This window comes from Pungitius pungitius, chromosome 20, assembly GCF_949316345.1.
Source record: "Pungitius pungitius chromosome 20, fPunPun2.1, whole genome shotgun sequence".
Classification (NCBI taxonomy): Eukaryota; Metazoa; Chordata; class Actinopteri; order Perciformes; family Gasterosteidae; genus Pungitius; species Pungitius pungitius.
In genome coordinates this window covers 3,705,961-3,989,746 of record NC_084919.1, presented here as the reverse complement: position 1 = coordinate 3,989,746, position 283,786 = coordinate 3,705,961, and the positions used below count along the sequence as shown (strand labels likewise).

General features: G+C 44.3%; 17 protein-coding genes across 35 annotated transcripts in view; 5 read left to right on the top strand and 12 right to left on the bottom strand.

The window, feature by feature from the left end:
* Positions 1-5,611: 5,611 nt before the first annotated feature.
* On the bottom strand, positions 5,612-11,673 carry hadhb (hydroxyacyl-CoA dehydrogenase trifunctional multienzyme complex subunit beta). 2 transcript variants are annotated; one of them, XM_037449549.2, is made up of 16 exons: positions 11,532-11,673; positions 10,096-10,168; positions 9,710-9,751; positions 9,405-9,501; positions 9,214-9,258; positions 8,913-9,012; positions 8,671-8,758; positions 8,257-8,444; positions 7,945-8,125; positions 7,517-7,638; positions 7,328-7,407; positions 7,185-7,232; positions 6,956-7,043; positions 6,760-6,834; positions 6,187-6,351; positions 5,612-6,054 (listed from the first exon to the last, which is right to left on the bottom strand). In XM_037449549.2, exons 2-16 carry the CDS (start codon positions 10,160-10,162, stop codon positions 6,019-6,021), a joined length of 1,422 nt encoding a protein of 473 aa, XP_037305446.1. In that variant the 5' UTR covers positions 10,163-10,168; positions 11,532-11,673; the 3' UTR covers positions 5,612-6,018. The 2 variants fall into 2 exon arrangements, with proteins under 2 accessions (XP_037305446.1, XP_037305447.1); XM_037449550.2 differs by having other exon boundaries at positions 11,569-11,597.
* A 3,151-nt stretch (positions 11,674-14,824) lies between these two features.
* On the bottom strand, positions 14,825-26,123 carry gareml (GRB2 associated, regulator of MAPK1-like). The gene is made up of 7 exons (XM_037449546.2): positions 25,742-26,123; positions 22,656-22,796; positions 19,554-19,684; positions 19,307-19,472; positions 18,310-19,160; positions 16,902-17,071; positions 14,825-16,253 (listed from the first exon to the last, which is right to left on the bottom strand). The coding sequence occupies exons 1-7, from the start codon at positions 25,851-25,853 to the stop codon at positions 15,650-15,652; spliced, it is 2,175 nt and encodes a 724-aa protein (XP_037305443.2). The 5' UTR covers positions 25,854-26,123; the 3' UTR covers positions 14,825-15,649.
* A 1,657-nt stretch (positions 26,124-27,780) lies between these two features.
* Positions 27,781-29,577, bottom strand: atp5mj (ATP synthase membrane subunit j). The gene is made up of 4 exons (XM_037449551.2): positions 29,428-29,577; positions 28,498-28,621; positions 28,189-28,209; positions 27,781-27,917 (listed from the first exon to the last, which is right to left on the bottom strand). The coding sequence occupies exons 2-4, from the start codon at positions 28,619-28,621 to the stop codon at positions 27,904-27,906; spliced, it is 159 nt and encodes a 52-aa protein (XP_037305448.1). The 5' UTR covers positions 29,428-29,577; the 3' UTR covers positions 27,781-27,903.
* Positions 29,578-30,332: 755 nt separating this feature from the next.
* LOC119194988 (nesprin-2-like) lies at positions 30,333-93,413 on the top strand. 9 transcript variants are annotated; one of them, XM_062559648.1, is made up of 111 exons: positions 30,333-30,803; positions 31,959-32,020; positions 32,799-32,894; positions 33,049-33,126; positions 33,216-33,308; positions 33,501-33,697; positions 34,539-34,738; positions 34,984-35,084; positions 35,296-35,385; positions 35,641-35,754; positions 35,866-36,003; positions 36,181-36,345; positions 36,454-36,566; positions 36,677-36,845; positions 36,939-37,035; positions 37,129-37,334; positions 37,415-37,567; positions 37,874-38,011; positions 38,110-38,190; positions 38,359-38,526; positions 39,408-39,566; positions 39,652-40,278; positions 40,600-40,734; positions 40,924-41,079; positions 41,215-41,375; positions 42,115-42,400; positions 43,315-43,430; positions 44,186-44,315; positions 44,408-45,177; positions 45,480-45,626; positions 45,821-45,971; positions 46,164-46,322; positions 46,649-46,816; positions 46,959-47,060; positions 47,160-47,360; positions 47,632-47,837; positions 48,250-48,357; positions 48,878-49,151; positions 49,504-49,676; positions 50,358-50,418; positions 50,878-51,042; positions 51,162-51,473; positions 51,580-51,701; positions 51,866-51,995; positions 53,004-53,864; positions 55,387-55,557; positions 56,383-56,538; positions 56,686-56,927; positions 57,035-59,072; positions 59,162-59,496; positions 59,598-59,742; positions 60,170-60,370; positions 60,574-60,833; positions 60,914-61,064; positions 61,436-61,579; positions 61,662-61,793; positions 62,128-62,310; positions 62,452-62,589; positions 63,131-63,316; positions 63,481-63,603; positions 64,144-64,326; positions 64,537-64,644; positions 64,824-64,922; positions 65,418-65,495; positions 65,740-66,174; positions 66,438-66,511; positions 66,593-66,734; positions 67,311-67,397; positions 67,572-67,703; positions 67,798-67,968; positions 68,286-68,378; positions 68,730-68,915; positions 69,070-69,240; positions 69,373-69,504; positions 69,789-69,988; positions 70,391-70,523; positions 70,764-70,946; positions 71,509-71,658; positions 71,973-72,149; positions 72,528-72,683; positions 72,782-72,937; positions 73,438-73,602; positions 73,797-73,930; positions 74,031-74,217; positions 74,974-75,156; positions 75,416-75,523; positions 75,715-75,869; positions 76,048-76,195; positions 76,649-76,743; positions 77,793-78,024; positions 78,157-78,354; positions 79,105-79,227; positions 80,207-80,362; positions 82,320-82,478; positions 83,434-83,600; positions 86,056-86,218; positions 86,540-86,730; positions 86,969-87,119; positions 87,499-87,681; positions 87,776-87,913; positions 88,100-88,291; positions 88,557-88,857; positions 89,309-89,377; positions 89,816-89,931; positions 90,089-90,215; positions 90,404-90,591; positions 90,678-90,854; positions 91,745-91,873; positions 91,954-92,133; positions 92,450-92,523; positions 92,724-93,413. In XM_062559648.1, the coding sequence occupies exons 1-111, from the start codon at positions 30,728-30,730 to the stop codon at positions 92,929-92,931; spliced, it is 21,063 nt and encodes a 7,020-aa protein (XP_062415632.1). In that variant the 5' UTR covers positions 30,333-30,727; the 3' UTR covers positions 92,932-93,413. The 9 variants fall into 9 exon arrangements, with proteins under 9 accessions (XP_062415632.1, XP_062415635.1, XP_062415634.1 ...); XM_062559651.1 differs by having other exon boundaries at positions 64,821-64,922; positions 66,459-66,511; XM_062559650.1 differs by having other exon boundaries at positions 64,821-64,922; positions 68,733-68,915.
* A 2,724-nt stretch (positions 93,414-96,137) lies between these two features.
* esr2a (estrogen receptor 2a) lies at positions 96,138-107,782 on the bottom strand. 3 transcript variants are annotated; one of them, XM_062559656.1, is made up of 10 exons: positions 107,580-107,782; positions 102,693-102,817; positions 102,079-102,612; positions 101,386-101,552; positions 100,872-100,988; positions 100,003-100,311; positions 99,268-99,406; positions 98,295-98,428; positions 97,437-97,620; positions 96,138-97,251 (listed from the first exon to the last, which is right to left on the bottom strand). In XM_062559656.1, exons 3-10 carry the CDS (start codon positions 102,483-102,485, stop codon positions 97,068-97,070), a joined length of 1,641 nt encoding a protein of 546 aa, XP_062415640.1. In that variant the 5' UTR covers positions 102,486-102,612; positions 102,693-102,817; positions 107,580-107,782; the 3' UTR covers positions 96,138-97,067. The 3 variants fall into 3 exon arrangements, with proteins under 3 accessions (XP_062415640.1, XP_037305444.2, XP_037305445.2); XM_037449547.2 differs by having other exon boundaries at positions 102,079-102,817; XM_037449548.2 differs by having other exon boundaries at positions 99,322-99,406; positions 102,079-102,817.
* A 23,921-nt stretch (positions 107,783-131,703) lies between these two features.
* Positions 131,704-162,045, bottom strand: jag2b (jagged canonical Notch ligand 2b). The gene is given in 27 exon segments (XM_037449394.2): positions 131,704-132,657; positions 132,777-132,927; positions 133,222-133,353; positions 133,461-133,718; positions 133,835-133,950; positions 134,045-134,158; positions 134,977-135,062; positions 135,663-135,690; positions 135,944-136,060; positions 136,316-136,429; positions 136,589-136,702; positions 136,846-136,959; positions 137,306-137,467; positions 137,584-137,746; positions 140,411-140,584; positions 140,682-140,728; positions 141,106-141,219; positions 142,282-142,395; positions 142,632-142,745; positions 143,066-143,185; positions 143,453-143,583; positions 145,600-145,660; positions 146,358-146,615; positions 150,052-150,106; positions 160,569-160,844; positions 160,846-160,890; positions 161,539-162,045. Coding segments are annotated over 27 exon segments (3,765 nt in total). The 5' UTR covers positions 161,608-162,045; the 3' UTR covers positions 131,704-132,139.
* A 9,034-nt stretch (positions 162,046-171,079) lies between these two features.
* On the bottom strand, positions 171,080-186,971 carry nudt14 (nudix (nucleoside diphosphate linked moiety X)-type motif 14). Its single transcript, XM_037449885.2, has 5 exons — positions 186,774-186,971; positions 179,234-179,277; positions 176,731-176,795; positions 175,752-176,076; positions 171,080-174,775 (listed from the first exon to the last, which is right to left on the bottom strand). Exons 1-5 carry the CDS (start codon positions 186,852-186,854, stop codon positions 174,526-174,528), a joined length of 765 nt encoding a protein of 254 aa, XP_037305782.2. The 5' UTR covers positions 186,855-186,971; the 3' UTR covers positions 171,080-174,525.
* An 8,523-nt stretch (positions 186,972-195,494) lies between these two features.
* Positions 195,495-209,536, bottom strand: knl1 (kinetochore scaffold 1). The gene is made up of 29 exons (XM_037449946.2): positions 208,911-209,536; positions 208,387-208,421; positions 208,165-208,201; positions 208,005-208,064; positions 207,777-207,859; positions 207,644-207,699; positions 207,536-207,557; positions 207,355-207,398; positions 207,202-207,254; positions 206,293-207,031; positions 206,053-206,105; positions 204,779-205,789; positions 202,665-204,326; positions 199,820-199,928; positions 199,673-199,731; positions 199,485-199,583; positions 199,285-199,400; positions 198,713-198,803; positions 198,484-198,600; positions 198,306-198,393; positions 198,123-198,185; positions 197,997-198,036; positions 197,796-197,900; positions 197,608-197,708; positions 197,252-197,317; positions 196,833-196,942; positions 196,566-196,687; positions 196,324-196,449; positions 195,495-195,966 (listed from the first exon to the last, which is right to left on the bottom strand). The coding sequence occupies exons 2-29, from the start codon at positions 208,413-208,415 to the stop codon at positions 195,870-195,872; spliced, it is 5,358 nt and encodes a 1,785-aa protein (XP_037305843.2). The 5' UTR covers positions 208,416-208,421; positions 208,911-209,536; the 3' UTR covers positions 195,495-195,869.
* A 116-nt stretch (positions 209,537-209,652) lies between these two features.
* On the top strand, positions 209,653-211,505 carry knstrn (kinetochore localized astrin (SPAG5) binding protein). Its single transcript, XM_037449948.2, has 8 exons — positions 209,653-209,806; positions 209,891-210,026; positions 210,120-210,149; positions 210,251-210,350; positions 210,487-210,601; positions 210,693-210,754; positions 210,969-211,043; positions 211,134-211,505. Exons 1-8 carry the CDS (start codon positions 209,734-209,736, stop codon positions 211,260-211,262), a joined length of 720 nt encoding a protein of 239 aa, XP_037305845.2. The 5' UTR covers positions 209,653-209,733; the 3' UTR covers positions 211,263-211,505.
* An 87-nt stretch (positions 211,506-211,592) lies between these two features.
* Positions 211,593-217,595, bottom strand: LOC119195200 (adhesion G-protein coupled receptor G2-like). The gene is made up of 10 exons (XM_062559697.1): positions 216,979-217,595; positions 215,868-216,493; positions 215,670-215,780; positions 215,505-215,541; positions 215,157-215,257; positions 214,898-215,019; positions 213,023-213,291; positions 212,856-212,949; positions 212,477-212,766; positions 211,593-211,797 (listed from the first exon to the last, which is right to left on the bottom strand). The coding sequence occupies exons 2-10, from the start codon at positions 215,868-215,870 to the stop codon at positions 211,631-211,633; spliced, it is 1,194 nt and encodes a 397-aa protein (XP_062415681.1). The 5' UTR covers positions 215,871-216,493; positions 216,979-217,595; the 3' UTR covers positions 211,593-211,630.
* Positions 217,596-219,652: 2,057 nt separating this feature from the next.
* mtif3 (mitochondrial translational initiation factor 3) lies at positions 219,653-222,668 on the top strand. Of its 3 annotated transcripts, none has more exons than XM_037449205.2 (4): positions 219,653-219,743; positions 220,201-220,693; positions 221,133-221,284; positions 221,680-222,668. In XM_037449205.2, exons 2-4 carry the CDS (start codon positions 220,216-220,218, stop codon positions 221,959-221,961), a joined length of 912 nt encoding a protein of 303 aa, XP_037305102.2. In that variant the 5' UTR covers positions 219,653-219,743; positions 220,201-220,215; the 3' UTR covers positions 221,962-222,668. The 3 variants fall into 3 exon arrangements, with proteins under 3 accessions (XP_037305102.2, XP_062415474.1, XP_037305101.2); XM_062559490.1 differs by having other exon boundaries at positions 219,666-219,873; XM_037449204.2 differs by having other exon boundaries at positions 219,666-219,933.
* Positions 222,669-222,957: 289 nt separating this feature from the next.
* On the bottom strand, positions 222,958-229,346 carry heca (hdc homolog, cell cycle regulator). Its single transcript, XM_037449200.2, is given in 6 exon segments — positions 222,958-223,277; positions 223,399-223,553; positions 225,379-225,545; positions 226,194-226,885; positions 226,887-227,263; positions 228,819-229,346. Coding segments are annotated over 6 exon segments (1,692 nt in total). The 5' UTR covers positions 228,955-229,346; the 3' UTR covers positions 222,958-223,112.
* Positions 229,347-230,132: 786 nt separating this feature from the next.
* abracl (ABRA C-terminal like) lies at positions 230,133-234,383 on the bottom strand. Its single transcript, XM_062559489.1, has 4 exons — positions 233,969-234,383; positions 232,905-232,970; positions 232,320-232,512; positions 230,133-230,600 (listed from the first exon to the last, which is right to left on the bottom strand). The coding sequence occupies exons 2-3, from the start codon at positions 232,963-232,965 to the stop codon at positions 232,334-232,336; spliced, it is 240 nt and encodes a 79-aa protein (XP_062415473.1). The 5' UTR covers positions 232,966-232,970; positions 233,969-234,383; the 3' UTR covers positions 230,133-230,600; positions 232,320-232,333.
* A 1,634-nt stretch (positions 234,384-236,017) lies between these two features.
* Positions 236,018-251,365, top strand: reps1 (RALBP1 associated Eps domain containing 1). Of its 2 annotated transcripts, XM_037449913.2 has the most exons (19): positions 236,018-236,781; positions 238,195-238,318; positions 239,428-239,657; positions 240,291-240,453; positions 241,006-241,130; positions 242,158-242,320; positions 242,450-242,513; positions 242,783-242,937; positions 243,457-243,578; positions 244,005-244,085; positions 245,036-245,123; positions 245,393-245,494; positions 246,012-246,066; positions 246,640-246,838; positions 246,951-247,151; positions 247,493-247,582; positions 248,092-248,249; positions 248,344-248,449; positions 248,532-251,364. In XM_037449913.2, exons 1-19 carry the CDS (start codon positions 236,629-236,631, stop codon positions 248,598-248,600), a joined length of 2,448 nt encoding a protein of 815 aa, XP_037305810.2. In that variant the 5' UTR covers positions 236,018-236,628; the 3' UTR covers positions 248,601-251,364. The 2 variants fall into 2 exon arrangements, with proteins under 2 accessions (XP_037305810.2, XP_037305811.2); XM_037449914.2 differs by lacking the exon at positions 244,005-244,085 and having other exon boundaries at positions 248,532-251,365.
* Positions 251,366-251,746: 381 nt separating this feature from the next.
* Positions 251,747-258,384, bottom strand: clu (clusterin). 2 transcript variants are annotated; one of them, XM_037449501.2, is made up of 10 exons: positions 258,274-258,384; positions 255,793-255,954; positions 255,261-255,409; positions 254,919-255,089; positions 254,408-254,578; positions 253,925-254,126; positions 253,642-253,782; positions 253,178-253,398; positions 252,480-252,655; positions 251,747-252,199 (listed from the first exon to the last, which is right to left on the bottom strand). In XM_037449501.2, exons 2-10 carry the CDS (start codon positions 255,905-255,907, stop codon positions 252,187-252,189), a joined length of 1,359 nt encoding a protein of 452 aa, XP_037305398.2. In that variant the 5' UTR covers positions 255,908-255,954; positions 258,274-258,384; the 3' UTR covers positions 251,747-252,186. The 2 variants fall into 2 exon arrangements, with proteins under 2 accessions (XP_037305398.2, XP_062415431.1); XM_062559447.1 differs by lacking the exon at positions 258,274-258,384 and having other exon boundaries at positions 255,793-255,979.
* A 3,214-nt stretch (positions 258,385-261,598) lies between these two features.
* On the top strand, positions 261,599-273,612 carry scara3 (scavenger receptor class A, member 3). The gene is given in 13 exon segments (XM_037450306.2): positions 261,599-262,082; positions 267,219-267,254; positions 267,465-267,506; positions 268,034-268,153; positions 269,099-269,179; positions 269,705-269,823; positions 269,975-270,219; positions 270,494-270,713; positions 270,917-271,005; positions 271,085-271,277; positions 271,505-271,682; positions 271,753-272,184; positions 272,187-273,612. Coding segments are annotated over 13 exon segments (1,803 nt in total). The 5' UTR covers positions 261,599-262,072; the 3' UTR covers positions 272,225-273,612.
* An 8,002-nt stretch (positions 273,613-281,614) lies between these two features.
* LOC119195408 (adenylate kinase 7) overlaps positions 281,615-283,786 on the bottom strand; it is a 6,518-nt gene continuing 4,346 nt past the window's right edge. Inside the window, exons 16-19 of one of the 4 annotated variants that reach the window (XM_037450326.2) lie at positions 283,765-283,786; positions 283,509-283,667; positions 283,386-283,425; positions 281,615-282,820 (exon numbers count right to left, since the gene is read on the bottom strand). The exon at positions 283,765-283,786 is cut by the window's right edge and continues 196 nt beyond it. In XM_037450326.2, coding sequence (XP_037306223.2) covers positions 283,390-283,425; positions 283,509-283,667; positions 283,765-283,786 — 217 coding nt within the window. In that variant the 3' untranslated portion in view covers positions 281,615-282,820; positions 283,386-283,389. Of the gene's footprint in view, positions 283,426-283,508; positions 283,668-283,764 lie in introns of all 4 variants that reach the window. The other 3 variants (XM_037450328.2, XM_037450325.2, XM_062559748.1) reach the window with 3 other exon arrangements.

The following is a 283,786-nucleotide window of genomic DNA, read 5'->3' as shown; positions in this document are numbered from 1 at the left end:
TAATAAATCAGACAGCTGCTGAATTTGACTTGGAACTGTTTTCTTGCAGGAAGCCCAAACATCAGCAAAAACTGTAATCGTCCTAAGATGTCAGAGTGTGTGAAGTTTTACCTGCTTTGCTAATGGGTGGCTTTTAATTCCTGGGGTTTCAATGGAAACCTTCTCCTTGCTTTTCGCTGTGCTCTTTCTCTTTCCCCCCCAGATTTCCCTAAAAGAACGCGCGCGCCCTTTGTACTTAGCCGTACAATGATGACACGAAAGCAGCGCGAAGGTGGCGTGTTTGATCACTGCTCACATCAGACAAACAACAAGAGCGCCGCCGAGAACTTTGCTTTTGTTTGTCTTTTCTCTCACAGACCGTGTAAACCACACCATGTGTCTCCTTTCTAGGTTCACGGGCTCGGAACACAGCCGCTGGGGTTTAACAAGGACAGACCAATACTTTCAAATATGATCAGTCAGTAACTCTATAAAAATGTCTTGCAGTAGCTTTGATTAGTCATCATAAACAGAGGCTGTGCAGTGTCTTGCAGTAGCTTTGATTAGTCATCATAAACAGAGGCTGTGCAGTAAAACGTGTCGAAATGCACAGAATGTCACGTTCAAGTACAGTTGCGAATACTCGCATTTGGGTGCGGCGTCGCAGCAATGAAAGACAAGGATGGATACGGTGGCTTTTTGTTTAGTTTGATGTGGCTGTAGATTTGGTCGGTGTACGTTAAAAAAAAAAAAAAAACGCCTCAAGCTGAACTGCGTGCTCGGACTCGCCAGTGTCACTGACCACGGAGGGGGGTCAAAGGAGCCATCGGCCCCATAAACTGGGCTTCTGGGAGCCTAGTTGCGTGCTGGACTGAGTGAATTCGAGGCGGAGATTGTCAGACCGGCCTTAATGTCAAACTGAACATGTGGTAGTGAACAGTTGGTGTGCAAATTCTAATGAGAGTCTAAAATACACTGGCAGGCTCCAGAAGACGCCCGTCCTCCTCTGCTGTTCTGTCTGCTGTTGGTGGTCATTTCCAGCAATGCAGGGGCTTTGTCCACCAATTTGATCCTTTTAGTTTATTTCACCTGAATCGGGTGAACCCCGAAGCACAAGAGGAAAGAACTCCTTCAAGATTCAACGGAGAAGGAAGGTCCCTGATGATGGAAACAAACATCCTTCACCGCCAACAGACCGATTGTAACGTTAACATCTGTACTGGTGGCATTGACAGGGATATCCTCGCTAAAAAGCTCAAAGAGGAAGCACAAGGACACGAAGAAATCAGCAATGTCAGCAAGGCGGGGTTTAAAAACAAACTTTGACAAATACATTCAGTCTGAAAAATGATGACCTCTGACCCCTGTGCATTTCTGTGCTTGAGAGGCGGGATCCCGCAGCCCATCGGGCGCTCTCATTGGACAAGGTCGTTGGACATTCGAGGCCTTTGTTGTGTGTGTGTGTGTGTGTGGGGGGGGTGGGGGGGGGGGGACGTGAACAAGACAAACAGCAACGCAGCATGGGACACATACAGAGAGAGAGAGAGGCTGAGACGAGAGAGAGATGGAAGGAAGGATGGAAGGAGTAACAGGAGGTGTGTGTGTGTGTGTGTGTGTGTGTGTGTGTGTGTGTGTGTGTGTGTGCGTGCGTGCGTGCGTGTGTGCGTGCGCAGCAGAAAAGCCCACATTGCAGCGTGTCAAGAGTGCTGTCAGTCACTCATCCATCCAGCTGGCTAATTGGCTCCTTACCCTCTCCCTCTCTTTCCCTCCCTTCCTCCCTCTCTCTCTACCTCCCTCGCTTGCCCTCTCTCTCTCTCTCTCTCTCTCTCTCTCTCTCTCTCCCTCCATCAGGCGTTGCTCCTAACTGCGCGCCGGAGGCCAAAATGCAGATGAGCAGTGCCTCGCGTCAGGGGGAGCTTCTGCTCTGCTTAATTACCTTAGTGAGAGTGTGTGTGTGTGTGTGTGTTTGAGAGGGAAAGAGTTAGCTTACCAGCTTACCAGCCCACACACACACACACACACACACTGTTCATGCTGCTGCTGCTATGCTAAACAGCAAGGCATCCTGGGAATTGCAGTGACAGCTCATTTTGGTTTTTTTGCAGTCTATGTATGAAAGCTGCTGAGAGACAACTCTTCCCTCCCCCTGCCTCCCCCTATTTCCCTCCCCCCTTCCGACACACACTCACACACGCGTACCCACATTGACATATATACACGCAGATCCTCACACACACACACAAAACCTCTCTCGCTTTCCCTGCTGGTGCTCATGGGAACAGGTCCGGGGCCTGTCACTAACCCCCCCACCACCACCTCCACCACCACCACCACCCACCCTCCCCTCATTGCCGCGGTGACAGGGCTTGTTGACAAACGCCAGCAGTCATCAGGGCACCATGGGAAATCTTCTGCCACCATTTTGTCAGCAGAATGACAGAAGCTGTTAATGTCTCGCCTCTCGCCCTGACACGAGACGCCGGGGCTGACAGACTCTGACACACACACACACACACACCTACACCTACACACAGACACACACACACACACACCTACACACACTGCTCAGCCGTACGCTGGCACAAATGACACACTGGATACCGACGCAAACACACACTTCGGTGCACACTCACGCACACACATGCACCATTCATGTCCACATGTTGTGCCCCCCATCATTCACTCTCCCCCATCACACTCAACTAAGTCAGTCAGTGTGTGTGTGTGTGTGTGTGTGTGACACCTAGATGTGTACGGATGTTTAATGTGTTTGACTCGGGTGTGTTAATGAGGATATGTGTACGAGTGTGTACGGCTCGTAATGAGTCGTACTCTGGTATGAGTGTGTGTGTGTGTGTGTGTGTGTGTGTGAGCAGACAGTGTCTCCCATCTCGTTATGGATGCTGCGTACGCGCCTGATCACTAACATTTACAACCCCGACAGGAGACCGGGCCTGGCCCGACAACCCTAACTGACCGTTATGAGAACATGAAGAACTCCGGACAGGGCTCGCGCACACACACACACACACACACACACACACACTCTGATATATAAGGACAGCTTCTCTGGACAGCCAATTACCGTTCCTCATAATCCACTCACAGCCTCTGCCCTCCACCTGCGACCAGTCGGTGTACAACCGACGGACGAGATGTATTGTTTTTTGTGTGTTTGTGTGTGTTTGGGTGTGTCGTCTGACGCACACAGGCCCGTGAACGGATCCACATCGGGTGGTTTATCACCTCAGTGGCAGCAGCTGGTAGGAACAAAGCGATCCGCTCAGTGTCTCAGGACCTCAGAGTCCTCGCAGATAGGATTTACAAAACTCCTCCAAACAGTGTGAAGATGTTCACAAAAATCTGGTCCAACCTGTTCAGGCCTGCAATTCCTCAACATCGCGTCTGTTCTCTTCCTACAGTTCTATAAAAGGCACGAGGACCGTTTGTTTGACGGTCCCGTGTACTGTAACACTCGTAGTTGGTTGTGGTTTAGCATCGGTTGCTACTGGTAACCACTTCTGTCACAGCTAGATATGTGGAGCAGCAGTTTGATGATTTTTGAAAGCTGTATTGAGTAAACACTGACAGGTGTCTTTATCTAAATGTTGTTGGAGCATCACTGTGGCTTCCTGCGGACCCTGCGTGGTTTATTATTGTTGTACGTTTTGTAGTTGTTCACATAACCCCTGTAAAACCGTAGAATATCATTTCACTTGTTCCAGACGCTTCATATACAAAGGAGGAAATGTTTTTGCAAAGAGATGCATGAATGTTGCAAAAATGAATTTTATCAGTCATGGAATTTGTTGTTTTCACACCAAATGTTGTTAGTTTCATACGTCTTTCATTAAATATGACATAACAGTAAATAGCATCACAGGTTAGATTTAGAGAGATGAGTTTCTAGTGACTAGTTCTCTAGCATAAGAGGGCTGTGGGGGGGGGGGGGGGGGAGGCTAACCCTGAAATCCCTACAGCATATAGTCATCAGGTGCAGCTAGAACAAGTACAGCTTTCAGCAGGTGCCGCCCCGCGTGAGCCGGCTATAGGACGAGATGAGAGACCCCCCCCCCCCCCCCCTCTCCCTCTCCTCCGCCCCCCGCCCCCTACTCGCGCTCGGTGAGGCAGATTTGTAGTGACAGCAGCGGGTGCCTTCGCCAGTCATTCCCCATGAAAGGTTCCGTGTGATCAAAGCCCCGCTGAGGCGGGGTACGGGGGGGGGGGAGCCGCTATGCCGGCGTGTGTCTGCGTGTCTCCGGTGTCTCGCAGGGTTGAGGCGGGTTTGAAGCTTTAAAAACACACACACACACACACACAGGAAGACTCTCTCCGTTTTTCTCTCCCCGCTATTTACATTCGAGCTCCGTTTTGCTTCGGCAGTAAAACATTGGTTTTTATTCCCCGCGCCGGTAGCCGAGTGACAGGCTCCGCTGCATTAATCAACTGCGAGTCAAGCACTTCTTCAACTGGAGGAATTACATCTTTAAATACATTTTAAACGGAGGTGGTGCCGCCCCCCCCCCCCCCCCCCCATCCCCCTCCAGCCCCGAGCCCCTGAGTGAAGAGAGGCAGCGTGTTGGTACACATTTACTCACGCGCTTTCAATTACACACAAACACTTTTAGCGGGAGTAAAAAAAAAAAAACACCAAGTATCAAGAAGGCACCACTGCACCGAGGTGAACTTTTAAGTAATAGTCCCATCATTTTCCATATTCACGTCGTCTTAAAAAGAATCCCCGGGAAGCCCCTTTCTTCCCCCCCTCCTCCACCCATCAGTCCCCCGTCTCCGGCAGACACCATCGTTCACCTTCAATTAAGTGCGCGGGAACCCAGTCAGTCATCCGCTGACACGTCTCGGTGGAGAGGCCTGCATGCAAATGCTAAGAAAAGCTTTTGGGGCAATGCAGATTTTTTTTTTTTTTTTTTTAATCAGTTAAAAGGCGTTGGCTCTGAACCCCCCCCCCCCCCTCCCTCCTCCTCCTCCTCCTCTTCCCCTCTTTCCCCAAATTCATTGTTGTTATCAAAGCCTTGATGTTTTTCCTTGCAAAAGTCTCTGCTGAATTAAACATGGCCCATCAACATCAGCAGAAGTTGTTGTCCGTGCATCAATCAGGCACGTGGAGGAGACGCATCGCAGCGCTCGCAGTCACGGAGTCTTAAGCTTGATTACTGGAAAAGGGAAACTACTTAAACGTACACGTTAAGGGCCTAAATCTAAGTACCTCCGTTGAGGTCACGTCAAGAGTCCGCTTATTTATGAGAATACGTCGCACTGATATTTCCTATCATGAGCGCACAAAATAATGCGGAAAGAGTTTTGTTTCTTCTCGCATTAAATTTCTGTTTTCTCACAGGTTTAATCTAAGTGGGGCTCAATTACAGAAACATTTTGTTTTACCCAAATCTTTCATTAAGCTGGATTGGGCAGAAGTATTAATGCAAATGTTTCAAATTGACAAACAGTCCAAACCCAAAAATATTAAGTTTACTCAGACTACGCTTGGGGAAAAGTCATTATAAATATTTGAAAAGCTGCATTCACTGGCATTTGTGTTCCTAATAACCACAAAGCACAGATGGACAGTGGTAGATTTTACCAGAGGAAAGAAAGAATAGCCGGACATGAGTCACTGTGGTTATCGCCACACACTTTAATTCCAACAGTTGGTAAGAAAAAAAAAATATTACAGCCTATACAAACATTAGGATCTCTGAATCTCTTCTGAGTGCTTAAACTTTGCTATGTTACATTCGACTCAGTGACGACGCTGACATGATGCACCTCAAAGTCCATAATATCACACGCAACTTTTCGTCTGCTGTAATTTAACAGACTCTCAGCCAGGTTGAATTTACACACGATTCCTGGGAAACACACTCGCATACCGTATCCAACTCTTCTCTGATGAAGGCAAAGTGGCACTAGTATGTACACTCAGTTGTCTGGATGTTCATGTGTGTGTGTGTGTGTGTGTGTGTGTGTGTGTGTGTGTGTGTGTAGCTGTCACAATGAACCTGATTGTCAGGTGGTGTTTTACTGCGGGTAGGCCTCAATCACCATGGCATGACCCTAGAAAAGAGTGCAAACAAACGCGTTAAGATCGTAGTTGGTGTCACTAAACAAACGTTTAGCATTGGAAAATAAACTAAAGTGACAGTTTGTGGTTCTCTGCGGTCTCACACCAGTCACCCGGTAAGTTACCTGTCCTCCGGCAGCACAAGCCGCCACCAGGCCGTACTGTCCTCCCTCCTTCTGCAGCCGGTGTGCCACTGTGGTTACCAGCCTGCAGCCGGTGGCCCCGAACGGATGACCCAGAGACAGAGAGCCTCCCCACAGGTTGAACTTCTCCATGGGAGGAGCTCCCACCTACACACAAAACACACAATGCATTTAGGCAGGACTTATATTTACACAAGCATGTGTGAAATCAGAACTGACATGGACCTAACAAGAGAGGTGAATAATTCAAATGTACTTGTTAACTTGCATCAGGACTTCCTTACACATTTATCTCTTGACCCAATTCATTTAATTATTTTGATAAAAAATATGCCAAATATTAATCCTTATTATGTACAATATATTTAAAAAAAAAGACATTTCAGCATCTACTTGTTGTTTGTTGATTTTATAGATATTTTTAGTTAATCTTTTTTATAGCCAGGATAAATCATGACATAGCATGAAATCTTATTTTCAGTTCCTGGCCAATATGGTCCAAAAGAGTTCTGCCACTGTTTGGAGTCAGTAGAAAGAAAACCAGCATTTCCTTACCTTTGATTTACGGCCTAGGTACGTCTGGCCAAACCAATCGGAGTCCAGAGCCTTCATATTTGCCATTATCTGTCCCTGGAAAACACAAATACATCCGCAGGATTACACATTAAACATTGGAGGTAGGGAGGACACAGTCACCCGGCAACGCAGAAGCTCATCCACTTTCTTTCCCCTCGGAAATGAGTGAACTTACTGCGAATGCCTCGTGGAACTCAAAGACGTCGATGTCACTCATGGTCAAGCCGGCCCGTTCCAGGACCTTAGGTGTACCGTATGTGGGCCTGCAAGAGTCAAAAAGGCCACAGAGTCACAGAAGAACAGGTGTGAGAATCCCTTGTTTTGAAGATGAAAAATAAAAAAATAAAATAAAATCAAAACTTCAAATAAGAGTAGTGAGATTACATTTCTCCTCAGGGACTCACCCCAAGAGCAGCTGATCTTTGGGGTCCTGGGACACGTAGACAAAGTCTCTGCCAGGATGAAAACACAATATGATCAGCACATCTAAAAGAGCATCTTCGGGGTGAATTGAGGCAGCTCTAACAAACAGAGAGGATGCAGATACCTGAGGTACGCTTTAGGCTTGTAGCCCATAGCCAAAGCTTTCTCTTCAGACATGACGAGCACAGCCGAGGCCCCGTCGGTCTGAGGACACAAAAACACGCAGCTCGTTTAATGTGGGGTCAGTTTAGGAGTCGTGAGAATGAAGGAAAACAGTTGAATGGGAAATTGCAGGAGATAGTTTGAACGGTACCAGGAAGGAGGAGTTGGCGGCGGTGACTGTGCCGTGAGGTTTAACAAAGGCGGCCTTCAGTCTGCCCATCTGCTCCATGGACGATGGGCGGATGCCGTTGTCCTTGGAAACAATATCACGACCTGATAAAGAGAAAAATACACCGTCCTCATGTAATTCATATACATTTAGAAAAAGCACACTTTTCTATATTATGTATGTTGAATTTGTCTAAGATTAAAGGGGGGGGGGCTCGTCTGTGACTGGCTGCTGGTGCCAACTTGACAACATCTTTATTACCAGATATGTTGGACTGGATTAGCATTGGAGCACTCAAGATGAATGTAAAACATGGCTGCAGTACATTTCTTGCAACTGCAAGAAAACTCAGGCATCTCATACACCACCTCGCTTTGAGCCACACACAACCATTGATGAGATGCGTTTACCTGGCACTTTAAAGGAGATGACGTCCTTCAGCAGACCTGCGTCCTGGGCACTTTTGGCCAGCGTGTGTGATCGCAGAGCGAACTCATCCTGCTCCACTCTGGAGACCCCAAATGCAGCAGCCAGTCGGTCGGCACTGTGGCCCATCGATTCGGCCGTGGAGAACTCTGCCACGGCAGGAAGCTATACACACACATACACACACACAATTAAATGTTACAGGGAGAAGAATCCCACAGTGTGTATCAAAAAGCGAGGCAAAGGAATACATGTATCAAAATCAAAAAGGTGCTAGATCTGAAGCGAATGGAAACCTCTGGGGAGAGATGTGCCATCCGGATGCTGCCAATCAAACTCAGCTTCTGGCCAAGGGTCTTCGCCTTGTTAAGGGACAGCATGGTCTTCCTCATCTTACGGCTATGGCGGATGGGAACATCAGACATGAACTCCACCCCTCCTGCAACAACGGAGTCACACTGGCCTGCAGCAATCAGACCGACAGCTGGAGAGACAAACAAAAGGTCAAACTAAAGGAAAGAAAAACAAAATAAAACATGTACATCCTTGTTTCTGTCCATAACATTCCTGTATGTATCTTACTGCATTGACAAGAACATACATATACGTTTTTTTTCCCTTTGTGGATACATATTTAGGAGTAAGTCCATAACATAACGCACATCTCAGATGGAGGAGACTGGGAGAGTAGATTTCTGTGGCGGACCTACCGGATGTCATTGCCACGTTGGAGGAGATGCAGGCCATGGTGACTGTGTGAGATGGGATCCTGTCAGAGAAGCCTGCACCCAGTGACGCCTGAAATCACAGAAGAAAAAAACATTGAAGAAGATGCACAACCGGACAGAAATGCCCCTTTAAATGATATCAGGACTTAAAGTGATGAAATAAAACACATGCAAGGCCCCAGTAGAGCGCCAGACACCAGACGCACTTTGTTGTGTGATCGTACCTCTCTTGCTACATTGCTGGTTTTGACTTCCTGGATGACTGTTCCATAGATGATGTAGTCCACAGCGTCTTTGGACAAACCCGTCCTCTGCAGCAGACCTCTAGAAAAGCAAAAACCGAACATTTTCAAACCACAGTGGCACTAAAATCAAACCATTTCTCATTTTTAGACAGCAAGAGTCAGAGAATATGAAAAAAACAGGCTTTTAAAAGACAAAATAGTGGAAAAAAGGTACAACCATACACTGTGTTAATAAAAACTAGTGGTGAAGGTAAATACCACAACATTAGGACACACTTACTGCAGAGCTGCCCTGGCCAAGTCATGGGGCATTAGGTCAGCATATCTGTGAATAAACAGAAGAGAAAGCGTTTACCTTCGTGTTGAGATAACTTGTAGTCATTACACTACAGGTTTTCCTTCCTCCTGAAGTTCTGATGGACACAGAGCCCAGCCAGTGAGCTTGGTCAAAAGAAGAAAGCCAAGACGTACGTGGTCCCGGACAGAAGGAAAGGGGTCCGAACTCCTTCCACCAGAACTATGTTCTTCACACCGGGCCGAGCCAGAGTCTTCTTGCTCTTTGTCTGGACTGAAAGGAAAGTAACACAGAATTGAGCAGTGAGACTGATGGATATCGGAAGATCTTTTTATTTTCTGTCCAGGTAAACAAAACAATCAATAAGTGGAGGCTTACAATAATCATACAGTTTTCATTTTTTGAAACAGTTTGATGCCCCAAGACTATAATCCGGACCAGCATGTGAATGTGCGGGATGTCATTAAGTGTTATGACTCACCTTGAGCGTGAAGCTGGGCCGTCGTGCTGAGAGAGCGTGCCCCTGAGACACACAGGAAAACATTGCTCATCCTCAATTACATCATTTAAATTACTTCACTCAAGTGTGGATGGCCCAAACGCCTCAAGCAATTAACAGTATTTAATGAGCAGATAACACTGTTGTTGTAGCATGAGTAGAAAAACTACGGATGTCTGTATTTATGCTGGATGACCAATAAGTGTAGGCAAAAAATCCAAATGACTGTGGATAACTTTACTACTCATACATAGTCTAGATTGTCATTTCAATTTCAATTTTTTGAATTCTATGAGTCGGTTTTCCCATTTGGTACATTTACCTATTTAGTTTTGACATATATTGTCATTTTATTACACAAAACTTACCCAACCGCACCGCCCAGGACGGGCTCACAGAGCCGGCCCGCATCGTGTTCAGCAACATGGAAGCCATTATGTTCTGCGGAGAGAGAAGTTAGTGCAAAGTGTAAAACAGGATGCTGATCAAACTAAAAGCCCCTGGCCCTGTTTAACCCATCCATAACATTGTGTTTTACTGGAATACTTTGTTTTGAAAGTAATAAAAAAAAAACTGGACTGCAAACTACCAGCTAATGCAATATTTACAATATACAGTTTTTAAAAACTAACTTTCATGAAGAGGAGTTATTATAAGACCGTTCTAGCGAGGTGTTCCTAATAATCTGAGAAAGGGGATATACATTTTTAAATACATCTATACTGAAAGGGTGACATCAGCACACTGCGAAGCCTCGCTCAGTAGGCTGAAGGTCACTGCGTCTGGCTGACATCAATGTCTAAAACAGAGAGACTACTGCTATCTTAAATATCAAAGTGATAAATATTTTAAATGGTTTTTGTTATCATTTTCCACCGTATCAATATCTTATTAGATGTGCCTTTGAATAAAATAAAATGAATGTTATGGTACTGCCTGTATTTGATACTTATATATAATTATATAATTGTGGCATAAATATTCAATTAAATACATTTGATATGCTTTATGCTGCAGGATTTAATTTACAATACAAATTCAGACTACACAACATCCCCAGTAGAAGCATATTGACAAACTGCGACATTAAAATGCTGTTAATCCTTTAGTGAAAACACAATGATATCATATTTAACCAACACTGCGAAACGATTCTAATTATACTTCTGTACCTTTACCTCAAATTCGTATTACCATTACTTCATTTTTAATATTCTTAAGACTGTGGCCTCTATTTACTTCTTCAAACCACTGAAGCTTCCCCCTCCAACGCTAAACATACTAAACGGCTTGTTAACGGTTATCCTCCGCTGCGCATTTATCCGCATCACACACCGAAAGCAGAGAATGCCGGCTCATAGACACAAATGGACGCTTTGTTATCTGTGCGACATTAAAACAGTTGACGGTCACCCAGCTCAACACCGGCGACCGGGCTGTGAACCTTCACCCAGATTCCTCTGCTAGCAATGACAGGCGCAAGAAAGTAGGACCACGGGGAGGGGGGGCAAACAGGATCACAACGGTCTGTCTGCGGGCCGTTTACCGTCGATTAGGAAGACGTAACCTTGAGCCCAATCATAACAAATTAAAAAAACACAGTACTGAAACTATCTAAGGTTATAATGAGCAAACGACCATGGTAAAGCCAAGCTAGCAAAGCTACTAGTTAGCCTAACGTTTAACGTCTTCCTTGTGGCTGTGACGCACTACGCTTTTCTTGGGGTGAGGACGCGCACCGTGTTTATTCTTTTTTTCTAGTTTTAATATAACCAAGGAAAGCTCTATTGAAGCGTGACGTTACCTGTACTGGAGTTTTGTCTTTGCCGACACCTACTCACTTGTCACAGGATCGGCCGGCTGCAGCAGCGCTGGACTGCGATTTCAAGGACCCTCCAACGTGTTAGCAGACCGAAATAATGCCTGATGATCAGACGCTACCCGCAAATGAACAGTCACGTGCCTTAGCGTTGTTTAAGAGCTCTATTGATTATACGTCATAATGCCATCGTAACAATCGATGTAGCGTTTCCCAAATGAAAGGGGCAATTTGAGTGCAAACAAAAACAGTTTATGATACGGCAATGCTTCAGCCCCCTTTGAGGTCCTTATCCATTCATCGACACTCAACAGGTCATACTCACTACTATTGTAATCATGTTAACCGATGAGAAACAGGACTTAATTTTTACTGGTCATTGGAGGAAGAACTGCTCAGATGTTTCACTGTACCTACACCACAGGCCCGGTTACAAGTCACACGTTCAAAATATTACTTAACGTACAAAAGTATTAGTATCATTACTATTTGCTAAAACGTGTGCAGGGAGGTGGATTGCAGGTCATGATGCTGACAGGAAAAGGGAACATCCGGGCACATAGAGACAAGAAGATGGGTCTAGTGCACCAGCTTGTGGACCCTGTGGGTATGATCTGCATTTTGGCATTTCTCCATCGCTGTACTCTTCTATGATGTGCTCCTCCAGGAGAAGGGGGGAATTCTACTAGTATTGTTTACTCCAGGTCTTGGTACAAAGTAGGCGAGGACTATTCAATGACCTCAAAGAAGTTTAAATCACATGTTTGATGGTATTATCCCACAGCTGTTTTCCAAACAAAATTGATGAGCAGGAAAAACAAAAACCAGACGAAGTGAATACTACAAACAGCCCAAGACCCATTGACAAAAATATAACGAAGTATAATCAACAAATAGAAAAATAATGTATTATTACGGATTCAAATAATACTTTATTAATCTTATGGAGGACCTTCACAAGCGACCAGGAGGTAAGTCGAGTAATTCATATTTGCACTCTGTAAAAGCCCAACATTTTCTTACCTGCACTTTTACCGTAAACAGAAACCTTCGGAGAGCAGTCATTTAGTTCTCCACTCAATATTTAGAGAATTTACTGGCATTCACGTCCTGATCACTTTATTTATGTTGCATAACCTTCTCTCCTTCCTCCAGTTTTCCTGTAATGAGAGACAATACCTGCACTTGCTTCCCAAACTGAAACCATTTAAATCTGCGAACGTATTGATCCTGAGCTTCCTGTTTATTCAACCAATGACTGTTTTTTTCTTCTATTCCAGTAGAGGAATTTTTATCTTTTTCTGCCCTTACCTTTGACAATCTGATTGAACAATCGTACTTTATTCTCGGTGTACAGAACAAACCCTTCACCCAAAATCAATTTGTAGTGAGGACTTTATACAAATAAAAAGCTTGAACGAGCACACACCATTCCTCCAAGTCCGTCGATCAACAGTTACGTACGTTTCACTTCCAGATGTAGCTTACTAATGATCACTTGAGTTGAAGTAGAATTGATAAATCTGCTGCTTCAAAGTCTATATCTTCTTCTATGGTGTGCATGGGTACAGCTTCTGTCGGACTCCAAGGACTCCAGACCAAAGTTTTACAAATGATCCAGTTTACAAACCACATCTGCTATATCAACTATATATTATTTTTAATGAAGCATCACATTGATTTGGTTATTAAATATTGTGTGTTTATGGATTTAAACGAGCATGTTAAACCATACATCTGGTTTTCATTGTTCTCCTTGAAGTGTTTTAGTTTCATCCTACTCTGTACTCCCTTACATTTTATTAGGAAGTATTATTTATTGTTTGGTCTCAAGGTTCTGCTTTTCAGTACTTGCCTCATTGGTGGCTTTGGCCGTCAAAGACGTGTTCAGCATTTACATCAAAGAAACATTTGTCATTTAAACCCTTACGTGGTTTTGAAAAAGTATATCATTCAAAATTTGTGCATTTATCTAAATTTGTTAATTCATCTCGTGACACTTTGGAGGGACCCTGATCGTTACTTTCAGGACTAAGCTGCTGAATTTAGCCTATAACTCCTTAATGCATCTCTATTTACAATCTAATATCATTTATAACAATCAGTCACAGTAAACCATCCAAATACCTGCATATGTAGTGCTTGTATCTGCACCTTGAATATGATGTACACTATGTACTATACTTGCATATAAGATGTTTACTTACACTTATATTGAGAGTTTGGTGACCTGGCTGTCATTTGTAATTTGTCCCTTGTGGCGGCTGTAAATGTCTCTGATAGCAAACAGATCTGGGATACTGCTTTATTTCATCATTTTCTTTCAATGCAATAACAATGGTCCTGTATCCGGCCTTATCTGCAATAAACCTCACAGCCTCCTGTCTGCCCGTTGTTATGATTCAAGCACCAGGGAAAACAAAAGAGGATAACCTGATTTCCAGAGGTCTCCATGTTTCTATTTAGTAGCAGACCAAGGAGGAGTAAAAGGTGTGGGTGTGTGTGTGTGTGTGTGTGGGAGGGGGGGGGTTGGCATTAGGAGAGGCATCTGATGTGGCTGCATTCTATCGCATTTTGGGATTTTTTCAGGAATTTAAAGAGGACACAACAGCAGCCGGCAAAAAGAGAATCGCAAGAACTGATAAACAAGTTTAGTTTGACATTCAACATAAATTGTATTTCTGTGTTCTTGCTTCTGGACGGAGGCTCATTACATCATCGGGGCCAGCTTGAGGAAGTAGCTTTTTATCTTGTATTCCTTGAACGGCTAATGTCGGTTCAGTCGGGAAAGACGCTAAATTCTCTATAGAAAATGTGTGCAGCAAGATGTTGTACAATGCACTATACTTACATACTCCCAATATTGTTAGTCAGTTAAGTAATACTCTATTTCTTTTGTATTTATTGTGGATGTTCTACTCTTTTTTTGTTACCAATGCTCAAGTGGTCAAATATTTTCGGTTAGGGGATTAACAGAGAAACCGTCTATCTCTCTAATTGAGGCGCAGCAAATACCAATCATCTGCCAATTTCTTTTTTTGATAAATTATTTGGTAACAATAATAAATACCTTCTGACTAAATGCACAACGTGTACATCAAAAAGCAGACATTTTAATAACTGGACAATTACAACGGTTGTTTTAATATCTGATGAAACACAATCCTTCTAATTTGTGCCTTTGCCCCTCTTTCTTGTGCTTTACTTTCAAGACTGTTTTTTTATTCTAGAGGTGTGTAATATAAAGGCATAAACGAATGGCTTGGTGGACATATTACTTAGTGGAATTTCATTTATTATTACTCAAGGCTAAATCAAGCATATCTGAACAAGTGATCTGAGGTACATTGTGAGAACTATTTGTGAGCAACACATCTGTGTGTCTGACTTACAGAGAGAAGGACGTCTCGTGTTACCCTTACAGAGAATGTTAATAGAAAATGTCACTGTCTCAAAGTACAAAATGGCCTTCATACCGAATAGTGTAAGAGGAGGGTTCAGTGTCGATCAGTACCAGAAACCTATTTACTTTATTGGGTGCCTCAGATTTGTCTTTTGTTTCCTTTTTTTCTCAATCAGCTTTAAACAACTAATTCTCTCTTATATCCTAAGAATTGTTATTCTTGCCAATGACAGGCCACGGATGCTCGATGCACGGATGGAGAGGACGGTGCATGAGACCCAGCTGGGGGAACCGGTTCAGTGGTTCCACCTCATACCACAGTAGAGGCTGTAAATACCCATAAACCCCTCTGTGTTCATTTTTTTCTTTTCCTCATATCAGGTTTGATGTGTGATTGTGGTTGACTTTCTGCCCCTTTTTATACAAACCAAAACTTCCCACCACGTTCCTCATTTGGCTGACAGTCTTAGAACCATTTTGTTAGTAAAACTAGTCCCAGTGTGTGATTCAGACTGGAAATAGGGAGCCAGTCTGCGGGAGAGCCACGAGAGCCGGTCGAGTGTCAGTTCTGTCCCCTAAACACAGGGTGGCAGGGTTTCCTTCGGTAACGTCTCAGCTTCGGTCACAGTGGAAGGCACATTCAGCAGGCTCAGCAGCCAACAGGCACATTATCAGCACAGTGTGTGTGTGTGTGTGTGTGTTAGATCTTGGGCCTCCAGCCCTGTATGAACTGTGTGATCTTGGTGACGTGCAGCCGGCTCAGGTGGAAGTCATGTGACAGGATGTCCTCGGTCAGCTGCACCAGGAGGCTGCCGTCGATCCGCTCCCTCTGGAACACGCCCACCGCCGCCTCCGATAGGCCGATGAAGCGCAGGCAGGCCGACACTTCCTCCAACGACAGCACGGACAGGTCGGCGGGAGGCCTCCAGGTGAGGTCGGGAGTCGGGGGCTGCCCTTCGGTGACCCCCGCGGACGTCCCGCCGCCCTCCGCCCCCCTGGAGGAGTCCGCTGTGGGGTTGGCGGCGGCGGCGGTGGGCTCGGGCGAGGGGCAAGGCGACTGGCGGTTGAAGGGGTTCAACGCCCCGAAGGGAGCAAACCGACTCTGCGGAGGCCTCAGACGAGGTCCGGAGGGGGTGAAGGGATCCGCCCACGGCTCAGCCCAGGTCGCCTGCGCCGGGTGAGGATTGGCTGTGTTGTCTGCGGGGACGGCGGAGGCCGGCTCGGGGCTGGCAGGGTGAGGGGCCGGGCAGTCGGCCCAGGAGCACGGGTAGCAGTAGAGGGAGGCGTCTGGAGAGGGCGAGCAGCTGGGACCGGCCACGATAAAGTCACGTTAGCCTCTGGTATCAGTTGGCAGGCATCGTATGCATTATATCATAACATTTAATTTCCTGGTTTGCATTTACTTTATTTATCTTAAACTGTAGGTAAAAACTGGGCACATCTTTGTTGAGAAGCTTGTTTGATATTAGTTATAAACTATTGTATTTCAATGCTAAGCGGATCCTCTTCAAACAGAGTCCTGTTTGGGACATGAGAAAAGTTTCCTTTTGCCACCATAAGACCCCGCGCTAGCTAATCAGAGGCGTTCGATCATGTCACATGACCAAAGAGATTTGCCACAACGCATCCGAAGCCCCAATCGAATAATGGTAGGCGGCAGGTATTGACAAGCAAGACGCAAGTGTGGCTCAAATAGGAGGACATCTCTGGTGGATCTTCTCACCCGAGGGTTGTATTGTAAGCGATACAGTGTGTACAGTATGTTATCCTGGGACCTAACGATAGTAAAAGCATTTTCAATGAGAAAGTCGCTACTTGTTAACTTTCACATCTAATGTCCTGCATTCCAGAGCAACACGGGTGCTAATTGGTGAGGATGGTTACAATAGCTCAATCATACGTGTGATTCCACGTGTAATAATGATTCGCTGTGTGTACAAACATATCACTACCTGTCCTGGAGTCCAGAGGAGTAGAAGGAGAGGTTGGGTCTCGGGGAGGTGGAGGTTTTGGGGAAGCGAGGGGGGACGGGAGGGCTGGGGACCGGACTGGAGATGGACCCTCCTTTAGAGCAGCGAGGGGGAACCGGAGGGGCGATCAAGTAGCGACACTCCTCTCTCACCTACACACACACACACACAGAAAAATGATACGGCAGCAAAAAAGTTAACTCCTAAAACTTGACTTCTCAAGAGGCTTAATGTGAGAGTGTGTGTGTGTGTGTGTGTGTGTGCTGGCTCCTCAGTAAATGTCAAACTAGGTGACCTTTACACCTCAAACAAACTCCCTCACACACAGTGGCAAGCTCTTCACAAACACACACACTACACACACACACACACACACACACACTGTGTCTTGGCATCAGGAGTGCTGTGTGTGACAGGGTATAATCCAGCTGCATTGCAGACCTCAAAACCTACACGCTGCCTTTTCTTTCGAAGAAAAAGTGAATTAAACCAAAGCGTGATGATTTTGCCTCTACGAACGTATAAACACTGAAGATAACTGCATCAAAATGATTGTACTGACTCTGGTCATCTGTGGAGGAACAGAAGAGCCTCCAGTCGAACATGAAAAGCATGGAACAAAATGATGGAAAAAGATGAATAAATGATTTACACAAAGTGATGTATTTTACATGTTCAGGTAATTTCAAATTGAACATTTGTGCCACTTTACTCAGTTCCACATAATTGAAAAATGAAATAAATTACTATCGTTTTTTTAATTTTGAACTGAAGCAACCCTGTCTCCTGCAGATTTTGTTTCCACACAACTTAACTGCATTCTCAAGTACATTTTAAGGTATTTTCCACCTGAAATAGAGTTGCTGTTTTAAACGGTTCAAAAGTACTACTTGATTATGTTTGATGGGAAAAATCGTCATGGCTTTTACTAGGACATTGAAATAAAACAAAACACATTAGTTTTGTTTTAAGGAAACTTTTAACATTTTAACAGATTATTTTACATTTATATAAAGAATCAACAAATTCATTCAAAATGAAAAGAATTGTGGCCCTAAGAAATGCGTTAATTTGGTAAGACCAATCACTCAGTACGGCCACAGAAAGCGTGTTTATTGAAGTCCTGTGTGGCAGCACACAGCACACATGTACTCACCTTCTTGGTGGTATGTACTCATATGTATTCATGGACCGTCAGCACACAGACCCTTTTCCTGGAAGTCAGTGTGTGTTTGTGTGTGAGTGTGGCCGCCGAGGTTTAAAAGCTGTAACGTATGAATAATTCAAACCAGCCATCCTGACTTTTAACAGCCGGATGCCGCCGTGGACGGACGAGAGGGAGAGAGCGAAGGTCGGGAAGACGGACGGGAGGCGAAGGCCCGAAACTCACAGCTTCTGATTTCGGAGGTACGGGCGGCGGGGTGGACACCCTCGTCACCACGGTGCCGAAAGAGCCATCCAGCGACGAGGACGAATGAAAGGAGATGAGGTTCGGCTCCTTCCCCAAGCCCTCCGCGTTCTGATTGGTCCAGAGTTCCTCGTAAGGGATTTCCTCACTGGTCCTCATTTCGGCCTCGGTCCACTCGGGGGTCACATACTCGCGCTCTTCACCTGGTCCCTCCCCCAGCCGCTCCCCGAGAGAGTCCCTGCAGCGCTGCGACAGGCTGTCCGAAACCCCGCCCCCATACCCGCACATGGAGAGGCGCTGCAGTGCCGGCGCCAACGAGTCCTGGCCCGACACGCACATGCGAGAGCGCCGCGGGCTCACGCACTCCTCCGTCATACACTCCAGCTCCGGCCGGGTCTCCCTGACGGCTCGAGAGTAGGCGTCCGGGTCGAACGCGTGCCGCAACAGGAGGCCCTCCAGCGCCGCCGTGTGGGCGGAGGCCTCGGCCACGTTGAACCGGGGCATGCAGCGCAGAAGCAGGAAGTGGGACGGGGAGACTTCCTGTCGGCGGAGCACCATGCAGAGCACCACCGTCTTGCTGACGATGTTGAGCAGCTTGTAGCGGTGGCCCTCCCGGACCGCATGGCGGTCGTAGGGGTTCCGCGGCGGTCTCGAAGGCACGGACACATTGACGGGCAGGCGGACCCTCTCGATGATGCTGCGTACCGTGTGCTCCCCGCCCAGCATGCCTTGCTCCAGTGGGGAGCGCGTGCAAAAGCGACCACGGCAACCAAAGGGAAGGCTGACACTCTGATTCGTGCGATGGTTCATACAGACCAGGCATGGGGTTTTACCTGAGGAGGCGGAGACAAGGGAGGTGGATTAGTCGCGTGTAAGAGAACCTGAGTAGAAGCTAGGGTCACATGATAAATGATAAATCCGATTCCTCCCCCGCTCGGGCACTGAAAATAAGCGTCAGTAAGCACGCAGCCTTACGTACTTCTAGGAGTCTTCCCTAGACGTCTCAAGAGTGCGCTCAGGCCCGTCTTCTCCTTCGAGGGCGTGGCACAGAGAAGCTCCGCCTTCCCCATGAGTGACAGCTCATCTCCAGCCTGCAGAGTGAAGCTGTAGGGCTCGCTGTCCTCACTGAACTCCCCCGACACCACCTGCAGGATTCACATGGACGCGGATGTGTGAACGCGAGCTTGTGTGACAGAAGCTTTACGTTTTAACATGTTCTCCCAAACCTTGACACTAAAAGTGATCGTCTCCATGACGAAAACCCGGTCGGGGAAGACTCCAGCGACTTCCTCCACGCTGGAAAAATACTGGACGGGATCCCTGACGTCTCGGTCTTCATCCAACAACTTGAATTTCCCTGCAGAGAGAACGGAAGTGGGATAAGAGAAAAGGGGGTGAAAGGTGGAGGAGGTGTACAAGGGGAAGCGCAAAGATGGACGGAGGAAGAGGAAGGAAGTTGAAAAAAGGAAGTGGAGGAAAGCAAGAGAGAAGAATAAGGCGAGTGAGCCCGTAGGAAAGGGGGATAATCAAGAAAAGATGGGAAATAAGGAGGAAGGAACGGAGGGCAAGGAAAGAGTAGAGTGGATGGAGACGGAGTCGGGGGGAAAGGGAGGAAAAAGAGCAGTTGAACAGTTGTTTTCCTTCGGTTTCTCTTTTCTCTTCACGACTCCCTGCAGTATTGTTCAAACACATCCTCGGGAGCAACTGTTTGGACAGGGAAGGACACAAAGACACCTCGGTGACCTTTGACCTGGCACCAGCTCTCGGCCCGACCAACAGCCGACGTGGTGGGTCGGCATGGCAACCAATAAAAGGACCCCCATTCTCACCCAGAGCGGAGACCCATCACCATGGAGACACTCATTCCCTCCTCTGTCCGTGAACCCTCCTCAGTCACACATCCATTAACCGTGTTTGTTGTACTCAAACTGTGTTTGGCCTGTGTCCCTTTTTGACGTTGCAGGGAAGCTTTTCAGGAATTCAAATGTTTTTTTTCTCCTTATAAACCGGGTTCATCAGATTGCATCTAACTGCTGTAACCTTTTAAAAGGAGTCTGTTTTCTGTGAGCGCGAAGGAAAGAGACATGAGAATTTCCTCTTTTTTTTCTTCTTTTTTTTTTTGGTCTGAGAGACAGAGCAGAATACCAAACTCCACCATCTTCCACGCCAGCACCTCCCCCCCTAAAAGCTCTCTCCCTCTTTCTCCTCCACCCCTGCACCTTCCCATCCAAACAGAGCCCCCCAGGATAAGGAGCTTGCACAATGCCAGCAAGTGCTACTTTTCAACACAACAAACTCACAAAGTTCTATTCTGGAGAATCTTGGAAGTAAGACGTTTACTGTAACAATGGATTAACGTGTTACTGCTCTCTGATAAAATGTCCTCCAAGAAATCCAAACGGAGTCCCTCCGAGGCTTTTGAATCCGTACACGTTCGGCTTTGGCCAGCGGCTCCACGTTACACGGGTTTCTTTGGCGCCACTCGCCTCCCTGTAACCCATTCATTCATTCACTCTGTCCGCTCCCCTCCAGTGATTCGGGCCTCTCTCGCTGATGGATGGAGGAGGATTCAGAGAGAGAGAGAGAGAGAGAGGATGAGAAGGAGGGGGCATCCTGTTGTCTGTCCTCAAGGGGAAACCTATATTGCTCTCCTCGTAAGCTTATTTAGACTTCCTGCATGAAGTCATCACACAGACGTTAGCTCATCACTGGCGATGGCCTCCGGTTAGACGGCAACTCACCTGTCTTATGTTGAGGGAAGTATGCATGAATTTAAAATGGCTTGGTCGGCTGTATTTGCCTTGGCTACGGAAATGCATTGTTGAAATGGTTCACAAGTGAAAAGTATTTGTTGCCTTCATCCAGAGAACTCGAGAGAACTAAAATCCTGAAACCGAACCCATCCCATCTGGCAGGAATTTGGGCCTGATTGTGAAATTGCTTTGAGGGATTCAAGGATAAAATCTGTGTTGTCTTAGTATCCAGCTTTATGAGGCACACGACTAGAGTTTGAGACATAGAAAAGCCATTGTGTTCAAACTTTTAAGTCCCAGTGAGTACTCAAAACCAATATTTCATATCTCCTCAGATCTACAGCTGACTGAGTCATCTTTTACCACATGACATGTGTGTCATATATACTGTATATGTTCTTCTAAAAAAGGCCATTGGTAAACTGTGACAGGGCGGTTTGTCCCTCAGAGAAAGAGATTTTGAAAGAGTGTTTTTTAAATCTTACTAGATCATCACAGAATCTGCTTTTTCAGTTTCTATTTCAACATATTTGATCCCTTGATATTCAAAGTGTGTTAGAAGTACAATATGTCTACCTCTTGCTCCTCACTGCTGATATTGCCAATACTGCGCTCTCATGCTTCCGATGTCAAATGACGAAACGTCTAAAATGTCAATGATCCCCCCCCCCAAATGTTCTTTCATACTTCCTCAGAGAGAGCCTGCGAGGCGGTGACATCAGCACTCCATCGGCAGAGGAAACAATGAAGAGGAGGCATTAGGATCCGGTTACACGGAGAATAGTGCGACTGGCAGGACGGTCTGAACTGCGGGACCAGTGAGGTCATAGCGACTAGACTCATTCAGCAGGAAGACCACGGGTCAACGGACAGGAGGAGACCGGGATGGGGGTTTTCTCTCCTTTAGTTCACCTCGAGTACCTGTCAGGTTTGTTTAAATCCTCTCCCTCCTAACCGAGGTGGTGATGACTCAAGAAAATTACTAATAATACCCGATGTGGAAGCCTTCTGGGAGGAAGCAACCAGAAGGACACACGAGGCTTAAGAAACCAACCCTGGTGGGCTTTAAAAAAATATGAGGCCGCTTCACTTGTATTGTGTAAATATTTGTTCTTGTTTCTAAGACACATTCTTATGAAGAAATGGTCTTTAGAGCGTGGCGACCAAGCCTCAGATCTCACTTGCTAATATCTAATGCGGCTGTGCCTATTTCCAGTGTTTGTTTGCACAAATTCCACATTTTTCGCCAACTTAAATAGAGCGGCGGGAAAATGTTGGGCTCGTGCCCAAAGTGTTTGTGACATTTGTCTCCCCCTCAGAGGAAATGGACAATTTATGGAAAGATTGATATATTTAGGTTACGGGTTGACATTTTGACTAACTATTGAGGCCTTTTGGGGGGGGACACCTCCAGTCTACCCGCTAGACTGTGGGCTCCCGGTAGAGTCCTTGGCAGCAGTGCCCTGTGTCTTCGCCTCATGTGGAAATGCAGTGTGTGTGTGTGTGTGTGTGTGTGTGTGTGTGTGTGTGTGTGTGTGTGTGTGTGTGTGTGTGTGTGTGAGTGCACAGGCTCACCCTGGTACTGCAGAGGGATGTCTATCTTGGGTCCAATAACGTAGTGTCCCTCCTCTAAGCTGTGGGCGGTCACTGTGGTCCACTGGCGACAGGAGTGTAACAGCACCACATCCTCCTCCGACAGTCCCTCCACACATTCACCTGGAGCGCGCACACACACACAAACACACATACACACGCACACGGAGAGACAGAACATGGGTTAGGCTCTAGCAATACTGTGCCTGCCTGTTTTTTCTATGGTCACACAGAGTATTTCAGCAATGGGAAACTTTAAACCACCTAAACCGCCCACACACATGCATTCAGAGTTCAGAGTGCATAATTACCACTATCAGTGACAGGTCACCACCCTGCAACCTACTCATCAGGATCCCACCATGCAACTGGCAACCCACTATTACGCAGCCCCCACACACACATACACACACACAAGCAGTGTCCAGCTTTCACCACCGTGTAGCACAGTTGCATGGATTTCTGCTGATAGCACAGCGGGACGACGCGATCCCATCACACACACACACACAGATCACATGGATGTACATTTGTACCGAGTGTTTTACTCCAACATGAGAAAGGTTTTGTGCAGGTCAAGTTCAAGGGTCGCCTCACCCATTTATTCCTCGCGGTTATTGAGTCATACATTTGTATTTGTTACAAATGCCCGTGGAGGTGTAACATAGCAGTACAGCCATTTTGCACATTTTGCATGAACATCAAGGTGACTAACATGAACACAAATCTAGAATTCAAAGAAAATGTGGTTTGAAAAGTGTGACACTTTATGATTAACCCTATTTATGCTCCACCATGTCATGAACAGGTAACCAAACACCTGATAGACTTAACTTGACCAAAATTGAACCCCACAGTTCTTCTGAGCCCCCGGAAAGTCTCAAAAACACTGACTGCGAGACCAAATATGCGTCACAGGCCTTGATAAATACGGGTTCAATCTGTTGCCTAACTGCGTGCAGCAAGATTCTGCTGGACGAATTGTGGGACAGCGTTGTGCAATAATAATGGTTATTCACAGGGTTTAAGTCTTCAGATGCATGAAAAGCAAATCATTTTCAATTACTGGAGGTGGCCTAAATCTCTGCTAAAACAGTATGTAGGTTGTTTAAATTCAATCTGATGCACGTGTGCACAAAGCGAGTACCCTTGCCTCTTTAGAAAGTCATGCATCAGGGAAGACATACATGTGTTAAGAAGTGAGTGGTCCAATTCAAAACAGATATTCTAACATAACATAACATAAACGTTTATTTGAATGATCCATAATTCACTCTGTGCATATGATTGATTCATTTAATGGGATGTATTTGAGAAGGAAAGTGGGTCCAAACAGACAGCAATTAAGATGGTTTAATCCTTGCAGGCATTTCTGTCATCGCTTTCTCGCTTTATTTTAGTGTGAGATCATTTTCTCCTTAGTTTGTTTTTGGATTAGAGCACATCTACGAGCACCAAAAAAAGGCTCACTGTAAAACTAGCGACGATGTAACTGACGGTTGTAAATAACTAACCACCATCTTGGCCAGCTGGTTGTGCAATCAAGCCGGCCTCTGTGGGTTAACTACAGTGCAGTTAATAAACACCCACGGGTGCTCTCTCCTCTTCTCTCTCTCTCTCTCTCTATCTCTCGCTCTCTCTACAATGCATGCGCATGAGTAAATAAGGAGCATAATCTTCGGGCACCTGTGGTTTTGGTGCGCGACTATGGTCCACGAAGGCCTTTTTTTCCCCCTTCCTCGTCGCTGCTTGTTGGTATTCACCACATTCACCGACAGATTACATCATTTACATATGAAAAGAATTGAGCAGCACTTCAGCAGCACAACAGACACTTTGTGGCTTTCCAGGCCTAGCTGGACTGGAACAACTTTGGCCATGATGACACCCGTCGACCGCTCCCAGAGTAAAGGCACCGAATGTGGATAGGAGAGGATTGTGTCTGTGGGCTAAACATGCCACAAATGACAGGAAATTCAACAGTAATGTTATTCAAAAGGCCCCTTGGAAAGTCAGTGGGTTGATGTGAAACAGTAAAGTTGGTGTCCAAGAGAGCTTCAGGGCAGCCACATTTAAACTAAATAATAACGGAAATAATTTAGTGTTTCAGAATAAGAGTAACAAATACGCCGACACAGCTGGGGCAGTCAATCAAACTTTAGAATATTCCAAGCTTTCTCTCCTAAAATATATGGGGGCTTTCAAAAAGTATTGTTGAGCTAGATCAATGATGTCCAACAATGTTGCAGATTTTAAACAAAAACGATTGATGAAACTGACTGACTCAGGAACTCAGGAATTAATCCAATTAATAGTCCATTACTGGCTCATAACAGCAGAGTGTCTCTAATCTCTGTCCATTAATTGCAAAGATCATCACAAGCCTCACGTCATAGTATTACTGTGTGAGGTTTATTTCAGGAATTATGGGTGGTGGAGTATCAATTAATTTAAGACTTTACACCATCTAGTAAATGGGACACCATCTATAAGCATAGGTTTCAAAAGGCTTAACACCTATTTGTCACATTTTAATTGGATTAAATTCCAAACAAATTTATTTTTGTGTGTGTGTATCTTTTTTGTATTAATTCGTTTCCAAAAGCTTATTTTATCCTTACAAACAAGGGTACATATTTACTTTTGAAAGTTTTGACCGGAAGTGGTATTTATTTCCTATCAAACTGGACTCGGTCGCTTTTTTCAGTAAATTGCCCCACTTGTTCTTAAATCCCATCGTCGTATACCCGAACAAAGAGAAACACCAAAAAAAAACATGCCCGCCACCACTAAAAAAAAAGTTTAATTTAAGTTTAATTTGGTCTATTTTCCGGACAACTAACGACACCTACTCTTGACTCTTTCCCATCACTGCTCCGCGTCAACCGCCTGCGATCAACGGCGGCGCGCGAGGAGCTAGCGTTAGCCGGCTAACAGTTATCACCAGACGACAACAGCAGAAAAAAGTTTCCCACGGTCGCACCGGAGCTCCACGGCCCCCTCCACCACCACCCACCCACCCCCCGGGGAGGCGAGGTGGGTGGTGGTTGAAGGCTCGTGTCTCTTACCGTGGGCCAGCCGGACCAGAGTGGGCAGACGGAACTTGCTGACGACCGCGTCCAGCGGCAGCGCCAACGGGCTCCAAGTGATCTCCGACAGGCTCGCCGACAGCTTCTCCATCCTCCCGGGGCATCACGCTACCGGAGATAACGCCGCTGCTGAGGAGGAGGGGGAGGAGGTGGAGGAGGAGGAGGAGGAGGGTGAGGATGATGATGACGACGACGACGACGACGGCGAGGAGGTAAAGGAGAGTGATGGTATGGTGGCAAAGAGTTTGGCCATGTTTGAAATGTAGAAAAAGAGAGAGCGCAGTGACAGCAGGAGCGATGGGAGGCAGCCCTCTCTCTCTTTCTCGCTGTCTGTCAGTGAGCACCCCCCCCCCCCCCACACACACACACACGCGCACACACCCAAACACACACACACACACAAACTCCCCCACGGACACCCGCGAGCACTGCTCGGCAGGGTCGCTCGAAGTTTCGCGTGTGATTTTTTTAATGGAGATTGTATGTCAGGCGAAGTTCAACTGAGATTCGATGAATTGGGTTTTTTCTGGGTGTCATATTCTCTGGCAACTGTTCCCCCTCAATTTGACTGCATTCACCCTTTGCTTTATTTGTATAGTTACACAACCTGTAGATTGAGATCGTGTACACAAATCCAACATTGATCTAATAAAATCAGATTATAATCAAATTATTTTCCAACCAGGGATCCCTTCTGAACTTGAGGGGAGACAAGTTGATTTTTCAAGGACAGGAACGAAGAAGAAAAACATTCTTCTGCTGCACCAAATTGTATTAAACATTACTATTTTGGTTCATATTTGCTCATATCTAGTGAAAAACAGGATACGTTCACCTCTTCAGGTCTCTTAAGAATATTGAAATTACTCTTTGACCTACTCAAAACTCACATTTGAAGCTGGGTTTTTCAATCTGTGGTGAGCTAAAAAGCCGTCATTTTCAACACCCCAGTAAGCACCACATCAGTGACTGGATGTTACAGTGCCTGAAAGGACCGTGCAATTCATGCAACCGTGGCATAAACCTGGCACTACAGAAGTAGGAAGTAACCCTGACAGTTCCCTCAGACACACAGGCCAGACATTTATTTAATGATGGAGCATTACAGTGGAACAAATTCACAAATGCCTACACACCGGTCTAGTATCTCATCCCTTGTGTCAAAAGCTATTGACTCATCTCTGTCCCAAGAGGGCAATCCCACGAACACTACTGCACCTACAGCATGATGTCATCAATAGACAGAGTTGTATGGCTTAATACGGAGGGGGTGATTTTATGTTTATTTACGGCACAACACATCCTCTGATTTCGGGATTCTCAACAGCCGAAGGAGATGTAATTGAATAATCATAACGATATAATTCCAACATTCATTAAGACATCTTCTTAAAATCAATTGTGCAGGTGATCATTAAGTATTCACAGCGCTCATATCCAAAAAGTGAAATCAACAGCACAGATTGTGGCGATGTATCAGAAGTGGAATCAGTTTATCCACCTCTGCACTAAACCTCTGGCCCACGGGAGAACTCTGCGCAACTCATTTTTTAGTTGAGTCAAACTGAGAAAATTATTAATTTGCCATTGATTTGAGCACCATACGGCAATTCCGTAGTTTATTCCTTCCGTTAGTTAAAATCTAATCTCAAACTGTGACTCATGGGCCATTAATGGCTCACTCATTCCTCTCACAACAGGATATGACACACACAATTAAAAAGACCCCATTATCTGAACGATGAGCTTCAATAACTGATATGATTCAGTTATTGAATATCCTTTTGCACACATAACATTGGATGTACCATAAACGACAGAGCTGGCATGTAGCTTAATGTTCCCCTTAATTATCGCGGTCATTATTAAACGTGATGGTCGGTCGATGAGGCGACCCCCTTTTTGATTTCATTTTTATATAATAATTTTGCTTTTTTGCTGCATAATTTGATTTCATGTGGCATTACTTTATGGTCACAACCAATGCCTTTAACTATGTTTAAGCAAACAATGAAAAATATTTTTTAGATAGCAACTTTATTTGTTCCATATCAACAACAACAAAAAATCAAATATGAAGCTCGACTTCTGGACAAATGGATGGTCCATATTTCATAGCAGGGGGAGGTGTGGTTGGAAACTCAATGTGCAGGCTCTGCAAAAAATAGAAAGAAATGACATTACTGACTTTTATTAGTATATTACAAAAATCAATTAAAAGAAGCCTCTCCACTTAAGGCCATAGAGAATTCATTCCGCAACAAACAACAAAGTTAGTTAGTCTACTGGTGACATCTAGAGGAAATGTAGCTGTGTAACATCTAAACTTTCATCCTGCCACACGCATATATACATATACACACAAACACACATATTGCCCTACCACAACTTCATAGTATGAATAAACACCATGTTTGGATACTTACTGCCCTTCACAGCCTTTGTGCCTAGAATAGAAAGAAACATCTAATGTTTACTGTCATTCAAATAAACCACGGAGACAACAGGAATTTAAAGTATATTGAAGTTAGCAACAACAACCTTAGTTTAGTTTGATTTATTTATTTATTGGTGATTTGTTGTTGTTCAGATTAAGCCAAACAATACTTGCAAAAAAGGAATGCAAAACCAATTGTTTCTCAATCCAAGGCTGCTGCAATCGCCAACTTTCTGACCAACGGCATTACTCCACATCATGTTTATATTTATCAACAACTATTGAGCCTTTGACCCACCTCCATAGGAGACTTTGTAGTACAGGTATGACATGATGCCAACGCCCACCCACATCTCCTGGTAGGCCTTGGTGTAGTAAGGCCGCATCAGCGTCCACCACTTGGTAAAAGCGCTACCAGCCATCTGCGGGAGAAGCAAACGCGATGTGGTATTCGGGTACAGCAATGACATCAAGTGAAACACGGCCATTCGTACGTCATCCAACAGCGCCAGCTTGCTGATGTGTTGCTTAACTGCATGACTTAAGTTTCGATGTTTAATTAATCTTTAGAGCGTATTCATTTGGCAAAATACGTTATCGTGCACAAATACTGAGGTAGCATTAAGAAACTGATTTATCCATCCGGAAAATGTGGTTCCACATCATAACAGTTCGCTTGGTTGCTATTCTGACCCTCAGCTGTGTGCGGCCTAGCTTAGTGGCTGTGCAGCCAAAGAGAATGGGTAGCTGTTAATGTAAGTTATCAGTGTATTTCCCTCCCCGGTTCTATACGGAGTGTGGGGAAAGGGACGTCGCAGTGTCATTAAGGTCTCCAGTAACTTAACTCAAGGTAACGTGTTATGCTAACGCCGTTGCTAGTGCTAACGGCACCACCTCCAACCCGTTAGCATTGAAGCAATGAAGATGCTAACGTTCTTTCAAAGCGGACACAAAACGAATGGATGATGGTCGATCCGCGGCCATTCTACGTGTCCAGCTAACTATTTCAAATCGACTGTTGTATTAGTCAGGGTGCCGCTGTAAAAGAGGAAATAATGCAAACTAGCAATACACTAGCTTGCTAGCTATACCTGGAAAAGTTACAAGATACAACCACAGTAAGCACGTTGAGAGTATTCAGTTTAAACTGCTGTAGTTTAAGGCAACGACTCCTTCCTGTAATTAGTCAAGTGACTTTGCTAAATTGGTGTATTAGGTCCTCTCTTACCTTTCAGTTTGTCACGCTGCAGTGAGAAGGTCAGGAGAAGCGCTGCTGCTGCTAAACGCCAAAGTCGTGGGGGAAATTCTTCTTCTACTCTACTAAACTGAGTAGGATGTCAGGCGGGTTGTGGTGTGTACCGCCACCCAACGGAGGTACATGAGTACCTCATCTGTGACCTGTACATGTTGCTTCACCTTGAGAGTTTGACCATACATTAGTCATCTTAAAACATAAATTAATTAGAATAACTATAGTTATTACAACTTTTGAAGTATTTCTTTGCAGAAATTATAATTATAATGTTAGGAATTGTGAGTTTGAAGCTAAATTTATTAATTCTCCAGATCTATCCATTACAGAGCAAAGCCAACAGTATGTTTAGAAATACAATCTTATATTATACCCAGTAGTCAGCCATCTGATCATTCAAACTGTACATTAAGTGTGCAATAACTGGTCAATAGGAGTTGCTTTCAACTTGTTAGGTATTGAGTGTTGCACAGTGGCTTCGTGCCTTGACATCAACAATAACTAACTTCTGAAAAACACACACTATAAAAGCCTCCCTTCCATTTTAACACACTGTTATCATGGAATGTTTGACTTGAGCTCCAATTCTACACAGTTTAGAGACTAACCAGTAGAACTATGAAACCATGTGTCTTGATCTGTGGCTCCTGTGTCACTGCCTTAGCAGAGGTGGGAGTTTGAGGTGAGGGTGCAGCTGCTACGTTTCACACAGACTGTTCCGCCAGCTCAGTCGGCTCACCATAGTGAAACAACAAATAAAACACCGGCACATGCTCTCAAGGATAAAGATGGATTTGTGTTACATTGTATCTTCTGGTGAAAGGAAAACACTTCAAATCTATAACTCATGAGGGAACTGAGACTGAGGACATTTATTGCACATGCAACACAGGCTACTAGGGGGTCTTCATTGTAATCAATCTTCAGAGACTACAGCCCTGCTACAGGTATGCAGAAGATTTGTGAGCAGGCCATCTATTTTTGTATATCGAGGTTATGACAGTGTGGCACTTTCCATGCAGCAGTTATTCCTCCTCTTTGAGCTCTTTGTTTGAGTGTTTGCATGTGTATACTTGTATCTGACTGGGTGGTAATGTAAGGGCGTGGAGGTGTTTTCAACGTGACTAATCAGCCAGCGAAACATTGACGCTGCGGTAATTTGCTTTTGCATTCTTGCCCTTTTCGGCATTGTGGATTTCTCTTGAGTGGACGCATTACAATCCCACGTCTGCCAGATCTTCTCGAGGTTTCGCTGCTGTTGCTGGAGGCGTGCGTCATGGCTTCTGGCGGAGCGGAGGAAGACGATGGAGGCATTCCATTGGACATCGACAACGTGCACATGCTCCTCCAAGGTCAGACTCTACTTTGGTCCACGTTGTGACGTGAAGCGCCAAAGTGGTGGTTACATTTCGGAATGTGTTGAGGTACTATTTCAACGTGACTTCCATCCCTCTGATGAAACGTATAAGATGTGCTATAAATGGATAACCCAAGGGAGTTGATAAGAAGTCAAAATTAAAGTGATGAAATGGACAACTGGATTTTTATAGGCAGGTTATGTGTCGGGTTAAAGCCCGTTCAATGATACGTGGTGGAAGTGGAGGTTTCGCAGTGTGTCCTGCAGACACAACGCTTGCATTGACAATTTGCATTTAGCCATTTGTTTGCTGTCTCACATGTGTAAAGATGCATCATAGAAATATTAGACTAAGCTGAAGTTATGAATGTGGTGAAGTGGGTGGATTTGAGTGATTAAAAAATGCTCAGTCTCAGACTGTTTGGGTTCTTAAACAAGCAGCAGACTCACTGAGATGGATTCAAGAGTCTGTTCATACATCTGAAAATGAATTTTTTATTTATTACAGATACAATAGTAAAAACAAGTCTCCACAGTTAACTTATGATCATTCTGGTCTGCAACAAGGAGCAATCTTGCGTAAATAATGACACTCTTCAAGCTAAAAGTGAGCAAATGAGCAATTTCCTTAACTACTTAAATATTTCTTTAAGCTTTCCTTCACTGCTGTTATATCTTGACAAAGGAATTCTTGATGATGTTATATACATTAAAAAGTTTATGTTTTGGCAACTGAAACTTGTGTGTGTGTGTGTGTGTGTGTGTGTCCTAGTGTATATTTGCAGTGTGTGTCGGCCTCAGTACCATGTCTTTCGCTGTCTTGGAAGCCATCCCATCTTGTTGACAGATCAGAGGAAGTTGCGTTGCTTTGGATGAATGTCCAGTGATGTGTGTCATATTAAAGGGAACTAAACAACGCAGTAATGCAATTTACTACTTAATTACCGTGTGCACAAATTCACCATCGCCAGCAAACACAAGCTTCATAATATATGCATATACATTTGTTCTTATTTATGGGTTTCGTTAAATCAAAAATCTAAAAAAGATATCCACTGCAGAACTTTACTGTTTTATAAACCACCTAATTAAAATACATGTGTTTCTGAATGTGTATCCATCACTATTTGTTGGTCTGTTTCCTTGACAGTGGAGCATGAGCAGATTCAGAAACGAACATTCACCAACTGGATAAATGCTCAACTGGCTAAGGTAAGTTAAGGTACTATATGTTTGTGTCTGATGCTTAAAGGATACTTTAATATACATTTTTAAGTAATACATTAACATACATTTTCTTTGCATTTGCTAAAAAATACAAGAAACTTATCGCAAATAATTTTGAGAAAAAAAGAATACTCCATGAAAGCCTCTGGGTGGTTTAAATATCATTATTGCCTGTATGCATGATCTGTCCCTTTTTATTTTCACTTAACGTGATGCTGTGGTAGGGCTGTAGAGGAGATGATGCAGACAGTAGACCTGCTGACTCATTCAGACAGGCAGGTTCTGGTTGGAAAGAGACGTGGAGCTGCTTGCGCGGCCTCGGTATTAATAAATCACGTAATTTGAATCCAGACGCCGCTTCATAAGAGCAGGTCTGTATGACTGGTTCATTCCCTGCCATATGTTACACCAATATGAGCCCACTCACAACACCCAACAGGAGCTGTTCACCCTAAGAGGACCACGCTCAGTGTTGTGACTTGACCCCAAAGCTTTGACCCAGAAACCTTTGGATGGTCCCAGGGTCAGGTTCTACTCTGACCTTTATGTCTTCTCCCTCAACCTCACCGCCAGTACTTAACAGCTTCCATCCGCTGCCTCAGAGAAGCCAAGCGCTTCCTTGTCTTTCTCAAGCTTGGCACAATGACACCTACTCCAAGTGTGTGCAAATACGATGTGAAAACTGGATCACAGTTTTCTCCTGAACTTGCCGACTCCTTATTTTATAACTAGGTGAGAGATTTCATCTTGTGCTTTCTTACAGAGATGCCCTCCCTCGTTTGTGTCGGATCTCTTTACTGACCTCAGAGAAGGATCACAGCTGCTTGACCTGCTGGAGGTGATGAGCAGTCAACCCATGGTGCGTTTCCACGATGTGCTTCTGTTGTCAGTTAATTCAACAGATGACGAGTTCTGTAATCAGTCAGTAGATGAGAGGGAGAAAAATAGACCAACCCGTGCTAAAATGAACATTATTATCACGTTAAAGCTGACTTTGTAATTTGTCTTTGCAGAAAAGACAAAGGGGCCGAGGGGTTTTCCAGCAGAGGGCCAACATTGAGACCGCACTGAACTTTCTCAAGAAGAAATCAGTAAGTTTGCACAAACAAAAATTCACGGCATCCAAATTTTGCAGTGGTGTTTTTATTCAATTTGTTTTGCCTTGTATTTTTTTTTGTAGATCAAATTGGTGAACATCAACATCCCAGACATCATAGATGGACGACCCTCCATCATCCTCGGCCTCATATGGACCGTCATCCTCCACTGTCATGTAGGTACCAGTGGCAAAAACCAGGGACCAGAGGAAGAAGAAGAAACAGCAGCAGGAGCATTTTTATTAATACTTCAAGCCTGTACTAACTGTAACTTGTACCTTTTTGGCAGATTTTACACATGCATGAACCATTTTGAAGATACAGCAAATTCTAAAACCGATGTTTTGTCCCACTTACCTCTGTGTTAGATTGAAGAGTTGGCCAGCACGCTCTCCTACAGCTCTTGTCACTCCTCCCTGGACTCTCTGGCCAGCCTGGACTCCTGGTCTGGCGGCCCGGTCCCATCGAGTCCAGCCCCATTGGGCCGGACCTCGCCTCTCCACAGACGCTTCCGACTATCTGCCAAGAAGGCCCTGCTCATGTGGGTCAGGGACCAATGCCAAAAGTGAGTTATCTACAGTGTATGCGCCTCGGCTTGCTGTTGTCGCAGTTGTCACGGTTTGGCTCTGCTTCTTGTCTTATTTTGTAGTTTTCATGAACTCTGGTGTTCCTGGGTAACTTCACTTCCTGCCTTGTCCTGTGATTGCCTGATTGTTTCCACCTGTGTCCAATCACCTGCACCTCCTCAGTGTATTTAAGCCCTGTGTGCCTGTTGTCCCCCGTCGCGTCATTGTCCAGTCAACCGTCCGTTGGAGCACGCCTCTGTTCCCGTTGCCGGTGTGTTGAATAAAGAACACTCTCTGTAAGAATCCTGCGCCTCGGTCCTACTTCCTGTTCCGCCTGCACCAGCGAACCATTGTGACAGCAGACAAGACTGGCGCAGGCCCTCATTGGTTTGTCATACTTTCTGGTCGTCACTAGAGGCGACTTTATGTGAACAACTCACTATTTCACTGCTCGCGCACATACGAACTGTGAAATAAGACGACCCAGTACGCCGGGATCAGTGAAACGTGCAACTCATCAGGCCATTAAGATGTTTGGGCTCTCTTTATGTGCCACGCTGACATGTTAGAATATACCGCCCACCATCTGTGTCTCCACTCACGGCTGGTAAACTGCCTTTGCAGGCATGCGCCATCATTTCCCTCCAAATCAAACAGGAACAAAAACAAAACACAATTTTATTTATGTTTCTTTTAACATTAAAGCAATCATTTTCTAAAAACGATCTCCAAAAAACAGTGTTAACCTGAAAATGAGTATATATGTCCCCTTTAACGGCACAACTTCTTTGCTTTCCCTCCTTCCTTCTTGGGCTTTTGTGTTTTGTTTTTCGCCTGTAGGGTCGGCTGCTCCATCAGTGTGAAGAACTTTAAGTCGAGCTGGAGAAGTGGAGAGGCCTTCTTGGCCATCGTGTGTTCCCTCAGACCACAGCTGGTTGATCTGTCGCTGGTTAAGTTGAGAAGCAACCCGGAGAACCTGGAAGAGGCCTTTCACCTGGCCGAGAGGGAGCTCCACATCCCCCGTCTGCTGGAACTCGAGGGTGAGGCTTACCAAGCAGTGATGTTGTATTATGGTAGCATAACAAGTTACTAAAACCAATTAAGGATTTATTTTGAAGAACGATCTGTCTATGGAAGCCTAATTGACTCATTACTGCACCAAAGAAGCATTTGTTATTTTCCAAAAATGAAATATTTGAGCAGCAGAAAAACTTTTATAATGACACAGTTGCTGCAATACTGAACATCACTAAAGGCTGTCTTTTTTTATTTGCCTGTACCTCAGATGTTGATGTCAAAGAACCGGATGAGAAGTCCATAATGACTTATGTGGCCCAGTTTCTGCAGTACTCTAATGACATGCCAGCACCCGATGACCATCTGCAGGTAGGCAGCGTCACTGAAGACTTCACTGCGGAAAGCCCAGCATTGCTCTCAGTCACTTCTACATCTACAGGACTAACTGATTAGCACCAGGGCTGCGTTCATACTGCTTTCCCTTCCCTCTTTCGAGCTTGAGCCCATCAATCTCTCCTCTTGCATGAAACGGAGGGGTGTTCTTAATTTTTGCTGTTCTCTTCTGGTGGCGCCGCTGTAGCTGTTTCCTCAGGTCCAGCCCCTTTCTCTCTCCCCTGTGAACTTGCCCGCTCACTTCACTCCAGCAATTGCTGTTTCCCCGTTACGTCAGGTAGCTACACACCAAGCAAATGAGTCCTTCAGTTAACATGGGTTTTGATCTTTTCTCTCTCGCTCTCTCTCTCTCTCTCTCTTGCTGTAATTTGCATTCCTTGATAGGAAGTTCTAGTGGCGGTTGTTATAAGATGCGTGGTTCTTCCTGCAGAGGACTATTCTGTTCGGTCCACTAAATATGCAGCTCAAAAATAGTTTATCACAGAAAAACACAGAAAGGTAGTGACTGGCTGTTTACACTTTGTAACTGAAGGTCTCTTCAACTGAGCGAGCACTACAGGTGACTTCCTGGCTGCAGCGAGCCTACCAGGAGCTGTCGGAGGCACGGGCTGCTGCAGAGAACCCGAGCTTTGCAGAAAAATATCACGTAAGAACAAAGCACGAGAGCTCAAAGAAGAAAAATGAACAAAAGATTGTTTTCTACTGTTATCGTATTCCTGTGCAGCAATTGTACGTTTGACTTTGTTTTGTTTGTCAGGTGTTGCAGAGCCTCGTTGTCTCCTTTACCGAGCAAAGGAGACCAGTGATGACGCTCCTGGCTGCCATAAGACGCTGCCCCGAGCTGAGCCGAGAGCAGCGTGCTCTCAGGACAGCGTGGGATTGTCTGGAAAATGAGGTGGGGACGTCCATGCTTTCTCATGTGTCTTTAAAAAAACAACAACATTAGAATATTTTCTTTCTCTCTGGATGAATGAAAAATGTTCAGTGCACTCATTGGACACAATGCAATCACCAGATTTTTTTTAAATCCTAAAACCAGGTCATGTGTGTGTGTCTGTACATTGTTCCTCAGCTGCAGAGATGTAAAGTGGACCTGGACTCGAGCCTCCCTCCTCCTCTGGACTCAGTCGTTGTGTGGCTGCGTCGTGCAGAAGCGTCGCTTACAGGAGAGGGAGGAAGAAGCAAAGATCATGCAGATGCTGCTAAAGAAGCGAGAGCCCGACAAGACGCACAAAAGGTTCTTCTTTACCGTTCACGACTCACAAGAACTGGGCAGTTGTGGGCATGACCAGACAGCGTGACAATATTTTGACACTCGTGACATGAAACTTTGATTTTGTTTCAGACTTTAATGAACGAGATGAGCTACTTCGTCCATATCATTGCTACCTTCCAGCATACGGACGACTTAGGGAACATAGTCGTGCCCATTGAAAAGTTCAATGAGATAAAGAGAAGGTGCGTGGCACAGTTGGTCAACTTCTGTTATTACTGAATTCCCTTGGATCTAAATCATCTGCAGTTTGGTTCCAATAAAATAATGCATTGACACCCGTATTCAAGAACAGCTTAACCAACATCCGAGTCACAGCCAAATACGAAGGAATCAAGTGGGAATACCAGGAAACCCGTCACACGGTGCTGGATCTCCTGGGCCGCGTCAATGCCAAGGTGGTGACGTGGAACGCTCCCTACAGATCCCAGGAGGCGGTGCTTCTGCTTCTGCAGGACTGGCATGTGTGTATCAGAAAGAGAAGGACATGAAACCAAGTTATGCTTTCTAAGAAAAAAAAAGGATTTGTTATCATTTTTCTACATTTTTTTTTCTAGGAAACAGTGAAGCGCCATGGCCTGCTTTTAATTCTGATGGACGCTCTCCAAAACCTGAAGGAGAAGGCGAACACTTACACCAGTAAGGCAGCACTAGGTATGAGACGATGAGAAGGCTCTCAGCATAAAACCCTAGCTTCTTCGTCGATGTATAGTGAGACTTGACAAGCACTCCTCCCTCCCCACTCAGGTGAAGATGCACACCTTGTTGCCCGTCAGCTGAAGGAATCAGAAGGCGAAGCGGAGCTGGTCACACGGGCTGTGACAGCTGCGAGGGCGGCGATGGAGAGAGCGGCGCGTGTTTGGGAAACGTACAACAAGTGCCTCGCGTCTCTGGAGACGCGGCTCGCTCGGAATACACTGCCACGCGCCCTGCCTCCTCCTGTGGGCCCGCAGGTAACCTTTGCTGTACGACTCTCGCTGTTAGTGTTTCTAGGCCACGTCAGCCCTTCGTGAGCGTGGTGTGGTTCCCGCAGGAGCTGAGCGAGTGGACGTCGTGTCAGGCCGGGCTGAACGAGGCGGGGAACGCGCTCATTGAAGTGACGGAGTCCTCGGCCGGCCTCGCTGTGGCCGAGCGACTCGGCAAGGTCAACAGGAAGTGGGCTGAGCACGTGAAGAGGACAAAGTTTGTAAGTGTGTAACGTGCGCCGGGTCCCCGTCTCAAGTCCAATTTAAAAATGTAAAAAATTCATTCAACAGATACACTGATATCTATGGTGGTTGCGTGTAACCATCTTCAAAATCCAACTATTCATGTCACTTTGTTGTTACTTTATCAAAGTAATGTCACTTGTTACATAATAATATTGTGTTATTTAAATGTGGGCATCAGTTCTTGAAAATATATATTTCTTCCCAGTGAATATAACAGATTTTGATGACCTCTATTTTGTAATTGACTTTGGTAATCATGTACATGTATCATGTATTCCTAGGCGGTACCATCGGAGCCCAGCAGTGGTCCTTGGTCTCTTCAAATAGTGCATTCACTGACGCAGGAGGCCAGCAGGCTGCTGAGGATGCCTCTGGAGGTGTCCTCAGTCTCACTTAAGGCCAACAGGCAGAAACTACAGGTTGGGAAATCTAAAATGTACTAATTGATGAGCTAGTAACAATCAACAGCAAACACATGAAGAATTTATTTGCCTCTCTTGTCTTTTTTTTTCAACAGCTACTGAGTAAAAAGTTGACTGAGGTGGATATTTCATCCCAAACAAGCGACACAGAGAATCTCCAGCAACATCTCCCAAAGGTACCATGCTGCAACAGCCTTCTGACTGACTGTGATACATTGGAGTTGTAGCGCTTGTTACATGTTAATAAGATCTGTTATGGATGTATCATCTGGTTCATACCAGACTCTAGTACGGTAAACTATGAGGATGGGGTTCAGTTCTGATTTCTTGTGTCTGCATGACAGATGCTTGATGACGCAGAGAGGGCCTGTGGAGAGCTGCAGCGGGCTGCGTCCGGGTTGGAGGGCCGTCTGGCTGAGCTGGACCACTGGAGCACCGAGGCTATGGACTGTTTCCAGCAGCCGAGGGAGAAAAGGCACAGAGGACGCTCTGCATGGGAATCTGCTGCCAAAGTCAGAAAACCAACACGTGTTGCACTTTCACAAATGCCCCACGGCTTTTTGAATGGTCATTCGTGGCTCTTGAGAACAGTGTTTGTTGAGTTAGCAGGAGCGACTTGTGTCAATTCTATTGCAAATTTAGTGACTTAAATGACTTTAGTGACCCCTAGGTTTATAATTATAATTCCCTGTTTTTCTTATCATCATCATCATCATCTCATTCAATGTTGTTGGGTTTCTACATGATAATTTCCTGTAAATTGATGTTAATGTAGTAGCGTGACACATTTTGCCTTTTTATTTGTTAACTAGGCTGCCAGATATTCACATAAACGTGTGTAAGTCCCTGTATGGAGCAGAAAAACATTTTTTGCTGAGGCCATTGCGCCACTCAAGCGTGCCATTGGTGTTATTCCGGGGGGAAATATAAAGCAGAAATGTGTCCTACATGTTCAGTCCAGATAACGCAATTTAGGCCATGTAATCTTCTCTCCACAGCAAATTTCAGAGAGTTAAATTGACTCGGTGAGATTCATTTTTAAGCTGGTGTTTGTATTGTCCAAATCTTGTCAGTGTTAAATCAACACTCAACAAAGTGTGAACAATCTATCTCGTAATAAGTGTCAAAAATAAATCTGCTTAGTGTTAAATACACTGTACGTGGAGTTAAACCCAACACCAAGAAGTCTGACACTGGTGTACAGTTACATTTAAATCTGATCAGTGTTAAATACACTATGTAGAGTTGAACCAAAGTCCTGGACTCTGCATAATGACTCCAGACAATTGACTTTGTAACAGTTGAATCCACTTTTTGCAGTGTGATTTCAGCTCTGCACTTCAACACTTTTGCCACACACCGTAAAATTAACTCTAAGACTTTTGCGTTGTAGGTGCTGATCTCTCGAGGTGTGCAGCTGGAGAAGCAAGTTGTAACCGAGGGACAGGACCTGCAGGACCTCGTGGCACGAGTACAGACAACCTCTCCACTGCTGCACCTCAGTACCTCTGGCACCCAGGACAGGATCTCAGAGGCAGTCTCCCACTGCCAGGTGAGATAAATCACTGTATGATAGCTTTCAGTTCTCCAACACTTGCCCATATTCTCATGTTTTTGCATGTGTTTTATTTTTTTAGGATATTCTTGACATGTTTGGTTCTCTGGGATTTCTGCAACATGTCAAATCATCCCATCAGACACGGAGACAGCCAGAGGCAGGGCTCTTTGTCGTGGCCAAAACCAAGCAGGTGGACCAAATTGGAAAAGTTCTTCTGGCACAGGATCCAAACCTGGTTTCACCAGGGCTTTCATCTCAGACTTCCAGACAAAGAGCGCTTCACCGTTGGGCTACAAACCAGAATGGATCAGCCACTGTTAATCCATGTGTTGAAACCCAAATGCTGCCCGGTCCATCGAGGGAACCAATACTTCATATTCACTCTCCCCTCACTCAAACTATAAAAGAAGCTGAACCCGAGCACATGATCCAGCCTCGGACCCTTTCCGAACGTCACGCTCAAGCATCCGGTTGGAGTCATTATGATCAAGTTCTACCTGCTTTAATCCAAACTCCTTTTGCGCAGAGTGTTAAAACATCTCCAAAGCCACCGGTTCTGGTCCGCAGTGAAGTTCATTCAAAAGCCCAGTCGATGGCGAGGAGCAGACTGGAGAAGGCCAGATTCCGTCTGCAAGGACGCATCCAGCAAGCCATCAAGTTATTCGGTGGAAGAGAGGTTTCAGAGTCACAGGTCAAGAAGAAACAGGTAAATGTTGGAGGGTATGGACATTGCTAATCCTACATTTTGAAAGAAGACAGCCAATTATTTTATTTGAGTAATGATTTATTAACCTATTGATATTTCAAATGTCCATTATTCTATTTGGTGTGAGACATTCAAAGTAACTGTAATCCCACCTTCAAATGCTCAAAGCGAAGCAACTGCTTTTTGTGCATCCAGACCATAGACACTCAAAATAAAATACCATGAACCAGGAGAAAATCTTCAAAGGTCTGCAGTGTTCAATCTGCATAGCTTGCAGTCTTGTTTGTGCCCATTTGTCCAGCTTCATGTCTTTCTGTGCAGAGAGCTATAAAGATTCTGCAGCCTGTCTTCATGGATGAGTTCCTGGGTGCCGTTGAGGGTTTGGGGGCTTTCAGTACTGGGCCCCAACTCCAGGACTTGAAGGTCCTCTCTGACTCCGTCCGAAAGCAGTGGGAGGTATGAAGGGGGTTTGCACATAGTGGACTGTACACCACCCACTAGAAGTGGGTATACTTACAATACAACCTTTCGGGTTGTTATGTATTACTTTAGCACATATTTAAAAGACTAAAGTGCCCATTCAGTATTGTGCGGGTTGACTTTTGCTTGGACAGCTATGATACACCGTTGTGTTTGTGCACTCAGGATGTGGGCAGAGAAATGGCTGCTTTCGTTCCCATCTTGTGGTCTAAGATCAGAGAGGGGAAGCGGTCATCCTCTGTTGTGCAGTGTGAAACCCAAACTAACGCTCTGCATGAAGCCCGTGAGCAGACTGACCATGACTCGTTGCCCCAGCAACAGGTATTTGTCATGACTCTGTAACACGGCAGTAACACCCGATTGGCCCCCCAATGCCGACCTGAATTGTGGAGAAGATATTAGAAAGCTAGGTCTACGTAATTTTAGTTTCTCAGAAGTTCACATCCGTCCTTCCAGGCCGTCACGGAGAGAGCTGCGTCTGTGGAGGTTGAATCACTGGAAGAGCTGTGTGCAACTCTAACACCAGGGCAGTCCTCCTGCCTAGCAACCGATCAACTGAAGGAGTCGGATGAAGATCAGGAAACACCCCCCAGTGACACAGTGCTCCCATCGGACCGGTAGGATAATTCTGAGGAGATGTATAGCATGTGTATTAAGCATAAATGCATTTTAGAAAGATACTAAGATGCTAAGATGTATTTTAACATGTCAAAGGTAAAGCAAACCACTCCTTAAGACGGCTTCAGATTAAGTTTGATTTGTTATATGACCTGAATCTCAAGTGTAACAGGGAACACCCAAAGAATTGCTTTCAAAGTCTGTAAGTGGAATAAAATTGGCTAAATTACCAGGAGAAAATCACATGTCAGATGTTTTACAAACCTTTTTACACTTGAGAAGATCATATTTTTGACTGATAGCATGTGGCATCTCAAGTCAAGTGAAACTACTTAATTCTCACCAAACAAGGCCTTGTCATCATTGAGAAGTCTTACATTTCATCCCTGATGCTGCAAGCATTCTGTACATTTAAATACACCATGCCCATATTTTCAAATCTGAGATCTTAAACTTTGTGAAAGCCTCTATTTGGTAGGAAGCACATTAGGAAATAAATCGGGCTTTAGTTTAATAAAATTGCATTTTAAGCTGAATTTTAATGCTTTAAAAGGTACAGTTAAATTAACATTCAGTTTCTACATTGTGAATTTAATTGAACTGCACTGTTCAATTGAGGCAGTCATCTTATTTATTAAGCGTTGTTACTCTGTAATCCATCGTTAATCTGAGACTCCTGGAGGACTCACCCCGACCTCCCCCCTGATAAACCTTCTTTATATTTTTTTTCTTACTCAGCGGGGGAGGGCAGCTCGGGGGAGCCCCCCCGCCGAGGACGACGGGCGAGTCGGCCGACACACAGCAGAGCAGCAGCCTCCCCCAGAAACAGAGCGTGGACAGATCCCAGCGACGACGCGTCTCACCGCCGCCTGCCGCCGCGTCAGCGTCAGCGCGGCCTCGGGGCGAGGTCACCCATCTGCAATCTCAGGATGAGCCGACACTACCTAAAACAGCGGAGCCCTCCCTTCTGGACACGGAGCGGCTGCTGAAAGCTCGTCTGTGGCAAGACCAAGCTCACATACAGGTAGGAGACGGGGCGAGGGGGGGGGGGCAGGGCTTTTACATGTGATGTCATCAGTGTTTTACTTTATTTTTGCAATTTGTATTTAGTTTTTAGAGGCCACACATTGCGCAGTAACATTGAACTGTAACATAAATAACTCTGGTGGTAATGTCTCTCAGTGGAAACCAATACATCTCATGGCTTTACGTGATAGCAATTACAGTCATAATGATGACTTCAATGCGATTTTTGACATCTACGTTTCTACAGGTTTTGTCTTTGTCGGGATGCTGAGCCTGAAGAAAGTTAAACAATCATAGAAGAGAGACAGGGAGAGTAGGATTCATTCAAAGTTGGTGCCTCCGATGTCGATGACATCACAGCTCTTCAACATAATTGTCAGCAGGGGAAAGCCAACCCCGATTCACTCTTGCTTCTCTTTGGGTTATTTAGGCTTCGTGCACCATTTTTGTGGTGTTCCTTTTCGAAGCGCACTTATGATCTGTAACCTGACCACCGATGATTGAAAGGGAACATTTGTGTCAGTCTACGCATTGTTTTTAACGAAAAATAGTACACATTATGTAAAAATGAACGAGTTAAATTAATGAGTATTACTTTTCACCTTTTTTTTTGGTTCATATCTAGAATACCAGAAATTTTTGCTGAAAATCTAGAAGTTTATAGTACCAAGATGTAACTAGACGTTAATTACCATAAATTAATTGCATTTACTCCATACACTGCATTTGAAGCTGCGTTTTCTTAAGTCTCCCAGGTCAGAAAACAGCTCAGCCGTATCATTGGCTGTGCCTGATCGACACAGCACTAGCCGCAGGGCACTAATCCCCAGTAATTGGATAGCTTTGCTCGCTGTTCCATCTCTTCCTCTTGTCCTCACTGGACTGTTTGTATGCAACTCGGCCATCTCCCAGGTGGTTGTCAGGGGAAACACTGTGGAGACCAAGCAGGAGGCAGAGTGGACCGTCCTTCCAGGGTCAGCCGCCCACGCTCAGGAAGAGCGAACCTCCGAACAGGAAGTACTGGGAAGGTACAGCACCTCTCAGATCGATGATGATGATGATGATGATGATGATGATAATAAGAATAATACTGATTAGGATGACATGATCATTGGTTGTACTGATGTAGCCATTCAGATAGATAGTAGTAATTAGTAGTAGTAATTATTACACATGTAAATCGTTTATATATTACTCGAAGTGTATTAGTCAGCAAATAAATGTATAATTATGGGTAACTTCCACCTACACTACCTATTTTTTGACAGTAACAACAACAGCCTAATAAAATATTTATTTTAAGTAAAGCTTACCTTCCCTGATTAAGTAATGGTTGAAAAGTCATGTTGTCCAATTTTTACGGACAATTATAAGGTTTTAAATGCTTACAATCTAGAGTTAATATTACCTACTTTCTGTAAGTAATCAGTTGTATAAGTGTTGATAAATATGAGGTAGACTCTACTTAATATCTTTTAGTAGATCTTATTTGTAAAACGTAGGTACGCTTTACTTTAAACATGTCGTGAAATCTACCCAAACAAACCGAGTGCAAATTGTTACCTGACATTTATTATTATTTATTTTTTATAGTGAACTTTAAGCACTCATCATCCATGTTGACTCAAAGTTGAGTATCAAACTCTATTCCTCTCCTTGGAAAGACCTGACCTCAAGGCCTATTTATGAGTTGACCTGGAGCCCTCAATCAGATTGAGTATACCATAATGCAGTGGTGTAGATATTAACCACTTATCATTTTTTTTACTTTTCTTTGTGTCAGAGTGACATCCCTGGAGATCACTGCTGACCTGATGACACTAGTCACAGAAAAACTGGACTGGCTTATCAGAGAGTCCGTGGACATCTCCTCCTTCACCTTTGCTGATCCCAGATTACTATCTGATTTAAAGGTACATCTATGTGTTCATCACAAAAATGTTCACTTAACTTTAGCGAGTGGAATATAGTAGTAGTAACCATCAATCCCTCTTGAATTACCCAGGAGATGGATGACGCACTGCGGTCTGAAATGAGAAAGTTATCAGAGCGTGCCTCCGAAGAGGAAATTCAGTCCCCTCCATCCCGCTGCCAGGCTTCCCACAACAGCGTCCATCCTCTTGAGCTGCTCAGACAGCGTTTGGAGGAAGTTCAAACAGCTGCCCAGGCTCTGGATCACTTCCTGGTCACAGTGAGGGACGTCAAGGCGGAGACCCAAGCCATGCTGGCAAAGCAGGACCCCAGCAGGCAGGCAAATGAGGCAGAGTGGCAGGCAGCAAGGCACCAGGAGCTGCTGACCGCCGCGAAACAATCCGATAGCGTCGACAGCACTTTGGAGGCAGCGGGGATGACTCTGACCGCGGACGGTGCTAGAGTGACGTGCCGGGATGTGGTGACATCACTGTCACGACAAGCTGTGAGCGTGGAGGAAGAAGTGGTGAGAGCCAACGAGAGGGAGCGTAAAGATGACTTACGCACTGTGGGAAGGGAGCAACTACAGGCGTTCAAACCCGTGGAGGAGGAGGAAGGGTTGGTGGCCAAAAGCAGTAGACCTGAAAGAGATGATGGCGTGAATTCACAAAGGCCCGAAGAGCACGAGGCTCAAACACAGAAGTCAGAAGAGGATGCCTTAAAAGCCGAGGAACATAAAAGAAGGAGAAGCATCCAGGTTAAGAAAGAGGGAGAAGAGACGCTGTCAGGCACTCTGAAGGAGATCAGGGAAGCAGCCGAGCAGCTGAGGTTACAGGAGCCCACCCTGCCGGCTCTGCAGCACAGGTACAACTTCTACCTACACCCACAAAACCAAGTTCAACCCATCAACCTGTGATCAAATAATGACCAAATCTTGATTTCTCTCTGAATGTAAAAGCTGTGTAGGGGGGGGATTTCATTTGGAAAGTTTTGAAGATCCTATATATACAGATACATTTCTGTAGAGGCTCAGGGATGCCATGCTATTTTAAAGGTCCAACATTATTATGGTTATTAAATTCTTATTTCTGTGTCGTATGCAACAAAGAAATGTTAAAAAAGTAAAACGCAAGTACTCCAGTGATTGTTTCCCCCCCCCCCTGCAGGACACGTGCATTGACAGAGCTGGACAGCCGACTCGCCGAGCTGCAGCGCGCACAAGACGCAGCCTCGCAATCAGGAATCCAGCATGCGAGTCCAACCAGGGAGGTGCAGGGTGTCTGGGAGGAGGCAACAAAGGCTGTAACTGAACGGTAAAGAGAGCGGTTTGAGTACCTTCATGATTTACTCACACACCCAATATGAGTGTTTTATTGAGTTTTGTTCACATGTGTGTTTGTGTGTGTGTGTGTGTGTGTGTGTGTGTGTGTGTGTGTGTGTGTGTGTGTGTGTGTGTGTGTGTGTGTGTGTGTGTGTGTGTGTGTGTTGTGTTCTGGATCCCTTTCAGGCTGGAGCAGTGTGAGGCACTAACAGAGCTGCTGAAGAGGTTTCAAAGCCTCCATGGGGAGCTGAGTGGGACACTGCAGAGGGCAGAAAGTACCGTCCGTGAACGAGCCTCCTACATGGGGAAAGACAACCTGCAGAGATTACACACCAAGGTACAGGCTTCAACACGGTTTAATCCGGGGGATTAACAACGAGATTTTTTTTGTAAATTTACCAATGAAAACCAGTCAATGTGGATTAAATCATTTGTGCGTGACTGTTAAATCATTGGCTCTGGTTCTGTTTGTTTGGGTGAGTTTTTTACATCTGAATTGTGTGTGTGTGTGTGTGTGTGTGTTTCACAGGTCCAGGAAACAAAAGCAGAGCTGATTGGTCTCGGTGACGGCATAGAGGAGGTCCGCAGTGTCTGCAGGCAGCTTCACACTCGTCTGCGTCAGATCCCAGAATGCCTCAGCATCCCATTTGAGGACGAAACGGAGGCTGTGATGGACTGCTGGCTGGACGTGAGTCACTTTAAAGTTTCAACCCGCCATTTTTTCACAAAACTTTCTTATTGTTTACTACTTACTACTTTTGGTTCCCATGTTCCCATGTCAGTATATTCTGACATGGGAACCAATTGTGAATGTGAATTATTTTTTCTATGTAAGGTAAGTTAAAATGCTCTTTGCTATCCTTACTTTGCTGTTTACGTATGGTCTTTCAAAAACATCTCAGGGAAGAAAAATGTTGTTAAATCTCTCATTGTAATTCAGTTTCTTGCAGGTTATGGTTTATTTGTACGTCGTCAGGTGAGTGCTAGCAATAATTGCAACTCTAATTTTTGCAGGTATCGGAAAAAACAGATTCCTATCTAGAAAACCTACACCTTGGCCTGACTCTGTGGGATGGCATCATTGAGCTGGGAGCTGCTGTAGAGAGCTGGACCTCCAACAAACTGGCAGTAGTTGCTCAGTGTCCTTCCTTCCAGACGGAGGAAGACATCAGAGCCCTGCAGGTAAAACTACCTTCCTGTTTCATTCTTTAATGACACACACCTTTGGATCCGTCTGCTCCGTCTCATCGGACATGTAAAGTTCTCTAAAGTGGCTTTCAACAATGATCATCTGCCAAAATCATCCCCCTCTACGTGCCTCAAGAGGGAGATTTTGACCCAGGAGGAGAACATGGAGCGTTTCCACCGAAGAGTCGCTGAGATTCAGGACCTGCTTCAAAGCAAAGAGCCCCCACTGGAGCTGCAGGTACAACATGAAGCTTTCCACTGTAGGATGCACGTTTTCAGGCTGACGGATCCAGTGGATCTGGAGGTTCTCCTGATTGATTGATTTTCTTTTGTCCAGGTTGTGGAGACGCAGATAAGGAAGAAGATGAAGCAGCTGAAGAAGCTTGTTTCTGAATCTGAGGACGTTTACGGGCAGGAGGCTGCTAAAGGACAAATTACTGCCGGGATGGCTGAATGCTTCAACTCCCTCCGGAAGATTCAGAACTCCCTTCTCACTCTCAGTGCTTCAGATGTTCCAACAGTTCTTGCAAAACTTAAGGTAAAATGTATTTCATGTGTTTTTGTTTGCAGACATGTATTAAACACTGTGTTTAGTACATGTCTGCATGACAACGTGTTCTGAGAAACGTTTCCTCTCACTTTGCTGCACTCAATAAAAAAATAATCAAATAGAAGCCATAACTGGTATGATTTTAAAATTCCACACGCAGTGGCTTTAAAGTACAACAACGAAGCCACCGTTTGAGGAGAACTTGACAGCTGGAGCTTTTAAATGCTTAACACTAAATGTCACTTGTGTTTTTCTAAAGGATCTGCTTTTTGAGCTCCAGACACGGGACGAGCAGGCGGAGCGTCTGCTGCAGGATCTGCATGTAATGGCCTCCTCAGCCGGTCCAGGCAGCCTACACGGTTTGCCTGTGGATGGGACTCGGCTGCAGGATGAAGTCAGAAACACCCACCAGCTCTTCTCTGAGGTGGAAGAACAGACCCAGAGGAATATCCGGGCTCTCGACAGGTGACGAGTTCATGTTGATCATGTGTCAATACAGCAGTGATGTTCTGTGTGCGGTAGTTTTTTTCTAAAATCCACAATGGGCTCTTTGGTTTTACAGTCAATGAGCAGTAGGTTGTTCTCTGAGAACCTCTCTGAAAGTTGTGGATTCCCTCTCTGTTTAAAGTTTTATTGTATAGATTCCGCCTGAGGACGGTAGTGTAGTCTGTGTAACTGAACCATGCAGGATGGTCTGCAGGACAAATCGCATCGTACTGTTCAAACTCTGGAGATGAAAATGAATGTTTTCCGAAGTCTGTCTTTTACTCTGCAGCAGTGTCGTTTTATCACCGTGTCGCGTTCTGCTGCCCTGCAATGTGCTCATTGTACATATGAGTCTGTGTCATGCATGCATTTACACTCTGTGTGTTTTTAGGCTCCAAAGCGAATGTGAGCACTTGGATCAATGGTTGCAAGGTGTTGAGGGAAGAGCAGCAACGGACGAGGATCTTAGTCTCCTGCAAGAGGAAGCACTTGAACAAAGGTAGCCTGTTTTATGAATTCAGACCTGTATATATTTAGTCTGTATTTGGCTTAAGATATTGTAATAGTATCCTCTTTCAAAAATCAAAAATGAAAAGAACGGGATTTAGATGCATAAGTCAGTTAGACCTTGAAGGTTGCGGATTTAAATCGTAATCTAGCACAATGTTGGGATTTGTGATGAGTCAGGAATGATGTATGTTGTGTGTCCTACACAGACGACTGAGTCACCCTTAACCACACAACTGTTTGTTGATCAAGGTTATAATTATTGACTCAACATATAATCTATCCCACCTTTTATTACTTTAATTCGGGAGGATCCAGCAATTTGAAACGTTTAACTTTTTTAAGTACCTATCGTAGTCATGCAAGCGTGGTAAACACACCGTTTGGTGGAATAAGCGGCTGTGCAACTTTAAGTGCTTTCTCCTAGTGTGCGGTTGTAGAGGCTCCCTCGTCTTTAACATACACTTTTTTGAACTTGTGAATAACCGAGCATCCCTGTTTTCTCTCTGCAGTGTGAGAACACAAGCACTGAACCAGCTCGTGTCCTCCTTACAAAGCAGCACATTCAGGCAGTCCGCTCTGCTGGAGGAGAGCAGCGAGCTGTTGAAACGACACCACCACCACTTTCAAACCAGAGGCCTGCGTGGCCCCGGGGGGGAGCAGAGCTCTGTGAGCCGGGACGTCCGGGCGTGTCAGACCCTTTCAAAGTCCACTCAATCCCCGGCAGGAGTTCACAGGCAAACTCCTGACTCGCCTCTCGGGGAAAACCCCGCTCCCCACGCCCGAGTAAGAAAACATCACCTGACACCTGAGCTGCTCAATTTCTCAACCTAAAACTCTTCTGACTCACCTTTTGTGGGTATATTTTTGTGTAGTTTGAAAGGGACAAACTATGGTAGTTTTGTCATACAAGGGCGCGGCCACTGCGATCTCTTGTTTCTTTCATCCGCATCTGCTTCTTCTTGTGTAACAAGGCGTGTCCATTGTTGCAGAAAACCTCTGGGTACGGCATATTTGTAAGCGCAGATCAAACAACTCCTTCAACGACGCGCTCTTCAGTCCCTGCAGCGACTGGTGCGATTCCAGTGTAAAGTATTAAGTACCTAATCACTCTAATAAAATAAAGAAACCATTTCAGGCTGCGGTAAGTGGGATGGCAGAGGCTCACCTCGGAGAGCTCAGAGTTACCGGAAATCCTCTGAGTGATGGAGCTGGCCCGAAACAGGACATTCAAGGACGCATTCAGGGAGGCGTGCAGAAAAGCGAGGCGGCGTGGAGGGACCTTCTCCAGCCAGGCCGGTCCTGTCACAGGTGAGTGGTGCCACAGGAAACCTTTTGAGACAGGCTTGTTCACCCTGACACATTGTGCTGGAGTAGAGCTGCGCCTGAACAGGTTGCCTTGTTGAGTCCTCACCTGTCCATCTACACATATTGCACACATCCCTTCAGCTAAGTTTGTTCTTTTCTACACTTTCCCAACTCATCCACTAGATCTGCTTTGCCTGAGAGACAGTTTCTGCTTATCTAACAGCCTCTTCTTGCCTCTGAAATTCTTCCTCTACCAGTTTCCTCCTGTCAACCGCTGATGCTTTGTTCCACATACAGTAGGCGGTGGTATAATTAATCCAAACGCCTGACACCCATGCTGTACCTGCCTTACAAAATCCCTAGGTCTAAGTGCTGTTTGAGCCTGTGAAACTGCCTCCCCTGGGTTCCACTTCCTCCATGCTGAGAATGTTGCTTCTGTACTCCACATGCTTTCTCTCTTTCAGTCTCTTGCATTTGCACATTTAAACTCTCTCCTAGTGGTGGAATGGAGTTTTGCACATGTCTTATTACATACTGTATGACCAATTACTTTCACCACCTGAACTGTCGATGCAACCCAAAACCCCAAATCTGTTTATTATCCATCACCCTTTTGGGTTTTTCAGCCTTTGGTACGTGATGCTGTTTTAGTATTGGCAGTTATACTCTTTGTTTTTTCTTCAGCGTTCTACAAGTTGATCCAGACCTCACCTGCACCTCATCATCACTGATGGATGAGCTGAAGGTAAAACTATCCATGTTTACGTACAGTAATTCCGAGCCAGTACTGAAGCTAATTTGAGAGGCCATGAACCAACTAAAGCGAGACAGTTGTCTCTTTTAAGGAAAGGGTTTCCGTTTTAAATGTAAATCAGTCTGGACACAACCTCTCATTCAATTGAATCGGATGTGTCCAACATTTTTGACTATAGTTGTTAAAACAAGTTAGCAAAAAATAAATGGCATGATAGATGGTAGCTTTATGAAATTGTGGTTGTGGTGAGTTAGAATCACATTTATAGGTATTAGCAAACAGTAATACATAAGTGGTTAAAAGATTGAATTTCGAGTATTTTCACTTTGAGTGGATGAATTGATACTTGGGCCGATCTGATAGGATGAAAGAACCGTCGGATCTCATTTAAGTCTGTGAAAAAATATGTGCCCCCCTGACTGTGGCTTGGTGTGCCTGAAATGTCCACAGGGTGTGTGTTCCGGCTTGGAGCAACGTGTTTGTAATGAGGAACATTGTGGCCAGCCACTGCAGGACTGCCGCCATAAATTGACATCCCTGCTGGAAAAGATGTCAGCCTGTCGAGCCCAGAAAGAAGCCTCAGCTGAGCCCATCACTGATGCACCAGCTCTGCAGGTAAAGTCCTTACCCAATGAAGAAAATTTCACATTTGTTTTGCAGTAAAATGTCATAATGAGGACAGTGATGTTCCCAATATACTATTCATTTTCATCACCCCTCTCCACACTTCACAGGCTTTGCTACAGGAAGTTACCGGCGTAGAAAAAGAGCTTCTACAAATTAAAGCACTCAAAGACTCCATCACGGCCAGTTCCTCTGCCGAGGACCAAGTCCGCCCCCTCCAAAACCACAAGAGGGCACTAGACAGCAGCATCAGAGAAGGTCGCTCACTGCTCACAGACGAGGACAAGCAGAGAGTTCAACGAGAGAAGGGAGAGGCCCCCCGTCTACAAACAGATCGGAAAGAACTGTCTGAGAATCTGTGTGGGAACTCTGAAGTGTCTCCTGATCTCACGCAGCTCAAACAGCAGTGGCAAACAATACAGGTTTGTTTGAAAGATCCCATGAGATGTTGCTTTTCACCCCAAAAATGGCACACAAAGTCCATCGAGGGATAACCCCGGCGTCACAAAAACGCTTGTGTCCGTTTAGGACTGTGATACCAGGCCGAGAGTTTGCGACCTGCAGCAGGCCGAAGAGTCCGGCAGCAGACCAGAGGTTCCTCCTGCAGACGTCACTTTGACTGTCGCCGCAGTAGCTGAAGACCTTGACAGGTACGTCGTTCACCAATTGATATTATGACACAATGAACAGGGAGTCCTCTTCTCTGGGTTTCATTTAGTTAGTACTGAAGTTGATGGAAACGTTATTTTCATTGTAATTATTATGTGTTTGATGATCCCTTTTTATCTCTCTCTCTCTAATGTTGTCTCTGTAGACTCGCATCCATACATCTAAAAAAGAAGCAGCCGTGTGCAGAAAACCCAGCAGACGTAGGGAGACACGACATCAACCAGCTGCAGCGTTGGAGACAAACTGTACAAGCTGACCTATCATCACCCAGCCAGGTAAAACACACCAATCATTCATGCTACTATTGATCAAAACAAACATGACAATTGACGTTCCTCTTTGCCTTTTCTTATATATCATGCAATGAACTTAAACAAAACAAAGAAGTACTTGTCATCAAGATTAAATCTCACTTATTCAAAACTGTAAGATAAAAGCCCCACGAGACGTTCAACCCCACAAAACAGCGTCTGTCCGTCTCTTAAATGTAAGCATTAAATTTAAAGCATATTAACGCCTCCAACCGACTGACGCCGGCTCGCAGCAGAGCTAACGGTGTCTACCTGAGGGAGGAACCTGAGCGTGGCGGGCGTGAGCCAACCACTGGGCCGGCCTCACGGGCTCTGACAGGCAGTAAAACGACTCATGTAGTCGCTACCACGCCATGTCTTCAGTCCCGTGCCCCCGGGTGCCTCCGATGCAGGCCTGTTTATGTCGTCCCATCGCGAGCTTGTCTGTTGTTTGAAACGTGGCGAACGAGATAAAGTGAGTAGCTTCCGCGGATGCAACCCTCCATGGCCTGCCCTGCATGTCAATACCAAGATTTCTTGGTTTGGTTTACTCTTTGGCATTACTGAAGATCAGGATGTTTTTTAGATAAGCTTCACCGTCTGCTGACAGCTGAACTCCAATTCCGTTTTGTCCAGATGTTTTTAGTATGTTAATACTGACATAATATGACAACCATGTATGAATGTCAATAATCAAAACATCGACCTTTATTGGTTGTATAAACACCATTCATGGTTTTTCAGATCATTTTTCGTAATGATGAACTGACATTTATTTGCACCACCGAACAAGATCTTCTTGTTAACTGCCTGGAAGCAGACATAACAGAGAAATTGCGGACAAGTGCTTTAGAATCTCAAAATGAAAGTATAACTGTACTCGCAACCTCATCCAAATGCCTGGTGAGTTTCATAATCGTACACTGTTATGCTGACAACAATAAAGAAATTCTGTATGTTTGACGGGCTAATATTTTTCTTTCAATTTAACAGGTTTCTCCAATCGATCAACCTACTCTCAGCGCAACCAAAATCGAGATTCAACATCTTTTGGCTGAACAAGAGACATTTGAAACAGTTCCTGATGCTCAAGAAAGGGATAAATACTGCGAGGACACGTGTGTGAGGCCACATAAAGTGTTCACAATAGTCTTAGACTTGGAGAGGCCTCAGCTCCAGGACATTGTTGGAGACTGCAGTCCAGATGTACTCAGATGTTTACCGGGTGCCAAGATTTGTGATGCACAGCTCACAAAATCTTCCAGTGTTCCTGAGAAGAAATCTGAAGGTTTTACAACATCACCGGGTCCTGAATCAGATGAAACCGACTTGGAGATCCATTACACAAAGAGCGGAGCAATAAATGAGTCTTCAGTGGAAAACCTACTGCCAAAATACTCTTCGGCCTTTGCAGCTTCAGAGTTTGAGGGTATAAATTCTACAGATGCCACATCATTGTGCCGAGGAAAGTCAGAAAGCCAAGCATTGGTGCACAGTGAGGTATTGAATTCCTCCAAGTCATTTGGCACCGTTGCCGAACGTCAGCTCGCTGGTGCTCGTGCAGCCGAAACGACGTCTCTGGACGTCCGGTGGGAGGAGAAGATGCATTACGGTCCCGCTGAAGAGCAAACCATGAGCTCAGTGTTGTGCGCTGGGAACGCAACACAGACACCCGCTGGGGACAATAAACAGCCGACAGTCTCTGCAGGCACGGGACAGTTGGTGAGGGCAGAGGGATGTTCACCTGAAAGCCTGCAGCCCCAACGTTCCACGGGGCCAAAAAGACGGGTCAAAGCTACGCTGCCATTTGGGGGAAGTGAAAGGGAGGTGCCTGCATCGCTGGAGGACGGACAGGTGAATAACGTGTTGTTGGTCTGCCACCAGGTCCACCCAAAAAATATTTTTTGCCACTGACGGAAGACGTCATATTGTGCAGCAGATCACAAAAACAACATTCGATGAAAAATGTAGCTAGAATTCGTTATTAAATCATTGAAAGACGTGCATTATCGAGCTGTGTATAATTGGTGGCTGCTCCCCAGACAAATGTTTGTCAGCCAGATGGCCCGGATGTGTTTGCTCCAAAATTTCACATATCAGTTATGGTCTTTTGTGACATTTACAAACCACTCTTCATTCCTGGTCTTCCCTTCATGTCAGAAAAAGGGGCTGTTCAGTGAAAGTTTATTGCTGCTTTTTAAGTGTTAGATTATTCTAAATCCAGTCCAAATGCATCTAAAACGTAGCTTTTATTCTTACCATGTGAATGTCGTACTTTGGCCAGAGAGCCCTCATACATCCTTTCCCGGTTGTTCATCCAGTGGAAAGAAACATATCTTTCTTGGAACAGATAAATGAAGTCTGCATATCGCCTTGTTCATTGAAAAGAATGCCTTATGAATTGCAAAACAAAATGCTGCAACTCAATATGCAATAAATAATACAATTGCACATTTAAAGTGAAAGCAAGACCGCTACCAAAAAAAAGTTGAATTAATACATACAGAAATAATGTGTAAACAAAACAATAATGATGGTGCAGAAATATGTGTAACAAAATAAAAGCAGTGCATAAGATAGTTGCCTGAGAAAGAGAAGGAAAAGCCTTTCTGATCTGGTTATTATTGGCCTTCTTTCATCAGGGGACCACCAAATGCTTCCGATGCAAGCCACAGTGCTCAAAGGAATTTTGGAATTTCTCACTAAAACAACTTGTCATTTTTGTGAGTAATTACAGCACTCCTTCTCGCTGTAAACAGCAGTGTCCTAAAATGTACCAAAATGTTTGTATATTGTAAATGTCCCGGGCCCTAATTTGACTGCTGACTAAATCCATTACTGGTCTGCTGCAAGTCAAAACCTGTGTAACAGGTTGAGTGATCGTGATTCGGAATATGGGAACAAAAAGGTAAAGAATAGAAGTTGAAAATATGTATTTGTGATGTGGTTATGAACTGAATTGAGATGTTTAATCCACTTTTGAAAATGTGTATATATATATCTTTTTTTCCTCCAAAGAAACCTGTTCCTCTTACGGCGCACCTTGATCATGGCCAAAATATTTCACAAGGAAACTCCCCTGTTGGCAGTAACCAAGCAGTTAACTTAGTTTTTTGTGTTTGCCTTGTCTAACCAAGTTATAACAGAGCCTTTTTTTTTTTAGAAAAGCAAGGCAGGAAGTCCTTTATATATGAATAGACAAGTCTTTTCTCCCTCGGGGCAGACTGCTCCTTACTCAGGGCACATTCCTGCCTTAACTGCACGGACTCGCTTGGGCCACGCGGTAATCTTTACCTCCGTGGAGCAGGAAAAGATGTGTCATTATCTGTGGACGGCATGACTGTGACACCACCCATGTCCCCCGTGCGCGCTACAGCGCCAGACGCGTGACAGCATGCAGCCCGAGAGGATGGCGCCCGGCCCGGCGCCCGGCCCGCCCGCCGGGGAGGCGACAGGTGGACCCCCGGGGTGCCGCAGACGCCGCTCCGCCGTGCGCGATGTTTTGCCTGAGATCCAGAGCTTGGTGGAAAGCAGTAACATAATAAACGTGAGTATCGACCTTCGTTTGAATCGGGTTGACCGTCGGCTTGCTTTGCTGCAAAAAAAACAAAACAAAAACTGATTTATAATAAGCGGGAACTTTAGTTTGTACAAAAGGTCACATTCTGAACTGATTGGAGGAATTAAATTGAAATATGTGGGGGCCTGCGGCTCAGGCAGTGGTATTTCCTTAAATCACAATCTGTTTTAGTCCTGAGTGAAACCATGCTCAGAAGAAAAGGTAAAGTCTCACGTGTGTCGTAGTTTACTGTTCCTGCCGCTGTTTGTTTAGTTTGTTTAAAGGATAAATGCATGAATATCCTCATTCAAGTATTTGTCTTTCATGATTTCAAACATAACTCCAGAGCTTCAATCGTCCAAACGGGCACACAGTGACCAGATAAGAGCGGCAGTGTCGTGATTGATGTTTTTGTGTATTCCCATGATGCTGCGGACAGGAAGTTACACAGGATGAGATGGAATGATTCATTATGTGATGGTTCATTAGTGGGCCTAACCACTGTAATGTCTGTGACTTCCACTAACGGTATGATACTGTATAATTTCATGTGGACATTTATAAGTCAAAGAAAAAGGAAACAAGAAGATTTTTAAAGTAGGAAAGTAAAGAAAAAGTTGACACAACTTTGGTAAATCAGTTTTAATCAATCCAGAGCTGCTCTAGCATCACACTCTCAAATGTGAGGATTTTTTCTTTATCTTCTGGTAAGTCAATATTTTTAAGGCATTTCAAATGGAGTATTTACAACACTTCTAGTATAACATAAGGTTTTAACCGCATTGTCTTTCATGATTGGGTTTCTTTTCATAGCGGACTCCACAGATTGATTTTAATTGGCACCTGAAGTCCTTTCCCGGAGAATCACAGATTCGACTGGTACGAGCTGTCCAAAATGTTCTTGCATGTCGTTATCAACCGGCTCAACTCGATGTCTCCGCGATGGCCAAACAACTGCAGGAGGCAGAGGTAAACACTTGTTATCACTTTTCTTTTCTTTCAATATATAAACGTAATCGGCTAAAAACCTGAATTTAATGTCACCGACATTTTCAGAAGTATAGAGAACAAAAATGTTACATCCTTTTACCTTCCGTCCATTCTCTTTCTTCCTAGGACTGCAGGCGCTGTGTTCAGGAGCAAGTGGCCACACTGAAAAGCATGAGTGGTGCCGGGATTTGTGATCCAGATGTTTTGAAAAGAGCTGAAGGACAGTGGAGTGCAGCGCTGCTGGATGCCTCCGCCACGGTGCAGGTCAAAGCAGCACAGCTGGATCAGGTCAAAGAGTATCACAAACGGATGACGATCACCAGAGCTTTCCTCAAGGTTGTAGCGGCGGAGAAGGACAACATGAGCTTGTGAGTAGCACCTTCATTTCCCAAGTGAGGTTGGTTGTCTAGGTAACATCAACCTAATCAATGTGTACCTGATGATAAACTCATTCTGTAAATTCTCTTTTTTTCAGGACTACTCTGAGAAGCAGTGCTCTCCAAGCTGACAAACTCCAGGGTCTGCTACAAGCCGTGGTGCAGAAAGCAGACTCGATGGAAGAGCTCCTCCAGTTATGCCGGCGATTCTCGGTCCACTTGAGCGACGCTGAGAGTTCAGGGGCTCTTCTCGCCCAGCTGGGAGATGTCCAGGAGGAATGGAGGCTCTTGGAAGGAAGCATCAAAAGGGCTCTGCAGCACGCCTCGAGCTCCACTTCTCAATACTCTCTTTTAATAAGAGAGGCCGAACAGCTAAAAGCCAAACTCGACGCCCTCCGGCCGTCCAGTCTTCAAAGCCGTCACAGCAAAAGTGCTTTAGAACTGGTTTGCCTGAGCACAGACGTAAAACTGTACAACCAGCTCTATATGCACTTACAGTCCCAGACAGATGCTCTGGTCCATTTCGCTCTGGGTCAGAAAGAAAAGGATGAGCTCAGTCGTAGTCTTAAGGACCTTGGGTCCTTGCTTAATGTCACCGAGAGCAAGCTGCACACTTCAAATGACATCTGTGGCGCCATTTCATCAACTAAGATCAACAAGCAATTACAAGACTTGATCGTATGGGCCAAGCAAGCAGAAAACCACATCTCTGTCGGCAGAAAGTCAGCTCTTTTCCCAGAGGAGGCTCGTGTTCAGATTGTTGAGATGAAGAAGTTTCAGACGGATATTTGGTTTAGAAGTTCCAAGATGAAAACAGAAGTTGAGAATATGAAAGCGGAAGTCTCCGATATGGAAAATGAGGAAAGTGACCAAGTATTGAAGACAATAGAAGACCTGTACGAAGCCATCGCCGACAGCTTGAATCAGGTTCTTGACACCATGAGGAAAAATCTGCAGGAGAGGGAGACCCTGCTCTGCCAGTTTGCCAGCATGGATGCCTGGCTGGCAGAAATGCACGCGCAAAGAGACCCGTGCGCTCATGTTGACAACGTTTCAAAAGCTGACATCGGAGAGCTGGAGAGCGAGCTGAAAAGCCACAAGCGCGCCTCAGTCGAGATCGAGGCTCAACTGAAACGGCTGGATGCGGTGGCCGACGCCTGCAGGGAAATAGCTGTGCGCTCCAGTCCGGGAGAGAGCCGCTACCTGGTCAACAGACTGTCGGGCCTTTGGGCCGAGCTGCAGGGGCTGCTGGCTCACGAGAAAGCGCTCAGCTGGGAATTGGAGGAGCTGATTCACGAGCTAACCACTTCCGACGAGGAGTTATCGGCCATCCGGGCTAGCTTGAAGCACATTTCCACCGAGCTGGTGCGGCAAAGGTTCCCGTTGACACAGGAAGCCCTCACGACGGTCGCACATTTGAAGCACGCGCTAATGGAGCGTCAGTGTCAAGTACGAGGCCTTAAGCAATTCCCGGAGGCAAGGCGAAGCTCCATGCTCTGCACCATTGGTGACCTGCAAGACCAGTGCAAAGCACTTAGTGTTAATGCCGTTGAGCAGGACAAATATCTGCACCTGAGGAGACAGATGGTGGAATCTAGGGACGTCGTTGAAGAGCAAATCCGGCGCGCCAAAGATCAAAGCATCAGCGTGGCTGAGAGGGTCATGCTGTGCCAATCGCTCTTGGTCGAACTTCCTCTGGTAAAGACGCAGTGTCAGGAAGTGGCCGACCAGTTGGAGACCATAGCTGAGGGGTTGGAACCATCTGATCTAAACCCGGAGAAGGAGAGGATTCGCCGCACGGTGGAAGCTTTAGTCTCCTGGGAGCACTCGGTCACTGATGACATCAAAAACCTAGAGGCCAAGCTTCTACCAGACCTGCATTTTTCCTCAGAGCACCTTGCCTTGACAGAGCTCTTCCAAAGAACAAGAGTGGAACTGGAGGGAGTGGAACCAGTAACTCCAGATGAAAAAGCCATAGATATTGCATTGACAAGGAATTTGATCATCTGGAGACACATGGAGTCTGGGATGCGGGTGTTGGAAGGTCTGGGAAGGAAAGAAAAAGTGGACTTGAAGAACTACAAGGAACTGTACTCTCTCAGGGATGCAACCATGCGAGACTGTCATTTACGAACGGTAAGCTTCATCGTTTGGATGAATCCGTGAACTGTTGCTGTGTGTCGTTTCTCTAAACTGTGCTTGATCGTACGTCATGTATCCAACAGGAAAGGTTATGCCAGGCGAGGGAGTCCTTGAAAGATTACCACTGGGCTGCTCAGGGAGCGATATGCTTCCTCCACAACGCCGAAGCCACCTTCTTATCAGCTCCAGGAGGGTTCTTGGACTGTACTGAGGAACAAAAACAGACTCAGCAGGCTCTAGAAGCTCTGGAAGATGGGTTTCAGGCTCACATCTGCCACCTTGTGGATCTAGTGCCCGATCAAGCCTGCCTGTCCCGACCAATGACTGAGCAGTTGCACACCAGCCTCCTCAGTCAGCTGTTGGTGGGCAGAGCCGTACTGGAGGCCCAGGCCCAGCTCCGGATGGAGTCCTTGCAGAGGTACTGGACCGCTCACGCCTCATTCGAGTGCCTCTGCGCACCTTTCGCCGTGGCCATTTCTCTGCGTCGTAAAACACTCTAAAGACTCATTTCTCCCCCAGGTGTGAAGTGAGACAACAGAGCCACAGGAAGTGCCACGAAGACATACGTCAGCGTCTTTCAGGGTTTGAAATCAAACTGTCAGAATGTGCGACGGAGCGAGTGACGTCGTCTGACGAGGCTGCTGCTCAGCAAAAGAGAGCCACGGTGGGTTTATGCAGCAGCATTTTTCTAGGGATTAGCGGCGACTCCAGAATGCAAAGTCTACATATGTTGGATGTAGTTGAACCTTGTATTACAGATTATGAAAATGTAGAAACAGCTTTTGAGCGATGCTGACAACGCTGCCCTACAGATGGCGAGGACTGTTGTTCTTTGTGCAAGAGTGAAATATCGAATATGAGCTTTGAGATGGATTACCATGCTATTTGATGCAGAAGTTGTTCAGTAAGATGAAGACTTGGTTATTCCTTCACTTTCCATTTGGTGGACTTTAAGTATTGTTTTTGCCTTTTTGTAGTGCAGACTATACCACTGCATCACATGAGTGCACTTGACCAACACGTGGTTCACGTAAAGTCAATACTGCCTGATTCAAACGTTAATTTGCGCCTCCTCTCGTCACTGTACAAAGGTCCTGCTGGAAGGTCTTCGCGGCCTCGCGGGTCAGCTGGATGAACTGCGAGCTGGATGTCCAGCGCAGAGTTGCGGAGTTGGGAAGGAGGGCGAGCTCGGCGCTCTCTGGCGGCGTTGGGTGTCGTTACGCCGTGGTGTCGGCGTCCTCTTAGCACACACAGAACAAAGAGGAGAGGAATGGAAGGACATCACCACGAGTGTGCGTTTTACCAAAAGCAAATCCTCTTGCACCTTTTTTTTTTTTTTCCAGGCTCTAAATGTGTCCAAGCTTAGAAAAATGATGCGTTGTTTGAACTGCCTTTCTGTTTAGAAAGGTTTACTTTGTTAAGTGACTTATTTGCGCTTGTTGTAACATAATACACATTCACATTGTATAGATATCTTACATTCCATTCTCTTTAGATGGAGCAGTGTTGCAGCTTTTTGGTCCGTCTTCAATCCGAGGTTCCCGACTCGTCCGCTGTGAGCTTCAGTCAAAAGGAACCGCTGGAGCTTCTGGCGCAGGCTGACATGCACCGGGCCCTGCTGGAGCAGGAGCAGCAGGCGTTATCCTCCCTCGAGCATCGACTGGAGCACGCCCTGGGCTTGTCTGGCACCCAGGAGCCCACCAGCCCTGGACCGGTGGCCGAAACGCTAGTGAGGCTTCAAGATCAAGTCAAGAGGTGGGGTTTGTTTTCGTGTACTGGTGCAAATGGGTTTCTCACTAAGGCCAGAGATGCTGAGGTGATGCTGTTCTCCGCAGCTTGAAGAAGAGGAATCTGCTGGTGGTAGCTGCAGCTCAGGCAGAGGACAAGGAGAGACAGCAAGTCCAAGTGGAGATAGCAGAGTGGGAGCAAAACATGTTAACCCTTCTTCCCTCACTGGAAGCCTGTTCAAATCCGTGCAAACAACAGGTCAGGCTCCTTTTTTATTTTAATAGCTCAAGCACGGAAATGTGTAAGAACGCATTTGATGCAACATCTAGGAAAGAAAGTGTCTTAATAATAATGATGGTTTAGAATATGTTTATTTTAAAGTCAGGATCTGCTCAGAACAACTGTGTTGTAGCTACAGACCACATTTAGCTTCAATAATCAGCTTAAAGATCCTAAATATGTAAGAAAAGAGCAGTCCAATAAATGGTCACCTCGAGATAACATCCAATCTTTACTGAGAACATAGGTTGGAATTGTTTGGAAAGAGTTAATCTGGAGCTAAACGTTTTGACAGTCTCTCCATCTTCCATATTTCCTGATTTAAATTTGTTGGATTTTCTCACTGATAGGAGCTCAGACAGGATTTGTCCTCCCAGAAAGACAAACTAAAGTGCATCATGGACGGTGTGCAGGGCCGGTACGCTGAGGTACCAGCTGGTATCAGCACACGGTTACAAGAGGCTCAGCTTTCTCTACAAAGAGGAGAGGAGAAGGTAACTACCAACGGGAATCCATCCTTAACGCCTCATTAAAACCTCTAATGTCCTTCTTAATGCGTGTGTGGTCCTTCCACAGCTCATGGAGAAAAGCAACTCGCTTCGCAGGCTGGATAGTCAGGTGGCAGAGTTGGGTTCTGGCCTGGAGAGAGTTAAAGTGTTACTGGAGCAAAGGAGTCCAACAGTGAATGAAGCTCAAAATGCAATCAAGGTGAGACATCTTTGCGTGTGTGTGTTTGAATGATCCATAAAGCCGCTGATCTGCGGGATTTGTCTCCCTCATTTGTTTTGCTTATCTGTTTTTCACAATTTAAAATTCAAAATTCAATTTAGAAAAATTGAGCACTTGCACAAAATAGAAAGTTATTAGCATCTAAACGATTACTTTCCAGTAGAAAGTCTAACACGGCTTAACCATGTCTGCTCACTTCTCACAACGGGAGCAGATCAACTGAAACGCCCACTTTTCCCTCAGAGCCGATGACAATCCAGCATTACATTGTTGCTTCATTGCTTCGGCATCCTTCACATTTTACGCCCTCCAGCACGTGTGGGACGAGCTGGACGCATGGCACAGCCGCCTGATGCTGCTGGAAAGCGAGGTGCAGGATGTTGCGGAGGAGCATCCGCACCAAGCCCACCTACTGATGGACCAACTCAACCGCCCGCTGCAGCTGTATCAAAACGCAGCGCAAATGGCCGAACAGCGCACCGCCTTCCTCAGCAAGGTCGGGAATGTTATGTTTTACGATGCCTTAAATGCAGAGAAAGGGGTGAGGAGAGGGATCTTGGAAATACTTTTTTCATCCTAGCTGTTAAAAATCTGTTCATAAAACTGCCGGTCTGCTTCCTTGTATTTTCGATTTCAGGTGCCCGCCTGTCTTCAAGAGTTTGAGGATATAATGTATGGCGCCGCCTGCTGGTTGGATGAGGCCCAGTCCTGGCTCAGTGCCCCATGCTCCTTCCCTACAGCCAGAGGCCTCCAGAATCATGCCAACTCCCTGCAGGTCAGTGACACGAAATATTTGTTCTAATATTTCTTTTTTTGTAACACCAGTAATTGGGCATTTATTTTAACAGTACATACATGATTTCATGAATTTGAGTATTGAAAGGGAAACTTTTGAACCTGGACCCAATTTCCCATTTAGTTAAGTGAATGATGCGTACAACAATTTTGGAAATAGTTCCAATATTGAGGGAAACGCCTTCAGACGGCAGATGATAAACGTTCCGCAATATAATTGCTGATTCATGATGTAGAGGTCACTAAAGGGAAATGAGAGGTTTTTATTTACCTTTACGTGACCTGAATATTAAGAGAAGATTTGTTGTGAAATCTTCTTTAAATATTCAGAAGTAAAAATTCTTCACGACTAATCTGCACCTTGTTCTACTCTATCAAACTCTGGCACACTTATCTCTATCAAATAACCACATCAGCGTTCTGTCTCCCTATTATTCTCTATAATTCAACGGTGACCACAGCATCCCATTTTCACACTTTTCCTGTTAATGATGAAATGCCTTCTAAATCCTGGGTGGCAGCTGGTCCTGGACGACTCTGAGAGGATCAGACATACCCTGCAGGCCTTCAGGCCAGTCCTGGGTGAGATCTCCACTGTGTGTGATGTCAGCACCCACGAGGACAGGGTGAACCAGAACGACCAACAAGTCCAGAAAATGCAACGCAAGATCCTGCAGCCGCTGGAGCAGATCCTGCCAGCTGTTGGGGTAAGATTTTTTTTTTTCAGAGTGCCTCTGTGTGAGAAAGCCGTTACAGAATCCGTTCAATCAATGAGTCACGCTCTCAAACCCGATCACCTCGCTAGAAAGAATAGAGATGGGAAGAACGCTTTAAATGGGTGGAGCATGTGAAACAGTTTGGATTATTTCAGGTAGTGGAGGCAATAGAAGCGGATCTGAAGACCATGGAGAAGAACGTCACGAAGATCACAGCGATTTTATCCTCCGTGGACGACACGCACATCACTCTGATGGAGCACCTCCAGAACCGACAGGTGATTCGTTGCGTGCTTTTTGTAACACCTGTGATACTTATTCCGAACTACATTATATAAATAGCACAAATGCAATATGGAAACAAGGATAGAAAAATGATGTAAAGAAGCATCTTTTTTCAAAGGGACGGAAGGATGTTGATTAACTGTTGTCTCATGGCTCTAGATGTAAGACTGTATGAGGAGCATATAGCATATAGTAGTAGAGTAAAGTATAGTAAAATACAGCAGTAATTGACAGTATCATCTATATCTATTGCATTTATGTTATATATACATATGTTGCAATTATAATAAATCAAGATATAGCGGCAATATATATGTTTATCTTACAAGTAAATAGGGATGCACCTTAACTTTCAAATGTTTTCTGTGTGAAATTATTACATTTTTAAATGGTTGGATCACACTAGAGAGAAGGAATCTACCACATATGTGGATTAGAATAACACAAAAAGTATAAGTAACAATACCGCCATTTTTTGCCATCCTTTCAGAGTTTGTTATTCAATCCCACAAAAATGTTGTTTCAACCTGAAGGTGATCCTGGCCAATGTGCAGTCCATGCAGAGGACGTTGGAGGAGATGGCGCGATGCAAAGGAGAGCTTCACCTCCCACAGGGAGCAGAGGATAGCCTGCTGGTTTTCTCCAGAGCCAGACTGCTCCTGCAGCCGCTGGAGGAGGTGCAACAACTCACCCATCAACAAGCAGCGCTGCTCCAGGTACATCGACACAACAAATCGATTTGAGCTGTTGCTGTAGAAGGTTTGGCAGGTTATAACATAAACAAAGCAGAAAAGAGGTTTGATGTTGACAAAAAGGGAGTAAGCCAAAAGTGTGTATTGAATATGGAATATTTCATTATTTTTTTAAATAATTTTCAGCTGGCCTTGTCACATTCTCTCTCTTTTTATCTTGTTTCACTGAAATAGAACAAGATTAGAGAGGAAAAAGACACGTTGAAGGATCTTGGCATCATTGCAGTCTCTGGTGGTCCTGAAGATCATCTCGACAGAGTGCCACAAAAATGCACAGTACAGGTAAATACAAATAATTACACTAATACAGTATAATAAAGGATCGATAGATCAGATTGCACCAGGTAAGACTATTTTTTAGGTGAGCTGCCTCTGTAAGGGAGTACAATTAAATCATAAGACAATTTATGGGTCCATTTCATTTTTACTCATACCTTTTCATAATATTACTCACCAAGCAGGAGGCCTTTGAGTTGTCTAATTCAGAGGAAGAGGAGGAGGATGAAAACAACAGTTGTCACTCATCATCCTCTGACACACTAACATGCAGTATTCCAGAGGTAAATTTAAAATATCATTTGTTTTTCTGGGTACCTCCTTAACTCTAGGTTTCATTAAAAAATATCACACTTGATGGTATAAATACAAACTATTTAAATGACGTGATTTGACCTACCAAATCGTCAATACTAGACAACAACATTTGAGACCTGGCCAGCAATTTAAAAAATAATCCCAGTACTAATTCTCGTAACGTATTACTCGGGATCCTTTTTCTCTCATATTTCCCTCTTTACTAGCATTTTAATTCTCTGAACAGTATCCATCTATCATCCCGCCTCTCTTTTCCTGTGTGTTGTGGGCGATGGTATCAGATCTGTGCATGTTTGTTTGAAACGGTGTCAGGCAGGCGGTCCTGTCTCCCGGTGAATGCACTCGGAAGCTGTCAGAAGCAGCTGTTTGAAATATGTTTCAAATACACACAGACACACACACACTTCGGTGCGTGCACGGATTACGTTTGCGTCTGTATATTGATACTGTTCATGTTTTAGGACCCAGAGGAAACACTGAGTGCCTCAGATGTGCAAAAGGAGGAAATTGCCCGAATAAAGCAACCGCCAGAAGTTACGGTAAAGTATTTATTTTTAAGGCTGGACTTGTTTGATGAGCCTTTTGACCACTTATCACACTTCTTGTAAAATCTTTAATCTGATTTTTATTGCTATCTTTTCAATTACTATTTGTCATTATAAATAATATACATAATAATATTTTTATTTTTAAATCCAAAGATTACTCTCTGTCTTTATCCACTGATTATTGTTATTATTGTTATTTTCAGTAAAGTCTTAATCAAACTTCATTGTCACTCAGGCACTGGAGAGTTTGGCTGGAGTGTTTACCTCTGAAGTGAAGACGAGCTGTAGAAGTGCTGAAGTTCCCGGGCTTTTATCGGGGAATCCTCGTACAACAGAGCCTGAATCAGACAAACCTGAAAGTGGATTAATAGAAACGGGTTCCATCGTTGGTGAAGCATTCAGTGATGACACTGTGACAATCGAGCCACTCCTCGCGGCAGCCAGTCTGGCAGTTGAAGACAAGTTTACCGCTGCCGCTGCCAAACTGGACTCTCATGGATCACCAAAATGTGAAGGTCTTGCAAAGTGCCCTCAGGCAGCAGCTGCAGTGGGAAACACAAGACTGATTCCTGCAAGACCTGAAACTCCCTTTACCTCCACAAGAGGATCTGATGGGTTCATGGAGGAAGCAGATAATCTGCATCTGTCTACACGTCCGCATCAACATCTGGTAAAAAAATTATTTTCCAACTTGTCCAAGTGTGTTCAACTTTTCGCCAAATGTTGAGTACAAGCTTGTCAGTGTTATTCAGCTGTAAAACGCTGAGAACAATAAATTGTGTAGATGTGTAGTGATGAGTCGACACCGATTGACACCCTGAATGAGAATTATGTCCGATGTGATGCTTTATAAAAGTTACATTAAAAACACCTTTAGAAACGGTAAGAAATTTGTCGTCTTTCACTACCTTTTTGATTCTCTTTAATGTCCAGAATAATCCTAATGTGTTGAAGGAGCAGAGAAAAGAATCTCCTCGAGCCCGGGAAATGTCCGAGGAGCCGATGAGGTACGCCAGCGTCATTGGTCGATGTTTGACTACTGTCAGAGCAGACTCGGGCATTGTGTGTGTGTACTCTTTGTTCCCCAGCATGGCTAAACAGGAGCAAGATAACAAAGGGGAGCTCAGGTGGAGTCATCTTAACACCCAGATCTTCCAAAAACTGATCACTTTGAAGAAAGTTAAGGATGGGCATCACGTCGGGTCAGAGGATCGAGGGACCCCTGAAAAGGCAAGAACCTACAAAAAAACAAGAAGATTGTTTCAGGTTTTAGGAGGATATTTTATAGAGAATTAAAGACAGGGAAAAGGATTTTTAGGAAGTGGAAGCAAGCAAGAAAGTGTCAAGGAACAGTGGGCTCCACATTTTTAAAGGAGGATACTTGAGGAAGAGTAGATGACGCTCCACTTTAAGAGTCATAAAGTTCCTGTTGTTGTATTGTTTTGTTTTGAGAGATACCAGTAGCAAACACCTTGCAAAGTGTACAATATCATTGGTTGGAATAAATCTAAATGTAACAAAACAATTTTTTTGATAAAACTATACCCTTTGAATTTTGGAAATGATTACATCTGTCTTTTTCAATATGTTTTGACATTTTGATCACACAAGTTTGAATTGCTCCTACGCTGCCACCACTGGAATTTAATTCAGTAATACAATAATACTAATTAAAAATACTAAATACAAAATAAAATACTAATCTTTATCTGCAACTGTGAGCAAATACATAAAAAGAAGCGTAACTCAAATGCTGATTTTGAATTAAAAATTAAAAATGGAATTAAAAATCCTGGTTTTCTCTAGGACCCCGAGGGGGAGCCGACATCACCCGGGTCTGCGTCAGCCGTCCTCCTGCAGACCCACGAGTGCCTCACCATGATGAGACAAATAGTACGTACCACTGTAGATGAGGTTGTCAAAGGGGCTTATTCTAAAGAAGCGGTGGTTAGCATCTTTAACTTTAATCATATATGTATATAACTGCAAACTATATTTATAAGACCTCATTTGTGACATCATAACAGTGTTGTGATAGTGATCCCCATGTGTTTGCTTAATTTCCAGGTGAGCTCTCCAGGTGTAAATGACACGCTGTATGAGGCGGCCCGGAAGCTCCTCCTCTGTCTGGACGCTTTGACTGACCTCCTGTTGACTCCTGGAGAAGATGACCCCCAGCTGAGGCTGCTACAGCGGGAGGTGACGCACCATAAGATCTAGCACAACCAGCATAACGACACATTGAACACCTAAAGTCTATTTTTTCTTTGTTTCCGACTAAATACCTGCGCAGTGTGTATCAACTGAGCTGGTGACTCTGTGTGAGATGTTGAGTAAAGTGGAGTCAAGGATCACACCTGCACTTTCGAGGGAAAAGCCAGAAGCCCTCCGCTGCTTGGCCTCCCTTCAGGAGTGTTTACAGATCACCTCATCCCACAACCAGCTCATTGAACATCGGCTTCAGGTTTGGAATTCAAATCATTCCTGGGATTTAAAAAACTATTAAAAATTATTATAATAATGTTAAAGAAAAGTAGTTATTCATATATTGTGTAATTTCTTACAATAATCAACAGTAAACAATGTATATTGGCTGATTTTTTTTATGCTTAACTACGGCAATGCATTGTGTTATAATTATAATGGCAATGCAATAATGTGCATGTGCACATTGTCTGAACCCGTATGAGAGAGAATTTTACAAATACTTAAATATAATTTGTGGTACTCGTTGTGCCCTTTGTATTTAAACTTGCTAATTCAGTACTTTTTGTCATACAGGAGCATCCCCCCAGCCAGCTGTGTAATTTGGACGAGTTTGAGGTGGAGCAAAGCGAGATGTTCCCCAACATTAAGGATGTTTCCATTTTGGAGGTAACCAGTGCTTTGCAGATTTTTGTGTTAATGTTTGCCTCTGCACATGGACAGTACTATAATGCACAGGTAAATACTTGTCTTAAACATTGGAATTACTTCTCATTGCAACTATATGATATTTTAAATAAAAATGTAAATAAAAAACCCTCCATTACTTGAGTTTTCCTAAGCAAAACAAAAAGAGGAATAATTGCTAATTGCTATTTAAATATGGCCCTTTATACACCCATAGCAGAAATAAATGTAATGGGGCCAACTCTGATTCCAGACTAATGTCAAACAAGAGGAGATGGTGGGTCTGTGTTAATAGTATTTTCCTGCAACTTGGTGCTTTTCTGTATCTCTCAGCAGTGCGTGCAGGGCCGACATCAGAGGCAGAGTCCAGAGGTAAAAGCCAATCTACAGCGAGTGTCCCGGTCCCTGCTTCAGGGGATAACTCGCCTCTTGGAACTGGGTGAAGAATGCATAACAGAAGGGGAGATGAGCACTGCCCACAACTGCAGCCAACTTCAAGCCATCCGATGCAGACACACGGTACGCTTTCAACAAGTTCATTAACCATCCAGCAAAGACTTGGTTTAAACTCTGCACTTTCCAAGGTTTTTCGAGAGATGATTCGGACCTGATTCACAGTCAGGCCCACGGTGCAATTGTTTCACTTCATGAATCTGCTTTCTTGGTGATCCAGAAGCTCCTGGGAGTCCTCACGTCTCAGTTGGCTTTTGTGCAACATCTGTTCCAACGTGAGCCAGGAGCACTCAAGTGTCAAGAGGCTGAGCGGGTACAGCTGGAAGTCAGAGCTAAAGCTCTGCAGCAACAAGCCATGCAACAGGAAGTGGCTTATGAGAGGAGAATGGAGGTTGGTAGTATACATTAGCTGAGGGCCATATAAATTCATACATATCAAAATGTTATTTTCTCCTATAAAATACATGGAAAATTGTTGAAAATCTTGTACGAACGTGCGGTTTTATGGTTGGACCTGCTGTAGGAGTGGACGCGCTGGGAGGATAATTCGGGTCGTCTTGCGGGGCTGCTGGATGACGTTGAAGCCTTCATCAGCAGCGGGGAACCAGAGGGAGACAACGGCGGTTCAGCACAGCACCGACAGGCTGCCTGCGAGGTAAACCCTGTCACACAAACACATGGAATTCTTTCGCTGCCTCATCAGACTTCTGTTACTGATCTCCAACATTTTGCCTCAAACCGCTTCTTGAAGTGTCTATCAGCTAAGATCTGCGTACTTTGTACATTTGAGAGAGAACCTCTCTTACTTTTTTAGTTATTTATTGTACATTGCTCTCCTGCCGCTTTTTCAAATCGTTAATGTGCGGCTTGTCAAGAGAACCTGACGGAGTTTGACGTAAACTCAACATAATCACTGTTGGTTCAATTTATTTCACTCAGCAAACACTAGTTCGGCTGGATGACAGCAGAGCTGCTTTAGGACTGCTCCTGGATCAGCGGAAGGTGCTGCAGACAGATCCAGAGTTTGCTGCCAAAGTTGGTCAAGCAGGAGGCGCTCTGGAGCTGCGATGGCTGAGCACCTGCAGGCGGACGGAGCAAGAGAGTCGACGCTGCAGAGAAATCCAGGACAGCCAGGACAGGTGGGACAGTCTCAAGGACACACACTTTGTTATAAGAGTAAAAAACACACTCGCCACGTTAAAGCAATCAATCTAAATATAAAAATCTAATAAACAGCTATCTTTAAACAGGCTTTAATCTAACTTGGTCATATTCTTTTTTTAGCAAAGGATTCAGGCTGCAGGGGAGAGTATTGACTTTGCCAGAGTGAGGTCCTATTTAAAAAAGAGAAAGCTTTCTTCTTGAGGATACTACTACATGAGGGTTTAGCTATTTCTGATGATATTGTCTTGGATTTCGTTAAAGTGGACTTGTTAGTCAGTGTTGGACCCATGCCCTGGTCCTTAACTCACTCTTTGTTAAGGAGCAGTCATGTTCCGCCCCGCTGGATGAGCTATCTGTTTCTCTCATCCTCCCCACAGATTCCAGACTGACTTTGCCTCTGTCAGTGAATGGCTGGCTGAAGCCGAAAAACACCAAAAGCTTTGGACCAACCTGGCCAACACTTCGGACCTGAACCAGGAGTGCGTCTGCACCACTCTGATTACGCTGCTGGTGCGCTGGTTTACTCATCCAGTTTCTAAAAAAACACACAATAAGTATTGAGATTGGTTTTATAGTATGGATCCCTATGTGACTATCTATGCCAAAAGCAGAGGGAATATCTTCTAAATTACTACAACAGAAATCTGTCCACATACAGGCTGATGATGTCATCTAGCAGTTTAAAATGCATAATTCACACATAATAAAAAAAACCTTTTTAGCTTCACTGTTTGTTTTCTCATTCTCCAGGACTTCTCCATGGAGATTGAGGCAATGTCGGTCCAGAGGGCGTCTGCATCCAGGGAAGCCACAAAGCTGCTCCACCTGAGGGAAGCTGACTGTCCTGAGCTAAGAGCTCAGCTCGTCCAGCTGGAGGGCAGCTGGACCCAGCTGACCTCTGACCTGTCCACAGTACAAGACTTCCTGCAGCAGGTACGGTATTTACAAAGAGTTGTACCTGGTGCTGAAGAAAAATGTATAGTAGTTGCACCTTAACGGAAATATCAATAGTGATACTGTGGTATATTTTTGGCATATTTATATATAATCTTAATTTAAAATGATGCACTGGTCAGGGTGACCTCCACCAGTTATCAAATGTCTTATAAACCTTGCTGCTTTTTTGCTATCTCCATTAAAGTGTACTGGTCTTGAGCCCAAGTGTGTTGGTTTTCATGCATTATTAGACATTAGAGATATCCCCTCCAGTGCAGGGGAGTCTAAAACCCTGTTGAAATTCGTTTCGGGGTGATTAAAGACCGGACGTTTGGGAGGACTTACTGAGGAAAAATAAAACATGTCCTTCACCGTCTTGCAATTCATTACCAGTGAATGAAACCAGATATAATAAATATCCCTCCTCTCCTTTTTAAAATTAACTTTGATGTCCTACACTTTTGATTGAAATGAAATGATCTCATCTACTAAAAAATGATACATTATTACGGCTATTATTGGAAAATCCCTTTCTCCTCTGTTGCCTGGTTTCCATTAGCAGCTGCTGGCGGCGTGGCCACCAGTGAAGCTGCTGTCACACCTGGAGGACTGGCGGAAGAAGCTCGAGGATCGTCTGAGCCTGGAGAAAGAAATGCTCATCAAGGCCGAAGATGCTGCTCAGATCGCAGAAAATCTGCAACACCACTGGGTACTTATGCCTCCAGTGTCATTTCATTTTTCACATTTAGTTCAAGAGCACTTCATTTTTAATGGTTATTACGCTGCAGTGTTTCAACATCCCTTCCTTCCTTCCTTTCTTCCTTCCTGCATTTACGTTTTAAGATAAGCATTTAATATCACAATACATATTATCTTTAAAAGGCAAATAAAAATGAAAGCACTATTAATGATGAATGAACAAAAGACCAGTAGTGAAATAAGTAGAATAGTAAATAATGTGTGAAATTTTTTTTGATTGATGGGCATATTTGTGTGTGATTTCTTCCTGACGTGCTTTCTAAGGAGCTAAAGGCGGGCGCGCTCAATGCGCTGCTCCTCCTGGATTTCCTGTGTCAGCCTGGCCCTCAGCCGGCTGGACTCGACGTCCGGGCCCTCCGCTCAAAACGCACAGTGTGCGCAGAGCAACTGGGAGCCGTCAGACTGCAGTGGCTGCACCTTCAGGGAGAGCTGGAGTGCCAGGTCTGTCCTTCAACTAATGATTTACCGGTGGACCTGTTGAGTCGGAAAATGAATGATGCAACTGTGACCTTCTCTTTGGATTGTCTGGCCTAGCAGGGCTAAGCAGCAGATATGTGAAATGCATGCATGAGCGAAATTAAATGAAAAAAAGCTCATAAAGCTGTACAGTTGGGGGGGCTAAGATCTCGGTCTAGGGGCATGTTTCCATACCACCGATTCAAACAATACAAAAATGGGCGACTACGGTAGTTTATATTATAAAACCATTAGTCAAACCAGAGACGTAACTCAAATTATGCCAAGAAAAGTATCTATTTTTTTGTATTCAAGACTTTGATTTCTACACACAAACCAGCCACCGTCGCTTTGTCCCCTCAGACTCGGGAGGCTGAGCAGGCACTTTACACTTGTGCAGACAGAGAGAGGCGTTTGCAGCGTCTTCACAGCTGGATAGAGCGGCAGAAGAAGCAGTTGAACCAATGGAAACAGCCCAGCAGTCAAACTGCGGCTCGTGAGGCTCTGCTGGAGTTGGAGGTACAGTGACAGGATGCAAGCAGGTATACGTTTGATCTGTCTCTCCTGCTGCTGCTGCTGTCTTCTGATCTTGCGACTGCTCCTGTTTTATATTGTAGGCTGCTGTGAGCAAAGTGAAGGAGGGGTGTGAAGCTTTGCAGGAGTTGAAATCCATGAGAGTGCAGGTTGAAACGGAAGAGGATCGCCCTTGTGATGTCTCGTTCTCTGGCTGGGCTGAGAGTGTTTGTCGTGCTTACGTGGATCTTAGCCAAGAGGTAAAAATTCATCTGTTAAGGCACTCAAAGACAGAAGAATTAGTGGAGGAAGAAAGTGAAATTCCGTTATCTGTCAACTTATTGAAGATTACTTTTCCAATTAAGTAAAAAAAGAGCTGCTTGATTTCTACATTTGAGACAATCCAGAACTAACCTTATTGTCTCTTGTAAAGAATTAAAACTGTATGTTATATATATATATATAGCATATAATTAAATCTACACTGTTGATTATTTTTGTACGAGCAATGGCTCAATTGACAAACGTACAATGTGCAATGGTTAGCATGTACTAATGATCTAGTGTGTCAACGTTGCCAGACCTTAGGTGTGCTCAACCAGCTACATGGATGATTTCTTGCCAGTTTTGTTATGTGTTTCATATTAAAGCAAAGTAACAACAAAGCGCTCATTTTCTCTGAAATAATACCTAAATCCTTCTAGGTCTGTCAGGGAGGCTCCATCACCAAACATCTGTCTTCCTTTGTGCTAATTTACAGATGGAAGCTCTGCAACCAGCTCTTCAGCTCAATGTGGACGAGTGGAGTTGCTATGAGAGCGAACTGAAGGAGGTTTCTATTCGCACCGCCAGGGTGCGCTGCGCTCTTCAACATCAGCCTTTGTACTCACTGAAGCAGGCAGAAGGACACCAGGACCTCCTTGAGGTCAGGACGAGTCGTGACTATCATATTGAATAACACACAAACAGCCGGTTGCAGGTTAAAAGCACCTTTATTAGATTTCATAAAGCTGTGGGTGTTCATGGACTTCGAAACCCCAGTCGCCCTTCTTAGGTATATAATATATAGTATATATGCATCTCTGAAGTGAAAATATTAAAGGTGAATTCTCATTACAGCAACTCCAGGATAGGGTCAGAAAAGGAGAAACGCTTTGGGCGTCTGTGGACAAATCCTATCAGGGTCTAGTGAAGAAGGTTCATCCTGGTACAGCACAGGCGCTGGAGGTTCAAATGAGGGAAGAGCAAAAACGGTCAGGGGCCCGAAAGATAAAAAATCTTGTACTCAGTATTCAACATTATACTTTTCAAAGCACATTTCTCATTCTAGCACATTCATGTACGTGTGCTCAGGTGGAAGGATGCAGTCCAGGTGTCAAAGAATGAGCACACGAGACACGGAGAGACAATTTGTCTCTGGCGGGAGTACACTGGGCTGTCTGATCGATGCTCCCTGGACCTGCTTGCACTGAGGCGTCAGTGGGAGGAGCTGTGGAGATCTTCACCTCGGGAGACACAGGACATGGTTCACTCAGTGGAGGTGAGTTGAAAGCTGTTGTATCCTGTGATCGTGGATTTGAATCAAACAAGAATATGAGAGCTAACAGTTAATTACAACCCCTCCTCTGCATTGTTGAGGTTGTTTTATGGCGGTTTGCTTGCCGGATACACTCGTTGTCTTCTTGCTTCTACGCAAGACATTTTCTTTGTAGGTTTTTTGGAGATACGCAACAGAATTAAACCTTTTCTTAGATTATGGGTGAATTATGCGTTTTTAATGCCGATAATTTTTCACGGCCTGTACACGTGTACATTTGAAGTAACGGCATTGAAATGTTTCTGGCATTGTTTAAAGTCATTGAAAGTGAAGAGTAAATAAGCAAGTCATCCATCTAGTTCTGCTTGTTTGCCGCATAGGTTTTCTTAGAACTGCCTCATCCGGTGCTCTATTACTTTAGAGATTTTCTCAAGGACTGGTCTCGTGTTCTATTTTTGGTAGTAAACAGACAAACATCCACTCTAAAACAATTAGTGATGAGCTGCTCCGTGTTCCCATCCATGCTGCATTATGGGTTGTTTTGCGCACTCATGCCAAAAAACAAAAATAATATTTCCATTTTTCAAAAGGATAAATAGCAGCCATGATGTTATAATCTTAAATATTTTTAATGGACTTTAATGAAAACAGGAGAATGATGGAAAGCAGAAAATGCAGAAAAATTGAATCCAATTAAAAGTATAATACAAATGGATAAAAATTAAAAAAAAATAATAATTTCAATTTATTTAACACCAGAAGTTGCAGAATGCTGCTGAGGATTTGCAAAGCAGTGTGGCAGATGTGCTCGGGGCATTCAAGCCTCTCATCGAACGGCTTGAACCACTGGCCACAGATGTCATCCAATCAGAGACCAGACAGCTGTCACGTGAAGTCCTGCTGCTTATAGAGGCCATGTCAGCAAAAAAGAAAAGTCTTCAGGTGAGGAAATGAGTCAAAATATCACCTTCATTCTACAACAAGAGTAGAAATATTAGTTTTGGTTTGTAGTTTCCGTTGCAGTTCAAGTATTGATGAAAGATCACATGTACAGTGAAATATAAAAGCTGTCCTGTTGACATCTAATTTGTCAAGTGTACAATGAATGGACAACAATTTGCTGTTATTCAATACAAGGCTGTTGCTTCATGAAACTTTGTGGTCCAGATTTGTATCACCGTCACTACATGTCTGTGTGCAGGAAGATATGGAGCAACAGGAGCTATTTCGTTCTCTACTGGAGGCCCTTGAAAAGCAGGCGCAGAGCACACGACCTTTGACCAGGTTCCACAACACAGACTCAATTAAGGTTGTTTTTTTTATTGGCCGTAAATCAACTTTATTGTACAATACTTAGTCTAAAAGTTTGGAGATTTGTAAAGACTAAATTGCTTCAGCATTGGCTTCACTTTTCTGACTTTTTGCCCCTACTTTTGAATGGAGAGGCACACAGGGAACTGTAAGTGTGTTAATCTTTATCTTTGTCTCTTTGTTGGAAAGCGGGCTCTCTCGGAGCTCAGTGATCTGTTTCCATCACTGGTTGACGTCAGGGAGATGAGTTGTTATGTGATTCTCACCAACCACGAGACAGAGAGATTGCACATGCTCAGCAGGCAATGGGTGGAAAGCATGACTCACGCATCTGACATCAACAGGTGAGAGTTTGGTTAAGAAAATTATATAAAATCACAAGGACGTGGAGTGTAATAATCTGTCGTTAAACAGGATATGTAATGACTAACGACTTCATTTTCTGATGCAGTATCTTGGATGTGAGTCCATTTTGAAAGTAGCTTCTCATTGAAGTCCAATTGTCCTCGACTGTTTCCCCAGAGAGCTGCAGGCTGAGCGTCAGTGTTGTCAGAGCTTCCAGGAGAAGTGCAAGAGCCTGGACGCTATCCAGAAGAAGATTGAGGAAGAATCAATGTTTACGAAATTTCAAAGCATCTCAAGCCTCAGAGAGATGATGACTGCTCATAAGGTCTTCAATTCTCTACATTTCTTTCACTTCAGACAAAATTGATTAGATTTATATCTGACCAGGAATAAAGGGTGGAAATAATGGACTTCAAGGTGCTTCAAGTTATTTGCATCTTGGCACGAAGAAATGTCAATTAATTTAAATTCAATTGACAGTCTTAAAGCAAATCTAACTTGATGTCAAATGTTGTTGATAATGGCTTTCTCTGCCCTGTATCTCTGTATATTTTAGTCTTAACTCTAAATCAACACTCATCTGTATTCTGCCCTGATGTCGTTAGATAACAAGTAATATTTTGTTATTAAGGCTTGAGTGGCTAAATTAATGAGTAACTAACAGCACAAAGGCATATTTTGCTTTCAGTCTAAATGGGTTAATGCATATCTACGATTAGGCAAACTGCATGTTAATTACTTCACAAAGGTGTAATTTCCCTCTTTCTCACACCATCAGAGGCTTGAAGCTGAAATAATAATTGGAAATCAGCTTGTGCACGGTCTTCTCTGTCATGCACTGGACTCCATGGAAACCGAGAGAGGAGAGAAAAGGTTAGTGAGGGAAAAGTCTAGGAAGCCACAATTTCCCATCATTCATGACTGCTTTCAGGGCTAAAGGAACTAAATATATTCCCAGAGGATGATACTGCAGCATTCCTCAGTTCCTCGGTTTGGATTGGTCAGTTTCACTCTTAACCGCAGGTGTTTTGCACCAAATTGGCACCCGCAATTCTGAGTTATTACATAGTTGGATAAGCGCGCTGTGAGGAAGCTGTACTTTAAATGTGAGTTGTGGTGCCTTCCCCCCCCTCCCACTCGCCCTCATTTTACCATCAAGGCTCAGAATTAGATAAGACCCCCTTTTGAAGTTCAACAAGCAATGAATCTGATAAAGGAACCATGTGACCTTTTCTGTAGGAAGGAGAAGCTTTGAGCTGACAACAGTGGTTTATATGTAAGGCAATAGGTGACCACATAAAAGTTCAACTCTTCTCAGTCACATTATAGATATAAAGTTGCCACTTTTTGGATTAATACAAAGGTTTACATTGTCAATAATGTTAAAGAGTTAAGGAGGAAACAGCACCATTATTTAAGTACTATCCAGGTCTCGGGGACGTGATGGAGATAAACTCTAAGGCGATGTATATATTGTCTTGAATTCTTCTCAAACCTGTCGTGTTATAAAGTAACTAGAAGAGGCAATCATTGGCTTTATGCCGCTGACACAACGTAATGCAGTGTGTGCAGCTGTTTCCTGTCCTGAAACATTCACGTGTCTCTTTCACCAAAGCGTCCTTAAATCATTGCTCTTAGATGTTTCTTTTTTTGAAGGAGTAAAAGGAAAGTTTCTTCTCATGCCTCGGCTGGGATTGCTACTGAAGGTTCTCTTAAAATTCTGATGATTTTGTGTGGTTTTGTAACTTTTCTTCTAGCGTTTTATGTGTTGATTTATTTCCTACAAGGAAAGCATATTAAGTCTACTTTCCATTCCAGTAGGCAGCGCTGAGATTTTCCACTTATCAGACCAACAGACCTTAACATTCGCAATTAGATTTTCTTCAAAATATAAAATAAATGGAACCTCTTCTCCTTCATAGCTCTGAGCTCATGGCACAGGTGAGCCGAGTGAGGGAGAGGTGGTTCCACTCGTTGGCCTTGGCCGGACAGCTCAGGTCCTCGACTAAGGAACAACTGGGCTATTGGAGAGTCTACCAACGGGGCTCGAGGCGTCTGTGCAGGCTGTTGAGGGAAGGTGACCCTCTGCTGTCCTCTGCTGGACCCGCTGTGTTCGCCGTGCATCAGCTTCCACGCTGCTCGGAGCATGACCAGGTCAGTAGAGAATGTACGGTCGGCCTCTTTAAATGACGACCAACAGTTGTACTCCAACGTGGAAGAGTCGTAGAATTGCGCAAAATGAAACGCTTGAATGAGTTAAAAATCTCCCCACGTTCCCTTTCCAAGTGCGTTAGAGACGCTCTGGGTCTGCACTCCAGCCTGTACGCCCGGACGCTGAGGGCCGGCAGACAATTATGTGAAACCATGGCCGAGTCAGAGTGTCAGAGCCAACTGCAGTCAGAGCTTCAGGCCCTACAGGATGCCTGGGAACGGACCACCTCACTGCTGGACAGGAGGAGAGACAGGGCCGGCGCAGCTGTTCAGGTAACAACCATATCTCCGTTAAATAGCAACACTCCTCTACTGTTTTGTGTCAACACTTAGCAGTGACATGTTGTAGATATCAAGCAGGTTAAAAAAAAAATAGAGAAAAAGAATAGCGTGCGTTATAGTATTAACAGAGTAGGAGGGGGCAGCTTTACGTGACCCATATCCAGGATCTGATCCTACCCCAACACACACACACACACACACACACACACACACAAAATCTGGTGTGTTGCCCTGGCACAGACTTCCAGCCAAGAGGGATCAAAGAGAAGCTCAAATCTTTCCATGATCCACATCCCGAGATATCTGAGTGTCCATCCCTTTCATTCCTTCACAGTACAGGGCAGGACTCTTATATCATACAAGCATCATTCATAGATATGTGTAATAGACATACTACATAATCTTAAAATATTAATATTGTCTCATTTACTTTGATATTTTAGTAGAATGATTTTTTTCTTCTGACTCCCAAGCTGTTGAATAAGTCTATCCAGGTCAGGAGAGGTCAGGGACAGTTGTTTTAACCCCTTCAGGCTCAACAGGATCCTCCCAAGGGAAAGGAAAGCTCTCTCAGCAACATGACAAAGATCACACCGAGAGCAGCATTAACGCACAAAGTAGAACTGACGAGCAAAAGACCAACTTGCTCATCAAAATGCTCAAGTAAAATAAAGGATTTGAAGGAGCAGAAGCAAACTATTTAGAGCTCTCCCTCTCCTCTCTCTGCTGCCGTATGTTAAGAAGTGGACCGAGTGTCAGGACACGATGACCAGCATCACGTCTGAGCTGGAGGAGCTGAAGATCCGGCTGAAACAGCCGCTGCCCGAGGAACTGCAGGACTGTAAGGGCAGGAAACATATTCAGGTAATAAACATAATCATTCACAATGCGGTACTTCCATCACTTGCTCATAATGGAAGGAAGCAATTTAACCTCAATTTTTTTTAATGAAATGACTGACTTTTTTTTTTACCATTATCAACCAGGCACTGAATATGGAACACTGACACAGAAATTATGCATTTATTTTTGGCACATTGGTGGCTCTGTGTCTCCTTGCTAAACTAGGGACACGCATTTGTTGAATTATAGTAGAGGGCCAGCATTACCAAATAATAAGAGAACTCCATTGATGAATATCGATTTTATTCTACCAATTTTGAAATCACGGTAGTTCAAAGCGGTATTGTTTTCGGTGTTGGATCCGACTGACTAGTTTTTCTGGTGTATCTGAAATCCTGACTACGTCCCTGTGGTGATAATATAATCCTGCACCACTGCAGCCGATCATTTAGCGGGACACACAAACTGTCATGTAATCCCCAAATGAATTCTCAATATCCATGTCGGAATCTGCAGAAGAAACAGCCCCTGATTGTGACTGACAGCATTCACCGCGTCACCTGATTAAAACAACCGGCACAATGGAGGATTTTGCAAACAAAAATAACAAAATGTGTATTTAGCACGATGAAAAGCAATGATCATCATCATCGTAATATGTGTGAAGTTAAAGCATAAGCAGACACACTCGTTCTGATAAATCAGCAGCATCAATCTGTCAGCTTGTCTGCACACTGGCCGAAGTTCCCCCAACCCTCAACTCCATCAGCAGCCACCCCCATCACACCAGAGCCCCTCTGAGGTTAGCCCCCCCAGCCCCCTTTTATTTAACACCCCCATGCTTTCACTCCCCTCCCCCTTTCTGTCCCCTCCCCCCCGTCCTGTCCACAGCCCTTTAATCTGAACGGTCAGAGCGAGAAAGAGAAATAGAAGTGTGTCCACGCAGTTTGTGCACGGCTGTGTGACTGACTGGGTGAGTGTGTGTGTGTGTGTTATGCAGGAGACAGACCTCTTGCTGCAGCATTTCACTGGGGGATTTCGGGAATTGGCCACCATGAAGACGGACATGTCCCAGTACGTAGCGGCCGGTGACTCGGCTCTGCTGGAGCAGCAGCTGGAGCAACTCCACAGTCAATGGGAAGAGCTGTGCACGAAGGTGAGAACCGACCAAAAAAAAAAAAGAGGAGAGACGAGAGAACATGTGGGAGGTGGCAGATGGTGCAGGTGGAGAGGAACGTTTTGGGAAAGGAGTGGGAGAGAAGGGAGGGAAAAGTTTCTACCCTCAGTGTCTTGGCACTGACCAGCAGCACAAAGCCTTTGCACCACTGGGGCTGAACACACACACACACACACACACACACACTTGCATATACACACGCTCATTTGTTTGAGAAAAGAGTAACGTGTGCCGGTTCTTGGAGGGAAAATGACAAGACTACTTGGAACCTTTTCTTCACATTTGTACTCCAAAAGTGCAAGAATAAAGTTATGTGTTAATGCTAGATGAGTGTTGTATGGGTCAGTTCTGTATTTGGTCACCTTTAAGTCAAACAGAGCCCTTTTCTGCTTTTATTACCATGTGAAAAGCAGAGCCGGATGCCGCTGACAGCTTTTCAGGTCGTAATCAGCTCCTTGCTCGGACGGACTGCTCACGGAACAACAGAAACAGGCCGCTCATTCTCTAAATGCATTATTTGTGAAAGCTGCTCTACCGTAAAGGCACGGGCTCAAAATCCTACAGTTAAGCCGCTTGGCTTTAACACAACCGCGCACTTTGTTCTTGAAAAAACCAACGGCATGCAGACTTCCTTTATTAGGGTTGTTGGATCATTGCAGCTATGCTAATCGGGTCCCCTCTCAGAACCGGCTGCGTCCACCTGCTCCTGGCACGAGTTATCCACACATGTAGCCCTCAAGTGTTCAAGTACCCACTCTTCCTGGATACTTCATTATCAAATGTCCCAAAACCAACCGTGTGCATAAAACACATCATTGTTTTGAAAACCATTGAATGTATTTAAGGAAAACCCTACTAGTTACTTTGTCTCGAATTAAAAAACCCACAAGTTTTACATATCACAGTACTTACTCATGGCAATAAGTAAAAAGACAATTTTATTTGAGGAAGCACAAATATTTTTTTTCTGTTTGATTAAACACACAACGTTTCATCCGTGACTCGGCCGGGGGGCATGAAGCTGAGCCTCATGCGTCTCCTCTGCATAGTTAACAGGTTGCAGGTGGGGGAAGCCACTGGAATGGGTCCGCTGAGCAGATGGCCTGCCTGGGCTAAAAGGATTCAGGGGGCAGGCTCTTTTGTTCCCGGGGGAAGCCCAAAGTCCTCACGGGGTGACGGCCGCTCACAAAGCTCCTTCAATCCTCCAGAGTCCGAGCAGCGCTGGTGCATTGTAACTAAAGCACGGCCCGTTTAAATGAAATAAATGCCAATGAGCAGTAAAAATATAGCTGATTTAAACATGCCTCAAGGGTCCCGCTAAGCCCTTTAACCTCCAGAAGATCATCAGCCCCCCCCCCCCCCCCCCTCGGCTATGTGATGGGGTGTTCTCATGGCATTAAGCTGTCATTAGGGAAAATGGACCTCGTTAATTTGATCAAACGGACAGAGTCCCTCAGGATTTCAGTGTACTGATTCAGATGGAGATTAAATAGAAAAACGTTAATATTCTGTTCAGTTCAGTTTTTTTATTCAGTGCCATGTAATCTATTGGGTTAAACAGTTATCCTTCTTTAGTGCTTTACCATGTTACGCGTCCCTTTACACCACGCTGTGATGTACAAAGCGTACGATGGTGCAGACTGGCTCATTAGTGTTGCCGGCGTACATGACAGATTCGTGGTTTGTTTTGACGCTGTAACTCCAGTTTAGTGCTTTGTGTGCTCAATACACCATAATTGGTCGTATGGTGCATAGATAATAAAGATATGAAACCAATAGGTATCTGCTGTTGGTGATGCACAGCTTCAGTTCCCATGCACTCTGTAACCTGTAGGCGAAGGATCAATAGATGAACCTTTTTATTGATCTATTTCAAACTGCTACTGGCACCAGTTTTAAAGTAAAGTATTTGACTTTACCACCACTCTTCCTCTAGGTATCCTCGCGCAGACGGGAGATTGCGGACCGACTCAATGCCTGGACCATCTTCAACGACAAGAACAAAGAGTTCTGTGATTGGCTGACTCAGATGGAGAACAAGGTGTGCCACAGCGGCGAGCTGAGCATCGAGGAAATGGTGGAAAAACTTAAGAAGGTACAAGATGTTAGGATTCGGAATATCTTTTCTTTCCCAAACACACTGAAGAACAGGCGTTTCCATGCGTGTTCAGCTGCTCACACTCGACCCGGGGTGACAAGTATTCTCAACGGAATTTGGATGAAATTGGATTCTTCCCGATATGTTGCAGCATTATAGTTGTATGATGTACATTATAACGTTTTGAAACAGAACACTGCCTGACTCTTCATAAATATGTACAGACTGTAAGTTAAGCCCCATAAATACCACATTCATTATTTCCCACAATTAACCCACGTGAATAGGTTAAAATGCATACATGAGCAACATGAATTATGCTGTTCATAACAGATGGTGACCTGGAATGTTATGGCTGCACTTTCCTTTTGTTCATTCACAACCTTTTGTCCTTTCAGTGGCTGAAAGCCTTTTGTGTCTCATGGTGAAGCTCATCCTCTCACCAAGATAATAATTGGTTTGAACACTGCAGGATTAATGTTTTCACTTGTTAGATGAGATGAGTGGCACTTCCTTTTGATAACTGACTGATGCGGGGCATGGTACCAGGTATTTGGAGAGGTTGAATGAAGGGGATTCTGAGCAGGGAAGGAGTATTAATACCAAATCCCTCTTTGAAATTGAACTGAAATGCCTATTTTTTTATTTTGCTGGTAATTTGAAGCTGTTCTTTAATCAACAATATTATTCACAGTCAGAACTGTGATGCTTACCCATCATCATTTGGTCTCCTTTAGAAAAGCTGATTAGCCAAATTAATATCTTGATAAAAGATTAATGTGTTGAACACGATAACACTCCATATTAAGTCAGCCCACTGCAGAACACAAATAAATACAACAATCCAAAGAGTTTTATCCTAAATCCAACCTGCCAAGTATAGGCACAGTTTGTGGGGGGTTTTCCTTCTTCTTTTATAAAGCAGCACACTGTTGTGCACATGTTTCCACAGGACTGCATGGAGGAAATTAACTTGTTCAGTGAGAATAAAAGCCACCTGAAGCAGCTGGGCGAGCAGCTGTTGTCAGCCAGTGACGAGGCCAAGCGGACGCAGGTCCACGGCTCGCTGCAGGAGGTCAACCAGCGGTGGCACAACCATTTCCACCAGATTGAAGCCAGGTGAGAACAGCTACATCTATCAGAGGATCTGAGAGCAAGGGCTTAGTACCCCTTTACATTTTTACTAACAATTAATGGAAGGGTTTTAGGTTAAAAACCTGTTTTTTTCATCACCCCATTATTAGCCTTCTGCACAGGGCGCTCTAATGCACATCCATCCACCTGCTGTTGTTAGTCGTGCTGTGCAGCTGTCAGGAATACATGGCTTCCAATGTACAGACTGTAAGTTAAGCCCCCCCCCGTGGTGGTGAACTGTCACGGCCCCCCGACCCCTCCCCTCCGACAGATGGACAGTCCTGAGCTGGAGAGACAGACCTGCACATACAAGCTACTGTGCTTACGTCTCAGACAGGACCATATGTCCCCTCTGACTGCCCCCCCCCCCCCCCCCCCCCCCCCCCCACACACACACACACTTTTTGTAGTCTCAGAGTGGGACACCATGAGGGTGGGTGGGTTAGTGTCGGGGGGGCGATGGGGGGGAGGGGCTGGGTCTGTCGGTATGCATTAAGCGAGGCTTCATGAAACCACGCAGCCGAGATGTTAAATACTGAAATGCTGAATTCCTGATCCTGAATGTGCCTGGTATTTTCATGGAAAGGTGCTTAATAAAATTAGGATAAAATAAGAAGCTTGACAATTTTCACAGAGAAATATATATTATAATAATATATTATATTTTCTCTGTGGTCTTTATGACTTTGATTCCGCTGCTAGCAAAGACTGACTTGATGCAATGCAATATTAGTTATATATAATCATAGTCTCATTATAATTCATTATGTAAATGTTAAATGACAGAATTCAATAACCGCCAAAGAAGCACATGTCCAGTAAGGTGAAAAGAATCCAAGTAACTTAGGAGATACGGTTGGAGTTAACAGAGAACTCTTAACTTACCCTCCGGCCCTTTCTGCTCCGTTCATTCTCCTCTTGTCCCCTTTTTCCTCCGAGAGGACCCCTGACCGGGTTCTGTGTCTTTGTTGGGCCTCGGCATGAGGCTGCTGGTTTTTGTTAGGCTGTCAGGGGTAGAGCGGGGGCTGAAAGAGAGACAGAGACAATTTATTTGACAGGGATGGTTGTATCTGCAGAGGGGAAGAGTGCTTTCAGGACACAATTTACACCGACTCTATTATGTCTTCATTACATGGCAATAAACATAAAGACACACAAACTGCACACACAAACTGACCAAATTGTGCGTTGCTGCTGAACTGTAGTTAGAGCTGGTTACATAAACACTCGTTAAACAATATACATCATTTTAAAGGGTTTTACTTTTTGTTTTTTTTATTTTTATTTTTCATTTAGCAAAACAAACCAAAGTGCATTATTGTTTGACGTTGTCTACAAGTGGTTGAATAAGAACTGTTTCTGTTAAACAGTCATACGTGTTATCAACATGGTAAAATAACCTTTTCCAAGACTATCTCTGAACTCTCTTCACAGATTTATTTTATCTATATTTTAATTTTAATCTGATATCTAAAAAAAGCTACTTGGGGATGTACGAAAAATGTCCAGACTAAAGGTGACTTCATTTCTTATGGATCTGGATCTTATGAGTACATATCCATGCAGACTCTCACTGCACAATCCAAATGTCCCGCATCCGTTGGGACGCTTTCAGGGGTTCTTTGGCCTGCTGGTTCTGGTGCCACTCACAGCTGCTTTAGTTGCTTCATATTAAGGTGGAGAGGCTCCATCCTACTGGACCTCGGCAGGAGGAGGAGGAGGAGGAGGAGGATGGAACGGGTACATTCAATGAAACTCCCAAGTAGGACACACTTCAGGCTTTTAAAGCTTCAGAAGAGTGCTCTCGTTGTCCCGAGCGTTGCTATAACACCAGTGTGTGCGTGCGTGCGTGCGTGCGTGCGTGCGTGCGCGTGTGTGTGTGTGTGCGTGTGTGTTCATGACGGTGTCAGTTACTATGGAGCGTTTTGAAGTTGTGGGCCTACTATAAGAAACAAGAATCTCATACAAAGAGAAGAGACTCGCTTTGTACCAGATTTGGCTACAGGCTCTTTTGTTGTTTTAATTAGCCGTGTGTTCAAGAGGTTCAGTGCTGTAAATTGTTTTTATTCACTCTAATCTTTGCTCACTAATGTTTTCTGATATCAGGCAAATTCATTTTGCGCCTTTTTCTCTAGATTATTTTGTGAAAGCAGCTCTACCGTAAAGGCAGGGGCTCAGATTCCTACAGTTAAGTCGCTTGGCTTTAACACAACCGTGCACTTTGTTCATGAGAAACGGTCGTGATCACATTTCAGTTATTTTGATAAAAACCCCTGTGAACCGATTAAAATGTCACAGGATGAGTCAGTGAGAGATGAACTACCACATGATTTTTCCAACACTCTTAATGGCTGATTTATGGATGACCTTCCAAAATTGAAAGAAAAAAAAATAGTTAATAAAGCCGAGTGTGTCTGTTTTTGTGTGTGTGTGTGTTTAGGGTGAAGAAGCTGAAGGAGACTCTGGTAGCGGTTCAGCAGCTGGACAAGAACATGAGTAATCTCCGCTCGTGGCTTTCTCGCATCGAGGCCGAGCTGTCCAGACCCATCACCTACAGCGTCTGTCACCTCCAGGAGATCCAGAGGCGGCTGGTGGAGCAGCAGGTACACGCACACACGTCCTCCAATGGTTCACACTGAGGGTGGAGCTTCGGCTTTCAGCTAAAATTCCCGTTTTAAGTTACCGCGTTTTTTTCTTTTGCAGATTTTTCTTTAGTCGTCTTTTTTTTATTGCGTTTTCATTCTTCTTGCATTTAGTTTTTTCTGCCTCACTGACCCCCCCGCCCCCCCACACTTACTCTTTGTCTCTCTTCACGATTAATAATTGATTTCTTTGTCTAATTTCGGGAGTGGGCTCCATCCGTACGTCCGTTGACTGGTGTTCGGTCCGATGCCATGTGTGGCTCGGTGTGCGTCCATGTGCAGGAGCTGCAGAGGGACATGGAGCAGCATACGGAGGGCGTCGTGTCGGTGCTCAGCCTGTGCGACGTCCTGCTGCGGGACGGAGATGCTGCTGGCCGCATGGAGGCGGAGAGTCGCTCGCTGCAGGAAACCAGCAACAGTCTGGACCAGCGCTGGAGGGCCGTCTGTGCCATAGCTCTGGACAGGAGGCTCAGGTAGGAACTCGCACACACACACACACACACACACACAAGCTTTTCCATTGGTCTGATCACGGCAACCACAATTCACACCAGTTTTTTCATGCAAACAATAACTAGTCGATTTACTTCCTTTGGAATCAAATGCATTAATAAATAAGGTGAAAGAGTTTGATGAGGAACTTTTATCCAAAGATCCCGTTAATGTGCGTCATAGAATAACTCTTAACTCCAGTACGATGTGCCGCCGTAGGATCGAGGAGACCTGGAGGCTCTGGTCCAAGTTCCTCGATGACTACTCGCGGTTCGAGGATTGGCTGAAGACGGCGGAGCGCACCGCGGCCAATCCCAACTCGGCAGACGTCCTCTACACGGTCGCCAAGGAGGAGCTCAAGAAGTTTGAGGTCAGTTGTGACGCCGGCAAACAAATCGGGCTTGAAGTAACATTTATTGTCTCACAGGGAAATATCCTCATTGTTGTTGGATTCTGAATTGGTGAACATGTTTTTTTTTCTCAGTGTTTTTTCAGTTCTCTTTCTCTCAAGACTTTATAACCCAGTTTTCTTTTAGCAGCAAGGAAATAAAGAACAAAAAACACTATAATTTTTGTTAATCGCTTTATTTTTTTAATTGGTTAATAGTTTGTTTGTTCTTTATTAAAAATGAGAAATGTCTTCGTTATGGTTACCAAGAGTTGACCCATTTCTCATATTTGGTACCAAAACTACTTCCTGTTACCCTGCGACTAGTTCATCCCATCTTGCCCTGTTCGTTTTTTTTTAGGCTTTCCAAAGGCAGGTTCATGAGCGGTTGACCCAGTTGGAACTGGTCAATAACCAGTACCGCCGCCTGGCCAGGGAGAACCGCACTGACCGAGCCAGCCAGCTCAAGGCCATGGTCCATGAAGGCAACCGGCGCTGGGACAACCTGCACCGCAGAGTGTCAGCCATCCTGCGCAGACTCAAGGTACGGCACATGGCGCCCAGCGCGACCCGGAGATGTTTAGTGGTTTACCTTTCACTTTATTATGCGTCGTCTACTCCCAAACCTTTTCTCTCAGCATTTCACCGGCCAGAGGGAGGAGTTTGAAGGCACCAGGGAGAGCATGCTGGTGTGGCTGACCGAGCTGGACCTGCAGCTCACCAACGTGGAACACTTTTCAGAGAGCGACGTCCATCACAAGATCCAACAGCTCAATGTGAGGACACTGCTGGAACACAGAAAGACACCTTTTTCTTTTTTTTTGTAGGGACCGCACAAGGCTCAAACTACAAGTCACGCTCAATCTTTGGAAAGTGGTCTGAGCAGAGCTGTTTTTTGTTTATCTGACTTTAAGCCTTGACCAAAAATTGTTCGTGCACTCGTCCAATTCTCTTTGCTGCAGAGTTTCCAGAAGGAAATCACCGTGAACACGGAGCGCATTGATGGGTTGATAGTGTTTGGAGAAGGTCTAATCCAGAAGAGCTCACTGCAGGATGCAGCGTTTATAGAGGACGAGCTGGAGGAGCTGCACTCTTACTGCCAGGAGGTTTTCAGCAGACTGGTCCGCTTTCACCAACGTCTGAGCCAGCCCCCGGTGAGCTGGAGCATGTGGACCACATCACTAATGCTGCAGTCTTCCATTCGCTACATGACTGATGCATTTTCCTTCTTTTTTTTTTTCTCCATGCAAACGTCACTCATTTTATACACATCTGCAGATTTTTATTTTGTGCATTTGTAATCCATTTTCATTTGCATATGTTATTTTACATTGACATGTCTACATTTCATGCAGTCTAAATCTTACATCGCAATCCAAATCCATGACATGCAAAATACCTGCCATTTCTTCACCTTAGATGATCAGAGAAGAACCGGCGCTCTCTGGTACGGCCGTTTCCCCGGAGTCCGGCTTGGAGCTGATTTGCCGACCGTGGCTCATGGGAAGCCAAGGAAGCCTCCCGGCGACGCCCACCCGCCTGCTGGCTTCGCCGCTGGAACGCTCGGGCCGGGAGACACCGGTGAGCGTGGACTCCCTGCCGTTGGAGTGGGACCACACCGGAGACGTAGGGGGGTCATCGTCTCAGGAGGATGAGGAGGAAGAGGAGGAGGAGGAGGAAGAACAAGAGGACGACAGATCCTACTTCAGTGCGCCATCAGGTGGATTTACAGAAAAACATGTTGATTTATGGTTCACTTGTGACTGTGCTGTTTGAATGGTTGCTTCAAAAGAAACATTCACGTGGAAGGACACTAGAAGCATTATTTCCTGTTTGACAAATTGTTAGTTTACCCTGTCAAACACTTTGAGTCCTTGAAAGTCCTCCTGTCTGGTTTTAAAGTGATATGATGTACACCTGATTTGAAGGGATTTCTAAGATGCTCAAGTGGGACAGAACATGGCGGTTTAGCGACGCAGGGCGGAGCTTTAGGAGGTCACAGGAGTTGTGGCAGACGTTAGATGAGGGTGTCTTAAGGTGTCTCCCGCATACAAACATTCCAACAACCCATTTAAAAGAAATAGACGAAACCAGACGAAACCTCCCATTTCCCACACAAACTCAATGATCCACATCCATACGTCTCCACTCTGACCCCTGTCTCCTCTCAGAGGTGGAGTTGACTGAGAGCCGGGAGGAATTTGTTGAAGCTCCGGAGGCCGTACGAGCCTCCCCCCTGGGTAGGAAAAAAAAGAAGATCTTCCCCCCTCTGCTTAATAAATCCACTGCTTGACTGTTTGTGGTGGAATACGTTTCCAATAAATAGTTTTTAGCAGCACATGCTTTATTCGCTTGTGGTGATGTTACTTTGCTTCCTGTAGCTGTGGTTTACTTTGTAATCTTTTTATTTCTCTGCCATCAAACTCTTACCAAAGCCAGTTGGGAGAAAAACTAAGCCAAATATTGGTGAAGAAAAAACATCTATGCAAGCAGGAACGCATTACTTAAGCATGATGAGATGGATTTGTGTGGCATCATAATCCAGCTTCTTAAGTGATCTTGCAACTTTGTTAGAATCAAGGTGCCGCGCAGGGAAATTAAGACGTATTAATGAAAACGTTGCATTCTTTGAGCAATATTATTTGCGATTAATTTGTTTTTGTTTCTGTGTGTTTCAGTTCTAGGCACACAAGTGGCTGCACACGAGCCTCCGCGACGGCGATCCCAGGGAGACACCGAAGCACATCTGGACTCTGATCGGCCCCTCACCAGCACCCCTCTAAAGCAGGGCTACGTACGTCTAAAAAAAAAAAAAAACACCGCCCCGAAAGGACACAAGTCAATGAGCACCAGCTAACTGGGGAGGACATGGAATGGAAAACATTCCTGTGGAGTATGAACAGGCGCTTCTCAGTGCGTCTCTTCTAAAAGTCTCCTTCTTGTGTCTGCAGTTGCTTCTCATGTCCGACTGCAGCGGCAGCATCGAGGACATTAAAAGAGTCTCGCTGATCCTGGATGACGAGGAGCAGCCGGAGGACCTGGGTCTGACGGGGCTGTGTGCCGCAGACAAGCAGTCGGGTGGGTGCGACGCTGCAGCCTGTCGGGCAGATAAATATCAACCGATTTGGCGTTTTGAGAGCAGAGCCATGCAACACAATCCTAAATTGTATCCCGTGTCCAGTTTGTGAGCTTGGATATCAGCGTGCACACGACACGGATGAAGGAGAGTTTCTCATGTGCATCTTCTCATACATCTGCTCTCTCAGGTGTAATTGAACGCTGGGAGCTGCTCCAGGCTCAGTCCAGAAGCCCACAGGAGGCCCGTCATCTGCCCTCTGACCTCAATGACGTCACTTCCTGGTTGGAAAAGGTGACCCCAGAGCTGAGGCGCCTGCAGCAGTCGGAGGCAGCAGCCAGTATTGAGGACATGGCCTCCAGCGCCACAAAACTAAAGGTGAGACTTGCGACCGAATACAACGGAGCTGAACCAGTCGGCTTTTCTCTTTTCTTCTGGGCGGTCATGGATATTCTCCTTTGCAGGAGATGCAGAGGACATTCGCCCGCTACAAGGCCGTCGTGCTGTACGTCAACCTGCGCGCTCCGGAAGCCGCGGAACCAGAGGAGCGACTGGCCGGCGTGAACCGAGACTGGGGCCGAGCGTGCGCAGGCCTGCAGCAGTGGGAAAGCAGGCTGAGGGAAACGCTGATGCGCTGCAAGGTGAGGACACGGTCTACATAACAGACCCTTCGAGCCCGGCCTCCAAGTCTCTGCTTTTACCAGACCAGCATCGCAGAAGGTGGATTGTTCTTTTGAGTTTGTCAGACCGTTTGTTCTTTTCTTTCATTTTGTTATTCTTATTGCTATTTCAGTTCTCATCCCTGATGTCACAAAAAGTAGAACTACGTAGAGTATTAAAAATCCTGCTCTGTCGGTGTGGTTCTCTGGCTTCTGACAGTTCCAAAACTTCTGCTTACATCTCAAACGCGTGTATGCAACTGGCCTTGAGGGCTGTACTTATAACGCACTACTTAAATACATAACACATGAACCTAGTTGCATTATAAATCAATACGGTACGAGAGGCTGATGATGGTGTTATTGAAGATAAAGTACAACCTCAAGCACCTTATTGCTTTTATAACACGGTAACCAGCGACATTATGAATGGTAAAAGTATATTGCTGCCTTTCCGCACAAAATAGCCCCCCGTACGAGCATGTCAACAGAATTGGGTCCTGCTCCATGTCATTCATTCACGTCGCTCATGACGTCCACCTTAATTGTCTGTTTGCAAAAGCTCGCATTGCCTCAAAACCATCATTTGTGGAATTTCCATTTTTTAGAGCTAAAAGCTAAAATGTCATGTGACTAACGATCATGCAAAATCTGACGTGTTACTTTGAAACGCTCGGGTCAACGTGAACAGCAACTGTACATTATCGCTCATTAATGCACCCCCCCCCCCCCACCAATCAGAACGCTGGATTTCACCTACCCGTGTTATAATATGTAATATGTACATACGTAGTTGTGCTAAATCTCTCAGCAACACATTCTTGCAATTAATAAAATATCTGAGTACCCTGCTTCCATTGTCCTCCGCACAGGAGTTCCATGAAAGCCTCCACTCCCTGCTGCTGTGGCTGGCCCACGCAGAGAGCAGGCGCTACGCGGTGGACCTCAGCGACCCGGCCACACCCGCCCCGGCCCTGCAGCAACATCTCAGCACGCTCACGGTGAGCAGATGACCCCGTTCACGTCGGCACATGCCGCTGCGCTGCATGGGCTTCTTGTGATGGTTTGTGCCTTTTTGTAGGAGCTGCGGGAGGAGCTGCGGGGCAGGCAGACTCAGCAGGCCTCCCTCCAGGCTCTGTGGTGTCAGCTGCAGCCGGAGGAGACCGACGAGGCCAGGGAGAAGCTGCACGTGACGAGCAGCAAGCTCAGGTGGCTGCTGAGGGAGGTGGAGCAGGACCTCGGCACTCTTCAGCAGCGCCTGGTGAGAGTTTAACCACAACCTCGCCTTTGTCGCGTGATGCGGTAATCCGTAAATGACTGCACTCACTTGCTAAGCTTGTCTCCACTTTCTAGTTCTTAAGCTACTTTGGCGAAGCTCTTACACTTACGTTTTCTCAACATTTCTTGAGAGAGAGAGATCGCTAATTCTAAAGAGTGGAAATGAAGCACAATTCAATTCATTAAGTGGGAAACTCAATGCAAGGTTATGCAAGCACCAGCATTCACACGGGAGAAACACACACACAGACTTTACATCTTTTGAATAGAATTGCTGTATAACAATGTCTTTAATTCAGGGTGGTGATGCTGCATCAGACGTTCAAGGCCAAAACACGTCTGCACATCCAAAGAAAGGTTCTTCCCCTCAAAGGTGCGCAGAAACTCTTCATTATTGATACGTTATTATTTACTGTTGTTTTAAACCAGTCATGATTTGTTCATGGAAAGTTTAGATGACGGTTCACAAAAGACTTTAAACCGTAGCTTGGAGTTATCTCCTCATCCCTCATTAGTGTGTATTTCCTGCTTTCCTGTCATGCACTTTATCCGCGTGCCTCGTGTGTCACGCAGAGGGAAGAGAGACTCGCCCCCGCCGCGTTCCTTCTTCTACAGGGTCCTGCGAGCCGCCTTCCCCCTCCACCTCCTCTTTGTGTTCCTCCTGCTCCTCCCCTGCCTGGTGCCCATGTCAGAGAGCCACGCCGGCTGCACCGGGGCCAACAACTTCGCCCGGTCCTTCTACCCCATGTTACGCTACACCAACGGCCCACCGCCCACCTGATCCGAGGGGAAGAAGGTACAAGACTGAGAACGGGGTCCTTGAACGGATTTTATTCATTTCACATGCAAAATCAACCATTTCAATCCGTAAAAAAACACCACGTGTGATTCAGTTATTTGATGTTTTAGTTTGACAGTGCAAAGATCTTCTCCGCAGCAACAATAGTTTAAATACACTTCAGCAAACAGAGTCCAGTGGAAAATATAATATATGTTTCTGTCCAACCGAGCAGTTCAAATGTTACATTTTTTACATCAAAGATGCTTGTAAAATTTGTAAGGTTATTTTTATACACACAAATGTATCAACTAATGTTTTGGATTGATTGTGAGTAGACATGTAAAAGCCCCCCACTGTAACAGCAGAACAAAGTGTTTGTTCATATGATGCTTATTTATAACATGAAATTACTCCGAATTGTTTGGTAGTTTAAAATTAAGGCTTGGTTGATGAACAAATAAATATGTAAATATGCACTTTAATGAGGGATGCAGTGTATGCTTTGGACATTGATACATTTTTTTCATATGCCTCCTGATAGTCTGTCATTAAAGAACACACAACAATAAGGGCATTGTGGCCATAAACCTAGACTGTATACTATGCTATACAAAAAAGATGAAAGGGTGTAGTATGATTTCTAACAATTTCTAGTGTATTGTATTCATGTAATTGCTCATGTCAGAAAATCCATGAGTATTTATAGTCAAAGTCATGCAAATAATCAATTTAATTTCCATACCGCATGATGACTTGATGGGGAAAAAAGGCAAAGGCAAGTACGGAAATGATTTGGGTATTTATTTTTAAAAACCAACCAAAGGTCTGCTCTTCTACAAACACCAAGAATATAATATTTAGCATTTTGGGGGTAAATGGCATGTATTAACACATGGAAAAGGTAAAGCACAAAGAATTCTGCAGCAGTAACAGGTGAGTTGTTTTATATTCCAGCCGTCACTGCATGATGAAAAATCAATAAAATCACAATATTTTCACATGACTGTAAACAAGTACCTGCTCAGCTTCTTTTAATTCAAATGTATACATTGACCCTTTATTTACATTATGAATTTTACAATTTTTTTTAACAAAGACAGTTAAAATTGTAATGTTAACTTTATTAAACCAACCGTGAGACAGATTTATACACAAACATGCAACAATACAATGCTTATTTATAGCATCAAATGGTTGTGTGCTCACAACACTTCAGGTCTGAAATGAACAAATTCATGTTAATAAGTACTTTACATGCAGGAAATTCCAAATCAGAAAAAAGAATAACCAAAAAGTTTCACTTTAATTGTTAATTCACTAAAACAGAGTTTGGATGTTTTAGGGGACAGTTTGGAACATTTCCAACAGTCAAATATGAAGATTTATAAACCTAATGATGCAATTAGCTTACCATAAAGACACGAAGCGTCGGAAAACTGGTCTGGATCTTTCATTAATACTCAAAAGCCTCCTAGCAGCACAGCTCAAGCTTTAACGATCACTTATTCCTTGAACAAAGCGATTGGACTCCACGAAGTAATGCCACAAAGCGTTCCCTTTCTACGGTGAATATAGGCCTTGAGAAGCAGGTGTAATCACAGAATTTATGTAACTTCGAAAGTAGCATCACAAATAGTTTGCTGATAAAAGCACTGCTTGGATGAGGCGGTTCCAAATTGAAGTGCATTCTCACTCCTGACCAGCAGGGGTCAGCGAGCCACGGTTGCAAAACAGTCGGATTGTATAGAAGTCTGAGAAAATGGCCGTATTGCTCCCTTGATTTATTACCTTAATACCATTATAAACATGACTTTATGGTCTCAATCTCAAGTTTAAAGTTCTTATTCAATAAAGCATGATGTTTGTTAAATCATTTCTGGTCCAGAATGCAATGGGGCCAGCTTAATAGCATCGACCACAGGAATCGTAGATAAAGTCACCGCGCCACTGCTCCACATTTGAATTCAAATTGAATAATTTCCATTTATTGGATATAAAAAACAGCCGAGAAGGCAGGGGCCAAATTCAAAAGTTTCTGACTGACCTCCGAACAACCAGACTTATCTAAAAGTAAACCGATGTAGAACTACACAGTAAGTGGATCCTAAATGCCTTGGGGGCAAAATCAGTGCAGTGTGTATTAGTAAGTAAGAACAGAATTTCCATATCTAAACATAACAAATACACACCTGATTTTCAAATAAAGAGCTGGTCCCCCCCCTTCCAGGAGTTAGCTCAATCCTAAGATAATCAGCTTGCCATGCGCACACATGGTGCATGAAATAAGATAGAAGTGGTTTGGGGTATTAGTATTAGTCGTATAATACTTTTTTTTGAATGGATACATGTCTAACAACAAAACAACATTGTTCGGTGGAACACACTGCAGAGAATATTCAATAATTGATGGAATACCCAGAAATCGGTTCACAAGAAAACAAACTAGGCACATGCTGGAAAAAAAACGCAATGATGTAATGTGACAGTCAGCAGGGCTTTCAAGACAAAGAGTGCCCGTCCCCTCTTACCTTGATAGCCCCGCACGTCACGCCCGCTGATACACCATGCCTCAAATCTCCTGATGGCTTGTGGGGTGAAGAACATGATGGTCTGCACCCAAGGCCGGTTACCTTGATGTGATCTTTTATCTATACATGTCAGCGCTGATGGAGAAGATCCTCCAGAAGCCTTAATGAATTTCATTCAAACTGCATGTCGTCAATTCGGTCTCCTACTATTAACAAATGCCCCGTGTGAGGATTCTGCCCCCCCCCCCCCCCGGCGTCAAGCAATATTTCTCTTACAGAATATTGTCTGGAAACATAAAGTACAGCTGAAGAACAGTGAAAAAAAAAAAAAAATTACATGATAGAGACCAGAGGAAAAGCACAGGGGGGAGTCAACATATTTACACGTCGTGCTTCCTTCACGCTACGATCCCGATGGCCAAATTACTACTGTCCACAGCGCCAACATCAACAAAACAAGTCTCCCGTCTGAGATGTTCACAGGTCCGAGTGCAGCGTTGTATTTTTTATTTTTTTCTCCCCCTCGCTTCAAACAGAGGTCTTTGATGAGAAAGCCGGGACGGGGGCACCCAGCTGTGAGCAAGAGTCCTTTCTTGATTATTTCCAATCTATCAGTGGCCTAAATCAAATGTGTTTGGTCTGTGTTCTACACAATTTTTAATTAAAAAACGTGAGTAAAAAAATTGAGCCATATTTATGCCGTCATGGTCTTACAAGAGCTTTAATTGCCTATATATATTATTATATTGTCTTTGGTAACATGTCATTTTGCATAACAGAGTCAGATGGGAGGACTGAGACCATTCATGTCGGTGTACGTCTATTTTAGCAGTAACATATCATTGTTTGATCTGTGCAAAAATTAAAATCACATTGTTTCTGTTGTGTCACTTCGTATTAAACTACAATGCTGTTTCCCCTTTTTTCAGTCTTCATGCTAATTAGGTGTGCAATACATATTTATTGCATAGAGGTGTTGATCCATCGATCTAATCAATGTCTTCGCAAGAAAGTGAATAGGCTTATTTACTTAAAGAGATTATACATTCTTATAAATATTTGGATCGATTAAATGACTAAATAGGAATGTTTGTCTAGTCCAGTCAAATGAATACCTGACAAATCAAGGTATATGTATCATGTGAATAAAAAATGTCACGCAAATATAATATTCAGCCAGCTCTCAAATAAAAGAATAGATCTATAAACAACTCCTTCTCAGAGGCCATCTGCATCTCACAGGGGTTGTGCATATGTCTCTTTCTTGATGTGGTCATCAGCTTTTCAGTTAAACCCAGCGTCCTCTGAGTAACCTCTAGAATGACACCTGATGAAATTATCAATATCCCATTTGAAATATAAGAAAATCCCATCAGTAACATCACATCCACGTTCAAACAGGAACTGGTGCTACTGAATGATCCTTTCCCTTGTACTTTTTGTTAATAGGTAGCAATAAGGCTATGAACACTGACAGCTTGAACTGTCTGCAGAGTAACATCCTCATCAAAAGTGCACTAATTAGTGCAAAAGGTCAAAGATCAGTCTCATGAAATTCTTCGGTGCAAAGCGGTGAAAGCTCTTTTTATCCATTTACGTCGGTTCACCTTAACAGCCGGTGCTGCTGGGGGTCCAGGTGCTGGAGGGGTCCGGCCGAGCAGGGTCCTGCGGAGGCCGGCGGGGCGGACGGGAGCCGTGCATGATGTGGGCGTCCAACATCTCCAGCAGCAGGTCGTACAAAGGCACCATGTTCTTCATTTTCATGCAGTGGAGGTGGTCCATGCCTTTGTTGCTGCCCGTTTGAGAAGAAGAAGAAGAAGAAAGGAGAAGCGGTTTCATGAGCTGATAAAGGAGAGTTATTGGCCAATAACACTGCACAAAAATCAGGATCTTTTTAAAAGGAACCAGGGATCATTTCAGTCACGCGACAATGACCAATTTTGCATGGAGGACGTGGCCGGCATGGGGCGCCTTTACCTGGCATGGCGGATGTGTGACAGCATCATGAGCAGGTGAGCCAGGCGGGTGTACTGCTGGCGGAAGGTGAGGCCGGTTTTGGCGATGGCCCACACCAGAGCGTCCGTCACGGCGTCCAGGAGACGCAGCAGCTTGGAGCGGCTCTGCAGCTCCGCGCCGCCCTCCGACGAGCTGAGGCACATGTCTGTACGCGCACAGAGGGGAGGACATTTGGGCTTGGACGGACACGACGACGATGAGGACTATTCCAGTGTGACCAGAACATTCTACATCCAACCTGCATGTTCTTTTTCATCATTTAGTTGCTATATTTAGCCTTTATTTTCAAAGCACTTCTACTTTGTCTAAATATCTCAAATAATAGAAGCCATGGCAGCATAAACTGCTGCATCGCTGGTCAAAGTACCTTCCAACCTCCGAATTTCGTTAAAAGTCGAGAGGATTTCTTTTTACATGCCGCTCATAAAATCTGAAATGGAAGAGACTGATGCAGAAATATGAGCCCCGTTTGAGGCAATTAAGGAAAACAGAAACATTAGTCAGATGTTAATTACCGCGCAGAATAGCGGCTCTGACCTCGTTCATCCCCGAACGAGCACTGTCTGGTGCCTAGAGCAGCAGAACCAATCAGAGCATACACGGTGTTCCCATTAGGGGGTTTTCACCGGCAAGTTATTTAGCCGGTCCCCTTGACAACCCTATGCGGACGCACGCACAAGCAAGATCACATGCTGAGACACCAATCGGAACAGTCAACCGTGGCTTCACAGGCCTCTAAACACATCGCGAGGAGATAGGCGGCACAAATAAGAGGCCTTATAAGTGTAAATACACACACACACACACACACACACTTACTGGAGTTAAGGAGGATCATGGCCTTGAGGCAGACATACTCCTCTCTCTGGAGCTTGAGTTCTCTCACCCTGGACGTGGCAGCTATCAGCATATCAAAGATTTCGGAGAGGCCCTGGACACAGCTCCCCTCTTCTCTACCATGCAAAGACACAGAAACGGCTCTTTGTTCATGCCTTTTGGGAAATTGGGCAAAAATTCTTGTGACATTTAAAATGATAATACATTAGAAGGATGACAATGAAGCGTTACAGGCTCAGCAGTTCATATTCTTGTCAATTATCAGCTGGATTGTCAGTTTTAGTTTTCTGTAAACTGAGTGTGTCAAACAAATAGCAGAAGATTACAGTCGTGGAAAGTAACAAAGTACATCTTCACATTTCAGGAGGGAAATATTTTGCCATTTACACAGCTTTGGTTACATATAAAAGCCTTTATAAGATATGATGGCTGAAAAGATCCCAATCAGTCTGTACCATTAGGGCGGAGTCGCCCTTATGTAATGATTTCCCCATGAGCACACACTGCACTGCTTCAAAGGTATCACGACGATGAAGATAAGGGTTACCACTAAGGAAGTGTTGTTGAGTCAGAGCCTGTCAGCACACTTTGTTCTTTGCTTCAGACGCAGCTGAGCGCCAGCAGATACTTCTCACCGAGAGGAAGCACAGCTACGTGTTTACAATAAGTCTCTGAGTGACACGAGTCACTGAGAGGGTTGTAGAAACTGCATTTTCAACTCTCACATTACAAAAAAAAAAAAAGCTGAAGCTACACCTTTGATTCCAGTTTATTACACTCTCAAGTTATGCTATGACATCTGTCAAACATTTCTAAACCATCAATGTTATTGAGGAAATGTAACAGAGGCTAATACCAGCAATGAAAGCCATATATATCTATGTAAATTACACAATAATGAAGCCAAACTGGCCCTCTGATGGAGCTCGTGTTGTGGAGATGCTGGCGGTGGTACCTGCTCAGGCTCAGGTCGGGGGAGAAGATAAGTTTCCCCGGATGGTCCACTGACCTCCACATCAGTCCGATCATCAGTACCTCCAGCCAGCAGCACTCCAGCAGGTGCACCTGGTCCAAAAGGCTGAGCTCGACAAACCCTGAGGAGAAGACCAAATGGTACGTAAGCGCGAAGCGCTCCACAAAGACGACAAGCAGCAATCATGAACGTCCAAACTAGTTGGGAAATGATAAGTTGATTGATTGTTGTTGTTGTTTCCAGTTTCCAACATACCTTTGAGTGACTGCGACACACACACACACACACACACGCACACGAAGAGGAAAAGGTTTCTGGGTCATAGTGTTCGCCTGAAGCAAAAGAAGAGAAGCCGTTGCCGGAAATAGCCTGAAGTCACCGCGTTCATATGTGCAGACAAGCAGTCTGAATCAATCAGGCCGGACTCGGCTCCCGTGTTGAATAACACTGAGACAATCACAGCAGCTGGCCAGGATACAGTGGTTAACTCAGGTGTGCAGCTGACTGAGCAGCTCTGCATAATGGTGTTTATAAAGATCATTATAAAATACCATTAAAGCGATTGTGTCTGGCGTCGCATCGGAAATAAAAAGGGTATTTTATGTAACGCTCTTTGCTGCTCTGTGGCTTGTTACTTGGACAAAAAAACATCTGCTTCACAAATGCAATGTCACTATAATGAACTGTCATTTCCCTTCATTCGCAGACATGACGCACCTGGGATCTTCTTGGCCCAGCTGATCATGTGCACCAGCTCCTTATCAGCCAGGTTGGTGAGCGACATCATGATGTTGGCTTCGGTCAGCGGCCCCCTAAGGTCCTTCATGAGGAGGATCTCCGGCGGCTCCGCCTCCATTATCCGTCCTATCAGCTGCTCCGGAGTCAGTGCAGGAGGGTGAGGCTCCGTGGGCAAGGCGACCTCCGGCTCGGCCGGCGCTTTTGCTCCGCTGCCCCTTCCCTGAGAGGACAGGCGGGTCACTCGCCTCGCCTGGGGGTTCCGGTTGTTTGCACGCTCCTTTCGCATACCTGAGACACAGGAAATGACGTCTTCCTTTAGTTAAATGTGGCCATTGATTGTTTGGTTTAGGACTTCTGTTTTGGCCTCTTGGACGCAGTAAAAAAAACACAGTGATGTCATCGCGATAAGACGCATTTATCAGCAAAACATTTGCTTATCGACACCTCCCACAGGAGGTGGAGCGTCAGCCGCTGCTCTGGCTTTGGTCCCCTGAGGGAAACATCTGGCTCCACAGCCTTCACCAGCTAGCGTGTAAACTTTGGACTGGTACTGTGAGTATTATGGAAATATTCATTTGGGCCGCTGTACCAACGGCATTCGTCTCGACTTTTAACAGCAGTGGCACAGATTAAGTTGAAGTTGGACAGCGGCACCGCGTCTCCTGGAGGGGGATCGCGTTGCTCTGGGAAGAGGAGGAAAGCGCTCTAGAACAAACAACGCCACGGGGAGCTTTTGATCCCTCGACCGTGAATATGACAAGATGACAACCCGCATGGGCCGCGTTGGTAAATCATACGGTGTCTGGTAACAGTGGCAGAAATAAGGCATAATAGAACTCGACACTTGCCACACTTGGTCATGCCAACTTCACAGCACTTGCGCAGGCGACACGCCTGGCAGCTCTTGCGGCGGTTCTTGTCTATGGTGCACTGATTGGTTGCAGGACAGATGTAGTCATTGTGTCCTGGGAGAGAGAAAAGCAGTTAGAGAGGATAAAAAGCAAAGAAAAAACAATATGTATAATAGCTTTATTTAACATTTAATAATGTCCTTAGTCCTTGTACTCTGATGTCCATGATGACCATGGAGATTTATAACTGAAAATATTAAACATGTTTAATATAGGCAGAGAATTGCTACATTTATCAGAACATTTCTTATATTTTCAACATCTGTCCTGCAAGTGTGTGCGTGTGTATATCAAGGACGTAACCTTTATTCCTTTAGATGTGAATATAAATGGTCACTGTAGTCCTCGGAAATATGTTCTAAATTATTGCAAATGTTCATATATAAATATAGAATTGTAGGCAAAGAAATGATGGAGAAGTGTATTCATTTGGACTCCCACAATGGCTCACCTTGGATGCTCCTCTTGAAGAAGGCCTTGCAGCCCTCACACGACCACACGCCGTAGTGGTAGCCCGAGGCGTAGTCGTGACACACGGCGCAGTAGTGGAGGTCCGCCTTCCCGCCGGATGACACCACGGCGTCCTCGCTCTCCTGAGAACGCCTCCTCACGCTCTTACTAACCAGAGAGGATTCAGTCATCAGTTCAAAAAATGTGCTCAATGCGTAATTTGATGAGCAGGATGTTCCTTTTGAATAAATCATTACCATCATGACATTGTTGTGGCGACGTTCGTTAAGCAGGGAGCAGTTTGGTGAGAAAATGATCATTTTCATGAGCTATATTATTTTGACATGATGAAAATGACCATCATTTTTGTATTTAAAATGCAATTGTCACTACTAACTGTGGCTGAAATAATGTGTTAAATGAATCGGTTCAGTATTCTTGATACATTTTCATGATCAATGAATAAGTTGAGCCTTAAATACAATCAATAGTTACATGTGAGCTGCTTTTCTCGGTTAAAGTTTTGTATTTTGCGGGTTTTTGGATGGTTGGCCTGCCAAAAGAAAACTGGAAATTGAAAATTTGAAATCATTACCTACTCAATTCAATGGAGTTTAGAAAGAAAAAAAAACAGAACAGATTAAGTGAAACATGTGTTGATTAGCCGGAGTGAGGCCGTGATGCACCACCCTACCTGGTGGTTAGGACGCTGTCCCGCTGCGTCAGCTCCACCCATGGGCTCTGGGCGGGCCCGGGCTGAGGCCGGGCCTGGGCCTGGGCCTGGTGCGGGGGCGGCCCCGCGTGTCCGTGGCTGGACCAGAACACGGAGGGGCTCAGCGACCGGTGGGCGGCGCTGCAGTCTGACATGCCCGGGCTGGCATAGGTGAAGATAGTGGGACTGTAGAAAGGGATGGGGCTGAAGTCGTGCCCGAGGTCGGTGTACGGCGAGGGGATGCAGACGGGCTGAATCGCTTCCAGGGTGAAGCCGGGCGACGAGGAGCCCTGTAGCGCAGGGAGGACGCGACAGCCAAGGCGGCCCGAGTCCACCTGCCGCAGCTGGACGAGGGGCTCGGCCTTAACCGGAGAGGAGGCGGCGGCCATCGCAGCTGTAGAGGGTCCCAGGCTTCAACGCATCATCGAGCGCCGGGTCCGAGCCGAGGAGGCGGGTTTTCTCCAGCTGCTACGTTCACTGGCCTTGAAATATCAAAGCCAAGAGCAGCAGAACTACCTACACAGGACGTTCTGCATGAGCTCACATTGTAGACTCCCAGAAAAGACGGATGGTGGGCTGACTTTGATTCGACTCACTGGGAAATGCAAAATGGATCACATTTTTAAACTGACATCAGAGGATCCTGAGGGGAGGGGTCCTCCCCCGGTGCAGGGAAGGCGTTCACCTGTGCTGCTGTGACACACGGCGGAGTGACATCGTCCTGCAAGGCAACCAGAGGAAAGGCCCCTTTCAGCTCAAGTACAGGTTGTGCATTGCAATGGTCACATTTGTCACTTTAAGATTGTTCTTTTCGTTCCTGAGCAAGAACAAAGGAAGCAGTATGGTATGACCACTCGGCATCATCATGACCCTCCTCCAGAATTATGTGATGGCAGCGGAGCAAGATCAACATGCTGAAGATAGAGACAAGTCAAAAGTAATCTATTCATATCACTGTCTGTGATATGAAGTAATTTTTTTTTTTTTTTTTTAAACTCAAAACTTTGCATAAGGCGCATATAATATATATATATATATATATATTAATTTATTAGGGCTGTCAAAAATAGCGCGTTAACGGCGTTAATTAGCTGTTTGTTGTTAATTACGTCAATTTTTTTGACGCATTTCACGCGTGCGCAGTGTGACAAATGATTCAGGTCAGGAAAGTACCTCTTCCTCTAGGGAATGCACTTCATCCTATACAACACATTACTGCCACCTGCAGGCATACATCAGGCCGTCAGGTTCAGCAAGTCGTTTGCGTCAGTCCACGCTGGAAATGGTCACGCGCGTGAGCAGAAATTGTGGCCCTTTCTCAATATGCGTTCTTGTGTGGACTTTTGTTCTCGTGGACTCGTGAAACGTCATCAGTCGCAGCCCGAGTACTGTTCCAATTCTAAAGTCCGCATCTGGCCGAGAACGGTCATAATACCCGGATGTGACTCGCCCCGCCCATTTTACCGGGCATGCATCGGAGCAGGCTCGTCTGTTCTTGTGAGAGCCAAATATCCCAGAATGCATTTCACCTCAGCAACAACGACAGAGGAAAATAAACACAACTTTATGTCGAAGTTTATAAATACTACTTTTTTAAAGTAATGTAATGTAATTTTCTGACTGAATAGTAAAATATTTAAGTAAAAAACTAAACTAAAAACGTATTAGCAAGACCAGCTGACGTGGTGACGTCATCAAGTCAGCTGCTGTTCCAATTGCGGAAATGACCGTTCTCCGTTCTCCCGAACCTGCGAGTCAGGACTCCCGAGTCTATTCTCACGGGAACGCGAGTCCGTTCTCGCCGTCTTAGGTATTGAGAAACGGCCAAAGAGGCCGACATCTGAAGTCATGAACTAGTTGGTGCGCCAGTATAATCAGTCCCCCCGAAACTCATCCAGTGAGAAACGTTCCGCGGTGCAAAAAGAAAGTGTAAAAATGTTTAAAGCGTTATTTTTATGTGTAATTAATTAATCTTAATTCATATTGTAATTAATTAATCGCAATTAACACGCTAAAGTCCCGGCCCTAATATATATAATCTACATTAAAGACATAATAATAAAAACAATTAGGCACGTTGGCTAATTTCTGTCCCTCTAGAGTTTAAAACCTTGAGCAAAAAGTCAGATGAGAAGTTGATGGCTTCCAGTGGGAGGGAACCACAGCTGCTTCAAGGGTCTTTCTTTAGAATTGCAAAGTCTGAAAATGACATGAGGAAATCTCTAGTTGGGATTTATTATGTACTGTAGACAGACACAGCTGGTAGATTAATACACACACACACACACACACACACACACGTTTAATCTTACAACATCAGATAAAGAAAATCCAGAAGAGTTAATCATTCCTGGTTGGCAGGACTCTGTCTTCAGTCAAAACTGGTACACGTTGTCTCCACCTTTCTGGCACAAAGCTCCCGGTTGGAAGTCATTATTAAACCGAAAGAGAAAAGAGGGGCCATTAATCTGCCCGAATGGCAGAGAGGCGCATTTTTGGATTTTGCTCTCCAACCAAACTGGAAACTGTGTGTGTGTGTGTGTGTGTGTGTGTGTGTGTGTGTGTGTGTGTGTGTAAGGGGAGCGTTAGAGGAGCACCGCTGAGAACTGGCAGTAACTAAACTCACAGAGCACAGGGGGCCGTTGAAGAGTTGTGTTACCGCGTAAATCAGCAATAGAAAATGCTCATTTTTATGGCGTCACATTAAAATGTAACCGGATAAATCACTCACACGACTGTGATAAATAAATATGCAAATTAAGTGATAAAAGTTGACATTGCCAGTCGCTGCCAGCGGCTCCATCTGTAACTTTCACTCAGTTACAGTGTGTCACAATTATGACGACATAAATCAAATATAGCACCGGGCCACATCTCAGAATCCTCCAATGTTCTTATGACTGTATGTTTGGGTCAACAATGATACTGTGGACTTCCACTCCTGACAAACGGGAGAGATTTTGTCTTGAGTGAAGCCTTTACTTTATTTTATGTGTACACACACATTTATATAAATAAAAAGACTTAAATGATTCTTACAACTTTCGTTTTTCAAGCCACTATAAAAGGAACTTTCCTCCCGTGTTCTGGTGCCCTTGTAGGGAAACGCAGGCCGTCCTCGACTCTCGGAGTCAGCGGTTTCACAAAAAACAGTGACGATGCTCGATAAGTCCGTTGCCACTGTGCATTTTGAATTTGGCGTAATAATGAGAATAGTATTCGTGTTAAAATGATTGAGATTTGGCTGATCACCGTTATCGACTGTGACCTTTCAGACACACGTACTTCAAACTGTTTGAAAAGTGAATTCCTCTCAACTACAAAGCAACAGACTCCTGATACCTTCTTCAAATGGCTTTTGTTTGAACCAACGATGCTTTTCTGCCTGATGAAAACAAGGCGTCTCCTGGCAGCGGGAGGACTGCCTTACCGCCGTCTTCTTCTTCTTCTTGCGGTTTATCAACTCCTTTCTAACCTCCAGACCGATGAGACGCCAAGAAAAATCCCGAGTTCGGAGGTATTCTCCGTTTGAGCTTCAATAAAACCGCCTGCCAGCTCATCTGTTTCAGCTCTAATCATAGACAATGATTGATGAAAATAGCGTAATGCACGGTCTTATCGAAATATGTGGCCCCCACCACAAATTACACCAAAAATTTAAAAAAATAAAAAAAAATAATAGATCTCCAGGAACAGGAAAGCGCTGTTTCGCTTCACTGAGCTTGCAGTGGCCTTGTGTCTGCAGCCAATAAACTGACTCCTAAAACAAATGAGTCACATTATGAGAAGAGAAAACAGAATGTGGCAAGACTCTGTTGCTTCAATTGCCATTTGTGAGGAGGGGGGGGGGGGGGGGGGGGTAAAAGCAGACGTGGCCTATCCTTCAAACCGCCTCACCGCCACACGCTCCAGCAGCAAATTGTGAAGAAAAAAAACCTCCCGAAAACACAAAGACAATAAACGCTGCTCCTTTTAATGAAAGGAAAGATTCGGTCTCGGCCGTTACTACTACACCACCCCCCCCGAGGGTCCGAGGGTTCATAGTTACATGAGCGATCGTTGAGCTGATGAACACAGAACCTCGGATACGTGAAACCAGTCACTGACATCTCAGTGTAGTTTAGAGCTTAAATGATTCTCGTTAAATACATTGACATATGTGATCTAAAAAGGCCTTTTAACCTCATTAAATCACCTGAAGAGTTGGAGTACACAGTTGTTGCTGCTCGTTAGCTTTTAGCACTTTGTCCATATTAAGTCCATGCAATTAGACTGTAGTGTCAGTCTCATTCATGTGGTGCAACAAAGCTAAATCAAAACGATCTGACCAACAACAAAAAATGGATTTTTCAACTGCAGCATACATCTGGTCAACAAAAATGTACGTTCAGCGTTTTGGCTTCATAGGGCCACATTGGAACCCTGCTAACCTCCTAAATCATCAACAATGATGTGGCTTACACACTGTTGTACGAGCATGTATCGCCCTAAAAGCGCACACACACACAAGGGTCAAAGCCAAATAAAAACAAGAATCTGAAGTGACGGCGTGCTCTTGGTCATTAGCCAGAAGGGCCTTTCACACAAAAGCCCAAGGTCGCGTCCTTTTCCCCATCCGCAAACCTCCCTGCCTCCCCGAAGTCAGGCCGGAAACGGATGTGTAACGTGCGGGGAGACGCCGTACCTTCCTATGGACAGTGAGGGGGGGGGTTTGGCGCCAGAGAAGGTGGACTATCCGATGGAAATGTTCATGCTCCCTTTATGATGACCGAAGATTGCTGCTACGTATTTACTGCTGACACTTTGAGACCAATTAAACTCAAAGACCAAATGTAAAAAGCTGTGCGAGAGTCCTACGTCACGTTCTCACTGCACACCAGCTTTCATACTGCATTTGTAAAGAAGCATTCAACCAAAAATGATCGTCCTGGGCTATAATAAAGGACGTTTCAAATAAACCCTCCTGAAAAAAAACAGAACCATTATATATTAGTAATTAATTCAATCAAGAGCAAAATCTGCAAAAAGATTGTTGTCATTATACAACATCAGATGCAAAGTTCAAACAAAGCAAATCCTTTTCCTCTGCATCTTCTCTTGAGAATATTCTCAATCAAATCAGGGATTCATGTGACTAGCAAAGCGTAAGTTGTATTGAGATGATGTCCGTGATACCGACAAGCACATTCTTCCTTGGAGGTCTTTGAGAAAAGCTTTTATCGCGTCCAGTTTCGACCTGGAAATGATTGAATAAAAATCTTTTTTTTTTTTAAAAACGACTTGTCGCCCGGAGCTTTATTCCGTCACCCATTAACCCGCCAGTCGAAGCACATGTTTGGTATTTGGCACGAACACTTACAGGCCTCCTACTTGTTGCTTTCAGCGTGACCAGCAGTGATAAAGCAGAGGGTCGCTCCCCCCCCCCCCCCCCATGAGGGGTAAAAATGAAACATACGGGTCAATAAACACGGAGATATTCTTACCTCTTCCTCCACACACACAGACACCAGTTGCAGACAAAGTTTGACAACACTGAAGTCCTGCTGCGGTGTCACGTGCCGGCGAAGAGGTAGATGAAGAGTTTGGGGAGCTGACGTGAACCTCGGGGAGGCTCAATGAGCGAGTGAACGCAGCGCCCGTCCCGCGGTGTTCATATAAGACACGCGGCTGTTGCTGTCAGCCCGCGGACAGGCCACCAGCTGCGGGGAATGGGAAATGACGTCAAGTAGGACGGAATAAGGTGCACGGGATCCGGTCGCCGCTTTCAAAATAAAAGCCACCCGCGTGACCGAGTGTAGTTTTGTTTTGGTCATCATTCATCAACCGAAATACAGGTGAAACTGGAAAAATTAGAATATCGTGCAAAAGCTCATTACTTTCAGTAATTCAACTTAAAAGGTGAAACTAATATGTTATATAGACTCATTACATGCAAAGTGAGCTATTTCAAGCCTTTATTTGATATAATTTTGATGAAGTCCTCAAATTTTGAAATCATCAAAATGAAATCAAATATTCTCATCCTGTATGACGAGATTTGAAAAAATAGGAGTAAAACTGAAAAATGCACTAATGTGTACCTGTGACCCCAAAATACTAAAGTAAACGGCTTGCTTTCTTTGGCGTTCTTTTGATTCTATACTGCTTGTTTTACATGTTATTTTGTATTTTATTTCCATCTTATTTCCGCCTTTTCTGACTTTTTTTTGTCCCAAAAATGTTTTAGTTTCTACTGATCCACGATGATCTGTCTGAAAAAATATTTAGATGGCTAACCAGACTTTAGTTGAATACTTTATTTTGAAGCAAATCGGCCTCAGTTCCATCATAGATAATAGTTAGTGAACTTGATGGCTGTTCATGGAAAGTGGCTCTAGGAAGTCGGAATAAACCACACCTTCCTGGGTTGATGTATTTTCGCAGTCACTCGAAACCAAAATACACGTTTTGTTTAACTTCACCATAGAAACATTAAATCTCATTTGTGTAAATGTCAATAAAATCTTTTAACCTGTTAAATTATACTGATTTTCGATGCTCCCACAAGCACTGCAGATATTCTTACATAAGAAACAAATCATCTTGATACAAATTAGAAACGTAATCTAGGATCCTCACAGTGTTTACTTTGGCATTTACAACAAAATGTAAAACTTAAGCAAAGCAACAGGAAGTTGTTGACTGTTGTATCTTCTTCGTAAACTATCACTACAAACTACATTTTTGTTGTTGGTCCGGTCGAATGCACTTATTGTAAGTCGCTTTGGATGAAAACAGCTAAATGAAGTTTAATGTATTGTAAATCAAATACATCCTATACAAGTAGCTTCAATCTAAGAAAAACCCCTGTTTCATGAACGAATGAGTGTGGATTTCAGAATCAAGTCTTGCATCATTTCATCCTGATCAAGGGTAAAATAATGCAAGACCATATAAATATTTAGTCATTGCAACAGAAATAAAGCTTTGTTTTTAGGGAGCCACATCAAAGTCCAATGTATCCTGGGCGGTGACGTCTACATTTTGATGGGTGTTTAGCTCGTCGTGTTTTGCTTCCCACGAAGCTGTGACAGAGCGGTTACATCATTATCACCCGCAGCCTGTTTGGCCTTCTACCACTGAGGCCTGGACCAGTGCGCTGTTAAATTTAGACACTCACTGAGCAGCACAGCTAAGCCCCCAATGACAAGGGGAAGAGACAACAGCGCCACACGCATTTTATATCACTTCAAGGGTTTCTACACAAATATCAATAGTTAAACACGAGTTTAGAACCGTAAAAATAAAATCTAAGCTTTATGAATGATTTGGTAATGTTTGACGTGTGAGAAAACAACCTTTGCTAAGTCCACATTAGAAGTTATATTTCCTTACACACCGTTAGTACTCTCGAAATGTCAGATAGATAAATTCAACTAAACTCTAAATAATATCAGGCAAATGGTGCAAATACAAGACTTTAGTAGTTTTAACTGTCTACGTCATAAAAGAGGTTACAGTATATCTTAGTTTTTAAAAAACGGGATTTTAAAACAAATGCTTCTCATGAATAAGGTGGTAGTTTTCCATTTCCCATTCCCCAACCAGAGTAAATGCTCACAGGTACAATGCTGTCAGAAAGTGGACACTGGGTGTAAAATCATTCAACAGGAGGTTTATAACTAAGAAGGAAGCGAGTCGATGCGTCAGGTTGCTGCTCAGAGGAGCCTCTGGTTTATATGCTGTAGATAACACACACATAGGCGTCACCAGTGGAATAAACAAGTGTCTTGTTTATCTTACTGAAGCAAGAGGTCACCGCGGTTCAAGATTTCGCGCCACAGCTTCACTGTGAGGCCGCGTGGACGCTGACGTACAAATCTCGTCTTTACTATCTGTAAAGAACATGCATGATATCTGTCGAGAGGAAGGCTGCACGCAGGGTCACAGACTCTATGGGAACAAGGTATAGTTTGAACATTTCATTGGTGGAGATTTACACATTTGCTGCTGTTATTGTAAAAAAAGGGAATTCATACGGGTTACTGCAAGAAGGATTGCTGAAGTTTGGTATATTTTCTTAAAGATAACAGAATAAAGTTGTTTGCATCCAGTGATGCCGAGCAAAATGTGTTTTGTCCATCTCAGCATTTTTGCTATACTTCAAATTGTGCATTGTTGTTATTCATGTTGACCTCATGGGGTCATTCCCCCAAAATCCTTTTGTATTGTAACTGCAACAATAGTGGATAATGGCAGAGGACCATTTGTACATCCTTAATCTCATTTTCTTTGGCAAACTATAATAAAATGATTACGCTGTGTTGTCAAACTGAACATCACACGTTTGAGTTTACATAATGTACCTTCAAAGACAGATTACAGAACCCCCCCCGAGATAAATACTGTGCACTTCCACATAATCGTGTGTTTTCGGTTCCCGCTGATAGCAGCGCTCCTATTGTTCCTGCGCCGGGTCCCTGCAACAGCTGTGGGGCATCAGCAGGTTCGCTGGTGCTGCAGATATCAGATGCAGCCTCCTTAGAGAAAGAAGAAAAAAAAAGCAAGAAGGCCCTCCGTCGCCGTTGCATTAGAGAAGCAATGTAGAGCATGCACCACAAATAGGCTCCACTGCACAGAATGCTTTCTTCAAATTAAATGACCCCTCTACACCTGCTCCTCCCCCCCCCCCCAGGAGGCAGGAGGACACACTGTGTGTGTGTGTGTGTGTGTGTCTCACGGAGCATTTTCACTCCTAAAATGTCCTTTGGGACTAGTAATTGGTCCAAATTACGATGCGCTCATTTCTCACCTCTTGAAATCCAATTTTGGTGATTCGATTTTTTTCGGCCGGCTTCGCAGTCTTCAGTAGCTCATTTGACATTAACAGGTAATGGACTTTACATTCTCTCCCAAAGTTACCGTAGGAGTGCACGGGAGGCTGCACGGTGCAAATTGGGCCAGGAGATGTGACCTCGGCTTTTCCCGTCTCTCTGTCATTTGGTTTTCCTGAAGGAGCAATTTACCTCCAAATGGGCTTTTAACCCCGAGTCGTCGTGATGGCACATAACGAGTGAACACCAATGACATCTGGCCACCTGGATCAGAAATAATCTTTTTGTACTTTTGTACCCGTGTTGTATTCTTTCTTTCTTACCAATTTTTTTTCACCGTGATGATGTTGCTGGACCTTTAAGGTTTTTTTTAAACTTCTTTCATCTGCTCAAGAAGAACTATCATCACTCCACCCACTAGCGCGTGTCAATGAGCTTCCTTGTTTTTCCCCCCCTCGTTAGCATGCAAACCGGGGTAAATAGCAAGAATAATTCATAAATCACAAACAGAAGAGTAATTGCAGGTTGCAAGTGAAGCAAATATCCCAAACTGAGATGCTGTACGGTAATGTTCGAGGGGCAGAGAAGTCAAATCCACATCAGGAGAAGATTGGGATCACGGTTGAAAACAAACTTCTGGACGAAACTCTCCAAAGTCTTTTTTAAAGGAGATTCATGGAGTCGTCGTGGTTTTCACGCTCTGCGACAGGGGAAACCCTGACGAGTACACGACTGCTCTTCAAATAAAAACAACAAAAACAAACGTGCGAAGGGACTCGGGCGTAGTCGTGCTTGCTGATGTCACTGTGACACGTGATCACATGATAGCAAGCATCATCGTAAACATCCGGCACCGTAAATGCAACATTGTGGGCCCCCCGTCTGTGAACAGCACCCCTCCCTCCCCCCCATTGGGATTAGGCATTCAGTCAGCCTCCTGCTACTTTACAAATAAACATGAACAGAACTTCACAAGCTTCTCCCCCGAGTCCGACCCAAAGACGGAGACAAGCCCAGTGGTTTTTTTTTACCATCTTTAAGATCTACTTTGGTCAAAGCTTTTTCTCCCCCTGCTCCAGTCGTAGTGTTGGATGCATAATGCATAGTCAGGGTTTGTTTTTAGTCTGTTGGTCACATTATCTTTTCTGTGCTTTTAAATGGTATCCATTGAAATTAATATGATTACATCATAAACAGAGTACGGGCCCACTAGCATGATTTCAGTAACTTAAAACACGGCAATATAAGATGGCAGGAGAACACTTTTTTTTTTTTTTTAATAAGACTGATTTTAGGGCGGAAACAGCTGGTGCAGAGAAAGGAGAAGTCCTGTGTGCCCATAGAGAGATGGATCCATCAATAAGAGGAACACAGAAGGTTATGCCCACTTCAAAACTCATCATAACCCCACCGCTGGCGACTTTGCTTTATGCTGAGATGTTACATAAGCTGTTTTATAGCTGTTGTAGCGATAAAACTCAACATCAACGTCCCAAATGTAAGCTCTGACCTCTCCCTTTTGGACACAACAGCACCCCTTCAGACCGCTCTGACAGTTCATAAACGACCAAACCGCTGTTTTCCCAGCCATTGGGCATCAAAAAAAAAAAAAAAAAAGGAATCAAAACTGCTTGACCTCCAGCTGGCAGCGTGTTGGCAAGGTCAGAGGTTCAGGGTGACCTCTCAAGGCACAGGACATGGCAGGCATCACATGCTGGCAGCTTTGTAGAAGTGAGAGTGGGAAGTCGTTGCTGTTATTGTGGCAACCTGGCACATGAGGTGACACTGAGGGCACTGCTTTGCATTATGGGTAGCTGTTTTCACATGCTGACCCAGTGTGGGAACTGTTCCCTTCTAATCGAATTGCTGCAGGGACGCCTTTAATTGAGCTGGTTTCGATGGGCTGTCAGTGTGGGCTGAGGATCGTAAATGCTTTTAGTTCATCTCACCTTGGCACCTGCAGTAACAAACCTATTTGTAGCTTCTGATCAAGGAGTAAGTGTAGAACAAGGATCATCACTTGAGTATCTTTGCAGTTTGGGGTTCGAAGCAGTTATGAGCTCGCATGTAACCCTGAGCTTCCCGTGTCCCAAATATATGTTGAAAGATTATCAGGCATTTCATTTTTTTTTTTACCGACGTGATCTCAAGCTGACAGTCAGGGTCTTTTCTTTTGAAACCCTTTCATTAGGACAACTTTGTTTTTTTCTTTGGCTTGTATTCATTTATACCCTGTATCTTGTGTGTACTTCATTAGGCTGGGTTCATCTCGATGTGCAGATCACCTTTAAAAACATTTCAATGGTGTCTATCTTAAGAGACGAATAACCTTTCAGCATTATGACCTGTGGTTTACAGTGTGATACGGCGTCGTAGGTGATCAGGATAACATTTCTGCACATTGGGGAAGGATGTAGAGGTCAACGTAGGAACCCGTGATGGAGGAAACGTACGGATCAGGCTGCTGGTGCAACAATGCAGGAGAAGAATAAAGGGACTTTAATCAATGGTTTTAAGGAAAGATCAATAAATCGTTTATCTTTCAAATTCACAGTAAGTTAGCAACACAGAGCTGAACGAGTGGAATGTATAAGGAAGGCAGATGTAAAATGTTTAATAGGCTCATGTTTTCCGTTTTTCTTGTTTTCGTAGGACTCCTGATGAAAACAATCTGCAGAGAAAATGTTGGATGTTCACTTTCCATCAAATAATCCAAGTTGGCTCCACCAGCAGCCGGGTAAAATCAATCAATCAGCCAGTGAAGATCGTCAAGTAGAAGAGTGGACTATCACGTGGATGTCTGACGGTGACTGTAGTCCAGTGAAGAGGTAAAGGCCACATTGTTATTACCACAAGAGAGACGGCTTCAGATCTGTGTACCCAGTAAACCCAACTTAAACAGAAAAACACGTCCCTGCACCTCCTGAATTAAAGTTTCTCTTTTGGACCAAACTGAGACGCGCCTGGCTGCCCTCGTAAACTCAGCGATAAACAATCTGTATTCAAACTGGACGGGACAAAAAAGAAAGAAATCTCCTTCGACCGATCCAACAAACAGCAACCGATGAGCCTTTCACTGATGATGCAGAGCTTAAACGCTTCATGGTGCAGGTTAGCTGATTTACATGCATGCATGCATGAGGATGATTGGAATAGTAACTGATTGTGTGTGTGTGTGCGTGTGTGTGTGTGCGTGTGCCGTGGGACCGGACACACGGGCCCGTCACATGGTCACGGCCGCTCAGCTGGAAACCGCCCAGGTTTGATGGACTGCCGAGTGCCGAATACGTTCTTTCTCGTCCTCGACGTCCTCTGCACGCGCATCATTTCTGTCAGACGCAGTTTGAACCACGACCGGTTCCCCCCCCCCTTCCCCCCACCCAAAAAAAAGAGCAGAGAGAACGAGGACATTTGTGAATGTCACCCCACGCGCTGATGTATCACTCTGTGGTTCTTCCTCTCATTCGACCACATCACAGGGCGCCACAGAGCAACAGCCTCTGTGACAGGAGACACGGAGACACGGAGACCTTGGGCTAGAACCACAGGCGTCTCATCTCAAACAAAAACCAAAAAAACCCAGAAAGAAGGACACAAGGTTGAAAAGGTTCCCACTTGCCACTGAACTGCAGTTTCAAGCAGACGGTGTGACAGGAGGACACTCAGTTAGTGATGTAACAGAAGAAAAGGACCAAGGAAGTAATGACAGAGGAAGAAGACAAGAGAGAGAGGAGGGTGAAGTGTGCGTGTGAGACGTCGCAGGTGTGTACAGTATGTGTGTGTGTGTGTGATAGAGATAACAGACAGGAAACATGTGCTTTGTGTGTGTGTGTGTGTGTGTGTGTGTGCGTGCGTCAGTCCCCTTGGACTATTTGCTCCTGGTTTCCTGTAAAAAGGCTGAAGAGGTTATTTACTGCTGGAGAGCGCCGTGCCTGGCATTCTCTCCCGGTACACGTCGTGATGTGGGAGTAATGCTGCTCTCCTGAAAAATAATTAAAACCATCCTCGACAAAAGGGAGAGAGGAAGAAAAAAAAAAACAGCAATCCACGAACCCACGCGGTGGTTAAAATAATTCAAGAAGTTCTTTTTGGGTTTGAGTCCTTACGTTGTGAAGGGGCTTTCGGGGTGAATATTAGGAGGCTTTTCTCTCCGTTTGGGTCTTCGGTGCATCTTTCAGATACAGCCACACAGAATAAAAGCCCATTCATCTCATCTCCAGCGAAGCCACATCTGTTTATTATGTCTCTTCCTCCTCCAACGAAAGACTTCGAACGAGAGATGGCCATTAAATCATATTTAAAAAAAAAAAAATCATGGCAAAGTCTATTTGTCCAAAGCAGATTCAGCTGAATCAGAGAGGATGCGTCTCGATAACAAAAGCTTGCCCATGAAGATCAAGCGATTGTGTTTCTTTTAAAAGCCATTTAATGGTTTGCCGATGACTCACAGCATCCTGACTTGCGGAGTGGGAGTCTCAGGCCCAAAGTGATTCCATGAGTTGTTGCTTCTAGACAGATTGAAAGCCTATTATTGGCCACGGGTTTGAGTCTGTTCTACATGCTGATTAACTCAAGAGACACTAGACATTACATAACTTTATATAATTGTTCTAGTCTGGACACAAAGTGCACCGTGTGCCTTTTTGCACGCTACTCCAAACGCATGTCGTATTAAAAAACGACGCCTGGTTGGGTTAATCCGAAAGCAACTATAGTACTTTTCAGTGTGTTTATCACAGGGATATAGAGTCAGTTGATGGGAGTTATGGGAAAGTCACTTTGCTTCCTATAAGCCAGCAGTAACTCCCTACATATTACTGCTCGATATCTTCAATCCGTCCTTTTCTTTTGGCTTCTCAGCAGGAACAAGCTTTGCAGATGTAGAGCCGTGCAGCTGGAGATCCGATAATCACTTTCATTTTGTAGTAATCAGAACCCATGTTCTGCTTGGTATAGTAAAGAGCATCTCTTATATGAGGGAATAAAATAAAACAAACATACAACCCATGATGTTTATGTTGCCACTATTTAGGACAAATTTGGTTAATGTTGAATTGTTATTTGTGATTTTTCCATGTGGACATAATTAATAGATATGTCTCGTTAGCCTGCTGTTACGCTTTTGTCAGGTCATCATTATTGCAACTATATCAAAAGGCAGATTTCAAAACCCTTTTTCCTTTGGCGTTACTGCAACAACTTACTGATTATCTAAACTAAAATTCCCTTATACGAGTTTAATCCTAAATACATAGACAACAGTTGTTTTAATGAAATGATCAATTTGATGATGGTTGTTTTAAAAACTAAAGCCAGTCATCAGTTTCCTTGTATTTAGTTCTCTTCTCAAAACATTTTTTTTTCCAAAAATGTTATGACCCTGAAACTGAAAATTTTTGAAATCGCCTCTTCTCCTTTGCTTCCTTCACAGATTTAGACTAATTATGAAGACTTACCTTAATATTCATTAATTTACAGCATAACGGTTAAATTATAATTCTGAGAATCTAAGAAACGTAAGATTCATCCATGAATGAGAGCATTTCAAAGTAATATGATTTAATAAAAATAATGATTTAGACCACTACATGTTGTACCATAAAACAGAAAACATTATGTTCATTCATATTTTGAACATGCATTTGTTTCACTTCCTTTAAATCTGAGCGGCCAAATCCCATGAAAAAAAAGATCCAGTTTTTCTTGGAAATGATTTGGATTTGGATTAGTTTTGTCCTTTTGAGTTGTGTCACTATTCAGAACAGTAACAGCGCACCCTAGTGGTCAGTGTCCTCCATCACGAAGACGACGCATTGTCTGGTAATTATTCAGCCATCACGCAGCTTCTTCTATTAAAACAAAGACCTCGTGGAGGGTTATGAACTGCTCTGGTGCAAACTTCCATGGAAGTGTGGAAGTTTGATTTTGAAGAATAGATTTTTGAAGGACCATATTTTGATGTGGTCAAAAATTTTAAAGTGGACAAGCTTTTATTGCTGCCTGCATTACCGACATTTAGATTAGATGAAAATATTAGTTTTATGTAACTTAGAAAACAAAAAAATATTTTTATGTCATTTTCAGCCCAATAATATAATAATCTACTGTAACACCCCTCATTCTGAGCTTTTATACAGAGTCTATGACCAAAACTGTATTACATGCACTTTTTACCACTAAAAAGTTGAGGACAGAAAGCTTGTGGAATCCACTCCATGTAAAATGATATTTCCATCCACCTTCTTATTGTAAGAAAAACCCAACTTTTAGATGATGATCTTTTACTGTTCATTATTCATCAAAGCGGGGGATTATTTCTTTGATAAGAAAGAAATTGGTTATGAACATAAGTAGCATGGCTCAGCATTGGTTCCAGACCTCTGAAGAACTTACCACATTATAAATCTTTACGGCAATTTGAGTAAAATGAATAAATACTGTGTTTTATTATTTATTTATTTTAATTGAAAGCTACACTGGACTATGGATTATTTAATCGTCATAATTACCTGTGAATCTATGATTCAAAGCTTCTGCTAATGATTTATCGATCACACTTAAAAGGCTGTTCCAGCTTTTATGGCACTGGACTCTAAAGACTTCTGGTACCATTGACGCAAATACATGTTTTTCTTCTGCGCGTGCCCATGTGGTAAGCAGACATCTCTATTGTCTAACAGAGCACCAGCACAATACACACACACACACACACACACACACACACACACACACACACACACACGCTAGATGTTGATACAAAGGGAGGAGTTCAGTGAACTGTAAAAACACTAATGGGATCCCTGACAATATAATTAACTAATGAGGCTGATGGAGAAGACAGCTCTCTGTCACTAGACACCCCCCCCCCCCACCCACGTCTCCCTCCCTCCCCCCTCTCTGCAGGCTCTCTCCTCACATCTGCTGCAGCTCTCAACAGTCCTCTCATTTAGACATTTTGACCCCGCGTTTGGATATTCTACAAGCTTTTTTGATAGTATGATAGTATGTAGAAGCTATGGTTGGTTGATTAAATGCATATTCAAGGCCGTGTTGGGAACCTGTTCAAAGGTCTTTTTTCGTCTTGCAAATGTATTTTAAAGATATTCAGTTCATAATGATAATTAGCTAAACATGTTTTTTCCTAATATTACCTCTGCAATCAATTCATTTACCAAACAAAACGATTCATTCATTAATTTGGTATCAGTAAAGACACATGGAGCTCTGATGATGATAATATGACGTTTCTTTACTCCAATGCATTTATGCACACATTCGCTCTATTTATATTTCCATCTCTCACTTGGCGAGCTTGTAAATGATCTGTTTGATTCACTCCTCGCACTCGCCCCGTTTATTACAATCTGCTTGCACTCAGTGGGTCAAAGCAACGTTGCGAGTGAGTGCTCTTCACACCCCTCTCATGCTTAAACTGCAGGTGCGCAAGATGAGTGAAATCCTGAATTTCACCCCACCGAATCCTCTGGTAGATTTTAAAACGTGCCAGTTGCTTGCTGATTGGCTGGCGCTGCTTGCTGGTAAAACAGTTAACCTCTGTGGATGCTCGAGTTCTTGGTTTGGTGCTACAGTGCTTAAACAGCAGCTCACCAAGGGGGTCAGACACGGGACTGTGGGGTCGCCACCGTTGCATTGTGTGGAAGTGTCGCCGGCTGACTGCAGACACTGATTTATGGCTGAATCACCAAAAGGCTTCCTTTGTGTTGCAGGATAAAAGCCAGGAATGTTGGAGGCTCCATTAATTAGGCGGTTTGTTGTGCTTCTGTGTGGGGACACTGGTAATGATTAAGCAAGTCTGTACACACACACACACACACACACACACACACACAGTGTAAACATGCAGTAGGATGGCCTTTAATTCCTTACAAGTCCTACATTCAAAATCCTACTTAAGTACAGCAGTATTATCAGCAAAATGTACTTAAACACAAGTAATCACAAGTAAAAAGTATGCATTATGGTCAGAGTTGTATTATCATATAAAACTACTCATAAACAGGTAAGTTGGGGTTAAATGCTTTACATGCAGTTGGGCTTTATGAACTTCAATATAATGTCATATTTGATATTTGATAAAAGAGTTGTCTTTCCTTGATCCTCTGATGCAAGTTAAGGATCTCCGATTCCCCCCCCCCAAAAAAATGAGTGTAAAGGAAAGTTGTACTGACCATTCTCCAACAGTAGGGGTCAGCACAAGCATTCACATGCACTGTATAGGACATTTAATACCTCCCAACACACACACTCTTCTCTTTTCTCCTGCACAAACACACACACACACACAAACACACAGACACACATGGACAGTGAGCGTGGGCCGACAGTACTCTCTGTCCAGTACTGACAGAAGTACTGACATTCTATGCACGAGCTACACCGCTCCAAACTAGATGGAATTAGTCAGCACGTATACAAATATAAAGCAAAGCAGCAACAAACGTTGCATGATTTCTACCACATTTCAAATGTTTAAGACTGCATTTGTTGAGTCACTATTTTCACAAACGCTAAGTGATGGCCGCCGAGCGGGTTAGGCTTTAGACTGTTCGATCAGTCCACCTACTCCACCTCCTGAGTCATTATCAAAGCATGTAGATATCACATTTCATATAACTATAACTGGGTGCTGTTCCTCCCGTCTGTCAGTCTGGAAGCTACAAACTCTGAAAGCCGGTTTGTTTTTCAAAAGCTCCCAGAATGATTGAAAATGTGTGGCGTGGTCAAAATCCTTCGTGCTAAAATGGAAAGAAAGCTGTCTGCAATGGAGATTTCAAGTTTCTGTCACACAACGAAAGCTGGGATGTCTTATGCATTATATGGTACATGCGTTGGACTGAAACATGAGGTCAGCACAGATGCAACTGTCCTCTTCAGCACATGAATGTGCACCAAACCCTCCTCTTTTTCATTCCGCTAAAAGCTTACAATTGGTTTCTACGCAACAAATATTAAAAATAAAAATCAGACTAAATTTTTACCTGCTTTTTTCTTAATCCTTCATCAGGTCCTGCCCATTCACTGCTAACCCTTATTCACATCTAGTCTTCTTTGTTCACTGCATAGTGCTGGTTTTGTGTCATGAACCATTGTATTTTGTGGTGATAGATGAGTACTTAAACGAGCTGAAATGCCTCAAGCCGTGTTAAAGATTACTTCTTCTCCTCTTTTTGTCTGCGTGGAGGTTTTCTTTTTTGAGAGCCAGCCGCTTAATCCGTTTGTGAATGTGCACATTGGCCACCTGCACGAGAAAAAAAAACCAGCAGTCAGGGTGTTTAATTGAAGAGAGATTTAACAAAGCATAGATTAGAGTACATGTATGTACGTATCAAATTACAGACACTATCATATCGTAAAACGTAATCCCGGTTTAACAATAAACCAGCTCCCCATGAGAGAGAAACCTTCCATCTTGTCTCACCTTCTCCTTATTTTCTCCTGTGTGTGTGTGTGTGGTAGAGATGCTTCCCTCCCTCTGGCGGTAAACTTCCTGACCCTCTTTGCTGCAGCAGCAGTGCTCGTCTCTGCATTGACTCCTTCTGTGGAGGAAAATCAATAAGTGAGGGTCAAAACAGCCACCGAAGAAAAGGAGCATTGGTAAGACTGTAAAACCGTCAGCGCACGATTTAGTGAGGATGACTGGTGCGTGTTTTTTTACTCAACACATTAAAAATCTACAAAAAGTCCTATCGATGATTACCAAAGAAGGCCAAAGAAAAACATGGACGACGGGTCCACTGACATCGCGTATGAAGGGAATTTGAACAACGAACTCAAAAGGTGCTCGACACACACACACACACACACGCACACACAGGAACAATCGGACAGGCCTTAATGTGTAGACATCAGCCTTTCCCCTCTCCACACACGCCTCTCGCCTCTCAGCGCTCTCAGCGCTCATCGTGAATGTGCCACCGAGTATCTTTGGCTTGGTGCCTGCTGGTGTCCTTGCTGCTCTCAAGCTCCTTATCAAGTGTCCGACGTGGGTCTGGTGTCGCTGAAGTCCAGTCCATTTCCCCCCTCACACACATCCTGCATTTTGAGCTCCGGTCCAGAAAATATGCTAATTATAGCAGTTCCTCTTATTTTGCTAAATCATGTTTTACTCATCGATTCAGTTTCCTTAAGTTAGTTCCTTTCCTTTTATGCTGTTGTTAATGTGTAAATAGAGCTTGGATTATGTAAAAAAAACATGTAATACCAATTTTTCCTTACTTACAAATCCCATTTCAATACATAATCAATATTATTAATTCACCAAGTCATATTAGTTAATAAATAGGTAGATTATATATGTGGTTTATGTTCACCCCATGGATACAATTACAAATGTTAAACCAAATTACCTTTTGGATATTGTGGAAATTTCATCTCTCTGTTAAACTGAGGTCCAACTCTGTGATAATTTACTTTGTGAGTCAAAGTATCATTGATGCCTCTTTGTGTCTGCAACTGCAAAAACACGAACCTGACATATAATAATCACAACTAACTCTAAAATGTGTTTCTCATCAGTGGAGCCTTGTCAGAATAAACTGTTCATTACAACAGTCATTCAACTGCAGAATAAATGCCACTCACACACCACCTTGAAAAGGAGCCATAAAGAAATACATCGACACGAACAAAAGGCCGATGCTGGTGTAGCTCAAACTGTCCTGGGCTGTGGGACTTTTTGGGAAAGTCCCATGAAGCCAACCGTGGGAACGCGGGACATGAAAGCCGGCGTCTGATCGGGGTAAGTGAATGAAACGCTCCAGATCAAACTTTGTCTCCTCAGCATTTACTGGCAATTAGCTGCTGATAAGTGGGCAGGAAGGGCAGCAGACAGTGTGTGAAAGTCTCCACAAAGCTACACAGCAACGGAACGGAGACGGCGGGCCGATGCTGTCCCACGCTGAGGCGGTGGAGATGTAACTCAGGGCCGTGGTTCTGCATGAATCCTTTGATCTGTTTGACTAGAAATGGCCGTTTTATACGGTACACATGGTGACGTAACACCTAAAACTCAATACACAAGAACCACAAACAATCCAAGGAAGGAGACACCTCAAAGATGATGTTGGGTGTAACCCCTGGTTACCCTCCACTAGCCACCGGCCTGCTGTCCTTCCTCTGCTCATCTGCTCCCTGTCCGTCATTGATGTTTGTTTTTAAAGGATTAGAACATAAAGGTAAAGTCGTGCTTCGGCCACAGGGATCGATTCATCTGGTAAACTCTGTAATGCCCCCCCCCAAAAAAAACTCTTCGCCAGTGGCTTGGAACTAACCTCCCACTGGTGTAACACAGGTTTGCCTATTGAACATTAACGATGTCTTCTTCACTGGGTTTTCATTAGACACATTTCGGGGTCAGAGGTCGCATTGTGCAGAAGTTGTTTTTATGTGGTGATAATGATTAGTCTCATTATGCAGAATGTGTATATGTAACATTATATGAGCCCATTCTATTTTCTATTCTTTATGGGCCTTCATGTATTAAAGCCGGCAAAGGGAGGAAAAAAAAACCTAAACCATAAGTGACAAACATTTGGTGAGAGTGGACCTTTCAAATGGTTTAATAATCAGGTTTGAACACGAAGTTGCGTTTGAATAAGGAACTCGTCTTAAAGCGTGCACCTCAGCACAGACGCTTCAGTCGGGCTGAGAATATCGTGATCATGGGGTGGAATGTTCTCCCTTTGATGTTTGTCCAGGGCGGGGGGGGGGGCTATTTATAGGGGGGGTCTTGTTTTCTGGAAAGTGCTTGTGCCTGCGCTGCTCCTGCCGATCCCCAATGTACACAAGCACATAAACACGGGGGCGGGCTCGGAGCGCTGCCCTCCTTATCGACAGGAACCCAAAGTTCCTCCGGTGGAAACGTCTTTGTTCCCCCGGCGGGCCGCCACACAATGAGCGCGACTCTCTGGAGTCGAGCGAGGGCCTCCCCTCATTCCTCGCGCGCCGCAGCGAAGACGCTGACCTCGGCGACGAGCTGTTAAAAAAAAACAAAAAAAACACACACAACATGTACGGTCACCTTCGTCACATCTTGACACGTCTTTTGTTTCAGCGACTTTAAAAAAAAACAGAGGGGTGGCGGACGAAAAGACGAATGAAAACCACCGGGGACATTTTCTACATCAACCAATCCCAACCTTGATCACCAGTTCTCTATCATATTATGTCTCACACATTAAGACATCGTCATAATCCCAAAAGATGCTCAATCTGATCTCATCTTTACTAAACAAAACAATCCCTCAGCAGGCGTATCTGTCGCTGGATGTTTTTGTTGAATTGTCATAACAAGCACGGTAAGCCTCCATCTGTGGTCATTGAGTGTTGCGTGAGGTCAAAGTGAATTCAGCCGCCAAATTTGAGTAAGTTCAAGTTAAGGGCCACGTGGAGGTTTGTGCCAGATTGAAAGATAGTTTAGTTTAGGCGTAACTGTAAATTGTAACCAGGTCTGAATCACTGCATCTCGTCCCTACAGGCCTCCCTCCGAAGCCACTCCCTCAAAACTACCGGAATTCTTTCTTCTTCTTTGTGCTTTTGCTCATCGATTGTAGTTCAGGGTGTAACCAGAATTTCCACATAAAAAAAAAAGAAGAATTCACAAAAATATTCAGAAGATTGCCAACACCTGGCTCCAGTTCCTCTGCAGAATGACCAAATGTTCTTTCTGAAACGCATGACCATCTGCGTGGGAGTGGAGGTGGGCTCACTTCGTGACGGATTCACGGCCTGGAGAATGCATGGCATCAGCAAATTATTCACACACACACACACACACACACAGAATTCCCCTAATGACTCGCCTCACAACGGCAGTCAGTTGGAGCTCGACGGAGGATGAAATCCTGTTACAGCTGGCTTTTCATGATGCCTTTAACCGCATTACACTCCTCTCTCAAGTTTAGATCCAATTTCCCTATCAAACAAGGCAGCGCACGCACAGCCACGCTGTGGCGAGGCCCGGCCCGGCCCGGCCTGCCTTTAATGTCGTGAGCGCACAAAGTGTGCTCTTCTTCTCTCAGTGTCTCCAGTGGCTTTGGATGGTGGGATGAGATGGGAACGGGGACTCAGTCAGACGAGGTGGGGGGGGGGGGGGCGAAGAGGGGGGAGCAGTGGGTTCGTTGGTAACTCACTTGACTGCGGTAGATTTTTTGTGTGCGTGTAGTCCTTATAAAAAAGAAGAAAATCCTCCTTTTGTCAGTCCTCACCTATTCAATTAACGTGTTTAGGATTAGGACTCTGGTTATGGGTTATAATAAGGACGGGAATTAGGAATAAATTAGGTTAGAGGAGGCCGGTGAAGAAGAGGTCAAAGCAGAAAAAAAAACTGCCTTGTTTCTTCTTGCTTCAACTGCGCTGACATGTTCAGATACATTGATTGAGTTGAGTTTTCTGATTCTCAGTAGGGATTCCATGTATTTCTTTATATGCAATGGGCCTGATGAATGTAATAATGATCAAATAATTAGGGAATTTATTATATGTCTTATTCAGAATAAATATCTGATAAACTGGATGGATAATATGAAGCGAATTAGCTTTCAGTTGCTTTCATAACATTAGGGAGTTTTATGAACGTTACAGTTTTAAAAAATGGTTTTGCGTAAGTAAGTAAATGTAGAACAGAAAGCTTAAAGTAGCTAAATTTGAAGGTTAACTTGGTGTGTTTTAATTTCACTACCTCCCCCGAGCACCATGTTTGTCTTAAACAGCTTTAATGATCTTTAGGTGAAGGGGAGGGGAGGGGGGGGTGCACAGCAGCTCTCGCCGCCCCTCCCCCTCCGCCTGACCTCAGCAGCAGAGATAAAAGGCCGTCCTTATTAAGTCAGCTGTCACGTCGGGTACCACGCCGAGCGACGCGTCCATCCACTCGCTCTTTACCAGCTGGGCTCTTTTCGCTCGGTGCCGAGTCCAAAGCATGACCCCACTTAACCTTTGTCACGTGTTTTTTTTTTTTTTTTAACTGGAATATGATTCCTGAAAACACTCTTAGATTTGAAACACACTTGCCACATGATGGTTTGTCCCCCAGCGACTTTCACATATGCTTTTATTCAGGCTTTGTGGTTGAATTGATTGAGTACAGATGGAGTTGACCTCCGGACAGATGTCTAAGGACGTGTCTGTCAGGTGTCATGTTGGGAGAATTGATTTAAGTATTGAATGTTTGTTTGATTTTTTGATCTTTTTGCTCTTCTGGATAGTGTCACTTTCACCACAATCCATCAACACAAAGGAAAAACAATTAGTTACTTTTTATAAATGACGTTATTGCAGTTGGTAACTACAAGGTTTTTCAAGATCAGAACAGGTTACAAAATTAATTTGAACTTTTAACTTTTTACTGTTAATTATAATAACTAGTTATGTAAAGGGGTTTAAATACTTTTATAGTTTAATATTCTTTTGTGGAACTTCTTGTTCTTGCCTGATTTCGTAGGGTCCAGAGTTGTCTTTAAATGTCTTTGGTCGAACCTACAGTCCAAAACCCAAATATATTGATTGGATAATCAAGCGAATAGAAGTTATGATAACATAACAAAATAATCCTTAGTTTACTTTCCTCACGATCTTGCCTCTTAACTGACCTTTATATACAAATCGTACACTGTGAGGCTGTGTGAGGGGAATGCAGGAAGCTGCAGAAATGCCCCACCCAATAACGAGCCCTTTAGTAGGACACCAAGCCCCAACGTGCTGCCCTTGATCTAATGAAATTACAATTCTGACCTAATTTTACTGCATTTAACTATTTAAATGTGAAGGAAAGATGCAAAACACCAATCATTATATTTCTTAACAAAAGCTCTGTAAATGTAAAAAAATTTTTTAAATGGGACCAGAGTTACAGTGGATATTTTCACGATGTTTCATACTCATTTTCTCTCAGCATTATTGTTCAAACACATTGACTCACCCATACTTGACATGACCCGAGGCAACATATTTCTGTGACATGCCCAAACTAACCAAGGAATGTGTGATATTGCATTTGTTATTTCCTTACTCATTGTGGACTCAAGTGAGTCACACAGAGGTGTGCCAATGTGAAAATGTTAGAGGCTTAAACGTAGAGTAGAGAGTTCTCCACTTTCAGCTTTTTTTTCATAGCATCATCTCCACCCAATGTCCACTTGCTTCCTTTATCTTCAGCAGCAGGGGCAGTCTGATAATGGCCATGTTTCATTGAATAATAGAGGTTCTACGTGTTTCTGGACCCCGAATGTGTCAGTTGGGGAGTTTTTGTTCATATCACATAATCTTCAGTTACAAATGAACCTCAACATTAGACAAACAGAAAATACAATACAGCAAGTTCCCAGCACCCTAAACTCAGTGTTGTGCTTTCTGTGGGTCATTCTTCAGAGTAATTGAAGAGTATTCAGATAACTTCGGATTAAATGCAATAAAAAAAGTAAACGAGTCTTTATGTTTACATGTTGATACTCATTTCAGGGATCATCAAGACAATACTTTGTGGACGTAGTAATAAAGCATGTGATAAAACGATGAACTCCCCCAAAACAGCCCACAAGACTGAAGGGAACGTAAAATATGAATGTTAAAATTAAGCTGTGATACACAACAGATCAGCAGAAAGTAAATTGTTTTGGGCGGAAACGGAAGGAGTAACATTAGCCTTGGCTAACGTTAGCTTAGGAGCGAGTGCCATTATTTGCAACATTCATCCAGCTATTAGTAAAGCTAACTTGACTTTAAAATGCTAGACTTATATTAATACATACAATATTGCAGCAAAAGTTAGCATAAAAACAATCAATAAAACAATTGACAGCCTTCTTGTGAATAATGGACATTTCTTAGAACAACTACTTCACTGGATTACATTCATTGATGCAGTTTGGGTGAATCCGTTGGCACGTTGAGCTCGTTTTGATGTACTTTAGGCCTGCGCACTTTGATTGGCTTCATTGCAGCTCCTGAGGATGTTTTACACTACTTGTTGTCACATGCCGAGAGGCGCGAACTGACCTCGCGTATCGCTGTCCAGGGTGTTGGGTTTCCCTGCACACTGTCATGCGTGGCGTGTGTAGGGGGGGGGGGGGGGAAACGGGAAAGAAAAACACAACACATGACATTTTTTGAAAAGCTGTGTTCATCCGTCTGCTGGTGTAAACACGGGCTGTGTGTGCGGGTGTTATAAATGTTCAGGAGACATGGCAGAGGTTAGGAAGTAGATGCAAATATGCACAGTTTGTTTGCCCTCCGCTGACCTTTGACCTTACCTTCTGCCCTTTAACATGTACGTTTTAAATGACTACGGCAAAGAGTCCAAAAAAAAAAGTGTCCGGTCGATTAAGGATGAAATCGATTAGAATGTTTATGCCACTGGCTGATTCTCTGGTGTAATTACTCAAGGTGTGGTAACGGATTTCGCTGATTTCACAAATTCATCGACAAAAATTTTGACGATCCATTTGTCATTTTCATTCATTCAAAAGCAAAGAAAGATTTACTTGCTCCTTAAATTTAAATACTCCCTGTTGTCTTTGTTTTCTATCATAGAGGATTAAATAAATACAGTGTTTGTTTTTGAACAAAACAAGAAATTTAAAGACCCAATTAGTTTGGGGGATTTGGAATTTCCACCCTTTGCTCACATTCTATACAACCAATTGTGTGTATATAGAATATATAGATATTTTAATCTGTGTATATTTATATAAATATATATATATATATACTGTAGATATGATGCATACATTTCTTGTTTGAATTGTAATTGATGCCATGATAAAGAGGGTCTACATGAGTGCAGACCTGCAGAGCCAGCCGTGTAACACGCACACAGTCAGTACATTGTGGCTTGTCCTCCCTCCTCAGTGAGCCCACGGGGCCAGCTGCAGCCCGCTGCCCGCCAGCCCGTGCCAGCTTGGTGCCCCATCAGGGCCATGCTTGGTTTACGACCGGGTATGTGCGGGCGTGTGTGTGTGTGTGTGTGTGTGTGTGTGTCTGTGTGTTTAAAGGGGGACGGAAGGCTTAGCCTAAAAATCCTTTCCCCCCGCAGCTGCTTCCACTATCAGATGGTACCAGAGACCCACATCAACAGATGCACAGAGCAGCGACACGGAACAGGAGCGCCAACAGCAACTTGCCCACCCGGTCAGCGCGCCAGAGCCTGCGGGTGTACGAGAGAGACTCGACGACCTTCTCCGCTTCGAGAAGCGACAAATGACACGGCCACCTCCTCTACGTGGAGGCGCTCGTGTATCGTGAGGTGCCCTCACGGCTGTGAGGAGCCACTTTGGGAATCTGGTGTCCATTTACGGATGCAGTCTGGGATCAGTGGGGGGGGGGTGCGGGGGGGGGGGGGGGGAGTGTTACTGATCTCGCAGGCAACTTGGCATCACGCACCTTGTATCGAGCTACGGTAATAAATAAGGTGTTGTTTGCAGGAGGGATTCAAACAAACACATTTGGATATCCAAGAATTCCATGTTCCTCCAAGGCATCAAATGATGCTTAGACAACACACACACAGAATCCACAGTCACGTTCATATATGGGTGGAGCAGTACCAGGTCCGTTCTTCTCCCTCCGTGTGACTCAACCACTTCCACAAAGCGGTGTAAGTCGATCTGGCCTATCCGACAAGGGAAGGCCCCGTGGGAGCCAGGAGGAGGGAAAGTGTCCCACCACCACCACCACGGTCAGCGTCATAACGTTACTCATGAAACATTCACAGCTCCACGCGGCCAGGAGGATCACGCCGGGCTCCAATTGGCAGAGGCACGATCGCCCCACAACAGGAGATGAGGTCCTGAGGTGTGGCGCAGGAGAGACATGGCGGGCAAGGTTATTTAAATGGATCGATCCACGCCGTCCTCAGCCCACACAGTCGAGGGCGACTGCGAGGACCGGAGTCAAGAAAAGACCGTTGTTCTTCCCCAAGTGGCAACAGTTTTGATGCATGAATATATTTAACTGAGGTATTATAGCTAATGTAAAATAAATAGCAGTTTCTAATCTTACTGCCTCCAGCAGTATGGAGATGAATGCAGGTTGCACCATATTTATATTTTACTGGGTTTCCACCACACATTTTTCATTTTGCGTTAAGGCCTAAAAGTTCAACTTTGGTCTCCTCACACCTCAGCTGTGGATCTTTGCAGCTCCACCAGAGTCACGATGGGCATTTCGGTGGCTTCTGCGATTCTTTTCCCCTTTGTGCGGCTCGTCAGTTTGGGTGGACGGCCTTCTCTTGGTAGGTTTGCAGTTGGGCCAGATTCTTTCAATGCCTTTAAAAAGGTGGATTTTATTGATTTTTCTAGCTGCTTGGTTTTCATAAGGCTCTTTGATCAGTAATGGTCTCTAACAACCTCTGAGGGCCTTCACTGAATTCACCATCAGAGCTGTTAGGGGGCCTTCACAGGAAAGGGGGTGAACACATGTGCACTCGCTTTCCAGATTTTGATTTGTGAATCATTTTGAAATCCATGTAAAGCTTTCCCCTTTATCTGAGCCAAAGAGATGCGTGAGAGCAGTGAAAGTGAATCCGAGTCGAGTTGTCAAGGGTCCTTTGTGAATTTAACTTTCCTCTCAAGGTCGACCCGCTTCGGTATATGGACGTGAGCAGCATTCCCAACGTTGCGTACTTCAAACCAAATATTGCAAACGTGATCAACATGTGTCAAAACTGCTTTAATAAATAACTGGGATGATGATGATTTAGAACAATGAAACATCCACTAAAATAATAGAAACCTTTCTATAAAATTAACTCATGTCCCTTGAAGAATAAAATGTATACAATATGCATATTCAGCTTTTAACACCAGCAGTGATGCATCTTTAATTCTTTATTTTGCTGTGTCCCATTTACAGAAAATACGATGCCGGTTTGAGACAATGACATGTGAAAAAAATAGCTAATTTTGAACTGAGTTGGTATCTTCAAAAAAAAAAAAGAAAAAAAAGAAAAAAAAAGAAAAAGGTAGCAAAGACATTTGCAGATATTGTTCCCTTCATTAAAGCCTTTAAACCAAACATAAAGCCTATGAATGTCAACATTTGACCTAATGTCGTCCATATGACCCCTAAGAGTCATGGTGGACTTTTTTTTTTTTTTTTTTTTTCGAAGCCTCCAATAAAGTGTTTTATTCCAGCAATCTCCATGATAGCAAAGTGAGACAAGGAGAGCGGTTTACTCCGGCGAATAAAACACGCCACTATACACCACACAGTTTAAAGAGTTACTTTCCTCGATAGCAAAAACAAACCAAGCACATAAAAGATGACCATTGACGATTACAAATAATGCAATACTCATTACATAAAGGCACCTGAAACAAAGGGTTTTGTGATGGGTTTAGAATACGGTTGGAGAACCTTTTAGGGCTATACTTTGAAACTCTGTCTACCAAAATCTATAGCGTAATCTAATTTTTAACCAAATCCTGAATAAACAAGCAAAATGAGTATGATGAGGGATACAGTCTGGATCTAATGGGTGTTGAAGTGGATGGCGGCTCTGCTTCCAAACGGCGGATCAGGAGCAAGTTGCATTTTATGGCAAACCCCCTGCTGTCGTCACAATGGCCGCTTGAATAGGCCTACTGTGACATCACTGATGGAGGCGTGGCCTTAAGGGAGACAGTGATACTAAAAGGGCCGCAGCAGCCAATTATCTGACCAATCTTTTACCCTTTCAACATGAGCATGTTAAAAATCAGTTTTGCAATCAAACTGAAATTCTAAGATCAGATGAATCATTAATTCATCCTCCTAATATTAATAAAGGTTTTCTCTATTGAAAGACATTTTGTGCAAAGGAATTGGGATTAATTTGTATCCGAAGCCGTGATTCCTGCCGTCAAACTACTTTTGATCATGATCAGTAGGTTAATATTTCCAGGCAGATGGACGGCTGGAACCGGGTTCAGTAATGCCAGACCTTCTATAGCCAGGAGAATAGGTTTTATCATTAACATTGTTAATGAAAGTGGAAATCCTTTGCCAGCTCTTTCGTGGTAGGGGGATAGCGCTAAAGTTGAGAAGCTCCACTGATTTGCCTAACAAGTACTGCAGAAGGTCACAACTAATTAATCCTCATGATCAACCATTTACAAACCCTTCACAAATGCCTTCATGTGTGGTACCTTATTGTAAAGGTTCTTAACTTTGGAACTCTGGATATGAATGTTATAAAACGTGCCCATTTTGACAGGCATAAATAAAAGGAATGGCGTTGTAAAAAATAAAATAAAAAAAAATATTCACGATAACAATAATAATAATAATAATAACAATAATAATAAAATGTGTGACTTGTCTTTAAGTTACTTATTTCAAATATACACAGCGACTCCTTTAGTATTTACACATATGTACAGAGCATTCATTTCTGTTTTGATCAAATACCTTGAATGGCGTTGCTGTGAAATTGAACTCTTTAGATGTACACTTCCCTTTGAGATTTTGGAACAAAGAGGTCAAACTGGGCAGCGCGACTTGGAGCCTCCAAGCGGCCCTTAGAAAGGCACTTGCTACCAACTCAAATACTGCAAAAAAAATCTCAGACAGAGATGGGTAAAAAAAAAAAAAAAAAAAAAAATGGAAGGCCACATAGTAGGCACTGGGGTTTCTGTCCCCTCTCCCCGCCAGGCCAAGTGTTTTGGTAAGGCTGGCGCATGACGGCCACAGGTGGATGGGGCGAAGCTGGGAAAAAAAAGACAAAGGGAGGGCTTCCTCTGTTGCTGTGGCTGCAACAGTAGTCCATGCCCCTCAAAACCCCCCCACCCCACACTACCCCCCCTTTAGACATTGAACAGGAGCCCACTGACAAATTTAACAAAATCCTAAACATCTGTAAACAAAAAAAAATCTTTATACAGGTTTTTTTTTTTTTTCCCCCCTCCTACTTTTTCTGATTCATCGTTTCTTAAATGGTACAAGTACATTTAACAAAAATTGCAGGGAGCTTCCATAGCCTCTTGAATGTTTTCTTACATTTCAGCCCCTTCTGTACATTAAAGAAAAATAAGTGAACACTGAAGCAAAAAAAAAAACAAAGGATGTTCACTGGGCTCCAGCCTCCTGAATACAAAAGCTTTTCAGGGCGACTGTGACAAAAACATGAAAACAAAGCAAAGAACGGCTTCTTAAAACACAAAGCCACTTACTCTTCCCAAAAAGTAGTCCAAAAATAAGAATAGTTGCTTCTTCGCAGCGTCTCTCGCCGTGTCACCCCCTCATACACAATGGTCTCGGAGGCCATTTTTCCAGCGGTTGTCTTTGGGGCTGTAGCCTGGGGTCCGGTGGGGGGCTTTGAGGGGCGAACTGGAGCTGTGCATGGTACAGATCACGCCCCCGCTGGACTGCACCGCCGCCTTGGAGTACTTATAAACCTGCTGCTTTCCCGCCTCGGCTCCGCCGCACTCGTCCTCGAGCTCAAGCTCGCCTTCCGTCTCCTCCTCCTCCTCCTCCTCGTCCTCCTCGTCACACGTCCGATAGGAGGGGCCCATGAGCTTCTTGCGCTCCTGCTCGGCGTCCCTGTTGCTTTCTTTGAGCAGCTGCTGCTGCTGCTGCTGCTGACGTCCCACCACGAGCCTAAGCGGCTGCCACTGGTTGTTCACGTTGTCGTCGGCGGCCGGCCGGGAGTCCCTCTCGCGCTCTTTTCTCCGCTTGCGCGTCCACCAAACACAGACGATGATGCAGAAGAGGCAGAGCAAACAGAACACCACGCAGAGCAGAGGCACCTGGTAATCTACTGACACCCGGACAGAAGACAGAGGAGAACAAGGCAATGGGAATCAGTGGAGGTAGTGAGGACGCTAAGGGTGGGGAAAAAAGCCCCGGTGTGAGACACCCGTGTTGATCATCACTCACCTACGGAGGGGGGCATGACCTGTGTTTCCACTTTGACCTCGATGACTGCCAACATCACGGTACTGTTGTGTCGCTTGGACAAGGTGCCGACGATGGCGCTGGCCGCCTGCTGGATCAGACTGTGGTCCGGTAGGTCCTCCGGCTGGAAAGACTGATAAAAGGCAAAGTTGGACACAGCGGCTGGGTACTGCTATCAAGTCGTTTCACAAGATATGGAATATTTGTACACATACAACACAATGAAAGGGGGGGAGGGGGGGGGGAACATTGACAAGAGTTCAAGGGAAACTGAGAGGGATCAAAAATGTTGTAGCCGGAGGAGCGTAGCACAAACTATGCTTTTAGTCTGACGCAAGAATATGGTGTGTCTGTGTGTGTGTGTGTGTGTGTGTGCGCGCGCGCGAGTGCGAGGCTAAGAACAAGACAATGTCGACCGTTCACTTACAATAGCCACTTCTACAGCATCCTGGTTGGAATGAGAGAGGGCACACAAAAGCAGAAGGGCGTGGTCTTTAGCCAAGCTTCGGGTGTCCGGAAGATACCTCAGCTCATAGCAGATGTTCTGCACTGTTGTTCCCTGAACACACACACACACACACACACACACACACAGATCAGGAACAATACAAAAAAAAAACACAGCCTGAAAATGTGTTTGCCACTTCTTATGAAAGGGGAGCTCACTGGTGGAACTTTGTTTCTGTTGAAGACAAGTGTTACGCGGCCACAGCTGTTGTCCAAATGCCCGGTGTTCGGCTGGCACTTGGTGCTTGCTTGTGGAGAGGAGGGTCCGGCCACGGAACAAACCCCCCACTGTTGGCAAGGGGGGGAGAAACACGTCAGGTAGCGGTGCTCCAGACACTCTTGTCCAGCCGGGCAGGTCTGCGGCGTCGGGTCCGGGCCTGAAGACTGAAGCATGCAGGGACGGCGGCCACACAGCACCTGGCACAGAGACACGGTTTATTTGGACATGTGTTTATTGTGCATTTTCCTCACTATGGCAACCAGAAAATGAGAGATACCATCCGATTGACAGCCTTCTTTTTTAAGAAGGTTACCTTGGTGCAGTCCGCTTTGCCATTGATGCAATGGCAGCTGTTGCACTCTTCCTCCCACTGGCTGCCGTGGGGGAACTGCAGCCCAGCGTGGTGGCACGTCCTCCCAAAACCTATAACTACGGGGCGGACACAGGCGCGTTATAGCTCTCTAGCCACCTGGGATGGAGTCAATGGTGAGCAAGACTTAAAAGAGAACGAAGATGTGCTTACATTGTTGGCATCGGGCTCCTGTTCTGCCGAGCGGACAGACGCAGCGAAAGCCGTAGATCTCGTCCACGCAGGTGGCACCGTAGGCACAAGGTGACGACTGGCACTCGTTGATGTCTGCGGAGAGAAGTTGGATTCAAGCCGCGTTCAGCTGACAAGCCTTTTAGTTGCATCACCACACTTCAATTTGTACCACGTCTTTGCAAAAGGTGTTCATGAATGGATACGAATGTGTAACTCTCTAACCAACATTTTGTGTGAGAGGATTGCATTTTCCTCGTATTTCCAATGCTGTCAATCATCTCATGACCCCTCAGGTTCACCTTGTGGTCCCTCGAGTGAAATAGCAGCCCAGTCAAAATCAAAAAGTTTGGGCTAAATTAATCAGAGAGCCAATAATTGGGCCAAAACCGAGCATTGGATGGTTTTAAAATCACCACCATTTATTAAATTGTGCACAGGTTTGTCCACCGACCCCTCACTAATCCGCGCGGTTCTTTTGAACGACACATATCGATTGTTCCTTCCCAGCAATGTTAGCGAGAGCCCGGCCATTGTCATCCAGATTCCACATGAACACCGTCTGGATGAGAATTCTCAAAAAACAAGCCTGACAGAAAAGGTGAACTCTATCCGGCCGAGACAAAAGGAGCAGAAGAAGAAGAATTTCAGGGTCACTGGGTAATTTGTCCTCTCTGTGTGTGTGTGTGTGTGTGTGTGTGAGTATGAAGGAGGGACGACCTCTGACCTCCGAGGCCTTAAAAAAAGGACCAAGAAAAAGGGAGAGGGCGGCGTACCGGTCTTTAGGTGTCAATGTGTCCATCACCTCCTTGTCACCCTTTTCCCCCTCCTTGCTCCACCCACCCATCCTCTCAATCACACTCTGCTTCTCTGGCAAAATAAAAATCAGGAAAAGTGACAAGTGCACCACTCACTGATTCGGCAGTCTGGTCCGGCGAATCCCGGCGCGCACTCGCACCGAAACCAGTTGACTCCATCCACACAGATGCCGCCATTGTAACTGAGGAGAGCAAAGAAATAAACGATTAGAGGAGACTGCAAGGAGCCACATCCTTTCCAGCTGCAGCAAAGCACATCGTTTTTGTGCGTGTGTGCTGGTGGGAGGAGAAAGAGGAGGATGGGGGGGGGGCAGGGGGGGTCACAAGGCTCAATTCAACTCATCAATACAAGCCTCCACCTTTCAGATGCTAATTGCCGTGTCCAGTCCCTCCCCTGGTCTCCTCTCATCATGCCTCTCCTTCCATCTCTTCTCAAAGCCCATGTCCCCTCCCTCAGGTCGCACGGGAAGAATGGACACCAACACCCCCCCTCTGCATTCACCATGGAGTAGAGGTGGGTCTCCTTCACTCCCCTCCCCCCCTCAGAAAACCTCTCTCCATCTCTCCCTGTCCTATTCAACATCTGCCGCCCCCCCCCCTCCTCCTCCTTTGAGGCTTGCTTTAAGGAAAACTTCTCCTGATTTTAGTGGCCCTTCACCCCTCCAGCCTGCAAGGTCTGTGTGAAGCGTGGAGATGAGGGAGACAGGAATAAAGGGGGAGGGGGGGGGGGGGGGAGGTTTGGCTACGGCACACGCGTGAATGAGGCAGAGAGCGGCACATACCATGGATGAGGGTTGCAGTCGTTTATATCTGAAGAAAAGAAGGACAGAAAAAATAGACCTTCAGTCACATGGTGCAGGCTTCAACCAATTACCTTTGTACTTGTTTTGTGATATTCAAAGCACTTTTACTACACATATTGTAGACCAAGATAAATTCAACGCACAGCAACCCAATAAACGGTTATAACGGATAAATGTTCCATCACATAAATTCACAGTGGGCATGAAAAGGAATATTAACTACAAGTCAATTACAGGCAAGGCTTCATAGAGGGACTAACTTTGGCCACAGGTGGGGCCTTCCCAGCCCTCTTTGCAGGTGCAGGTGAAGGTGTCTCCTCCTCCCACACAGGTTCCACCGTTGGAACAAGGGCCTGAGGCACATGTGCTGTTCCTGGCTGTGGGGAGAGAGAAAGAAGCCTTGGTCAGTGAAAATAGTGCAAACAATATGCTTAGGCAATGCATTTTTGTGTTTGGGCAATAACACATGAAACAAACCCTCAAATTGATCAAGGCGTCCTGAATTCTGCACAAATTCTGGAGTGTCTGTGTAAACACCTTTTGTATTATTCGGACTGCAGGTCAAAATGAGCCTTGTCCCAGACATCCGTCGCTTGGCATGTATTTAAACCCGTCCACCCTGATGGCCTCACCTGTGTTGCAGGCGTTCCCTCCCCAGCCGGGTGGGCAGGCACAGCGGAAGGCGTCCCCGTGGTCGTAGCAGGTGCCTCCGTTGCTGCAGGTGGTCTCGTCACACTGACTCTCGCCTGGACAGGAAGACACACACACACCGAGGTCACAAGGGATCTTTGTAGGACTCAGCAGAAAGGGATCATTCTTATGAGCCAACACACAAAGAACTGGGAGGCTACGCACACACACACACACACACACACACACATTAACACTGAGTCGGCGTAACTCACGGGAATGGCAGGTCTTGCCCTTCCAGCCGTCGGCACACTCGCAGTGGAAGTCGTTCACCAGGTCGACGCAGCGGCCGGCGTTCTTACACGGGTTGTGTCGGCACTCGTTGACATCTGGAGGAAAAAGGTTCACGCCGCTCAGATCTTTGCTGTTATTTAAAACAGCAACGTCAGATCGAGACCGAGTGGGCCGAAGCTGCACCACAGACGGGCGCGTTTTATAAAGTAAACGGGATCCGGGTTTCAGAAGGACTCACTGAGGTCGCAGAGTTGACCCTCCCAGCCATCAGGACAGAAGCACTGGAAGGAGTTGACGCCATCAATGCAGGTCCCTCCGTTCCCACAGAGGTTGTCGGTGCAGTCGTTAATATCTGAAAAAAGTCACGGGGAGGGGGGAGGATTAACACTCATACTGCACTAACATTTTGTTTAAATCCTCCCTTTTGACCATGTTTTTAAGTACATAAGCACTTAATGAATGTTTGAAAAGGCTATGACACCATTATGCATTTTGTGTCACTATTAAGTGATTTGACCAAAATTTTTTCATACCGTGTTTGTGTAAAAGTTTTACATTTTAAATGGTTCTCCACATGTGATTAACGCGTAGAAATATCAATGGCATTATAACCTTCCATCTTACAACAATAAAAGGCGTTACGTAGCATCCATATTTAAACGTGCAGAGGAGGTTAATAAAACAGAGTCTCCACGTACTCTCGTGACAGTAGATGCCACTGAAACCCAGATCGCACACGCAGGTGAAGTTGCCCTCCGGCTGGCTGATGCAGCGTCCCCGCGGACCACAGACGTTGGAGGAGATGTGCCGCACTCCAGCGCTGTCGTTGGTCGCCACGGCAATAGTGCAGCTGTCAATCACTGCAAGTTAAAAAGGATTTTCAAAGAGGTAAAAAAAAAAAAAATGATAACGGTAATAATTCACGACTTGTCGAGTCTTCCACGTAGTGGGTCCGATTGCAGACGACTTGGGTCACCTTGACACGGGGCGGTTTGGCAGCTCTCCTTGAGCCGCTCACACGTCTTCCCCTGGAAGCCTTCGGGACACGCGCAGTAGAAGTCCTCGTCCATGCTGTAGCACTCGGCCTCGTTCTCACAAGGGTTTGGATCACAAGCGTCTGAGGGGGTCCAGCCATTGATCTGAGCAAATAAATGGCAAATGACGAAAGATATGCATTTACAATAGTCCGTATATACAGGGGAATGACGGGTTATTTTGGTTTGATAGACCTGAACTTCATTGTTGCGACACACAGGCAAAGTTAGTGAGCAGCTGGTGAACGTTTCTAAACCACTGAAGAGCCATGTTTCCATCAGGAGTGGTTCCGATTCAAATTGAACCCAAACAAAAGCAATTAGTACTTTTATGTTTAAATAGACATGTTCGCCACAGCGACTCTATGAGGTGATGTTTTGTTACAAAGCAGGATATGAAATATCAACACAATTAACCAAAAAAAAAAAAAAACCTATTGCTTAATCGGATTACTCTATTTGTGGGTGTGCATGACAGTGTGTAGCTGGACATATTTCACTTTGAACCTCAATCATTTTTCAGCTCACTACTATGTACACACAAGCTAAACCTCAACATGTGGTTATATGATGACTGTTAAAAAAACATTTTCTCCGTAAAAAAAAAAGAAATAGTTTCAATTCACTTTAAATTTAACAACTTTCCTTTACAAATGAGCCTTAAAAATTCTCTCCGTTTCTCCAGTGACTTTTTCCATTGCTTGTTAAAATCAAGTAAAGTTACAAGTGAATTAGCAACAGCGAGCTGATCACGTCTTAGCTCGGCTCAACCTACCGCTGCTGTCCAGAGAACAAATGGGAAGGTAAGTGGACGACCGAGTAAGCCTCGGGGGAGGTTTCCTAAGCTCATCAAGGGCATCCACGCTTTTGGGTTTTCACATCTGCGTCGCGTTTAATCTCGCAAGATTATTTCGGAGACACGAGCCCCCCACCCCCCCCCCTCCCCTCGCAGGAGGAGGAAGGAAGGAAAGGAAAGCGAGACACTGAGCAGGCCAGAGGAGGACGGCCCATTATCCCAAAGGCAAATGTTGACGCTGGTCCGACCTCCCGCAGGTAAATCATCCGTCATACCACCGTGACGGAGGCCGCGGTGACATATTTTTTTTTTTTTGCCGCTTTAAAAACACGCCGCAACAGCGGACGGAGTGAAAACCAGCCAGTTTCTGTAAACAGAAGCCCGCTGTGCGTAAACTCCGGGTCGAAACCTTTCGCCATGTAAGGCGCTGGGAGAAGTTGGGCCACAGGGTGGGTTAAGTCAGCGGTCCCACCGTTTATTTTACCCAGGCGTCGGGGGCCAGATACATGTTTTTCTTTTACGCGTGTCCGTGTGTGGTCAGGGGCGCGTGTCTGAGGGCAAGGGCCTCAACAAATCTTCAGCCCATTAAGTCAACTGTCTGGACTGTTTCAGTGCAGCAGACAGGTCGGGAATTTGTTTGGATGGGCGCATCATCAGCGCGCTGGAAGATCTGTTGCTGGACTTTTACAGAGCTTGAATGCAAGGGTTGCAAGGTTGTGAATAAAAAAAAGTTTTTTTTAAAAAGGAATCCCGGTTTATTTAATCTGTATCAATACTGGTGGTCAACTCGGAGCAGAGAGGTCAGTGGATCCGTGGTGAGGTACAAGACCGGAAGATGTCGGAATGTTTCTTTTTAACTCAAATGTCTAGAGATATGCTTGTATTTCAATCTATGCACAGCAGACATACGTTTACATTTTTGTGCTGGTTCTAAGACGCATTACTTAAAACAAACTTTGAAAGAAATGAGTACTTTTTGGTTTGACTCTAAAAAAAAAACTGAGAAACAAAGGACTAAATCCATGTATAAGTAATATTAAATGATTAAGAGCAAATGTGGCTTTTTTTTCTCCCCAGAATTTCCATTTGGATTCAATTTGTTCTTCTCCCTTCTGAAGACATCATGTTGGATGCAAACGCAAGAAAAGACCATTTCCTAATCAATCCAAGTCAGGGAAATATGCTGCAGAGCAGTGGCACTACTGGGCAGGGATCTACACGAGGCCTCTGTAGTAGGCAGGCAGAAATCCAGCGTCCCCTCATTCAGAGAGGCTCATATTTATAGAAGAGAGGCTAAAAACAGGATTGGCTCCTGACCAGCAATGTCCTCCATTCAGGACCCGAGAGATGCAGTGGAGTGTCGGTTTCCTCACTGCTAACCTACATTAGCCTCAAACACAGAACTCAAATATAAAAAGGCTGCAGCAAGGACAGAAGGAGTTTGCAATGAAAAGCAGGTCTTTGGTTATTTGGCTCGGAACATATTAAACAACTTCTTTGACCAATGAGCGTTTGCACAGCATCAAGGCTCCTTTGTGTACATTTTAAAAACCAAATGATTATGGAAGTATTACAACTCTTGTCACCAAGTCATTTGCCATCATGGCTTCAATTGGGTAGTTTCATTGTGAAGTTTATTGGTTGCTGGGAAACATTATGGCACCCATTAAGGCAGTATCAGGACCCTCATCTCAACTGCTCGAGCAGGGTTGTTTTTATTTATTTTTTCGCATTTAACTTCATGTCACACCATTTTCTTCATATCTGTCATTGTTGTTTCATAATCTGACAACAGGAACATTGACAAAAAAAAAAAAAAAAAAAAAGGTGTGCAGCACCATTATCAAGGTCAAGTAGTTCCTTCAGTCAACGCTGTAGATTATGCCTAACCCCAGCCAAAGCTTTTTGGTTATTTGGGGCAGTCTAAAAAAAAAAAAAAACATTCTAAAACATGCATGATCCATTCCACTCACCTCACACAGCTGTCCAGCAAACTGCGGCGGGCATTGACACACAAAGCCATCCAGCACCGCGTGGCACTGGCCGCCATTCTGGCAAGGTCTGCCGTCACACTTGTTCCTCCGGATTTCACAGCGAGAGCCCACAAAGCCCGGAGGACACTGGCAGTGGTGACCCCTCTGGTCCTCCTAAAGAAGACACCAACGGAGGGTGGGGTTAGCGCAAGGCGACTCGGCAAAAGGTGGAATTCTATGATCCGAAATAAAAAAATAAAAACATTCATACCTTGCACGTCGCTCCATTCTGGCACTGACCGTGGCAGCCGCTGGTGTCTGAAGAAGAAGACATAAATGTTTGTGTTTTATCAAACATTATGAAGAACATAAAACACGTTTCACCTTATCCCAACCAGGTAGGATCCACAATGTGGGATGTGCACAGATTACGTTAAAGTTTGGAAAAATCAATAAGTAGTGAAGCTAGCGGAGTGCCAGGTGAACCTTGCATAGATTGGAAGTGGGCATGCAGTGGATCCCGGCCATGCAAGTTCAGTCTCAATGAGCGTTCGATTTGCCAGGACAAAAAGGGGAGCGGGTTATCACATGTGGGAAAGCAAGTGGTGCTAAACTACACCGATGTAGCGAGTCCAGGAAGTGAGAAAACAGCGGAAATTTAGAGGTGACTTTCAAACGAGGGAGGAAATACTGACTGATGTCACAGTTCTGTCCGGACCATCCATGAAAACAGTCGCAGTGATATCCGCCAATCAAATTTTTGCAAGAATTAGCGTTCACACAGGGCTTTCCTGCACACTCATTTGCATCTGTAAAAAGGGCAGGAAGTAAAAAGAGACCATCAATCGAAAAAACCACCACCAAGGAGCAGATAAAGAGACAGCAACCAGAAACCCAACTCGGTCTTTATGGCACTGCAGTATTCACAAATATAAATAGATCAATGGACTAACTGGTGAACACATTTCCAAAGGTTTGTATATGCATAGCTTCTAGGAACCCCGATAAAATTTGGTTTATACATTTTATAAATAAATCTATTAGTCCAAAAACCCAAATAAGAAAATACACACAGGGAGCACATGTACACATTTTAGAAGCTGGAAGATTATTTTGCCTTTGAGACAAATTATGGGGCGTCTGGGGTCCTTAAAGTGTTACAAGGCAGTCCTGCTGTGTTCTCACACACACACACACACACACCTGTCTTCTCTCTGAAACCCTAAACCCCCCCCCCCCCCACACACGCACGCACACACACCAGGTAAGGCAGGAGGCCGATGGCTGCTTGTAAGCCGAGATCAGAGCTGGTAAAATGACACTGAACCCTTGGGATCTTTTTCCTACCGTCAGCCCCACGCACACCCCAACTTTGTTTACCCGCCGCAATCCACTTCCTGGATTCACGCCAGTCACGTCCGCTTGTTGGGACGGGGAGCAAAAAAAAAAAAAAAAAAAAGGACGAATGCCCCCCCCCCCCCTGCCAGTGGCAAATAAACAGCCGGATATAGACCCACTAGTAGCTCATAATGTCATTGAGGAAAAAAAAAAAAAAAAAAAATTGCAGGGCAGCTGCCAGCCCATCCAGGATATTGATAGCTTGTACTCCTGCAATGGAACTCATGTTGCTCGCTGCCAATTTGAATCCAAAAACATATCCGAGCACGACGCCTGTGCCTCGGAGGTTGTTTCATTTGGTTAAGCAAACGGAACGGAACAAGAAAGAAATGCCTGCAAAAACACATCTTCTCTTGAGAATATGCGAAAGGAGTGTTTTAAGCCTCCCGAAGACTCAAAGTAGGCCAACCCCCCCCCCCTCAAACAGCCTCTGGTGGAATAAAATGTACGTTCCGTGTGTGTGTATATCTCACCTATCTGGCAGGTCTTTCCCTCCCACTGTGGAGGGCACAGACACTCAAAGCCGTCCTCCAGGTCGATACACGTCCCCCCCCCGGCACACGGACTGGAGGCACACTCGTCCAGATCTGAGAAGAAACGACACAGATCTCTCGATCGCGTTTTTTTTTTTTTTTCTCGTTCCTCGCTACATGCAACATTTGTTAATGAGTTGGACGTTTAGGCTTCATCCGGACGACGGGGGAAGGGTGTGAGAAAAAAAAAAGTGGATCTCCAAGTTTACTAAAGGGGATGGATGGAAAGACGTGGCTGAGGGAAAGCATTGAAGCAGAGGAGGTGACATGAAAGGAGTGCAGCGGCTCACTGTCGGCGCAGGTCGGCCCCGCCCATCCCGGCGGACACCGGCACTCGAACCCGGTGGGAACCTCGTGACATCTGCCTCCGTTGGCGCAAGGGTCGGAAACACAGGCGTGATCAGCTGGTGGAGGGAGGGAGGGAGGTGTGTTTAAAAAGGAGAAAAAAAGAAAAAAAAAAACGATTCTTTGTTCTTACAAAAAAAAAAAGAAAAATCACCTTATAAATTAGTCTTCAAGTAAGCAATGTTCTTTAATCAAGCAGCACCCAAGTGCTCCACCCCCCCCCCCCCCCCCAGCATGTAGGGTTGCATGTACGTGTACATTACATGTTAGTAACGGCATCAAATGGTTTTAAGAAGACAATGTCACTCCCTGCTGTAGCTCAACAGCACTAGTTCCTGAGGGAGGCCTTTCCCAGGTGGTCCGGCGGGTCGGCCCTTACCGATCTGACAGGTCTTGCCGGAGTACCCTGGAGGGCAGGCGCAGTGGAACTCGTCCGGTTCCGTGTTCATGCAGGTCCCTCCGTTGACACAAGGGTGGTGGCGACCGCAGTAGTTCAGATCTAAAGGTGTGGGAGAGGGGGGGGGACAGAAAGAAAATTGGTGATTTCACACATTTAAGAGCAAAGTTCCTCCATCCTTCATGAATGATCTGTTTAAAAAAAAATTAAAAAGGGGTCCATCATTAATAAGAGCCGGGTATCTTATCCTCATAACTTGAGCACGACCCACAGCGTGTGGAGACGGCTCGTTTCCAACAAGCAGCAGCGTTAGAGACCTCACAGCGGTGAGAGCATCTCGTGTGGGGAAAGAAAAAAACCTTCCCATACCTTTATCGCACAGCAGGCCCCCCCAGTTCCTCTCGCAGTTGCACTGCCACTTGCTGTTGCAGGTCCCGTGGACGCAGCCCGGGTAGAGCACGCATTCGTCGCAGAACTGGCCCTGCCAGCCGTAGTTACACCTGTCAAACACACACACACACACACACACATAAATCATTTACCCTCATCTGGTCCCGCTCTCAGAGGCTTCCCTGCTAGACATTTATCTGCAACGGCTCTTCACAAGAACAAAAAACAAGCCAAAAAACAGTGTGCGTTTTTTATATTCTGGGAAAAAGAAGCAACTTTTAGGAAAAAGGTTTCTTTTGAATAAGCATTAAATGAGTCGTCACAGCTTTTAAAGTTCTTTATCAATGTAAAAACGAAACACAACAGACTAGTTCGTTATCCTATGTAAATGTCCACAGAAAAAAAAAGAAAAAAAACATCTGGACACGATGTATAAAAGAGTTTAAAAAAAAAAAGAAAAAAAAAAGATAACTCATCTGGGGGGGGAACAGAGAGCGTCCTTGACGACAGTGGCAACACACCTCACACGGCATCTGCCCTCAACCTCCCTCACGGCCTCCTGACCTTAGTTAAGGGCAACATTCTGAGGCGGGAGGGGTTAAGAATACTGGTACGGCCCGGGGCTTCGAGAGGGCTACGACGCGGCAGGTTCGGAGTGGCTGGGGCAACTGTGTGTGCGTGTGTGTGTGCGTGTGTGTAGCGCCTGCAGCTTCATGACAGCGCTCGGCTATTCCAAGGCTGCCGGCGGGCCAGCTGTCTTGACAATTGAGCGCTATTTGGGAGCCTCCTGCAGACGGCACCGCTGTCCACCAGGGAGCCGAAGTCCTCCTGGGACCTCTCGGCCCGCGGGCCGCCGTCAGCAGGTTCGGAGCGTCGACAACGGACGCTCGCCGATTGGCTTTTTTTTTTGGTGCCGATCAAAAAGAGGAAGGCGTTCCCGTGGGCCTCGTTCTTGGCCACGCTCGTGTCCCCGTGACTCACCGAGGCCTGAGTGGCGTGGGCGCGATGCTTCCGCCGCTCGGTTGGATTTCCAACGTCTTGGCAACTCTGACACGTCCAAGTTTGCAGAGCGCTTGGAACGTGGTGTAAAAAAAAAAAAAAAATGGGACAGATACGTCCGAACAGGCCTAGCGTGTGCTCATGAAAAGCCTCCGTGCAGCAGCAGCAGCAGCAGCGTGACCGCAGGCGCGTTCCAGCTTTTGTGTTTCTTAAAAGCCTTCGACAAACCCCATAAAAAGATGATGAAATGAGGGCAGTGAAAGGAGGATTTAGAACCAGCTTTCTGTGACCCGAGGCGTCATTAAATTCATGCCGCTGCAGGAAGATTCTTTACTGCCTTTTCTTCTCGTCGTCTCACTTTTCCTGTTGACTGGAACTTGAAATGTTGGGCGGGGGGGGGGGGGGGGGGGGGGGGGGGGGGGGAAACAAACCGTGGCCTTCAGGCAGCCTTTTCTGCTGAAACGGAACGAGGTCCGCGAAAAAATGTGAAGGTTCCCAAAACTGGTAGTCATCTTCTCCCCCCCCCCCCCCCCCCCCCCCTCGGTGTTCCCCGGCGCCGAGCCAAACCCGGCATTCCTGATCATGGGAGTCGAGTGGCTCTTTGGATCTGGCAGGTGTGGGGGGGGGGGGGGGGGGGGTTTACAAATGACGAAGGGACGCAGCGCATCCTGGAAACGTGGACCTGACGGGGGGGGGGGGCCCTTCCACGTCACCCAAACGTCACTTCCACTGGGGAAATGGACTCAGCGACCGCGGGTTGTTTAGTTTCCTTTACCCCCCACCCGCCGCTCAAGGAGGACTGCAATGCGGATGCGGAGGGGATATGACAATTCCCACCACGTTTACCAGTGGTCAAATTCACAATCACCGACTTCCTTGCTTGCTTCCGCCAGAGAAGCGGAGGAGATGCTTGGTATTCTGTGGAGGATTTCAGGTGGCTAAAAATAACAAAAAAAGGCAGGTATTTCCCTTTCCTTCTGAGCAGAGGAGGAGATGCCCACGAGGGAAGAAAAAGGTCAAACACAAAAAAAACAACAGACCAAAGGAACAAATTTTTTTTTTTACAAAACGGTATAATATATATGACCAATCTAGCACAACGTATTAGACAGAGAAGCTGATCTTACTTGCACTCCCCTGGGACAGAGCAGTTGCCATGTAACAGGTTGCAGCCTTGCTTGCAGATCGCTGCGAAAAACCAAGAAGACGGAGAGAAATCATTTTAAAAAAAAAGGTTACCACTTAAATTCCATCGGGAGACATGAACAATTACGTGGAAACCCATTCAAAAAAAAAAAAAAAAACACAAAAGGGGGCAGAGGGGGGGGGGGGGGGGAGATGAGAATGGAGTCGAGGATCTAGAAAGGAGGGAGGAGGAGAAGCTCATTTGTTTGCCATCTTTCTAACGAGGGCAACGAGACGTGATAATTCATGGAAGGGAGGGTGGGGGTGGGGGGGGGGGGGGGGGATAGACAACTTTATAGCCTTCGTGTAAAACACAACCCCCTCTTAAACACAACACAGCCCCTTTCGTTTCATCACCCCTGTCAGATTTATTGGGGGTCCACCCCCCCCCCCACATCTCTGACACCACCCACAGGCACGACTCCGACGAGCATAAGCAGGCAGCACACTCTGCATTTCCAGCATGCTTTCTTAAAATGGCACATGGTAGGATGTATTTTAATGGATGTTTCCAATGGTTTGATTTAGGTATTTAACACAACTTTTTCCTCTAAAATGCCCAATTTCAAAATCATTAATATAGCCAAAAAGTCGTAAAAAGGCTGATTAAATCCCCAAACTGTAGTAGCCCAGCATACGCCGCGTCTTCCATCATTCAATTGTTTAATTTTCCATCTCTAAAAAGCGGGATTGTTGTCACCTTTCCGGCAGTCGGCGCCCATCCAGCCGTCCAGGCACACGCGGGCGCCCGACGCCTCGCAGCGATAGTGGCCAAAGTAGTCGTCGCGGGGGACGCACAGCTTGTTGCACTTGTTGCTGTAGTAGTTGTCGTCGCAGCGGACTCGGATGCGGTAGACGAGGCCGGCCACCGGCCCGTCGTGCTGGATGGTCTGCCATTGGTCGCCGGGGTTGATCATGCCAGTGTGGACGCCGCGCTCGATCAGCAGCTCGTCCGCAACTGCAACGAAATCAGCCCGAGTGAGTATAAAACATTTAAAATTCTCCACAAAAGACGTACATAACAGTAAGGGGGGGGGGGGGAATCCGAGACCATGCGTTTCCCTCCCACTACCTTCAGTATAACTTGTACAATACAATCTGATAGCCCCTCATCAATTAAAGGGGATGTGTAGATGACTAGAGCAAACTAAAAGGATACCTTTTAGTTTAGTCCCGATCCAAACTGTGCCTCATATCTACTTATTCAAACAACTTATTTCTGCTCGGGATTAAATTGACTAAATATAAGTGAGCATCTTGGCTCAGAATAGTTCTATCAGAGAACAGAAAAGAGTCCTCGCAGCTGCGTTTTTCCTGCATCTTCCCACAGAATGTTGAAAAACAGTAAAACCGAAGCAAAAGCGAGTTATTTGAAACGCCGACATTGGGAAAACAACGGGGCATCTGCTTAGTTGTGACGCGGCGTCAAAGCGGCGCATTCCTATTCGAGGAGATGCTTTGACATCGCGTCGGGTGGAAAGTACCCACTGAATTTTAAGCACGCAATTGACATTCATTGTCTGCAAATTGATCCATTTTCTGCCGGTGGCGCACGTCAGCCGTGTCTCTGAGCCGCGTTGGATGTGCACCGTCATGTCGAGAGGATGCTACCATTTAGCCTGCAGCACGCCAACGCTCACACTGAACCCAGTTCGCCTCGGAGAGACAAAGCCATCTTTATCGCGGTGAAATCGAAGCTTGCAAACAATCTCTGGGAAAATTAAAAAAAGGGAGGGGGGGGGGGGGGGGGGGGTCTGCTGAGACTTCCTCTTTCTCCCCTGCTTTGGGCTGCAATGCACCAGACACATTTTGAAGAGAGAAAGCAGGGACACACACACACACACACGCCATCCTCTGCAGGGGGACTGACACAATGTCAGACAGAATTAGGCAACAATAACAGAAATAACCCCCGGTAGTTGCCAGATGGAGAACAATGGGCTCTGGGCCCAAACCGGGCGCTGCTGCGTCGGTGTCTAAACACTGAGGCCGGGCCATGCAGTCCACTCCGCTTCCTGCTCGATAAACACAAGGAAAACAGCCGGCTGCCTTTCCTGAGAACACGAGGGGGGGGGGGGGGGAGGAAGAGGAAGAGGGGGCGCACGGGGAGGACGTGACGCCGGAGAGAGGAATCTCACTGACGGACCCACTCACTGGTAGCGAGACACAACGGGCTGGTGCTGACTCAGGCGGCGCCCCCCCCCAGCCAAAAAAAAATATATATATATATATATATAGTTTCAATGTCTTACTATTCCCACACCTCATCACAATTAGTTTATGGTTAATAAGATGTCTACTTGGGATGACAATGGCACAAAAACAGTAACTGGCCATGCCAACAAAATGCAGGTGGGACAAGTGGTGGAGATGGTGCTACCAGCAAGATTCAAATTAAACACTGGTCTGTGCATGTTGATGTACGACACACAGTACAGTGCAGGGAACAGCGATGGCAAAAAAAAAAAAACCTACAGCCTTCGTCTCAAAGCATTTCAGCTTTTCAATAAAAAGCAACAAAAGCTAAATAATTGCCTTCTAAGTGTTCCCCGAGCGCTCGCCGACGTAGTCATGCCATTAAAACAGCACTGAGACTTAGGTTAGTCATCTTATTTTTTTTTTATGTCTAAAGAAGGAACATAACACGGGGAAGAGAAATAAAAACAAATAGGCCGACAGTGCGGCGTCTCATTGGAGTTCTGCAAAGCGAGACGCGCGTCTTCACCCTTGCCAAGCGGGAGTTTGCATCTCCGTGTCATCGGCTCCCATGGAAACGGACGTGCAGCCGGTTGCTGTGTCAACCCGTAGTCTGGCGTCCGTCCGACTCAGCCTCCCCGACCGACTGCTGCTGCTCACTAATCAACATCGAACGCGGTTCGAGGGTCAAAACCGAAACCGGTGTGGAGAGGCCCCGGGCGGATTTACAATTACCTCCATATATTCAGGTTGAAAACGTCACGCTACAACGGGATCGGCCGCTCTGAGGCAGGTGAAGGAAAAACGTGACAGAAAATGAATTAACCCAAACCAATTTGTTTGGTGGACGTCTTTGGACCAAGTGCTGACGCGTGAGCTGTGGAAAACCAGCGTCCATGTCTACAAATGACAGATTTGTGGAGACGTGACAGGCCCACCTGCCAGACAAAGCTTTCCACAGACCTTTTCAATCTACGAGCAGACCCCCCCCCCCCTCCCTGTGATCTATTAAGGGCGTCAAACGAAGCCAAGACATACGGTTATGATCACGTTTGACGCCAGGTGTCTGAACGGCAAGTGCGAGCTTCAAAAAAGGGTTTAATCACATTTATTTGGATACTCTGAGATGAGCAGGGAACACGTTCTTTTGTTCTGGCTGAGACTTAAGTGCCCGTAGCTGGCAGAGAATCAATCTAACCGTTTCTTAAAAAGAACATTTAAGCTTCATCAGAAGTAATTACTGTAAATGTACATTATTACTCGGGGGGGGGGGGGGGGGGGGCAGAAAGGACACAGGCCACGCAGCAGCCCAATCAGAGCGCTGTGATGTCAACAGCTATTTCTCCCCATTGTCCGCATCCACCAGTGGAAGTGCGTTTGATGTTATGGACAAAACAGGATGTAATGACCTCATATAAATAAAGGAGCCAGTTTGGACCGGAGAGGACGGTATGCTCCTGAATATAAAAAGGGTTCGTATACAACGCTAGAGTGAAGAGAAAGGCCGATAGAGACTTGTGGAACACGCCCTCGTCAGAGCAAAGCTATACCTGAACAAATCCAGACACACAGTCCTCAATGGGTCCTTTTCCCATTGAGGGGTTTATGAAGGAGTCCTCACCCGGCGGACATAACCAATGGAAAACAGGATACAGCTGTTCAGACCCAACGGGACAGCCATTACAGCGGAGGAAAACCAAGATGGGAATTCTATATGGAGCGTTTTGGGGGCCACGGCGTACAGTAAAAAGCCGTGTTAAAGATGATTGTCCATTTACAGAAACCCTTGGTGGAGTTTAACAATCAGGTCAACGATCCATTCTCCTGCAGATGCAGAATTAATTATTTTATTATAGGACATCAGAATTCTCCAGTGATCAATATGACGCATTTATATTATTCAAAAATAAAAGGAAAACATATTCAATAAGCACATTTTTATACTGTAGAAGCAGTAATTCATACATTTTTTAAGGGAGGACTTCTGTCTAAAAGATGAAATGAAAAGCTCATATTAAAACTAGCAGATGATTCATCTGTTGAGTTGATGCATTTCTGCAACCAGCCACAAGTGTCACTTTAAAATATTGGCACGCCCGCTAAAGAACCTTGTAGATGTCTTACTAAAAATCCTTTAAAAAAAAAATCGGCAGAATAGGTTAATACACAACACAGAGCAGTGCGAGGCTTAGACTTACTGTTGCGTGTGGCGTTGTCCCAGTCCCAGGCCTCTATAATCAACGTGTACATCCGCTGGAAGTAAAGAGACAAAGACAGACATTAATTGGGTGATATTTAGTCTAAATAGCATTCCTTGCTTCCTGTCCACAGCAAAAAGGAGTTTTCGCGTTCACGTGCAGGTAATTCAGCAGCTACGCAGGTGCAGTGGAGTGGTAGGAATAATATTACTAATTAAAATAATCGATTGCATCGCTACTACAGAGTCTCGAATGCAACGGAGCCGCGTTGCTCGGGCGGCGCGCTCGAGTTACACTACCAACGAAACCCAATGATCCCAAGAACACAGCGGACTTTCTCCTGGGTCAGAACGCAAAGCGGCAGAAAGGGGCCTGAAGCGTCGATAGCGGACATTATGATGGATGGAGATGGGAGGAACACACGAGCCCCGGGTGACGGTGAACGCAATAATAACCACATATTTACAAAAGCAGCTATTTTTCACACATCGAACCAAAAAAGAAAGAAAAAAAAAAACATAAGTACAAAAGAATTCAAAGTGATAATGGGAGAATCTGAATATATGAAACTAGAGGCAAATGGTTATTTTAACCAGGCATAAAGATGGGAATGAAGGAATCAATAGCCCGAGAGCGGCTTTGAAGCTCCCTTATAACAATTTTCGTCTCTCGCCTTCCACAATCCAAGTAAAAAATAAATGGCTGGTTAGGGGTCTAAAAGCCTCAGCAGGTACGATGTCCCATATTGGCTGTGTGAGATGAACTCTTTGTCCTTGGTGGTCAGACGGCAGGATAAATCAGCCGCTAAGGGGATTATCAGTAAATCAGTGGCTCACTGAGGAATGCGTTTTACCATGGGAGGAAATTAGTTCATAAATGAATTAGTTGAAAAATTAAAATAGATAATCCATTAATGAGTGAGGTATTTGTGAATTGCTATTTTTCTATAATCCTTAATTGGAAGATTTAGTGTCAGGCTGTTGCTTGAAGACTCACATTGAGCTCTGGTTAAAAAAGGGATGCCTACTTTTTGTTTCTAACTCATTGTTTTTTTCTTTCAATGAGTGCAGAAAAAAAGATAACTTGCACAATGCACACATGGGCAATATAATACAATATAATATCAACGCAAATTACAAAAGGAATAGATTGTAAGTATGAAGTTTGGGAGATTGCTCTTCAAAACATGCAAGCTGTCAAATTGTTTGCAATGATGTTGCGAAAACCTAAGCTCACACAATAAACATTAACACGCACACACACACACACACACACACACACACACAACTAGAGTAATCTAGCAAGTGTGCTGCTGCAGGGCACACTGCTAGGCAACCAGCTGACCTAAATAACACTCATTACGTCACTACCAGTGACAGTTGTAGTAGCCACAGTGTGACTGCTGTGACCTCTACTGTACTGTCATTGATAGGACGGTGGCTATGAAACACACACAAAAAAAAAAAAAAAAAAAAACCTCAACATGAGGCAAAATAATTGAGAGACTTCAATGGAGAGGGGGGATTGCAAAATGTGTGTGTGTGTATGTGTTGTTGATCTGGGGGACCAACAAGCTGGTAGGCTGGTTGCTGCTGGGCTGCGGGATTAAGTAGGCTTGTCTGGCCGTGGGTGGTGGCGGGACGAAGGGGAGGGGACTGTTGTTGTGGAAGACCACGGGTGACAAGCGAGAGGGATAGAAGATGGCAGGAGAGGCGTGGGATCATAGTTATAGCCAAAAAACAGCCTAACAGACTGGGTTAGGGGAGGCGGGTGAGTAGATGAGGGGTTTTGGTAGAGAATGGCGACGAGTCTTGGGGTTTTTGGGACGAAAGGCGACGTCCAAGCTTCAGTTTCCGGAAGCTCTGCCAACCCTCAGCCTCCAGGATGGAGTCTTTGACATAAACGTGGATCGTCCCCACGACACGCAGCTCGGCTTCTGACCTTTGCAGCCATTCTCCTCCCACCACCACAAAAGGGTGGGCTTGCTTCCCCAGTCTGAGCTTGATGCCAATATATTCAAGAGGAACTGTGAGTGGCAATGAATGAATTAGTGGGCCACGGCGGCCTGTGCAAGACGATGAGTGGGGGGGAAAAAAACCCTCTTCATGAGTCACAAATCAAAAAGATCCGAGAAAGAACAGGTGGCCACAACGTGACCTCCACCTTTCGGTTTTGCCGAAAATCCCGTCGTGCTTGAACGCCTACATGTGATTATTTGGGCAAATGGTTCCCAGAGTCGGTGCATGTTGGGGTCGAGCAAAGCTGCGAGTCTGGTTTCCCACAGACCTTCCCACTCTGTGATTAGCTGGATTAAGTGACAGCTGCCCAAATGGTTCCAACAAGATAGATGGATGGGCGGGGGGGGGGGGGGGGGGGGAGGGGCGAAGGCGACTGAACAAAGACCCTTGTCCCAACATCATAAGTCACCCCCTATCGCAATCAAAAACCATTGTCCATGAAGAGACAAAGTCAGCACGAGGACAATTAGTGCCAGCATGTGTTGCTGAGCAGGGAAAAAATTTATATATATATATATATATATATATATATATATATCTCCTAAATTTAATGTACATTTTCTCAATACAAAAATGATGCATCAGCCACTGCTGCGGGCAGGGAAAAACATCTGCAAAGTCCTTTCTCAATTGTTGTAGTACAGCGCTGTACAGCTCTTCGCTCCATTTGTACCTCCATGATCATTTCGTTGAGTTCCATCTTCTGGCCTTCCTTCAGGGATTTGTTCTTGCATCTTAGAAACAGTTTTTCAGCCATTCTTGGAACGTCTCATAACCTCGGCTTCAAGTTGAGATTTTCTAAAGCCTTTATGGCTATTAAATACTCTGTCAACAAATGTATTCAACGCCCCTCAACGTATCATACCAAGCCTCCAGATCCTCTCTCGCTGTTTCTAATACATCTCAACTGCTCAATAATAAAAACAACAAAGTTCACCACTATGCAAAGTAAATCTATTCTCATTTTCAACACAAAATGCACCAGGAAATACTTGAGACAAAGAATTAAATCTTCAAAACCCAACCCTTCCCTTAATGGATTAAAGAATTTACCCAGAGAAATCCTAGTTGAAGTCAAGAAGGAGGGCATGGTGGAAAAGAACCGATGGTTACGCGTCATGTGATCAGTGGATCAGCGTTTTCTTAAAATGTTCCATCTTTGAATCCGCGCACCACCAAAACGGACTAAAAAAACTTGGCATTCGAGTCATCACAAAAGGCCATTTGCGGTGAAGACACAGGCGGTGAAGTCCGGAGGGGGGGGCGGGGGGGGGGTTGGGGGGAGCCACAGGTGGAGGTTCCCACGCCGGACGAAGGGCGCATGGGTGAGAGCAGAGCGGCTGGAATTTTTTTTGGTTTTTTTAAAGTTGGTGCGGGAACAGAAGGAGGTGTTAGTGGGAAGTGGAAGCCGGGGCAGGTTGGGGGTCACTAAGCATGGGATCTGCACGCTTCTTTTTCAAAAGAGGGGTCAGCCCTCTGCATGTGGGGCGATGAGCGCGTTTGCATTCGAAGAACACCAAGAATGTGAGATCCAGGCCTGGTGTGTAATCCCGTGGGAGATCCCAGTCTGCCAACAATGCCGTATCAATGGAGGGGTGAGTCTGCATTGTGGATCTGACGTTTGATTGACTCTTGGGGGGGGGGGGGGGGGGGAGTAAAGGACCTCAAAATGTCGATTGAGCTCCGAGAATTACTACCAGGAGCAGTATTTTAAAAAATATTTATCACGCTTAAGTAGAAAATTCATAAGCTCGTCTAACCTGTGAAGACCCTTTAACCCGGAGCCGTCTCCATTCCACTATCATTGATAGGTGGCCCAAATGGCCACCTCCCTGTCAGCCCCACTGACATCTCCTGATTTATTGCCTTCTGATGGGACATGAGGTCATCACTATTCATCCCGTTTTTTTTGTTTTTTCCTCGGGGCGAGTCCAGCAAAGGCAATCGAGCTACGGCGTCTCTGCTGAATGGGGTTAGTGCGGCATAGGTCCAACAGCATGGTGTGCACCTGGGAGCCTCTACACACAGCAGCACTCTTAATGGGCACCGATAGACATTTGCTGCCCAAAGTGAGGCGATTATATTAAAATCAGACCCATCCCGTGAATAATGTTAATGAAGTGTTGAATGTCACAACTTTTTGTCTTAAAATGTTGATGATCAATTAATTGGATTTGGACGTCACACAGGATTAATGTCACAAAGGCAGAACTTTTTTTCTTTTAGGGGTTAGAGGGAGCAACTTCTTTCAATATATATATTTTTTTTAAGTTGAAGTGAGATGGATTAGATTTCTAATTTTTTTTAAAAACTAAAAAAAATACGTTTTATATCCACTGTGTCCCACCAAAAACTCTGCTTTCCCAAACATACACCGGCGACTGTTGGCTATCACTGTATTACTGCATGTGCGGAACTAAACTCCAGCCAAGGCTCTTCACGGCGTGCCAGACCATAAACACCTCAATCAAAAACACCAAGCATTAAAATGTCACTCATTTTGAAAAATGGACAAACGCACGTTAATGATCCGTCCCTGCAAGCCAAGGTAAGCCCCACCGACGCCATTTACCCCACGACAACCATGATGTGGTGGTTGATGACCTCACGATGTGCATCTCTTGGCTGGAGGGGGGGGGTAGCGCGCTGCCACACAAGTTGCTCGCCAAAAAATCGCGTGCCAAGAGAAACGCCTCGCACTGAAGGCAAGGCGTTTGGCTGACTGGTGCACACCGGCTGTGCACTCACACGGCCCATTGAACATGCTGCTACTATGCCAACAGGGTCATTACCCATGCACTTCAACACAACAACCCCCCCCACCCGACGCTAATTAATCAGCATGATCCAAGAGCATGCAACACGTAAAATAAACAACACATTTGCAGACGGACGCTAAATTACTTCACATAAAAGGTCATTTTAAAGGATGCACCCAGCTGAGTTGAATTTCTTGCACGCTTGAAAAGGAATACGTCAATTAAAATATATATATATATTTAATATCCTATGTAGTTCTTCATGCCCTAAAATGAAGGCCTGGTTGCTATGGTTTCCAAATATGGAGGTACATTTCTTCATCATCACGTGGGCCAAGAATCAAAACAACTTAAAGGCTTCAAACCATCCCCTCGTTGCTCGATATCTGCCCCTCCCTCCCTCAGCTGTGTATTAAGTCCAAGAGCCACTACAGCAACAAACCTACTTGAGAAACATTAACAAGCTAATTCCTGATTCAAAACAGCACCGCCTCCCGCCGTGGTTCCCATTAGCATTTCAAACGGGCTCAACAGTACAGCGGCAACTTAACCGCCGATGTAATGGCGTGCTCTAATTACCCCCACGAGGAGCCTGTACCACCTGCACACCATTCATCTAACAAGAGGCAGGGGACGCAGCAGGCGACAGCAACACGCACCGACTGTGCAAAAACAAAAATCCATGCGGACAAAAAAACGACACGATTGTGCAGCTACTCAGCAGCGCCAAAAGCAGGTGACTGCTTAGTTAGCCATTTAAAATCAGAGGAGGTAACAGATGTTTCTAGTCATTTCAGGTCACAACATTAACAGAGCATACGTTCACATTGCTTTCGTTTCCCTCAAAAAAGTCAGAGGGCCTCATGTGGAATCACAGACTGAACACAGTGTGTGGTCAGAAGAAATCCCTGCCACCTCCTTAGTGACACCTTAACACAGACATCCATTTAATAACAGAACAAGAGTTCAGTCCACATGGGTTTCCACCAGGCAACTGTGCAGATCACACAGTCAACACTACCCGTTGATGATTTTAAAATAGGTGACGTGTGCAAGAAAGACTTAAAGCCATGACCAACATTTTGCACAATTGAATACAGCCCTGTCGGTAGGATGAAATCCAATCATGATGATGTTGTGTTTGAGACCCTGGATGTGTGTAGAAATCCCACTCCACCAGTCACAGCTACTTAAAAATAGTGTTTTTTGAGATACATGGTGATAGGGAGAATTTAAAATTAAAAAAAGTTGTTGCTCAATAGTTAAGCATATGTTCAGGGTGAGCACGTCTGACTCCAACCTGCAGCATACACAAAACGGGAACTCTTAAAGTGGATGGAAAATAAAAATGTTTCAACTGACGTTTACCACTGCCGTTTGTCAGTGGATCAGAGAGAGAGAGAGAGAGAGAGAGAGAGAGATATCACCCAATGCACACGCGTGTGCACATGTGGTTGATCGTTATGCTTCAGAAGGAACCACTGGTTTGTCCAGGCCAACTGGGTGATAATTGTATAAATCAATACACAGCTGAGCCGAGGCACAGGTGAGGCTCATGCAAGTGGTTTTCCACGCAGCAGCCCTGGGACCGCAGGAGAAAAAGGTGGGGGTAGGGGGGGGGGAGGGAGGGAGGGAGCCACAGAAAGGGAACACAATTGTTTACAAGAGGCCGATGTAGGCGTCTCCTAGCAACAGCTCTGCGTCAGGTGCGGCTAACCATGGCAGCCCGAGTTAGCCTCGCGTTGTACGAGCATGTGTGCATCCACAGAGAAGTTAATTAGTAGGCCACCGAAAAGGCCTTTATCACAAACAGATGAACGTGGACCTCTCTACGAATAACAAATGGTGAAAAATGCATCTGTGCACCTGAGACATTTATACAAAGGAAAACATGCAGAACACTGCCTGACAGTAGCACAAAAAGTATGACAGCTCAGTTAACACACGTGGTAACACAACGCTGAGCCCAAACTACTTAAATGGTTGGGGTTTGTTCCAAGAGAAACAAACTGGAGCAGGTCTGTGCAGATCAACCCGTCGCCCAGAACGAAGACGGTCTACACCGCCCACTCGCAGCGGATCAGCGCGCAACACGAGGGAGGGCACGAGCCACGGAGCAAACGCACACCGACACACAGACACACACACACACACACACACGCCGAGTGTTATTTTTTGCAGGAACGTGGAGGTGGAATCCATCCCGAGGATCAGCTGGTGGCCTCGGTTCTGCGGGGGTCAGCGCCGTCCCGTCTATTTACCAGCAGAGGGAAGTACACATGCAAGCTCAGAGCGGATACAGTTACAGGCAGGCTCGCATCCAACGGACGTCCGGCTAATGTAGCTGAGGGCCGGGGAGGGAGGGAGGGAGGGAGGGGCAAGAAATTCCACCGGCAATTTCATTAGTGGCCAAATGGAAGTAAGACGGGTCTCTCTCCTGAAGTGCAAACACAGCATCGACTGACAAAATGGAAACGCAGACAGGCCAAACGAGGTACAGTAACGACCTGCTACAGTCCAGACGGTAAAAAAAAAACAACAACAAAAAATGAATTCTGACTTACAATAGCAGAAACACACCATTTTCTTTTCTTTCGGAGATCGATAGGGGCTCTGCCTTACGTGCATAAGCTATGAAGCAAATAAAGGGATTAGCCTAGCTTAGCATACATAGTGGAAATGTAGAATTTACGAGCCTGGCTCGCTATGAAATAAGTTTTAAAAAAGGTACACTTTGAGTGTGCACACCGAGTGCAGGCTGAACTCAAGAGGCGGGCGGCATCAATAGTCTTTTTGCTGGCAAGGCGTGGAGGACATAGAATAGATAAGCATCATGCAATCAGAGCAATATTAGCCAACGACTGCATCCCACTGGTGTGATAATAGCTGGGCCGAGATGATATCCGAGTCTTCACACGAGAGGCCATTCCCAGAAATGCAGGAGGAGTGTAACTGTTACAGCTCGACACTCGACCGGAAAGACGAAACGGGCTCTTGGAGAATTTGACAAGGGACTGTTCAAACACTTGAAAACGCTTCAGTATTGTCGCAGCTCAGGATTTCACGGTGCACTTGAATCACTGTTCTGTAGGAGAGATATTTAACCCATTGCTGCTTTAAAACTTGTTCCCACTGAAGAAACTGGAGTAAAATAATTCCTGCATTCTTTCATCGAAACGGGCAGTTGGCCAGATGACACGGGCCCGCAGTACACTGCATCTTTGTTTCTGCAGCGGAGGGAAAAGCGACAACGCCACCGCAAGTGACCCCCCGCGGGCTCGTAGTGACATCTGGCACCGGAATAGAGCGCCCGTTATCAGCCCCGGGCCACTTAACAGAAAAAACACGCACCAGAATAGCCCTCGTCACCTCTGCCGTCGAGGTGACAGTCAATGAGTCCAATGAGAGACAATCCACCGGTTCATTATCCACGCGATGCGTAAACGGTAGATTGAGTGGCACTTCATGCATGCAGCTGTGGTGTCGCCTCGGGTAGCCGAATGTTGGCCCTAACCCGGCCCCCCCCTGCACCCGCCCCTGATGGTCTAAACAAAAGCCTCCCTCATTAAATAGGTGGCTTTTACCGTGTGAAATCACACCTTTGCAATTTCTCCCCGAAGCTTAAAAAAAAAAAAAAAACACACACACACAAGAATGGTCTGGTCATTTTGCAAAGGCCAAAGATTTCATTATAAAACCGCAGCAGGAAGCCCTGAGGTCATTAAGTGCACCAAAGACCCAAAACTGGATCAAACATGTGATGCATTCAACACTTAAAGGCCACGAAAACATGACAAGCTTTCAGAAGAAAGAGCTTCTCATCATATGGACTATTTTGATCAGCTTTTCTTTAAAAGCCAGAGATATTTAGTTCTCCAACACAGGAGACAAATGTTTAGAAGAATCTAATTCAGGCTTTTGACACCCTTTTAAATTTGTTTGAATTCATTGATGAATGATATGTACAGAAATTACAGAAAAGAGAAGGGGGAAAAGGAAGCTCAGAATTTACCTTTAAAATTTAAAAAAGAACTAAGGAGCTGGAACTACAAAATGATGGCCATTTGATTAATTGATAAGAGTCAAAACATTACTTTTTCCTATCCATCAACATTTCCATTCCTAAAAAGGCAGCTGCACAACAGCCGACCCCTTCACATATAGGTCGAGTTCCTTTTTTTACCACCACTACATCACGAATAGCACAATTCCTAAAAACACTACCAAACCACTTACAATAGATTCACTAAAACCTGATGGCATCGAGAGCCAGAGGTCATAATTGGAGTGACTTCCTCTCAGACAAAACAAGTAAAAGTATGCTCTCTGCTTCAGCTCTAGCCCAGCGCATTTTTGTGCCTTTCACATCAGCCATCACAAGAGCTTAATTGCCCTGGAGGGGCCACCAGGGGCCACCTGGCGCCCACAGCAGGGGACTAAAAAGCCGTGGAGTACGGAGGAGGGAAGAGAGGCGTCAAAAACCAGCCCAACCACGGCCCGCAGGCGTCGAAACGCGTCGCACCGCCGCGGGATTTTCACTCCATTAGAAAAGAGAAATCCAAACCCAACACCTACGGGCCAGGCCGCACCTGCTGCTGTCGCAGTACACGAGTCCAGAAAAGCACAAACCATTTCAACAACACTTAGTCAGCTCTTACTGCGCCGATGAGTCGTGAAGCAAGCGGCGGCGGCGGGCAGTATTTCCTCCAAGTGTGAACGAAACCCGAATTCCAACAGACGGACTGCATCCGAGGCCCCAAACAGACAGACATCTTAAGTGATTCAGCCAAACGTCACATGGACGAACTCGACAACAACAACAGGCCGTAAGCATTTCTCCACGTGAGCACGATGCGGGTCTACGTATCAAAAGCATGCCCCCCCCCCCCCAGTCTAATTACCCCCATCATGGCCTTGGCAGGTGCAGGCTGGTTGATTAGAATAAACCCAACACCCCCCCCCCCCCCCCCCCCCCACATATCATGTCAACGTTAAAAGATGACCCAGATCGACACGGCGAACCACTGTAGCTGTAATGGGATCCTTGTCACGCGTCCAATCGTTTGTGATGCGTGTCAATGCTGTATGGGGTGCCGCCAAGAACCCCCCCCCCCCCCCCCCCCCTTTAGCAAGGTCTATCCTCCATGCAAAAGGCACACACACACACACAAACTCACGACCCAGAACAAGGTTTTTCGGTGGAAATAGTTCATCCCTGTCCAGCCTCGTACTGTAGTGTCCTGCAGCAGAAGATTGCTGCAATTGGGGCTGCGATAACTTGTCAATTTGTTAAAGAACCCTTTTCTTTAAGCATTAGTGACAAAAATCTGATGGTTCCTGGGCGTCACAATGTTAATAATTGCTTTTCTTTGTCTTAAAATAATAGCAAAATTTACTTTGGGATTTTTTTTTTTTAATGTAATGGGTCATTTTGAATATATGATGAAATCCATAATATGGCAGACTAGTTTCAGGTTCCCTGTAGACTTAGGTTTGCCTTGACAAGGAAATGATTAACTTTTATCCAGATCAATACTTCTGTGAGGTGCTGGACGGGTGCAGAATGGGTTCAAAGCCTTCAATTGTTTCATGGTGCTTTTCCTCAGGCATGTGTACACATTTATGACAAAGTGAACCTTCAATTTCAAGCAGTTTACGCCCCCCCTCCAGAGAACAACCGTGCCAGGAAACACTCTTGTAGACTTGAAAATACTGAAGCAAGAAATTTCGAGAAACTCACCGGCCACGCGAACTGGAACGGGATCCGAATTTTGCGCGCTTCGTCGATTTTATTCGGGTTATTCGTTGTGCTCGCAAAAGAAAACGTATTTCCACCGAGAACCTGCGTAGATCCAGCCCCGAAGGTGCACGCGCCGCCGGTGGAGACCTCCATCTGGAACTCTTTGAGGCAGATCTTGAAGTAAGTGTCGCACTCGTCTCGAGTGCAGCGCAGGTCCGAGGGGCTCCTGGGGCCGTCGCAGCACTCCCCGTCCGCCAGCTCGCCGTTTACATTCGCCCACGGTGATCAGCTGCAGCTCGAAATAGCCGGTTGACTGGGACACCTTTGGTGAGGAGGAAGGGAGGAAGGGGGGGACCCCAATTTAAACACAGGCCTACATGTATTTACAGGCTGCAGCATGGTTTGTGGTGGATACGATTGGTGCGTAAAACGGACGCAAGTGGCCAAGAAGTGTCCGACTCCCAATTCAAAATGTATTTTTTATTTTAAGGATATTTAGATCGGATGGACGTTCCGAGGGAATGTGTTGCATCATGAATGGAGCACGTGAACAGCCTATAGTAGCAAGCTGGGGGATTTCAGACTAACACGGTACTCTGATGGAAGCAAATGAACCGGTGCAGCAGTCAATTGATGCAACGCAATTTACAACTTCTTGGTTCAGGCCTAATCCCCCCCCCCCCAAAAAAACCCCACACGTACAGAGCTCTCAGGATTGTAACATACATTGGAGAGAAGCCCATATTAATTCGTCTGACTTCTGTCTTTTCATGGTAACATGATCACATGCGGCACTACTGACGGCTACGTAATTCAATTATCGATTCGTGTGAGGCGAATATTCAACGCCGGAGAGCGAATAGGCTCATCTGCCCACGCCCACCAACTTTTGACATTTGCAATTTTTAATTCAGCATGCATTTCATTAATTCATTATTTTCATTTAGGAATCAAATAAGAGCCTTCTTACCTCCGTCCATAACGTCAACAGCAGACACACTATCGGGAAGCGGTTCCTAATCCTGGTGCGATTCCACATGCCTCCGATTAATTAGAGTGACATACGGGGGGGGGGGGGGGAGCCGGGGGTGGGGGGGGGTTAAGCGATGAGAAAAGACAAACAGCCGCGGAGCCGGCGACCAGTTCCTCCTCTCGTGACATGCAAAAATAAAAATATTCACATGCGTGTTTTCTTCGCCGTGTACGTCCTGATTTCAGCGAGGCATGGCGTGCGTGCGAGGGTGCGCGTGTGCGTGTTTGTGTGCGTATGTGCGCGCGCGTGTGTGCGTGTGTGTGAGCAGGCGGCGGCGGATTGCAGCGCAGTGATGGTCCATGTACAGGAGTGTCCCTCCGTCAAATCTCTCCACACAGCAACTGAGATGTTCCGTCGCCACACAGCCTGAGGAGAGGATGTCTGCTTTGATTGGCAGCTCCGCAAACCACTTACAAATTGGCCTGCGGGCAGTCTCTGAGCCAACCGGATTAAGGGGCGGACAATAGTATACTACACCCCAACCCTCCTCCACCTCCTCCTCCAAAAAACTTGAATTGTGGTGGGGTTTGTATTCCGCTTCATTATTCGGACAGGCCGCGTTACAGCATGCGAACAAAGAGGAGGGAGAGGGGGGGAGAGGGGGGGTCTACTTTAATTAAACGCGCACGCACAGCTATTACGACGAGCCGGGCTATTATTTCAAATGAGGATCTCGTCGGCGCCGCCTTGAATTTAATTACAGCCATGCAGGGACAAATGTGGATGACTGGTTGCTATAAAAATATGTTTTCATTCATTTTGAAATGTCAGGCGTCATGACTTCATCAGCGATCCTTTAAAAAAATATATAGTCCTTCAAATTTCCGGTGGCTGACATGTGATTTGATCATGATAACATGATTACGGTTGACATTAAATCAACAGTTTACACGGAACATTGGATGCCTGTTTTATTTAATTTTATAGCTCATATCCAAATTCATTTGAAATCTTAAGGCAGGTGCTTTAACTTAAAATGATGCTCTAAAAACGATATTGACTTCCGTAATTCCTATTCATCAATTCAACACACAACACAGCTGTTTGTGCACTATTAACCGCTGCTGAAAGTAAAACTGCCCCTAAAGCCCATCACCTGTCCAGTAAACCAGACTGAGCACTTCAGCTCTCCTCATGTCAACCCAACAGTTCACAGCGCCCTCTACTGGCCGCGCGTCCAGCACCAGTGGAACTATTGAACCAGCTGACATCAAACCAGTGGAACCTGCTTCTATTAAACCAGCTGACATCTAACCAGTGGAACTGGGTTTTTTTCAAATGAAACGTTTTTATCCTGTCAACTAATTCAGAGGAGAATATACATCATATTCATATTCAAACACACACTAAGCAGCTGATCTCCGGGTTCATAGCGTCCTCCTTGTTTGGATTGGAAAAGCGCCTTGCTTCTTGTTGCCTGAGCCTCCTCTCCTTAAACTGACCAACACACATAATAAGTAATACATTTACCAAAGATTGCTATCTTCCTTTTCCTACTCCCAAAAAAGGGGAAATGTTTCTTTTCATTTCCATACGTCAGAAGAATAGATGTCGAGGCATTTAGAGTTCAGAGGTGATCCGTCCCACTGGGCATCATTTGTCCTTTGATGTTATTAAAGGTGCAGCAAATGAATAATGTTTACTGACAAGCACATTGGAGCTCTATCGATTGCTTTTTACATTCAGTAGTGTTGGATGGAAACCGCCGTCTGTCTGAATGTGAAGAGAAAATACACACATCAAATGGTTCATTGTTAAAAATAACCAACACAAAGTCATGACAGTTTCAAATGAGATAACTTTATTTTATAGGTGGACCCGTACTCAGAATCAGGGAAAAGGACCATAGAGCCGGGCAGATAAAGAGTAGAATGTTATGCACAGAAGCAGTGATGTACTCAAACGTTGCATCGTACTTCATTTTGGTCAATGGTGATCACAACGAAAATATGAAAGCTCCATTCACAACATCTACTAACCAGCAGGATCAAGTAACTTCAAGTCGTTATTCCCCCTCCCCTACGCCGCTCTTGTCCTGGTCTCCTTCACGCGGGGCTTTCAGACAGGCCCCCGGAGGAGGCCGCCGACAGCCTGAGCCGCTGCAGCCGCTTCGACTGGAACGTTTCGCACGCTGTCACAAGGTACATGCGAGGGCCTCGAGTTGGCTCACACCTCGTCGAGGGCCCCCTGAGTGGCGAAGGAACCCGGGCGCGCATGTGTGCGTCAAAGCAGCACTTAGTGGTGCGGCTCTGTGGATGGTCAGTCGAGTCCCCGAAATAATCCCAACGTCTGCCGGACGGGTCGCTTTGACATTTCACGCATGAGTTCTGAGGACTTTGGTGATGCTTTGACAATTGATGCAGCGCCACAATGGGGTTGAAATATTGTAGTTTTTTTTTTTGTGAAACGACTTGTCAGCTATTGGATGGATAGGCCCAACATGTATAGTACAGACATGAATGTCCCCCCTCTGGATGGATTGGAATTCATATGGTGATCCTGCGGGGGGGGGGGGGGGGGGTTCTAGCCCATGTGCTAATACGCAAACGTGACCATGCAAACACAATGAACTAAGGCGGTGAACATGTTACAACATTACACCTGCTGAGCATCTACGTGCTGGCATCGTCATTGGGAGGATATTAGCATACCGGCATTAGCATTCAGCACTAAAAGTACAGCCTCACGGCGTAGCTGTAGACTTCAGCGCCAGCTACTTAAAAACATTCACTGCTTACCCCGGGATAGTTTCCAGGTCAAAATGGAAACGTGTGTGTGTAAAAGCCTTTAGACTTAAATCATTTACTAATTTGAGCCTTGAAATTGAAACGGTGACAAATCGAGTTTCCAAGCGTCTGTTCTCCACGACGCGAGTGATTCCCCCAGCGGATACCACCCCCCCCACCCCCCGCGCTTTTACCTCTACGACGCTTTGCCTTCACGGCTCTAACATGGCAACCAGATAGGATATATACTTCAACAAGCCGTGCTTCAGCTCTTCATAGACTCACACTCGCCCAACGGGGCTCCAAAACACCTCCCCAAAGGGCCTCGGGTGCTGTGTGCCTACCTTGTCCTCCTGTTTGCCTACGTGTGTGTGTGTGTGTGTGTGTGCGCAGGAGGAGAAGGGATTATGAGTGGGAGCGCTGTAGGGGGTTTGCCAGCCTCTAGGGGGGGGGGGGGGAGGTGAAGAGGATTTCTTCTCCTCATCCATTTTTCATGGCTTTTCTTCTTTCAGATCTGCGCTCTTCTGTACATACGGCTGACGGGTGGATCTCTTTTATCTTTAAGCATCTTTTGGGGGGACTCGGTGTGTGCGTCGGGGGGGGGGGGGGGGGGAGGGGGGCAGGATGGGTCAAGGTTGAGACACGCTGTTTTCCATCCAGCTCTAATAACTATCTCCCCAAACTGGCTGCTGAGAAGATGCTCATTTGCTGAGGTAAAATACCCAATTTACCCTCAATTCTGTATCTGTAAGGTTTTGTTTTTTTTTCACTGCAGATGGATCCATGCATCTCGTAGAAATATTTTGGAGGTTGTGCCACATGGACCATACACAAACAGCAATGTTAAACAGCAGTCTTTTCCCCTCGTGGATTAATTCAAATGCACACGTCTTTTTTAAAAAGGGCTTTGAATAATTAATGAGCTCATATTCAACCTCTGTGGTTCATCATGATTGACCCAACTTGTTTGCCAGGCTATACCCTTCCCCTAGAAGCAGAGCAGCCTTCAACCAGAACCAATGACTAGGTTTTTAAATAGCATTAATAGTTGCAGTTATCAGCGTAATAGTAGTTGTAGCGGCAGCCTTAGTCGTATATCCAGATTAAGCAGATGCATCTTAATATACTACAGTATATAGACGTGAAAATGACCACAATCCATGTATTGATTTCCTGCCATTTTTGATGAAAATGAAAGCTTAAACAACAAAAGAATACAAGATTATGTTTTCAGAGTTAAACCAATTGGACTCCTGGTCTCACCTCATTTGACAATCACTTTCGGTGGCGCTTTCGCCCCAAAACTGACGCTGAACATTAGCAAATGCAGCTCATCAGCGAGGGAAACTGTTGATGATGTGGCGTAAAGTGGGACATTTGTCCCACAATGCAACAGTGCCTCCATGACCGGAACACAAAGCATAGCGCATACTTGATGTCCCAAATAAAAAGTTCCTTTTGACATTCGTCCTTCAGTGACTCAGTTGTTATGAATAATAAGTGATTTTTTGATTTTTTTTTTTTTTTTAAACGCAATAAAGATAATAACTTTAATCCACTTTTCACTTCCGTTCCCATGGCTGACTGAGTTTTCTAGTGTGTGGAAAGTGCATTTCCGCTGCGATAAGACGAGACATGCTAGTACCCACTGACACCGCGGTGCCCTTTAATCACACCCTTATGCCGCGCTCTGCTGATAGCGCTCCACGCATTCATCTTTTCTCACGCGGAGAGCTCAGATTTCACGTGTGACATGTCAAGTGTTTGCTTGAAGAGGAAAAGTGACCGACGTTTTCAAACCAACTGGAAACGCATAGCTGGGTTTCAATAGCAGTGGCAAAACGCGGAAACAGTCGACACACACACACACACACACACACATTTGAAAATGGGGAAAAGCCACGGTTACAATCTTAACCTGTTGGGCCAGTTAACGACACGTCGTGCTGTGCGTCTGGATTTTCCTGCTAACTAACTCTTGCAGTGACAGTCCCCGACAAAATGAACGGTTGATCATTGTAAAAACTGCCAGTCAGTGATTACTTCCAGAACATTTTCCTCCCCTCCACTATCACCGAACTGTAGGGAGATGGGATATATGAAGCTCAGATCTCCAAAATGCTGCCTGCCGTGCTTCCTCCCATGAATCACTGAACAAAGAGGCCATGCGCTCTCGTCAGTGTAAACATTGCAGATAAGAAAACGTTCACATCTGGAGATATCTAAAAAGGTAGACTTTCCCTTAAACCCCCCCCCAATCCACCCCAGCATGCCCAGGCCCCCGGACCTCGTAAATACAAGTCACTGATAAGGCCTCACGACGCTGTGGGAAGAGAGAAAAAAAAGAGCAAAAGAACTTTTATGGCCAGCTTGATTTCAGCCCTTTAAATACAAGTTGCGGGCATTCACCTGGCTCCTGTCACATCCATCAGGTTTGAACCAGTCGTCACCTCTGTCCTTCCTCTAAAGCACAATGCCACGTTAAGCCAAGGTCACGACCTCGATGCCCGAGCAGCTGAGAGCAGAAGAGAAGCAGATCTTGTAGTCATTTCAAGTGTAGGTTTTTGATGATAACGTCAATAAGAAATGATGAATTACCTTTTCGGATCTTTGAAATCATAGAGACAGATTGACATACTTTATCCGACACCGGTGACTAAGAGTTGCATCAAGCGCGCCGGACATTTCTCCTTCTTTAAAAGGAGACGATTTTCCAATGAACGATGCGAGTTGCTTTTGAATTACGAGCAAGAGAGGAAGCGACGTGACGTTGTCATCGTGCCATGGGGTCCACACACAGAGGCAGGCCGGGCGGATCCATGCAATCCTTGGTGGTTGTTTGTTTCCCACCGTCAGTAAACCGTGGATTCTTTTAGCTATACGTCAAACCATGACAAAGGTTAAAATGGATTATTGTTTACCATGAATGATGATGTTTCAGTAACTCCTGTATGCTGTTGTGGAAGGAATGGACTAATGATGTATTTTGTGAGGATTTGAGGCGTCAACGGTTCGTCACAAATCCAAACGTTTTGATGTAAACGTGTTTAATTCAAAATCCTAAATAAGTAAAAGTATTGGCAAACATCTACTTAAAGAACCAAAAGTAAGAGTACTCACCAAGCGGAATGGTCCATTTATAAAATCGTATATAGTATAACCCTGCACGACTTTCAGCTGTTAAAGGGACAGCTGGTCTAACTAATATACTGGGTTAGGTACTTGAGTACAGAACTTGAGGAGGTGTAAATTGCGACGCTGTGCCTTTAAGCAAGGCATTTAGTCCCCAGTTGTGTCAGGGGATCTGTTCAGTGTATTAGGAGTATAAAAAGTACAAAGTTACAGTACATCAACACTGCTGGTGTCATCACCTCCTTCCCAAATGTGTAGGGCCTCATTTGCATCCCAGCGCGTCGCAGTGTGCACATCAGTGTCTCCTCACCGCATCGCTGGACCTCGTCTCGGCCTTCAAAAGGAGAGGAGGTTTTATTCAACCCACCTGTGAACGGACCCGCATTTCAGAGAGAGAGAGAGAGAGAGAGAGAGAGAGGCGAGGTAATCCATCTGGTGACACACATCCAGATGGTCTCTGGACAACAGGGCCCGCCCCCCCCCCCGTGTGTCCAGTTACATCACGGGAGCGACGGGGAGCCGACCTAAAGCGGCCATTTATCCAGCCGTACGCGTTCACAGACAACGCTGGTCATCAACACAATCCCGATGGAATACTCATAGAAGCATGGAGTTCGTGCCAGGCCACGCAGGCGCTCAAGCTAAGAAGCGCTGAGGTCGTGGGGCGCAGGGGGAGGACGTCTCGCTTGACTTTGCTTCAGTGAACACGGGCCCCGCTGGTAATGGCACACTCCATTGATAATTTAGAGGGCATTGTGCGCTGCAATTTAATGAGTATGCAGTACGTATGCACACTCGGGTGTACGTTCAGGTGCGTGAACAACCGAACCTATTTGGAGCAACTTGATCCAACGAGCTGACAACAAAGCTCAAAGGATACATGCAGAACGGAAGAAAGGATTGTCCGGCACGTAGTCGGATGTGTGTTACAGTTGGGCTTTATGGCTGGGGGAAAAATATCAGCAGAGTAGTGGTTTGATAGTAATGTGGGAGGGAGTATTCGCCGTGACCCGCTGCCATTCGTATCCTAGCAACATGCTTTTAAGAGGGCAACACAATTGTGGCCTTTATAAAAGCAGAAAAACGATATATAGAAAGCCCCCGTTGACGGAAGCGTTTCAACAATTAAGTAATACAACGCGGGTTGATTGTTGAAGATAAAAAGATGACTGTTTGACGATGTGAGGAGTTTTATTTTTGTAACAATGAATGTAGTTTAACGACACGTTTTTGACTGTTAAATCACTGTCAGCTACCTCTATTTTTACTGTAGTTAGTGATACGTTTTTTTTTTTACTGGCGGTGGCACTTTGAGACTGTTTTGAATGAAAAGTGCATTACAAATAAAATGTATTATTTATTTTTTTACACTCTTATAAACACGCGACACTCAATAAAATCCTCTCAGCGCAAAATTCCTCTCTCTCTCTCTAAATAAGAGAACTTTGCTTTCATTTCTGGGAAACCATCAATCAGGGATCCCATCAGCGTCAGGTCGGCTGATCTCTGATCAGCATGACGTTGTTAGAGAGACGATGCGCATCAGTGAGCTGCTGCTGACGGATTCATGTAAGCAGCAGGTAACTCACATTTTTTCATGCAACAGTTTACAGACAATATAAAGATATAAGAACTTGGCAATGTATGTTTTGTTCAGCGACTTTTTTTTGACATACATGCATTACATTCATTATAAACACCTATATCTGCGATTATAGTGTTTTAAATACCAATTCTAAAAGTTCATACAGTTTACAAAATGACTCAGAGGTCACAATTACCATTTTGGCCTGTATCCTACCCAGTCTGCAGTGTAGCGATTGTGACATTCTCCCAAAATAAGTTTGCGGGCATATAATATAATAATTACAGGAAAAGAAAAAATGTCATTTTGGGCATTGAACCCATTTTATTTCAACTTAATGCAGTTTAATCCAACACAGTTAGTGCACATGCAAAGTATTATATTTAAATATATACTGTATGTTTGTACCAAGTGTCATGTTTTAAAAGTTTGAATATTTTAACATTTAGGTAATAAATTAACAAAATTGAAACATTACTTTAAACACTGCCCACAATGAGTATACACTTTTAATAAAGCAAAATAAGCGTGATCAATTCTTAAAACTGCAATGTTCGTTAAGCGTTTTCAGAAAATACTTTTTAAGATAAAATCACAAATTGGAAAAAATCTCTAGTCTTTACCGTGAGGAAATACATAATACGTCTTTCCCTTAAAGGTATTATGTGTAGGATTTTCACTAAATATTGAACGACTTAACAGAATAAACAAAGCTACACTTTGTAATCACTATGAACGGCCCGATAGCAGCAAATGTGATCATCCTCCCCGTGTTGCTTCTGGATATTCAGCTGCTAGTCTGCCAATAAAGAAGCGACCGGCGTCATCACAAGTCAGGTGACTTTCCCAACAAACAAAGTATTGAGTGGTAGATCATCAGAGGTAAAATGTTTGAATCGTCACATCCGTGGTCCAATTTAACAACGAAAAGAGAATACTACACATAGCACCTTTAAAAACATGTTCACCATTGACTTTTTGCTCAGCTCCCGATCACTGAAAACACAGTAAGAAAAGTGGCGCACAGACCATGAACAGAAGAAAACAACAAAAAAAAAAACACAATCACAGTTGAAGAAGCAAACCTACAGCATAGCCATGGGGGGTACATCTATAAAAGTGTGGTACCGATGAGTCACGCATTCTGCCACAAGAGATCCACCGAGTGTGGACATTTCTGGCACTGTTTGCTGAGAATTTGATATGTCGACGCCTTCGAAGCGAGCCAATGGACACAGAATGTTTGTTTTTTTCCGTTGTGCGCCTGAGAGATGGAGGTAGAAATGTCCAATTTTCTGGGCTCAACGGTCGACATCCAGCACAGGCGAGAATAAAACAACCATTTACTTACCTCACGTGTTAGTGATTTATTCAATAGAAGTAGCGTATGGCTTTTCAGTGGCACAGTCTGCAACCTCAGCCTGCGCTGTCAAAAAAAAAGAGAGGCTCGAGGGCCGTCGTTTGGGGCCTATTTGGCGATCGCGAGAGTGAAGTCGATCCTCTCATCCAACGCGAGGCAAAAATGGAACATAAGCAGACTTTCAAAAAAAAAAAAAAAGGTCAAACTTCTTCTTTAACTCCTCCAAGAACAGTGCCGACCTTTACACGTCTGGCCTTAAACTTGTGAATAAATTAAAAAGTGCTTAGTTTAAAGCTAAACGATTGAGTATAAATCAGACAGCAGGTGGGATAACAAACCAGGTTGTAAGTTTAAAAGCGGGAAAGGCCCGCAAATGAACAGGCCTCACGCAGGCTTTCGTGGAATATATAAACTGCCCGAGTTGAGAAGCTGGCTGATCCGGAGGAACCGGAGGAGCTGCCACGCCGGTTGCCACCTGCAACAGCTAATTTTTTTTATGGAGGCCACTTATGTTTCGTCGATCAATCAAAGCCGACGTCCGTCCTTCTACGAAGTTCACTAATTTAATTTGACTTTTAGATAATAGCTGGAGCGAAAAAATGATGATTTTCTTGGCCAAAAGAGAAGTCACATGGCAGGTCCCCCCCCCCCCCCCCACACACTTTTGACAGGCAACATAAAAGTTACAGACTGGCCTTAAAAGTTGAAATGGCTCTTTTTCTTTCAAATCAAGCCAAATCAGAAGCGGTTGGTCTAATTACAGCAGACAGACATTTTCTAAATACACAGAGAGAAAAAACTCCGTTTGAGGGTGATTGCGGCAAAACCCGTTTAAAACGTGGGAGGCAAAGAGTGACCACTATCTTCATTATTTGCCACGCCGGGTTTATCAAAACCAAACGATGGATAACTGAGCACCTTTGGGAGCACTAAGACCTAAGATTTAACCGAAGACTATAGAAAGATTTAAAAAAAAAAAAAAAAGAACAATTTAATGATGGTATGGTGGCTGGTTATCAAGACGTCAAACTGTGGTTAAGAAAATATTGTTTAAAAACCCTGTTTGTGTTACAGTAGCCATGTTTCCATTCAGGTGACAAGTTGATTTTTTTTCAACTTTTGAAATGGGAATGAAAAAATGGGAACGCTGCATGTTTCCATGTTTTTTTTTAGCGGATGTTCTCGTCTACAGAAGCTGGTGCTACAGACTGCACATGGCTTTAAATCAAAAGACAAAGACAATAAAAGCAGTGGAGACGAAAAAGGACGTACAGCCATACACGAGAGAAAAATGGAGAGAGAGCCCTTCGGGAGATTGATTCAGTCGGAAAAGCTGGATTTGTTCTTTCATGCAGGCTGCTGTTGGTCAGGTTGTTCGTTGAAAACACAGGTCGGCAGAAAAAAAACAAGTTAAAAAGTTATTTCAGCAGTTTTCCGTACAGCTTTTCTACTGTAATTTTTCAAATATGCGTAAAAGATATTTAAATGGAAACACGGCTAGTGTCTACGTCCTTTTTTTTACTTTTTGTTGCCTACACGTTATGCATTGGTCACTTCATGGGTATCCAAAGGTGCAATCCACCTTTTTGAGTTTGTATGCATTAGAAATTTTTGCATCCAAATTCACGACCGATATCAAAAGAGAAAATCTGATTTAGTGAAAGACATCAGGTTTGGGTGTTAATTTGAGAGAATATGAATCAATTAAACGTATTAGTCATCTTTTCTTGTCCAAAGAAAAAAAATCAACAAAATGAAATCTTTTCAAGCAGTTCCAGCAAACTATACAATCGTACATCAAGAAATGATCTTTGATGGACACAAAGGTAACGGAGCTTTGATGATCAGGGGGGAGATAAATATGGCTTAAGGGTTCTGCATATATATATATATATATACACACCTATACAGTCTGGGTGGACACAAGATTTGATGGAATTATGAAAAACACGTTTAGTGGTTGGTTGATACAAGCTCTCCTCACTGTTTGTGCCCATTAAATCAATTAATTAAGAGCTCCAGCCACGGCGGATTGTCGCGTTGAGATGCCCAATACTGATGCACAGCTCCCTTCTAACCCCCGGGAGACTCATTAAGGACACACACCAGTAATAAATAAGAAAAAAAAAAAAATACCAAAACACAATGTTTTATGGGTAACAGAAGACAAATGCTCACATTTGATTGTCAGTTGTTCCTCAGGATTAAAAAAAAAAAAAAAACACAGAGGAACAAAAATAAATCCTTTACCTGAAATATCGTTTCATTCACCAGAGTTGAGACAAATACATCACCGGGAAGTTGTGTTATGGTTGCTTTTGTTTGAAATAGCAGGTTTAGGGAATTTGACCTTCTATATATTCAAGGTGATATTAACAATGAACTACAATCAAGCATTCATTTTGTCAAACATATTTTCCCAACTTTTCAAACTCTGGAGGTGCACCAAGAAGAGTCGCTCTCTGTCAGACAGTAATAATGTTTAAATAATGAGGTGTGTGATGCGCGAGCGGCAATTCTCTAAAAATCGTCTTTGATTCAGAACTTGCATATTTTTAAGAAAACTACAAGGTGGGGGAATTGCTTCCTTTTCACATATTGATTGAGAAATGAAGTACCAGCCCTTTTAGAATGAAGAAGAGTAATAACATAGTGAGAATTGTGGTGTTTCCTTTGAGCTCCGAAAAGGATTTGATCATCACATCCAGAGATTCACCCTGAATACGACCAAACGTTTGACTATTTGGACCTGAGATTTTGGCAAACTGCGGTTGAGATTGACTTTGTGAGACACGGTTTGTGTGCCAGTGACCATCCCCAGATTTACAACGCGGAGCCTCTAAAAAAATGAATTCCGACCAATCATATCTATGGGTTTAAGTCCTTAATGCATTAATGTGTTCAAAATGTAACCTTGACATGGCGCGTGTAAAAGAAATCCCTTTGATTGTAATGAAGATGATAAAAAATGATCGCTATTCGCGGACATGTCACAACCCAAATATCGGTAACCCATTGCAGGTTTTTGCTTCGAAAAACAACAACACTTGAAACTGAGGCGAGACCATCGGTGCAGGGGCAGGTAGGTGAAGTGAAACAATACCTAAATCCCATTTTCCCACGTGGCTTGGAGAATAAAAAAAAAAATCTGCCAATACGTGCAGTGGTTTGACCTAACGACGATTGACACTGTGTGATTGTTTAGCCCAGGGTACTGTCATAAGTATTGCTTAAAGGCTGTGGATCAGAGAAAAACTATTGAGGCATGCATGAACAAGTGGTGGTTAAAACACACCCAACGCCTCAGTCGTTACAAGGCCCCACCACTGACTAGCATCGTTTTTGCATTACTGGATGATGGATTAGAGGAATACTCCACTGGTTTGGTTTTGCTTTGTTACCGTCTCAGCATCTTTGATGGTTTATGTCATGGTTTATGACCAGTATAAAAAGCAGCTGTTGCTCACAGGATGTGTACTTCCTTATTAATACGCACAGTTCCTCCTGCACACTTTGTCAGGAAAGTGGAACTGTTTGCATGAACTCCAATAAGAATATGTGCATGCTAAATGTTAGCAGAGCATGGCTGACATGGCATCGCTGAGTTTCCACTGAATGCTGGGAGTCGTAGGAATGCTTGAAAGCATGTTTGACGCGTTTGTTTATTTGACTTTTCTGCGCCAATATCAGATGTATTTAAAGGCTTGTTTGCTTCTAGAAATGGAACATTCCTGAACCTGCACTAAAAGCAGTGGAGCGTTCCTTTAATCAAGGGCAGGCAAATTAAATCAGTGATATGCAGCCATTTATAAACAGATGGCACAATAAAAAATGAAAAAAACTACAAAAACAAATCGTCAAGACGTAAACGTGCCAGTGACAACCAGCTATGGCAAATTTGTTCTTGGGGAAAATATTAAGACCCCATGAAAGTCAAAAATGATAACAGGACGAAAATGAAAAAGATACCTGTTGGCAACAAGACGAGGGGCCCACCTTTCATCAAGTACCAATAAGCAAAAAGGCAATACAGGATGAAGAGCCATGAGGGGAAGAGTGGATGTGCCGGGCCAGTGATTTCATTTGGAATAAACGGTATAAAGATGGTTGCTTGATACTAGTTACACATTGGTGGAGATCTTGTACTTGGGAGACATGTTATTATGGAACCAGATGAAACTAAAAATGACGCCCATGGTTTTGGGCACACGCTCGTCGTAGGCGAACGTCATGGCCTCGTGCAGCGGGACTTTGACCACCTCGATAAGCTCCCCCTCCCGTGGCTCACCTCCGCCTGCGCTCACGCAGTTGTCATCGCACACTTCGGCGTAAAACATAGTCTGCTTGGCCCCCGTTACGCCCACGCCTGACCTGCAGGGGAGGAGGAGGAGGAGGAGGAGGAGGAGGAGGGACAGGCTTTTTATTCCTATGTACGTATGATTGCATTTACTCAAGCTTTTACACACGGCTGGACATCGTTTGACCATTTAAATACCCTAATATTTTAATGCCCTGGCCCCGGTTTATACTGTAAGCTTTCTGTTATATATCTGTGGTCTCCGAGTACAAATCCTTCTTGAATGGCGGTTGTACGCGACACACCCGTATTTTGAGGTATTCATATTGCCGTTTTCAACCTAACTGACCTGCCAACTATTAGCTCGGGGGGGCTTCAACACGCCGTCAGTTCTGTCAAAACCACCCTCATAGGGGGCCTGAGGGTTAAGACGATACCCGACTATTTAGTGGAAGAAGCCCACACATAACAACGGTCATAGACAACACCAGCAACTGCTCGAGGGGGTGTGCCAGTAAATTCAAAAGCATCGTAATGAGAGCTGTCCAGGTGCAGCTGTTTAAAGTGTCTCCTGGAGCCGTCTTACCATTATGGCCCTTCCTCGAAAAACATTTTTGTGCATCATTTTGAGTGGAGATACTAAACCATGGATTTAAATAAACTGTTAGCGCTCAGTACTCATCCGTAAAGCGCTCCACCACTTTGTTTAAAGAGTTCAGGGCCGAGTGCTTGATCCGTAAAAGCTTTTCAACGAGCCATCGCTCTTTCGGAGGCGTTTTAAAGGATTTTTACACTTGGTTTTGAATAAAACTGAATTGTTACTGAATAGAAAAAATGGCTGTGGTTAAAACATTCTGAAGTTGCCCTCTAATGGCCCCTGGAATTAAACGATTAAGGAAACAAAGGTGGGGTTATTTCTGAGTGAACACAGCTCAATGAGGTTCAGAAATGATGAATTATATGATACATAATAGCACAACAGGATAGTGACAAGGAATCCAGTGGGATCGATATTTCCCGAAGCTTCACACAAATGTGCAATGGGCTCACCTGTAAGAAGTAATCCTCTTCAGCTTAGAGGCTGGCACGTCGTAGCCACACTCCTCCAGCACCTCCTGCCGGGCGATCTCCTCCAGAGACAGGTCGGGTTTGTCCACCAGCCCGGCGCACAGCTCGTAGGTGACCCCCGCTGAGGCCGGGGGCCATTGAGAAGAGCTCTCCCCCTCTGAGGCCGACTGGCCCTCCTGAGGCTCGGGGGCAGGGGGGGCGGCGGCGGCGGCGGCAGCGGCGGCGGCTTCGGATTCGCCCTCCTCGGTTTTTTCATCCGGCTGAGGCGGCTGCGTCTTGGCCCTTTCCCACTCAGACATGAATACAGCTGGTTGGTGGGACGAAACAGTGGCACGTTGTTCTTGTTAATAGTCCGTGTACCTGACTCTTCTTGCATAGACGATGACTAATCAATTCATATCAATTGAAATTAAAGCACATACAATATAACATTCAGAAAAAATCATTCAGTTTCAAGAATGGCTTTATTGTAAAGCATCACAACACCTGAAATAAAGGAGAAATGCCATTTTGGTGGAACTGTTATTAAATGATTTGGCTCCTGAGCATCCATTGTCCAATACCAATAAAGAACAAATACCATTCTAGGTTGTAGCCGAATTAATTTCCTTCAGATGAAGGACTGTATTTTTTTCCCCTCAACAGCAGACAAGCGGGGAAAAAGCATATCAATGCCCAGACTTCCTTGCATTTAGCGGACTGCGCTGTGGTCCAATCCCTGGCGACATCAAACAAAGGGGGACCGGCTGCTTGGTAACGGGGGGGCCTCTCGCAGTCTATTTATGAGTGCGCATTGTTACCGAGATCCAGCAGAATAAACAGGGATTGTGAAGCACTGCCGTTTTTAAGTCAACGTACCCACAGGATGCACAACAATCGAGATCTAGCTGGGCGACAAGAAGAAATCGAATAAACTACATCGCGCCTGGGGGGGGGGGGGTTATGTGGGATCGAAACGTACCTGGGCGGAACTGCTTGACGAGGACAAAACAGTGTGAGCTGGTGTTGAAGATCAGCACTGACACACTGAAGAAAAAGAGACACACAGGTCAAGGTCCAAGGTACCAACACATCACAACTTCACCGTGAACCTCTCTTTGCACACGCAACACATCGGGCAGAACGCCGTTGGGATGCTCGACAGGATGGATGGATTGAGCCCGGCGTGTGAGGAACAGCCTCACTGGTGCTCTTGCATCAGAAAAAGAATAATTTTTCCATGAAATTTAAACTGATTATGCATTTTGAGGCCTACGCAGACCCTCGAGGACGGACGATACGTTCTAAAAAGAAGAAGGAAAAAAAAGAAAAACGGGGGCTTAAAAATGCGGTTCAAGTTTGAGTAAACTCACTGGAATCAAAGCCGGCGTGCGGGCGCACCCAATGGGTGTGTGTGCGAGCGGGACTGTCGCTGCCAGCGGAGACGTGAGGGCCCGGGGGTCGGCGTGGGGAAAGCGGATGTGTCTGAGGCAGCAGGAAGCCCTGCCCTGTCTTTCCCAGGGTAAGACGACATTATTGCACGTTGCTGTTAAAACTTGTTTTTTTACTTAGAGCGCCTGCGGCCGACTCAATATCGCTTTGCAAAAACAGATACGACAAGTACAAGACCGAGGTTTTAATAAAACGTTTAAATATCCGCCGGCCGACCTAAAGTGGATTAGCTTCCACTTTGATTGGAGGAAGCCGACTTTATAGGTTGGACTTATTTGTAAAACTGTGGCCCAGTTCAAAAGATCACCACAATTAACTGAGTGGTTGTTACTGATGACTAATGTCTAGTGCTCTAAAGGACAAAACTGTTCATTCATTTATTAGCAAAACATGTGCGATAATACAGGACGCAATATTGTTAATTTGGCCCCGACACGGTTTCTTGATGTCTGCTGTGTCTCCTTTGAAAAAAAATAAAAAGCTTCACATCAGACCTCAGCCGAGCATTGAAAAACAAACACCAGTTCGCTGTTAGTGACAGCCTACAGCTGTATGAGTCTGTAGAAGCAGTGTTTTGGTACATTTAGGGCTATGAGTGGGGGGGGGGGGGGGGGGGGAAAACAGGCCGGAGGCATGGAGTCTGTCCACTCAGGCAGCACCGCGTCCCGTACTGCTGTTCCACACCATTACAGCTGTTACTACAGCCTCCAAACTGAAGAGAAACGCTCAAATGGTTAAACCAAGAGGCACGCTTAAAGGACGCTCAGGACTTGTAATGCACCGTTAAGCTCCCTCATCTAGGAGAGACTCCCAGTTGGGAGACCACGGAACATGAGATGGAAATCAATGGATTTGGCTATTTCCAGTCTTCCCTTGGGTTCATAGTAGCTCAGGGTAAGATGTGGCATACGGGATGGAAAGGGCTGCTCAAGCCAGTCATTTTACCAGATTGTCATGGTGAAAAATGAAGCTTCATTCACTAAAATAGAAAGGAGTGAGGTGCCCCCAATTCTCTCCTCCAACGTTACACGCACTCACACGAAAAAAAGAAGAAAAAAAAACCTGGATCCTTTCAATCCGGGCTAAAGGGGGAATAAACCTCAGCAGAAAACTGGATGTTCCCATGGGCCTTTTTTTCTTCAGGAAGCACACATTTGAGGTTTATTGCCGTTGCCTCAGTGGAAGTGGAACCTCTCTCTGTGGGGTCAGGAGAGGAGGAAATAGGGCTTAAATGACCTGAGACTCACTGCAGGGCATTATGGGCTACCCTGGGCCGAGCAGGGGCCCGGGGTTTTGACACAAGAGCGTGATATTTCTCTTACAGTGCCCCCTGTGAAGCTCAAGACATTTATAGCCGGTGCAGAGTAGAATAACAGGGGAACCAGTTCCCGGAAAAACAAGGTAGGTTTCGAACCGCCATCCCAGAATTTGCCGTATTTCAGTGCTGCTGGAGGATTGAAGGTACTTCAGTGTGAGTAGGTGAGAGGCAGAAATGATGGCTTTGGTATTTTAGTGTGCACAAATCCAATAAGCATGTAACTGATCCAATATTTCATGTGTGCACCGTAGTTAATTAAAACCATGTGGCGAGTTTGGTTTGTGAGTCGTTTCTGTCTTTGATGTTTGAACAGCTGAACTGAAGGAAATACAGAGGGCATGTAATATTTAGAGGTACAGAGATGGTGAAGGTCAAGATTGTACACTTGGTTCCTCCTCGTCTGCCCCCCTGGGGAGCTCGACCAGATTCACACACACACACACGTTATAGTGACAAGCTCTCCGGATCGCAAAATGTCTCCCGACAGGCACTTGACACGTCTTCTTTGCATTTTAAAGCCATTTCAGCGGCAGCTGTTCTTTAGGAGGTCACGTCTACGCTGTTCAAACTAAACAGTTTTGACAGCTCACCGTCCATCTGCACCATCTCTCTCTCTCTGTGTGTGTGTGTGTGTGTGTGTGTGTTTATTTGTGCACAAACAGAACAAGAAGGGGACTGCTTGCAGCCAAGCGTTGAGAAGAAAATGTCTTATTACCTATCATGGGTTCGCATGAAGTCCCAGGATTTCTTTGTGCCATTCTGTGAAGGAATAAGACAAAACAAACAGCGCAGGTTACTACACAAACAGGGGACAATATTTGAACACTGCGGTTTGTGGCACAACTTCTCCGTGCCGTTGTCTGGCGTGACCGGCACGGCAGGACGTCAAACCGCACTGATCTGTTTAATACAATTACTGTAAAAGCAATCAACTGCCCCACCGCTGGCGGTATGCACGGCGCGTCGATGAAACGGCACAAACCACACCCAAACAAAAACATCTGCAGTTACTAATCGAAAAAAGCACAGCAAACGTTGTGCGCGTGTTGAGTGTTGTTCACTGAAAGGTTCAGCCAAACAAACGGGAAGGAAGGTGCTAACTTTAATGTTTGTAGTCATTCGTATTTTAAACAGTAGACAAACCTTTGAACTATGCGTAGTTGACATCAAAGGATACACAGCGTAATCATTTTAAGTTGTAACAGCTTTGGAAACACATATATTATTTTTTTTAAAATGGATAATTGAAAATGATTATTTTGGAATTTTTGTGGTGATGTGCACCAAAGAGTCACAAATTAGTATTTTGCAAATCCAGATATTTTAAAATTGAAGCTTGCAGTTTTTAATGTCCGGAACATCCTCTGACTTACAACCCTGAAAACGATCCAACTCAGTACCTTCTGTCACTTTTAGGGGCTATTTTTGCAGTAATTGTTTCTGCAGCCTCGGTCACGGAAAGGATCCACGGGCTCACACCGCTGGACTCAGCAGCAGGAAGAGATTCCCGATAGCGACGCACTTAAACACGTCCTGTGGTTTACAGAACGCACGGAAGAGAGGTCGCAGAGCATTTCAATGCCCCCCCCCCCCCGAGGTGACATCATTGCATCCACAGGACGTACGTTTCCAGCAGCGCAAATTACAATCAAACCTCAGAGGCAGGTTGTGACCAGCTCCAAAAAAGGCACACAATCCCAATCAGTACAAAATACTGGGGAAAAATGTGGGCAGTGACACTGAGACACACACACACACACAGAGTCAGAGTCAGATTGTCGGCTCATCGCGCTGCAGAAAGCGTAAACTGAGGTGACAGCCTCGGTGGTCAAGTTCATCTTGAGGATGTTCTCGTTGATGGGTGAAGAGAGGAGAAAAGGTTTTCACGGCTTCAGGGTGACAAACTGTACCGCGCTCATCCTGGGGATGCTTTGGTGTCTGTGTGAAGGGACGGACTGGAAAGCATTGACAATACAAATATAATTGCGTCTGATGTTGTTTCCTATGTTGGTGAGGAGGGAATCAGAATCGGTGAATCAAGCAAAAAGTGACGGGCAAAGTCATCGGGGTGACTAAGCCCTCAGAGCCTTTTTTTTTTACTTTAATACACAGGAATCAGGAACATTTATTGCCAAAGCATGTTAGACAAACAAGGAATTTGTATCATTCACTGTGAATAAAATTAAAAACAAAGCAAATATTGCTTCAACCACAGATTGCACGCCGTATAAATATGGTAAAGTCGGCCTACATTTTCAGTGCCCGAGGAAACGTGGCCTTAATTCAAATTTCCACCCACGAGCTCTTTCAGACGCAGGGATGACAGCTTCACTGGGACAGGCTTATGCTCGGGCTACCATGGATGTGCCTTCATGTGTGCCGGTGACGAAGTGGGAGGAGGCCCGAATGCCCCGCTTAATTGCACTCATGTTTTCGGAATTAACAAAAGTTGCAACACAGGTTTGAGGTTGAGAACACAAACCCTCAACGCAAACGGCTTTCAAATGAGGCTTTTAGGTCCAAGGCCTTGAGTTAAACCTTTAAATTTGAATGAACTCCTCTCTTTAAAAAGACAAGGCCCCACCCCCTAAATGTAGCGTTTCTTTCAGGGCCGTTCCCCCCCCCCGTGTCAACCTCTGACGCATCGGATGTACAAACTGTGTCAATCACACCTTCAAACGACTGGCGTCACGTCAACAGGGCGCCAAAAACGAAGCCAAGCTAATATAACGCCGCCCATGCGTCAATAGCTCTTAGTGTTGTGGCGTGAAACGAGAGCATGACGCAAACGTTGTGTAAGGCTCACTTGTGCTTATTGCTGCGGTATCACGTTCGTCACACCAGTGCCACATAAAAGCTCAGTCTTTGCACACGTGGATGCTGAGCTTGGTCATCACTTCAGGAGCGCAACGTTTGTTTGCTGCACAAGTTGCACACTTGCTGCACTTAGTGTCTCCATGTGGCCCGGGCAGCGCGTGCAGGGAGCGTACAATTAAAGCACAATGGCCTTTCACGTCAACCTCGCCCCTTGAAACTAGGGGGCCCTCTTGCTTGTACAGCCGCTGCGCAGAGGAATCGCGGGTCAGCGAAGCCAGAAATGCCCCGCACACGATGCAGTGGGGCATCCTGGGATTTCTGTACCGGGACATCCCTAATCCTGTGTGTGTGTGTGTGTGTGTGTGTGTGTGTGTGTGTGGCGTGTTAAATGGCCCCCAGGTAACGGAACACGAACCCCTCCTCTGGCTGCTGACGTCATGGAAGCGCGTCATCAGAGAGGCTCTGCTGCGGACAGCAGCAGTTAACTCGCACACACACACACACACACACACACACACAAAAACCCGCCCTGCCGACGACGTGGGCCCGAGGTCGGACGCACCTCTCGCTTTCCTCTGTGAAAGCGGAAGCAGCGAGGTGGCGTTTGTGCGTGACTGAGGCGCTGATGTTCTTCTTCCCGTGGCTTTGAGTATTGTTTAATGTATGAGACGAAGCAGCTGGACCCCCCCCCTCAAGGAAGCTTTTACAGGTAAACTGTGGGCTATTTTCATGAAGCCTACAAACAAAAGATGATTTTCTGAATTTATAACATTGTGTAGCTGCGCACACGCAATCACTGCACCATACATATGGTTTGCAGCTTTAAGGCAATCAGCCGCAGAAAAATTGGTCGGCGCCCATTGACTATTCCCCACGACTCATTGAAAAGCCTATTGCGTCTCGCCTGACCACAATGCGTGACGTGTACAGCCTGTGGGGTTTTGGGGGTATTTATCATCAAAGGCTAGTTTCGCCGTGGTGGGCGGAGGCTGTCGCCTCACAATAAAGCGAATTCTAAATTCACAATAAAGTTCATTCTAAACAAAACCAGGACAATCCCGACGCAGATACACATGCGGTATCACATGTTCGGTACCAGCGGATGATAAAAAAAAAAAAAAAAAGCAAAAGCCTATTGAGAAAAGTATGAGAGGAAAGTAAGTCATCAAGTGAGTAGAAACCGGTTAGAACAATTTGAAAATAAACTGGGATAAAGCAGGTACCCACAATACCTGTAATAGACAATATTACCGGTATTTTATACATATATTGCTATTAATTAAACAATGATTCATCGGACTCAAACATCAAAAAGTGACGAGCTACTGTACGACCCACTGACGTGCACACACGCACGCACAGACACGCACGTATATACTGCCTCTGTTGTGTCCTGTCACAGCTCACAGATGGTGGGGTTCCCCTCATTACCGGGGCCACTTGCTGAGAGAAGGGGGGGGGGGTGAGGCTTGAATGGCCCAGGGGAGACAGAATCATGGCCGACATGGATTACTACAGAGAGATTAGCCCGTGGGGAGGGAGACGGAGAGGAAGACAGAAAGAGAGCGAGGGGGGGGGCGAGCGAGGAAGCAGGAGCACTGCTGGGACCTTGAAATGAATGTGGTCCCTTTGGCTTTGGGCATCAGAAATGACAGACTCCTGTGTGAATGGCTATTGTAGAGTGGGGTGTATGGTCTTTTAGGTGCTTAAAGTCTAATAACCATCTCTCACACACACACACACACACACACGCACATGCACGCGCACACACCTCCATACACTATAAAGCCGGCAGCTGCAGCAAAATCAACTACCGTCCTCAAATACAATAGCACTTTGAATGTCAACATGTGCTCTCCAGTTTTTGTATTATTGTGGTCGAGGCTTTAGTCTCTGTCCTCCTTATCAGCACAAACAGAGGCAGACAAAGCCATCACACACACACATTATGGCCGGTGAACTAATGGCCGACCGGGGTTGGGTAAACGACCATGACAGAAGGCACCTGCACTAAAGCGATCGACCGGTCTGCTGCGTTAGAACGACCCGGCGTGAGCGAGTCAAGGACACACACACACACACACACACACACACACCCATGTGACTGTGTCCTCGAGAAGAAGAAAAAAAATCCACAGAAAGCATGTAGACCTCAAGTCGCATCAAGTCAGCTCACACGTTGGTGTCCCTCCGATGCAAACTGACTACTGGGAGGAACTGACGGCAGCGTATTTCTGCCTCAACCACAGTTCACTCCCCGTTTGCCATGTTGGAATCATGCGTATCATGAGTATTATTTCAGACAATTGAGGTGATAGTGGATGTATGGCGGGTGTAACGTATGATCAGCATGCTAGTTGAGCACTTAACCCAACGTGCAGCCGATGGGGATTAGAATGGTAAGTTATTAGGAATGTAAATGTGACCTGATGATAAAAGAACTTGTAATTAAATCACTGTAAAGAATTTTAATTTAAAATTTTAATTTGCTGACCACTTCCCTCGAGTTCTTCAGACCGGAAGTCCTTCGACTCGAAAATGATGAAGTTAATTAATCACCTCATCAAATTAAGTTTGAAAGAAAAAAGATGATGATGTAATAAGCAGACTTGTGCTGGAGATGAAGTTACGTTGATTGAGAAAACGTCCAGTATGGGATTGCAAAATTAAAGCCGTGTCTCTGAAATGTGTCATTTAACAAAAGTGTGAATTCCAATAAAGAAATATGTCCACTGGCTAAACAAAAACTTTAACCACTTTTTGGTTAGAGTTTCTCACATGTGATGAATGATACTGAAATACCCGACCCTGCATCAAAGTGTTAAAACACGCAGACAATTTTCTCTCCCCCTACTAACACGCTCATTTCTATTGAGCCCATTTTACTGCCGTGAATCCAGCTCGAGCCTATAAATAACCATGTGTTTCTAAGATCACCATGGATCTCATGGTCATTGATGGGAGAGGTCGGGGCCCACTTGGCTGCAAGCTATATACCAGTTAAACCATTCCAGATGAATAATTCAAATCATTAGAATGAATAAATGGTCGGTAATTATCCTGTATTATCCGAGTAGGGAGCCTTGATTGAACGTAAGCACGAGGCGACAGAGATGAGAGGGGTGTCCCAGAGTCAAGGAGGGACAATCACCTGCCTTGTGGCGAGAGGAGACAAAACCCCAGTAAACCTCTACTGATGAAGATGACATCATCCACTCAAAGAGTACGTGTGTCTGCGTGTGAATGAGTTCCTGTTGGCGACCAATGGCTGAGCTGCTAACATAAGAGGTTTTGGGGACGAGATGCTCCCTTGGTGGGACTGAAAGGCCTTTGTGGGGGGGCGGGGGGTCCCTTAGCAGCTCCTCCCGCGCCGCACGGAGAGACGGCGAGGATGAGGGAGGACGGAGAGGGAGTCACGTCCTTTGTTGTCCATCTGCTGTCTTAGCCGTTCCGCCGTTCCCTTGACAAGCTTAACCCCCACCCCAGTGCTGTCACAGGTGTGAACCCCGGATGAAGGAAAAAAAAAAAAAAAAAAATAAGAAACTCCTCAATGAGCTGCCCGCCACATGAGTGCCTTGATACTTGAGTTATCGGATTGAATTGAGAGCAACGCCACAAAAGAGCCCTTTCTTCATGAGTAAACCACTTTGCTCTCTGAACACCTGAAATAGCGTTTAACTTGCACGTGACACAGTCAGCAAAACCATGTTGAATAACATATTTTTGTCATCTACAGGGTAGGTTTCTTTAGAGCAAGTATTACCATGACTCATCTTCTGCACCACTGTCATATTCTGATTTTACACAACGGAAGCCAAGTCTTTAACGCAGGAAGGAGATTCTGCACAAATATCTTGAAACCCAAAATTAATTCATCCTGGACTGCAGCCTATGTTTGAGTGAGGATTTCTCACTTTGCTGCAGACCATCAGGACACACAGTCCCACTTTTTAATTAGCATATAGTATAAAAATAATATTTATATATATAACTACTGTATTTACTTCATCATGAACCTATAAAACGTGGAGAAATAAAGCATTACCATACTATTTCAGCCATGATCCAGGATCACAAAATCATGCTTTTCAGTTAATATTGAGAACTTACAGGAAACCACTGAGGTGGCTTATATGAAACGTTGACAGCTTTTGATCTCCTGGGATAAAATAAAAAAATGTACAGTTAACGAGATTTCGGTCACAGACGATTCCCTCTACCCGCCCTGATTGCCACCCTGACCTGGATAGGCAGCTAAAAATGAATAGCTGAAAGGATGAAATCATAAATGGATACGGCTTTACATCCACCCAAACGTCCTTCAGGATGCATTATTTGCCCGTTTGAAGGTAACAAAGAGGGACTTTTAAAGGTATAAAGAAACACTACCAAGGCAGATAAGAGGCTATGATTAATAATGAAAATCAATAACAGATACATAAAATGAGAGGATTTTGTGGCATTTAAAGGAGTGAATTAAAAAGCCAAAAAAGTTAATTTTATAATTTACTGTGGATCACGGTCAATACGGTCACAAATCTTATCTGCATCACAAAATAACACCTTCAAGAGATCATCAAATCACGTCAAAATTAACCTTTGAACCCATGTTCTCTCCAAGAGAAGGGCAGTGGTTGAACGCTTTACTATCAAATATGGTTTTATGTTTAAAGTAGGAACCAAACAATATTTTTGGTCAGGTTCAAGTCCAGGAAAATGCCGTATACGGGGTGACGATCCTTATTGTGCACTCATATTCATAACTATCCGATACCATGACTTAACCAAATTATATTTATACCAAATCCCACATACATCGGCTAAATGGTGTGGAAAGACCTAAAGAAGAGTGAGTGATGGAAAAGATAAGTAAAAAAAAAAAAAAAAAGAACAGGCAAGTCTCTGCAATGTACCACATACAAATGGGGAACTTATCTCAATGCAAACCTGGACTGTGGAGACCACAACAACCTTCACAGGCTGCCTTCACTCAGGCTCAACAAGTCTCACCGGACCACGGAAAAACAAGTCCACGTAAACACAGCGCAACAGAGTCAACTAATACATGTCCTGTACTAATGTGAAGCATGTGCTAACGCTAACGTGATGCTCCATCCCTCCTCCTCCTCCTCCTCCTCCTCCTCCTCCTCCTCAGCAAGCTACCGTTAGCTTGCTAGCTTGTAGCTGTCTCCACAGCTGCTCCGGTTCGTGTCAAACACGGAAACACACCGCACGGGGGGAAAAACAAAGCGAATACGATTTGTTTAGTGACTGTGATTAAAGCAACGACAACTGTGGTCGTAGTCGTCTCTGTTTAAGGTCAGTTTAGCCTTCATGTTATGCTAGCATGCTAGCAGCAATAATGAATGGGGGGGGTTGGGCTAGCCTACAGCATCCAGCAGCCTCTATCTACCCGTTATCAGACAGAAATGACTCACCTGGTTATAGTGCACCCTGAACGGCTTCAGGTAATCGGACTCTGTGCACGGAGTGACTTCAATGGTATTAATCTCTTCCATAGTTTACAATTGCAGCTGGATTGTTGGCTCACCGATGGGTATCTGTCACCACACACTAACTGACAGTAAAGGAATGTCTACGGAAGCCGGAAGAGGACACGAGACTGAACCGCGAGGTCTGCACGGGGAGGTGAAAGGATGGTACGAATGGAGGGCAGTTCAATAGATTTTTAGTAACTTTATTTTTCATACAGTAAGTTATATAACGACTCTAAGTATGGCTTAGAAGTATGATTTTACAAAAAAAAATGATTTTAAATATGAAGTATAGTAGAACCCTTTATTTGTAGCTTTCAAAAATCTAATCAGTACTGCAATGTATTCAATCAATTTCAACTTAAAAGCACCTTGTAACTATGTAAACTACGAGTTGTTTTGTGCTGCTCTCTATATAAATTGCAAACTTCTTATGAGGAGAATATTGAACCTTTTACTCTATTGGATGTATTTGACACCTGCAGATTTAAATTATTGATAAAAAAATATATCAAATAAATTATTTTATTTAGAGCATGAATAAGATATAATAAGAAATCAAGCAGTACATAAACTAATTCAAATCTGCTCTACCTTTGTTAGCCGAAATATTAAATTAATATACAGGTGTCCAATAGTGCTTGATTTCTCAGACATCATCATTTAACGTTGATTGTTATGGTTATTGTTGTTATTGATTATTAATTGATTTCGGGGGCTTATTCCAATCTAGTGTGTTTAATTTGTAAAGCACCTTTTAATTCCCAATATATCTTCATATTAATCACTCACTGTGCTGTGCATGCATGAGAAACGGCTGTGGGGAGCTCTTTCTCACCAAATTCGCCTTGAAGGGTGAGGCTGCATGATGTCATCCCTCTCACATCAATAACAGCCTTATAATGGAAAAGGATCTGGAGAGCTCCAATCTCCATGGGCTGACTTCCTCCAACAAATGTACCCCGTCCACCACCCACTACACAAGGACAGGACGTAACACTTATTGAGAGCTGATTTACATCTAAATAAATATAGGGCTAGACGAAACAATGTGTCTCCTCTGGGCCCGTCCAATTCAAGCTGCCCGATCAGGCCAAGCTGCAGGACACGATAAGACGGAGGGGGGGGGGGGTACTGCAGAGTTGAAGTATTGTGCTGGAGTCAACCAGCTCTGGTTTACAGAGAACACAAATAAACTATGGAAGAGGAACGAGGGTTTGAAATACTCTAAGCCGTGAAGAAGTAAAGATGAAAGAATATTTCCTGTGGTCAAAGCAAGCATTTGTCACCAATTAAGGTTTTCCTGAAAGTTATTTCTGGACAACGACGACCAAATACCAACTTCTTCCTTGTCACCTTGACAATGCAATCACTAGTAAATTGTTTTAACCTTCTTAGAAGGATTTCCACATAAATCTGAAGAGTCATGCGATGAATAATAGAAACGGAAAGAAGTTAAACAAAGCTCTTGTAAGCAACTTTTTTCTTTGATTTCTTTGTGAAATATTAGGCGGATATTTATGGGATAGAAAAATACGTTTAGAGGTACTGCTTAGAACTTTTACAATACACTGTATTTAATCAGCCCAGTATATGAATAACGAGGCCTAAAATGTACAGGATTTCAAAACGGTATAGTTAAGTACAGCACATGAGTCACTTGTATTTAGGTTTTTTGTTAAAACATGTTTCCATGCTTTAATGTAAAAAAAAAAAAAACACTTAGAACGAATTTGGAAGTACAAGTAAAGCTCTTTCAGCGCATTCTGCAGCTGAAACGTTAAGCTTCATTCGGATGGAGGAACGTCCTGACACCGATCCCTCTCCCGGGCCTCATTCGAGCGTCACCCACAAAAGTCTTATCAGCCCTGTAGGCACCCGTGACGTGTTAATCCCGTCCTTCCAAAAACACGCAGGTGAAGAAGACTCCTTGCAGTCGGGACCAATTACCGCCCGCATGCCGCTGATGCACGCCAGACTTCTCCCAGCTTAGCTCATCGGCAAAGCTGGAGCCTCCTGAAGCCACCAGATCCTCACTTCCTGTCTGCCTTCTCTGTCTTTTTATGTCTTACTGTTACTGTGCTTACTTTCATTTTTCTACGGTTGTGTTTCTTTAAATCATTAAGTCTTCTGGGATTGTACCACAGTTCAAACTTTTTCCAAATTGTTGGTATAAAATGAGTCCAACATTGTTTATTTCAGCACCTTTAATTTATAAGTTAAAACTTCTCTTCTCTACCTAGAAAATATAAATAAGATGCAGTTTGATAGTTATATCTATTAAGCAAATTAAATGATCAATAGTTAATTAATATGTGATAAACTCCAATGCAACATCTTAATGATGAGTCTATGGAGTTCGGGGTAGTTTTTTTTTTTTCACATGCTAATCACCGTGTGACTGTTGTGTTTTTATTAAGAACAACGCACATGGGGACAAAATGGATCAGAGAGTGTGATAAAATAATATAATGCTACTGGAAAAAAATGCACATATGTGTTTTCCAGCCCACGCAATGGACCAGAGTAGTTGTTGTTTGGGAAAATCCAGACTAACCCTTATTCAAAAGAGGAAAAAAAAATCTTCTTTGGTCTATCCATAGCATAGTTTATCAGCCAGGGTCAAGCATGGATTTGGGCCCGGGGGCTCGGGGAATGCACTTAACCAAGGTGGCTGCTGCACCTCTGTTAGCGGCCTCAGGGTGTGGGTCAAGATGGCCAGCGTCCCCTCGTCCAGCCGCCACTCGGCCTGTTCCCGGGAGACGCTCCCATTCCCCTCTCATGTGAGCTCGGATTTCAAAATAGTGCCGTGTGTGTGTGACGGGCTCTCGATAACGCAGCACAGACCTCTGCCGTTTGGTGTGTGAGGAGTCGAGGGTGGATCCGAGGTGAGGACGCTAAAGACATGAAGGTGACAGGGCTGAGACAGACACTGTCTCACTCTAAAATACATTTTTCAACATTCAAAATAACGGAAACAAATGTTTTATACTTGAAGTTGCACTGATGAATGTTTTAGTTTTGGCTCCATTAAGCTCATTGTTTGGGTTCAATGAGTCTCAGCTTTAAGCGTCTTGCTTCGGGTTTGGGTTTTAATATTGGACGTGACAGATGACAGAAGGCGCGACGAGGGCCGATCCCAGCTGCTTGGGTTTGGGAGGCCGGTGCGCGGGTCACCGGTCAATCACGGGGACTGACACGTAGAAGACGAGCCACCATTCACATTCACACCCACGCGCCCGGCTGTTATCCCGACCTGCGTGTCCGTTGTGAGCAACGCACCTGGATGACTTCATGTCGGCTCCGGGGGGGGAAACAACGCGGCTGCTTTGTCAATGCCAAGTTGACCAGGTTGGCAAGTAGGAAACCTAAAACACTTGCACCGACATTTTCTAAATAGCGTTTTTTCTACTGAAAACGCATATATAAGCAATGAATAGTCCAAAAGTTGTTAAAAGGCTGCTGCATAACATTCCGTATATAAAGTAAGACAACGAGGTCTGACCGCTCTGCTTAGTTGTATTTCCTCGTCCTTCAACCAGCAAGATTCAACCCTCAAGGCCATTTTGGTGGAAAGCCTCCTCTGTCAGGCCCTTATATTTTAAGGATGAGCTATTATTGTTCCGGTCCCTTGTATTTTCGTGCCCCAGGATGCGTTTCCCTGAACAAGGTCAGAATCCCTGTTTTGTCATCATTATTGTACCAGAGAACAGTCCACCCGGACCACAATGCTGTCTTCTTTCACTGGGCTTCATGGTGCCTGTTTGTCTTCCACGGACACAAATAGACCTCAAATGGAATTTGGCCAAAGTTAAGGGAAGCTATTGTGGCAAAGAATAGTTTGGAATCAGTTTAACTCTGCTTTAAGTTACCCCCCGAAGTCATTTGCTATTGATGGACCAGTGGACAAAAAGAAAGTCCTTTAAAAGGAATTCCCCTTCAAATCTCTCAAGGCCCAATGATGCATCATAATTCAAATTATAAGCGATGATAATTCAGATGCCTGTAGGTTTTAGACAGCAGTTATGCCTGGAGGATTAGTGACAACTTGGTCTAGTATTTCGTAATGTAATGTTCAATCAACACTAAGCCATCAGTACTACTTCAAAATGAGTTTTTCACATGCATTAAAGCTCTGCTGCCCTCTGGCACACGTGACATCCAGGGATGCAAAGCCTTTCATGTGCTGTGGTAAATAGGGTATGTGTGTAAAGAGCTATGTTTTTAGACACTTTTTATACTTTTAAATAAAGAAAATTTCACGGCTTCATAACTTAACTAATAATTTCCAAACCGGGAAACCAGCGCAGATTTTAAGGGAATATTTAGATTAATACTTCTTTGCATTTTTCCTCCTGATGAGATGCAACATGTCCTCGCAGAAGTTTAAAAAAAACCTGTGGACTGGGTGGTTTGTGAGGCTTTTGGGGCCATTGAAGCTTGATACTATGGGCCAGCTGCTGTGCTCCCCCCTGCTGAGAAGGAGCCCATTTTAACAAGGCAGGCCCATTGTCTTTTCTCAAGAATGACCACAGAATGTGGCAACTCCCTGGGTCACACAGTGTTTACTAGCGCATGTGTGTGTGTGCGTGTGTGTGTGTATGTGTGTGTGTGTGTGTGTGCTGTGGTCATCGGGGTGAGTGGTGGGACGCGACTGTGTTGCTTTCATTCGCATCACCATGGGAGCACATGCCATCAGAGCTAATTACCTGCCTGGAAGCACCAATTAAGACACCCTCTAATGCCTCCAACGCATGAATAGGACGGAGGCAGGAAAAGTGACGTTCGAATCCCCCCCCCCCCCCCCCGTGGGGAGAGACGGCTGTGTGTGTGCGTGCGCGTGTGTGTGTGTGTGTGTGTGTGTGTGTGTGTGTCTCCGTCTCAGGACGCAAATACACGGGCAAACACACACAAACATTTAAACTCATTTGGGGTTTGTGACAGAACAACTTAACACTACTTAATAATGCCAATAAATCTGATCAAAAAAATACTTTCCAGTGAAAAATGGATGTAAACAAGTATATTCTCTATGTAATGCAGTGGCTGATTCAAATAAACAAAGGAACCCACTGATTCCGGTGTACAGTGGGACCTAAAAGGGCTCATCGCTGTTCTCTGAGTGAGGAGTGAATCCGTTGTAGCTCTTTCCTCACGTGCTGCTGAGAAGAAAAAACTAAACTTTCGTCAAACTTTCGGCCGCCTTTATCTTCTTTTTCCAACTGTATGAGTGAAGCTGTCACAGCTGGACCACAGCAGCACTTGTTCTGTGAACAAGCATGGTCACCAAGGCCACAGGAAAGGGAGGAACAATGGCCTCAGCCTGGAGGTGTTGGCAGGCTGTCGGTACAGTTAAAGCAATGGTAGTCGGTAGACTTGAACTCTGACCTTTTTTTTAAAAATACACATGAATTAAAAAGTGCTAATGAGTGAGCTCCTGCACACCCAACATGCTGAACTGAACAATGTGTAATATTCTTGACAAAGTGGATCATAGCCTTTTTGTTTCTTTCTTTAGTCAGAGGCTAATTATACCAATGGGTCACTTTTTACAATACAAATTGATATATACATGTAAAAGTCAAGCAGCACTGATCCCAGAATGCAGCTGTGGGTGACCTAAAGTTATATTTATATTAAAGTATAATGTCTAAACTGTTTATTTACGTCTAACAGTATTAAATCATTATCCAAGCAGGACCAAATGCTACCACGGCAGGCGGCTTTTGCTTCTAATCTTATTTCTGGAGATAAAAACAAAAGCCCCCCCTCCCCGCTGATGTCACTGGAAGACACTGATGAGGTTACTCAGGTGAAATACTGCTCCTGGGTCTGTTGATAAAGAGATTGGGACCAGCTTGCTGGAGGCCAAATGTCCCACTTTACAGAATTAGACATTTGAACTGCTGCCATATATTTTGATCTAAATCCCAATAAACGGTGACATTTGTCACTCAGGTGTTCCACCGCCGGCGTGGTGACATGTGGAAATTATGTTTACATTATTTGGCAACAACCTGCGTATGTTTTATCAAAATAGATGGATTTTATTTATTGTTTCATCCCATTTTGTTTGTTGTAAATGTTTCGTTTTGTCAGTTTGAATCCAGACTATTGTGCATCCCCCCTTACAGAGTCTCTGATGACCTGCAGGTGACATGGTGACTGGGTTGAGATCATTGCTGTTTAACAGGTTTCACGTTTATGCTAAGATAATAAATTACAGATTGTTATCCATAGTATCAGTATTGTTGTAGTGATGGCAACATGTTTAATAATGTACAGATATTCTGGGTTCCCAGGGGATAAATCCCTAATGCTGGTGACTTTTTGCTGTAGGGCCACCATGAGGTTCAATGTTGTAGTCTTAGTAGTTGAAATTTCACACACAGACACACACACACACACACATCTCACAAGCTCCAGTGCGACTGCTCTATCTGCTTTTATTTACAACCCTGCCATCACGTGGTTTACAGGAAACTGGAATTAAAAGCAGCTAATGTTTTGCATTGTGTCCTCGTCCAATGAATGGTTCAGTTTCGCATTAGAAATTAGGACGAATCCTTCGGCGGATCGATTGAAACGAATTTGAGTCCACCCCCCCGGGCTGAGGTCAGGAGACCCGAATGCTACTCCGGCCAAACGTGACCCCCCCCCCCCCCCCCCCCGCCTGGACGCTCCGCGTGTCCTCTACGTGGCTCGACAGCAGCCGTTGCGCTCTGGGGGAGGGACGGAGGAACTTGTGTCCCCCGACGGCTCACTAGAGGGTGACGGTTTGGAAAGTCCTCTTTGACCTTTGACGTCGGGGCTTGAGGAATCGACAGCCGCCCCCCCCCCCACCTCCCAGCACCCTCTCAGAGGCTTGTATCTGGCTGTTTGGCCTTTCCAATGACCTCTGGACACTGTCCATGTCAGTCATGTTTTGGCTGTTGCCAATGAGCTTTGAGCAGTAGCAAGATCTGCGGGTAAATGCTGCGGCGTTTATGTGAGATCAATAAAAAGGCCCGAGAGTCTACACAGATGAGGCTCCTTTGTTTGATGGCGAGGTGCAGCTGCTTCCTGTTCATTGCTGAAGGATCACAAGGCGTCCATTAGCCTTCCATCCGCAAAACAAATGGATGTGCACCAAAAAACAAAGTCTAATTTCACGTTGCTAAATTGTGCTGCACTAAAGTATTTGTCATGAGCCGTTTATTGTCTGACTTACAGACAACTTTAAAAATACATATCCTATATTTGTTCTATGGTTCTTCAGCGGTTCACAAACTCAAAATCCCAAAAGGATACCACGATAAATCACAAGTAGATTAAACAAAATAGGAAAGAGCAGTTATATTTGATTCTTAAGAGTATGGTAGTAATTAGTTCTAGAAATCTATTAAAACCAAACAATCTGAGCAGGAAAGAAACACTGGTTCAGCTGCTCGATGATATCCACACAAGTGACGAGGGGCCGTAAGTGGAAGTAAGAGGTCACGACCCAAGGTGTGCGTGGATGATGTGGTGCAGAGCAATGGCGCCCCCTAAAGCACAGCCGCAGTATGTCGTTTAACGGGGAAGGCCTGTTTTCAGGGAGTGTCTGCTTGGTTATTGTTGTGAAGTAGAAAAGAGTAGGATACTAATGACATACAGAAGAGTTATGAAGACATGTGTTGATGTCTGTCATATGCCCATTTACGGTGGCCGAGAAGGTTCAGACAAATGCAAAAGCCACAACACACCCGCAAATGCCTAACACAAGCATATTTTGGAGGAACGCGCATGGGAACGAGCGTATATTTGACGAACGGAGCTGGAGGATCGTTTAAGTAAGTGAAACGTGATTCCTTGCGGCTACAGTTAGAATTTAACTAACGTTAGCTAAAAGATGCGTGGCGCCATTTAGCTAACGTTAGTTTGTTAGTTAACTAGCCGCAAGGAATCATGTTTCACTTACTTCTTAAACGATCTGGCATCCTCCAGCTCCGTTGTTACGTGCCGACTGGTTTTTGAACCTACTGGTTTGGCTACGCGTTTAGATGTTATTAAGAGAGTAATCCTACTTGGGCAATGTGCTAGAAAACCGGACAGAACTATGTATTTCACGCTACGCCACCAAAAACCAGTTGTCTTGGCTCACCCTGAACCAAAAGATGTTCTTGCCACTGACGATTTGCAATTTCATGATAAGTAGTAAAATCAGCAGTGGCACTTGACAGCTCGGTTGGCCGACGGCGTAGCGCCGCCGTCTTATAAAGTTTTGCTATTTTGCTCGACTGCATGGTTTCGAATCCAGGTTGTGGCGATCTTTTAACGCTCGCTCCCGTGGGCAGTTTCTTAGCTACTTCCGTTTCCGCTTTCGTGTTGTGTTGCGGCGTTCGTGTTGTGTTGTGGCATTTGCGATTGTGTTGTGGCTTTTGTATTTTGTGTTGTGGCGTTTGTGTTGTGTTGTGGCATTTGCGGGTGTGTTGTGGCTTTTGTATTTGTCTGAACCTTCTGGGCCACCGTACCCATTAGTCTCATTAATAATTGCTCAATATCTATCTTAGAAAATGTGTATGTCTCATTTCGGAAAGGGATTTTTTAGTATAATTGATTCAATGCTGAAACTGTTCATCATTCATGTTGCAGACACACAGATCAAGAAGGGACAATAGCATGTAACCTGTGAATTAATCTTCATTCAGCTAGGTTTTACGGGAGAAATACAACTCACATGAATACCCTAAAGTAGACAATGTAGCTGAATCAAATCTATATTATTTCTTATCCAAGATCCAACTTGTATGTTTGTTTTAGATATTTTGGCACCTTAATGCAATTACATCTAGCAACATTTGTTACACATTAGACAGGGGTCGTTGCTAAAATGCATTTGATTTCCTGTACTTCAACAGAATGCACTGGATTGTTTTTGTTTTTAATATTTATTAATTAATTATTATTATTTTTTCTTTAAATGCCATTTAACACATTTCAGAAGATTTAGTTTGTCAAACATCCATACTGTACAAAAGAGTTTGAGAATAAAAAAAATTGGAATACAAATTCCTGGTCTCAACAGAGCAGATCTTGATGAATCCTTTTGACGATCTTCGTCAGGAGGTTCTTGGCTGGACTGAATGAAGACACAATTTCCTCGACCTGCTGGATTCTGCAAATAAATGAAAACAGAGATATATATAAAAATGTATCAACCTGAACAGCTTTGGTGTGAATTTTCATTCCTTCATTCATAACATGACAGAGAACGTTGCTGCTTACAAATGTGTTTGTCTGATCAAGTTTGTTGGAAGCCTCAGGTAAAGGGAAATCACTTTTGACATAAACCCTCCCCCCCCCCATGCAATCAAAGCACTTACATAATGGGAAAAATATGACAATAATTTAATAATATACAGTAAATAACAAAAAATTTGGAAAAATAACACATTGTTGTTTGAGAGCTTTGAAGAAGAGTCAGGTACAAACTCACCCGTTAACACCGAACGTATATTTGAGTGAAACTTACGTCGCGTTTCCGATGACGTTTTTGAAGCTCTGCACTTGAAGGACACAGAAGTGGTTGACCAAACTGACAGAGAAGATCACTTCAAACTTAGAAAACGTCTTGAGACGGCTGAAGACAATGTGCACCCTAGAAGAAGAGACAAAGGGATGGATGCCATACGGTGTGACTCTATTCAGCGCTCGTTGGAAAGAAACACTCATTTAGCCGTACTAAACATCTTTTGATGGTAAGGAGGTTCTCACCGAGTGTCCAAACAGCTGATGTGGAGAATATCGAGCCTCAGACCTCCCCACAGTTGCAGCAGACGCAACTCCTCCCCCAGCAGACGACAGCGACTCACCACCAGACCGACGTCCTGGAGCAGCTACACACACACACACACACACACACGAGCTCAGGTCAATGGGTCACATTTAACTTGTAAAACGTTAGTTCCACCAAAAGTAGAGCGTAAGAGTAAACACGATGAGTCTGAGTACAACACTCAGAAAATCTCCATCCACAGCTACCTTTGGAACGTGTCTGCTCGTTGGGTACTTCTCCGCCCAGTCGCCTTCTCCCTCGATGAACTCGGAGAGCAGTTTGTGAACGAGGCGGGCGTGCCCCTGGGACTTCTCATCTGATGAGAAAACATACAATGCACAGTAGCGGTTGCATCCTGTTCTGTAAACAAATTACCGGCAACGAGAACGTCTCCGGTGCTCGACGCGTCACTTCGTTACAAAAGTAATGACGCCACAGTGGTTTTTAGTCCTTGCAAATTGAAGTGCTCCCACAAGCGTACAGCCATTTGACGTGGAAGGCACTCGGGGCAGGTGTGTTGATGAGAAAGAGACATGAGTCCAGAATCCAGCTCATGTAAATCCAAACACAATATTCATCACGCATATTCTGACACGACGCTAATTTTTGTATCGTCTTTTCTCACCATCAAGTTGAAGTTTAAATGTGATGTGTGATATTTTCCTCTCAGACTGATTACTGGCATCATTTCCTTAAAAGAAAAACAACAATGAAAAATTAGTACTTCTTGAGAAAACTATTCATCAAAAAACAAAACTTTGCTGTATATATTTACAGATGTCTGTAAATATACTTTGACTCAATGTCTGCCTATAGTGCACAGCCGACATATCTCCATCACTGTGAGGCAGTTCCTGAAATGAACGGCTTATTTGTGTGGACAGTACACTAATTCTAATAGGAACCGTATGAACGCCGTCTACCATACGTAAGCCACACAAGCTTAATCTAAAGGTTAAGTGACTGTGGAGGACCACTTACCACTGGATTCTTCATACACCAGCTCCAGATGCAAGGTCTCGTGAAGGAAAGTGTAGGTGGTGCCACTTTCTGTCTTTTCAACCAACTTCCATTCATTCACCCTGAGCAAAGACATGCACAAAAAGCATTTTTTTAGTGTTCTGACCAGAACCTTGAGGTACGAAAACCCATTCAAAGGAGAGACTGACATATGCAGCACGCCGACGTGGCTCTCAAGCTTCCTCGTCTCGACTTTCAGCCTCTTCAGTTCTTTGGAGTTCTGTGTCTTCTGCAGCTCTAGTTCGGATATTTGTCTGTGGCAAAAGCAGAGAAAAGAATTCATATGGAATTCATATTTAAAGTGTCTAAACATTTTTAAAAAAAGATACAAATTCATATTCTCAACTCACCGGTCATTATCCGCTAAAGACTCAGCAACCTTCTGCATTTCTGTGATTAAAAGAAAGCATAATCAAGTATTCAATTCAGCCACATAAAATGAACACATAAAATAATGAAATGGTTTTACGAGTTACCTTCCTGAAGTGATTTCAGACTTGGCTTGTCTTCAAAGCCGTTTTCTTCGATTGCGATAAGTTCTAGAAAACAGAAACAGAGCTCTATCGTCACATCCATGCTACCACTGACCCAATTTCACAGGTCTGAATCATGGACCATTCATACAGAGAAGGTGGCATCATTTCCCCACAGCAACATACCGGTTTCTAACTCCTGAATACAGACATCCAAACTTTTTAGCATCTCATCTGCTTCCTTAAGTGTTTCTCTTGACTTCTGCAGCTCCTCCTGAGAAGATGAGAATTAGCTTTGACCTTCTGAGTCCTCATAAGATCCAGGATGTTGGAATACAGTGTTCCTGTGTGTGGAGGCTCTTACCCGATTAGCCTGCACAAGCTTTGAGTACAACACTTCCTTCATTTCATGGGACTGAACTTTGCTCATCCTTCTGAAGAAGTTATTTCTCTCCTTTAGTTTTGCACCAAAGGACTTGAACTGTGAATTCAAACAAAGAGGCTCAGAATTAAAGCACTGTAAACGTGTCCCATGCTGTAGTCATCCTGGTAAATAACTGCAGTTAGACATAAAACAGGTTAGCCTTTCATACCTCTTCCTCTGAAGAATTTCTCATTTCTTCCCACAAAGGTCTGTTAACAATCTTCAGGGGCTTTTCCAGGTCCCACATTCGCTCCTTCAGCCTGTGAAGAGGAAGAAACAGGTTTGTTTAGATTTGTACTTCTTATAAAAAGCATCTCTCTAATGCTATGGCTGACCCCAGTAGCTGCCTTTAGCTCTGAGGAAAAGGGGAGCGACTGGTGGGACGATGCGACGGCTGCCAATCGGGTTTGATCTGGTCGAACAAACTATGAAAACATACACGGACAAAAGGACTCAAAGCCACACGTGAAGATTCAAAGATCACACGTGATGCTTTAGCCTCAGAGCTTCAGCAGGTTGGTTGATTTATGTGCTCTTGTTCTGCGGTTAGTTAGTACTTTGCTATTTTTTTTTTTGAGGACTGATGAGCGCAGACGGCCATGTGCCGCACATTGCACCTTCCAAGGGGCCGTGCTGCCCTATAACGAGACATGAACACCCTTCAACGAAGACCAAACCGCAAGGTAGGACGGCACGATGCAACCAGTCGTGAATGAGTGTCAGCAACGCAGGCGTACGCACCCCTCCACCTTCTCTGTGAGGCTGAGGACATCCGCCTCATAAACCAGCTGTTGAGGACGGAAGATGTGTCTGTCTTTCAATAAATCCATCAGTGTGCGATCCGTGTCCGACAAAGCCTGGCAAGATCAAATAAAAAAAGTCATGTTACTACATGGTTATATACATGCATACATGTTTTATATAAATAAATGGGAACGTACACGGCCAGGAAAATTGCTATGCCGAGGGTTATTGATGATGAAGTCTATGTTGAAGAGCTTGAAGAACTCCAACACCGTAATGGTGCCATCATTGAGTTTCTGTAATCAAAGCATTAAGGGCAATAAATGACTGAATTTAAAAAAGGGATATTTCAAAGATCTCTTCATAACAAAGGTCAACGATATACCCTCTGTACATCATTGGTGTAGTCTTCAAGCTGGGATTCAAACATGCTTTGTTTGAGAGCTGAAAAAAAGGAAAACAATGATTGACTTGGAAACCAAAGAAGCCCAATTATGTCTGATGATGCTCATGTGAATCCACAACCACTTACTTGATTCAAAGGTGGCTTCACATCTGGTGCTGCTGATGGAGTAATCCGTGCTCTGCCCAGTCATGCTTGGAGCATTCGCAATGTAACCGTCACACTCCTCAACAGGCGACTGAAAAACAAGAAAAACTAGAAAATGCATTTCCTGCTGAAAATGCGTTGGAATGCAAAAAGCTGAAATTATTCTAAACATTGCTGAAAGAATAGAAAAAGGTGAAATACATTTAAAAATTGCTGAAAATACAGAAATGAGAAAAGCTGAAATGAACTTGAAAGAATTGCAAAAAACAGAAATGGGAGAAGCTTCTATGAATTTGAAAACACAGAAATAATAAAAGCTTAAATTCATTTCAAAAAGGTGCTTAAAATGCAACAAGCTGAAATTATTTCTAAACATTGCTGAAATAGAAAAAGCTGAAATACATAAATGAGAAAAGCTGAAATGAACTTGAAAGAATATAAAAAAAAACTGAAATGGGAGAAGCTTCTATGAATTTAAAATCACAGAAATAATAAAAGCTGAAATTAATTTTAAAAAGTTGCTTAAAATGCAACAAGCTGAAATTATTCTAAACATTGCTGAAATAGAAAAGGCTGAAATACATTAAAAAATTGCTGAAAATACAGAAATGAGAAAAGTTTAAATGAACTTGAAAGAATTGGAAAAAACAGAAATGGGGGAAGCGTCTATGAATTTGACAAAATACAGAACTAATAAATGCTTAAATTACTTCTAAACATTGCTGAATCTTTTTCATTCAAACTAAATGAACTTGGTAAATGGACTTGTACTCCGCTTTTCTTCTGACTGCTCAAAGCGCTTTAATACTAGATGACATCTCTCACCCATTAATACACTGATGACACAACGGCACCTGCCCATGTGCACAGAATAAACAAGACAGGAGAAGATCCTGGCAACAAGTCAAAATAAAATATAAAAACATTTTGCATGGTTGGGGAGTGCCTCAAAAGTTTGCAAATAGTGTAGAAATTACTGAGAGCTTCGTGGTGGTCCCATCAAAAACGCCCCTGGATACTTCCGGATAAGTTGACCGTCATGTCTTGATGATGACAGAGATGCGCGGTTTTGTGAAATAAAGATGGACGCATACAGCGCCAATGACTAATACAAGTACTACGTGTTTCACTTGGACAATTAAATGTTAGTGGACACACACAAATACTACAGCCCCCATCTCGATTACAATTGTTCACTCCTCAGTGCGCAGTTTCGCCCACCAGTGGACCCCCTCCTCCCCCCTAACCCCGGCTGGTCCACCGCTTATTAACCTACGGACCTTCTTGCGGTCTGCGAAAAGGTTATTAATAGTATATTAAGTTGACGCTTTGTTGCGTAAAATAAAGACCAAACAATCTCCTGTCATTCGCGTAAGAAAACAAACTCACGTGTCTGCAGCTCAATCACCGAAAGAACGTCACGCCCCTCCCCCGTAACTTTTGAGGTGCTTATTAACCTACGGACCTTCTTGTGGTCCGCGAAAAGGTTATTAATAGTATCACTCGCGTAAGAAAATAAACTCACGTGCCTGCAGCTTAATGACAACACCGAATGAACAACGTCACACCCCCGCTTTAAGTCTCCAGCGGGGAGTAGCCTCGTTAGCAGTTTAGCTAGCTAGCACTTATCGCTCTCACATGTTTGAAATATCTTACCGTCCAGCCTCCACATGGTCTGCTCGTCCGGGGTCTCCGTCCCAACTCACGACACGCACGTCCATGTACGGTTAGCTAAACACGGTTAAACCTAGACGTCCCTGCACAGTGGATGACTCCTGAGCTACGTCTTTATGGCCATCGATCACCAGCTGGTCGCTAATGAGCTCACAGCAAAGAGAGTGAAGAGATTTAGACAAAATCCACACCTCAAACAAATGCTTCCTGGAGCAAAACTATTTGGGGTAGCCAAAAAATAATGACATTTTGAGAGACCCAAGACTCTACCGAACGCATGAGTGTAGTTTTTATATCTCTATGTGTTTTAAAACTGCTCAAACAGCTGTTTACAAAAAGTGTACCGTCTGTGTGTTTTTTTTTTTTTTAAATGTCGGCAGATTTGTATGGAAGCGTATGGGGCTCGGGGCAGACTTTGTCTCACAATCAGGCTCCTCACGCAAAAAGTAAATAACTCTGAGATTCCAAACTTATACGAGTCCAACCAGCACAAGCACGGCTAATGTTTTCTTTTTAAATGAAGGCTGAAAAGTGAATATTGTGGCCGTAAAGATAAAAGTGCCTCTTTTTTTTTTTACTGAATCCTGACATGGTGCTCACTCTAAATCCCGGGACAATCTGGACAACTCCACTCTAAATTTGAAAGAAACCCCAAAACTAATTAAACATAATTAATGATTATGAAAAAACTATAATAGATATCAACCTGCTGTTTTTTTAATGAAATTGTTAAGACTTGTGTCAACATTTTAAAGTTTAAATGGTGTCTCTAGCTGAAAGATTGGAAAAGCTGAAAAAGTTGAAAGTTGAAGAAGTTTTGAAAGGATTTGAAAATTTATTCCATTGGAAACCATGTTAACAAGGTTGATGTTTTTAATTTATATTAATTCAATTATAAGAGCTAAAAAGCTGAAAAGTCATAGCACCCCTCTCCTGAAGGAGCTGAACATTTTAATATTTGAATGGTCTTAATAGCTGAAAGTGTGAAGGAGTTGAAACGTGCAGCGGAAGAAATAGTAGAAGAATAAGTTGATTAAAGAAAAGAAGAACAATACTTGGAATGCTTGAAGCATTACAACTAACTAATGAAGCATTTTCTTAACATATAAAAAGCGTTATGGTGCCACGGCTTGCCCAGGTCAACATGACGTACCGTATCAGCGTCAGCGGTGTCCCCAGTGGACGTTTTCGTTCTCTTTTTGTCCTCCTCGTTGGTTTCGTCTACTGGCAAAGGCCTCTTCTTCCCAGGGACGGAACCACTGAAGTCCAGTTCAAATACATCGTCCACGACGGACCCGTGGGAAGCACTCTCTTCATTAGTGACTCCCTGAAGACTCATGTCAAGTGTTTCCGACATATCCCCATTGGTTACGAGCTCTTCGTCGTAAATGTTGCTCCAGTCATGGTCATAGTTGCTCAGTTTATCCGTGACATTGACCGCGAGGGTCACCATAGGTTCTTCCACGGTAATCTGCGCCTTCGGATCTTCTGGTTTGCCTCTTTGAGGGAGTTTGGCCTTGAAGCTTCCCACGGAGAGTCTCGACATCAGTTGTTTGGTCTTCAGGTTGAAAGGAGTTGTACTGATGAAGGGCTGTTCTCCTTGCGTCAGAGTTGGAGCTTGTGTATTTTCTCCCGCGTTTACTGAACCCATTTCAAGTTGAGGCTCCTCTTCAGACGGGTGCTCGGTGTCGTCTTCTGTCTTTTTGTCATGTTCCAGTCGGGGCACAGGTGCTGTGTAGGCGTCAACAGGCGCTGTATGTATTATGTGGCTCAGGCGTCTTACTTTGGACTGAAGATCGGCCAAACTCATTCGCCTGGACTTGTGCGAAGGCGGCGAGCCGACATCACCGCCGGCGGCAGAGCGAGAATTCTCCGTCTCGTGCAATAGAGTAGCAGTTTGAGGTCTCTGCTCGCACACGCCGCCGCTTACATTCGACTGAAGAGAATCGTGGGGGTTTGTGATTTCCTCGCCATAGGGGTTGGATGCTCCCGGCACTTCACTGCTCCTCTCTGGTGGAGAAGGAGGGCACGGCAGCGGCTCGTCCGTTTCCCCCACAATGCAGGCGGTCTGAGCGCTGGTCATTTCCATGCTTACATCGTCGTCCATCATGGTTTGGTTTACGCTGTTCTCTACGGCAGCAGAAACCAAAGACGGAGCCTCCTTCACGGTTTCCACATCAGGACGCTGTGTTTTAACTTGGTGCAGAAAGCCTCTCGTGTCAACAGTTTTTATGGGGGACAGTGCAGCAGGAGCCATTGATCTGGTGACCACAGGATTATCCATAGGGCCACTTGTCTTAGAGAAGGACTTTATAAATCCTGGATCCACAGCATTGGTCGTCATAGAGCGGTTTCCACGCTGAAGCTGCGCCTTTTCTGCCCTTAAAGGATTATTCATGTTTTCATGGGTGGGCAAAATGTCAGAATCTCGTTGTGGAAGTGAATCTGATGCTGAAATGTGGTCAAAATGTACAGTGAGGCACTGAGTCATATCCATCGCAGCATCGGTCGAAGAGAACCTAATGGTTTGCTCCCGGCCAGCAGGTAAGAAGCCCGTGTTTTGGTCGGACTGTGGCTCAAAGTCATTGGCAATGTGTACAGTGAGACATCTCGTCACATCCATAGCGGCGTCGTCGGATGCAGAGAACCTCACCGTCTTCTCCCCACAGGCAGGTGGGAAGTCCACCTGCGGTTCAGACTGCAGTTGGAAATCGGTAGCAGTGTGAGCAGGACTTCTGGTCACATCTACACAGGCGTCGTCAGCAGTGAACCCCACGGGTTTCTCTCTGCACTCGACTTCAGCATCAAACTGGATCTGAAGGAGAAAGTCACAGAAAATGTGTAAATTTTATAGTACGACAAGTTTACATCATCATTTTTTATAATTACATTTTTCTTTTAACATTTCAGTGCCACAAGCCACAACAAGAAAGTCAGTGACTCCTTTTTAAAGTAAGGAAACTAGTACATCACTGTGGCTGATTATTCCTAAACCAATGTTTTTCAGTCAGGTGTGAATAAGTATCTCTTAATGTTGGGTGATGCTTGAAAATAAACAATTTGCAGAATATGATGTTTAGGAAAGTTACAGAACTGTTCAGAGAAATACAGATTTTATTATAAGCAATTTATTATTTAAGCATCCAGCAGATGAGGGGTTTGTTAATATGAGACAAACCTGTCACATTGCAGTTAATTCATCAATTAGCTCAAAATATATCAGTTCATTAGTGCAGCACAGTACATTATGTGGCTCAGGCGTCTTACTTTGGACTGAAGATCGGCCAAACTCATTCGCCTGGACCTCTGCGGAGGCGGCGAGCCGACATCACCGCCGGCGGCAGAGCGAGAATTCTCCGTCTTGTGCAATAGAGTAGCAGTTTGAGGTCTCTGCTCGCACGTGCCGCCGCTTACATTCGACTGAAGAGACTCGTGGGGGTTTGTGATTTCCTCGCCGTAGGGGTTGGATGCTCCCAGCACTTCACTGCTCAACTCTCGTGGCTCGTCCGTTTCCCCCACAATGCAGCCGGTCTGAGCGCTGGTCATTTCCATGCTTACATCGTCGTCCATCATGGTTTGGTTTACGCTGTTCTCTACGGCAGCAGAAACCAAAGACGGAGCCTCCTTCACGATTTTCACATCAGGACGCTGTGTTTTAACTTGGTGCAGAAAGCCTCTCGTGTCAACAGTTTTAATGGGGGACAGTGCAGCAGGAGCCATTGATCTGGTGACCACAGGATTATCCATAGGGCCACTTGTCTTAGAGAAGGACTTTAGAAATCCTGGATCCACAGCATTGGTCGTCATAGAGCGGTTTCCATGCTGAAGCTGTGCCTTTTCTACCGTTAAAGGATTATTCATCTTTTCATGGGTTGGAAAAATGCCAGAATCTTGGTGTGGAAGTGAATCTGATGCTAAAATGTGGTCAAAATGTACAGTGAGGCACTGGGTCATATCCATCGCAGCATCGGTTGAAGAGAACCTAATGGTTTGCTCCCGGCCAGCAGGTAAGAAGCCCGTGTTTTGGTCGGACTGTGGCTCAAAGTCAGTGGCAATGTGTACAGTGAGACATCTCGTCACATCCATAGCGGCGTCGTCGGATGCAGAGAACCTCACCGTCTTCTCCCCACAGGCAGGTGGGAAGTCCACCTGCGGTTCAGACTGCAGTTGGAAATCGGTAGCAGTGTGAGCAGGACTTCTGGTCACATCTACACAGGCGTCGTCAGCAGTGAACCCCACGGGTTTCTCTCTGCACTCGACTTCAGCATCAAACTGGATCTGAAGGAGAAAGTCAAAGAAAATGTGTAAATTTTATAGTACGACAAGTTTACATCATCCAACAACTTTACAAAGTAAGATGACTTTAAAAATAAGTTAAGGAGGATTTTACTAAAATTGTCTAATGTAGAAATGGGTTTAATTACAGAAGAGAGGCAACAATAAAAGGGCATTCAGTTTCAGCATTAGTTTGTGTCAGAGTGGCATCATGACGGATTCTCTTCAGACTTAAACATAATACGTAACTCAACTACAAAACTCACCATGTGTCTTTGACTGAAATCATGTACAGATGGATTCCTCAAGGATGTCATCTCTGAATTCGGAAATTGAAATAAGATGCTTATTAAACTGTAAATGATTCATTGTATCATACAATGATAAATAATAATATCAGAATGCCAAAAACACACAAGATGCACTGTATTAAGTAGAAGCATTAAATATGTTGAAGTTGGCGCTTTTAGGGCAGAAATCAGTTGGTGGATAAACAAATGAAATACCTTTAGGGTTGTATGAGGCCTGTGGTTGAATGATCTGCTGCTGATGGGTCTCCTCTTTTGTCTGTGACGCTCTGTTGTCGAGTTGGGAGTACATTTCTTGTGTGGGGAAAAGACACTGAAAGACGTCATCGTCTTCAGTGAATCCCAGAATGCCACCAGCCGGAGCCTCATTCATATCTCTGCTTAAATCATCATCAGGACAAAGTGCCCTTCGAAGAGATAATACACCACTCTTCCTGGATGTACTTTGGGTCTTCTCCATAGCGAATGACACGCAACTTGGAGCCTGATTTTCTTTGTCCACATCAGCCTTGTGTGTCTTCACCTGCGCCATGGAGCAGCTTGCTCGGTCAGACGATGCAGCAGGCGTCGTCGGGGCGATCACAGGATTCATGCTGGGAGCACTTGGTTTAGAGAAACTTGCAAGAAAGTTTTCAAATCCAGGGTCTAGAATAGGTGCTGATGAGATGTTTCCCTTCTGTGCCCCTGCATCTATATTTGATACAGACCCAATGTTCACATTGTGCCTTGGGGTCAAATCCATGGTACCATCACTGGCAGTGAGCATCACTCTCTTCTGTCCTCTGGCGGGTAAAGAGTCGGAGTTTTGGAAGGAAATGTCTGCAACCAATCCTGCGTCAATGTTTATAGTGTGACTTTGCGTCATGTCCAAGAAGGCATCATCCGTAGAAAACACCACCGTTTTCTCCCCCAAGTCATGCCTAGTGTCAAAGTTGGCCTGGTGAAGACAGGTGGCCTTTTATCAGTGACTAAATGTCAAGTTTTAAGTGAAGAATTATCATAAACAGTATAATGAAGCATTGTATTAATACAACACATATTATTATTATAACAAAGCAAATCAACCATTGGTGACGGAGACAGCTTTAAGAAACACAGTTAGCTCACCGTATTCCTTTGCTGAGAGGCATGCAGAGGAGCGTTCAACAGGGTCTCCATCCCTAAGTTTGTAAGACTTGAATTTAGCAGGAGCCAACTTGTAACAAATAATGTGCATATGTGGTACCTGCTGTTTGACATGAAAATGGTGTATATCCCTACCTATAATTGGTTGAATCCCATCTTCAGTGACTACCATCTGGACACTGGAAAGCAAACTCACAATATTAATGTTGTTATGACAGGACATTTTGACTGGTTTGGTGAGACAAACAAAGCATATACAAATTCAACGATTTTTGTTCTGGCTATTGTTGTCAACCTCCCAATAAGGTCACCGTACCTATTTTGTGTGGCTGCTGATGCTGTGGAATAACAAAAGACAAATATTATAAGGCGGCTCTGAAAACTAATAATAACTCCAAAAATTTTACATACTGACATTACATACTTGAAGTCATTAACTCTTGTAAAGGACTTCGGACAGGAGAGCCATTTTTCACATCCCTGTGAGAATAAAATTAAAAATTAGGTTGAAATGTCAGTGTCCTTGCAGTAAATTTATTTATTTCCTTGTGTCTTACTTTGAGAACAAAAGCACATCATTTGCAGGTGCAAAACTGACTCTTCTTGAGTTCCTCTTCTCCACTGGTTTGGCACACTCCACCTAAGTGAAAATAAAAACATATAAAGTAAAATATAAAACCATGAAGAAGGTTTTTACCCCTCAAATTTATATTAATAAATATATTGCAGTTGGAGCGTATCTTCCATTCTACATATCAACACTTTAGATTTAGCAATTCAGTTACCACATATTCCTGTTCCGGTGGTTCAGGAAATCGCACTGATCTTCGTGGTGCTTTTAAAATCTAGAAATGAAAAATTGCAGAGGTTATGATTCGGGCTCACACATTTGTTCACAAGAAACATAAACAGTCTATACTACCATAAATGATTTGTTGTACTGACCGAAGAAATGCGCCGCCTGGAGAATCTACCGTCTTCCCTGTAAGAGCACATGAAACGCAGTATTCAGCTATGGTGGGTGTTTGTTCTGATATCAAATGTGAATACAGCCATGATCACAAATACATTTTAAGGCCAGGTACAAAGATGGCATTAAGCTGATGATTAGTCAACAAGGAAAAGCACGCAAGTACTTTCTTAGACGAACAAATCAGTTTTACTCACTCATTCTTGGCAGGATCCAGAGGCTCCATTTTCAACTGTAAACAAAGGAAAATGCAGCTTGATACAGTAAATGAAAGATTCTGCCGTATATGATTAAATAAATATTGAAATGAGATGGCATTGTCAGTGAAATGATGCAGCATGTAATAGAGCTTTCTACATTTTTAGCCAAAGCATTAAATTAACAACCAAACAATAGGTTGAAGACGTGATCATAAGCTATGGGATAATTCTACTGCATGACAAGTCGCAAAAAAGGAAAATAGCACCAATCTCATCGAAGTGACGGGCAATAGTAAATACATGACGTCAGATGGACATGTTTTCCCTCTTTAGTTGACTTAATTTAGCTATTAAATCAATACAACTTCTTTGCCCGAATATGTACCCCAAACGTTGTTATTTCTCGCTATAGGTTACACAACATAATGAATGCCCTCGGTAGAGATAATAGCTAACGTTCGTGTTGGTCTGACATTAAAATAACGTTAACTGAACCCACCCCAAAAAACTGGAGTGCATACCTTGTAGTTGCGACCAGCTAATTCCTCGGTTTTACAACGGTTAGAGTTGTTATATTACTCCTTAACTAACACGGAATTACTTTCACATCGCTTAATTCTAGCTGGGTCGACGTGAACTGCAGCTAACGTCAACGAGCCTTGATGCTAACGTCTCCAGTTTTGAATTTAGCCGCCTCCACGCATGCGCAGTGAACTATGGGTTCTTTGTCTATGGTTTTTGTCTCGTCTTTCGCTGTTTCTTTCGGTTTGTGCAGCAGTGTCGACTCAACAACAATAACAAAATAATACAAATACGGGTTCGCTTGCATGTGACAAGGAATATAAACCCGAAGACAAAAGGAAATAGAGAAAAGCAGTTTTCGACTTACCGGAAGTAACGGAATCAAACCGGATGTGACCAAAGAGGGCGGGACGATTTTAAATTCGTGCGGTTTGTTTTTGGAGAATTGACTGTTGATGCCTTTACGCTATATATCTAACACATCCATAAAGGTAAGTGTTGATGCTGTTTTATCCAACCCTGACACACACATTAGTGTGTTTCAGTTATGTCGAACGTTTAACTAGCACCTAAGCGAAGCTAACTCGGTCCGCTGATACGTTACTTTACCGAATGTTGCATTTGGAAACTCTCACCAAACGCCATTCACAATCAGTCGCTTTTACATGTGTACGCCCCAGTGAATACAAATGTCCAAGTATTCAATTAATAAGTTGAAAACAGAACGTGTTCGCATGTAGCAGTTGAAGGAACACGTCATTTCACTATGATTTTCCACGAATGACAGAATTCTAATGTATTAATCAGATTGTTTCATCACACATGGGTTTTTTCCTTGCTACCGTTGTATGTGTTGCACAACAGATCAAGCAAATGTCATCCAAGATTCCAAAAGGTGGGCACCATTTGCGTTGTGTTTATTTCAATTGTAATATGAGTGAAACAAAATGCTGATGTCTGACAATGTTGTGTTTTTCAGGTGTTAAGTTTCCTCCAGAAATTAAGAAAGCTGGTTGTAAATTTGAATCCAAAGACACAGCAACTGTATCCGCAACGGCAAATGCTCCCCAAAAGTCAGACGGTATACTCAAACCTCAAAAAGAAAACATGTCAAGGTAAGACATTTGCTAATCATCACTACACTCTGTGTTGCTTCACAGCAGTTAACTTTATTAATTTTATTAATCATATTGACGTCTGTCTGGCAGGAAAACAGTTGCCCCTAAAGCAAACAAAGGGTAAGTGTTACATTAACTTGCGTCTCCTTAACATGCGTCGAGCATTGGCCTTTTTTTTCTTCTTTTTTTTTTTAAATCTTCACATCGCCACCTCTTGTCAGGGTCTCCACCAGGTACGGGCAACAGGCGGAGCATAAGGGGCAAAACCAGCATCTGATGGCAACCAACGGGGAGCTGCAGAAGAACCTCGCAGAGACACAGGTGCCTGAAAGCCTGTTTTAATGAAGTACTTGGATGGTCGTAACATTAACAATGTTTACTGCTGTCAATACCTGCCGGCATTTTGAACATTTCACTTGTCGATTTGACCGGTATCTCTTCCCTTGTTACTTTGCAGCAAAAAGTAGCTGAGTTGGAGCTGCAGATGAGTGGACTTGAAAAGGAGAATGCAGAGGTTCGGAAAAACCTGAAGGACTGTCACGTAGTCCTACTCGCAGCCAATATAGACCCAGGTTCATATTTACAGCAATTCTTTAAAACTTTTTTTGCATGGTTTCGGTTTTTGCTTGATTAAGATTAACCTGTCATCACTTTGATTCATAGTTTTAGGAGAAAAGGTTGGTGAAGCTGCTCAACAAAATAACGATAAAAGAAAAGAAGTTATGGTATGTGTTTTTTTTTAATTTCAGTTTACTTAATGTCAAAAGTGGTCATGTTTTTCTATTTCTATTCACTTGCACAAATAACTACAACACATCCACTGTATACATCATATAACCACATCATTTAAAATGTGGGGAAAAACCATTTCAAATCTAGACTATATATTGTATCCCAAGTGCCATCTAATGAACACAACTTTCATTGTGTCCATTTCAGAGTGTCTCTACAGACCTGCTGAATGAATTAAAAGCGTTTGGAGATGCTGCATCACAGCAACGTGCCCGCTTGGAGGTGAGTTTAACTCACACTTGGGACTATTTGTTATGGTTTTAGTGATGATTGCACTGTATTTAAAGTGACCCTCGTTATACACATTTCCAGGGAATCCAAACAACGATGATTGAACTCACGAAAGCACGAGAACATATGATGCAGGAAAGGGAAAACTTCTCCCTGGAGGCGACTGAAATGGAACGAGTTCTGAAGGAAGCAGAGGCTCTGTTGCTGTGAAATACATATTTTCCTAACTAAAAAGAAGTATTAAAAACAAATGTATGTATGTTTTAATTTTTGTGTAAATGAAAAATAAATTAAAGATTCTTTATCTGTGTACTCTTTATCTCATATCCCAAACATTTAAAACCTACTTAAGGAAACATTTCTTTTCTTTTTTTTAACTCTTATATCCACAACGGAAGATATTGTTGAGTCGAAGATCATAGTCTTGAAAATGATCTTCATTTCTGCATTCAATATTCATAGCTTGCAGTTCTTCTATAGAAAAATCTGTCAAAAAAAATATATCATTACACCAGTATTCTTTCTAGTTCATTCTACCCGCTTGTAGTCTTTCACTTCAAGCTGACCAACTCCTCCCTTCAGGCCCCCGTCTGGCCTGCAGGGTTTTGCCATGTGAGGTTGCCGTAGGGGTTCTCGTTGTTGTACATGGTGGTTTGGAGAGTGCTGTGGCTGCTGGGGGTTTCCTGTGCCTTGGTGACCTTTCTGGGGTCGCTGTTGTAATGGTAGTAGATGAACAGGAAGAAACCTGCCAGGCAAAGAAAGATGGTCACTCATAGGGACAAGCCGACAAAATGTATTACTAGTTCATTTGTGCTTTTCACTCATTACTCGTGCGGGAGGGTTCTTTTTTTTTTTAGTCTACCATCCTTTTACAGTTTCCTTTTGTAATAACACAATTCTATTGTAATAACCACTTGGTGCCTTTTATTGGGCATTTGGTTTTCAATTAGTTTAACCAAAATACATAGATATTTTTAAACATTTGGAGCAAGTGAGACGAGATGTGAAGGCCTTTATAAAGTTGGAGTTCTCGTGAAGCGACATTTCCATATTGACACATCGCGCCGACCAACACCCATAAATTTGTTTTTCTCTCTCTGAGCGCCTGTTCAAATTTAGCTCCATGTCTGTCTCCTAAGCTGCAACTTCCACGGCTCGGTTTTGGCACTGAGCAGGTTGCACATCCGGATTCACTCTCAAACAAAAACAACTGGCTGCTGCAACTGGACATCATGTCAGTCCTTTGCAGGCTATAAACAAGTGCCTTGGGATTTGCAGTGAACTGCAGATGCGGGGGCCATCATTTGCTGAGTTTTTCAGCAACCTGATTTATGTGAGTTCAGTTATAAAAAAATAAAATAAAAAAGAAACCCGTTTGAGCCGTGAATATAAAATAGGATTAAATTATTAGAACGGTTGAGGACCTTGGAAAGAATTCAAGATGGTGAAAATGTAGTAGGAGGGGATCCGGAGGGGGCCGTAGGCGAAGAAGGCGAATCCCCAGGTGATCCCCATCGTGCAACACAGCCCCAGGACGACAGTGATACTCTTTTTATCTGTGCTCGTTTTTGCGTCGTCTCCTTGTTTTGCCGTTCTCTTGAGACAAAAGAGGTAGGACAGTATGATGATGAAGATGGTGAAGGTGAAGATGAAGACCAGCACGTAGTAACCTATGTTGACAATGTAGTGCCAGTTATTGTCCGTTATCCAGCAGCTGAAAACGAAAAAGAGGTAAAGAAACGTCGGTAAAGGAAAGCTAAGCGTGCGGAGGAATGTGTGACTCTCTGTATCCGACACACTCACAATGCCACATGGTCCCCGGAGTCACTGGCAGAGATGGCCCGTTCGCCGTATTTCCCCAAGATGAGCATGAGGATCACGATTGCACTCGGCTGCACTGGAAACGGACAAAAGGAAGCCGCTGACTCAGGCGTCGAGATCAGGCAACGGGAAAGAAAACGAGGACTCACCCCAGCTGACGATGGAGACTTTGAGCAGGTAGCGGCGGCTTCCGACCGGGCCCCGCGCATACAGCAGCACGCACAGGTGGAAGGCTTGCGCAGCGAACCAGGTGAAAGTGGCCAACATGAAGTAGTGCATGAGAGCCGCCATCATCTTACAACCCACGGGGCTCCCAAGGGATGCCACGACGTCGTTGATCAGGAAAGTGAAGTTGAGCAGGAACAGGGCCGACACCAGGTGGATGAGAATCATCGTGGATACGCTGGCATTGGCCTTCCTGTGAGTGAGACACATGTGATGCTAAGAGGTCGTCTGGTGAAGCAGCTCAAGCTGCTGTGAGGAACAACGTTGCATCAGCCTTGATTTGGGCTGAGGACACCTGTGGACTGAAGCTGCGGTGTAAGGACCAGAGTCCCTTTGATGAAGTTCTTGTTTTAATGCAGGAGGGTCTGACAGGTACGGAAGCCCATTTCCGCCAAAAAATAAATAAAAAAATAGAGAGGCCTCCTCAGTCCTGCAGTAATCCTTGTTTGGATAAAACAGGACACGGGAAGGAGTCTCTTTGAGTTCTCGGTAATTGTAACAGTATTTCTCACTATTCTTTATACGTTTATTCCCACTGAGAACATTAACTTAATGATACCTTGAAGTACATTTACAAAATATTACCTTTACGACACAGCTCTTTTATTTGGAGCAGATCTTTTGTACAGCATTAAATTAATATGGAAACTGAATTCATCCTCCACCTCTATAAAAAAAATTTTTTTAGTTTACCATTGATTAGTTATTTTATGAGTCACATACAGTTCTATAAGTAATGTTTAATCTCATATTGCACAATTTATTGGATAGGTATTCATCAAATGGTGTTTGAATTCAAAGGTAAGTGCGATATTGGTATGAAAATATTTATGTGATCATTCAAAGTAAGGTGAGGGATAGCAAAGGTCAGTCCTTTTTTCATACAGTATCCATTTGTTACATGAGGCAGTGGTTTCCATAGCACTCCAGCGACAAAGTCACTATCCGGCAGTCTAATTTTCCTATACGCCAAATGTTTGACATCATGTTCTGCTGGTCGAAAAAGCACTTGTGTTTGCATGAATTTAACTAAATCAGCTGGCTGTAGATCAAGGCGGCTATCCACACCATTTTTGTTGAGTTTGTTAAAAACTTCAGCACATTTGAGTTAATCAATTGGTCGCCCCATATAGTCTTCCGATTATAGCCTCTTTTAGTATGACTTGTGTATGATGTTTTTTCTTCTAAAGGGGCCAAATGTTGTGTTTTCAATATTCAGGATATGTGCACTACACATCCAGATCATACCTACTGCAACGTTTTCTGTGTAATTTGTTACTATCAATAAATTGTGTTTAATAGGATGCAGAAAAACTCAAATTAAACAACATGGTATCAGCCAGTCTTCTATATAAATACAGGCATTAGTTTGGGAAATTAAAAAACAACATCCAACTTTTATAGGGTACATCAATGTTCAAAATAGAGTCAGACAGCTGTTTATTCATTTTGTGTCAGTTTCTTTCCTCCCTTTTTATTAGTTCACTGTTTTTCTACATTTTGTGATTGAAACCAAGCTTTTTCCCTCGTTGTTTTCGAGAAGAAATAATTGACTATTTGTCCCTATAATAAGAGTAATGAATCAGCTGAATAAATCTCTCCACGGCTCAACTAACTGGGCGGAAGATGGTTTTCACACTGCAAAATGTTGTTGTTATTACCTTAAATTGCTTAATAGATCAATTATTTCGTAATCTGATTGAGCAAACACAAATTGACATGCTTATTTCTTTCTCATTATTTCCTTTTTTGGAACATAAACTATTCAACAACGAATTATGGAGAAATGTTATCATCACCTGAAAAGGAAGTGCATGAAGAGGACGATGCTGAGGAAGAACATGGACACACCGCAGCCAACCCGGGTGATGGTGGTGAGGTTGTTCAGGTCTGAACTAGATATGCTCTCATTGAGAGGAACCTGCAAACAGCCCAAATGAAACACACAGGGGGGGGATGACGAAGGAAGAAGCCAGAGTTCAATCAAAATGTTCATACAGAAGAAGGACGAGGCGTAGAAAAAAACGACAAAACGTTACAAAAGGCGTGAAAACCTACCAATAAGATGGCAAAAAATGTCAAATGCGAGCACTCGCATGTAATGTCGTCCCCATTTTGTATCGTCAGACATCCGTCCTGGGTCCAGTTCGGCCGTTTTCCTGAAAGACGGGAACGGAGCAAGCAGAAGCTGGAGGGATTCGTGAGTGAGCAACGCTTCCACGCAAATCCCAGTTTATCAAACATGGAAAATACTGTAATATACGTCTGCCCTAGATGTAATACTTCATGTTAATTAAGGATGAATTATTAGGAGTGGCGGTGTGATCGTGTGAGGAAGGCCCGTTACTTTAGCCCACCATTTGTATTCTGAGGGAAAGACTATGTACGAGAACATCTTGCATTTACCATCACCGTTCCAAGAGTGACAAGATGGAATTCCTTTCTGCGAAAAACAGCAAGACAACAACAGAACAGCAGTAAATGGAAAATGAGCTCAAGCAAAGAATACATATGAAAAAATGCACAATGTATGTATACAGTGTATATAAATGTTTATATATTTTAACTTACGTATTGCATGTTTCTGAAATCAATGCTTATTTTGTCTGTGAGATTGGTGATCGGGGCTCCGATTTCAATCGCTAAAACCTCATTGCCTAAAATAGTGCTGTTCAGCTCATCCTGAAGAAGAAGGAAACAACTACAAACTGGCACCATGTTTAAATACGCGGCGTGATTGAAGGTGACGTTTTAGCGTCGTTTGTTTACCATATCCAGGTTTAAGAATCGTAAAATGGCTCCGAACGGCACTGTGACATTCGAACCCTTCGCCTGTTCAAACGCTGCTTGTGGCAGTCGAACGGATCTGGAGAATTGACCGAGAGCATTTCTTTCTTCCAAAATCTGCAGGGGGAAAAAAAAAAGAAAAAACACAGCGTTGCGTGAAAGATTTAAGAAAAGGAAAATGCATTCGTTTTAAAGTGAACACGGGTTGATCGTCCAGGGGAATGACTTTGTGTTTAGGAAACCGCTTTCGATTCGAACAAAAGGGACGACGCAGACGTGGACGGGTGGAGGGGACGAGAGAGACTTTGAGGAGCCGGCCTCCTCGGGCCTCACCATCACCAGGTCCTGCCTCCGATGCGCAGGTGAAGCGGTCGCCCGATTCGCGCCGTTACGCCGGGGACTGAACTGAGAACCACATTGACATAAAAACAACAGGTAATACACCCACACTCATGGTGTCATTTGGCGACGTGTAACCGAAGAGCATCTCCACCAACTCCGCGGGGTCCTTTTGTTTCACCAGGATTCCCGTGACTCCTTCTCCCGCGCTCAGTGCAGCCGACCCGTTGACGGAGGCGGCGAGTTTGGCCATTTCATTCACGACTCCACTGTTGACAGGAGGCAGAACATTCAGTGCGTGGACTATTTTGCGGTGAATGCGTTTGAATAGACTGAACGTAGCTTCCCTCCTCTGTTCATTTGAACCGTTAAAAAGGAATGAAAGAGCAGGCAGGTTAGCTTAGCTTAGCTTTAGCATTAGGGGCCACAGCCTGAAAAAATAACGCATTTCACACACGCGTCATCGTCATCATCGAGTTGATCAGTCAAAACTTGAACAACTGTATAGGACGAGCCCGAAGACGTCACTCTTCCATTTATTATTTGGTGAATAATCGTAGAGCCCAAATTCACTTTGTTACTCTTTCTTTCAATAAAAACAGCACAAGTTTTATTTCTGTCAATTGTCTATTGTCTGTTATCAGCAAGCTGATGCTCCTGATTTTTTTTGTGTTTGAAAAATCTGTTTTCGTGATGCCCATTCGTAGAAATGGGCAAGACAGCAAATCAAAGCAAATTCCCCAGAATATCTTACACAGCTTCGGCGGCGTTGAGCATCTCTCCCGCTTCAGTTGAGAAACTTGGATTAATCCAAAGGTTACTCTCGGGCTGCTTTACTGGATTATCACAATTCTGACAGTTTCGGGTTCTTATTGTCATCCTGTACTTGTTTACGGGATCTGAAAGGAAGGGACATCTGTTCATGAGTAAGATGTACAGTTGGTGCCATTGGACGTCGGCAAAAAAAAAAGCAAGAAATGAAAAAACACCCAGTTATTGGTTGTGTGAGAGGAACTCACCCGTCGGGTCGCAATATTTTTCATAAGGACTTCGTTCACATTCGGTCATTGGATTCAAACATGTAATCTGGCAAGGAACTACAAAGACAAAACACCTTCAGAACCTTAACGATGCAGTCGGAAAAAAAGTGGCACAAAACTACAGAAAGATGTTTCCAACAATCTCTTAAATGACGATTTTCAATTAATTAATTGTTTCATTGAGTAGCTGAGACTATAAGACTATATATAAGGAATGGTTAAAAACAAAAGAGCGTAAGCTTTATAACACCTTTATAAACACCTTTTTTTATTACAATATCTTTTAAAACTTGAATGTAAAAGAAAGCCGTTTACCTGGGGCAGTGTAATTAATGCAAGACATTGAATCTAAATAAGAAAAATCTGTATTGACAAAAACAAGTCATTGGATTAGAATGTCAGCCCTCTGCACCCAATTATAAATGATAATAAAACAGAAGCATTTAATGCTGATATGAGAGAATGTAAAAAACAGTTGTGCCATGTCACCTGTGAAGTTAGATCCGTTGCACGTCGTCCCTTCCATGAAATACAACTGCAATTCCCGCTTTAGGTAAGATCTCGGAAAGTATAGTACAAAACCATTGTTCTCCCTTATTTCAGGAAATTCCTTCCCAAATGTTTCTATCAATTACAAACACAGAAACAGTTGGATGTGTATTTTGTTACGGTGCAAATGTAAATGCAAGAATAAAAAAGGTTGCCGTACTCACGTGGTTTGCTCTGGTTTTTATCCACAAATATTATGCAACTCGTACCTGCAGAGAGTTTAGAAATGGTGCTTTTGTACATCGTGTGGTAAGAGAAACAAAAGCCAGAGCAAAAAGGCTCCTTCTACTGTCTGCGTAACAACAGCGAGGCCATCAATCTACTCCTGGTGTTGTATTATGTCACATAGCGACTACACTGGATACTTGATATGTTTCTTCATTTTGCCATTTTAAAAACATACATACAACTACTACCTTCGCAGTCTTGTTCAATAGTACTCACTGTGATTCCAATGTTCTTTTGCATCGAGGAAGGCACTGAAATAATCAGCAACAACGACATGTGCCGCACTCATTTTCAAACACTCCCTGAGTTTCTTACGAGCACCTACTGTATATCAAATGAAATAACAGGTTGACAAAAAAACACACGTTAACACCCGTAATGGATGTTAGGATTGTTCGCAGGTTACTCACAGACAGGATGAATCCACAAGAGGCCCACGAACAAAACCCAAGTCACCCGGCTCATGTTGTTTTTATGGCATTAGCTCTCTGTCAGGACGCGAGATCTCTTCCCTGATACAGAGGATGAATGACAAGCGTGATTATAGTGTAATGATAAAGTACTTTTTTCCATACAGATAATTGGCAAGCAGTATTTTATGTAATTCTTACCCTTCCGTTGTTGAAGTAGCACAAAGCACTGAGGAGCAGCCCTGAAAAGAGTGACAACTGGACCTTTCGGACCGCATGCATAGCTTACTTACTTACTTTGCATAAAGCATTTTGTTTTGCAAATATAGCCTTCCAGGAAACTGTCTCTTTTGCAAAATAACCTAAACAAGATTACATTTGGCGGGGACCAGTTAGGATGTAAGCAAATTCCATGAATGAATGGTGTCTGTGACACACAATAGCTCATGTGCAAAAATGGTAAAGTCCACGTGATTTCATACCCTACTTCTGTCGTAAGGTTTTTTATTTAAAAATATTGAATGTAAATATATAAACTGAAATATTAAAATAAAAAAACATTTAATACATAAAACATTTTAAAAAGTATGAAATACTAATTAAGCAGGAAAAAGTACCTAACCGACATTAAATTATGCTAATAAATCAACAACAAGCATTAGTTAAGTTAAAGTTAAAATCATCCACATGGCTGGAAACAAGATATTTAATATTCATGACAAAACTGTACCAAATGATAAGAAAAGTTTATTTTTATAAAATGGATTGGAAAGAAATGTGCTTGTAAATACAAACAGAAAACAACCTCCAAAATAACAGTTGAAGGTGCTAAAAACAGCATATTTCCCTTTACAAACATCTTTAATCTGTACAAAATTGTTAGCGAACTAAACCGTTTCTGGACCAGAAAAAGCTTCACAGTAAAGCTCCTCACCAAGAAATAGTCTGGCACACATCTGTGCACCTCCTGCAATGGTTACATGTAGTCAAACAATAAGTCCCCCTTAGTGTGGCCTTCTACCTTTGTTTCAGACCGACGTCCTCAAGAAACCTCGGCAAAGTAAAACTAGAACGAGCTGCAGAGTGAGATCGCTGAGGATGGAAACCCCGTTTTGCGAAGACCCTTTAATGGAAGTAACCGCGTGTCTCGCTTCGTCCGCGCGGGGGCAGCGTCGCCGGGGTTTTTTCTTTTTCCGCTGCATTGGAGCACCACCGAAGAAGAGCAGTGCGGAAGCGAAGAGGGACGCGTCGCCCTGCCAGGCTGCAACATGAACCCACGACATTGATCCACGGCGACTGCGCCGCGCTAACCGGGGTGGGAACGACAACGAGTGGGACAACGAGGGGGACACTTGGACACCGTGGAAGTAGCGGAGAACGCCGGTGTCTTGGTGCGGATCGGAAGGCGTCGCTTCTCAGGGGGTCAGGGGCGACACGTCCGTACAGCTGCATGTTTTTGGCAGAGCACTGTGCCAAGTGACTGTAAGAGAAGACACGTTTACAGCAAGTTAATTATTGTAATTTCACATTATTGTAATCTTAATAAACAAAGAAAATAGAAAATAGCTATTAAACTGTATATGAGCTGTTATTTACATTCACCTGTCATGTCATATTCAGGAATAGTTTAAAGCCTACCTCATGATACAACATGTTGTCTTTAACCCCAGTCACAGCTTTTTTCGTGATTCTTTTTTTTTTTGCACTTTCACATAATCCAATCTGGCCCCTCTCATCTTTTTCCATCAGGCAAAGCTCCAGGACATGTCTGCAGCTTGCGTGAGGTGGACGCTGGGCCGCACACTGAGGGCCGTGTGCGGTGGCCCCCGGTGCCACTGGGCACCGGCAGCGAGACCGGCGGCACCCGGTGGTGACGGGCCTGACGTCGTCGTCGCCGCCGCCTCCTCCTCCTCCTTGAGGCGGTCTCCATTCTCCACAGATGCGGGCGACTCGGAGCAGGCTCCCGCGCCAAAGGCGAAGAACAAGCGCGACCCCAAAGCTCAAGGCACGATCGGCGCCGTCGGCCGCAGGATCCCCCACCGCGAGGTGCAGGTGATCAGCGAGACGGGCGAGAACCTGGGCACCATGCACCGCGCGGACGTGATCCGGGTGCTGGACGAGCGGGGGCTCAAGCTGGTGCTGCTCAGTGACCGCAGAGACCCCCCCGTCTACCGGCTGATGAGCGGCAAGCAGATCCACGAGGAGCAGCTGAAGCTGCGGGAGAAACAGAAAGCAAAAGCAGGTGTGTGGTTGTCCCGTCAAAGCGGCCCCTCTTATAGCTTTGCTTTTTTACTCAAAACCAGGATGTTGTACCTGTAAATATTAAAGTTCTATTCAATCTGAGAAGGCGGAACACCTTGTCGCTCAAAACACGTTTGCAGCCATTGTTTTATTCGACGCAGTTTCAAACTTTTGAACGATGAGGATAATGAGGGCTGCACTTTAAATAATTGGTGCAATCGTACATGTTTACACATTGGGAGCTGTTTTACACCTTTTGATTTACATTTATTGAAACCAGCTTATTCATCTATTAGTTATCCATTCAATCATTTCCAACTCTGGTCAGGTCAAAATAGTTGACCAAAAAAAATCGCTTTACCAGCATCCTGGCAGTTTCATCATCTCTCAACGGAACAAGTCAAACACGAGGAGACGTACAGCATGTGTTGTGTCCACAGCCCCCGTGCAGGTGAAAGAGCTCACCTTTTCGTCGGGCATCGCAGCTCACGACCTGTCCACCAAGTTGAAGCAAGTGGAGGGCTGGCTGGAGAAGAAGAACCACGTTAGAATCACTCTGCGATCGGGCCGCGGGGGATCCGCAGTCAACCTGGTGAGGACAAAACACCGTCACCTCCGGCTCACAGTGCATCACGTCCGACCAAAACTAAATAATAATTAGACCTCAGAATAGATAGACCACTGAGAAGTTCACTTTTTCACTGTTTTTAAAAATACAAACAACCAAAGAGATTAAAAAAAATATTAACTCCTTTATGCTTATCAGTTTTTTTTCTGAACTGTCCAATAGCAACATTTCCAAGCTGTGTAAAATGTTGTTTTATGGCACATTAATGGTACATTTAGTGGGCGAGGCCTGTAACTGGGGACATCAATAACTCTACATTGTTGATTTTAACCTTAATGGTTGAGAGCGTGAGGGACAGTGGTAACGCAGTGGTCGTCTGTTCCCCTAAAAGGTTCCTTGTTCATTATTTTTTCCTGCAGGATACAAATCTGGAGCAGATAGTGCAGCAAATGGAGGTGATGTTCGGATTTGTTTCCAAACCAAAAGCCGTGCGCGACGGTCAAGCGGCCGTGTGCGTCCTCCGACCGCCTTCGGCAAAGGAACTGTCACAACAACCGAAGAGTAAAGGTGATCCTTCGCAGTCTGACGACTCAACGTCACGGGCCACCGAGAGCCAAGCGGCCGTCCCTCCTGTTGGCGACACAGACGCCGCGGAAGGGTCCGCGCGGCCGGGTTCTGGTGCAAATAAAACATTGTCATAAGTCAAAGTCTGCTCTTAAATGTTATGTGTGGTGTCAATTATTTTGACGGGCCCCATTCTTCATGTAAAATAGTGAATATATATATATAATGAAGCCCGGTGTTTAACATTGACCAAAGTGTAATGACCTTCGGCCTCCTGAAAGGGTCTCAGGTGGCAGAGCTGAAACCAAAATCGTTGTAGACAAGAAGAAGGATGTTTTTACAGTATTGTGCCTCACGTTTGAATACTGCATTCACTTCTAATACATCTGCTCTTAAAAACATCCCATCCACTCTTTTCCCAGGGGGGTAGGGGGGTGGGGCAGCGTGTAGCATGTAGCAATATGGTGGCATCTAGCGGGGAGGTTGCATGGTGCGACCAACTGAAAGCGGGTTCATTTGAAGAGTTTGTTGAAGTACAGGGTTTGGTTTGTCCCTTCTGGCCTACTGTAGAAAACATGGCCGCAGGCTCATTCTAAGCTAACGAAAACACAACGATTTGTAATTTACAGGTTGGCAAAATCCCCCTAACTGTTCCACCTTTGACTTGTCCTGGCTGTAAACGTAACCTCAATGGACCAGTTGTTTGGGACATGATTGCCCTTGAGTCTTCACATGTGACATTGAGAAGACATTTTTGAACCCAAAATGTAATAAATACAATTTTACACATTACATTTAAATAACATTGAACAGGCTGACAGCACCTACTTGTGCCTGTCCCAAGGAAAGTATTTGAAGATCATTAATAATTTGTGTATTGTGTATTGCATGGAGTTTAAGTGATGAAAATATCAAACCAACACAAATGCATTTCTTTCTCTACTTTATTAGAGATTCCTCTTTATTTTTGGTAAAAAAAGAAAGATAAAAGCAAATTTTGGCATACAGATACATTCATTTCTCACAGATAATTGGCTTTGCCTGACCTCACTTTAACACCTTTCTTTAACTGCAGTGATATACTGTATTTGGAACTTTTTTTCTTCCTTTATTGAAAACTAGAGTTCCCCCCCCCCCCCCCCCCCCCATATACATAAAAAAGGAACCACAAGAGATCAAACTTAAAAACATAAAATCACCTTAAGGCCCCCCCCCCCGAAAAATAAAAATCTTTCCTAGATTGTGTTAAAAAAAAAGCAGCTTAACTATCCTGCACGCGCAGCATTTGTCAATAAGCCTCGAGTACTTTGTAGGAGGAGAAAGGTTTCACAAAGTGATAGTCCAGGTTGCCGCAGTGAGGGCACTGCTGGACGTTGCTGTACTCTGAGAAATACTGCATCCCGACTCGGACGTCCACCACCGGCTTCCCGCAGTGCTTACAGTTGAGACGGGCCTGAGGACACACGGGGAGGACGGCAGGAGGTCACTTCAGGGGACGTTGAATTAACGCTGGGCAATGATATTTGACCCAGGGCGTTCAGGACGTGGGTTTTGTTTGCCTTTGTTTTATTTACCTGGCAACACGGGGAAGCAGCCAGGATGTCGTAGGTGTACATTGTGCCCAGCTGGTGCCAGCTCCCGTCCCAGCGAGACTTGCACTTGATGCAGACGATCTTGTGGACGCCTTCGAGGCAGTCCACGCAGACGGCGTAGAGGTGCATCAACCTGCCTGTTAGAAATAAAAGAAGGGAAGTTAGGTATGACGTTAAAAAAAAGGATTAACAAGAAACTTAAAGGGCCAAATCAGGCAAACTTTGGATCGCTCCCGTGGCCCATTATTCATCCGAGATAAACACCAGTTTCTGTGGACCTTCATGTTGTAAACAGAGCAGAGACTGAGCTAGGGGACGGATCGCGTCTTTAGAGGTCAGCCTCGCATGTACCAGGATGACAAGTGTGAATACCAAACGAGCCCTGTGTGTTGAGTCAATGCTTCCCAACAAGAGCTTTGAACGTCATCGACCTGAAGCTATAAAGCAAAGACAATGCGGCTTTCCATCCAAATCCAGTAAGTAAACATGAATGAGCCACTCATACAGAGAGCCACCATGTGTGTGTGTGTGTGTTCAGTGCGTGTTGTAAAAATATCTCTATTAAAAAACAGAAATAAACATGCAGTTGCGAGCTCTCCAGCCTCGTAGGGCAAAGAAGGTTTTAGCTGTTAATAACCGCTGAATTAACAAGCAGATTTTAATCTAACTTTACTCAACAGTACAACATGTTTCATTTCTCTTTTTGTTTATATTTCGCCCGACACAAAAGCATGAAAAACTGAATGAATTATTATTTCATACTGATGTAAATCTAGCAGCTTACAGCTTAGCACATCAAAACAGCAAGAAGCTTCGTGCTAACTCACATTCAGCAAAAAGTGTTATTGTTTTGAATGGAATATGAAGTCTATGATTGTGCAAAATAACATATTAATTGTTGCAATTCACAGAGACGTTAAATGCTGTTTTTTTTTAGCCAAATTCCCGGCAGCAGATTTTCAGCCAATTCAGAGCAGAATAAAAGTATGTGATTCGTGTTAGTTTTTTTTAGATCAAACACGTTACCTGCGATACAAAAACAACATTGCTCTAATGTATTTGATATAATTCACAAATGGAAATATGGGTTTTGTGTGAGTCCGAACAGGCCAAACGCTCACGTCAGAGTCCTAACATGCTCACAACAACGATGCTAAAATGTTAATATTTACCGTGTTCATCTTCTTAGTTCAGCATGTTATTATAGCTGATTTGCTCTAAAAACAAAGGGGGGGGGGGCGGGGGTACAGATGGGGCTGATGGAAATATCAGAGAGGGTGGTGCTAACCCAGAGGGAAAGTCAGAGGTCCATAAGAACCAATAGGATTCATCCTCCGGTTGATGAAATGTTTCAGTCTGTCCTAAAGTAGTCGACCAGCCGACCGACGGAGCGATTTGAAAGAAGTCACCGTATTGCCTGGTGGTCTCTTGATTTTTTGCAGAAACACATTTCATGCTGCTGTTGAGCTGTGAAATGAGAAAGGATTCAACTCGCCGGCCAAAACTGTTGAAAACAACCGAAAACAGTCGAGCCGAAGAACAGCAGCGCAAACTTTATCATTAAAAAGCTTTGTTATTCCTCTATTTGTCCTGTAATCACACTCGTCACATACATACACGTATTTCCCATGAGCGTAAACCCATCCTAAGCATTCAGACGGGTGGCAGCCGGGGATCAAACTAACAACCTCCTGAGTAAAGGGTGTTGAGATCCAAACCACGGAGCAAAGAGCCGCCCTCATCTGACAGCTTAAGGCTACAATAAAACTGCTTAAAAAAAGACTCCACTGCTTCGAATGGTTGTTTTCTGGTGGACTCTAAAAGAGACAAAAAGCACTAAAAGGAGGCGGGTTCTCACACAGATAATTAATCTCATGTTCTACCGTCGGGATTTATGGAGTAAATTTGACGTTTTCATTATCCACAGCTTGAAGTACTCGTGTCTTTGAAACGCGTTCTGACCTTGAAGGTGGCAGGGGACGTCGTACTCGATCTCCTCGTGGCGCGAAGGGCTGAGGAACAGAGTCCCGTCCACCAAAGGGAACTGCTCAAACACGGGCAGCGCCCTGTGGCACAGCGCGCAGTTGAGCACGTTCCTGTTGCTCGCGCTGAGGGCCGACAGGATGAACCTACGGGACAGACAGACACGAGGAGTCAGGGCGGCTTCCTCTGGCACGCCGTGTGCCGTTCTCCGTGCTTTAATCAGAGTTTATGGGAGTCTTTGGATGTGTGCAGATGTGTGCAGATGTTTTTACTACTTAAAAGAAGCTCTGATCACGAAAAAGTGAATCTGACAGCTGCTGTCAATCATACCTAATTGGCAATGCCTTTCAGCTGTTTAATCTTCTTTACTCAGTGCAACTTGTTTTTATATTTTATTGTTTACTATTTCTAAATCGCTTTTATATTATTTTTATGTTGCTTTATTAATTAATTAGCATAAACTTTCATTGCTTCACCTTTTTACTCCAAGCAAGTACGGCTTTTATGTGCAACAGTTATGTTTTTTAATGTTAATTATATTGCCTGTAAAGACGTTCTGCTGAATCAGATCGTAGGTTGTTTTCCTGCATAAGTCAATATATTTAATCACTACAATTAAAATGCATGTTACGTGTTTGTCAGACATGTACCAATCAATGTGACTGAGCAAATCTGTCTATGCAGGCTGCAGTTAAACCACTCAACAAATGCAAAGTTAAAACCCAGCCTAGTTATACTGTACACATCACACAGGAACCGAGTGTCATCATGTGTGTGTGTGTGTGTGTGTGTACCTGCGCAGCTCCTCCCCCTGGCCCACCTGGGCATCGTCCTCCATGCGGACGTGGTACGTGTTGAGTTTGTGGCGGGGGACGTGGGCGAGCAGCTCCGAGAGGTCCAGCCTCCTCAGGAACTGCACCGGGTGGGGCCGCGCGCCGTCGCCACCCGGGCCCCCGGGGGCGAGCCGCTGGTGGTGGAGCGGGAGGGCGAAGGCCAGCGGCAGGGCAATCACGGACCCCGGGTCGAGGTGCGCTCCGCCGCCGGAGGCCCCCGTCGGGCAGCCGCCGCCGCCCCCCCGGGCCGGAGGCCCCCCGGCCTGCGGGTGTTTCCTCTGCGGCTCCGCGTGCACGGCGGGTCGGAAGAACTCTCCCAGCTGACGGGAACCTCGGAGCCCCGCCGCCGCCCCGAAGACGGCGGCGGGGGAGAAAGGGAAGCCGGTGGGCGGGGACTGTCCCGGGGAGCCACATGGTGACTTTAGAGGGTGCCCCAGAGAATAGGCCCCTCCCGCCGGGAACCCCCCCGCGGCTCCCCTCTCCGAAGAGTTCTGACGGTCCACCGACTGTCTCCGAGGCAAGTCCTGACTCGAGGCCCTGTGGAGGAGCTTGCCTCCCCCGACCCCGGCGGCCCCTGGGGGCTTGCTTCTCCTGGGCTCGTCAAAAAGCCCGTCCCCCGCGGGCCCCGCGGGCGCCGCCGCCGCCGCCGCCCCCCCCCCCGCTGGACCCGTTCCTGCTCCTCTCCGTTGGCTTCTTCTTGCGCTCGTCGTGGACCCGCCTCACCTGGTACCAGTCGGTGTCCTTCTTCAGGTGCCCCTGGCCGCAGCGGCACGAGCAGAACCTGAAGGCCAGGTCGTAGCCCTTCTTGGTCCACATGTTCTGCCGGCACTGCTTCTCGTTCCAGGAGCGCGCGCGCCCGATGCAGTTGAACTGCACCAGGATGGAGCTCTCCCACTCGTAGAAACACTGCAGGTGCATCCAGTTGCCGTGGGGGCAGAGCTCGTTGTTGCACACCACCCGCTGGTAGTTGTCCTTCTCCAGGTCGACGGGGCGGTCCAAGGTGCAGCAGAGAGGGGTCGCGCACTGGCCCTCTGGATGGGAAGAGAGAGAGGTTATTATATCCATCCAGCTCGTGTAATAGCATACTGAGACGATGATAATCAGTCTTGCTTTAAGGATTAGTCAAGATAATCGCTTGTTCATGTTGAGAGAGAAGAAGTCTAGCGGCATCTTGATATTGATCATTTTCTTTTCAAGTCTTTTAATATCAGGGCTGCAGCTAATAATATGTTTTATTACACATAAATCTTCCTTTTACTTGTTTTGATTATTCAATGGACAGCTTGGTTTAGTAAACATCAAAAATACAGATTTAAAAAAGGTCCCTGGTGTTTTCAAATGTTTTGCTTGGTCAGAGGAAACTCAAGATAAACGCTGTCCATCATAAGTTACACATGAACAACACAACACGAGGTGAGCATGTTCAATTTGATATATTCAGTGTCTTTGTTCGCCCTCCCCCCCTCATCGCCATCAATTTATGGAATTTAACTAGGCCATCCAAGCTTTTCATGTTCTGCCAACTGTCAAGTCTGGATGGGAATCAAGTAAATGTGGGCAACCCGAGTGTCTGCAAGATAAATGCAGGATAAACGTGTGTGTGAGTGTAGGGGGAACAGTTTCCTCCATCTTTTATTTTTCAGTTTCTCTTCTCCCTCTAAAGTCGGCACAGCTGTGCTTTCACACAGAAAAAGAACGTATGGATGGTTTCATAACTCCACACTCGAAGATAATAATAATGGAAAAATAAAGGATCCAAGCAGTTCTTCTGTTAAACTGTTGAGTGCGCACACAAGCGGCGAGATGTCAGTATTACGCTTAAAGAAGGGCACGACGCAAAACTGTGTGGACAAAGTGCACTTCAGAGAGAGAGGAGGGGGGGGGGGGCCTAAATCCAAATATAATACCATGTACTGTCACTGAAAAAAGCGCTGCAATTGTGTCATTAAAACTCCTTGAGGCTAGAATTGGTGTTGAAGGAGTATTTTCCACTTAATTGAACATTCGAATACTTGATAATAGTTGATTTCTAGATGCTGCTTGATGCGCAGCATGCCTTCGATTAACCTGATTTTAAAGATGTCTTTCCAGGTACTATTTCAACGTGTAACGCTATTTTACGGAAACAGCCGACAATCGCTTTCCAATGCGGTCAAGAACCGACACACAACCAGCACCACGACACCTGTTTCAGTTACACGTCTGCTGCGTTCCCGCAAATCTCCTTTTAGCCAAGACGTCAAGGCAGTTGATTAAAACTGAGCAACTATCTGCTCGCTGTGCAACAACGAGCAACCAAAACCCACCGAATTCGCACAAGGCCGCAGGTCGTGAGAACCCAGCTCACAACGCGAGAGACCATTAAAACTAACGCGTTTCGGGATGGAACTTTGGCACAGCGCTTTCTCTCCGGGTGGGACACCATTGGCGAGGAGGTACATGAGCCTTCTTTTTCTTTTTTTTCTTGCAACGTCGCAGTGCTTGCATGTCACAGCCGCAACGGACGGGATAGAGCTTCCACCTCCCTCCAGGGGCAGGAAGGCAGCATCACTAAACTTCTCCATCTGCGTCCGCTTCCTCTCTTACCACTCGAGCGCTCGGCTCTGGGCGCCGCCGCCGTCGCGCCTCCTGTTGCCGCCGCGCAGACTCCATTTTCCTGCTCATCCCCGCTGCTGTTCGTGCGTTTGCTCTTCTTTCCCTTGTTGTTCTTCTGGTTGGGCATGGCACAGGATTTGGCTGCCAGTGTTGGTTTCGACCTCTATCGACGGCTGCTGTCAACGCTGTTGGACATTTCTGTGGACTCCATTTCTGCAGTGCTTCTTTTTTTTTTTTTTTTAGCAGTGCTTTTTCTTTGGGTTGTTGTTGTTGTTGTTATTGGTTTCCTCGTGGATGAGAGGCAGGCTTTTATGCAACGATTACAGCACTAGTTATAAATTATAAGCTGCTATAACCTTTAAGGACGAAGGCGTGTCCGTCTCTTGTTTTGATTCCTGCTCTGCTGTTTTCTTCAACGCCCTGACGTCACGGGACCCCGCCCCCCTTATCGACCGTCTGCGACTGATGATGGATTCAGGGCATGTGGGAAATCTCGGAGTTAATAGTTTCAACACTTTCTTAACCCAAACCTTTTTTTTTTTTTTACACACTTTTCATGACCAGTTGTAAACAAGATGAGAGAAGCACTCATGACTTTATTACATCACAACCTATCTACAAAAGTATTATGAAACATTGTCAGTGGAGAGGATGTCCTCATTAAATATACTCTTGTCTTTAGCAATGCTTAATGTTCCTATTACGCATATATAGCATGTACTCTATGTTAAATATGAATTAGCACAAAGGGCTACAGGGGTTACTAAATGTGTATGTGGTATTACATTGAAATACTCTACAAGTACCCCAAAACTGTATCTAACCACAGTACATTGTCATGTGTTTTTCCATCACTTCGAACAATGCGAAGAATCTACCATAATATTTGGGTAAGATATTCCAACTGTACATGATTGCAGCAGACTGAGCCTTGAGACTGGAAGTTGATTAGAAGTGCCAAGTATCACATAACTGTGGGGTTATTTAGCGGTTGTGACAGCACATACTTCATCAGCCTGGGAGTGATTCCAAAAAAAAAAAAAAAACTTGCGAGGTAACAATCTTTTCAGCAGATCAGCACTTAAAACATGCAGTATTTATACCCAAGAGCCTGTGTAACAGTCAATGGCATTTCAATTTACCCAAATCCACTCCAGAGTACACCATTGATAGATATCACAAGACTCATGACTATGAATTAAACAAACACAAAATGACTGCAAAGAGACAAAACAATGACGAAAACACAGTGAAAAAAAAAAAGATAAATACATCAGGTTTTAGAATAAGTCACCACAAAACAGGTTCAAGGTTTCAAATTGTAAAGATTTTATTCCTGTTTATCCCATCGCGACAGAAACCTTTTGTTTTTTTTACTTAACGCGTTATTGCAAATACAAAAAGACAGTAATGAACGCACATGAACGCATCCTGCAGGCAGCCCACAAGTTCACAGAAATGGCTTGAGGTATTAGCACTCGTCTGATCACAACTTTCCCTACTTGGTAAGTGTTAACTTGTGAGGTCATTTGCATTCAGCCCACGCCAGAGCAACACGCAGCAGGATAACTCGACGGTGATGCAAGCAGCGGCTTCCTTCCTCGCTCCGTCCTCCGATATTTCCACGACCTTTCAGACTTCTACTCGGTCTGCATTGTTCTGTACTCTCGATTACATTTCAGCTTCATTCATAATCAGCATAGAATTGAGCTCATTCGGTTTTCCTCATTTAGACAACTTGTTGATCCATGACGTTGTTAAGAGCATAACATCCTATTGGGTTCAGAAAAGAAAAAGAAAAAAAAAAAAAAAAACACATCATTCAAGTAAAGCTCAAACAAAAACAGCCAGAACCTGAGCATAAATGGGGAGGTTGGTTGAAGCGACACAGCAGGGAGTGTGAAATGGTTCTCATAAAACTTGCAGATGAGGCGCGGTCTCAGGAGGCCCAAAAGCGGTTTCAATAAAACCGTGACATTATGCAAGTGAGCAGAACGACTGCAAAGCATAAAATGGTACATTCAGGCAAAAAAAAACAATTGGACATTGTTGGCGTTTCAGGCGATAATCCCAGACGAGAAAGAGGAGCGCCGGGTAAGTGATTGGCTGTTTATCTTTGGTCTGAATGATTGAACAGCCAAACACACGGCTGTATCCACTACAGCGGATCATCACTGTCCAACAGTGAAACTACGAAATAAAATTAAAAAAAACTATTTCACAAAATCATGTTTTAATATTTTGTTTCTATTTGTTCATATGATGTAGTTCATTTTAACTACTTTGGGCCTCTATAAGTTCAGAGTGCTTGTAGAAACCAACCAAAGTGATCACGCCTGACCTGCAAGTATCATTTGACCTACAGTACAGACAAGTGGTAATTTAAACATCTATAAATGTACATCTTGTGTCACAAGTAAGACACATCACTTAAGCTAGAGGACACTTTTTAAACATATTTTGGTTTCTGTCAATTTGGTCCTGAGAATCAAATTATTATTTTTTTGCATCTGGCACCAATCACCGTTATTATACGCAAATATAAATTGCACAAGAAATACATTCGCCGTTTGCTCATCGATCACGTTTCTTACAAAAGGCAAGTTTTAGTGTATGTCTTATCAGAGAAGATTCACTTTTCACCACATGTAAAAAGATGGAATAAAAACTACTCAAGTAGATTGCATCAAATACAAAAACGTGGAAAAGTCTTTCTTGAAATGCACTTTTCTTTGTAATTTCTATCAAGAAATTGTATTTCCTAAAGCACTGGTCTAATAAAGGTATTTTTTAGAAAGTCCACAAGAGGTAGTAGAAATGTCTCATGTAAAAAATAAATGGAAATGACTTTTGGTGACATTGTGGGTGGAAACATACTTGGCATAGTCTTAAAGCTCATAGACCTAAAGCACTAAGTTCAACTGAAAACCAAATGATATGATTTGTAGTTTGAATATGTCTGTACTCAAATGGCCACATGAGGCTGTTCAAATGAAGAAGAAGAAGAAAACACGTACAAACTAGATACTTTGAAGTCTGTCAAAGTATCTTGTTCCGTTTGTCCTTCCCCCCCTGACACAATTAGGAGGCATTTTATTGTGATAGCCACCTTAAACCCCCCCCCCCCCAAAGATCTATTTTACAGAGATTATAACATTCCTGATTTGTGCGTTTATGGTCTTAAAAGTCGCATTTCAGACCCTGAAACCAGGAATGTGGCGGTTTTTCAGTCCTTGAAAACCTCGAGCATTCTCGAAAAGACTTGAGACCGTTTGGCTAAAGGGTAATCAAATGAAATCATATGCAGACAAGCCAGCTGGGTCCTACGTACGGTCTAATCTAAAATGGTTTAGTCAATACGTTTTAAATTCAAAAACGCTGAGCCCCGCACATTAAGAAAAATGACAGAAGCTCAGCGAGAAGCCGGTAAACGGCAGGAGATCGGTATTACAGAGGATTCGGTGAGTCGCTAGAAGACCGTCCGGTACAAACTTTGCCCCTCGGTCCTAGAGCAGGACGATATCGACGTCATCATGGACGCCCTGCAGCAGCAACTCCCCTTGGAAGTTGATCACCTTTCTTTTCTTGGCGGCCCTCAGGGTGCCCACCAGCGCCTCGAAGATGTTGGCACACTGGTCGTCGTTAAACAGGACGCCGAACTTCACTTTGGTCTGACCATCGGCACCTGGATTAAGAGACGCATTGATAGAGCAAATTCAAAACCCAGATTCAATTTAATTTACAATACAAAACACACGAAAGCTGCAAATGTTTACATATCGAGAAGCCGGAACTTCACATTTCCGGATTTCAATTAAAAATCTGAAAGAATGCAGCGCTAGCGCCAAAGAAAGCACATTAAAAACATTGTCGGAGAGTTACGAAACACAAATAGCTTAAGGCTGGTGTGTTTGTCTTTGCACCAGAGCAGTGAGCTGGAACTATACCGATCGACGTCACATTGCTGCATTGTTGGTCTGTGGTTTATTCAATGTGCTTTAAAACTATTCCGCTTCACCGAAGCACGTGAAGATCAAACAAATCCTCCTCCATCACAGAATCATTGCACGGACTCACTTTTACTGCCGAGTCGCTGAATCTCCTGCACCAGGAGTCCGATTTCATGAGAAATATTCATTGTGGCTGAAGAGGGAAAAACAACGTCAGGTGACAAATAAAATCAACGCACTTAGATGAACTTTTTAGCTTGAAATTAATCTGCAGTAGGATGTGAGCCATTAAGCCCAATACACGCCTCTCTATTGCTGGAAGAGAGACAAAGGCAAATCAAAAGAGTCATTTTAGTAAACGAATGAGTCATTTTAACTGCGCCTTTTTGATATTAAATCTTTTAAATGACTCGGCTTATCCTTACATCTACAAATTTCACGGTTTTTAAAATTTTAAGACAAAAGCACTTCCTTCACTGACATGGGCCGCCATGACGAACTATGATGATGGGAAGTTATCATTTGATTTCTTAATTAAATTGGAATTAAGGTTAGCATGGGGACTAGGCCCAATTATCAATTAGAGGAAAGTTACTTAGGAAATTAAAAAAATGATAATTTTGACTATCACCGTATAATATTTGATTATTAGAAAAGCAATTCATATTTCAACAGATTGACCAGAAGGAATTTGGAACTAAGCGACTCTTCTTACAGAAAAACAATAAGTGAAATTGCAACTTTAATTCAGGAATATGCGGGACGCGCGTGTGGCGCGTGGCGCACCTTCAAGAAGAGAAGAAGAACATCACGAGGATCAAACGGAACAAGCTTCAGCAGGGCGGGCGCGCGAGAATGCGGAAATGAGTGGATTAGCTACAGCTAGCCACCCCGGAGCTCAATCCCCCCCCCTCCCCCCCGTTTTAATTCATTCATCTCTAGGGGTGCGCGGTCGTTGCTGGGTGCGGATTGATGGTCACAATTCAGAAGATGTCTTACTGAACTACAGGCGCAATGTAAAGTACGCAAATGACCCGCAGAAACGAGCTCGCCGGTAACATTAGCTTCCAACAAATGACCCCACCGAGGGAGGAGAGGAGTCTCCGACAGCTGGGCCGGTGTACGAAACGACGCCGTCAAAGTAAAAACACACAACCAGTTAAAATAGTGCGCCAACATTAACATGTTTACCTTTTGATTCGTCTTGATTCTAATGAGGTGACGGGCGGCTGTCTGGGGGAATCTGCTCCGGTGGAGGCTGCTGCTGCTGCGTTCAGGGTCAGCTGGGAAACCTCGCCTACACCAAATCCTTTATCCCAGTGATTCTCAACTGGTGGGTCGCAACCCACTAGTGGGTCGCGGACCCATTTTTAGTGGGTCGCGGGCCTTTGCATGGGAAAATAAAAATTTCAAGGGACTTTTTTAATGCAGCGGAGCGTCGTTTTTTTGCCAGCTCGTCCGTCCATGTTTTCAGCAGCGTGTGCCAGGTTGGGTCAAACCATTCTGATATGGGGGAGACATTGGGTTTTTAGGATAATTAAACATCCTGAATATAAAATTCAGCTTATGAACTTGATTTTGAATAAATTTGAGATGTTGAGAATGTTCCTCGATTTGTCATTAAGGGGTGATGGTGGTTCCTGGAGCCAGACCAGTTGAGAACCACTGCTTTATCCTAAACAATGGTGGACGACAAACCATGCTTTTAAGCTGCATGTCACAACCGACTGAACTGTGGTATGCAACATCATGTCATTATGACAAAATGAAAATCCTGACTCCACAGAAAAGTTTCTTTGGTTGTTCAAACAACTCCATTCAAAATATTTAATTCCCTTATGTCCTGACCTTACACTACAAAAAATAACACATTCTTTCCACATTCACCTCTGTCACTCATTCCTCAGACCGATGTAATTAATTAAAATGTCTTGCGGCAATGTGTTTTTTTTCTGACATTCTAAAACAAATTTCTAAAATATCAATAGCTTTTTTGTTTAATGCGCTTTTGGCAAATTTATCTGCAATGTCAAATCCCTCTAATTTCATCTAAGCCCTAAATAAATGTAATCATATGTTTTTTGTTAGCTCCCCGTTACAATACGTCTCATTGAATTGAACACATTTGTGTATTTGGTTTCAATGTTGTTTTCATGTATATCATAAACAAAGATATTAAAATATGCTGACTTTCACCATTTTCCTCGTCAATGGGTCGATGTATAACACAATGTTAAATTCTGTTCATCAGTACAAGCTTCAACATGACCATGGCAGATGATGTTAAGTAAGGAAATTATTAGATTAGCAATCCCAGCTAGCTATAAAGCATAAATCCTTTCTGTAATGAATTCAGATTTAGTGATGTTCAGTCATTCTTAAGTGTGGGTATTCACAATTAGAGGGTATAATCTTGTGTGATCTGTGATTATATACCTTGTCAGGCCCCTTGAAGGGCCCCCATAAAGGGCTGGAATACCTCGTTGAGCATGCTGAGCATGTTGTGAACCCGGCCCTGAATGAACAAAAGATGATTGACGGATTGGAAAAGTGTTGCTGTTCTGTTCAGTTCCGTATAAATCTGCTGCTGTAATATGTGGGTTATATTTCTTGGCACCTGTCGGGCCCCTTAGTACCAATTGAGCATATTTTAACTTTCACAGCCTGAATTTGCATTGTTACCATGTACATCCCTGTCAACCACAGTGTAGCCATCTTCTACTGGGTACTTCAAGAAGAAGAATGTGCATTTTGAGTAAAATCCTATACTCATATCAATGTAACTAGATTTTATGATCCAGAACACTAGGGTTTATGTACCTTATATGACCACTTGCCGGGGCCCCTTCGAGGGCTTCGCAGGGGACAACAGGAATACCTGCTGAGCCTGTTTCCCCTGCGAAGTCACTAGGTCAATTCATCTCAATCTGTTGTCATGACCATGACTTGACTGTACACCAATGGCCTCCACGGTGACCAGAGCTTAATCCAATCGCACATCTTTTGGGATGCTGTGCATTTACCTTTGGACTGTATCCCAGAAGTCGGTGGCTGAGGTAGAAAAATGTCAACAAATTGTAAAACCCATCATTGAATCATTGTTTATTCAAACGATTTACAAATTACACAAGATTAAGATATGTTCATATCTGGGAATTTGGGGATTAAATGTGTAATGAATGAGCGGTCAACCGGTGTTTTAATTTGAAAACCCCTACCGGAAGTGTTACTTAAGCAGGCTTGACACTGGTGGTAGGAATGGCGGCTAAGATTACTACAGGAAGGACCCCAAAGACCAAGAAACTTTACTTCTAACGGCCCCGCTGAGGAATCTGTTTGCAGCGAGACGCGGACAAGCCATCGCACAGCGGATCGAAGGGCGAAGAACGGCCACAACGTGAGATACACGCAGGAGAAGTCCAGGCTGACTAAGTGGACGCACTTTGCGACTCGCTAGTTAGCTTAACGTTAGTGCCACTGATTTTGATTCAAGGTAGCCGTTAGCTCGCCGTACTGCTAGCCAGCTGTTGGCTATTTGCCTCGGCTGGCCCAACAAGTTAACGAAGTAATTAACTGTATGAAAACATTCATTGTTTGAATATCTGAGCGTTGACCAGCTGTCGCTATCAACGGCTAGTATTAGAGTTTATGTTACAGAGAGTAGGACGAGGCGACAACAAGTCGACACGGCGCGTTGATAACATTATTTCGGCTAACCTAGCTCGTGCCGTAACGCTAGCTAAGTTGGGATCTCCCAAGTCTCGCCCATTTGTGGATCCTGCCCTAGCCATTGGCTAAGGGCTAATCATCGGCCAAGTAGTCTGGATTTCAGGGGGTCCGCTGGCACCACGATGGAAAGTCTAACGCTTACTGATGTCGAGCAGAAATATTACTCGGATCTGTTCATCTACTGCGACACGGACAACACCAAAAAAGTGGCTTCCAACGGGAGAGTTCTTGACCTTTTCCGGGCGGCCCAGCTACCCAGCGAAGTTGTCCTGCAGGTAAGCTAGCGTTCGCGTGTGCCAGTTTTTTATTTTTTATTTAAGTGTCATCACCAGAGCGGGGGCGGGGGGTCCTGGTGACGTTAACCTTTTTTATTATTATTATTATTTTTTGTTGACGAAGTTACCCGGACGGTCCGAGATGACACGTCTTCCGGTTGAGCTCTACGGTTGTCCGTGGCAGTTAGCAAGGCTGCGCATAGACACACCTTCTTCTGGCTAATGTTAGCCCGTAGCCCGAGAAAGTGGGCAGCCGACTCACATCATTTACTCCAGCTGGACGTTCCGTCTCATATGGACATCTTATTCGTGTAACACACGCTTACGTGTCCGCTCTCCGAGTTTCGCACCACGGGCACGTATGGCACGGCGCCCCGTGTACGTAACCGTGTCCTCGGATTGCTCCCCACTCCTCCCTGTCTCCTCGCTCTTATTGAAATCTGTTACTTGGTTCGCTACCCGCTTGGGCCGACGTGAGGGTAAAACAGCCCCCCCCCCACATGTCAGTGTCTACATGTCAATGGTATTCATAATCGCTATACCACACACGTTCTTGAATAATACCTTATTTAGTGTGTCCTTTTAAAACTGCCTATGCACAGATTTTAACCCACTGATGTTTTTGCTGCATGTCATAGTCAAGTAATGTTAGTCACATCAACCTTGATGCCATCCCACACGGCTTCTGCTTTGTTAACTGAGTTGTGAGCAGCCGTCTCAAATGCAGCTGCTCCATTCTGTTTTTTTTGTGTGTGTGTCTGTAACTCCAGGTTTTTGCAGCAGGGCCAATATTTGTAGATTGAGTCTCAATCCCTTCTCAAGGTCAACAAGGGGAGCTGTGTGCTGGAAGAATTGGGCAGTGTTGTAATCATTACTTTCAAAATGTGCACTGTAGGGGCCAATCAGACACGTACAGCTACAGTGTCACGCTGTAACAGGCGGAGGAAAGTGACTGGTGCTTTTGTTTCCAGACAAGCTGAGAATAAATCCTTTGTCAGCAAAGTTTGATCAGTCAGCTGTGGCGGGCGTGGATGTTGTGCCTCTGGGCACTGAAAGACTCTCCTTAATGTTTTGAGTTCTAACTGTGTTATCATCCACAGATTCCTGGTGCCCACATATTAATCACGTGACCCCCAACACCTTGCATGATTTCTGTTATACTTTTTTTTTAGATGTGAGGCTGTTGCTTGTGTTTGTCCTGTTACTTGTTGCAGAAACTACAGCCCATTAACATAAGAACTTTGGTACTATACATCAAGTAGTGACAGTGTGGCTTTTGACCACTGAGAAGAAGAAAGAATTTACCATCTCGTCGAAGCAAACTGAATGATTCTTATGTATTGTTTAATTTCCCATTTAACTCTTTCATGTTGCTAAGCGTTCCTCCTCGTTCTTTTGTGTGTGTTGGTTTAGATCACGGAGCTGTGTGGAGCCACTCGGCTGGGTCACTTCGGGCGGAGTCAGTTCTACATCGCTCTTAAACTTATTGCCGTTGCACAGTCCGGTCTGCCCCTGAGGGTGGAAAGCCTCAACTCGGGTGAGTCCGCCAATGAATTGAACTTTTGATCTTTCTTCAAGACCTGCTCTCACGCGCCAGAGCAAATGCCCACCAAGTACCATCAAATAAAACGTGCCAGGGACACTGGAATCAAAAGCTTTTTGTATAGGGCAGTCAAAATCTGGTTTCATAAATTCTAGCTTAATGATCTTGATGAGGTCATGGGACAGGATGCAAAGTATAGAAGTCTTCAAACTGAAGTCTTAAGGAATATAGCCTGTCTTAATTAACTGTAAATGATGGGCTTAATTCCATCACATAACAATAAAAAAAATTGTTTGTCAAAATGAAGATGTAATCCGTAATGATTTGATACAAAGTCAATTCTGCACGGAATTTGGTAGTAGCCAGATATTTGTGATTTCAGCTGCTTGGCCATACAAGCTTTCTATTTGTTTTCTTACTAATTTGAGTCTTTAGCCAAAGCCCTGAAGGGTTTAACTTCAAAATGGTAATATTTGGTTTGTACTTTGCGTGAGCGCACAAAAAAAATACCAAAGGGTAGATGTCATAGTCACCTGCTGAGTGGAGTCACTTGTTTGGCTGGAAATATTGCAACATGAAGTTGCTTAAATCATTTTTTATTTTGATTGAATATAAGGAAATACATGGTGCTCACTTTTCCCAAAGGAAAATGGCCAGAATGTACAACCTGATGTCATTGGATTTGAGGATGTTTTTGGACTTTCTTTTCACTCTTAAAGAGGTCTCAGAAGTAAATACAGTAAGTTTAAATCAAGCACAGAATTTAGTTTAAATATTGAATAGAAAGTTGGTCTATAACCACCAGTAAGAGTATGCAAATCCATTCAAGAGACGCAGGCGCAGTTTACTGCAGCAAGAATAGCATCAATGGACCAGAACTATTTTGGAGAAGCAGTGGATCTGTTTCCTCTTTTTTCATTTGATTGTACAATCATAGTAAAAGCACATGCGGCAGGTAAAGGAAAGTGGAATCAGTAAATAATAAAACCACTCGCTGGGCAGACACCGAAACTGATGGCGTCGTCCCGTTTAGTGCATCACAGCGGCCTGTAAATAAAGCCACTGTTTCCTCTAATCCCGTGAATGGATTTCTGTCTCACCAGTCAAAGACCTGCCGTTGCCCAGGTTCGTGGTGGGGAAGAACGAGGCAGAGGCGAGGCACGCGGCTCTGTACCAGGACTCAGACGCTCAGGGGCTGTACCCGACCTCTGCCGCTGCAGCGATGCCCCGCCCACCAGGCAGGGGTTTCCAGAGCAAGAAAGGACCCCCATCATCCACTTCACTTCCTGGCCACGAGGTCATCCAGCCCCTTGCACCCAGCATAGAACCGCAGGTTGGTCATTTATTGCATCCTGTAGTTAAATACTGCCATTCGTTGCATAATGTCTGTTTATAATAAATTAATGTATTGGGGCAGGCTTAGGGTTGACGTTATGATGTGAACTTGTATTTGTTTTTCGATAGTCTGGCAATAATTGCATTAGAAAATGGTCTTTATCTATATACATTATAAACACCTCTTACAGAGATGTGCAACTGGCCAAATGTTGTTTCCTGTACGCCATTGAGAAGTTCAAATTACGTAAAATTAAGTTTTTCGAACTTGCAATTGTGAAATGTAAAAAAAATTATTTGTCTGTGATAAGCAGAAGATAAACGCCCTGAAGCAGCATTTATTAGCTCGGATGTCGCATGTTCAGGATGTGTTAGTGTGAGATGGGATCTGAAAGTCAACACTGATAAACATGAAACCGCAGTACAACAGTTATGGCAGAACTTCTGCATAGAGAGCTTCTGTTTCCTCCCTGTGTGCCACATTCCGATTTCTAGAAGACTTCATGTCTGGACTGGAGATGTTTATTCTCATTCCATCTGCAGTTGTTTCAGGTGTTTACCGAAACAGTGTCTTTAACTATATGCCTCATTTCCTACGATTGACTGTATCTATGTGTGTGTGTGTGAGCAGCCCGAACCGACGTCCCCCGTGGTCTCCCCTCACCAGTCTCCTCCCACCTCCCCTCCCTCGTGGAGGAAGCACCAGCGGCAGCCCAGTGGAGGAGCCACAGACAGACAGGCGGTGGTGGCTCCAGCCGGAGCTGTGTGGACGCACTTCAGAGAACCACAAGCAGGTAACATCTGCTGCTGAGGGCAAGCTGGTGATAATGATGATGATGATGATGATTATTTGGAGGTGGATTCATTACTTAGTCTTGTGTCTCCAGTGTCTCACAATTCCTGTTATTTTTCAATGTCATGTTAAACTAAATAGCTTTTGGGTTTTGGACTGTTGGTCAGGCAAATTGTGACATTTTAAGTTGTAACCCTTTGACTGAGAAACTGATCTTTTTTTACCATTTTTAGAGAGGAGATTATTCTGAAAATAATAGTTGTACTTTTGTTACTTCCTGGTGTTTTAAGCTTGTACATAAATGATGTTTGCTGAGCGTGTCAGTTAGTCATTAGAACAAAGGAGCACAACCTGTACCAAACCTTCATCAGCACAAAATGTAATGGAGATATTATAAAGAGCAACGGTTTGACAATAATCCTCCCGAGAGCTGCAACAACGTATTGATTTGTCAATGGTTTGCGTTCGTCGTCTTTTCTTAATAACTCTCTGTGTACATCTATTGGTCCGTCACGAGATGTAAATGTATGGTTTCCTCTCTTCGTCCTTCCAGGCCCAGCACCCGGTGAGGGAATGTGGCCGTCCCACTCGCCCCCGGCTCCAGGTCAGGAAAGTTGGGTCAGTTTTACAGCAGACACCCCGCCATCCATCCCAGGAATGCATCCCTCGTCAGTCCAGGTAGGGCAGAGTTACGTGTCTGTACCTCAGTCCATGGGCTGGTCAGACATACATGTCCCTAAAGCTATTTAGTTTTAAATTATTCTGTTGACAAGCAAGTCCCTCACTGTTTGGGAATAACCTAACTGGGAAAAATAAGCTTACATATTGTCATGGCGTTAATGCCTTAAGTTATCCATATATTCTGAAAATGACCCAATGTTGTCTGAGGCTATGCTCATCAGGAGGCCAAACGTGGTCAACCGCGTTTAATCGGATGGAAATGTCCATTGGACAAATATGGAATGTTTGCAAGCCAAAGTGTTTATGTTAGGGTTTCAAATGCCTGAGTAAGCAGACTAAAACTCAAGCAACTTGTTTGACTTTGCTCATGCAAAGGGAAAAACTTCAGTGCCTGATTTTAGACATGCATCGTGCTGTTTTTTAGTTTGTTAGCTTATTTTTCAAATTGTCATTAATGGCTGTGATCTGATAATGGGGTCTGTCTGTCCTCAGCTCCTTTTGCCATGCCACATTAACTAAACATTACATTGATGAGAATTGAGTTCACATAGTCAAAATCTCTGGTCAGAAAGGGGATTACACCACAGCCAGGCACTAGCAAAACTGCCCATGGTCACATACAGGTCCACGCTAATGTTGTGCTTAATCAGAATGAAGCTCTGACAAAGGTTTATTGCCAGAGGTTTTTAAATCAATAAAATATATACAGTAAACCAATGCACAAATTAAACCACTGCTCTGACCGCCAGGTTACTTACCGTGATGGTCAGACCGCGGGGGTTTACGTTTGTCCCGTTGCCGTAGCTACGGTAGGCCAGTAGCAGACTCACTGGCCGTGTTTTAATGCTACACCGTTCACAGAAAATGAGCCGAGCAGCGGTGGCCAGCTGCAGCGCTGCGTCTTACCGATACGAGCCTCCTCACTGGGACGAGCTACGTAGCCGGCCATGCGTCTCGATGGCTGCGTCCCATCTTCTCACGTCATGCAGAGGCGAATGTAAATGTCCCGTCTGATCTCCCGTAGGAAAGCACAACGATACGAACGGTGGCCTCGGCAGCGATGACCAACGAGATCCAGCGGCAGTCCAGCGGCTACGACGACCCCTGGAAGATCACAGACGAGCAAAGACAGTATTATATTAACCAGTTCAAAACCATTCAGCCAGACCTCGGCGGCTTCATACCTGGTAGGAAAGATGCATAATTACACACACACACACACACACACACACACACACACACACACACACACACACACACACACACACACAGAGAGGAGTCGATTGTTTTAATCATCTGTGACGTTTGGATTTTAGGTTCCGCCGCAAAAGAATTCTTCACCAAATCCAAACTACCAATTTTAGAGTTGTCACATATTTGGTGAGTCTTCACTGTTCTGCCAATCACCATCTGCAGATGTCTAAACTTCAACTAACAATGGATTTAACTTGAAGTGTAGTGTGTTCAATAATCTAATAGGAAGAAGGAAAAAAAAAAAGTAATTTTCTGATAAATAAGAATCTGTAGAAAGCTAAATTCTGGCTTTGTTCTACTTAAACAATCAAAATATGTCTTAAACTAATCTGTTTGGAGAAAATCTCTTCTGTAGCTAGACTACAGTTTAATATGTGTGTGTGTTTGTGTTGAAGGGAGCTGTCAGACTTTGATAAAGACGGAGCACTGACCCTAGACGAGTTCTGCGCTGCCTTCCACCTGGTTGTAGCCAGAAAGAATGGCTACGACCTCCCAGAGAAGCTGCCAGAGAGCCTGATGCCAAAGCTGATTGACCTGGATGACTCAGCAGGTGCACGGCCTCTCTCTCTCTCTTTCTCTCTCTCTCACTTACTCGCACAACACGTCTGTTTACAGTACTGCAGTGTGCTCGACCTAAATTACAGCAAGTCATCCATAGACTTTCCTTTTTAGGGAGCATCTGCTTCTTTTCAATGTCACATCCTCTCATTAGCTTGCCGAAACAAGATTTGTATTTAACTGGTTGCCATTGAGATAAGGTTTTAAATTGTATTTAAATTGAATTATAGCACTCTGCATGTCAAGGTTCATGTAAATGTTTTTAGCCATGTTTGTGTTCTGGCCTGCACAGAATACGGCAATCCAGCTAGTTCATTTCGATTTTCTTGAATCACATTGCATTAGTGGCCTGTTTTAAAGAAAATGGAAATAAGTGTATGCTCTTTCTGTGTAAATACAGATAATTGTCCATTTCACCCCGTGTAGAATAAAGTAAAACAATTTCCAGTGGCAATTCTCTGTTTATATTCTCAATGTTTTAGTCTTTACTGAGTGCTTTCTGTAAATTCAGAGGGCTCGGAGCAGACTGCTGACGTCGGATACTCGGGCTCCCCGGTGGAGGTCACGCCCAGCAAGTCCCCCTCTATGCCTTCACTCAACCAGGCCTGGCCAGAGATGAACCAGAGCAACGAGGTTCCCAACACGACACACAGCACACTCACAAAGTTTCCTCGTTGTATCCTCACACAGGATCGCCGTGTTTGTTTGCTTTTGCTGTGTTTGCATTTGATTCATCATTAATTGTGCTGGGTTAATTGGGGGCTTTTTTCTTTTTTTTTTGTTTTAATACCCATCCATCTTGATTTTACTGCTACATCATCCTCTTTATCATCAAATTGAATTGCTGATCATTCAGCACCTTTTCTCTCACTTCCTGTACCGTGGCGTTAACCTGCCGTCCCGTATGAACGTCTGTTGTTTCCAACGTTTCATCGCCTCGCCCTCTGGCTGTGATGTTGACGTGTGACCCTAGCGGCTCAGGCTGATGATGTAAATGTGTGATGTCACTGCACTGGCTGACTGACGTGTTTTTTCTCACTGTCTGTCTGTTTCCTGCAGCAGTGGGAGACGTTTAGCGAGCGTTCCTCCAGCTCACAAACTCTGACCCAATTTGACTCTAACATTGCACCAGCTGACCCTGTAAGTCAATCACTTAGTATGCATGGTTTCACCATTAATGCACCAACATTAACTCCCTCTGGATCTCCACAAGCGCTCTCTTCCTCTCTTTCTGCCTTTCCACTTCAATTCTGTATGCTTTGATGGCATGAACTAAGACGATATTGATAAAGGGTCAAACAATGACATTAAAAGAAAAAATGTATGATCAAGAAATCCGGGTTCATCCCCTGGATTGTGGAGGGTGTTTGTGTAATAAGCACCTACATCAGACTCATGGCCGCACAGTATCAGAAGCAAGTGATTAAACAATTTTTGTCTTAACCTAAAATATGAAATCAAAATATGATCTATCCACATTTATCATCATAACCTACATTATAGCCATTTATCTTTCTCTCTGTGCATGACACCCTTTCAAAGTGCAATCTGGCCAGTATGTGTGGTGATTTTGGATGGCTTAGCCTCTATTGGACATTACCTGTTTTTTCTACAGTGACATCCACCAAACACCACTGCGTTTGCATAATGTGACAAATAACACTGCCATATGTTGTCAAACGTTGTAAGTACTCAAATTGTTGTGTTGCTTTGTCTTTTACACTTCCAGTGTCCATGTCCGGAGGCAGAATTTCTCTTTCTTACACCATTAAGTTGCTCATGAATATGAATGAATAGTAGAAGGACAATACCTCTTGAACCTCAATGATGTTCCAATTAGACTATTCAGAAAATGTTGGCACACTGGCAGTTTAAAATGAAAAGCCTTAAACACATCATTATTTAATAAATTATGGGGTTGAGTCTTTACTTTGTGTCATTTGATCTCCTGTGTGTCAAGCTGATTAAAAAATGGAGGCATGGCCTGACAAAGTAAAGGACAATAGTGTTGTGGACTACAAACATATCTCTAAAGAAACTCTGTGAATCTTCCTTCCTCACCTCCTGAACCCAACATATCTTTCCTTCAGGACACGGCTATCGTCCACCCGGTCCCCATCCGGATGACCCCCAGTAAGATCCACATGCAGGAGATGGAGCTGAAGAGGACTGGCAGTGGTGAGACAACTTTCCACTGCTTGTTGTAGCACAAGCTTTTAAGTGTAACCTGTGACTGGGAGTTAGAGTCAATATGCCATCAGAAGAATTACCAGCGCATGTTAGAGTTGTAAGAATCCAACTATTTGAATGGCTTGCATAGGATTTGATCAATAAATGTTTTTTGGCTAAATAGAAACTAACGTCAATAAACGCCTGTTTTAGTTATTTTTGTCACCAATGAACAATCGACTCAACACTTGTTACCTTGTTACTGCTCAATCCTTCAGACCACAACCACCCGACCAGTCCTCTGCAGGCTAAACCTCCGGAACTGTCCGAAGAAACAAACCCACCCGCGTCCATGAAGTTCGTAGCTGCCAACCCTGTAGGTGAGTAAAGGGTGGGCTGCTGAGTCGGAGAATGCAGGTTTGAAAGAGAACTCCAAAGGGTTAACTGACTCCCAGTTTGGGACCTGTTGCCTACGTTAACCACAATGCAACCCCATCACAGGCCCCTCAGTGGGACGTTGTAACTTTAAGCAGTGAGGAGTAGTGAGCAACAGAGGTTTGATAAGCTCACTTCGTTCTGATGACGTCCATCAGGTTTTTGTTTTTAAGAGTTATTTTCCACTTGTGATGCCCGACTCAAGTGACATCATCTGAAGAAATGTCTAGTAGCCCCCTGCGGAACACTCAAAAGGCTTCGTATAACCTTTTCAAGAAATGCAGAAGGACTGGTATTTTATTTTATAATCCATAAGAACCGTTTTTAGCATATTTAACTCCTCGACCAAAGTGAGTACATTTACTCATTGTTAATGGAAACTGTTAAATGTTTTGCTCACTCTGGGATTAGAACTAACACACCATAACATCTTTTCTTTTCTTGTGTGTCTCTGCAATGAAGGTGATGGTTACAGCAGTTCAGACTCCTCTGACCAGGAGCCAACTACAAGACAAAGGTCAGTGGCTCGCACGCCATTTCAGTTTGCTTATGTCCTTTATTTACAGGCTTTATGTGGTTGTCTTTTGTCCGACCGTCATTGAGGACATGTCTTTACTTTTTGAATCTATCTTTTGAAAAGGACTATTTTTGAAGTGAGAGTGAATTAGATTGAAGAGCTTTTGTCGGAAGAAATACAAAAATATGACCACTTATACTACCCGTCATGGGCGGACTATAAGGATGCGCAGACGGCCTCCAATTCATCGACCGGCAAACGTCTGTTTGGAGGAAAATATGGGACAAATAAACAAACTTCCACACACAAAGACGTCACTCTCTAGGCCGTTACTCCACGGCGGTGAATTGCTTTGCAACACGTGCAACCCTTTTAGAACCATGAATTAAAATGAGTCCATCGACACAACAGAAAAGACGCAGACGCAGAACCATGCCACAGCCTTCAAGACCCACTCCGAAACACTAACTCTAACATTTATTTATTTTTGGGGGGGGCATCTGTCCACTTGCTTGGATAAACAATATTTGAAATAAAGTGCAAATGTCTAAAAACACAAATGATCATCTTCAGGTCTCAGTCGGGAACGTCTCCAGAGGCTCTGAAGGTGGTTGCCCCGCCTCCACCTCCACCCCGCCCCCACCCCTCTCACTCTCGCTCCTCGTCCCTGGACATGAACCGCACCTTTGCTGCCACAGCTGTTGCAGGACAACCACCATCCTCTACGATAGCCTACCCGCCCGCTGTCCCCCCTAGACCGCTACCCACACAGGTAAGACGGGCGGAAAGAGCAAGAAAACGCCATCTTAAAACACACCCTCGCTTCAAGGGTCCTTTTGACAATACGGTGGCCTTCACACTACTCCCCTCTCCCTTCAATCCAGACATCGGCACCGCACACTGGGCATCGGGCGGAGGCTGAAGGCACACCAGGGGGCGCTGCTGTGCTTACCAACGCCACCACCTCGCCCCACCAGATTCCCCAGCAGCCCAACTTTGCAGACTTCAGTCAGTTTCAGGCCTTCGCTGCGTCCGAACAGCCTTCCAGCCTCCCGGAGGTCGATGTGCACAGTGAGCCCGGCCAGGTACGTTGTCTTGTTACCTGAACCTCTTCTTGTTCCGAACTTGTTGAAGGCACATTGGCCGGTGCCTTCTTGTTCTTGATGAAACGTGATGAAATCAGCAGTTTACTGACATAACCTTATATTTACCAAACAATATTATCTATTGTTTTATTCAGAAAATTGCTATGATGCTGCCATTTATTATTAACAACGTCCACAAATGAATGAAATTTAGCATTTCTAATAAAATAAATGGCCACATAAAATAAATGGCCTTTTCTATTATAACAGACCCCCAAAAAAAATCTCAAGTTCACAGACAAGCATGATGTTTATTTTGGGGGGGGGGGGTTTGTCGTCAGGTGGAGAAGTCGTCGGAAGGAGCCGGCCCTTTAAGAACAGTCAAGAGTGACGGCCAAGCAGACGAGAGAGTCTCATCTACTGTCAACTCTGTAAGCCAACACCAAGATGTGAATGAACTGAGTAGTTTACAACACATCTGAATAGTATTTACGAAGTGCATTGAAGATGCTTGTCTTACCTTGTCTTAGGTCATTATTATGAAAATATTTTAAATAGGGTTGTCTAAATGAACGCGTTGATCTGACATTATTGTGGCATAAAGTATAACGCATTTAAGTTTGACCCCTGAAACCGCCGCTCGCTGAAGTCATAGTTAAAGTTATATTGGAGAGAGGGTATATAAAGATGGAGAGAGCTTTTTGCATTGGATGTAAAACAGAGGCGAAGTTGGCTGCTAGGCAACAACTAATTGTATTATAATGTAATTATAATCAGGATTAATACAATCTATCTATTGACGGCCCTACTTTCTATTAATGTTCCACGGGTCACAATGAGTAACGGTTGCAGGAAACACTACAGTTTTCATTGGAAATTAAGCATAACATCGTTGACAATCATTTGATTTGATTTGTTTAACCCCCCCCCCCCCCATCAGGTTAAAGCTTCTGGGTCTGGTCCACTTGCGCCTCCTCCAAAGCCCGTGAGGCGAAGGTTGAAATCTGAAGACGAGCTTCGACCAGAGGACGAGCAACATGGTCCGCAGAAATCAAGCGTCATAGCTGCGGTCCTGGCCACTCAGCCGTCCATCCCCAGGTAAAGAACTTGGTTGGTTGGACAACAGGTTCTTGTTAAAATTAATTTTGGGGTGTATTTTGGTGAAGAAACGTGTGTGTGTGTTCGTTCTCAGGTCTGTAGGAAAGGACAAAAAGGCCATTCAAGCTTCGATCAGAAGAAACAAGGAGACAAACACAGTGTTGGCACGACTTAACAGTGAACTGCAACAACAGCTGAAGGTATGCAGGATTCAAATAGTTGCTTTCTGACTTTTCCCTGCTGGTGGGGGAAAAAAAATGATCCCCGTTTGTCGTTTTCCAGGACCTGCTTGAAGAGAGGATATCCCTGGAGGTCCAGCTGGAGCAGCTCAGACCTTTCTCTCACCTTTAACCAAGAGTAAACTGCTGTAGTGAAGCAACGCTGTGGCCCTGGGCGGGACTCTCCCCCCCCCCCCCCCCCCCCCCCCCCCATCCCTCTCTCCTCCTCCTTCTCCTCCTCCTCCTCCCACCATTTGCCTGGAGGCTCCGTTAAAACTCTTGCGCTCAATCACACACTTAATTCACGATAAAAACCCAGAAGGACCCGAGAGCACCGTCTCACCGCGAGGGTGGAGGAGGGGGCGGGGGGGGAGGAGGAGACTATACACACTGGCACTTTTTGGATTTTGGCTAAAGAGAAGTAAGCGTGAGGACGACAGTGACTGAAGAGGCGGCGTGGGGCGTCGGACAAGGCGCTCCGACTGTGACTGCTGTCTCAAGACAAACTGCTAGTGTCTGATGAGGAAAGTAGGAGTGTGTCCGTCATGAGTGTGTGTGTGAGAGAGTGAGACCGTGTGTAATTGTGTTCCTGTTTATTGACTTGCTTGAATCTAGCACCGATGTGTAAAGACTGCGGCACCAAACTCCTCTTCAAATCAGGCAGATTTAAAGAAGCAGTTGAGGACCTTTTGTGAAGTACACTTTTTGGCTTTCTTTCATAGTTTGAGAAGATCCATATCAATCTTGTATGTGGTCACATGCTTAGCTTAGCATAAAGACTGGAAGCACGGGGAAAATGCTAACCAGGCTCTATCCAAAGTTTAAAACTACAACTCTGAAGTTCACTCATCAACCTGTCTTTGTTTAAAAACTATATATATATCTTTGAGTTTATTATTATTTCAAATAATCTTGCCAACAAATCGATCACTGTTACATGCTACTACACACTTTAGAGGTTTTGAAAAAATGAGAAGTTCTACATGAGGAATAAACATCTGACACTGAGCAAGGAATGTAAAATGTACCTTTTTTGACTTGGGTTTGGTGGGTTCGGTCTTTCCATTAAACATACGGGCTTCTTCTGAACAGGACGTATTGGTGTTTTTGTGAGGCTTTAAGTGGCCAAATCATGGTGAAGGCTTTTTATTTTTTTTAAAATTTGAATTTGAATTCAGCCCACTCTTGTTACTGCCCCTTGAAGTGTATATATATATATATATATATATGTGTGTGTGTGTGTGTGTATTTTAATGACATTATGTGGTGAAAGAATCTTTTTTTTTTTTTCCTCAGTATGTATAACTGTCCAAGGTTTGATGTGACTGAATGTGTTTTTTTTTTTTTAATGCCAAATGACTGAACTATCGCTCTGTTCTGTCACTGCTACGTTTTTCTGTTGTTTTTTTGTTTGTTTTTTAAGAGAGAAGCAACCTCCTTTTTCTCTCGAGTCATTTACAAACAGTGCATCAACATCTCTGCTTTCTTTTAAACACCTCATTGTCTTTTTTACCTTCGCCTGGCATTCATCGAAACAGACTTGAAGGGTTTGAAGCTAATCTGGCTGCTAGAAGGCAGGATGCAGCGTCCATGAAGGATTGTGCTGCTCATCGGAGAGAAATCTTTGAATCCCCCCCCCATCAGCAAACACGTGCACAGATCCAAGCTAATGGGGCAGATCAGCGTTGATAAAGGTTGAAGATTCCTATTTTTCCCCCCAATCAGGCAGTCGGCTCTATGCAAGCACATCTCAGACCAACGTTACTTCTGTTTGTGCTACGATGGTAGCAACTGTGCTAACCGTGTACTCTTTATCTTCCAGAACACCATTTTCTGTATGTTTGTGGTTTCATTCTTGCCCCCCCCCTCCCCCCCTCCCCAGGAAGAGGGAACTCCAGAGCAGTGTCTTATCACGACAGCATCGCAAATCTGCAAGATGCAACTCTTGCTGGTCGTAGATGAAGTTTAACAGGATTATAGTCCGAGACCAGTCAGCTGAACGGGAGACCTGAATGACCCAACTGCACTTTGACCCCCCCCACCCCCCCTCTCCTCCTCTTATTTCTATTTCTTACGTTGCATCCTTCTGCTTTATTTCAATTTCAACAGATGATAATTAACCATTCAAGTTTTGTCCTCTGTACACTTGAGTTTTATTTGCGCCAGTACCCCGAAAGATCCGGTCTTGTTTGGTTAATTATTATTTATAAATGTTTTGTCTCCAGAGCTTCCTGCGTGTGTGTGCGTGTGTGCGCGTGCGTGCGTGTGAATGTGAAGGATCCATCCTCTACTAAAGCCTTACCCCCCCGACTGGCGTTCAGGTTTCCACGGCGGCTGACTTCCTTGTTGTATCAAGGGTTGCCTTCTTTTGTTCTGCTGTTGAGTATGATGATGTACTCTGTGTGTGTGTGTGTCTGTAGTCTCCAGACCTGGAACTAACACCATTTAAAACCGCTAGGTTTGCTAGCACAAGACCTCCCCCATTCATCTTCAACCCAAAAGGCGATCCAGGCAGACAGGAGCAATCGCAAAGTCTTTGGTGGGATTTTGAATGCTATGTGCTCCCAGAGCTGCGCTGTATATTGTAAATGATACACACTTTTGAACCCATATGTACATTTGCATTAATTGCTGACTAACAGCGAAAGAATATTCTATTTAATTTCTTCTCTCCTGGCTGTGGGATCCTAGATGTTTAACTGCATGGATGTACTGTATCTCTGCAGAGTCAACTAGCAGCTGTGTGATTTTTACACAAAAATAAAAACGGCACAATATTTTAAAAACGGCTCTTTTGTGTTACGTGTTGACAAAAGCCTCCTTTTCACTCTTCGACAACAGAACCTTCTGCCGAGGTTGCCGCAGTCCATGATATTGCTTTCTGTGCTATTTTTAAAGATAAAAAAACAGCTTTATTTCAGTAAAGTTATTTCCTCACACTCAGTCCTTACAAAGCAGAGCTTGAATAAAAAAAGTATATATATATTTTATACTGGGTTGAATAATTGATATTGAATATGCATTAAGAAATACACATGGAATGGTGAGACAATTGTTCTTTCAAAACAAATGTTTTTTCTTAGAAATGTTTTCTGCCACACGTGATATATCTGCGTTCACCTGTTTCTGAGAGACGACCTCAGTTCTCTTAATCTTGACGCTTTGTCCTTGGCCAAATTCTCTCCATTTACTTCATTTTACAAGAAATGCCTTAGTTGATAAAAGTTGGGTGGTATTGCTGCGTAAGCGCATTAAAAAAACCAACAAATAATACCGAAATACTCTCAAAACAAAGTTTTTATTTCATTCTTACCCAATTAAATTCCTGCACCCTAAAACTTTAGTCTTCTACAAATCTTTGCAACAAACCACATTTGGGTTTTGTTTAACTGCGGCAACTGCAGCAAAGATCAGTTTAATCGTCATGCTTTAAAAAGGGCTGAGAAGAAAAGCCTTTCAGACTATTAGACGTTTTGAACATTACATCCGTTTTTGAACAGAAGCAGTAAACAATTAAGTATTGAGGCCAAGCCCAGCTCACATTGTGTTGAAGGTACTATAGATCTACATCATCTGAATATCTTCTCTTACAGCAGGACAAGGAGCTCTAATGGGACAATATAAAGCTGTTAGTGGAGTTACACTAAGTTGTTTGCAAAAGCAGGCCTTGAAGAGGATTTGCCTCCGAACCAGCAGGTTGTCTTCAGGTTGTTGTGACTTTATTTGACCAGACTGGAAAAAAAACAAAAACAAAGAGAAGGAGTTCAGAGACCATCAGACGGATGATTTCAACGTCTCCCCTCAAACGCAGGTCCCAGAGGCCTGCAGGCGACCCAAGACAACATTAGATATCTTCACAACGTTAGAAGTTCGACCTACTAAGCAACAGCAAAAAAAAAAAGAAAGAAACAACTCACTGAGCAACACCACCAGATGGAAGAAAGTCCGTAAGAGGAAGAGTTTGTACTCAAAGGAAGGAAAACACGCACGTGCTCGACACACACACACTCACACGCTGGACTCCTTGTAGCGGTCCAGAGCCTCCTGGGCGACCACCTCGGAGAACTTGGGGTCGCTCCAGGCGATGTCGCTCGGCACGCTGAATTTCACGGGCGGAGAATCGAAGAGCTGCACCGACACGTTTGTCTCTCCGGCGGGACTTTTCTCATCGGCGTTTGTGGTGTTGACCTGCAGGAGAGGGACAGATTTAGGGAAGATAGCACAGTTGCGCTACTGATGTGAAAGGTTCATGTGTTGGCTTTTACTGCTCAAAGTTTGTTAATTTGGTACATTTTGCTTTAGTTGCGTCATCGCCTTAATGCAGACCCAAATGTGTCTTAAACAAAGCAATAAGAAAACGGACTTGACAGAAAATGGGACAGATAATTCATTAAAACATGAAAACATGAAAACAAATACACAAATGTTTGTCCTCAGTTGATTGGGGAAGCTTTTTTTTAAATGGATGGATTTTATGTTCTCCTATTATTATTATTATTATTATTATTATTCCTCACACCGCTCACCAAAAAGGACATTTTTTAATTCATTCGATACAAACTTGTCAGGAATTAATTTTCTTTTCTGATTGAGCAAAGCTCCTTCAGTGACTACACAACTAAAGATGTCCCACTTAATAACAAATAATAACAAATCAATAACAGATCGATTATGGCAGCAGAAGGCCTCCCGGGGGGGTGGTCTCCATACCATCTGAACGCGGAAGACGTCGTCCGTGGTTTTGTTGTTGAGGGACGACACCCAGCCAAACTCCCTGTTGAGCTGGTCCAGGATGGACGAGGTGTCCAGCATCTGCTTTTTGAACGTCTCCAGGAGGCCGTTGTACTGTTGAGAGAAGCGCTCGGCCGCGGCCAACGCCTCCTCCAGCTCCTCCTTCAGGGGGCCCTCCAGAGGTCTTCGCCCGGAGCAATCTGTGGAGTGAGACCTCGTTGTGGCGTGAAAAGCTTCATGTTTTCCAAAATGAGCATAAATCCTAATTGTGTTGCTCCAATAAAAGCGTCTCCACACGCAAGGAGCTTAGGGACAAGGAGGTTAATTAACACATCTTCTTAAACTATCCCCATTTAACACATTTCCCTTCCGTATTGTGCGTTTATTGGTGTTGTTTTGCAGCACGTCACACATGTAGCCTCTGTGTTGAGGCGCCGTGTTACCGATGTGCTGCATGTCTTTGCACTTCTGGCACTCTTCGCGGAATCGGAGGCAGCCGGCGGAGTTGCGGCGGATCTCTCTGCAGGTCATCCTGCCGTCCCCAAAAGGTTTGGTGATGACCACGTCCTCGTTCACGCTGCCATCTACACGCAGATACATGTAACGAAAGAACACTAGCTTAAGCTTAAATGTACTACTTACTTTATAAAACACAACTTTAACATCAACGGCCCTTTCAAACCAAAGCTCAAAAGAGTCCAAATCGGAATAAGTCAGAAGAGGCACCTTCATTAGGCGCCGTGTCTGAGTTGATGTCCATCATGGAGCCCATGGAGCTGAAGAGGTTCCTGCCCATGCCCATCATGGGTGAGAACATGTTCTGGAAGCCGTGGAAGGGATCTTGGAAGAGAGAGCGGATGCTTCGGGTCGGCCCCAGGAAATTGGGAAAATAGAACGCTGGAGGTTCGTAGTGCAGATGATCAGCCACCTGAGACACCCCCCCCAGAACAACAACAACAACAACAACAACACAAAATGTTGATTAGTGCAACTTTAAAATGGGGTATCAGAGGTTTTTTTAAAAAAAATTTTTTGCTTGAATGAAGGATGTCAGAATTTCTTTAACTGCCTTTGAGGTTTCTCATGCGCCGGTTGTCTCCATTTAAAGGGCCAGCGTGTGAGGTTGCAATAACCCCAAATCCTGCACATATTTACAGTATCTCCAGTGTGTCCAGTGTTCGTCCGTCGGTTTTAACGAGTGAACGGTACCTTCATGCTGTCGGAGAATATGCTGTCCACACCGTCCGCCATCTCGGTGTATTTTTCCTCCAGGTTCTTGAACTCGTTGCTTTGACGCTGCCCCTCTTGCTCCAGGACGTCTACGTTCTCCCCGTTGATCCAGATGGACATGGGAGACGTTCTGTTCAGCGCCTCCTCCAGCTGCAGGTAAAACGGATGACTTCTCACTTTGAAGCTAAAACTTTTTCTTTTCGTCGGGAGAGTGGACAAGCGAGGACCAGGGAGCATTTCTATTCAGGCCACCTAGTAATGTTACATTTGACCATTTGCATGTCCCTCACATTCCAAAATATTTGCTCACGCATTGACAAGAAAAGTCACTAAAATAATGATTTAGATCTAAAGCATAGGTAACATTTTACAAAGATGAAGGCCACTCCCTTAAATGTAAGAACAAGGAGTGTGAATGAATTCTCAAATCAATGGGAGGCAGGCATTCAAAGCCCTGTGCGTGTGATGCAGGACGAGCGCATGATCGGACCTGACGTCCCACCAGTCCCGATCCGCTGCTGCATGTCCGGGAGTAGTACTTGACGCAGGTGTTCTTCAGGCAGGGCTTACACTCCTCCCACGCAGCCCTCATGGTCTCGTTACAGACCTCCTGCTGCTGCTCCAGCTTGGCCTCCATCTCCTGAGCTACAAGTAACGCCTCCTGTTGTGAGACAGGAAGCAAGTGACGAGGGGCGAGATCTTTAAAACGCACTGCTAGTTGTTATCGTTGCATCCGGTGTCCGTTGAGAGCTTTGACAGCAATAATCATAATCATAATAATCCTCCATCCTTTTTAATCCCACAAAAAGTGTCGTCAGGCCACGTTTTCTACCTCCTTCTGCTCCTTGGTCTTCTCCAGAGTGTCCAAAAACCTCTGGTGGTCCTCTGAAGATTTCTGCATCACGCTCTTCATCTCCTTCACCCCGTTAACGGCGGCTGCAATCTGTTTATCCAGATACTTTTCTCCCTGCAGTGAGATCTCTGCCAAAAGCAAACATGGCATATTTACTGCAGCTGTGGATTCACACACAATCTTTGCACGTTTTATTTTTAATAACAGTAAAAATATCCTACTTATATATGTTTTGTGCTTTTTGTTATTATTCATTTATATGTAATATTATTTATTTTGAAAAATAAGAAAAGGCCCTTTTATGCCTTTCTTCCCTTTTCTTTTTAATCATATTCATATTCAAATACCATATCAATATCAATCATTTTATGAGCATTATAGGGGATTTTTCCTTTATTTCATGCCATATCTAGTAGTTTTCAAAATGTTTAGTTGGGTTTGAAGACCAGTTCACCAAAAATTATCAATTATTTTATTCAATTTTCCTTCTCTTAATATCCTGTGTACTTACGGTTAAGATCTTCTTCTGACGGAGGAAGGCTGCAGCTGACCGAGGCCAGAAGGAGAGCCATCACAGCCAGAGACTTGGAACCCTTCTTCTTCATCATCATCATCATCATTAACATCCTCTCTGACTCTCAAGGGGCCAGCAGGCAATGGTGAGAAAAATAACCTGAGAAGGAGAAACACGGACATCCAGGTTGCATTTGACCCCTGGCTTTGTGTTGATGTTGTTGTAATGTCCCTCTTTCTCCTCCAGGGGGAGACACAAGCTGGAAAGAGAGACCTACGCAGCAGGAAAGAAGTGTCATGGACCAGCAGGATTAAGTTGTGTTCAACTTGAGGGGGAAACAGAAATGAGGAGCAACAAACATCTTCCTTCATTTGGGGGATATAAGTCTAATATTCTCTCATATTAGTGTTTTCTATATCTTTATCACACATGTCTCTGTGGTTGCCCTTTTTTTGTAATCATTTGGCATCTCCTCATGATCATTTGCATTCATTACAAGTCTCCTTATAGTTTGCTGTGAATAATTGGGTCTCTTTGTGCTTCTTTGTAGCTGTTTTCCGGTCTCTTTGTATGAATATTATTGTTTGTTTGAGGCCCTTTTGACCACCTTGTTGGCACGTGTCTCTTGAGCTACATTTTAGAAGCAAAAGCCTGGAAAACTGGACCCTTTAAAATGCCTTTAAAATTGTTGGTAAAATACAAAAGAGGTGATCTCTGTGTTGAATGTCGACTATTATATTAAGTCAATGTGTAATGGTACATCCTCTCTCAATGCCTGCACAACTGCAGTGCTAAACAGAAGAAATGGCCCAGTGCCCACCCGAGAACTGAAATATCTGTCCCACTTTCGCCTCTTTGACTGTACTGCATGAGCTCAACAAAAACACTGCAGCAAACTTACACAATGAGGTCATTATTCACGTGACGGTAAATCTGTCACAGAATGCCAGCGGACTCTTTTTCATGAGAACAAAAACCCCGAATGAGTAAGGGTTGAGGCGCAGATGGAAGAAACAAAAAGCAATAAAGACAAAAGTCAGCCGGCAGAGTTCAACAGACAGATGAAGGTCGGGGGGGGGGGACGAGTGAAGGACGAAGAGGAGACTGCAGATGTCCAGCTACTTTGTTTGCTGACCGGCAGCTGCATGTCCTGGTTACACAACTGAAAGAATACCAGCAGACCAACTTTGCAGATGTGCCCCCCCCCCCCCTCCTCCCGGCCTTCTAGAAAGTTCAGTCTCAGCTCATGAAGAAAAACGTAGTCAAACTTCATGAAGTTTTGATTGTATCCACATCTAAAACGTGATTATCCTACATTGGGAAACATTCCATATTCACTTCATGATCAATATATTAATACTAAATTAGTATTTTGTCTAAATTTAACATGTTAGGCTACAATGTGGCGTACGCATTTCACACTATTGATATTCCAGGATAGTGTATGTGTGTTGCACATCCTTCACAAATATTATAATAAAACACTACTTCCACATGGACTGAGAGGTTTGGGGGATTAATTGCATAATTGATCAGCAAGGATTATGTAATAATCAATTAATCATTTATTTCATTCCTAACTTCACTGTTTACTTACCAATGTGCTGCTATGTGAATTAATTCTATAAAATTGTATGATATCCTTATTGAGCTGCAATATGTTAAATACCTTTATATCTATAAAAAGCATTGATCAGCAGATGCTTGTTTTCATTATTGATCAATTCCCTTCTGCTTCTGTTTTGAAGCTAAAGGAGTTAACAAAACAGTGATCTAATCTCATATCATTTTGGCTCCATTTGCTACAAATGAGGACACGGTCACATGTGATCGTGTCCTCATTTTAGGTGTTTGGAGATTTCTGAGCCCTAAGGATTCACCTGTCATGTGGTTGCAGAGAAATTAGGCCGAGCTCTAAACCTTTTCCATTTTTAGAACTGCTAACATTGCAAATAGCCGTTCCTACAGGATACATCTGGAGGACTAATATCATTTCATACCTGACAGTAATTTCTTTCAATTCTATAATCCTGGACCCAACACACACCGGTTCTGTATGAAATATTTCTATTAATAAAGTCTGTTTTGCTGCTGCGTGTGCCTGGCTTAAAGTGTGAGTGCAAAGCAACCGTATGATGGCATCTACCCTAATCCAGTTGTTTTGATCCAAAGATTGAGGTCACACCCATGAGTAAGCAATAAAAACAACCGCTGCGCTGTGAGCCATGAAGTCTGCACACGGAAAAACACTCAGGAGACCACATTTCAAAGGTGAAAGTAAATACAACAAACACACACCTATACATCCACATTGTAGTCAGTAATCTAGACATTTCTCAACCTGAGACTAAAAATGCATTGCACTGCATTCTATTCTCTTTAAACAAAATAATATCATGACCAATAGAAGAGGGCAGTTTTCCTGTAATCATCACCGAGCTGCAGATTCTCAAAAAAAATAAAAGCCCTGTGACTCACCTCTCCGTCTGTTAACTCCAGACCGTCTGAAGCTGATCCAGAGTCTGTGCGGATGGTTCTTAGAGCAGCGGATAACGGGAAGACCTGTGACTCAGCTGCAGCAAAACAAAAACAACATTCCTGTACAACCCTTCAAAATAAATCGTTTTTTTTCAGCAATACATTTTGGGCAAAAACGGCCACATTGTAGGCAAAAAGGGAGTTGTAGAGGAAGTAACCTTTATTTTTTTAATTTTAGATGCTTTTAGAGATACTAATACAAACAGGTAAAAATACTATATATAATATATATATATATATATAAATATAACATATAAAACGTCTAATTGTACTTTTATTAGAGTTTTTCTACCAATCATAAAGAGTTACTCAATCACCTTTGGGTATTAATCTATTTAGTACCTTTATTTTGAAATCTGAATGCGTTTTCCCGTAGTTATGATGCTTTAATTCTGCTTGACTTGATGCTCATCAACTGAAAGTCATTTCACTTTTTATTATAATAATGAAATCAAAATTCTATTTTTTTTCAGTGGGTGTATTTTTCAAAGGGTTTTCGTAATGGTTCAGATACGACATACTGCTTCAATCATGTAAAGTGTTATGGAGTTCAGGAACAAAGGCTCTACTATGAGTCCTAGTTAGAAATGTCAGTGAGCAATTCAACGATGACATAAGGATGCAGCGCAGCTCCTAAATGAAGTGACTACACCTTGTCCGGCTCGAGCAACCCACCATTTCTAACATTGGTTTCTTTTTGTAAAACTATGGAAAGGTTTAAACAAAAGGATGTGGCAGTTAATTACTAATGAAAATGACTAATATTTAATGAATCCTTTATTTTTATCAAATGTCCTTGAAAAAAAAAAAAAAAAGCTTGACTTTGTGTCTTTTAATGACACTTTTCTGACTTGAAAACTAGCATGTGCCAACGTGAGTTGTAACGTGAAAGCCATTGACAAATAAAAACAGCAAAAACATGCGCACACAAACACACACAACGGGGTTTTGTAGCACATGAGGAGAAACCAAGATTTTATTAATGCTCCTGAGTCATATTTTAGTCCAACTAAACACGTGAGGTTCGTACCATCCGAGGGGAGGGATGTTCCAGTAAACCCCTTCTTTCACTCTCTCTCTCTCTCTGTTACAGTGTGTTTTTACAACCAATGTTGTCCTTTTCCAAATGTGACACTAGGTGGCAGGAGCTCCGTTCCTTTTTCCAGTAAATTCTTCTTCCAAGAGAACCGTCACTGCATAAAAAGCAGTTTTTCAATTGTTTACTACGAGTTGGATATTTATTTTCCTTCCCCCCACTTATGTAGATGATCTAGAAACAAAAAAAGTCTTATTATGAGTGGACCAAAAATAAGTTATTTACCCTTGGTCTTGTTTCTGGACCAGTGGGTCTAAATAAATCCACAGTAGTGACAACAACATCTGTGTCAAGATAAAGAGGACAGAGAGACTAGAACCACTGTGAAAACATTAGTCTGGTATTAGCAGGGTCAAGTTTACTGCACACGTTAATTCCATCATAGCATGTCAGCACATTCTCGCCCGTCTCCTTGCTTGCATCATTTGTTCCCGTTTTCTAAAATTTCACAGCGCGCTCACCTTGCGGCGTTTGTCATAAATCACGTGACGTGACAACAAGGTTTGTTAGGTTACTCTCCCCTGCCAGAGGGGGGGGGGGACACAAGTTACGCTGCAGGCTTCATTTATAAAAATCCACAAAATACAAATGAAGCGAGAAAAGCTTTACTAACCGCTGACCGTTACTACCGTTGTTTCCATAGTTACCGGTAACTCAGGTAAGCTGTCCTGCACATGTGGAGTTTCTGCCTTCGAGGCTTGTTCAGTTTGCGCGGACAGTTTACGAGCTTTAGTGTGACTAAACTAATTATCTGTTCCGTGACCCTTTGCAAACTGGTGTCTGGCTCCGCTTTGTCTGTGTCTGTGTGTGTGTGTGTGTGTGTGTGTGTGTGTGCATCATGTGCCAAACTGCTCTAGTTTTTAATTGGCCATCCAGTGACTTCAAACCCACGAGGCTCCTCAGCCAGTAGCATGGATTTTAATAACTGAACGCAGCTCTAAATGAGCTGCTCTACTGGCTTCAAACAAAAAAAACATAATTATCACCAGGTTTAATTGGTGCCCGTCGGGGGGGTTCTGAACGACTTACAAGCATAGGCAAACATCAAACATTTGGACTTTTCTGGAATCAATTGAGGGCAAATCGTTTTTCTGGATGCGTGAGTATGAGTGTGTTGGAATGCGCATCAAACGAATGATTAAGGAACTTCGCATTCTGATCAAAGGCCAGCGGATTCGGGATGAAGTCCAGCTGACTGATGCTGGTCATTAAATCACCGCCTGGATTCTACACGTTTTACAAACCGTCGCATCAAAAGCAAAGCTAAATTGTAAAGGATGAGATGGGACAGAGAAGGATTTGGCTTCAAAGCCATTTGATCTACAGATGTAGAAGTTATCGTCAAAAAGGGAATTATCTGCTCGGATTACGGTAGACGTTTGGGAGCACTGGGAATGTTGTTATGAGATCTTCTGATGATCTTCTGCAGGAATCATTGCCAACCACCGTCTTTTTAGACCTGGAAAAGGCTGCTCTATATTACTTTTCCTCATCCGTAGACCGTTTGTTGAACACCTACACTGCTGGAAGCCCCAAAGCAGAGAGATTCAAGTAGTTTCAGTCTTATTTGATGCAATTACTTTTGTACTGTAATCGTTTGAATGCATAAATTTAACCTGTCACAGTATTAAGTAAAAGTAAATGGGCTGAGTACTGCTGCCAGCGCTGCTTAAGTCCCTGAAAATGCACATTATTTGGGGATTTGAGTACGTGAATACACGCAGATCTTCATGTTTCTGTTTGCATGTGTGATTTAAAGTGTCATAGTTGAGTGCAGGAGAGGAAATGAAGGCCTCAATATTACACCTGCTGTTCAGTCAAACACAGTCTGGTGGTTGAGGTTAGTGGGACGGAGCTGAGTGCTGATGTTAGCCTCGACATGTGTCATAGTAACTGAAACTGTTTGCCTGTCTTGCAGGCCAAGGCCAGAGATGTTCAAGGTGCTCACGCCACTGTTTTCACACATTTGTTAGCAATTAACCTCGTCCACAAAACGGACTTTCAACAAAACACACGGACCCTTCCCTCCCTCCCTCCCTTTTCTTCTTCACCCTGTCCCCTTTCCAGCCCCTCCCTCATTTCCCAGTTTCTTTGTTCCCCTCCCATCTCTCTCTCTTTCCTCCCTCCCTCTGGAGAGTTGCACATGGTTTCTGTGTGAGGAGGTTTAGTTTCTTCAGGCTCTGGATGCGAGAGGCACGACGCCAGGCAGCTGCAGGCAAACACACATGTTTTCAAACTCCTCCTCCAGCACCGATAGACTTGCAAAAAATATTTTAAATCATCTAGAAATAAGAGTTGGGTTGCACGGGTGCATTTTTATTATTTTTGTTTTCCCATTCACAACAGCAACCTCAAAACTGAAGTCTTTGCTTTTCATTCACTGTTTTTTTTTTTTTTAAATCTGGATGGTAACACACTTTTGGACTTTTGGGCTGTCTTTGCAAAACTTGGAAATGTTTCACCGATGAGTTGGCGCGCCACCGAAGCTACATCGCTGACTACCTTTGTTGATCCTGGACGCTTGCTTTGTGTGGGGGGGGGGGAAAAAAAAGGTGAAGAGGACTGAGGACATAATACCTCCATCCAGTCGCACATCAGCAAACAAGACCACCACTTGTTTGTAAAGGAATTCCTGAGCGAAGAATGATGAAAGGTAGAGTCATTTCTCTCATTTCGCCGGGGTTATTTCACCGTGTTGATTCTGAGCATCTTCAGAATTCCATCCTCTTGTTTTGCAGTGTGAAAATACTAACAAGAATAGAGTGTAACGGTGCGGCGTCCTTGTGGCGTTGAGGCAGGCACCTGCCAGAGCACCAGCGTCCACGACCACGCTTCTCGTCTGCAGTGGATCGTGGGGAAAAGTGCCGGCTTGTTGTTCTTGGATGCGAGACTTTGATTAGTCAGCTTTAAACATATTGTGTGCATTCAAACCAGAGCAACGTTTCCTAAAACAGAACAAACCTTTCCTCTGACTGTCTGAGTTCATCATTTCTCACAGTCCCGCCGCGAAATGAGAGCCGCGACCGCCTTGGAGGAGGAGGGCCGTGGCTCGTTCCGGGGGGGGGGGGGGCGACATGTGAAATAAGAAGTGAAGGAGAGATGAGAGGATTCAGTGGGAAAGAGTTGAGTCAGAGGGAGCAGGAACACATCCTACACATGGTGTGGCAACTCGTGTGACATATTTATTGATTAACTGTAATTGGCAAAAAGAATAGCTTCATTTATGCATTTGTTATTATTGTCGATTTGAATCCAATGGAAAAAACTTGATGCCTCTTTCTTTTTAGCCTCAAATGTAAATATGAATCTGAATCTGTTCAAATAAAACAGTCCAACAATGTAATGACATGATGATGATATATTTTATACTTTACATTACAGTACAAGAACAATGCGTTTTCTTTATTTGATGATCTTCAACTCTTGCTCAACGCTTCCGGGTTTTAGCATAATATCGTGTTGGTGGCAAACAAGGTAATATTTATGATCTAATTTACAAGTTCTTCTTCTTAAAATAAGGGCTTAACAAACATCAATGTTATCAAGGATAGGGTTTTATTACCTAGGATGTGAAGTGTGGTTTTTAGATCAAAAAATACAAAACAGATTTAGGCTTTTCGGGTCGTTATTTTTTAGCTGTCAGTGTTTAATAATTAAGTTGTTTGATGGGGTTTGTTTGTATAATATGAGTTTGGGGAGCTTTTTCTGAAAGCTGGAAGTGAATTTATCTGAATTTAATTGTGAAAGTAAGTAGAAAACAGAAGGAAATCAGATCAAATCACATTGTGTGAGAGATGGGGCATTAAGTCCATCCAGAAAGCCAACTCCCAAGAACCCCATTTCTCAATATAGGAGGTCTGTTAATGTGGTTTCCAGCCGTGGCCGGACGGATCTAAACATGCTGCCTCATACATTCCTAACAGGGCAGGGTGGAGGTGCAGGGGGGGGGGGCGAGGCAGGTGTACGGCTGGCAAAGGAGAAGCAGAGAGTGAAGGAAGGGTGGAAGAGAGAGAGAGGAACAGACGGAGAGACGTGGTTGTTATTAATTCCACTTTTGCTGTGTCATCATTCAGAGCGTTTTGAATTTGGGTTGAAAGGAGCAGGATATCACATTTTCTTGTTTCTTATTTATTTTTGCTCCCACACTTCTGTGTGTTTGGGTTTGGTTTGTTAATGCTGGAACACGTGGGATTTTCCAGGCGATTCCGGGCAATTCCTGCCTCAAACTTTGTGTGAACCGTTTTCAACTTAATGATGATGGCTGACAGTCTATGGTCAGAGTGGCCAGACAACACCACGTCATGTAAATATACAATATAAATAATTCCACCGTAAATATTGCCTATTACCTTAGACAATTGTCAGAAAGTGTCGACACATTTTTACCCGTGGATCATAACATCCGTTTGGAAAGCTTTACCTGTTATTATTCCTATATGTTCCTCTCGGGAATGTTGTGGTAAGAAGCACACAAAGTAAAAATCCTGAGAAGTATGAGGCAATATAGCACAACGACGCTCTTTTAACCCATCCAGGCTGCTCGCTGTGTCGCCGTCCAAATGGCTTTTACTCTAAGAAAATATGATGTGTTTATGGGATCGGGACCGAGAATCTCCCATTTCACCGCCTGACCACAATAAAAGGACATTTATTTTCCTGCATAACTTCAGATTCGCTGTCTGCAGCAACATACCAGGCCTTTACAGTACACACATTCCAGTCACAGCCCACCTAAATGGCTTGGATGTCAACAGGGGACTTGAGAGGTCGACTCGTTTGGCTTTACGAGTTGTGGTCGAGACCTCCACTCTGATCTGGAGGAGGGCCCATTTTGGGACTTCTGTTTTCACTTAAGATCTGCTCAGGTTCTTGAGGGGAATCTTTGGGTCAAAGTAACTCAAACGAAGTGTTTAACACATGCATCGTCTTGTGGATAGGGCATACTCTTGTTGAATTGTATCGTTCAGCAGTGTGAGATTATTGGGCATCCGGGGCGTGTTGCCCAACATTTTGCAAAATCCCCTGGCAGAGGTTTGTCCAGAGAGGTAGTGAAGGGTGGGACAGGATGGGAAAAGGGTTTTGAAAGTCCAAAAATCCCCCTAAGAGAAACAACCACAGACATGAAGTGGTGCTGAGGGCCGGCTGACTCAGGCCTGGCACTATGTTCACAAAAGGTCCACTGGTAGAAGAGGATGGGGGGGGGGGGGGGGGGGTGGAAACCCCGACTCCTACAGAATTATATTCCCACACGACTAAAAATGCATTTCCTGTTGGCGTTTTGTTCCATTTTTGTTAAATACGTTGAAAATGTCAATTCCTTGAAAAGCATCGTTGTGCCCACTTGCTGCGGCGTGCACACAAACAGCAACCAAAAGTTTCCATCCTCAGTCCGCCTCACTGTCTGGATGAAGTGCCAAAAAAAAAAAAAAACGTGTCTGGTTTTTGCACCTAGATAGGTCGCACTCATAAAAATGTCCCATTTCTCCATTTTGTCACAAAAAAAACCCCTTAAACATTGTGCCAGCTGTTACCTGTTGCCTATCGTCAATTTGACTAAATATTCATACTTTTCTCATCGCCTCCTTATATTTCAGTAAGTGATCAAATCCAGAGGAGGTCAAATTAAACAGGGATTTACAAGAATAAGAGCATAAAATAAAACCTTTTCTGGAAGTATAAACATAGAGTGTGCCCAGTAGGACTGAACTATACGGGTCAAAAGTAGTTCCACGGTGCCTGGCCGTATAGGTGGGACCTGGTCGTTCGTGTCTTGCTGCCGTCAGTTCAGCTCGGCCCAGCTTGTGAGTGTTGGACGGGTCGACTTCCTCCCTAACGAGACACACACTTCTCTTTCCGCACAGAGAATGGAAAACATGAGGGAAGAGAACACGTTTAGGGAGGCGGCGATGAAGGAAAAATAAGGTACAGGCATTTTAGGCTGGATACTGATGGAGGTATTTGGGAATTTTAGCTTCCCGGCAAATACTGTGCTGACGTTTGAACGTTTGAATCTGATTACAAAATATGAGAGGAATTCCGTTCCGCCCCCTCTGGAAATGTATTTTAACCCAGGGTGGGAAATTTCTCTGAAACGAGGTTTGGATTAAATGTCAAAATGACCACGTTATGTGATGTTTCTAGTTGCACTACTCATTCTTTAATAGAAGCAGCAGACAGAAGCAAAAGACGACCACGCCCCCCCCCCCCCCCCCTTCCAACGCTCTCCTCCCTCCATCATTATATCTGCGTCAGACCTGACCGAAGCTGCTCCTTTGCTGATTGAAATAAACATTCACCTGATTGTGGGCTTTGCAGGCCAAGTGTACACACATGTTGTTTTTTTTTTAAAATTACACCACGTGTTTTCTTGTTCTTTTCTACGTTTTTAACTCAACGCCAGAGTTATCAAATGACAATAACAATATGACATGATTTACATGCACTTTTAGAATTCAGAAATGATTTAGTTCAATTAAAACACGACATTGGAAGAGGTAAAACGGCCTGTAAACTAGTAAATGCACGCTCAATGGTGCATTGACATCGAAGATGAAATCCTGAAGGTTCCACTGTGGAAGTGAAGGACCAGACCATTGTTCTGCCTGTAGATGGGAAATGCCGCCTTGTCCAACAGCTTGTTATCCTCAAAACAAACAGCGTAGTCTGTTCCAACATTTAGCTCCATGTTCACAAAAATAAACACAAGATGCTGTGTGTGAATATTATTGGATTTCACTAGTCATAAATGAGCAGCAGATGGATGCATGACTTTGAGCTAATGCAAAGCTGCATTCATGTCCAACAGGGAGTTTGAGGACTCTAAGCTTTAAGCTCACTGGGGGAAATCATCATCAACATGTTGGGTTAAATATTCCTTTAAAATACGATCACGTCTGTCTAGACTCAGTCCACACGTTTCCACAAGCACAAACGTCATCGCACAGTCTTTCTTTCTTTGTTGCTGTGCTCAATTTTCTGTCCCGTAGTCAGTGTGCCGTGGAATGTGTAACGCAGAGTGCATCGTATTGTACAGCAGCAACATTTACGCTGGCTGACGCTGCCTGGAGGCCGACTCCTCTGGCAGCATCAACGCGGCCCAACGAGAGTTCAACTGTTTTCCTTCAGCTGCTGAGCAACCTGCCAAATCTCTCTCTCTCTCTCTCTCCCTCTCTCTCTCTCTCTCTCTCTCTCCCTCTCTCTCTTTTCTTCCTCTTAAGAATTTGCTTCGCAGCTCTTTTCAGTCAGAACCAGGCAGCCCCCCGCCACTGGACCGAGTGATTCCTAGATATGAAGGTTTGGGGCTGGGTACCAGTTGGGGGGTGGAGCACGTGTTAGAAGTTCATTACTGCTACATAAACTTATTAAAACGGGAGGGGGAATGTATTTCTTTAGGTCCTTTTGGGGGGTGTATTAGGTGCTGTGGTTTAGTTCTTTTTTTTGTCTTTCCCAGCAAAGAGTTTGTGGCGACAATTTCCTCAGACGCACAATACTCTCTCCAGAATCAGCACACAAAACCAACAGCTCCTCTCATGACACCACGGGGGGGGGGCCGTGTTCTCCTGAGCGAGCTGCTCGGCTCAAAGAAAACATTTGAGCACCTTTTTATTTTTCCGCCAAGAGAACAGCGTCGTGCTTAAAGTCTTCAGTGCAACGCAAAAAGCTTCAGTCAAAGGCTGCGGGGGGGGGGGGGGGGGGGATTGTGAGGAGACATTTTGGATGGTTATACTAGAAAAATACAACAGAATCAGTTTCAGTTGGCCAATGAACATCTTTCTTTCTGTTTTGGCAGACAACTATGGGGGCTACGAAAACCAGCTCTTCAAAGGTAATGATCGCATTGATTCTGTTGTCTAAGAAACATAAATGCCAATCAGTTCATGACACGTGATCATCAGCCACGTGATGATTATGGTATTTAGAGCATTAGTGATATTTAAGTGTGTTGTCAGTACCGGAAGTCACCTGATCAATAAAAATAAAAGGAAGCCGTGGGCCTAAAAGTTAGTGTTTACGTTGTTCTGGTCTTGTTTTTCAGAGGAGGATTTCACTGGAGAGGAGGAAATGCCTTCATTTAGAGGTCAAGGTCACACACACACACACACACACACCTAAACATGCGCAGAAGTTGACAAATAACGCCATGCGATGTTGCACGTCGTTGACTTATGGCGATAGAGCAAGAGTGTGACTCTACGATGAGAACCCAAATATCACTCAACTCCATTTATTGGATTTAGTTCCAACTTTACAGATTCAGAATCTGGTTATAAAATAGTCTGCAATGTTAAACTCCAAAGACACAATACTAATCACATCTCATTTAAAGTAGTGTATCAATTCACATGTAACAATATAAAAACATGTATTAATTGTATAAACAAAAATACTACTTGCAAAACTACTTGGGTGTTGGGACATTATATACAGTACACAAAGGCATTGATTGGGTCACTGAAAAAAAAAATATTTGATGGAAATATTCAGTACTTGTAGCACTACAGATCAGAACATAATGAAAGGGCACATTCTGCATGATGAGTACGTTTACGGATCGTCAGCTGATCAGGTCAAATGTAGCTCATCTGACGTTGTTTGTGCCTCCAGGTCGAGGCAGAGGTGGCTGCATGAGGTGTCAGCAGAGTCACTCTCTCCAGCTGGCTGTCAAGGTCCTCTACGGATTTGTTGCGTTCCTCATCATTACTGTGGCAGTGCTGGCGTCACTTGGTGGGTGAAAGTCTCCAATCCCAAAATACGCCGTGTGTCGTATGAGTGTAGACGCAATAAAACCGCCTTTCACAATAGTTACATCATCTTACTGATCAAAACATTAACTATGAGGAGCAAGAAGAAGTAAAAAAGTGTGTGTGTGTGTGTGTGTGTGTTAACTCCAAATGAATGAGGTACTTGGGAGTTGTGTGCGTTTTTTTTACCTGAAAGCTGCTCTGCACCAACAGATGCCATCACATTTTATTGGGTTTGAAGGTTATAAATCTTCTGCTTTCACTACCGCTCGGGGAGGTCAGGAGAAGAGAGGAATGTTGAGAATAATGTGAAAGGCCACCTGACATGAACAAGTTTGCATTCAGGTACAGAAGCAGTATGTATGTACAGATGCAATCTGTCCCCAAGGCTTCTGTGATCCCATTGCAGGACAGCCCCGTGTTTTCATGTTTGTGTTCTATTTGAGCACCGAAGCCCTGGAAACCAAAGTATAAACACAAAGGATATTTTACTTGGCTGAAAATCCCAACTGTGGTGATGACGTGCACATGGAAAACAGACAATGTTTTCCTTTGATTCTCTATTCTCTTGTGAACAACTGTTTTCAGCTCTCTCCGCTGTTCCTTTTAGCTAAATCTATTGAGCCATTTTAAGCATCATTTTTTTAAATGATACAGTAGGACAGGTGACTGGTGCATCTGAAGGCGTTTACCGTAGGCAGACAGCCATCAATCCTTGAGTCAGGGGGTTAGGATGCTAAAAAAGAGGCTTGCACTTCTCAAACTCACACTCACTTAACTCACTTTTTGACCTACACTGACTTTCACAACAACAACAACAACAACGATGAGTGTTTCTTCACTAAAACGTAAGTCCAGAACTCAAGAAAAAGAACACATCATTTTATGTTAACCGTGTTCACTTTTTCAACCTTCTGTGTGTCTCCAGTGTTCAGGAGGGTCCACAACCTGTCTGAGGAGGAGTCCGTCTACCACAAGAAGATCAGCAGGGTGCAACAAGGAATGGATGGTAAAGTAGCAGAAATTTCTTACCAATGGTAACTTTTTATATTGAGTCTGGGGAGCCTTGTGGGCCCCTTCATTATGGAGAAACATACAATAAAACTAATAATGGTTAAATTTAAAGCAAGTGTCACTTATTGTTGTTTTGGGGTCCTGAGAAATGTTCATGGTTTAGAAATTCTTTCTTGACCTCAACCGATCTCAAAACAAGGCCCATTCAGAAGCTGTTCTCCATCCGTAGTCATGGAAACATAGAAAATCACGTCTCCATTTTTCTTGGAACTTAAAGAAGTCGTTGTGGCTTGAGAAGTGAGATATTACAAATATAATGCATTTAGTCACTGTTTGGAACAATTACAATTACATTAAGTGACATTTAGGGAACTCTCATCTGATGCTACAAACCCGAAAAGTCACCAAGTCTCACGGTTACCAGAAGCATGTCATGTGCGGGCATCTAGAACTATTATATTTCCTGCCTCGCCGTCTCTTCTCTCACCTCCTTTTTTTCTTCTGTGACTCCATCTCTCAGATCTGAGTTCTACGTCTAACTGTTCCGGCTGTCTGGATGTGACCCTCTACAGCGAGGAGATGGGCAGGCTGAAGAAGGAGTTTGAAGACATCCAGAGAATGATACTGGGACAGGAGCAGGTACCGTGTGGTGTATCACAAAAAATACGAAAATATGTTTTATTCAACCAAGACAATTCATGTGCAAGGATGTAAAACAGATGCCCTAATATAGGCTCTTCATTCAGTTTTAATTGCAAACTCTGCTTCTTTCATCCCCGTCCACCTTCAGGTCCTGGACCAGGCCTCCCAGACCCAGGCCACGCTCAAGACCACCAGCAGCCAGCTGACACGTGACATGCATAACCACCTCGTGTCAATCAAACTTCTAAACCAGTCGCTGGAGAGGTACGTGGAACGCGTGGAGGGTTGGAAGGACGTGATCGAGGAAACTGAAGAGAAGATGAAGACGCTGGCAGATGATCAGTATGACGTGAAAGCTACGGCGCAGCTGGTTAACACCACAGTGGCTCTCAGGTGAATGAGAAAAGATGTGGTACATGACCCATTATAACCTGCTATGAACTTTTAACAGTGGCTTTCATCACCCAATTTTCCGTTGCTGCATTACATTTTTAGCGTGATGATGTATTTTTGAACCTTCACGTGGTTTATTAACAGGGAAAAGTTACTTTGTCTTCATTCAGTTATTTAGATCAACGTTCATAGTAATGCTTTAATAAAAACATCTACTTGGGTGCTTCAAATAGATCAGAGAAATAATAATTGTGTGTTTTCTTCTGCTCTCCAGCACAATGTGGATAGATGCCCTGCAGAGAAAAGCGGACGAAGAGACTCTGGTCCTCCAGAAGTTGACTAACGACTGGCAGAACTACAGCCGGGTTCTGAGCGCCATCAAATCCAACGCCAGCAGCACCACCCAAACAATACGCTTTCTCCAGAACAACGTCATAGCAGACAACCAGAGGAATGCCATGTCCAATGAGGTGTACTACGACCTCAGCCAGCAGGTGTGTGTGTGTGTGTGTGTGTGTGTGTGCAGCACAGAGCAAACTGCCCTTGTGCAATTTCATTAGTCTGATTCAAAGAAAACATTTCTTAAAAAAAGAAAAATTAAAGATCAATGGAAATTGCCTTAAATGATCAACCCTTTATAAGATGAATGAAGTTTCTTACAGGTCAAGAAATACGACGCGTCTGTATTTCTCTTCAGGTGATGAACCTTCAGATGCAGCTTGACAACGTGACGTCCTTCATGGATGAACACGAGGAGAACATGCATGACCTTCATTACCATTCCAGGTAACTATATATATACATATATATATATATATGTATATATAGTATATAAAAACCCACTGTAACCATCCTCAACTCTTAGGTACTATCAGAACCGGACAGGTGAGCGTTTCTCTGCTTTGGATGGTCGTCTGAACTCCATCTCCATGGAGATTGAGACGATCTCCTCCAGCATCAACGCCACCGTCAGCCACGTCCAGAGCATGCACAAGTACATCGACATCGAGAGCTCCTCCTGCGCCAGTCGCATGGGCAGACACACTGAAGATCTGAAGGTAGTAGACACAGAATATCTTTTGTGTTCTTGCCTAAAGGTCAACAAACACACACAAATACGTGTTTAATTAGTTTTTGGAATATTTTATAGTAGATCCCCTTTTAAAAGCACATTTTTGGAATGTATTCAGGCTGATGACCCATGTTCTGCATACATTATATGACGAAAATGCTGAAAAGTTGGCTTCATATATGTACCCTTATGTCCCTCCTCTCTTTCACGCAGGACCTAAACAGCACAGTCTTGGTACTCCGCTCCTGGTTTGACACACAGAGACATCAAAACTTTCTTTTAAATGCCAAATTGGATCTTGACATCAGAAACCTGTCCATTGTGATGGAGGAGATGAAGCTTGTGGATGTTCACCATGTCCAGCTCATAAAGAACTTTACCATTCTAAAAGGTAAACTGGATGTTTTTGTCCTTTGAACTGTACACTTTATATTTTTAACTTAACCTTCTTCCCTCGACAGGTTTACCTGGACCCCCGGGGCCCAAAGGGAGCCGCGGTGAGACTGGCTCAAAGGGACCTGTGGGACTGAGCGGGAGCAAAGGGGAACGAGGCCCCATAGGTGTCCGTGGGACACCTGGGGAAAAGGGTTTGGTCGGGCCCAAAGGAGCAACAGGCGAATCAGGACCCAGTGGCCATAGAGGCGGCGTGGGAATAAAGGGTCCTAAAGGGTCTCTTGGCCCGCCAGGACCCCGTGGGGAGATGGGCCAGAAAGGTGACGTTGGCGTCTCCGGCAGAGAGGGCACCCCAGGACCTGCAGGGCCTCCAGGAATCCAAGGTCAGGCAGGACTACCGGGCATTATTGGGCCCCCAGGAGCAAAGGGAAAACCAGGGCCAGCAGGACCACCTGGACCGGCAGGAACCCCCGGGCATCCGGGCATGTCTTACCGAGTCAACTGCCCGTGACACCCGCTGCTGGGTCCAAGAGACAGTGAAAAGATGGAGTAGAGAGCAGATGTGTACAGTGCAGAGAAGAGTTATTGACAATGGAAGGAGGATCACCCATTGCGACTGGAGATGAGCAATAATCCACTGAGAGGAACCACGAGGAGGAAGAAAAGGCAAACGAAGCGTCGCTTAGAAGTGAAACGGCTCCTGTTTGTACAGAATGTTAATAGTGTGGCGTGTTGCAAGAAAACTGCCTCCATCCAAGCGTCTTTGTGTTTGATGTTGAGAAAACTCAAAGACAACAAGCTTCATCCACATATAAATTACACTTAATTACCATAACAGGACTGAAAAAATATACAAAAACACATCCATTAGGCGTGCGTCTGGTTGGACGCATTGGAAGCAGAGGACATATTTCAGGTTGTAATAAATCAGAGAGCTGTTAACCTCCAATTTAGACAAGTAGTGGTATTTCCCAAACTGTACTCGTATGCCCTTTTTCGCTGGGCACTGAAAAAAAACACGTATTCTCTCCAGATGATGACGACACATTCACATCCTTTTTTGACGTTATTGGTTCTCAAGGTGTAAAAAGTGTGCAGTTTGCTTCTCCTTGAGTTTTCCAGAGCAGGTACTCTGAAAACGTCTTTTTTCGACTTCTGGGTAAAGCTGTCACTTTATGAGCAGCGTTTAGGTTTTGTAGAATTCATGGCTTCTGAGTTCATGCGCTGACGACCTTTGTTTTACATCGGACGCAAGATGCTTTTATTGTTGCTGTATGAATGAAGAAAGTACCGTAAGTCTTGTTGACGTGTGAAAACATTTTGGAAAATTCCCTTATTGGTTTTCCTTCCGTACGTTTGATGAGAAGCTCGACAATACTTTAATGCTTGAGAGAGAAGGAGCCAGTAGATGGTTTATGGCAGCAGGCATGTTACAATCCGGTGTGGACATGTTATAATGACATCAAATTAAATTTATTACAGTGACTCCATTTAACTTTTTAAAGTTTTTGACAAAAAAGAGATAAAACCTGTGAAAATAATAGGATTTAGAGATATCTTTCAAACGTGATATCACGCCTCTCATCTAACTGATGGAAAGAAAATGAATAAATATGCATATTTTCACCTTATAAGATGCACGCAGGTTAGAAGCTAATGAAAGTCATTTAACACATATTTTATTAAAAATGGATGTAAACGTGACAAGTAATATCATTTTAAAAAACAACATTTTTCCTCAGTTAACAGACTATTGATTTATATGTGAGATTTAGGTCGTATGATACAAACACAAATGACCTTCTATATCAGAGAAACAAAAAGCATTTTACAAAAAGGCAAACGTTTTTGTAAACCTGTGTGTAGTTGTAATGAAATGCGACTGGTTTGCATCGAACTTCAATAAAGCTTCTTTTTTTTAAATCAGGCTTCTTCTTGTCAGGTTCCTACTTTACTACCAAAGCAGAGAGCCATTGTTTCCCCCTTGAGGGAAACAAAGCCGCCATTAATTTAAAACCTATTACATTTTGGAGGTTTTCTTCCACTAAGGTCAAAAGATTGTCGATTGTCTAGAGTCACTTTTGTTGTTTTAACATCTGTTCTTGTTGCAGTTCGCATTAGAATTGAATAGGGTGTGGGTTACAAACCAAAAATAAAGGAAGCATTTCCCCCTCGTCCAAATAGATATGATTTATGTGCACGAGTTGCTTGAGAAAAACAGCAAACAGTCATACGGATGTTTTCTCTTACTCTGTGCTATAATATGACAACCCTTGTGAGATGCTATGAAAACGTAATCCCCAACGAGAACCTCCTTCAAGAATCCTCCCAAATCCTTTATTCCCGCAGGCCTCACAAGTATTGGCTATAAGCACCGAATATTTGCTCTAAATCCTGCACGGTTTTCACGTGGGAAACTTGATACGAAGGCGTAAAACGGCAGCTGTTTCTGATCTGTGAAGCATGAAAATGTAATTGATATTAAGTCCAGGTTTAAATGGTGCTGATTTGAACGCTTTACTCATGCATGCGACACCCCTCAATCTGCCCGGCACAATTGTTCTGCATATGACGAGGAGAGACGTCCTGCAGACAAACTCTTCCCACATGTGGCACCGCGAATCACGGACTATATGCTGAATATTGGGGAGGCCACATTATTGCAAAGGTTTTTGCACAATGGGAAAGAAAAGACACAATGTAATGTAAACCCCATAGATGCATATTGCCTCTCCTGCTTATTGCACAACGGGGATTATAAAGCTTTTCTGTGATGTCATTGCACGTTTTGTTGTAGAGTTAATTTTTAACCAGGCATGTAGTTTATTTTTAGTCCTTTCTGCCTTTGAATGTGAGAAACACTCGTTAACCTGCACCGGCTAAAACACATGCATTAATTACTCATTTCATGGGGATTTGGTATTTTTTTAGCTTTTCCGGGGCTAGCAGAAGTGACCAAGACGGGAAGAAGGTACAAAATATGACAATATGGCATTTGTACAACCTTTAAAATCTTGAGCAATAGTGACTCGTGTTTCAGACTCTTGGGTCCCTTGTGTAAAATGGGAAAAGGGGGCTTGGGAACCAACACGTGTTTACCTTGGCAGGAATCACTTGTTCATTTTGGTGTGCTGTGTATGCCGCATGTTTACTTACAAGGTATATTTAAGAACTTTTAAATGACCGGTGGTCACTGAAGGGGGATTTTTGGAGGAGTTTAATTATGGTTTTCCTCCTTATTATAATAATGGCTCAGCATCTCTACTGCTGGAGACCATACAAACCTCTGCAGTTTCATCTTTTGGGTCACACAGAATATCAGCACGGTTTTAATCGCAGGTTTTATAAAGATTTGAACTTGTTACATTGAAACTACAACAAGGAGAAAGATGTTTAAAAAAAAAAAAAAAAACTCCATACTGAACAGAGAGAAAGAGAGTCCAAAGGAAGTGAAGTGTGTGAGAAGTGCTTTAGCTTTAACAGTCCGGCTGAGCCAGCAAACCCCAGGGCCAGATGTACCTTCTGGAACCAGGTCTGACTCTCCCAGGCGGAATATATATTCCACAGCTTCATATAAGGGGGGGGGGCTTAGCAACAGGCCGAAAGCTGTAACTGCAGAACGTATGTTTTCTGTGAGTCATTAATGACGGGGATGTAACACCTCCCTACCCCTCCTTCCACATGAACGCTTAAAGGCTGATTGGCTGAGCAGTGGAGGGAGTAGCCCGTGATGCACTGTGATGCGGAGCAGCCGCAGAGGAACCAGTGCCTTTCTGCTGACTCAGGGATGTGATGTCATCCCCCAAAAGATGACTGTGCAAAAAGTTGAACTAATATTATTACATTTCATCCATGTTCCCCAGAGGATAAATCTTCCTCTAGCTCTTACACGGTTTGAGTTTGGTTGAGATGCCAATCTACCACTATCAGCAGGCTTTATTCCTTTGACCTGCACTGCATTTACAAATTGGCACATTTTCGTGCCAGAATGTATATCATTGTCATTCAATTTAACACTCCAACAAAAAGGATGATCAAATGCACCTTTTTTTAAGTTTTTTTTTTAATGAAAACAAAAAACTTTTCACAAACAGTCCTTCTATTCTAATGGACATGTTCATCCTTCATGGTCACCGACTGCCAAACATTCCTTTTGCTCACAACTTTGAAAACTTAAATTGATTCATTGTCCAGATTTTATCTTCCAATCTTTTGAAATCATCAAAATGAGAAAAGTAAATAACTTTCACTTTGATTACCTGATCAGGTTGTGTAGTCTCAGTCATGATGACATAACACAGCCAGGAGTGGTTGGTGGCACACAGAGAGACATTACCTAACCAGGAATAGCACACACACACACACACACACACACAATCACACGTACACACTCAATTTGAGACATTAGCTAACCGTTGACTTGACAGGCCCCCAAAGACCTCATTATGTGTACAGCTGTAAAAACACACTTTGTCCTGTGGCTCAGGTAACCACCATTCTATGCTGAGTGTGTGTGTGTGTGGGGGGGGGGGGATCACACCTGCTGCAATTTGTGTAGTGAGTCAGCAAGTGACTCTGAAAATAAATAGCATCTGGGCTTGTGATTTGAAAATGCAGATGTTGTCATTACCGGTGTGGCGTGAGGCTCGGATCCCGAGGTCAAATCCGAGAGGAGCATGAGGCCCTTTGGGCGGAGGTTTTGAGAAATGACCTCGACACTGACAGAAAGTCACTAGTTCCATCACTCCCGCTCACTCCCGGACAGACAGAGACACACCCGAGTGGTGCGCTTACATTATATACGCGTCTTTATGAGATTCATTCATAGAATTTCAATATCATGGCTTTAAAAGCCAGATTTTTGCTTCTTTAAGACATTTAGACTCAGCTTTTTCTTTTTTTTTTTTAGATCCACCTAAGGAAAACTGCCCCACTTGATTGGGAAGTGCCGCAGTAAGTGTAAGAAGCACCAGAGCTTCCTGACCTGCAGACACCCTGCGCACGGCTGAATTTCTGCTCTACTTTTTTCCTCCAAACCGTCTGGAATATATTGTAGGGGAAAGAAAGCACCAGAGCTGCTCAAAGAAAAAGAAAAAAAAATGCATCATGAAGAAATCCCTCCCGTATAATATAGATGGGAAAATGCAGCAATTGCATTATTCACATAACATACCTGTTTACCTTGAGCCTGTTTACCAATCTGCTGTCTTCCTCCTCAAGGGGCAAAAACGATTGACCTGCTAAACAGCTTCCCAGAGATGTTGTGAAGTTAATTAAATAAGTAACCTAAACGTTTCATCCAGGGAGCAATTAAAGTGCGATTTGTCTGTTTTTCCTTGCGTGGCAGCAGGGGAAAGAAATAAGTCATCAGCATGTGTTTGGAGTTCAGAGTCGAGCTGCATCCCAATGAGGAAGATTACCTCAGAGGAACATCGGCTGATTTGTTTTCCTGATTTCGTTTTTGGCAAATTGATCCCGCTTGGCTCAGGTGACTGTGGTGTGAACGGTTTCAGCTCTTAAAGGCTTAGTTTATTGAGGCTAATTCCCATAAAATGTCTCTTCCGGGTTATTGAAGTCGTTATTGAGTAATGCCTCTGAAATAAATCCGAACGTTACACGGGACGGCCCACCTATCCAAATAAAAAAATTTAAAAAGTGTTTGTGGGTGTTTTCTTTTAAGTTGTTGACAATTTTTTTTAAATCTTTGTCTTTGCTCAATATAAATCTGATGATAAAAGTAATGATGAAAACCTCCTCGTCCTGAACATGGTGAGTGAACCGGAGCAGTAATATGACGGTGGTCCTGTTGTGGGTTTTTTATTGTTTGGTGGAACTGCGTCTACAAGTCACATGGCGCCCACATGGCAGACAGCTGTGGGAAACGAGAGGACAAACCGTGACTCTCTCAACATGGAAAAAAAAAAGGTATTTGGTTGAACAAAAAAACACATCTTTCATCTGCTTTGCCATCCTCTATAAGTCTCGGACAGTTTGCAAAGCCTGGTGTGCGTCCCAGAAGAAAGCTTCCACACAAACCCCTTTCTGTGGAGCATTTTAGAACCTTTCATTGTTTTGGGTTTTAAAAACCGACGTTTTATTTTGTGTCTTTTGATGGTTTTCAATAATAAAGCATGGCGTGTTTCTTTGAACGCTGCACCCAACACATGACCCTGTACACAGTCAGACCCTTGGTTAACCCTCATTTTTTTTTTTTTTTTGGGAGGAGCTGCAGTAGAAAAATTCTCCCCTCGTTTCCCTCCATGTGTTTGGAATAACAGACGTGCAGCTCAGCTCAGTTCACTGTAACTGTGGCGTTTCTCTCTGCTCTCTGTTCTATCTCGAGTGAAGCAGAGCCTCCTTCATTCAGCTCCTCTGCCAGGGGGAGGAATTTAAATATCCTCATCCCTGTGTTACGTAACCAGGCTGCATACCCTGCCATACATCTGTGTCCTTCGGTACTCTAATGCTGCCCTTACTGGCCTTGACTAAACATTAACACTGCTCACATATTGGGCAACAAAGTGCATGCCTTTTCTGGTCTTTATTAAGTCATTTCTATTACGTTTTGTTACGTTTGAAAAACCTTTCACAAAGTTGTTTTGCTCAGTAGGTTTTTAGTGGCTTTGCTTTACTTCAGCTTCTTCCAGTGGGAAGTAATGGATATCTTGCAAAACCATCATTTCAAAGTAGCTTCTCAGGCACGCATACAATATATATGGTGTAAAGTGGAACCAGATGTGGCGAAACATTGTTCTGTGCCTGTTGTCATTGTAAATGTGGTAGCGGCTGAAACACGGACAAAAGTCCAAAGTTTGTTTTGTTTTAAACAAATCTGCTTCGGCGCCGATAATCAATTCCACGGAGGAGCGGATTCCAGCGAAGCCATACGTGTGACTGGGCCCTTTAACGTTTCGATGGCAGCTGTAGGAAGTCAGAGGGGGCAGGGGGGGGGGGGGGGGTCACAGGGGCAATCAGAGATAATTATGGGATGTTTCCAATGTCATTGCCTAACACACGCGTAAACAAGTACGCACATGCAACCAACCACCGCACTTAACACATTCCTCCCTAATTTACTGATGTAAACAGAACAATCAGATCCAAGATGGAGACAGTCATTACGTGACCCTGAAGGTTCTCAGGTCAGTTTGGTTGTCACCAAGGGGGGGGGGGGGGTGTCCCGTGAAAAGCTGTACGGTGCAGAAAGGCTCAGCCTGAGGTTTTAAGACCTTTGCTGCTGGTAATTCTCTCTGTGCTGCATCGCAAATCACGTTTTTTTTTTTTCCCCACTTTTTATGTCCGAAAAGCTTCTGCCCGTTGCATTTGCACTCTGTTATGAACTGGTTTCAGAACATCTCACACCCCTGAATCTGACCTTTTACTCTGTGCTTTTACTCAAAATCCCAATATTTTTCTTTTACTTGATATCTCTCTACTGCACAACAATGTTTTATGTCCCACCTGACCGACAGATCATTCTCTGCCAACATGGACTCTCAACCGGCCCCTGTGACCTGTGGGGGTCAGAGGGGCCACTGCTGTTCTCACTATAAAACCTGCCTCTTGGATCCATTTTTCAGAAACAAAACATTTCAACATCACCTTTATGCTGAACACATTCAAAAATACCTGGAAAAGCCTCAATTAATTCTTTAATGTGCTGCCCGGCAGATGTAAAACAGCTAGCTCTCTCGCTAAATGTTCTATACCTAAATGAAAGTAAAACGGAGATCATGGTAATTGATCCCTCTCGCCTTTCAGCTGCTGTACCAAATTCCTCAGTGTGTCTTGGCCATTGTAAATTCCATGTCAAAAACCTGGGTACGATTATTTTGCAACTGCAAGTTGTGTCCGTGGTCAGTCGAAGCGTCTCTTCTCCCTAAAAGACCCGCAGACAAACACAGCTGCGTGGAGGAGAGTGTCACAGGGGTCTCCGGCTCCGAAATGAAGACAAAGAAGTTACTGTGAGTACGAGTCTCCCCAGGCCTCGGCCTTATCTATGACGTATTCTAACCAAGGTGTTTCTCGTGTGTGTGGGGTGTCGCCGTCCATGCGAAGCTGTTTACATGTTGTTTCCCTCGCAGGAAATAAACAGAGAAAGACAACTTTCACTTTTGAAATCTTACATCCCTCCGTTTGACCTGCTTGCAGCCGTGTGCCCCCATCTGGCTCACTAAGCCCCCCCCCCCCCCCCCCCCTCCAGCCAAAAGATTTGAGTTGATCCCAAAAAAAGGCAACCACGGCTAACCGCTGCTTCTCTGTTGCTTCCCCCCCTGCGACAACATTTCTCTTCACTTTAGGTTCATCATCTACTTTACCAGTACCATCTATAAACATCTAAAAACATGAACTTTTTTTCCTTGGCCCCATCACTTTTGATTTTAACATGTCACTTTTGTGTGATTTGTGTCAGTTAGTCTTTTTTTTTTAATGTTATTTACTGTTACTATTTTAGACGGTTGTATATCTGTTGTATGTGCAGCACTTTGGGAAGCTTTTGTTGTATTTTAAATGTGCTTTTCAAATAAACTTCGATTGATGTTAGAAGTGCACATTTCTAACTGGCTAATACACAAAAAGTATCATGTATATGCACGGGCATGCAGTTGTTTTGTGCAGCTTTGTTTACAAAATATTTATTAAAATCCAGTTTTCTGAAAAATCTGAATTACATTTTTATGTTTTCTATTCAATCAAATTCATGTTTTTATATCAAAACCTTCCCCATGGTGTTCATTTATGATACTCGCATTGATGTAAAAGTAAAAAGGTGTCAGAGCTCTTTGATCCCTGGTACTTTTTCTGTAAATAACGTTAAAATCATAAGCATGTTGCAACAAAACTGACACACGCAGACCCAAAAGTGGCAGCCAGATTGAACAGCTGGAGCACACATGCCAAATAGAAAAATACTTCATTGCGGAAAATTGCCTAGTATGTGTTAGTTGTGTTAGTTGCGTGTCCTAAATAATTCTAAATATAACCTTGAGAGAAATAATTATTTGAACTAAATGTTTTAAAAATTTTGATTGCACTCATGATGCGGCAGAAGGATAAAGAGAAAGTTTTCAGATCTTTTAATCCAGTTCATCAGGTTTTAGTTCAGAGCCACAACTCACACATTACTGCTTTAGTTTTCTGCTTTGGGCAAAAACATATTCCACGTTGTTTGTGTGTCCTTTTCTGGCTGTGAGAATGAAATAAAAAACAGTATATTTAAGTCTACATATTTATTTGATTGTTTGAATATGTTTTTAATACAATTCCACCAATTTTGGTGTTTATTATACTGTTTACTATGCCTACCGTTCAGAGATTAGTGTATCATGAGCGTAGCTTGCAGCAGGGAGGAGCAACAGCTGGAGGTCACCTAAGGTCACCTCTTCCTAACTCCACACAGCCAGCTTTCCACTCGGACATGCTGACCTTTGAAACAGGACAGGCCGTATGGACGCATGTGGGGGACTGGTTTGCATGCATGGTGGAACACGTCTGCATACAAAATATACACACACACGCACACACACACACACACACACTCTGACTTTCTTCAGGCCGCTTTATTAACCAGCAAAAGCAAACACTGCTGTTAAACGTAAAAAAGTGTGTGTGTGCATGTGACTGTGTGCTCTGGTTTGAGGTACATTACAGCAGGTTAATATGGTCAACACATGGGTTCTGAATGAATTAATATATGACAATAGATGCAGAACCTCCCGTGTGTGTGTGTGTGTGTGTGTGCGTCAATAGAAACATTGAGATGGTTCACCCACTTCCCTTTCCACATACATCCGTGGCATATTGTGTGCGTAGGTGTATGTGTGGTCTTCTTCTAGTCTTTTCAAGCACTAGCAGATGTTAGGTTGACCACCACGGTGGTGGTAGGTGCTATTTCCATTTTTGCTGTGTGTGTGTGTGTGTGTGTGTGTGTGTGTGTGTGTGTGTGTCAGAGTGAGGTCTGAGGTGGTCTCAGGAAGCCATGTTGTTTTAGGGTTTAGGTCACAATAACCTCTACCACTCTTGTAATGATCTCACACAAACACACAGACACAGACCATTCGGCACCATGGGCTATTATAGAAATATACTCAAACAACCCCTTTTCTTTTACCTAAACCGTCTGTGTCTTTGTTGTAGGTGGAGGATGAGGTATACACAGTGTTACTAGAATAAGAGGGGGGGGGGGTAGTTTTGTGACGTAGAAAACAGGGGCTCATGGGAAGTGGGTTCGTGGGTGGGCGGAAGAAGGAAGTGGAGGAAAACAAGACGTGAGGTGCAAAAGTTAGAGAAGTGTGTGTGATGTTGGTGAAAGTCTCCCCGGAGGACTCCGCTTGAGCCGACGCCCTTTTCATCTTCGCTTGTTCAGGTGAGATTTCTCACTAATACACTATTTCTGGCTTCCTAAATGGCAGGTTTTCCATTGGACCGGGACCTCTGGCTGTGACCACTGAGGGCTTCTGAACGTTGAATGTTTTTTATTAACTCTCCTATTAGTAAATGCAATAATAAGGAAACAGGTACACGAGGAGTAGGACACTGTTTTTGGCCTGTTGAAGTGTCTTTTCCCAGCATGCTTTGCAGCCTGCGAGAAGTCTCACTACAACTGGAGGCAGCTGGACCATCTGGGATGATGACTCATGTTTTCCTAAAAGGACCTGAGAGCAAACACAGCTTCGGCTATTTACATTGAATTCTCTTATTTTCTTCCAAACTTCTTTACAGCTTGAGGATGAAGCTTCAAAGGATCTTTTTTTTTCTCGAGTGTATAAAAAATGACAGTAATTAGGGACAATGATATCCTCTTTTTAAAGCGCTACTGAAACAAGGAAAGGGCTGGCTGACTCTGTGTAAACTGAATGACACACACACACACACACACGTTAAAGACATGAATTATGGGAAGTGTGTATGTTTGGCAGAAGATGTCGTCATTTCTCCCTATAAATAGGGAATTAAATGTCAGTGACAATGCTGGAGGTTTTTGCATCTTTGTTATTTTCTTTCCAGGAGTCTCTGGTGCAACCACCTTTTACTGTCACATGACCTCCAAACTCAGTTGCACACCCCCAAATACCTCATGACCTCCCCGGTGATGGAATTCCTGCACCACCTTGTGTTGAAAAAGCAGACTTTAGCCTAAATGAAAACGAAAGTTGAACAATTTACACAACATACAAGAAATACAATGTCATGTAAATTCGAAATAACTATAAGAGTGACAATGCTTTTTATCTAATGCATTTTTAATGAATGAGTTTAAAATGTTTAAACTTTGTCTGCTGGATTACAACCAGTCAGTATGCTTCTTCCAGTAAGAGTTAAATCAAGTTTGTATTATTTGATGATTACAATGTATTTTGTTGCATTAGTGACACATATTTCATAGTCAAGTCATTTAAGTTTAGTTTTCATATTCCCAAAAGGACCCAATACTTTATTTTCCTTCCTGACATATATCTGATTTCCAAACAATCAGTATGTCTATAAAGGTGTAGACCCTTTTACACAAAACAATTATATCCAATAGCATCCCTCAACATTTCAATTCGATTTAAAATGGCAATTTCTGCTTACTGTAATCTTAATCTTAATAAATAATTCACTTGAAACCGCAGAATTGATATTGAATAGATAGGTTAGAAACTCACAAGCATTTGTTTTAAAATGAAAGAAAACACAACCCAACAGCTGCTGTTATTACCAGCTTATGAATCATTGTTGTTTCTCAGTAGATGTTCAGCCTGCAAAAACAAAACGACTGTCAGTAACAGTAATTAACAGAAGAAAAAGCTGCTCGTTAGGAGAACCTCTGCTCTGTAAATACCAGAAACGCAACAGGTTCCTCTGGCTTGATCTTGGAGCAGTCTAACATGGCTTCAGAGAGCGCGGGCATCACGTACTTCATCAGATAGTTCCTCAGAGGAAGAGAGTGAGCCTCCAGCAGCTCGTGCTCCTGGCGCTGCACCTCGGACGAATTCCTCTCCTGATGACGATGGGTGACGACACACTGTCACTGCAGGTACGCTGCGCAAGCCCACTGTGGCATGGTAAACCCATCCCTACCATCTATGAACACTTACCCACTCCTCATACTGAGCCGCC

Coding starts and splice junctions, on each gene's coding strand:
- hadhb (XM_037449549.2), bottom strand. CDS start 10,162: ATGGCTTCCATGTTGCTGAACACGATGCGGGCCGGCTCTGTGAGCCCG. Junction 9,752..10,095: donor GTCCTGGGCGGTGCGGTTGG/GTAAGTTTTGTG, acceptor TGTGTGTCTCAG/GGGCACGCTCTCTCAGCACG. Junction 6,352..6,759: donor ACCTAGGCCGTAAATCAAAG/GTAAGGAAATGC, acceptor TTTTGTGTGTAG/GTGGGAGCTCCTCCCATGGA.
- gareml (XM_037449546.2), bottom strand. CDS start 25,853: ATGGAGAAGCTGTCGGCGAGCCTGTCGGAGATCACTTGGAGCCCGTTG. Junction 22,797..25,741: donor TCTGGTCCGGCTGGCCCACG/GTAAGAGACACG, acceptor TGCGCGCTCCAG/GTGAATGTGTGGAGGGACTG. Junction 19,473..19,553: donor CGATCACTTTTAGTGTCAAG/GTTTGGGAGAAC, acceptor TGAATCCTGCAG/GTGGTGTCGGGGGAGTTCAG.
- atp5mj (XM_037449551.2), bottom strand. CDS start 28,621: ATGGCTGGTAGCGCTTTTACCAAGTGGTGGACGCTGATGCGGCCTTAC. Junction 28,210..28,497: donor CTACAAAGTCTCCTATGGAG/GTGGGTCAAAGG, acceptor TTTCTATTCTAG/GCACAAAGGCTGTGAAGGGC.
- LOC119194988 (XM_062559647.1), top strand. CDS start 30,728: ATGGCTTCTGGCGGAGCGGAGGAAGACGATGGAGGCATTCCATTGGAC. Junction 46,323..46,648: donor TGATGGACTGCTGGCTGGAC/GTGAGTCACTTT, acceptor TAATTTTTGCAG/GTATCGGAAAAAACAGATTC. Junction 89,378..89,815: donor CGTACGAGCCTCCCCCCTGG/GTAGGAAAAAAA, acceptor TGTGTGTTTCAG/TTCTAGGCACACAAGTGGCT.
- esr2a (XM_037449547.2), bottom strand. CDS start 102,485: ATGGCCGCCGCCTCCTCTCCGGTTAAGGCCGAGCCCCTCGTCCAGCTG. Junction 99,407..100,002: donor CTGGGCCAAGAAGATCCCAG/GTGCGTCATGTC, acceptor TCTTCTCCTCAG/GGTTTGTCGAGCTCAGCCTT. Junction 97,621..98,294: donor CATGATCCTCCTTAACTCCA/GTAAGTGTGTGT, acceptor GTGCGCGTACAG/ACATGTGCCTCAGCTCGTCG.
- nudt14 (XM_037449885.2), bottom strand. CDS start 186,854: ATGGAAGAGATTAATACCATTGAAGTCACTCCGTGCACAGAGTCCGAT. Junction 176,796..179,233: donor TTCATGCGAACCCATGATAG/GTAATAAGACAT, acceptor CTTTTTCTTCAG/TGTGTCAGTGCTGATCTTCA. Junction 174,776..175,751: donor AAGAGGATTACTTCTTACAG/GTGAGCCCATTG, acceptor CCTCCCCTGCAG/GTCAGGCGTGGGCGTAACGG.
- knl1 (XM_037449946.2), bottom strand. CDS start 208,415: ATGGAGCCTCTGGATCCTGCCAAGAATGA. Junction 207,860..208,004: donor CACCGGAACAGGAATATGTG/GTAACTGAATTG, acceptor ATTTTCACTTAG/GTGGAGTGTGCCAAACCAGT. Junction 196,688..196,832: donor CGAGCAGACACGTTCCAAAG/GTAGCTGTGGAT, acceptor GTGTGTGTGTAG/CTGCTCCAGGACGTCGGTCT.
- knstrn (XM_037449948.2), top strand. CDS start 209,734: ATGGGTTTTTTCCTTGCTACCGTTGTATGTGTTGCACAACAGATCAAG. Junction 210,755..210,968: donor ATAAAAGAAAAGAAGTTATG/GTATGTGTTTTT, acceptor TGTCCATTTCAG/AGTGTCTCTACAGACCTGCT. Junction 211,044..211,133: donor AGCAACGTGCCCGCTTGGAG/GTGAGTTTAACT, acceptor ACACATTTCCAG/GGAATCCAAACAACGATGAT.
- LOC119195200 (XM_062559697.1), bottom strand. Junction 215,258..215,504: donor TCACTCTTGGAACGGTGATG/GTAAATGCAAGA, acceptor CCCGTCTTTCAG/GAAAACGGCCGAACTGGACC. Junction 212,950..213,022: donor AGTCTCCATCGTCAGCTGGG/GTGAGTCCTCGT, acceptor GTCCGTTTCCAG/TGCAGCCGAGTGCAATCGTG.
- mtif3 (XM_037449205.2), top strand. CDS start 220,216: ATGTCTGCAGCTTGCGTGAGGTGGACGCTGGGCCGCACACTGAGGGCC. Junction 220,694..221,132: donor GAAACAGAAAGCAAAAGCAG/GTGTGTGGTTGT, acceptor TTGTGTCCACAG/CCCCCGTGCAGGTGAAAGAG. Junction 221,285..221,679: donor GGGGATCCGCAGTCAACCTG/GTGAGGACAAAA, acceptor TTTTTCCTGCAG/GATACAAATCTGGAGCAGAT.
- abracl (XM_062559489.1), bottom strand. CDS start 232,965: ATGAATATTTCTCATGAAATCGGACTCCTGGTGCAGGAGATTCAGCGA. Junction 232,513..232,904: donor TCAGCGACTCGGCAGTAAAA/GTGAGTCCGTGC, acceptor CTCTTAATCCAG/GTGCCGATGGTCAGACCAAA.
- reps1 (XM_037449913.2), top strand. CDS start 236,629: ATGGAAAGTCTAACGCTTACTGATGTCGAGCAGAAATATTACTCGGAT. Junction 244,086..245,035: donor ACATTGCACCAGCTGACCCT/GTAAGTCAATCA, acceptor TCTTTCCTTCAG/GACACGGCTATCGTCCACCC. Junction 245,495..246,011: donor CGTAGCTGCCAACCCTGTAG/GTGAGTAAAGGG, acceptor TCTGCAATGAAG/GTGATGGTTACAGCAGTTCA.
- clu (XM_037449501.2), bottom strand. CDS start 255,907: ATGTTAATGATGATGATGATGATGAAGAAGAAGGGTTCCAAGTCTCTG. Junction 255,090..255,260: donor AGACCAAGGAGCAGAAGGAG/GTAGAAAACGTG, acceptor GTCTCACAACAG/GAGGCGTTACTTGTAGCTCA. Junction 252,656..253,177: donor ACGTCTTCCGCGTTCAGATG/GTATGGAGACCA, acceptor CCTCTCCTGCAG/GTCAACACCACAAACGCCGA.